General features: G+C 40.7%; 6 protein-coding genes and 1 pseudogene across 7 annotated transcripts in view; all 7 read left to right on the top strand.

Annotated features, from left to right (window-relative positions):
- LOC136017749 (cytosolic phospholipase A2 epsilon-like) overlaps nt 1-1,781 on the top strand; it is a 24,532-nt gene extending 22,751 nt beyond the window's left edge. Inside the window, exons 19-20 of the mRNA XM_065686303.1 lie at nt 512-695; nt 1,543-1,781. Of these exons, the coding sequence (XP_065542375.1) occupies nt 512-695; nt 1,543-1,781 (423 nt within the window). The remainder of the gene's footprint in view (nt 1-511; nt 696-1,542) is intronic.
- A 5,784-nt stretch (nt 1,782-7,565) lies between these two features.
- LOC136017748 (cytosolic phospholipase A2 epsilon-like) lies at nt 7,566-40,575 on the top strand. The gene is made up of 20 exons (XM_065686301.1): nt 7,566-7,592; nt 9,815-9,887; nt 21,431-21,567; nt 24,907-25,038; nt 26,105-26,145; nt 27,141-27,183; nt 27,926-27,989; nt 28,656-28,819; nt 29,106-29,198; nt 29,738-29,775; nt 30,426-30,561; nt 32,030-32,166; nt 32,878-33,100; nt 33,649-33,763; nt 34,317-34,454; nt 36,911-37,018; nt 37,885-38,079; nt 38,494-38,660; nt 39,385-39,571; nt 39,783-40,575. The coding sequence occupies exons 1-20, from the start codon at nt 7,566-7,568 to the stop codon at nt 39,989-39,991; spliced, it is 2,427 nt and encodes an 808-aa protein (XP_065542373.1). The 3' UTR covers nt 39,992-40,575.
- Nucleotides 40,576-47,594: 7,019 nt separating this feature from the next.
- Nucleotides 47,595-80,827, top strand: LOC136017747 (cytosolic phospholipase A2 epsilon-like). Its single transcript, XM_065686300.1, has 21 exons — nt 47,595-47,690; nt 48,933-49,022; nt 57,752-57,824; nt 61,791-61,927; nt 62,418-62,549; nt 63,653-63,693; nt 64,784-64,826; nt 65,224-65,281; nt 65,701-65,867; nt 65,979-66,065; nt 67,202-67,239; nt 69,103-69,250; nt 70,271-70,407; nt 71,350-71,572; nt 73,021-73,135; nt 74,256-74,393; nt 75,757-75,864; nt 77,062-77,253; nt 78,029-78,195; nt 79,192-79,378; nt 80,504-80,827. The coding sequence occupies exons 1-21, from the start codon at nt 47,595-47,597 to the stop codon at nt 80,710-80,712; spliced, it is 2,586 nt and encodes an 861-aa protein (XP_065542372.1). The 3' UTR covers nt 80,713-80,827.
- A 4,053-nt stretch (nt 80,828-84,880) lies between these two features.
- Nucleotides 84,881-101,361, top strand: LOC136017745 (cytosolic phospholipase A2 epsilon-like). Of its 2 annotated transcripts, none has more exons than XM_065686296.1 (20): nt 84,881-85,185; nt 87,627-87,699; nt 88,847-88,983; nt 89,322-89,453; nt 90,844-90,884; nt 91,585-91,627; nt 92,385-92,454; nt 92,649-92,818; nt 92,966-93,046; nt 93,573-93,610; nt 94,268-94,403; nt 95,039-95,175; nt 95,583-95,805; nt 96,505-96,619; nt 96,961-97,098; nt 98,207-98,314; nt 98,986-99,177; nt 99,637-99,803; nt 100,172-100,358; nt 100,893-101,361. In XM_065686296.1, the coding sequence occupies exons 1-20, from the start codon at nt 85,141-85,143 to the stop codon at nt 101,099-101,101; spliced, it is 2,442 nt and encodes an 813-aa protein (XP_065542368.1). In that variant the 5' UTR covers nt 84,881-85,140; the 3' UTR covers nt 101,102-101,361. The 2 variants fall into 2 exon arrangements, with proteins under 2 accessions (XP_065542368.1, XP_065542369.1); XM_065686297.1 differs by having other exon boundaries at nt 100,898-101,006.
- Nucleotides 101,362-108,446: 7,085 nt separating this feature from the next.
- LOC136016976 (cytosolic phospholipase A2 epsilon-like) lies at nt 108,447-146,931 on the top strand (annotated as a pseudogene).
- A 3,177-nt stretch (nt 146,932-150,108) lies between these two features.
- Nucleotides 150,109-184,955, top strand: EHD4 (EH domain containing 4). The gene is made up of 6 exons (XM_065684603.1): nt 150,109-150,447; nt 158,159-158,335; nt 162,845-162,942; nt 173,050-173,462; nt 177,752-177,916; nt 180,359-184,955. The coding sequence occupies exons 1-6, from the start codon at nt 150,212-150,214 to the stop codon at nt 180,893-180,895; spliced, it is 1,626 nt and encodes a 541-aa protein (XP_065540675.1). The 5' UTR covers nt 150,109-150,211; the 3' UTR covers nt 180,896-184,955.
- Nucleotides 184,956-191,530: 6,575 nt separating this feature from the next.
- SPTBN5 (spectrin beta, non-erythrocytic 5) lies at nt 191,531-286,637 on the top strand. Its single transcript, XM_065682870.1, has 68 exons — nt 191,531-191,645; nt 193,686-193,802; nt 196,350-196,517; nt 197,736-197,855; nt 198,682-198,839; nt 199,685-199,913; nt 203,326-203,957; nt 204,919-205,057; nt 206,414-206,646; nt 207,052-207,205; nt 208,205-208,405; nt 209,566-209,772; nt 210,871-211,062; nt 211,768-211,920; nt 212,443-212,573; nt 213,182-213,433; nt 214,115-214,402; nt 215,054-215,300; nt 216,130-216,269; nt 217,901-218,000; nt 218,693-218,863; nt 218,970-219,134; nt 219,894-220,120; nt 220,605-220,791; nt 222,032-222,232; nt 222,878-222,994; nt 223,610-223,773; nt 225,343-225,475; nt 226,294-226,439; nt 227,152-227,266; nt 228,065-228,175; nt 229,222-229,401; nt 232,527-232,730; nt 233,950-234,099; nt 246,272-246,376; nt 247,322-247,507; nt 250,836-250,991; nt 251,632-251,823; nt 252,467-252,562; nt 254,624-254,742; nt 255,386-255,500; nt 256,941-257,054; nt 258,502-258,623; nt 259,261-259,423; nt 261,304-261,492; nt 262,522-262,599; nt 264,034-264,206; nt 265,251-265,341; nt 266,167-266,313; nt 268,477-268,614; nt 269,344-269,600; nt 269,770-269,956; nt 273,321-273,533; nt 273,896-274,092; nt 274,675-274,879; nt 275,585-275,779; nt 276,890-277,045; nt 277,570-277,787; nt 278,968-279,157; nt 280,140-280,316; nt 281,185-281,289; nt 282,189-282,809; nt 283,793-283,864; nt 284,195-284,281; nt 284,705-284,796; nt 284,962-285,047; nt 285,531-285,666; nt 286,315-286,637. The coding sequence occupies exons 2-68, from the start codon at nt 193,692-193,694 to the stop codon at nt 286,487-286,489; spliced, it is 11,679 nt and encodes a 3,892-aa protein (XP_065538942.1). The 5' UTR covers nt 191,531-191,645; nt 193,686-193,691; the 3' UTR covers nt 286,490-286,637.
- Nucleotides 286,638-288,358: the final 1,721 nt, after the last annotated feature.

The following is a 288,358-nucleotide window of genomic DNA, read 5'->3' as shown; positions in this document are numbered from 1 at the left end:
ATTTTACTTTGAAATCTCCTATTATTTCTAAAATTCTAAGTTACAGGTTGGTCTCAAAACCTTGCTGAAATCTATTGAGGTCAACTCACAAGTTATACTGCTATAGAAACAGATAATGTGATTATGAATCTGACTGTCTTGGACTGAAAATTTAGTTTTGTTTAGATCTACAATTTTCTGACTTAGTTCTCACTTAATTAATGATGCTCTATAGCATGCTTTCGATTAATCTGTTCCTAAATCATATTCCCATTTTAGAAATGTGCCTTAGTATGTATTTTAACCCTCATTACCATCTTGATATTAGGTGTTTTCCTGTAAGACTATTTCCAAATAGCTCCTCAGGGAAAAGAAAAACGTATCTGTAGCTGCTGGTGCTCCCATTATTGCTGGCTGTTCAGTGCTACCATTCTAGTTTGTGTAACTTGGCTTGAACTACTGGGCTTCAGCAGCAGCCTGATCTTGGGTATCTTTTCCATTCTTTACACTGCTGCTGTTGGACCATGACCAGCCCCTGAAGCAGGCTTGCAGATACTTCTCGGAGCAGGGAATTCCGTTTCCCAGCATTGGCCTGAAGGATGATGAGAAGAACCTGAAGGAGTGCTACATGTTCGATGGTGCAGATACCCCAGGAGCTCCTCTGCTGCTTTATTTTCCGTTGGTGAATGACACTTTCCAAAAATACGTAGCACCTGGTAAGTTAACAGTACCCATTTGATTTTATTGACCCAATGAATGTTCTCACTCCCTGGAACTTTTGTGCCTGCTCCAATACAAAAATCCTTTGTTCACTTGCTCTTACTAGAGAATATATTGCAAAAGAGGTTGACACAAACCATTTTTGAAATCAGGTCAGATTTTTGTCATAACTTGAAGTCTGAGTCTTGATGCAATTCAGTGAAAGAAGAAACAAGTTCTGCAAGTAGAGGAATGGGAACTAATTTCTTCTTGTGATCTCCAAAAGTTTACTGTATCATGAAGAATAAAACATATTTGTCAGATGATGTATCCTTATGATGGTCATATTTAGTGGAAAATTACCTGTCCAGTACATGATCATTCTATGGAGGGCCACTGTGCTTTCTATTTTTGCTGTTTAATGTATCGGTTGCTTATTTTGGAAAATGAAAGCGACAGTGCACAAACTATTACAGTCACTGTGCAATTTTGGGGCTAGTATTTGAGGTGCAGGCTTTGTTGTCACAACGATTTCCAAGGCTATTAACATTCTACTTCTTCCTGTCCTATATATCTTCATTGCTTTTACCTTTAGTATGTATTTTATTTGACAACCTGTAGGCTGACTTGAGCATGTGACCATATAAAATGATGTGCCATTAAGCTGGCCAGTAGAAGGTGCTGTTTGCAATAGAATGATATTTAGTGACACATTTCAATAGAATTTGTTCAGACACCATAGCACTGCACTTGTCTTGATGGCAATTGCATTTGTGATCTCTCTAAATTAATCTTCCCATAATCTATCAGAGTACTGTAATTTCCTGAGATAATACAAGCACCCTTTTTTGTTCTCCTTGACAGGCATGACACGTAATGCTGCTGAAATGGAATTGGGCAAGGTTGATATCTCCAGTTTCTCCTCTCCATACTCAACAAGGGAGGTCTCGCTGAAAGCAGAAGATTTCAACAAGCTGCTGAAGCTGACTGATTACAACATCATGAACAACGAAAACATGATTCTTCAGGCCTTGCGCATGGCTGTGGCACGGAAGAAACAAGCTCTGAGCCAGTCAGCATCGCAAGCACAGTCCTCTGCTTGAACAGCATTTTCCTCTCCCTTATGAAGTATTTACCATAATGGCACATATGCAGCATCTACTTCATTGTTCTTGGCAGCTGCCATCTATTTCTAAGATTAACCTTCTCAAAAAAGAAAACTTGAAGTATTTGTTTCAAATCCACACAGTTCAATTCACTAAGTAGGAGTTGCTTTTTTGATCTGGAGTTGTGATATCAAACTCAGCAGTCTGTGTCGTTGACACCATCTCACTGTGATTCTCTAGTGGCAAACTTCCAGCTGTGTGTGACAGAGAAATAGTTTTAGCTTTCTATCCCTGCAGCTCTTATTGTCTTGGTGGCTAGTTCACTATATTTTCTCATCTGTAAAATATTCCAACATTTCATTAAGACCAGTGGTTGTAAATCCATAAAGCCCTCTTCACACACAAAATGTGGTGACCATGCACTATCTATTTACTACTTGGTTTTAGTAACTTGACTTAAACGGTGTTCTACCTTTCAAGAGTTTTGTTTCCCAACAGCTTTTTTGTCATGAACTGTGGTGAAATATATATATATAAGATACACACATATATATATCTTATGAAGGATATTTGATTTTTCAAAGTTATATTGGATAATGGATGTATGGATGATGGCCATTTAGGTCTTTGATGACATCTCTTCTTATCAATTAAATCAAACTTACAAATCTGTTTTGAAGGACCATTGCCATTTCCTCTCACAATCACAGCTGTCTCCCCTAAATGCAATTGTGATTCAGTATCATCTGGAGCTTGTTCAGTGTAGTGAATTGAAATGTTACTGACACAGATAGCACGTGAGGGGGATTGCAGGATGTATGGTAAATGCACACACAGAATCACACTGGATAAATAGAGTAAGAAGACACCAATATTCTCTTCACTGCATCCCAGGTGTTAAACAACCATAAAATGTAAAATACAGTTGCTAGGTATGTTAGTACAATTAAAATGGTATGATTGTTACAGTCTAACTACTTACGTGACAAGTACATTGAATTGCAGTAGATGAAAAGAAAAAGCTGATTTATAAGCACATAACTCAAAAAGCTCTCAAAACTCAGTGCAGTTGACAAAGAACAGAAGAAGAAATGCCTATCAAGATAATGCACTAAATAATGCATGCGCACACTTGGTAAAGGACCTGATGAGCAATGTATTAACAAAAAAGCAGCACCCTTCTTCAAGCTGCACAGGAGAATGGTTTGAAAAGCAGGAAGCAGTTGTGTGTCATTCCCACAAAGGAAGAATCTTGTCAAGCAAAACACAGGTGTTGAAGCGTCATTGCGTACCTTAATGTGAATATATAGAAGAATAAATATCTTGCATTTATTCCTCTTCAGCTAATGAGATATCTAATAAGTAAACCCTTTGTCCCTTTGGACAGTTTTTCAGATGTTATGAAAAGATATTAACTGTTTGGATTAAAAAAGAAAAAAAAAAGGGGTAAAAAGAAAAAAATCCAAGACGTTTCACGGAGAAGGGAATCTACTCACACATAATAAAGGCCAAAAAAAGATTCAGCAGAGAGAAACACGTAGTTTCTGTTTCTAGTGAGAGTTTCCTCAGAGGTGAGTTACTAAAGAAAGATGATGGTCTTTTCTAGGACGGGAGCTGCTTAAAAAGTTGGGTTTTGCTCTTTTTGGTCACAATCCCACAGAAGCATTGTAAAAAAAGGCATGTGCTGACAGCTGGAAGTTTGTCAGAGGCTTGTGGGGTGGGACTTAACAGGAGTCCCTCACCTCCTTGTGTAACCTGGCCTACAAGGTAAGAGGTATAGAAGAGTCTTTTCTCTCCACAGATTTCCCAACAAGGTACACAGACAATTTCAACCTAATCTAAAATGCTGTCCACTATTCTACTTGAGCAGCCACTAATGAGCTCAAAATAAGGTATTTGAACTGTCAACATGGAGATCACTGTCAGGGAGAGCATCACTTTCAGGGAGAGTGTATTTGTCAGAGTCATCTTCTTACTGTAAATATCCGAGTATTGCATTGCTTTGCAAAGTCTGGGCTTCCTGAAGTACTCTGGTCAAGTTTCACTTTTCACTTGTTGCATTTGGGGATATTTCGTCAGCATTATATACCCTGCTTGACTTTACCTATGGACCTTTTGATAGTAAACGGTGAGCATCTGCTCCTTCCTGATTTTATCAGCCTCAGACTGGTCAGAAAACACATATTCCTGAGACAAGGGAAATTGTTCTCCAAAGAGCCCTCCCGCAGCATGCTCTGGCTTCTCTATGTTGCTTGTCAGAATTTGTGATGCACCCTAAAATCTCAGATAATCTGAACCAAACCAGAAATAGTTTCTCAGATACTGGCATGGTGGTTTGGGTTACTGGGTTCTCCATTTGTTATACATTCATACTAGATGTCATGTCCCAGGTCCCTGTCCTGGGACTACTACTAGGTTCCCTTGTGGCAGAGGCACTTGACAGCCAGTGTGTCATGGCACTGCACCAGCTACTAAGAAGGAGAAAAATTACTACTACTGCTGAACCCAGCACCCAGTGTCGAGTGAGCTCCCTGCAGCTCCATTCCCTGCAGCTCTTACTGTGGAGGAAACTCCTGCAGAGTGTACCACTTGGGAAGGAGAGGTGATAGATGCCTAGAGATTGGTCCTCCGCTTTTCTTTCATAGAGTTATTCAAGAATTAGTTGGGGGGATGTCTGAAGGAAACTGTGACCCCATGGGAAGCCCACATTGGAGCAGGCTTCTGTCAGGACCTGTGGCCCATGGAGAGAAGAGCACATGCTGGAACAGTATGTTCCTGAAGAGCTGCACCCATGGAAGGAACCCATGCTGGAGCAGTCTGTTCCTGGAGGATACACCTCATGGAAGGGACCTATGCTGGAGCAATTTGTGAAGAACTGGAGCCTGTGGAAAGGACCCATGCGGGAGAAGTTCATGGAGGACTCTTTCACATAGGAGGACCCCTCGCTGGAGCAGGGGAAGAGTGTGAAGAGTCCTTCCCTGAGGAGGAAGGAACAGCAGCAATATGTTGTGAACTGACCATAGGCCCCATTCCCTATATGCCTGTGCTGCTGGAGGGGAGGAGATGCAGAATTCAGGAGTAAAGTTAAGACTGGAAAGAAGAGGGAATGGTGGGGAGAAGGTGTTTTAAGATTTTGGTTTTATTTCTCATTACCCTACTCTGGTAATATATTAAACTGATTTCCCCAAGCTGAGTCTGTTTTGCCTGTGACAGCAACTGGCGAATGATCTCTCCCTGTCCTTATCTCAACCCATGAACCTTTTGCCGTGTTTTCTTTCTGCTGTCCAGCTGAGGAGATGGAGTGATAAGAGGGGCTTTGGTGAGCAACTGGCATCCAGCCAAGGTCAAACCACCACAACTCTTAAGTGTTGTTTAGTTAGAGCTGTATTTTGTGGAGGTTTGTTTTTTTGCTTGTTCTGGTGGTTGCATTGATTTTTACCTGTGGTCAGACATCATAGAATCATAGAATAGTTAGGGTTGGAAAGGACCTCAAGATCATCTAGTTCCAACCCCTCTGCCATGGACAGGGACACCTCACACTAAACCATGTCACCCAAGGCTCTGTCCAACCTGGCCTTGAGCAATGCCAGCGATGGAGCATTCACAACTTCCCTGGGCAACCCATTCCAGTGCCTCACCACCCTAACAGGAAAGAACTTCTTCCTTATATCCAATCTAAACTTCACCTGTCTAAGTTTTAACCCATTACCCCTTGTCCTGTTACTACAGTTGCTAATGAAGAGTCCATCCCCAGTATCCTTATAGGTCCCCTTCAAATACTGGAAGGCTGCTATGAGGTCTCCACACAGCCTTCTCTTCTCCAGGCTGAACAGCCCCAATTTTCTCAGCCTATCTTCATACGGGAGGTGCTCCAGTCCCCTGATCATCCTCGTGGCCTCCTCTGGACTTGTTCCAGCAGTTCCATGTCCATTTTATGTTGACACCAGAACTGTACACAACACTCCAAGTGAGTTCTGAGAGCAGAGTAGAGGGGCAGGATCACTTCCTTCGACCTGCTGGTCACGCTCCTTTTGATGCAGCCCAGGATACAGTTGGCTTTCTGGGCTGTGAGTGCACACTGAAGCCAGCTCATGTTAATTTTCTCATCAACCAACACCCCCAAGTCCCTCTCTGCAGGGCTTTTCTGAATCTCTTCTCTACCCAACCTATAGCTGTGCCTGGGATTCCTCCAACCCAGGTGTAGGACCTTGCACTTATGGTTAAACTTCATAAGGTTGACATCAGCCCAACTCACAAGTGTGTCATGGTCCCTCTGGATGGCATTCCTTCCCTCCAGTGTATCAACCAAACCACACAGCTTGGTGTCATTGGCAAACTTGCTGAGGGCGCATTCAATCCCACTGTCCATGTCACTGACCAAGATGTTAAACAAGACCGGTCCCAACAACGATCCCTGAGGGACACAACTCATTACTGGTCTCCAGCTGGGCATTGGGACATTGACCACAACTCTTTGCATGCAACCATCCAGCCAGTTCTTTATTCACCAATTGGTCCATCTATCAAATTGATGTCTTTCGAATTTAGAGACAAGGATGTCATGTGGGACAGTGTTGAACGCTTCCATAGTATTGGCACTGCCATAGCTCTTTATCCTCATGCTGTTTCCCAGGGAAACAACACAAAAACATCAGTTCAGCTGCTGTAGGATCTAACAAAACTGCCAACGGTTAGCCACTTTCAGATCAGTTTTTGGATAAATAGCTAAGTTTTTGGATAAATTGGCTGTTTCTCTGATTGAAGGTCTTTTTTTGCTGAACTCAATGTTAATGGGAATGTTATCTTTTGTCATTTCACATATTTTTAATCAGAAATGTAGATACCTGATCTTAAAATGGTTGATGACTAAAGTAATTTTCATTCAGTGATAAGCTGTAGGGTCAGAATTGACTCTTTTTATTTTGTTTTCCTAATGTGTTTGTAAAAAAGGAAGACAGACTGGGTACTGGGAGTGTATAGTATCACTGTGGTTCTCAAGTGGTCATTCACCTGCGTGTCTGCTGCTGCACAATTTTCTCCCAGAAAATGGAGAATTTGGTGTCACTTATATATAATAATTTGATGATACTACGTTGTGTTTAAAATATCTGTTAACATTTAAGATGAATCAATATATGCCCTAATTTGAAGGAGAAACTGTTCATTTAGTTTTGGCTAACTTAGAAGTTTTGTGTTGTGCAAAGGTTGTGAAAGCAAGAAAACTTATATCCACCTGACAATATATGAATAAATTTGGGGGAACATCCTCCAGCAAGCAACTAAACCCCCTCTGCCTCAAAGAAGAGCAAAATAAATACTTTTTTTTTTGCTAAAATATAAGGTCTTTTAAAGTTGTTTTATCTACAAAACTTTTTGTTGCTGATTCGAGTGCTGTAGAGCTCTATTTTCCTCCAGCCTACACATTGCTGCTAATATCTTTTCTGATTTGTGGATTGCTTAGGCTGCTATGTCATAGGTATACATGCATAAGTGCTGTGCATTATCACTCACTTATCTTGAATTGCTAATAACTCTTGGCACCCTGGTGTGTACGGCCTTCCCGAACACATACCTTTATCAAATAAACTCAGCAAATTCCCTCCCCTTCTCTCTTTGTACTTTCCCTTTCAGGCAACAAGGAAGGTGGGGCATGGCTAAGCCACTTGCTCCTCAGAAGGTGCGTCCTTAAAGTTTGCAGAGGTGCTTCATGAGTCACTTCCAGCTGTTGCCTCTAACACTGAAGTGTCATCTGTATCCAACTTGTACGCAGCTGGGAGAACAATGGGCTCATACTGGAGTGCTCGTGAGGTAGGAGCATATAAATTCAGACCATAATCCATTAGAAACTGAGGATCTCTGGCATGGATTTGTAATTGGGATTCTGGTGCCTACAATAAGACTTGGGAGCTGTTAGTCCAAATTCATGTATGTATTTACTTATTTATGTGAGAATGACTTGCAGCTTTGCTGGGATTGGCTGCCCTGTGGACATACTTTTGGTTGTGGAGGGAAGCTCAGCCACAGTGGGTTATTCACATGGAGGCTGGGAAGCAGTCTGAGATGCTTCACAGCAGGCTGCCATGGATTTGAGCTGAATCTGTGGTTTGATGAAAGCATTATGCAAGTTGGGCTATTCCATAACACAACATCTCCTAGCTACGAGTATAGTCACACGCTGTGGCCAGGTAGCTGTGCTAGAAGCCACCTGATAGTGGTATGTCCAGGAATGTCACTGGCTAAACCCAGTGTTTAATCATGGACACAAAGATGGTCCTAGTTTGCTATTTGTGCATGACTGACACCCAACAAAATCTTGATCTGCCTTTGTCCATAATCTCTGAGAATATTGGTTTTTATTATTTCTTTTTGTAGAACATAACCAAGAGTGAAAGCCCTAAATCTGCCTGTCGGGCTCTGTGGAGTCAGCATAATCTGTCCTCTTCTCAGCTTTGAAATTAGTCTGGTGTTTGACTACGAGCAAGTTATTTAATCGTTCTGTGCCCTGCTTTCCATGTTGTAAAATGGAGATTATAGAGCGTCTCTCCATAACACGGGTGTGCGTTAGCTTCAGTGTGCGCTGATGCTTGGAGACCTCAAATGTGGGATCCCCGTGGCTTAAGAAATGGAAAGTGTGAATGCCTAACCAAACTGGTTAGAGAAACACTAAGGATCTATAGGTTCATCCTTTTGAAAGGAGGGGAGAGTGATGAACAGTTTGGCAATGGTCTTTGTGTGGAAAGTACACGTACAAAGCAAAGAATGGGACTGTCCTCTCAGCTCTTCCCTTTGCTCTTAACCACTGAAGCAGCATCATGAGAAAGAGCTAAAGTAGAGGCTTCTATCCAGAACCTGAATTCAGACAGAAGACATTAAAACATACTCTTCTGTTTTGGAAAGAGACATAAAATATAGACCAAGGCCAGCTTATCGCAATTCAAGAGTGGCAGGGGAACTTCTATCCAACTCAACTGGATCAATTCCTAACTGGAAAAAACAGAGGAGTGACATAATCTCCTCAAAGAGATTTAATTGAGTCATTTTGCTAGCAGGGAGTGAGAGAGGCATTAGGTAATGACTTCCAGTGAAGCAATGGCTAAAGTTTCAGGTACTAAAATGTGCAAGAATTAATAATTTGTTTGTGATGTGTCTAGTTATTTCTTTCCTCCTGTGCATGACATTTCAGCTAATGATCCTTTTTGCAAATGTCCAACATCTGGTTTGGGTAGGGAAGTTTCATTAACATCTCCTCCTAGGCTATTCTCTTTCATGTAGGTGTTGTTGTATTTGTGCTGATAGTGCCTCACTCGCTGAACAGTTTAATTTTCCTCTTGGTGCATGATGCTGTTGAACAATGCTAAGATACTGAAACCTACAGCATTGTGATTATACATTTTACTATGGATTGCTTCTGTTTCCTAGCAGTTCATTGTATTCTCTCATTCTCCTCTTCCTGACCACAATAGCTGAACACCTCAATACTTTTCATGTATTTGCTCTTGACTATTTCTGGGAAAAGTTCCTGATATAGATTTTAAATGGAAAGTTGGAATTTTTTACTAAATAAAATTATTTGAAGAAAATATCTGCTTCAGTGTGAAATTTCAACAGTTCAAGATAATTAAACTTATTTTATCTTTGTCTAAAGACGTTTAACAGAGGTGCTTCTCATGCACACTCACTTTTTGCTAGCTTGTATTTCCTACTCAATTCTTGATAAAGATTTCTTTTATATTAAAAGGTCCCGTCATGTAATTTTAGCATTAATTTTATTTACTATGTTATCAGTTTTACTGTTATTTCTTCTATTAATGACATATATAAACAGAGGAATATCTCCTTTCTTTCTGCCTCTTTTTTTTTTTTTTTTAAACTCTACATGGACATGGTTTTAACTTCCAAAGCAGGGCAAGTTCATCTTCCAATTTTGCTGCACGGCTTCAAAAATTGCAACATGCAGTGGGAGGGAATGTTTTATGAGGCATTAAAGATGTAATATTAATGCAGGTAATAACTTTGTCATCTTTCTGCAGAGTGAAGAATGCCCATGCTGTTCACTCTCAGTGAAAATCATAAGAATGAGAAATCTGAGAAAGGTAGACTTGTGTGAGTATCACAGCTTTTCCTTGTGTTTCTCAGTAGTTCAGTTATGAAAGCAGAGAATATAAGCAAGCCCTGTAACTTGTATCTGTGTATGAAGTGTTGCTATGGTTTCAAATATTGATACATATTTGAATTTGAACTATTCTTAGAATACAGTTTTGTATAAACAGTGTCTTTCAATTTATAGAGTGTTATTATTAGCAGAAATATCAAAGGTCTACTGTGGTGTACTGTAAAGTGTCTTAGCTGCTAACAAGCTTTAGAGGCAGTTTTGCTAAATAAATTCAGCTGTTAATTCTCAATTGCAGTTTTTGATGCACTGAGATACAGGCTGCACCTTTGTTTCTAGACAAGAATGCCAGCACTGATGTCGACTGGCTGCCAGAGCCTGTGGGGTAACATGGGAGCGTTGGTATCATCTTCTGTACCTGCCTGTTTTGTTTTACAGACAGCAGAAATATGTACAGACACTTCTGAATTTCTTTTTGCTTTAAATCCTAAACAATGCATTTCATGGCACATGAATACAGTCACTTTAGTATGTAGAATGATTTAAGAAAGTAAAGATAACTAGTTAGGCCTACTTATCTGTATTTCTGTAGTATTTTCTTTCTCATGATTAGACTTTGCTCAAAAGTTTTTTTAAATGATACTTTTTGTGGGAATGTATTAGTTACACAATTAATGTATTTAACAATTTGTAAATATTTGAAATATATTTGTCTCAAAGTATATTTTAGGAAAATATTATATTTCCTACTCCCATTTTTGTGCAATTTGAAGTTGTTAAGTGAGTCAGAGGTGAGGACACAGATTTGAAAGATGACACAGAAATAATTCAAACCAAAAAAAGCCATCAGTGCTTTGTTGGGGTTGGAGCTTGATTAGACCAAGCTGTGGTTTTTGGAAGCCTGCCTGTCAAAAATAAGTATGCTTTGCTCTTCTTCAGCTATGGCACTGCACAGCTAAAATGTTGTATTTGTGCAGAGGGGCTGCTACTGACGGCCCACAGTGTCCATGCCTCCTTAGGTCTTGCACACCATATAATATAGAACTTGTTATTTTATTACAGGATGGCTGTGGCAATCACCTATAATCACGATTTCCTGACCCTTACCCTTTGTGTCAGATGAAAGGTTGTATTTATACATGGTGTGAACATCATAACAAGAATTAGACTACTAATGAGTGTTGAAATTTCATAGGAATAAGGCTTACTCACGAATAAGAATTTGCTCCTATGTTATTTAGGTTATACGGCAACTATAATCTGAGTAGTACACATCGTTCCCAAGACACAATTGCAATTTCTGGGCATGTTTGAATTTAGCTAAATTATCAATATCAGAAATTGCAAGAATAATAATGCCAGACCAGTTCAAAGTTTCATTAGGATCAACAGTATGCCCTCAGAACTGGCCTTCGATAAAAGATTTCGGGTAAGACAAACACCAAAGCATGCTTTTCCCTGCCCCACTCTCCCAAGAGATCTGTGGTTCATGAGGTCTGCGGCTCAGAGACCTGGCTCCTGAGTCAAAAGTAGTGTTTGCATTTAATTACCATGGCCAAAATACTTGGCACTTGGAGGCCACTAAGGGATTTTACTTTGGTATCTTCCAGCTCACTCTGCACTGGACCCAGATGCTCAGTGTCTTGGAAAAACATCAGGCCCAGTTCATATGTACTGGCCTCTATACTGATGTTGCTAATGAAATAGTTACAGATACTCCAATTTTCTCTTTTTGCCTTGCATGGGCAGCAGAAATGTCTAATTGAGAAAAGCTTGTCCTCTTCAGGGCAGCCCGAAAAGGCCTTTTTTGCATATTAGGGTTAGTGCTTACACAAAGACAACTGCCCCCTTGTATTTATTCCAAAGAGCAGAAAACCTATCATTATCAGCTGCTTGACTGCAGCAGTCTCATGCTTTAAAAAAGCTTTGTGGCTATCACAAACCTTCATAAACCCATTCACCATTTCTGCAAAATCTGGATTCATTGCCTGGATGGTGCCATTTCTCTGCAATTGTATAGGATGGTATGTGGAGATTTTGGAGAGAAGTGTTTAATTGCTCATAGTCTGAACATTGATTACCCAACAGTGCCAGCTTGAAGCACTGGCAAACTAGTGAGTGAGCCATTGACAGCATCAGAAGGGTCACACCTTGGGCTTGGGATCTCCATGTTCTTGCACCCCGTTACAGTGCACAGTGACACACAAACAACTGTGGTGGGTTGGACCAAAGGTCTCTCCCGTTCCACGTTTGAGAGCGGTCAAAGACAGGTGTCTGGAGAGGAGTACAGAGCAACATCCCCAGTCTATTCTTGAACCTACATTAACTGTACACAGCAGCAACGGTCTTTGTGCCATCTATGGTTTCCAGGTCACAAAAACCTTTGCTGCAACCTTAATGCCTCACACTTGTAGTGGCAAAACTCAGTTTTGACTTCACTGCTGAAAGGCCTTCATTTTTTTCTGCCATCCAGTGACTTTCCATGATCTTCCCTTACTTTCCCTGTCAGCTGACGTAGTGGAGATTGAGTTTCAGAAGGCTTCCTGCATATGGGAAGGGATTGGTTGTTGCAAAACCCTTGTTTTCCAAGGGCTGGTCCACCAGCCAGATGACTGGAAGAGGGCATAGCTTCCATCCTCAAGTACCCCTGCCTGTTTCTTCATAGAAGCCTTTGGAGGTCCTTTGAAGCCGCTCTCACGGAGGGATCTGCATTTCCACCATTTAAACATGTGAGAGTTTCTTTCTGGAGACACTTCTCTGCTGGCCAGGTACCAGTGCATTTCACCTCATGTACTGACGATAACAAGAACCAGATCCACGTTGTGTAAATTCCTCAGCACAGATCTTGTTTTCAGCATCACTGCCCAGGCCTGCCTTGCTGTGCATGATCCTATCAGAGCACACCCGGCACTCACTGTTCCCAGAGGCTGCCACTGCAGTCTGCAGGGCACAAGCTGCCTTGTGCAGCTGGTGGATCTGGGTTAACACTGTCCTTTACTAGGTGACAAGGTTCACTGATCTTCTGGGCAGGAAATAAGTATGTTCTACAGAAAGAGAAACCTGTTTGTTTCATGGACTACACATGAAATATAAAGCAACATCTTCTACAGACATTTATTTCACAGAAATATTCCTTTCAGGAGACAAAAGATGTCCTTAAAAATATTGGGCTGCCCTACTTTTTATTAGTAAGAACCAAGGCTCCAAAAAGTTTTTCCTGGAATGGCCTACAGCTACTTTCTTTTTTTTTTTTTTTTAATATGACAGGCTGATCTCAGTCAGTATTCTCATCAAGCCTTAGGCCTGTCGTTAACTACAATATTAAATCTTGGTCTTATTAAATCTGAGCTTTGTTGCTATGAAGTTTCGTAAAAAACTTCCAATACTACACTGCCCATTGATTTTAAAAGCTGGAAGGCGGTATTACTAATGTTTTTCCTTATATCACCTAAATCTTGTGTAACACCATTGTAATAACAAAATCCCTTTCATTGCCATGTTCGCCAAAGGAAACTGTTGTGTGCAGAAAGAAACGTTTGAAGATGTGCACACAACATGCTGTGTATACTTCTTACCTTTATCTCTGACTGTATCACTACTGTGAGGGGGCAGCAGCAGTCTGCTTTAAGGTGAAATCTCTTCCCTGTCAAAACGAGCGTGGTTGCTGACTTTTTCCACGGCTGAGAGAAATCCTGGGACATGGTCCTTGGAATAAGAGCTTTCATGTCCTTTCAGGACTTCTCAGCTAAGCTCCTGATACCACTGGATGCTCAGACAGGCTGCCTTTACACTAATGTAAAGCCCAGGACAAATGCTTGACAATAGGAATCTGCACAAGGACAGAGAGGTAGATACATGAATAGTTGCCAAGTTGCAATGTGGCCTGTAAACAAGGATTTCCTAACTGGTTAAGAAACTGAAACAAACAGGTATAAAAGCAACAGTTAATCACCAGAAGCTCCTCCCTGTGATGTCATATCCTGAAGCAGAGCTTTTCTTACTGTAATTGTAAGCTGTTTTGATCAAGATCTAATTGCATAACTACAAAGATACCTGTCAAAATGGAGCCCTGGTTCTGATTGATGTTTATAATAACAAAGTCATAACCGCAGTTAATAATAGGAGTAATAAATGAATGGATAATCTCAGTGAATATTATGTGAATCAAGTTCACAGCTGCAGTTATTAACCTCTGTTCCTTTCTATTCAATCTTCTTTTTGGTTTCATCTACATGTTACCCTAGTCTGCTCCCATGCTTCCTCAGTTGATAGCTACCAACTAACCACATGCAAAAACCTATTTTCCCCCAGGTTACTTATTGTGTATTTGGTAGTCTAAGATATTTTTTCCATTTTTTTCTCTTTCTCAAGTCTTTGATGGTCATGAGGGAATGTAGTGTACAGAGCATACTGTATATTGTATTGTATGCAATTGATTGTACACATGGCAAGAAGTGTGGAGACAAAAAACCTGCTCTGCGCCTTGATAGCATAATAAGCTGCCACTGAAAAGGACAATGTTATGTATAATCAAGGAGTTCATCAATATGTAATCCTTTTGGGTGTTCTTGGTCAGGGCACCTCCCTACAGATATGGAAATAACTACATTTCTACTGCTAGGAATCAGTAGGTACACACGCATTTTTTGCAGCCATGCTGGCTTCTTTGCACTTCTACATGCAAGAACAGAAAGCTGTTCTGGTAGTTAAAGGTATTATGTGCAATTTCCCCCCATGACTTCCTTCAGATTCGTGGTGTAACCTTGGGGAAGATGAGTTTCCTCAAAACCTTAGTTCCTCATCTCTAAAGCAAGGACTTCAGCAAGAGCATTAGGAGTCTCACAGGAGCATTAGGAGGATGAACTAATTACCATGTGAAGGACTGGTAAAAGGAGTAAAGAATCTTAGGCAAATGTTAGGCTCATCTCTGCCTCAAAGGCAAAGGTGAGAGCAACTACCATGTTCTAATACTGTACAAGCACAGGTGGTATTGCAGCTGTTGTCTTTCATGGAACAGGGCTGATCTTTAAAGACTTCTGCGATGGTAATACATGTTCCTTTTAGACTTCATTATCCTCTTGTTTAGGGGAAGCTTCTAGTTGAAAAAGCTTCTGAAATGTTTTATATTTTTTAAAAAATGTCAAAACCTGTTTTAAAACAGGTTTGAAAAGGGTGGAGACAATGGAAATGAACAAGGGAGAAGCTTGGGTGGAGAAGAGAGGCTGGAATGACTAGGTGAAGATGGCAGCAATGTAGAATAACACAGTGCTTTGAGAGGATGGAGATCCATGCAACAAATCATGACGCTTCACTCTTCCTCTACTTGCAGTTAAAGGCAGTGGCACACTGCTCAGGATGTGATTTTCTAGTTTGCACTTTGAAAGTTCCAGAAAACCTGGATAGATGTTTCTGCTGTGTTAATATATTACACTGATATCACAAGTCTAGGGTGATTACAATGTACGGAAGCAACTTCCGCTGCTGTCAACCGATAAGTATGTGCTTTGATTTCTGAATAGGATTTCTGTATTTACAAATTTCCTTGGGCTGAGCTGTGTAACAGCTTCTTACCACTTAGGAAAGTAGGCTGAGCATTGCCTTTTCCCATGCTTACAGCCTCCCACATCTTCTTAAAAGTTATTGTACCTTGGCGGTTTTGATCATCCTTGATAAGGACCATACTTTACTCTATATCCTGCTTATTGTTGCACAATGATGTCTTGAGTTTAGGACCAAAGTATAATTTGCTTGACACTGAACAGTAACCACAAATTGAATGTCAGCAGATCTGTGTTTACAGTACTATTAGTTTGTATTTGGACATAAAAAGGAATTCCTAAATAATATGAAGATTGTAACAAACATTTACTTATCGCAGAATTTTCTTCATTATTCATTTTTGAGATATTCCTTTGATGGTGAGAAAAAGATACAACATGTCATCTTCAGTATTTTATCATGGAAAAACATAATTTTAAACAATAATTTTTATTGAATATTTCCCAATAGATTTTTCTTGTACACTCTTAAAGAACCTGCACTATCTGTTCTAGTTCGGTCCTGGCTGTTCTGGTTTCATCAAGCCAGCAGTATCTGCAGCTCATCTGGCTATGCATTAAGCAATGTGACTGATATTGCAAGCAGTGATTCATTCTTTCCTGTACCCTCTGAGGAGAGACCTGTTTTGTTTTATGCATCTGTGCTCTCTTAGTGTTCTTTCACAAGCATCTAGATGAGTACTGCTGAGGTGAACTGTATGCTAAAAGAACAATGTAATAAGGCCTGTGGTATGTCTTAGTCCCGACAGGTTTATTCAGAAGACTCAGAGCAGTGCCAGGGACAGCCATGCCCACTGGCGAGATTCACAAAGCTTGAGGACCTTTATCAGTGATGGTCTCCAGAGAGGAGCTTCAGGCAACCTTTTTGCTGAACCAAAGACATTTATTACCTTGTAGATAAGGACCAAGAACTCAGATGTGATTTGCTATTACGTGGGAGGCCAATGTAAAGTAGAGAGGCTAAATTAACATGGCTGCGATAGTCCACATTGCTGAGAAGACACATGAGAGGGTCCATGTGAGACTATGGCTTCTCTCTTGGGCACTTGGTAAGACTGTATCCTCAGCAGGAGCTGATAGAGTAGTGCTGCAGTAGTAGCCAGTGAAGGTTGAAACTAAGACTCGCTCAAAAATGTTGGTGCTGCTGCTTGCATTGTGTTCTGCCATTAAATTGGCAATCTTTCTGAATGTCTGCCTGGCAAAGGTATTCACGTTTCCTACTTGTTCAGCTCCAATCTTGACTACCCTCTTTAGAGTGTCCTTTCTGTTCAAGAATAAAAAATAGATAAAAGGGATCTTGGGTATAAATGTTCCTTGACGGTCAGATGTACCTATTCTTAACACTTTCATTCATTCTTAGTTGCAGGAAAGATGCTGTGAACCATTACATCAGCTGGGAGTCCTGAAGGACTCCAGCCAGAATATGAGTTTATTTAATTTCACTGTGAAAATAGGATTAGTTGTAGCCTTGTGATAAAAGACAGTCTGGAGGCTGTGTTTATCTGTGACTTACTTTGATGGGAAGGAAACTTATAGGCGAAAAGACATATGAAATGTAAAGACTTCACTGCCAGATGTTGGCAAAGCATCCAAATCTTAGTATTTATGTCAGGATGAACCGTTGCTGTAATGTAAGCTTTTAATCCAGGCTGAATGAGCAATGTCCTTAACAAATAAGCCAAATAATCAAACTGTAATCTTCACCTGTGTGTTATGCCCTGCAGGTCCAAAATTTAATTCATAGGGATATTCCTATGGAAATACCTGATTTCTACTTCCACTTTGCCAAAAGAACGCATCTGTAAGGGTGATCCAATGACACCTGCACCTCTGTTAGCACGTACAAATCTTGCAAGAACATCTACATATACCCAAACTGCCACTTAGGTGATATAATTTACCCCTGTTGCCTTACGGAGGAGTTCGGGCAGATGGGAGAAGTTGTAACATGGCTGTTGTGGGCTTCCCTGCATTACATTGTGTTACTTCATGTATTGCTGCTTTTGGCAGTTGTATTGGATAGTACACAGAGGCTCTAGGTATGGATTGTTGCCTTATTACTTGGACACTGTGTGTTTGGGAAGGAAAGGTAGAAAAATGTTCAATGAACATACATTCTTACTTAACGTGTCCAAGAAGGAGGTTTGGAGACAGTGCCCAGGTACCTCGGAATTGGTCTCTTGGGCTGGTGTACAATATGAAGATGACTGGTTAGTTGGTTTCCATGGAATATAATTGACATGACATGTTTATCCTGTTTATTGCCTTCCAGCATAAACATGAGCATCACATGGTGGCAATTCCATATGACACCATGTAGGTTCACCTGGGCTGGTCCTCTTCTGAAGCAGGATCAAGTTTACCTTGTCAGTCACTCTTTGATATGTATCTGGGGACCAATACCATCTGAAATGAGTTATCTAGAAAAGTTATAAAATCTCTTGCTAGAACTAACTCTCTTTGAGCTGGGGCACTTTTCCTAATATTTATACTTATTTCCCTCTAGCCACAGAGAGACACAGATCTTTGTCCTCTTTGTATCAATCATTTGCACATTATAGATGACTATTATGTTGACAGTCTTTGTTGTTGAATTAGAAAACTCAATTCTTTCAGCTCTTTCTCATGTGCCAGCCTTAGTCAATCCTCTTCCATCTGGACATACTTGATTTTAGCAGCTGGTAACAATTAAAGCCTTTTGCTATGAAGGGAGAAAAAAAGAGAAAGAGAACTGCAACATAGAACACACTGAGCATCTGCTTGTTCCTGCCCAGGGCTGGGAGTGTATGCAAAGCAACCTCAGCACTAAATCTCATCACCTGTACCATGTTTAACATTCTGTATGTGGGATCTAGTCCAAAATTTATCTAAATCTGTGTTACCAGGTAAGTCCCACAACATTATGTTTCTGGGACATAATTTGTTATTCTTCATAGAATCATAGAATAGTTAGGGTTGGAAGGGACCTTAAGATCGTCTAGTTCCAACCCCCCTGCCATGGGCAGGAACATCTCACACTAAGCCATACCACCCAAGGATTTGTCCAGCCTGGCCTTGAACAACGCCAGCAATGGAGCATTCACAACTTCCCTGGGCAACCCATTCCAGTACCTCACTACCCTAACAGGAAGGAATTTCTTCCTTATATCCAATCTAAACTTCCCCTGTTTAAGTTTTAACCCGTTACCCCTTGTCCTGTCACTACAGTCCCTAATGAAGAGTCCCTCCCCAGCATCCTTATAGCCCCCCTTCAGATACTGGAAGGCTGCTATGAGGTCTTCACGCAGCCTTCCCTTCTCCAGGCTGAACAGCCCCAACTTTCTCAAGGGCAGGATCACCTCCTTCAACCTGCTGGTCACGCTCCTTTTGATGCAGCCCAGGATACGGTTGGCTTTCTGGGCTGCAAGCACACACTGAAGCTGGCTCATGTTCATTTTCTCATCGACCAACACCCCCAAGTCCTTCTCTGCAGGGCTTCATGCAGTGACTTGGCTGTAACTGTCTGGTTTTAGATTTGAGTATCTTTGTCTATCTGCATTATGTTGGGCTATGTTGAGACTGAAGCTTCACTAGTTGCTAACTGAGCTGGTGTTACACGTGGATTATCAGGTTGTGGGACTTGGGTTTTGCTCTTATTAAGGGTGAACAGCCTTACTAAAGATTAGACTAACTTCTGAAGTCAACTGTAGTTCTGTTGCGGTCAGAGAGCGTAAAAGCCTCAACAGAGATCCCACCACATCTTTATCTAGATACAAGATTAGCCACAAGCTTAGAATTTCTTTGAAAATACCAAATGCCAGTCTTTTAAACCAGTATTCACAGCTAGTATGTACAACAAAAGACTATAAATTAACAGATTCTCCAAAACACACTTATCTGTAGTCTGTAATTGACTGACACACCTGCTGGAGAAATGGACATGCTTACTTTTACCTGCTTCTCTGACACCATCTGGGGAAGTAACAATGCAAAGCTGATACTAATTTTTGCAAATGTTAAAAACCAATGGAAGACCACATCCTTTAACAATAAATTGTTACCTAAAGGTACAGTGCACATATTCTGCATTTTAAAATTGTAATAATAAGTCTAAAAGTATCCTAATAAGTCTAAAAGTATCCTAATAAGTCTAAAAGTATCCTAATATCTATAAGAATTATAGACATCTGCATTTGCAATGTGTAAGTAATTTCTTCCCTGCTATAGACAATAAAGGGGAAACTATCGGATGAGTGCTGAAAAACTGTAAGATGTTTCATGTTCAGATGGTATCAGAAGACTGACAGATAGATCATACATAATAACCTGATTGCACAGATTGCTTTAAGCAACTCCTATTCATTACCACATGGGTTACACCACAAGTTTAAAGAAAGTGGGGAATGCCAAGCAAGAGACTGGTAGAGAAAGAACAACACAATTACTAGTAAGGCACACTCTTCTTGTGGGTCACATGGAAATATTAATAACTAGTTATTTTTTGCATAGTGCTTTTAGTCATGGGATGTCAAAGCAGAATGCGAAAGAGTAAAGGACAGTTATCGTTGTTTTATTGATGAGGAAATGCACATAGATAAGCAGGCTAAATTTTAATGGAAGCAATTGCCCAAAGTGATAGCTTTTCCAGCAAGTTACCCACTTGTTCATAAGTCTCAGCATTTTTCGGACAGTACCAAACTGCCTGTTATTATACACGAATCTAACCTGTTACTGTGATTACAAAGCAAGCTCTTAGAACTGGAGACATTAGAGACAGCTGTAGTTGCCCAGCAGACAAAAGAAATGTCTGTTGTCTAAAAATGAATGCAAACAGTGTACAGGGCCAAAGGACAGCAGATTTGCTCCAAATGGGAGGGTTGGAAAGGGTGAATGGCAGTGTAGAGAGAGAGTCGCATCACTCTTCACTGTTCAGGGTTTCAGTTTATTACTACAGGTTCACAAGAAATCAATTCCTTTATGCAGTTAGGAGTAATTGCCCAGCAGTGCTCCCTGCTAAAAACCCATTACCATCTTAGCAGTATTGGAGAGAATCCTGAACACCAAATACTCTACATACATGAGGTTATACACACAAAACGAAAGTTAATTGCACAGTCATGGATATACCCAGCCTGCCTCTCACCCAGGATCTCTGACAATCCCCAACAGACATGTCAGCACCCTGAGGCAGCGTCCAGCATAGCTGTGCCTTTCTGGCTGGGGGGCTATTTGCTCCAGCTTGAGGTGGAGGGCTGTTCCTGGGAGCCCACCCCAAAGCAGCCCCATGTATTAGGAAGATTTAATGCCATACTTGTAGCTAACTCTGCAACCCTGTGTTACTTGCACACCTTTTTCAGAAGTTAGAAGTTTCTTCAGTATCAGTGCTCAGAGTTTAAATCAGTAAGATAAAATGCATTGCTACTTTTGCATATTTGTTGATGGTGAAGGGATGTGATTACATGTTGGGTGAGACAGTTGGCTCATTACATGGAATGGACTACAGATACATGGGTGCAGCAGACCAGAGGGGGAAAATTCTTTATATCTAGACCCCCTTTAGCTCTTCTGTTCCCCTCTCAAGAGCACAGGACAATGTTAAACCCCTGTCTAAATGCTCAATTAGTTAAATAAGTATTTTATCCTTTAAAAGGCTTCTCTTAAAATGTAAACCTTTTTCTTCTCCGTCACAGAAATCTATTGATTTGCAACAAACCGAGGACATCCCAATGCTGGATTTTGTTCAGTAAAACTGGCTCTGCTTTTTTTTTTCTTACCAGTTGTCTTTATTGCAGTAGCTTCTTTGAATCTTCACTAGTGACCAAAGTTCCCACCTGCAGGAGGCAACAAATAGCAGTGAATGCTTTTGAATAAGGACATGTCAGAAAAGCAATAGAAACAATATCTCCTTCTTGCAGCTTGCTGTCTACACAGTGCTGTAAGTCTATGCTCTAAGATATTTATAGCAATTTGTAAGTTACAATGTGTCTTTCCAAATGCAGTTAGTCAAACTGATTGCTACGTAAGCCTGTCCTTGCCCACTGCTTCCCCTGAGACTGTCCGGACCAAAACTGTCAAGAACTGCAAAGATCCAGTGTGGAACGAAACATTTTGCTTCAGGATCCAGAGCCAAGTAAAAGTAAGATGCACAGTACCTTTATTTTTCTTTTGGGGCAGAGATCTCATTGTGTGATTGATACATATAGCACCCTAAAAATTAGTATGTGTGAAGGACTACAAGGACATGGGTGAGAGGATGTGGAGTAGCATGCAACAGCAAAATTCTTTTCTGCTATATAAAAGATAAACAAGATATTTCACAACTGTTCATGTAATCTCCTGTCACTTTTACTTTTTGTTTGTTTTGAAGTTCCTGCTTTTCAGCAGTAAAGGTGAGAATTTCAGAGTAAACTGAACAGCATAAAAGACATTAATGAGCTAAGTAGGGGAAGCATCACAGTGCGGTTCTTTTTAACTCTTCCTTTAGAACAACAACCTTGTGATACACCTATCACAAAATAAAGTTTGCAAAAGACCAGCTGAGCTTTTACCATTATGATAAATGTAGAGCTTCAGAAGATTTGCAGGTCCCACTGTCCACTTCCTTCAAAAAACAACATCAACATCAGAGTCTAGGAATCCACAGAGATCAGTGATAAGCCAAGTAAAGCCCAGCTTACTTCACACATGGGGAATCAAATACTGCTCTACAACTTGCACCCTTCGTTTCCTAGCACTAGTGGCAGAGCAGGACAAGAACTTTTCTGTCAAGTGCCAAATCAGCAGGCCAGTTCCCTGGCTCTCTTGAGCGTCAATAAACTCCTCCAAAAGGGTATTCAGAATAGCTCAAAGGGTTGTTACACCTCAGGGTCTCCAGTGAATTATCACACTTGCCTCTGTCTGCAGAAGTTGCCCGTGATACAAGTTCTCAGGCTTCCTTCCACAGAGTTAGGTGTTACTGGTCCTGTTTAGTACAGCTTTCAGCTTTAACACACCTGCCCATCTACAGCCTACATCCAATGCTTCCCCTGCATCCTAAAAAATTCTGATGTCTTTCAAAACAGCAGTGAGACACAGTGCCACTGAGCCCTGCAGGTTTGTCATGGAGGTGAAAAGCAAAGGACAAGCATTGCAGCATGGGAACAAACACCCACTGTTCTACAGCTCTTGCACCAGAACACCCATTCCTTGCAATGGTTTGTGTCTGACAGGTCTTTCAAAACTGCAATAACACATGTAACAGCTGGAAAAAATACCTTGGCTACAGGAAGCCGCTGGAACTAGTCCCTCACAGAGTAGTATTTGGGAGGACCTTGCACTTACTTTGCAGCAACTTTGCAGCAGGAGACAAGACGTGTGGCATTAGCCACTATAATTTTCAGTGTTTTGTGACAGCAGCATGACAGCTGTTGCTGTGGGCTGCACAAAATATGTCCTGGGGATCTGGGACTGCCAAAGCTCTCTAGCACGTCTGTCAGCGCTGCCTCACTGCTGTCTGGACTCAACAGACTGAAGTTAAAGCTCTCACAGGTTTCTTTCCAAACACTGCAATTGCTCTATTCATTACCACTGACCAGAGCCAGTCTGCTGGTTATTTTCTCCTTGCCTGTCTGGTGTGTCATTGAGGTATTCATTTTCCTAAATCCTAGGAGCCAGAGCTCAGTATATTCATATAGTACACTGTCACTGTGGAAGGGAAAAACTTGTTTGGATATGTCAGGCTGGTTCCCATCAGGAGCAGGAGTGTTTATCAAAAATCATCTGTTTAGATGAATGCCTGACAAAGCGCAGATGGTAAGGAAGGGCTTCCAGGCTGGCACTGTGGGCAGCACTCCCCTGGCTCCAGGAAGGCCACCCTGCCTGGAGCTGGTAGCACACAGCCCCACCGAGAGCTGGCTCTGCTCAGTGCTTGGCTCCCAGTGATGCTGCCCTCATATCCTCCCTCAGGAGTGGATAGAAACAGTGAGCTGCACAGAGAACCCCAGCTGCTTCCCACTCAGCATCCCCAGCAGTGCAGCCGAGGTCTCTTTTAGCCAGCCAGTATGCTGTGGTGCCCCTTCTGGCTAGCTGGGAGTGACCAAGGGACTTCAAATCAGTTGGTCACCAAGAAAATAAGTCAGCTTTTCCGGCCAAAAATGGACAGTCTGTTGCAGAACCACAGCTAGGAAAACCAATCTGCTCTTCAGTGTACTCCTGCCTTCTACAAACTGCAAACTGTTCCTTTTAAGCATATCACCTCCATCACCTTCCATAATCTTTACAGGCTTTTTATAGGTGGCCTCTAAACCAAGTTGCTGTGGCTGCTTCTCTCTGCCTTAGTCTCTATGTTTCTCTTAGCAAGCATGGTGGGCAGGAACCCAGTGCTGGACTGTCAGCCACAAGCAGAATTGTTTTGCTGTCTGAAGCACAGTGTGATGCATTTACATACATGTCCATGAAGGGCAGCAACCTTTCTGTCTTCTGACAGCAAGCTGCAAACCCAGATTCACTACAGCTTGCCATCTCTCACTTGCTAGTTTCTTACAGAATTGATTGATGTCAGTATTGAGCGTTTGGATTCTAGACCACCTTCCTTTCAGTACATTTCAGTTAAATCAGTTCCTTTCAGTTAAATCTGATGGATAAGTAAGAATCTCTGAAATAAGAGATTCCTGCAATTCACATGAAAATGAGCTGCCTGTAATACGGAGAGGCCTGAATTATTTCCCCACTGAGAAACAGGCATTTATGGTAATTTACTCAGTGCTCTGGAAGGCATCTCTGAGCCAGCCCATGTGCAGCTGACAACCAGGCACAGCAGGGGCCTTCATCACTGCTGTCCATCCAAACAGGCAGGTGACACGGGAGGGAGAGGAGGTCGATGCAGTGGGAGGAAGGAACAGGAGATTGAGAGGTGTAGCCTATAATCCCATGAAAACAGGCCTTTTTTCTGCTGCTTTCTGTGCATTTTGTCACCAATTTAATAAAATCATAGCATTTTCTGTAGATTCTGTGGTAACTGCATGTGATCTGTTTAATAATAATTTACAGGATATAATTATGCAACATGCAGCAGTTACATGGTGCTTCCTTAATGTATTTTAATCCCTGCTTAAATCCAAGGATTTATGTATTTATTTATTTACTTACTTATCACCAATAGCAGTACATTCCCAGCCACCAGATGGTTTCCTACAATTCAGGGAAAAGTGGTGACCTCAAACCAAATTAGAGGTCAAATGTGGTTTTCGATATGTGAGCTATATGTTCAACAATTCTGCTAGCCCTTGTCATTTAAATCAGGGGAACATCCACAACAAATCCAGCTGGGTTAGGTGGAGAGTATATCTTTTCAGTTCTGGGTGGATAAAAGGTTGTGCATGCTCTCTCACTTCACCCCATCCTTTCTCTGTCTTCCTTAACATGCTGAGAATATCATCTTGTGCCCCCATAAGGTCTCAAAATAGAGATGTTCCTAATCCTGTAATTCTGTTCACAGAATATTCTTGAGCTGAAAATCTATGATGAAAATGCAGTCACTAAAGATGACCTTCTCTTCACTGTCCTCTTTGATGTTGCTAAAATCCAGCTTGGAGAAAATGTTCACTTGATTTTTCAGCTAAATCCAAAGGTAGGGAATAAAACTGACTTGGCCACAGGACGGAAATGTTGGTATTAGCTCCTAGATAACTTATTGTAAAGCAATTGTAGGTGGGAGGGTTTACGTGGTCAGCACTTCATGTATCTTGTAAATTATCCTCCAAGCCTTGTTCAGAAAAGTGGACAAGGTTTGCTTCCCTACATCAGACATAATCCTGGAAGGTTTTACTACCTCCTCAAACCTCTTAGCAGAGTTTTCTTATTTTTCTTGTTCTTGGCTGTGTTGCTCAAATAGGTTTTGTTGGAGATAAAAGACTTCATCACCATTGCACAAAGTTTCTCTGTTAGAATTTCCATTCCTGTGACCAGCATTTGTGAGTTTGGGCATACTCTTGTACAGATGTTGGAGTATTCACTTAAAACCAGATACCCTGCCCTGTAAGTCCTTTGTGTATACCTGAATATAGCACAAAGATCCATGCAGAAGTGCTAAAATACATTGATTGTCAATTACCATAACTGTCTCATTACTTCAGTGCATATGAACCCATACATGATGACATCAGCATGGGATTTAGATACTTTTATAGATTTGCTGATTCACTGACTTTTCCTGTAGGGTATGTATTGGTATTCAGCTCTACTGACAAGCAGCTATCTATAATAGCTTGTCTGGTGACTGGTCAATGTATTGTTTGTGTTACAGGTCTTTCAGTCGGAAGAATGAGAATGCCCTCTGCTATTCAACAGTATTAGTCTTCTGATAATGTTACCCAGAAAAAAACAAGGCTTTAGGCAGTTTTAGGCCAATAGTTATTGCAGGTAGAGGATGAAGGATTGCCTATGTGGCCATTTTACTCTGCATTACCACTGTATGGAGAAATGCAGTCAGTCTGAGAACTGATGGTTAATGAAGGAGGGAGAATAGTTTCCAAATCATTCTAACTGGATTGCTTTCACTCACCTGAGCATACCCTAGAGCAGGAGTAAAATTTGATTTTAAGAGCTGTTTCAGGAGCCAGAATAATTGTTGACAACCACAGCTAGTGAGAAAGAAAAAGAATTCTGAATGTTTATAATGAAATGACCTTTTACAGACACAAGAGACGCTGGAGGTCGAATTTGCGTTGGAGAGCATGTAAGTAAAACTCATATGGGACCAAAGAACTGTCCTTTGCAAAAACAAGCAGTCAAGCATATGCTAGCATTTAGTATAATACAGTTTAAGATGCTCAGCATAACAGCAACAGCTGGTGTTCATCAAATTAGTTGCATATTGGCTAAAACTTGATGTTGCTTATCTACCAAGAATCGTTCTGAACAATAATTCATCCCATTATTTCCTGGAAGAGTGAGAAGGATAGTAAGAACTGCAGCCTCTGTGCTTATTACTACAATTATTTACCACTATCATTAAAAAAATAAGGAAGAAACTTTCAGATGTCTGTCAAAATTAAAAATTAGTGACATATTTGAGACTATGCTGGACAAGGCAACCTTAAAGGAAAGTATTCTATGATTCTATCATATAATCATAGAATCATAGAATAGTTAGGGTTGAAAGGACCTTAAGATCATTTAGTTCCAACCCCCCTACCATGGACAGGGACACCTCACACTAAACCATGTCACCCAAGGCTCTGTCCAACCTGACCTTGAACGCCGCCAGGGATGGAGCACTCACAACCTCCCTGGGCAGCCCATTCCAGTGCCTCACCACCCTAACAGGAAAGAACTTCTTCCTTATATCCAATCTAAACTTCCCCTGTTTAAGTTTTAACCCACTACCACTTGTCCTCTCACTACAGTCCCTGATGAAGAGTCCCTCCCCAGTACCCCTATAGGCCTCCTTCAAAATACTGGAAGGCTTCTATGAGGTCCCCACGCAGCCTTCTCTTCTCCAGGCTGAACAGCCTCAACTTTCTCAGCCTGTCTTCATATGGGAGGTGCTCCAGGTCCCCTGATCATCCTCATGACCCTCCTCTGGACTTGTTCCAACAGTTCCATGTCCTTTTTATGTTGAGGACACCAGAACAATACTCCAAGCAGAGCAGAGTATTATTCCTCGATGTTTGTTTAAGAATGTATTTATGTAATATTAGTCCTGACTGCATATTTTTTCCTCTCTTTCAGTCCAGTTGCTCCTGAAAAGCTTGTCACTAATGGTGTATTAGTGGTAATTTTAAACTATTTCTCTTGTATGTTTGTTTTAGTGCTAGTGATGGGAATGGTGAATCTGACAGGTGTCCCAACACCTCACTACAAGCACGGCTGAATGGGAGGGTAAAGGGGGGTCTGGCACTGGAAGCCATTCTCTTGTGTTGCTCCCAATGGGAAGATGTATTAGGAAAGAGTGAACACAATCACTGGAGATACCCAGAGAGCTGTCCACCACCACCACCAGCTGATAACAAGCCTTTTGATGAAGCCTGAAGTGCTCTTTCGTTGACTTAATGCCTCTGTGTTATTCCCTCTTGGGATTTCCCTTGGACAGCACTCATGGCCATCCAGTTTTCCACACCTCCATGGGATGATATGGAAGCTGCTTTCTGCACTGCCCCTAACTCATTATTTAGAGGAGGTAGCACTTGGCTGTCCAACTTAGCCGAAGCAGGGCTGCAGGGATAGACCTTGACTTGACTGACCCATCAGTCTAGCTTTCAGAAGCCTCAGCACACCCATATTCCTCCCCCTGTTATTTCCTCTCCCTTTCCAGCCCCATCAGTGTGGATGGACCACCACAGCCATTTTTCTTTCAGCTGAAACCTGGCATATCTTCAGAGTGCCAAGGTATTTCTCTTACCAGCCTAATAAACACAGGGTAGACAGGAACCAGGTGACCAGAGACAGATAGCAGTGAAGTAAATCACACGTGGAAAGTTTTGTACACTTAATTCTCTCATTCATCCATGCTACAGTCTCGTGAAATTTCCTGCTTGGAAGTCCTAGTGGACAATAGACAGATGAAGAAAGAACCTTCAGGTTAGACTTTAAACTTAGAAACTAAAAAACCTTATTTCATGGTAAATTGTAAATTTTTTTTTTTTTTGTCATTTTCTTATCTGGCAATTTTCCTATTTGGTTTTTACAATTAGAGCAATGGAACTGTATGTTTATGAGTATTTACAGGATCATAGATTCAACAATTGTAGTGTATCTATGATAACTATAAATCCTGGACTTTGCCATTCAAATGAATTACTAGAGTGATGAAAAAAATCTTACTAGTACTGTAGAATAGAACTAAATATATATTCCTCTATTAATAATCTATATTTTGCCCAAATTTCTTGTACATCTGAGTTTTTCAAACAGTTACTGCTGTTTTATGAGCTCTTTGGGATTTTTTTAATTTTCTTTTTTTTTTGTTTCTAACTCAGAATCATAGAATCAGAGAATAGTTAGGGTTGGAAAGGACCTTAACATCATCTAGTTCCAACCCCCCTGCCATGGGCAGGGACACCTCACACTAAACCACCTTATTCTTCTTGTGATTTTCCCTAGTTCAATAAATAGTCTTGCAGCTTTTAAGCATTGTTGAATGTTTTATATGTAAAAATGACAACTTCTGAGTGACTATTTCATGTTCTATTTCTGAGATCATTGTAATTAACTTCTCTGTGTGTTTTTAATCTCTTTTCTTCTTAGAAAAAGACTTCTTGTTCTCAGTGAAGGGATCCTATGAAGAGAGCCAGACCCTGTCACTGGGCTCTTCCCGGCAACCTGTGAAGCCCCTGGACTTCCATTGCATCAAGCACAGCCTGTCAGAGCTGCGCCTGGCTCTAGCAGAGAAGAAACCTCATTTTCCTTTGGTATGTGATCGCTAGCTTCAATAAGCACAATAAACTCACCGGTTTCCATACTTGACTGAAGTAAAAGAAAAGAATTCAATTAAATCCTATCAATTATTTTCAATTAAATCCCATCTTTCATTATCTTTCACTCTGGAAGAGCATTGTACCCCCTCAGACACCTAAATAGAAGATGCCAACTTAGAAACTGCTGAATGGTGACCCCATTTGGTAGAGTAAGTTGGACACAGTACTTTTTTGTGATGTATACATTGAATAGTTTTCTACATTGTAATTTCTTTCTTAGTGTACTTCAGATGAAGAGAAAAAAGACTGCCGTGCATCCCTCAGTATTCCTCTGGATTCGCTTCCCCTCAAGGAGAAAGTAGCAGTAGCAAAGGTGATCGACAGCAGCTCTTTAGAATAAATGTGCAGCTATGGACCAAAGATCAACGAGCATGACTTAATTAAATCAGTGAGAAGTAGGGGGTTAGATATGTGCCCTTACATATGGGGATTAGATATGTGCTGGTGCCCTTATATTCCTGACATAGAGGGTTATGGACCTGTACGTTTTCATATGAATGAAGTAGAACTAAAACCCAGAGCCAAATGTTTGACAGAGGGATTTCTGTGACCTGCTGGGGAACTAATTCACATCAGAGCCAATGCAAACCATGAGGCAAGATAGGGCACACTGGCAGAGATAGTGCTGTTTTTTTATTCTGTACTGCTGTTTGTATTTTTAGTATGAAACAATTTAAAGAAAATAAAGTGGACTTGGAGAAGTTTTAAAAATTGGATGGGTTTTCTGATTGTTATGGCTTTGTGATTCCAACATGGCTCTCAGAAAAAGTGTAGGGCTTCATAGCTGACTGAATGGAAAGAAAAAGACAATAAAATCATCTCCAGTTATTACAGTGTGTTTTTTTTCCCTAGGATGAAACAATCAATTTAGATGTGAAGTCAAATGACTGGTAAGTAATTCTGCCTTTGGGTTCTGTGGTTGTGGAAAAAAAAAGATGCTTCCCAGCCTTTTTGCCTTCTTACTTTTCTTCGGTAACTAAGGGAGAATGTATTATATTGCCCCCTATTTATCCCATGTTTATTACCCATATCCAGAAAGTGACATTGTCAACTGAGCTGGGTGAAATTTCCTGCTATGCCACTATGCAGGAGTTCAGTTTGGATAGAGAGAATAATGTTTTTTGGCTGCAAAGTCCATGGAGCTGTAAGTTTGGAAAGAGATGTGTTTATACCTCATTTCCCTTACTTGTAAAGAATCCAGAGTATTTGTATTTATAAAATCTGGAGGGCTTCAGGCAACAAATCTTAACTATTCCACTGTTTCTAATACCTGTAAATGGACCACAGTATTTATGTTAGACACTTCTTGAAAATCCGTGTAGCAATAAACAATATTTCTGGTTTTGTTTTTATAAGATTTTACAGGCTTTTGACTTTATCTTTTCTCTACCTTGTCTATACTGTCTGTGATGTGCTTTTGTGGTGTCACAATAGCAGCTTTTTTAAGCCTAACAGTAGAGTCTGTGACTCATAAGGATGAGTCCAGACATTAATTGTAAGTGATCATGCACATCCTATTTAACTCTGAGCTTTCTTTGAGGTCACAAAACTTAGATGTTCGCTTGGAGTTTGATCTGTGTACAGAGGAGAAAAATTTCATGCAGAAACGGAGGAAGTTTGTGGCTTCTGCTCTGAAAAAAGCACTTCATTTAGAGCAAGACCTACAAGACCATGAGGTATGGGGAACACCATAGAGACTAGACTGTGCTGTGGAACAGCAACATGTTATGCTTGCAGATGTTTGCATATTGTTCCTTAACTAGTGTTCATGTGTTTAGTGTTCCATGTAAAGCATTGAGGAATGTTTAGATGAAACAGTGTGAAAGCATGAGTAGTATCAAACCCACTTGCTACGTGCTTGCTCAGAAAACAAAATGCCATAAATCAACTTTTTTCCCCTGTCTTTTTTCTTTTTCTTCTGTGATAGCCTTACTCTCTTAAGCTGAGCATTCAGTCACCAAGCCCCATAAAGTGTTTTCTATTATCAGATTTTGGAGGGGACAAACAGTTAAACAGTTAAAGTGACATATAACACTGACTGATGAGAATGTTTCATATCACAGACTCCTCTGGTGTTCAACATCTTAGTTGTATCATTACTCTAACAGCACAAAGACATTCAACATTTTTCTCTTGTCCATCTGACTGAGTTAGGGTTTGTATTTGTTCATGTCCATGGTGGTATGGGGAGAGTTTGTGCTTTAGGAAGGGGACACAGTCTGTGATCAGGCACTTTAGAAATTAAGGCTTCATTTGAAGAGTTCTTTTCACCTTCGGTTTTCCCTTTGTTCAGGACAGCTGGGCCGAAGGCCTATTAAGCATTGTATGACAGAATAGCTTTGGATGCTATAAATAATGTTCCCGTTTACAAACGGATCACATCAATATATTGTTTTTCATTATAACACTAGTTTCTGTGGAAAAAAAGTATTTTCTTAAGTATAAGTAGGTTTTACTACTAATTTCAGATTTACCAACAAAAGAATGTTTTTTCAGAGTCTAGTAAACTCAAATCAGAAAATTTTGCTTTAACCTGAAATGCTTGATTTGAATCAGGTCACTATTGAGTATTTCCTTGATGCAATTGCCTGGAGATGTGTATGGGAAATGTCATTTGGCTCCTCTCCGTAGGTTTCTTGGAGGAATTTGCTTTCCTGTAAGACAATTCAGATTTCCATGCAATTAGCCTTTGTGGTTCATCACTGCAATTATACACTCTAAGTGCCTTATAGGAAATGTAATATGGTCATTATACTTGACTTAAAGAGAGGATGAGCTCTGATTGTTCTCAAAATAGAGATCTCATGAGATGATGTTCCACTAAGGAAAATGCACTTGAATACTGAAATGCCTTGAAACAACAACTTTTGAGTTATTTTGGTAAGCCAACATGTAGCAATTTAGAATCAAAATCGATCGATCAAAAAGAGTCAGAATTAGCTAATTACCAAATTTTTCTTTTTCTTCCCCCCCCCCCCCCCCCTTCTATGCAAAGTAACAGATTTTCATCTTTTTCTCTCCTGCTTGAGAAATGGTGAAATCTTGGAATTTCTTGTGGAACAGAAATGATGCAAATAACTCAGCTCTGATCACATGTGGTGGTAAACTAAGTTATTTACCACTGCCGTGTCGATATTTAAACAGGTACCAGTTGTGGCAGTCATGACAACAGGAGGTGGCACCCGGGCACTGACATCTTTGTTAGGCAACCTGCTGGGTCTTCAGAAGCTGGGTGTCTTAGATGCTATTTCATACATCACTGGGTCATCTGGTTCAACATGGTAAGGAGAATGAAGAACATCATTCATCACCTCAATAGTTTGCTGTGTGAGAGAATTTTCTTCTTTATTTTAGTAAAGGAAGGTGTACTACTTCAGTCTCAGGTATTTTTCTTCCTGCATTAGGAACACATTGCTTGAGCCAGCTATGGCTGATGTGGAACAACATTTTCCTTGACCCTTTGTTTCACCTTTAGGATCTTTCCTAGTGAGTGATCCTGGTGTAAGTCATAGAATCATAGAATAATTAGGGTTGGAAAAGACCTTAAGATTATCTGGTTCCAACCCCCCTGCCATGGGCAGGGACACCTCACACTAAATCATGTCACCCAAGGCTCTGTCCAACCTGGCCTTGAACACCGCCAGAGATGGAACATTCACAAATTCCTTGGGCAACCCATTCCAGTGCCTCACCACCCTCACAATAAAGAACTTCTTCCTTATATCCAATGTAAACTTCCCCTGGTATGTACAAGTCATAGACTTGTGCATTAATCAATATAGCACAGAGGAGCTTTTTGTAAGTCCTTAGGTTTCACTAGTGGGGCAGGTGTGTGTGTGTCCCTAAATCAAAAGATCTTTTCTCTCCAATAATAGAGCCCAGAAAATGTTTCTAATGAACCTCAGTTCATTTGGTGTGGTCCTTAAATCCAAGTCTAACAAGTGAAAGTGTCTTAGGCATATGATAACATATATTTCCTTTCTTTTCCCCAGGACCCTGTCACACTTGTATCAGAGCACTGACTGGTCACACAAGGATCTGTCCAGACAGATTGGTGAAGTCCGCAGACATATGACCAAGTGCAAATTAAGCTGCTTTTCCCTGGAGAGCTTGAAATACTATGACAAGGAGCTAAAACTGAGGAAGCAAGAGGGATACCAGATCTCTAGCATTGATTTATGGGGGCTTCTGCTGGAAAAAGCGTTAAGTGATGGGGTAGTGTGTCCATGCTTTCTGTAACAGCTACTAAGTTCTCTTATATGGAAAATTAAGTTCTAGGGGCAGATGCTAGTCTGAGAGTGTGCCAGCATTATCCATCAGATGATTTCTGCTGACTAACAAAGGGGTTTTGTCCCCACGTATCTCTCAGCATGCAATTAGCAACCCAAAGGGTAATATGTAGAACAGAAAACATACATCTTCTACCAGTATGAGTATCCGATCACCTAACGGAGTCCTGCTTTTGGTTTCTTTTGCTCTGTTCCTCCCTGTAAGAACTTGTAAAGTGGATTTCATTTACTGGAAAGAATGAGAGACCATTGTACTACAAAGTGTACCACCTGTAATTAAATAAGCCTATGTGGATGTGTAATTATTTAGATCACTCCTTGGTTTAAAAAATGTGTGGACACAAAATGAGTGGAGATACTAAGAAAATTAGAGATGGGAACAGGTATTTATTTTGCTGCAATCTTGCAAGCCCATGCACCATGCCAAGAAGGTCCCTTGGTTTTGCTCTTTCTCTGTTTCTGGTCAATTCACAGAAAAACAACCACAAACTCTCAGATGAGCGACAGGCATTGAGTCAGGGTCAGAATCCCTTACCTATCTACATGATCCTCAACATCAAAGAAGACTACAGCCTTTCCGAGTTCAAAGGTGATGGCAAACCTGAGCTGTATCTGGACTTGGTTGGTGTTCAAATAACCTGCATTATCAGTTACTGCATGTCCTACAACCCTGTGCACTGCTGAACCATATCATTGATCCGCAGTTCCTTTTCCTCCTTAACTTCTTCCATTTCTAGATGTTGTGCCTAAGCTCTGGTAAGAACCCATCATCTATGGGGCAGGAGAAATCTAGGGGAGGTACTTAAGGACAGCTGAGGTACTCACAAGTCAAAGGCTTAGCCCTGTGTGGGGGGTAACTTAGGCTGATAGCTTTGATATAAACTTCACTCATGTCCTGTCTGGAGACGCCTGTTGGGAAGTTCTGAAAGAATGAGTTTGGGAAACATTACTGAGTGAGCAGGTGAAACCAGCTGAATGATAGCCTCTTAGCCTGAGGAAGATCAGTCTGTGATCACCCTGCTGAAAGGGTTTGTCCTGCAGCTGCTTCCTTGTCATTTCAAAGCCCTTCCTGCAGGGAAGTAGGGATTGAGATTTAAAACTTAATTTTTTGAATTTAAAAAGTTCTTTTTGTGCCTTTGCAGAATGGGTGGAGTTTACCCCTTATGAGGTCGGGTTCTTAAAATATGGTGCCTTCATTCGTGCAGAGGATTTTGGCAGTGAGTTCTTCATGGGTCGCCTGATGAAGAAGCTCCCCGAATCCCGCATCTGTTTCATGAAAGGTGATGTGCTCCACTGTGAATATTTGAATTGCATGCATACTCTCTTTACGAGAGTAGCTCTCAGTAATGCCTGAAAGACAGCTTAGCAGTTTTCATGCAATCCTTGTGTTAATTTTGTGTAATGCTAGAACTCTCTACCACTCCACTTTGTACTTAAGTTCTCTGGATTCAGGTTGTCTGCAGAAGAGTCCATCTGCTTTTAAACCCCAAATAATAGATGCGTTACATGTAAATAAGCACGGCACATAACAGGACAGCAAGGTTTATCACAGAATCATAGCATCGGTAAGAAAGGGTTTACTTATGAACTAAAAAATCCATAAAGCCAGCAACACCATTCTTTATCTGGTGTGCAGAGAAGTTGTGCCCCTCTCTGTATGATGCAGGAGGAGCCCAGAGTCATATTGGTACAATCATGAGAAAATAGCTGGGCATGAGGAACAGAAGACAGCTCTTAGCCACACAGATGCTACATCTCAGAGCTTTAATGACTATGCTTAGAGCTTTTAGTGATGTCATGAGTGAAGGAAAGAGGTGGCTGAAGGAAAAGACTCAGAAGATAACACAGGAACCAAGAATACAAATAGGTTTGAAAAGCAGAGGACAAATTCATGGTGGCTGGTGGCTCTGAAATGCAGTAGTTCAGATGCAGCTGCAAGCACTAGAAGTGCCAAATCCAGAAACTTTAGATGCTGAAGAGTACATTGGAGAAGAGATCTTCTTGTATTCTTTCATTGAACACTCTGTGTTGACTGCCAGAAGTAGGAGGTAGATTACAGAAGTAGGTGGGACTACAAAGCCTTCTGCGAACATTGTGCCCCTGTTGCTGTTTCCCAGGGACAGTGGTGTAGTGTGCTCATGCCCGAGGTGACCAGGTAGGAAGCGTACCCAGCACATCCAGACTGGGCTGAGCTCTGCGTTCTCAACCTCAGCACCTGAATTCATCTGGTGACCACGCAGCCATAAATGTGTATTTAGAAAGGATAGAGCCGAGAATTAAAGCAATGTTGCCATCTAGTGATAGAACGTGTAATGCCCTCTTAGGTTGTGATTAAATTGTACTATTAGTTACAATGTGATAGTTCAAGGATAAAAGCAAGGTGTAATTTTCAGGGAGAGGCAAGTCTTTTTATAAGAGCAACGGCTAGAGCTGGAAAGGTTGGATGAGCTCATGGAGATACAAGATCCTCAGGTTTCCAGAAGAAAGACTAGGGTGCATGAAAGCTTGTCTGGTGTTTTCAACTCTGTCAGCCCAATAAAAGATACTGTCTCTCTTCATAGTTCTCACTTTAGCAAATATAGGTACCATGAAAATTCAGTGCAAGGTGTTGGGAAAACATGCCTATGTAATTGCAACCAAGTTTCATGTGGACAACAGTGTCTGGAAGATGTTAAAATGTACAATATGTAACTCCCATGGCTGGGGAGACGGAAGAGTTACGGATTGAGAAGGCACACAGAAAAGACAGGAGAAATGAGAGGAGTTGCCTTCTCACTGTAGGCCTGGACAGAAGCTTCTCAAGCTGCAGGGAGATCAGGTTGTGTTGATGGAAACTGCCCACTGACTATCTGGAAATGAAGTCTGTTTCCTGACGAAGTGTAGAACCAGAGAGCACCTATCTGATTTCTTAATTACATTTTTCTAATGTTTTTCAAGAAAGTGCTGTTCTTATGGGGACTTCCTGTGAAGCAGAAGACACTTGGATCCTTGTTCCACTCCACAAACAAGCCAGGCTTAAAAGAGAATTGTATTTCTGTCGCTAATTAATGGAATGCATAACTATTGTATTGTGCAATTCAAATCACTGCATCCTTCGCCATGTACGGCTTTTGCAAAGCTTTCACTGGTAGAGATTTTCAAGGCAAAGCTCAGCACTTCTCTGGCAGAGCTCCCCTCAGGGCCTGTGGCAGAGCTGTGGAGGAAGAAGTGCTTTTCAAGATCCAAGGGACTTTTGGAGATTTCCGCACCAGGGGGACATTTTTACATCTTCTTTTAAGTGTGAGAACAGAAGTAGAAGAAGGACTACAGAGATGAGAATAACAGGGATAAGAATAACCACTTGAATTGTGGCTGTTGAGGAGCAGCCCCCCAAACCTTTAACTGAGTGTATGGTTGTATATAACATACCTTGTAGACCAAACATTTTATAGGAAATGGTGTGGTTTTATTCTCTGATGACTGTTGCTTATAGGACAGAAAATGCTGGTTTGCAGTGTATGCGGTGTACGTGACAATGAACTACAGTGTCTGGCACAATGTTTGAAACTATTTAGGTTCCTCTTTGAGGACAGTGTGAGTTGCTGCAAGAGAACTTCATGCAGTTTCTGGTGAGAGTCTGGAAATCTTTTGGCTTTCTGATACCCCTCACGAAGCTGAAAAATTATGTTTTAAAAGGGATGTTTTTCCATAAACACCTTTTCAAAACATGTTTTCCCTGTTCTTTACCATTGCACAGGCCTGTGGAGCAATGTTTTTTCCTACAACCTCTTGGATGCCTGGCATTCATCAGATCCTACAGAAAGGTGTTCACTGAGATGTACACAACACAGGACTATTGATGTTGGTTGGTTACGTTTGTGTTTCTAACTTACCTGTTGTCTTATGAATCTTTAAATGAACGTTACATTCAGATGCATATAGTGTGAAATACATGTGAAGGCTTTTTAAATCTTAAAGCTGAGGCCAATGCTGCACTACTCTTTCCTGTCTTCCCAGGGGAGAGCCAGCAATATCTAATTAGATTTCATTTCTGAATTCCCTCATAACAACATTATTTCTGTTAGTCTCCCTTGGACTGAATTTATGCAAGTGATGATTCGTCACTGAATATAAAACTGCTGAAGTGCTTTAACAAATCATCTGCCTGAGGCCTTTCAGTAACCCTACAGGTTGTAACAAACATCTCAGTGCTGTGTTCTCTGTTTGCCCTGGCAAATGGCACCTTTTGGATGTTGTTGTTGAAGACTTGGATGTGTCAATTATGTGGAACTCCATTTCCACTTTTTTTGATCCTGTTGTAAACCCGTGTTCTCCTTAGAGGTGTTGGCTGTCCTTCCTGTGTTCAAATGTGGCTAGCAAGTTTGGTTTATGGGCTTTTCATCACTTTCTCTACGGAAATATTGCAGAACCCGGAGCTCAATAAATACTTGTGCTAGAAAGTCATTGGCCCTCTTTCCCAATCTCATGAAGTCATTTAGCACAAATCATTTTCTCTGCTCTTTTCTGAGTGTCCAATTCTCCTGACAGCATTTTTTCTTTTTTTTCAAACCTGGTTTTATCTAATTTTGAAAGAAACAGGTGCAGGTTGTCAGCCTACCCTGCCCTGACACAGGGAGTCCACTTAAGACTTCAATCAAGCATTAGATAATCTTTCCAGCTTTAGGAGGTTTGTTGCCACCCTGACTGTTGTTCATTTCCTCTGCCCTTCAGAAGGAGATGAGCCTTCCTCATCAACGTGTGGCCATGAGCTGGAGACTTACTTAGTCGACCCTGAATGTGGCATCATGGGCATCATTCGGCAGGTCCTGTCTGAGCGGGTGATGGTTTCAAAGTTCTACAACTTCCTGAAGGGGTTCCAGCTGCACAATGAATATCTTCAGAGCAAAAGCTTCTGTATATGGAAAGGTAAACGTTGCTGAATACTAATTTTATCTGCTTATATGGTTGGTGTTTTCATCAGTGAAGAAAAGGCAGACGATGAACAGGCTTTATTCTTCACTTTGGGAACAAAAATTTCAAGATAATTAGTTAAATTTCATCCAGTCAAATCAGCTCCAAGATGCTCTTTGATTCCAGGGAAGGGCAACCACTGCTCACTGGGGACAGAAGAAAAGTAACATGAGAAGCGAGGGAGTGCTGTCTTTTTACCTAGGACAGGTCTTTCTTTTCTCTGTCAAGGCTGAGCTTCCACAGTGCAGCAGGATCTTGGAAAGCAAAAGCAGTGGGGAGACAGGAGGCATTTTCCCACCTTTATTAGCCAAAGAGGGGAGAAATTGCTTCTTCAGTGAATCACACATCATAACAAGTATTTCTTTTTAGATACTATACTAGAGAATTTCCCCAACCAGCTGACAGAAACAGCGAAGTTCCTATGCCTGGCAGACACAGCAGGATACATTGATATCAGCTACCCACCACTCATGAGGCCAGAGAGGAAAGTGGATGTTGTCCTACACTTAAACTATTCTTCTGGATCACAGACATCGGTGCGATAACTGCTATATTTTCTTCGATAATGACCACTGTCTTTTAGCTCTTTGAGCCCTCTTTAACTCTGGTTATCAAGGCTACGCTCTGTACAGAGTGTTTTTCTGGAACTAGTACCGCCACTGAAGATCTTGTTTCTTTTGTCTTGTGATATCCATTTAAAGATATCCACATGCAGTTAAATTAGAAGTAATTTATGCAGGTGTCTTTAGAACAGTAACTGGATTTTTTTTTATTATTCTAAATTGTAGAGAATTGTCTTTTGACACCATATCTGCTGTTTCGAATGCCAGCTGATAACCTGGTCTATAATTCCTGTTATTAGATATGGATAAGGCAGAAGTTCTTGAAGACTTCCTGACCATTCTGCTCATTTCAGGATCTTCTCCAGTAAAATGGGCATTTTTCTGTGTTTTAAGCAGCCAGGCCACCCTTGCTTGCAGCCATGAACATCCTACTTATCTTGCAGATAAAAGCTGATGAGGAGGAGGAGGTAGAACAACAATTAGCAGTGCAAGTTGGAGGCTGGGTCTGGAACTATTGTTCTGTTAATAATTAGTACTTAATATCTCATACAAAAGACAAAGGCCAGAAGGAATACTGACAGCGAATGCTGCTCATGGGTCTTTGTGAAAGGCTTTTGGTGGATGTGTTGTGCATTAGGAAATATAGAGGGGGTGGCAGAATTTCTGGTCTTTTCTTCCTTTTTCTCTCTGAATGCAGCCTTTGGAAGAAGCCTCCAAGTACTTCCTAAAGCAGGGAATCCCATTTCCCAAAATCCATATGAGTGAAGAAGAAAAGAAAAATCTAAAGGAATGCTACATCTTTGAAGACACAGAGAACCCAGAGGCACCGATAGTGGTGTTTTTCCCGCTAGTGAATGACACCTTCAGAAAATACAAAGAGCCTGGTAAGCCTTGGGGAAGAGATGGTCCTCCCACCCTTTGGCTGTGTCGGGAGGGGTGACATGGTCTATCATGGTTCCCTCCTTCCCCTGGTGTGGCTACCATGGCAGAGAAATGTGGGTGTCTGGGTAGCAAGACACAACATTGTGCCCCGCCTGGGAAGCAGAACTGGGGACCACATCTATACCTCATCAATGCTCTTTCTTTATTTGCCAGGTGTAGAGCGCAGCCTTGCTGAGATGGCACAGGGCAAGGTGGATGTTTCCAGCATTTTTTCCCCATACTGCATAAGCAGTTTTACATACACAGAGGACGAGTTCGACAAGCTGATAGAACTGACAAGCTACAACATTCAGAACAACAAAAATCTGATCCTTCAGGCTCTGAATTCAGCCGTAGAGCAGAAACGACAGCATAAAAGATAAATGCCAATCTGAGTCTCAGAAAGATGCCTGTATAACTTTGTTTTTCCCTGCAGAATAATCAAGTGCTGCTCGTGAATGAGCACAACAGACTTGTGAAACTGCAAAGACTTGTCTCAGCCTGTGGTTCTTCTCCACCATGTGGCGATGATAGATAAACTGATTGAACAAAAGAATGATTAGTCTTGTGCTTTATTTATGTTGGATTTAACTGTTGGTGGTCTTTTTTTTTTCACGTACATGCATGTATATGCAGTAAATCAACCATTAGAAAATGAGTGGTTTATCGATGAGTTTTTCAAATGCATGAATGTGGGGCAGCAATATAAATTCTTTCAAAATTCACAGCATTAATAGAAGTGGTATGTGAAGACAAATGAGCTACAGATATTTAATTTAGTCTAAGTCTAATGCAACAGAAAAATACATAATAAATGTGGGCAGTTTCAATGAGAAAACTGTATTTTCATATGGTATCAGCAGTAAATTTTTGCGAAAAAGAACATGCAAACCTGAATGTAAAAGACACAGAAAAGCTGAGATTTCACATGGAAAACACAAATGATTTATACTTCTGAGTTTCCAAGTTTTATTAAACCAGAAATATTTGCATTTGGAAAATGCCTTGGAAGTGACTGTTTCAAACTCTGTTGTGACTCAGAATAAGCTCATCTGGTGCATGTGTAAGTACTTAACCTGAGGTTGTGCTTTTTACTGAATGCTCATGGTATTTAGAGGATCCAGCTCAGCATCCACATCCCATTAAGTCTCAATAGGATTAATAACATTTGTTGTTATTATAGGAGGGGATGCTGAGAATAAAAACATCAAAAACTGAAAGGCATTCAGATTTTGTGGTAAGAAGGCAAGCTGAGTGCTTTACACTGATATCCATAGGTAATTCATGGGTAATTGCATAACTTTGCCAGTCGCTGACTGTATACAAACAACACAGGTTCTATGCAACTACTATAAATAGCACAAGGCAATTTGTCGACACCGCTCATTTTTGAGATGAAGACCAAAACAATGATTTGCTTTATGAAGGATTTGAATAATGCAAATACTCTTTAAACCTGTTTTATTACAACAAAGATACTAATATATATATATAAAGATACAATGCTTCAGTCAGTTTCAGCTGATTACTTCAAATTTAAATGAAACACAGTAACTTGTCTGTGCTGGAGTAACATTTATTGGCAAACACAGAGCTATAAATAATGAATCAGAGCCAAAATACGAAATAAATCCTTAATTCAAAGTGAAATTTGAACCTCTAAAACACTGAAAATTTATCTTCCCTTTCGCTGTCATCATCTATATCTCCCAGTTCCTTCAAGCATTCCTTTATGTCTTGTCTTCCTCTAGTCTTTGTGGTCTTTAATCTCCCACACTCACCTCCCATGACCTCAGCACCCTTAGGGCTGGTGTGTCCTTGCCCCAGCTGCTTTTCCAAGCTCTCACACCTCCATCCAGTTCGCAGCCCTGGTTCAAACCTTCAGTGCACTGAAATGGCTGTTTACTTGCTGGGTCTCATCAAGGGATCCTCTCTTTGTAATCTCTGCTGCTGAGTCATGCAGTCCCTTTTGGCATTGCCTCTCCTCTGTCCCAGCTCTAAATCCCTCTTGGGCTTCCCTGTTTATCATTATGACAAACCTACTTGGGGTGACACATACATTTGCTACTTCTCCCACCTGCCCATCTTCCAGCTGGGGTTTTGGACATCTTCAAGAGCTGCAAATAGAGCTCCCACCATGGTCAACCAGGTCCTTTGGTGACACCAAATTTCTCTGTCCTCCCATCTCTGTCTTTAACTATACCCTTGGTTTCCATGGCCGTCTTTTTGTTTGTTGGTTTAATAGAGGAAAGCCCCATTTATCCTCAGTGTGCCACTAAGGCATGCTCTGCTATACCTGCCAGGGGCTGAGCCCAACCCAACTCCTGGCATTCTGCCCAGGCCCACACAAGTGGTGTGTTCAGCATGGCTAAAGCTTTTGGACAAGAACTGGATCTTCTTGTCAATTCTCCCCTTTCAGTCCTCAAACATCAATGACTTTCTTCTTTCAGATACACCCACAGCCACCTGAGTCCCACAGCAAGGTCCTTGCTGTTACCATGAAATTACTTAAACATCCTGCATTGCTGTAGACCCCGAAAAAGGTCTGGCTTAATCCTCTATTCAGCCATCCTTTTACTGGGACAATGGAGGCCTTCACCTAGAGATATGTAGCAACCCATAAGTAATGTTCTTAAGCAGAGGAGAAGGATACCAGTGCCATCATGCCATCTGCAGTTGGTTTCTTCCTCTTTGAGATAAAGGTTTCTCCAGGTGACTGCTCTGCAGCAGTGGCCTGTTCTCCAGAATCTCATCTAGTCAGCACTCCTGATCCATGTTTAGTAGAGGTGCTTTGTCTGTTAATTAGGGAGTTGGTTAATTTGTTGGGTTCAGCTTGCTTTTTATCATTAAATTTATTAATTAATTGCAGAAGGTCTTGGTTGTCAGTTCTTCTACGCCAGTGTGGAGGCTTTCCCTTCTGGCATCTTTTGCTCTGGTTCAGTTGCTAAGGGGATGTGTTTCCCGTTCTTAGCCTCTGGGCTGTACTGAGGTATGGAAAGAATGCAGGTAACAGCTGCAGATACAGACTTTTAAAATCATTTTTAGCTTTGCAGGTTGGGAGTGTCCGCTTTTACAGGAAATAGGAGTAATTTAACCAAATTATCACCCTAAGGAAGGAAATAAACTAAGGGGGTTGAAGGGGGGAAAGCCCTGCAAAACTCCAGGCCCACGCTGTATCACAGTGTTAGCACCAACAGGAGTTAGCATGATATTTCTGAAGTGTTTTAAAAGACAGAACTCTTGGTAGCTGTAATAACAGGAACTACAAACACTATTACAGTGACCTCCTTAATTGTAAATAATATGTTCTGCATCTTTTCTGTGTCTGGGGCTTTTCCTTCTTACCTATTCATTATCTGTAGGTAAGTGAAGGATTAGCCTGCAATTGCAACTTTGCCCCAGCCCTTCTGATTATCACAAAGGTGCATGGAGAACTGGGCAGCTCAGTGAGGTGAATCAGCCCATAGGAACCTAAGGAAAGCAGCAGTGGGGTTTTTGAATAACTCACGAGGCATGTGCATACTCAGACAGTCGTTCTGACAGTCCTGTCAGGTAAGTGCTGCTGAGGAAGCAGAAGCTAATGGGATGGTTGGCAGCACCATTTTACGTTGTTCTGTAGCACAAAGAATGATCAGACAAAAGATTATTGCAAACAATCTGAGCTATTCATTTGTGAGACTACAGGCTGCACCACGTGAATGATGGGAAATGTGTCTGCCCAGAAGGTACAGGAGAAAATGGGTGGTAGAGCAGGACTCCCTTCTGAATAACCCTGTGCCAAAACCTTGTTCAAATGTAAAGCTCTGCTCTGTGTGTGCAATATCCCACCATCTTACAAGGGTGATAATACTGCAGAGGAAGCCATCAGGGCCTCATCTCCAGCAAGGCAGGTTTCCTTATGCCCTCATCGCAGTGTGCTGGCCAACAGGTAGCAGTGGGTGAAAGCTGTGTGTCTTTCATGCCACTGAACTTCTGTGCCTTTGAGCTCCTCCTGGAGACCTGTCCCTTACAGGGTTCCCACTGAAGCCCAGCACACCTGCAGTGTCCATAAAGCACTTCAAAGTGTAAAGTAAGGAAATGGATATTTTGGAAAGTCAAGAAGTCATTGGTAAAGAAAAGATGGCAAGGAAAAATAAAAAGAAAAGAAACCAGGAACCAAAAGGCAGTGGTGACAAACACTGAGAATGGAAATAAAGGTACGTCTCTCCTCCAGTTTCTTCAAAGCATTCTTGATAGGCTGGTCCATTAAAATGAACAGCAACTAAAAACCCCAACCTGGAAAATGTGATGGCATTAAATCCTACTGCTGAGATTCTGACTGCTCTGGGCTTCCAGATGTCTGAAACGCGTACTGTAAGTGCTTTCTAGATTCTAGCTTCTCTGCTCTTAAATACTGATGATCCCCCAGCCTCTAGCAGTATGACTTTTCCTGCCAGCTGCTTATTGCACCCTTCCCTCTCTAAGCCAATAACATGTAAATTACTTGTAAATATATTAAATATTTGCTCCACTCCTATTGCCTTTCTTCCACCAAGATAATGGAGTGTGCTTAAAGGCTGATAACTATCAGGTAAGGAGCTGCAAGTTACTACATATATTAATATGCACTTTTAAATCTTGAGCAATTGATAGTTGTTTCTTTTATTTTGCAATTTCTGCTACTCAGATGGCTGACATCCAAAACTTTTCCAGCCCAGCTTGAAAGCAACCTGTGCTCCAAATTCCTTCTTGAGTTGGAGCTGTTTTGGTTTGGTATCTACTTTGTAAACATGTGCAGTAGTTTACCTTTGAGATTTAATAGATTACATGATATCCTAGAATTCGCTGCAGATTAAATGTTTATGTCTCATGTGCAGAAGATTATTCAGAAAATCCTTCGTAGACCTTAACAAATAAGTTTTCACTCTTAAGCTCTGGTCCATTATCTTTGCTCATGTGGGAGCTGATGGCCTATAACCCACAGCTGGTTTGGAGCACAGAAGAGAGCACTGCAATGGTCACACTGCCCTCATACTGGTTTCCGGATCATGAGGAGATGATAAACTTGCATGTAATCTGCAGAAATGTGGAGAGCGAACAGTGATTCAGAAAACTTTGGCAACCGCTCTTCTACTTTACTGCACTCCTGGGAAACCTTCTCCGAGTACAGAGAACATCCCATAGTGAGACAAATCCAGGCACAGGGCCTTTTCTCACTGTGCAGGTAACCACTGGGAACTGTACATTTGCAACATACACAGAATCTCATAGAGATAAAATGGAGCATGAATCTCAATTCTAATAGGCTATATAGAGACTGGTATAGTGAGTGCTGGAATTTATCCAATCCATTAGTAACTGTAACATGACAGAAACATAGACAAACATTTAACTGTGAGTGCAGTGATATAAAAAGTTACAATGATGCCAGTCTCTCTACTGGGAAAGTAATACTTTCCATTTACAGAGCCATATACCAGTTATGTGCTAAATGCATACCAGAGAGATGGTAGATGCGCTATTCCTGGAGATACTCAAGGCAAGGCTGGATGTGGTTCTGAGCAGCCGGGTATAGTTGAAGATGTCCCTGCTCATTGCAGGGTGGTTAGACCAGGTCCAGCTAGGACCTCTGAAGGTCTCTTCCAACCTAAATTATTCTATAATTTGATTATTCTACAAAATGCTGATGCATATATGCAAAAAAAGTGTTGTACTTTTCTCAGTTCCTAACAGGAATGTATTCTAGTAGCATAAAACTCTCTAGTTAAAGACTTGCTTTAAAATGAATTTCCAAGAAGATTCCTTCTTACCTGTGACAGGAGTAAAGCAACAGACAACAGAATCACTCCTGCTTCCCATGAGTTTCCTCTCCTGCTCCACATCTTCTTTCTTCACTAACTGTACAATTGATGGTCTAAGACACTTCCTGCAGAAGAGGATGTATCTGAGTCATAACGTACATCTGGCTCTGCTCTCCAACGTGGTGTGTTTTTTTTTTTTTACAGAAGTAATATCTATACACCTGGAAGAAGTGAGGTGGTCACAGCCAGTCCTAGTTGTGTTTCCAGCTCGCCAGAATAAACGCAGGCTCATTTTGCCTGGCCTGTTTGAAGGCTAGGCAAGTGTATGCTGTTGTAAGGTATTTAGGGGGACACGGGCTATCAGCAGATTCGTTCTCATCAGAGATTGTGATAAAAGAAACCCCACATGTATTTGAACATGTTGAAACATTTAAAGTTTGTCATGGAGCTCCATTCTTCCACAGCATGTCTCTACAGCCAGAAGTAACCCAGGTAACTTTGTCAGGTGATTGATGCTTTTACAAGCTGGGTTGGAGTGTGAATAAGAAACTTAAAGATTAAAGAGAGTATGAGGTTTAGCAAGCACTGAATGATGAGAGTAGTGTGCTCTTTGCTGCCAGGGCAACTACAGTTAGATCTTTGAAGCAGATAAGTTATTTTTCTTCATCTGTACTTATATTACTGAAATAGGAAATGTAAAGAAATAAAATCATTCCACTTGGAGTATCTGATTTTCATTCTACAGACACCATCTGGATTTGTACATACAGATTTTAAATTAGGTAACATTAGTTCAGATTTTAATGACAGCCTTAGAGTTCTCTTAATGGAGTTCCCTGTGGAGTCACTCAGGTGGCATCAGAATACCCTGATTTAACTGAAGGCCACACAGATCATCCCAGATGGTGAAGTATGCATATAATGAAGAATTAATTCTGCAGATGTCAAAATCTGTACATAGAACCCATCTGCTCTTCTCCATGGGTTTCCTTGCAGACAGGGAATCTCAGCTTTCTTAAGGTTTGTCACCTTTAGAGGGGTTTCTAAGTGAGTGTCACCATTTATGCCAATTGTCCTCTGAACTAATCAGCCCTGGGAAAACTGGCCTACTCCAATGACAAGTATGTTGGTATTTTTAGTGTCCCATGGCAGGTCTTACAAGGTCAAGCAGGTCTTCTTTTCTAATGAGGCTAAAAAAAAAAAAAAAAGATGAATGATTGTTCTCTAAATTAAGCTGCAAGAGGAGTTCTCCAGGATGCAGCTCTGTGTGTCCGTGACCTAAGGCCAAAAGATGCTCTTGTACTTGAAGAGTGGGCAGAACTACTTTTCATGCTGGAAATGCAGATGCTATGACACAGCCTACTGTTACTAGGTCTGCTAGTTTGTTATTCATTTGTTTTTATGTGTTTGAAGATGGTAATTTCCACTGGGTATGCCTGGAGATGTTCATGTGCTCTTTTGTTCAGGCTCTTTGGTTGAACAAAATCTCTGTAAAATAAAACTAATAAAACTAAACTATTGGATAGTATATTCCATTCATCTTGGCACGAGTTTCCTGCAGTTGCCTTGTAAAGTTCAATTGCCTTGCTTTGGAAAATGTTGAAAGCATAATTCTTATCTTCTTTGCACACAGCTATTCTATATTTCTTTGCCTTTTTTTTATTGAATTTAAGCCCACTCCTTGCCCTTTGTTCCCTGGGAAGAAGAAATGGGAGCAGTCTAGAAGGAGCTGGGAGCTGATGGTCCATGTAGTAACCTGTCAGGTGGTGGAGGTGGCCCTTTCCAGGGGGGTTACTGAGTGGCCCAGGGCAGTGCCTCTTTGCAAGCAGTGAGTTTGAGTCCCCTCACCTATATGGAGGCTTTGACCAAAGTGGACAAGTATGTGCCAGCATGCAGGTAGTTATTTACACACAGAGGCTTTTTCCAGGGCTCAATTTATCCTACATAGGAGCTGCTGATACTCTCTGCTCAGGCCATTCCCTGTACTGCAGGATGGCATACCCAGCCAGAGAAAGGTACTGCATCCCTTTCAGATATTGTGCTTACACTGTAAGATCCTTCCCTGGAGCAGTCATCCTTGGTGTTCCACCACCTTCGGCAATGGGAGGGGAGTCCTTTACTTATAGAGATGAGATGGGTGGGGCCTCAGCTCATTTTATAAAATAACTTCTCATTGACTCCTACACGAGTCAATCCTGCCTCAACCATGTCTCAGGAACTGCTTCCCGTGGAGGTGCCGGAATCACTCTACTACATGGATCCAGGGAAGGCCAGGATGTTACTTTATGCAAAAGGTCTACAGGTAAGAAAACAGCTCTAAAAGTTTACTTAAGGTCCACTGCGTTTGATGGAAAACAAAATCCCGCTTTGTGAGAGTGTTTCTATACAAGCTACTGTACAAACTTACTGTCTGATGGGACTAGGCAGTAATATTTCTGCCTGAAGTAGTTTAAAATGAGATGTTCTCTTTGTTGCTGTCAGTGGCAAAAGTCCTCCTGACTCCACCAGAGCCAAAGTTCTTAGCTTCATAGGCAAAATAACAGATGTTAGCATAGCAAGGAAACAGAAAGAGAAAGTGATAAAGATCAACAGGGAAGAAAATAATGTTTAGGGGACTGAATTCTCAGTCTGAATCCACACTTACAGTTAAAAAAAAAAATTTGTTTCTTTTCATAATTAAATGTTACTTGCATTAAAAACAATGTTTTTGTGTTAAGAGCAAAATGACGTATTAATACAACAACCTCATTTTTGTTATTGAAAAAGGGATAAGGACAGGATAGAGAACAGGGAGAGGAAACTTAGTTTTATTTCCACATTCACATTTTTGTTCTGGATTTTGCATTTTGCTTTGTGTTCCCAGTGTTACTTCAAGATTTACATGTAGTTTTAACTGCAGTATGTTATACGTTGTTCTGTGTGCTTTTTCACTGGACAAAGGCGCATTGCTTTAGGAAGTACTCTAGAAACAGAACAGTTTCAACATGTCTTTTAGGAACTGTCCTTTAATGGTGTTTTCCTATGAAATGTTTCGAAAGGGAGCACTCTACATTGTAGAAGTATTTTGGAACTTTAGTTTCCTGAAAAAAATGAAAATTTAGATTTAAAATTTTGCAATTGCAATGTGTTTCATGCTCTCAGTTCAAACCCAGATAAGAGATTCTGGGACTTTTTTTTTACTTTTTTTTTTAATACTCCTGATAGCAGGAGCAAATTGCCAAAAGATCCCATTCAAAACAAAAAGCAAACCTTTATTCACAGAATAAATGCAGGGACACCTTTTGGGTATCTCACAGCTGAAATGGCTCTTCCTTCACTGAATCGTTGAAAGGGTACCTGTGATATAGATTGTGTACCTGCATGTGCCAAACCACAGGGTAGTTTGTTCATCATGCCGAGCACAGTAACAGAGCTGGGTGTAACCAGCAGCTGCTCTATTTAGGGTTTCAGCATAACTTACTGCAAGTAGGAATTAATTATCTACCCTGATAATGATGCTGTTGTTGTTTTAATGTTAGCATTTATTATTTCTTTCTTTCTTCAGGATAAAGACTCAGACATCAATTCTTTGAGAGATGGTGGACAGCAAGAAGGAGATGGAGGAAGTACTGCACAGGACAATGGTGATTTCAAGGTATTATGAACAAGAGAATTTTGAACCTGATGTAGTTTAACCCTAGTCAGAAACTAAGCACCATGCAGCTGCTCACTTTCTCCCCCCAGTGAGATAGTAAAGTGTGAAAACTCATGAGTTGAGACAGTTTAATAGGTAAAGCAAAAGCCACCCATGCAAGCAAATGGTCATTTGGGGTCAGATGTCCAGGCTATCCCCTCCCAGCTCTCATGCACTCCCAGCCTACTTGCTGCAGGGTGGTGTGAGAGGCAGAAAAGGCCTCGACTCTGTGTGGGCCCTGCTCAACAATAAAACATCCCTGTGTTAACAACACTGTTTTCAGCACAAATCGAAAACATTGCCCCATCCTAGCTACTATGAAGAAAATTAACTCTATCCCAGCCAAAACCAGCACACAATCAAAGAGGGAGCGATGGTTTTGCTTTGCTCAAGGGAGGAGAAGGCTCAGGTAGATAAGTAATGATGGCAGCAGTTTAAGTGCTACACCCTTAAGCTTAATTTTAGGATCATTTTATTCAACCTTTATGATTTTCAGAATAGTTTGTTGTATTTCTCTGTTATGTTTTATTGGGAGCATGCAGAATACCTACTGGTTTAATCCCTTGCTTACTTGTAAAAGAAATCCATTGATGAGCTTTCTGTTCCACAGTATTTTTTGTGACTGAAAGGCTGAAAGCAACAGTGATGCTTGTCCTGCTGTAATGACTTTGGCAGTACAACATCTATTCTAACAATTTGGGGGGGGGGGGGGGGTGTGTCCTGGATTACTGAACCCTGATTTTTCACCACTTTTGTGCTCCATTAGAAAATAAACCTGTAATGATGGACTTTGTGAAAGGAGTGATGCTTGAATATTCTAAAGCTATTTCTTGTGTTTGAAGATCGGTCATGGGCTTATTTTTGTTAGAAATCACTGACTTTGGTAGGGGTTGTCGTTTGACTGTTTTGCTACCTGTGCACTTAAGTACAGGCATTGTTTCCTACCTGTCAGGATTAGAGAAGTTTAAATGTGACTCATATAACAGTATTGTCCCAAGAAGTATTTGCTGCTGAGGCAGATAATTCTATGAATATTGGCATTATTTGCATCATCTATACAGACATGTTAGACAAAATGAAGCTGAAAAGCAGCTTTATCTGCAAGTTCAAGTAATACTGTAAACAGGGAGACAGGTGAGCTCTGCAATAACCTAGTTACCAGGTATTCCTGGTAAAATTTAGGCACTGAAAAATTAAAAGAAATTTTCATTCACATTTACTGTATTTTTACTTTTCCACATACACTTTTCAAAGTTTATCTTTTGCGTTTGCACAGTATTAGAATTTTTACATTAAAAAAATATCAGTGGTATTATAAGATTATATTGTATTTTCTCAGGATATATTCTATCAGGCATTGGTCTTTGTGACATTCATCTTGCAAATATTTAGCTTAAAATGCCTGGTATCTCGAGCCCATCATGATTCCAAAATTCTGGACCATGTATAGGATGAAAAGCTTTGTAAAAATGTTGGCAAAACCAGCCCCAAACCCGATGAACTGATCAGTCTTTGGTATCCTCTCTGCTCCTTACAAGGGGCAAGGAACACTAAATTGTGATGAGAGAAAGCAAAAAGATTTAAACTCCTGAGTTGTTCTTGCATCTGGTTACATAGGCACTCTTCTAATTTCTGCAATCAGAACAGTATTCTATCCCATGCACTTGCATGATTATGACTTGATTACTGCAGCATTTCATGTGTTTATGTGAAGGATGCACAGATGCTTTCATCTTCTGCCCAATTTTTCTCAAAGGTAAATTTTTCACCACTGAAACTACCAGGAGCCTTAAATATGGGGGTCTTTGCCAACTAAGTGGGGTTATCTCTTAGAAAGATACACAGTATATCCCGGCTACTGCATGTGCCTTTATGCCAACATGCTGATTTTTATCTGCATTAAGAAATCTGTGTTATTCAGGATTTGGCTGGTACTTTCCCCATGTTAAAGTATCAGGCAGAGCCAGCTCTGATATTTCAGACCTCAGTGCTTATATTAAAATACTTGAAGACTGCAGCAAGTCTCATACAATAATTACTGTGAGGGAAGGGGAGGGGAAAAATGGATGCATAGTTCTGAATTCAGCATTAGCCATTTCTTAACAAGGGTAAGATGCCTCATACCTCAGGTCAAGTGGTTTCTCATTTCCCTGCCTGGCAAAGGCTCCTTGTTCTTGCAGGGCTTGTGCAGCTAGGAAAACAACAGCCCTTTAACAGAAGAGGGGCAGGCAAGTTAAACTCTCACCCTTGTGTAAAGCAGGAGTTCTGGGTTCTGCTGGGTTTTGGGAGATGGAAGCAGCTCCTGAGATCATGGGAAGAGTGGGATGCTGCCACACTGCATGGAGAGATTAGGAAGAGGTTGCAGCTGCTGCCTCCTGCACAGATTGGACTCCATCACATGAACCAAGAGCAGAGGCAAGCAGGAGGGTTGGGTCCCCACTGGTGCCAGTTATGGGGTCCCTGTATCTCATAAGGGCCGGATGTGGGAGCAGCTCCAGCCCCGGCTGCTACATCAGCAACTGGAAAGGCAGGAGGAAACCACTCCTGAGCCACCTCCAGCCCCATGGTGTTTTCAGGAGCATGGCACCAGCAGCGGCTCTGCTCACTGCAGAAGCTGTTCTGAGCCCAAGTCCTCCCCTGCCACCACTGGTATGGGGATGCCCAAAAAACAGACTGCTGAAATGACACACTCCAGCATGTCTCCCACTTCAAAATGAAACTTGCTGTCCTCTGTTGAAAGGAGGCTGCTTCTCATAAGCTCATAACTTTGAAACATGGTTTGTTTTATCCATATTTGACATCAAAATGTAAAACTGAGGTAGACCTTTAGATTTCCTCGAGAATCAGTAGCTGGAAATAGAGATTTTGCAGAGGATGGTGCATGTCCTGAGGTAATGTCTGGCTTAGGGTGAGACTTCAGAAATGCCTAGCAGCTGTCAGATGAAAACACCTATTTTACAGCTATCTGAAATCAGGTGTGATGAATTTCAACCCTCAGATGGTTAATGATCAGCTTTTTCCTCTCATATCTGTTCTGTTGTTTTAGGGCAAAGCAGTATAAAAGGGCTCTATCTTCTTATGGATAGACTATCCAATTTCCCTAGCTGCAGTTCTACATAAGGAAATAATTTTGAACATGAAATTGGGTGCTTTATGTTTTCAAATGGACTTATTTTTCAAAATCAGAAAAATTCCAGTTGTTAAACATCTGGAAACACTAGAAGATGGAGGACAGTGTTAACAGTACGAAAAAGGCCATGCAATTAGCCTGAGTTATCAGTCAAATAATACACCTCTGCAGAAGCTGGGGTCATTGTGTACTGAGAGTATCCATGGTGTGTTGATTAATGCTTGAAATTCTGCTTTTTGTGAACGTATTTTAAGCACAGTATCGTGTACAGCGTTATTCCCCGAAAGTGTTCAGAGTACTGTAATGGATATATGTATGAGGAGGTAATGATCTGAAAGACTCAACTCTTGTGGCCTTTGCACATAGCTGTCAGGCTCCTGTGGACACAGTTAAATTTTCCCTGCTGAAACCAGGGTTACCGTGGCCATATGCATGAAAGGAATGTTTCCATCCAGCCATGGAGTTTTGAATTTACTGATACTCAGCCAAGAATTCTGCTAATTCTGGTGAAAAAGCGGTCTGATTAGAAGTTATGTTACTAATAAAACCTGTGAAGCACATGGCTTGTGAAAACCAGCCCATGGCAGCAGTGGTCCTCAGCACCCACCACGCCCTGTGTAGCTCCTCAGCCCTTGAAGTAGGTGCCACAGCCCTAAAGGCCTGGAGAAGGCAGAGGAAGAAAGCAATTAGAGTGGCTGCTTTTCCAGTGTGGAAAAGCATTTGTCAAGAATGAGGAAGAGCTTCAGGAACATGGGTAAATGCAGCAGCCAACCATGCTCAGCCCAAGCAGCGTGCCACAGTGGGGTTCACTGGCCCATCCCACAGCAGTGGGAGATGGGCTTTACCAGGTTGGGACAGGACTTGGCTGATGTTCACAGCCTGATGCGTCTCAATTACAAGTATAGAAAACCTGAGGATGCACATTCTCTAAGGAATCCTGACTCTCAGACAGCTCAAGAAGGGCACGTCTTCAGACACCACCAGCTCTGGATACACCGTCAGCAGCAAAGCATTTTAGTTTGATTTGGTCCCTGGCTACCATCTAGTTAAATTGGCACCTGGAGATGAAGAAAGGAGTGCCCTGGTAATATCCTGTGAGTGATTTCACCACAGCAGAATGCTTCTCCAGGCCAGGAATGCTGGGAGACCTTAGTCAAGTCAGGGAAGCTGCCAGGAAAGGCTGCTGTGCCAGTAGATGACATAGAAATGGACAGAGGCATTATTATTGGGTGACTGCAGGAAAAATGTGCAGGTGGAGAGGAAGCTCTTTTCATGGTTTTCATAGATACAACAAATATTTTCAGGTTGGTCTGCAGAAATGGCCTTTTTCAACCACTGAAAAAGTAAATTGGTTGTCCTCAAGGCATTTTTAAACCTTGTCTGGTCTTTGCAGGATGGCTTGTGGGATAGCATGCAGTGTGGTTGCACTGAAATAGGTGACAGTACCAGCACACTGTGGCACACCATTTTCTCTGCTTCCAAATCAAACTTTTTCATGCAGCATGACAAATGCCACCTCCTCACAAGACCACATGAAAGGCATTCTACGTTTCCTGTAGAGAAGCAATAGCCAAGCATGTGCTTGGAGGACAACTGGTGTTTGGTGATGATACAGTTTTCATCACACACACTGAAGATGAATTTCAGGATCTCTGCATTACTTTTCTGTTAGTTTATGATTGCTTTGAATAAATAACAATCTAAAAAGAGCAACAACTGGGACCTGGAATATATTGGCTGCCCTTGGAGATTCAAGTGTAAATTCTCTCTCAATCAGTACTGTTGGATGACTGCTCTCTGTTTTGGGAAGTTAGCTACAATATTCTGCTGCCTGATTGAAAATCTATGGTAAAACAAAGAGCCTTCACTGAAAAACAAAATATGCATTGACCCAGCATTCATTTGACTGTACTATTGTTGAACTGCAAAACTTGATTGGTCTTCAGTAGGCATGGTGGAGTGGTGAATGTCCATTATGACATTGATGTCATGATATGACATGATAACATTGATATCACAGTCTGGGAAGATGATGCTAGCAGTAACTCATCCTGGAAGAGTCTGCTAGATAAAGAAGCCTAGAGACTGAAGAGAGGTATTGAGAGAAAGGCAAGTAAAAAAAGGTTATGAAGAACATCCATCTTCTGGTCTCATGGGTTTTTGTCTCATTAAGGAGAACTGTCATTCTGGAGCTCCACAGCCACTTGTTATGTGACAGGATGTATTATACAGCTAAACTAGTGAAGTAATTTACAGCAGTGCTTCTCAATGTAGATGCATTCCATACATACCTACATCCAAACGCAAGTGTGACTTTAAAAAGAGTTGGGATAGACCTACGGCGGCACAAATCTGCCAGGAATGCAGCCAGCCTGCATCATCAGAGTGCTCACAACAGAGAAATTTCTGGTTTTGAATTCTTACTCACCCAGGTGGGAGAAAGTTGGAATCGTTCATGTGACAGAGGAACCCTTTACTTCCACCAACACAGTAACTTGGTGCCAAGTATCATACCTTGTTATTCTTTTTTATAGAATTGGTGTAAAATTGGAAGAAGAGAATATGAAGTCTGCTCTATGTTTTATGGAGCTGTTTGGAAAATCTCAGTAAAGCTTCATCTCCCTGGGAGTACAGAGACACTAGCAGAATACACCCTTTTCATACTGTGGCATCACAGTGTGCTATGTTGCATGCAGCTGTCCTATACACACGTGTACAGGAAGCACACACCAATACAATTTGGGAAACACCAAGCTGAAGGCAAGCTGACAAATTGACAGTCAGTGAAACAGTCATAGATTGACTACATCAGACTTGATTTTATCAGAAGCAAAGCTACAATGTGACAGTGCTGAACGGTTGCTGTAGTATGTCCTTGTTAGCCCCAGGGCACAACGCTGCTTGGGGTCTTCCACCACTCAAGGTTTTGATGGGAATCCCTCCGTATATGGAATATCATGACATAACAGCAGCCCTTTTTTTGTTAAAGACATCATAATAGTTTTTAAGTAACCAGAGTAACAGAACTTCTGTCCTTTGTTTTGTGCATGAATAGCTGCCAGTTTCTTTGTATAACTGGACCCTAGTACATCATGTTACGGTTGTCACAGTTGCTATTTAAATACATTTCTTTTGTTTAATATGTTACTGGAGATAATTAAAATAGCAAATCCTCCTGGGAGCAGTAGAACTAGCAAGGCCTGATCACTGGATGATTTCTGCTTTCTCTATTGTCTTTTCTACTCCCACCAGCAGGTACCAGGGCTGCCAGGACGGGTAATGCCTGGATGCTGCCTCTTTCTCAGGTAACTGGCTGGTGGCATCTGCCTCTACCCCATTGCAAGCACAGGTCCTGATATCTGTAGCTTCTGTGAAGCTACTGATATATTTCTTATTGTGACACTTCAGTAAGGCTTTTTGTGAAACCTGCATCTCTGAGAATTGATTTTCCCATGCCAGATGCAGAAATTTGGCTAACATATCAGAAAGTCATTACATGGCAACCAGGAGACAGGGGATCAGATGCCAGAAACTGTGTAATAATCATTAAAAAAACCCAACCTGCTCTACTTCCTTAATGTCTCCTATCTAAGAATCTCAAACTGCTTTGCAAATATGGAATCCATCAGTTCTAACTCAAGCAATGCCATTTACCTGAGGAAGCTTAGCTGGAGCAGATCCAGGAGCTGGCAGTGCCTTGCACAATCTCTAGAGATAAATGGCAGCAAGGATTGCCCCATGCTTATGGAGATCCTATTGAACAATGAGTTTCTGCCTTCTAGGGCATATGCTGAGGTGCTCAAGCTCATTCCTAACATGTGAATGTGGTGATCCACCTTTGTTAATTACCTGACAAGAAGGGTTAATTAACTGGGTGGAGAACTTCATTAATACGGCTATACTGTTTCTGAAATGTGAACCAGTGTCCTTGTGTGGGGTAGCTCTGAGGGCATACCCTCCATCAGTTGTTTGCAAATATTGCAGCTTCTCATAGGAATTTTCTCCTTTAAGAGTACTTGAAATAAAAGGTGGGTGGACTGCTGGGGATTATTTTCATGAAGAAATACTAAAGCAATGAAGAAACCAAGGGATTCTTGATGCACATACAGGAGGGGTGAAAGCACTGACCCTGTTTAAGATCTCAGCAAAAACATTTTAACATAACACTATGTCCTAGGAGAGAGAAGAGAGGATTTTAAATGTACAGTGAAAAAGTAATTTGTTGTGACAAAGGAGGCCTAATTGACTTCCCATCTGAAAATAAGATCTTTTTGTTCTGTTATCTGAAAATAATTGGCAACATTGCACGTATTGTTTTAAGTGATGTTCCTCCAGCTTCTCTTTATCTACCTTAACATCTATTTTGTCTACTTGTTTACAGATGTTCTAGGAAGTCTCTGAAGTGCTATAGAAATAGAAGGATGCTCCTAAATGAGAGGAAATCAGTTGATAAAAATAGCAGTTATCAAAAACAATTATTTGGAGGGCTCTGCTCTAACCACTTATGCAGGTGGAGAAGTTTCTAGGAGTGTGAGGAAATGACCATGTGTCACAGCCACAGGAAATGCTGATTTATTTATTGGCTTTGGCAGAGCAGTCTTCTGCAGTTAGGTCTGAGCCAGAGACAGCTTTATGGAACGTGCCAGCAGGAAATCACCTTCCTTAGAAGAAGGAAATCACCTTATCCTCTAATAAAAAACAAGCGGTCCCCATAGTCACGAAATCTGGAGAGACTTGTTTCACAGAAGTTTATGGCTGAGACATTCAAAAGGACCAAAAGAAGTTAAGCCCTTTCAGTCTTAAGGGGTTTTTGGAGGAGGCTATTGAACTCCACTTTTCCCCAAAGGCAATCCATACTTGATTATTTACTCCCTAAATCCTCTGGAAACAGTTCTCAGCCATTGGTTTATCTCATTGTTGTTACTTAGAAAAGCTCAGATTATTGCTACTGTTTTGCCTGTGCAACTATAAAGAGAAAACAAGAGAAATCTATGGTTTTGAAGCAGAAGGCAAAACCACCTCTCAGAGAGTGGTACTTCAGGTTTATCCCATGAGAGTTAGTGACAACAGGTATTCTCCATAGCGCTCTTCTCAATGTGATGGGACCTCATGGTTGGTTGCTAAGGTGATTGGTTGTAACTTCGAGTAAGACTGCTGGTATTTTGATAACTCCATCATGGAGTTCACCCGGGTATTTACTTTATCCAAGGGACTTACTATAGCTATATTGTAGAGCTGAACTCTGCAATTTCAGAGCAAGGGGTTTTGCAAGCGTCTGACAGGCAGTGTCAGCTGACAGGGTTTTATCCCTTTCTTTCTGCTATGATGAGCAATCTGAGAGTAGCACTGCAAATAGAGAGTGAAATTTGAAGAATGTTAAAACAAAACTTCCTTGATTGCAGAAGCTTATGTTGCAGGTTTTCATTGCAGAAATATTGTGAGATGGCTGACACAATTTTTACCAACTGTATCATTGTTTTGTAGCACTCTGGTAATTTGCACATTTGATACTTTTCCCCACTGAAGGTTTATTCATACTCTGTTTTGTACTATTCTCCAGATAGAATCATCTCCCTGCTACTTGCTGACCGTAAGGATCATCAGGATGAGAAATCTCCAGCGAGTGGACACCTGTAAGTATGTCCATTCTTAGCAGTATCTCAGGGTACATACAAGAAGTTTTCTTTTATAATGATATAGCAAACGTTTCCAGGTGTTTCTGAATTAATCCAGTGTTTATGTAAACTAACTGATATAAACCAGGTCAGTCCTTGCTGCTTGCTGGGAGGAGCAAACTCTTCTATCCCCCACCAAATTCTATTCTGACATGGTTGAAATGAACAAGAAAAAACTTTCTAAAATCATTGTGATTGGTAACGTCATTCTTATCTACCCTGAAAATACCATCAAAAATGTGCTGACTGAGAGCTGGATGTCTTGTCCCTTCTAATGGTCATGCAGCAGTTGCTCAGGAGTGAGTCACACAGCAGGAAAGTGGTGGGAAGTGAGTGAGCAGGGAAGGAAAATGCCACTGTTTTGTTAAAGGACATGGAGGTTCCAATTATGCAAAAAGCAGAGGCATGTCACACAAGATAGAAAAGTTAACTGTTTAGTTTGAATCAATATAGCTATGTGACCACCTGTGAAAAGATGCTGAAAGTAGCTCTAGGATGAACATGGAATGGAAATGGTGTAACCCTGCTGTCTCTCTTGATTCTCTTCTTTCACTGTGAGTGGCAGCAATAGCCAGTATGGTCTCTTGCACAGGAAGAGCCAGGGAATATGTTCTGAAAGGTGACGATTCTGGATTTACCATGCAGTACCATGCCCTTCTTACCCTTGTGGTTGTCGCATGTTTTCCTGGAAGGTATATCAGAGGACTTTGCAGTGTCATAGCTCTAAGTGGAGGATATACTAACCATATCTTGGGTTCTATCATTGTGTTGCACTCTCTGCATCCACACTTCCCTCCCAGACCATGGCTGTGGCATGCATGTGATGATGCAATAACACAAAAAGGTTTCATCAAGGACTCATCACAGATCCCTGTGTCAGGCAGCAAGGCAAAATCACAAATAACTAGGTTGCAGAAAGAGATTGTGCAAGCAGAACTGAGGCAATATTTTGCATTAAATACACAGCTGACTAGTTTTCCTACATCTACTCATATAATTAAGGATTGTTTGATATGTTTTGTATCTCAAAGTACAGTTGAGATACAAGACTGATGAATCACGTCAGTACAATAGAGTACTTTGCCAGCCAAAGAGCCGACACTCATCGATCTCCAATGATAAACCTGAAGTCACACAGTCTCCATAACTTCATACAGAGTTACTTTTAAAACATTTTAAAATGAGTATCATTAGTTCTAAGATCTCCAAATATGTTTGTATACCTATTTTTGCAGTTTCAAAATACTTCAAAGTGTTATTATCTGCGTAGAATTTCCCAGATTAAAAAAAAAAATAAGGCAAAAAAAAAAAAAAAAACCCACCAAAACCAAAAAAATCCCCACAACAAACAAAACAAATGGCACACAAAATCAAATGGATGCTTGTACAGTTCTCTGAGGGGGATATACTCGTTAGGTCCACTGCAAAAGTCTCTGACACTTGAGGAAAGAGGAACAAAATAAACTGTAGAAAGGCACAAACTATGATGACAGATCTAGAAAGGAGACCTCAGACAGTTTGCATAGAACATGCTCTCCAACCCTTTCACCACCTTTGTTCCCCTCCTCTGGATGTATCCAAGGACCTTCACATCCTTCTTAAACTGTGGAGCTTTTGAGGCTGCTTATTGTTGATCTGTACCCACGAGGTTAAAGACCCAGGTATGTCTTCCAAAACTTAATGCAAAGTGGGCATGGGTGTCAAGACAGCAGGAGGCAAAGGGCTGTAGTATAGATATAGCAGCCCAAATGTCTGAAGTGAAGACAAATCCCATGGAATCATGATTCTCAGAGTCCCGTCATGTCCTCTATTTGAGGGAAATGGATAGTACTGGGGTAATTTCTGTTGTTGCCGCCTGTGAGCTTGAAGACAGAACAGCTCTTTTCCTTCCCTTGGGGAAAGGAAAGCAAAGGAGAAAGAAAAGGAAAGAGGAAAGAAACGAGGAAAGTGAAAAGAAAATGGAGAAAGAAAGGAGATGCGTGGAGACCTCATAGCAGCCTTCCAGTACCTGAAGAGAGCCTATAGGGATGCTGGGGAGGGACTCTTCATCAGGGACTGTAGTGATAGGACAAGGGGTAATGGGTTAAAACTTAAATAGGGGAAGTTTAGATTGGATATAAGGAGGACGTTTTTTACTGTAAGGGCGGTGAGGCACTGGAATGGGTTGCCCAGGGAGGTTGTGAGTGCTCCATCCCTGGCAGTGTTCAAGGCCAGGTTGGATGAAGCCTTGTGTGGGATGGTTTAGTGTGAGGTGTCCCTGCCCATGGCAGGGGGGTTGGAACTAGATGATCTTAAGGTCCTTTCCAACCCTAACTATTCTATGATTCTATGAAAAGAGAAAGGAAAAGGAAAAGAAAGGGAAAAGGAAAAGAAAAAGGGTGAAATATCCTCTCAACTAACACAGGAAGAAAATATGGAGAAGGAGGATAAGAAATAAAGAGATACGAGTGGTGAGAAGGTAGAAGTGAATTAAAACAGAAGATATGATTCCAGACAAGGACGGTTAAATGCGGGATAAGGCTGGGGCCTGCTGAATATTTTCCAGACAATTTTTTTCCATTAGAGGAATATGGGATTTTGACTCTACAGGAATGTGTTTATTTCTCCACATTTAGTTTTAGGATAAATTTGACAGAATTAAAAATGTTTTTCTGTTTCTGCATTGTAATGTTGAAAGTTATAAACCTAATAATTATGGTGTCAGTTGATGTATTGCAATGCCCTGTGCAATTTCTCAAGCAGTTCTTCATTCTGACTTGGACAGAAAAGCAGCAAGCATTTTTGGGGCAAATACAGTTTCAACATCATAAAATACAGCCTCCATCCAGTTTGAGACAGAGCCAGTGGCTGTAAGGTGACACCTGGCAAAGCCAGACGAAAAATGAGAAGACAAAAACAAGCTCCTGTTACAGGCAGGCGAGTTTTTGCCTTTCCCCATAAGTCAATGTGCAAGCTCTTCTTCCCCCGATCTAAATGCAGAGTCCTTACCTGCTGCTGAAGGGTCCTTTGCATTTACTGCTGCCATCACTTATCTCTCTAAAAAGTCTCATAACAAAGGACATAATTCTCAAAGTTTGTTACCTTTTGCACTATGTAATATTGGATCATTTTATTGTTAAGAACTGTCTAAGAGAGAGTTTCAAGTTGCTGAAACATATTGCATAACCTGCATGAAGGAATACTGTATTCCCCTGGCACAAAGTACATCCCATTTTCAGCTGTAGCCATTTGAGATACACTTTAATTTCAGTGCCTTTGACAAATGGGATGGAATATCCTCCACTTACCTTCTCCTGGTGGACTTATCAAGAAAGACTTGGTCCGTCTCTTCCTGGAGGTGGCAATCAGTTAAGATACAATGTCTGATTCAAAGAGGTCCTTCTGGAGGAAGCCTCTGCTGTCTCCTACCACAGGGGTAGCTCTGCAGCTGCTTTCACAAACCCACACTTTCACAAATCCTCATTAAGAAAATCACTGAAGGCAAGAAGATGAAGGGAAGAGCTGACACCTTTTGCAGGTGTTCTCAGAAGGTGGAGGAGGCTCTCAGGTTCTTCTCATTATACCGCTGAGGGTTAATATGTGTGTGTGTGTGTGCATGCATATATGAGCACAGGAAAGCATGTTTCTTGTGGAAACTGAAGAAATTGGCTCATTAGAAGAGAAAATTCTTACCCTCTTCTTTTACATGCAACATCACAGTTGTCTGCAACTCATGCAAGAGCAGAAACCACCTAGTTTTCTAGGTCATCTTGTGGTCTTTTTCCTTCTTAGAAGGCTATCTTGAAAAAAGTTACACTACCTCAGGCATTTCTGTCTTTAAATTACTCATACTTGCTGTTGGTATCATGCAATAACTTTTCCAGTGTCATGCAGCACCACTGATTTTGCCACATAAACAACTGTTTGGTTTCTTTCCCTACCCAGTAACCCAGGCTGATTGCTATGTGTCATTGTGGCTGCCAACTGCGACATGTGAAAAGTCCCGCACTAAAACTGTGAGGAACTCCAACAATCCAGTGTGGAATGAAACCTTCTACTTCAGGATCCAGAGTCAGGTCAAGGTAAGGAGCAGAAGCTGTCTGCTTGAAGCAGCCTGAAGATTTTGTCTCTGGTGGGTCCTATCTATCACCTGAACTGTGCCCAGGAACTGTTTCAGAGATGGCCCATGATAAGGGACTGTTCAAACTGTTTAACAGTAGAGACGACTGGGTTCTCATGCCTGTTCAATTGGGCTCCTTAGAAGGACCAGAAACTGAGCCCAGTATTGGAGTTTTAGGGTAGCTAGAGACTCATATAAGTCAGTGCAAGATGGATACAGAATTTGAGAGTTAACTAAGCTATCATGAAGTATAGCCAATGTATTACTCACATTGCAGCAATTAAAATGAACTAGGGAAGAATGCATATTTAATTTACAGTATGTTCGTCCAAAGGGGGATGATTCTTAATTTCTCCACTTTTCTTATCAAGCACATCCCCAATACCCCTTCTTCCCTAGACTTATTGATATCCAGAATGTAAACACTATAAAAAACACTTCTCTCTTCCCAGAACGTGCTGGAGCTGACAGTGTACGATGAGGATTTTGTTACTCCAGATGACCATCTCCTCTGTGCGCTCTTTGATACTGCTAAACTTCCAATCGAAAGAACAGTGCTCCTGTATTTTAAGCCCAGCCCACAGGTGAGAGCAAAAAATAAAGCAACCAAGAAACTAGAGGAGAGTTATACAACATATTCAAAATCTTGCGGTTAGCTTTCTGAATCTGCCATGGATGACTTATCCCAGTAATGAATTGCTGTTCAAAATATAAACACAAAAAGTGTGGTAAAAATCTGGATTTGACAGCCTGAGCACCTCCCCCTAGTATTTTTATAAATTATAATAAAGCATATGACTGAAACAGTGCAGGAGGTAGGGGAGGGATCTGACTGTGAGCTACCTCTGTGCAACACCAAAGCTGCATAGCTGCTGCAGGGTGAATGATCTGTAAATATTTTTTCCATGTGAATTACATTCCATGTGATTACATCTACTTTCATTTCATTGTATCTACTTTCATCCCAGAGGCAAAGCTCTATGTATCCCAGGGCTGTCCACTGCAGTGACACCTCAGCTGGGACTGAGCCTGCTGACTTGTCTATGGGAATTAGTGCGGTTTTGGAGCTCTGGACGACTGATTTACTCTGTTTCTCAGTTTCCTATCCATAAAATAAGAAGAGTTTTGACTCCCTTTGAGATCTATGTATGAGATCAGTGAAATATCTTCCATGCACCTTCTTGATACCACAGGTCGATTGTTTTTGGTACCCAAACTAGGTCACTCACTAGCTCATATGTATCGGCCCTGGCTTACAGGTTGCAAAACTGTAACTGAATCACTAATTAATGCCAATCTCTGTTTATTATGTTACAGTTACGGCTGGAAAGTACCTTTAGCTTCCAAACTAATATCAATGACAGTAAGTTAAAACAGGATACTGTCAGGAATAGTTGGGAGAAGAAGGTAGGATTTGGAAGACAAAGCAAGTTCCAGCAAGTTCAGCAGCACCTTCACACTAAGAGATAAAAGTACAGGTTGTTTTGAAGATATCTTAGAGAAATAAATTGCTGAGGAAGGAATCATTAAACTATCTGGTTTGAGATGTTGTTTCAGACCTTCCAGTCTGAAATATTTGTCACAGCCTGAGCACTGCAAACAATTACTTCAGTATTGTGTACCAGGGTTAAGAGAAGGGAGAAAGCATTGTGTAGCTACTTCATCTATTTCTTGCTTTTGCTTTCAGGCTACGGAGGAGCTAGAGGTTGAATTCAAATTGGAGGCTGCGTAAGTGATAAACACATTATTTTTAAAAATGCAAAAGTCATTAACTGCTAAACCAAAGAAACGGCATTAGAAGTCACACTTTGTGGGGTTTCTGTAAAAAAAGTGTCAGGCTTCTCTTACATCACTACTGCAGCCAAAGACACCAGGCTGATCTCCCCAGTCAGCTTGTTCTGCAGTTTAGTTGTTTCCGAAGGTGCACCTCCCAGCATTGTCTCTTCTATCCACAATGTCAAGTTTGTCAACTTGTAGACATTTCAGAAGACTTTCTGCGTGTGAGTGCATGCATGTCTATCAATTTTTCCATGCCTCTTTCAGCTTATGTATTGGACAGACTCCTGATGTTGAGCCATCTTGGTTAGGTTTGCAGTGTATCTCTGACTCTTCAGTTTTCCCTTGCAGCACTGTTTTGGTTCTAGTAATTCTGTTTTCTTTATGCCCAACACAATGGCAATGTGCAGAACTTCTTGTCCAGCATTGTCATCCTGCCATCCATATGAATCAGTATTTTTGTCTCTGCTGCCACATGGTAACCAATGCATGGTCGAAATAAAGTGACCAGCCTAAGGTCAGCCCTATTTCTAGCCAAGAGCCAAGACCAGAGTTCAAGTCACTCCACATCATCTCCTGACTTCACCTGAAAGATCTGGAAAGCTTTCCTTTTTCCCATGTGATTGGTACCCACTGTCCTGTGCCCTCTTAATTGTATTTGCATACCAGCATATAAGTAGAACTGGGCTTCCCAACAGGGTCATGCTGGCCTATGAGCATGTTACAGCTAAATTGCATGTACTTTACATGTTCTAGTAAGGAGAAGAATTTGACTGCCTAACCACAGATTCCAGTTTGGATGATCATGAGATCGCACTGCAAAAAGTAGCTATGATGTACATTGCTCAGCTTTGTAACAGAGGCAAGTCCCGTCAGAGCAGTGTTCAGTCCAAGCAAGCATGGAAAGGAGCTTGGTGCATACTTGCTGGGGTCCCTCTGGCTGTCATTCTTCTAATAGGGGATAAAGGGAAACACCCTGGGCAAGGGTGCGTGGGCATTTGTTTCATCTAAAAAAACCCATGTTTCTCATTTTGTTTCCCAGTTCTGGTCCTCATGAAACCATTGCTACCAATGGAGTGCTGGTGGTATGTGTCTTTTTCCTAAGAAAGTCTCTCTAAGCATTTTCTTAATATAAAGGGGAAGAGGGGGTTACAGAAGTCAGTAGACCAGTTCTTTCTCTTTTGTCCCTCTTTCCTATGTATATGCTTTGAAAATGGGGTATTTTATTGCCCTATTTGTTGATATCCCATTATTTCCCATTTGTCCAAATTGTGTATCCTTGTAGCTGGAGGATGCTCTACAGCTTCCAAAGCTTTTCCTTTTTATTAGTCAGTGGCTACTGGTCAAAAGCCCAAAAATGCCAGGGGATTACGCACTTTGGGTAATTAGACATGTCCAAAAGCTGAGTGATTGACAGTTCTCAGTAACGAGGTTGGGCTGTGATGATTTTTCTCACAGATTCCTGCTCTCTGCCTTTTACAGTGTCGTGAACTTTGCTGCTTGGAAGTTGAAGTGGCAGAGAAGATGCAGCAAAAATCAAGTAAGGTTATTGCTTTGTTATCTATTTACCAATAACTGCATGCTTACAGATGAGATGATGCTTTTTTTATATAACGTATTAGTGGATAAATAGTGTTTACAGCATTAAGTGCAGTTAACACCAGGTGAATACATTAGATTATTACAGACTTCAATGACTGCATCTCAGACTCCCTTAGGTGTATGTAAATATACATGCATTAAAGGTGAAATCCTAGATCTATATAACTGTGAGAACATTGAGTCCCCTTTTTATGAAAATAACATCTCCTTTGCTCTTTTCCCTTTGCTGCCAGTGCTGCCTTCAGAGCCCTTTCCACTAGTCAAAGCTGTGACCCAAAATCTACAGCTCTGCTATCTGCACCCCACTTTCAATCAAGCCAACACACATTTCTCACTACTTTTTTTCTGCTTTTTTAGAGAAAGAGCTTTCCCTCACTGTGAAGGGCTCCTTTGAAGGAACACAGGATATCACACTGGGCCCTGACGGAGTGGCCAGCCCATCAGGTCCCACTAAGTTCCACTATGTCAAGTATGCGGAGCCAACACTGGATGTCATGTTGCCAAAGAAGAGGCGCTACCACCCTGTATGTTGGCCTTAATAATGAACTGACCATGAGTGCCACTCTAAAATGTGGGAGGAGGTGGAGAGGGTAAAGCCATTACAGTATTTCTCCTAAAGCATGTTGTTTCCCCAGTGGACCTGTAAGTACACTACGGAGACGGGCTCCCCAGCCGTGATGCTGAATTCATTGCCCATGGGAAGGCAAACAACCATTGCAGAGGTAAGCATCACTTCCAGCTGTTAGGAATGAAAGGTCACTCAAGCAGTAAGCATTCCCCATAATATTGTCCCAGATAGATGCTAAGAGATTCAGAAATGTTAAGATTTTTTAACTCAGACCTTCAACAAAGATGAGGTTTGTTTCTCCAACTGTTTTATCCCAGAAGCAGGTTGTCCTTCCATTAGTCTCCATTCTGTGCCAGTAGTGAACAGAGAGACCAACTAGCATGTCAGAACATATGATGATTCATTCACTTCATCTCTCCCTGTTTACCCAAAGACTCACTGACCTATTCTTAGGGTCCAAATGGAAAGTTGCTTCTTGGACACAAGATAGAAAAAAGTCAGTAAACCTTCCCTTAGTAAACCATGTGTTTAAAGGGACACTGTATTAAAGTACATTGAAAATACTAGGCATAGCATATGGATTTTAGAGAATGCAATAAGAATATTGCTTGAAATAGCTGTATGTGCTCTATAATTTTGAATTAAATTAATAGAAGAAAAAGATCCTTACTATATAAAAAAATGTTTCTGATACAGATATCCAGATTATTAGGGATGATCTTGTCCTAATATTAGTTAGCAGTAGGAGAACATTGGATTTCAGGGTTATTAAAACATCCTCTCAGACCAGAGAGCTTTTTGTCAGTTAATATGAAGGCTGCAACAACAATTTTAAGACAGGATGAAGTCTTGGCAGAAGCAAATGCAGACTTGCTGTCTCTTCACTGTGAGACTGTGGCCAGGATGTCAAAGATCTGCTCTGTATTAGAACATAAAGAACGGGAAATGTATAAAAAATGGTATTTCAGGATGCTGCAGAAAACTTGTGAATAACACGGGAAATGGGACTTACTGCATGAGTCTCAGGAACCTCCTTTACCAAGACTGTTAATGGTTTCTACAGCCTGGAAGTATTTTGGGATTTGTTAGTAGGGATGTTCCACTAAGGATAAGTGAATGCTTTCAGAAATGCATGTCATGATCTCAGACATTTAAGTTTGGGATTGCCAGACTTTGCTGGGGTCTAAATCAAGCTCTGACCCCAAGACAGAAAGGGACGATATTTAAAAATGAAAACTAAAAAAAAAAAAAAATAATTTAAAAATTGCAGTACATATTCTTGTTTTTCAGGAGAAAAGATTTGACTTGAATGTGACAGCACAAAGCTGGTAAGAGGGTTTCTATTCCTAAAGGCTTACCTGGGTTACAGATTTTGATACTGTTATAGCCACATGGAAATGACACAAGTAGACCCTATCAGAAAACTAGAACCTAAAAAAAAAAAAGTTGATAAACATGTATGTACTTCCTTTCTGACCATAGAATATTATTTTTGATAAATGTCAGTCTCTGAAATTCACAAGAAGACTGAAGCTAACTAAAAAAGAAGAGACAGGAATAAACATTAAACTTGATCAGAAATTGTGAGCATGTATTTTCTCTTAACTGTCAATATTCAGTGGTGATAAACCTTGTATTCTGTTAAGCCCAGTTGTACTGTACATTGAGTAGTAACCAAGGTAGACAACGTGGCTACTGATTCAATATCTGTAGACATGCTGATTGATACACATCAGTGAATATCACATTACTCGTAGCTATACGTAACACACAGAACTGGGCAAGACTTTTTTTTTTTTTTTTTTTAATGCCCCAAAAAATAAAAGGGGGAAATAGCTTCATTTTGAATTCAAAGTGTTCTCCCATTCATTTCAGAAAAGCGAGTGATCTATGACAACGGGAAAAACAGTCTTTTTCCAGGACAGGAAAAATGCTTCTCGCTTATTTGTTTTACTTTCAGGCAGTTTGTTTGTGTCTTCATTTACAGTGGAAACTGGCATTTCCTGCTCCACCTAACTTAATTCTCCTTGCATGTTTTCATTTACAAATATCTTGTAATCATTTGGTTGGTTTTATCCAAATCTTACAGTGGAGAAATCTCATAAAAATGTTTACTGGTTTCAATGAAATTGTGACCTCGGTAGTAGACAGAAGTTCTGTCACTGAAAGAAAAGGCAAACACATGCCATTTACAATGCCTGTACAGGGCTAGCTGGCCAGCCAGGAAGTCCATGGGTAGCTCTGGCCTGAAGACATCAATGGCAGACCTCTCGCCCATTGATGTCACATACGCACAGGTGAGGAAGAGGGAGAGGTTAGTGAATGGAAGAGCACAAATGCTACGGGAATAAGCTACAACAGTGAAGTTTTAAGGAATGATATTAAATTATGAAATTGATATAAATGAACTATTTTTCTGATTATTATTATGCTTTACAATTTCTGAGTCAAGAGTGATGTGAAATGCAATTGCTAGTGTGGACCCATGAGACAACTTGTGCAAGTGCAGACAGACCAGGGCAGTGGAGGTGAAATCCTGCCCCACTAGCCTCAGTGACCCATTTCCATCCATCCATCCAGAGGCTGGATGTCACCCAGGTCACTCCTCCATTGAGCAGGATTATGGGGCCACTCGTGCCTGGCTGACGGGTGGATGGGTTTCCTCCGCAGGGACGCTCACCGCTAGAGGGGGATGTGTTCCCACTGGTGTTGCTCAAAACGAGACCACGTTGGAAATGCCAACATTTGAAAACCGGTTTTTGGTTTAGATTTAGAATGCGAAAATACCCCCTGAAATAGGAATCAATGCACTCAGTTCCGACCATTTGCACAGATTTTCTAGATTTATAATTATTTTGCTTTTAGAATATTCATTTCAATTTTCTTTTCTTTCTTTTTTTTTTTTTTTTTTTTTTTTTTTCATTTGTAAATACTCTACGTTGTTTCTTCATCCATGAGTTAATAACAGGGTATAACACCACTGGCTAAGCTTAGTAACTGAAATAACTTAGTTACTTAGTAACTGAAATAACTTTTCTTACTCTTAAAAACAGCTACAATATTTTCTCTTGCTCCTATCACATTGCATCACCCTGTTTGAAGGGAAGGGTGCTGTAGATTACCTTTGCTCAAAGTTATAAGATTGATACAGGTGTGTTAATATGTAAAACATGTGCCTGTTTTTATCTTAGTAATTGTTCATGCCACCGAGACCTGGACATGCGCTTTGGGTTTGACTTATGTTCAGAAGAGATGATTTTCCTGAGAAAAAGGAAGAGATATGTAGCAAGTGCTCTCAAAAATGTCTTTCACCTACAACAGGATCTGGAGGATTGTGAAGTAAGTGTGAAGTGGAAGGGCGTAGATCTCGAATTTCTAGTGCTTTCATGTATTCTTCTAGATGAGCCATCAGCAAAATGGGCCATGTGTCTGTTGTGCGGGTACAAGCTTGTCCATTTGTCTTAAGCATATTTGCATCTGCTGACAAGATTTGTTATTGCAAGAATCGCTAGCTGCAGAAATTGCATTCTTCATGACTGTCAAATTGGAATTTGTCAGATTTGAGGTGTGTTCATCACTGCCATCCTATTCTATAGCTGGCTTAGTTCAGAAATACCTTGTATTACATACATTGCGTGACAAAGATTTCTTTCCTTGTTCAGATTTCATCATTTTGTGAGAGTTTACGATAAATATCTGAATGCTTCTTAGAGTATTTTCCCTTTCTTGCAATTTCAAAATTCCTTCAGAACAATATAATTTATTTTAAAATAACTTCATTATACTGAAGAATAACAGCATTGATGAAGGTGGCTTAACAACACTGGCTGTGGACTGAGGGTGTTTCACCATGGAGTTGATGTGGATTTTCATACAGTAGTAGTAGATGTGTGAAATAAGGAAAAAGTTCAAGGCCAGGTTGGATGAAGCCTTGGGTGACATGGTTTAGTGTGAGGTGTCCCTGCCCATGGCAGGGGGGTTGGAACTAGATGATCTTGAGGTCCTTTCCAACCAACCCTAACTATTCTATGATTTTATGATTCTAAGTGGCAAAGGAGTGGGAAATGTAGAGAAAATGTATTGTTGCCTCCACATAAGGCTTTCTTCTCATTCATCTGTACCCCTATTTGTCATAGAGATAGGCAAGAACCTAGGTTTGGGTTAATCTCCAAAATCATGTTTATACAAAGGGAAGCAGCAGTAGCAGTCACTGCTTGGTTTTGGAGCTTTTCTTTCTGAAAAGGAACCCATGCTCTGAGTCAGGACGTGGGCTGGGTGTGGTGGTCAGTCCCCGATGCAGTCCAGGATGCAATGTTGAACACTGTTGGTGTGAATGTCCTACCCTCCTCTGCCCAACAGGTCCCCGTTGTGGCTATCATCACGACAGGTGGAGGGCTGAAGTCAATGACAGGACTCTATGGCAGCCTCAGGGGACTCAAGAAATTAAATCTCCTTGACTGCATAACATACATCAGCGGACTGTCTGGCACCACATGGTAAGCCAGCTTGTGCAGGGGGCTTGACCAGGTCTTTTGAGGGTGACACTGCTGCAGAGAGGAGCTTCTGAAAACAGACAAGATCAGATTTTCTTCAAACATTGTAGAAACATGCCATTGAATATTAATTTGATCTCATGCACCAATCTTTTATTAGCAATTCTTTACAGTGTTTTTCAACTCCACATTTGCAGCAGTTAAATACACCTATGACAATTACACTTGTCAAATAGCTTCTAAGTAGTTACTGTGGATGTACCTGTGGATGCCCATAGCATCATGCATCTTCCTCTCTCCACCAATGTCCCAGTTGTTCCCAGTAACTTGTGAGACTGGGTCTGCTTTCTGACTAGTTACACAGAGAAAACTGCAGAACAGTGAACATTTACCCCTGTAACCAGTCAGTTTCGGAAAGGACTGAGTTCCCCTGAGCAGCATTATGCCCTGCTCACAGGACCTACAACTGCCCATCATCTCATGGTCCCATGTAAGGAAGGCTGGTAAAATAGAGGATGGTATTAAAATAAGGCATAGTGATACCATAAGATTAACACTAAGTGTCACAAAGCCAAGAGATAGCAGCTGGTCTGAACTGATTTATGGTTCTGGAAAATAAACAAAGAAAATTAATAATAATTTTCTGCCTAGTTTGTGCTTCAGAAATGTACCTATGTTCACACCTGGCAATTTTATCCCTTATGCTGCTGCCAGTTATCTTCAGAAAAAAGAATTCAAGCACATAAAAAAAATATCCTTCAGGGCCATGTGTAAAACAGTCATAGAAACTCTGGAGTATTCATTCTGCTGGATGGAGCAGCAAAACCAGGGGATGTAAGAGCAGAAGTGGATCCCTAAATGTAAACCTCTGTCCCAAAAAAGCACAAAATATCAAGTCATTTTTTGCTCATTTTGACTTTTGCTGTCTGTATTATCTTTCTCCAGGACCATGGCCAACTTATACAGAGATGCCTACTGGTCACAGAAGGACCTAGACTCACATATTGGTGAAGCCCAGAAACAAGCAACCAAATGCAAGATGGGGTGTTTCTCTATGGATCGTATGAAATACTACAACAAGCAGCTTTGTCAGCGTAAAGAAGAGGGATACAGGACATCATTTATAGATCTTTGGGGGCTCATGATTGAGTACTTGCTTAATGATGGGGTATGATGTATATTTGATTTCTTAGAGAACCATGGATTTTTCTCTTCATGAGTGGAGAGGAAACCAGCCTATCATTTCAGAGAATATACCTCAAAATGGAGTGGAGTTGCTCATGACAACAAACTCTCAGATTTTTTGATTAGTGTTAATAGTCTGCTTAGGGAGAAATGCATCCTGTATGCTAACACATTTGATTGTGGGTGCAGCCGTTTGAACTCTGGCTAGTATTTAACTAGCAGTGGAGGCAATCTTGGGCCATTTGATTACATATGCGAAAAGAGTTCACGATGAACTGCAGAGTAAACTCAACAGTGTGAAAACTATCTGAAGCAAGCATAAAACAGCTAGAATGCTCGGTGATTTGCATCTACTGGCAGGTAACTTGATCTGCAGGTACACTGGAAGCAAGAGCATATTTTTCTTCTGCTGACAAGGACTGCTCAGACAGTAGCTGGTTTAAGTGACTTAATTTTATAAGCAATTACAAATTTGCTTTTCTGTTATTTGAAGTGGTTTCTGCCCTTACAGTACAGCAGTCCTCTTCCTCTTCTCTCCAGATGGACCACAGTTCAAGGATGTGTGCTTTGGCGGTTGGGAAGTGGGAAGGGACGAGCTGTTGAGGATTGAAGAGAAGTGTCTTTCAGTGCGGGCAGAAATGCTGCAGTCATTCAGCCATTCATTTGGATTTATTTAATTATTTTTATATAATTACTGATATAGTATAATATATATATAAACAGAAAATAAATACATACAGAGAATACTATATATTAAACAAAGGCAGAAGCTGAATAGCTGCCTCTCTTTATCTCAGCTAGATGAGGTCTCCCTCCCAGTCTAGTCAAACATCTTTGAGCAGTGCTGACTGTTGCTATATAACCATTAACCTCTCCCTAAACTGTCAGAACAAGCTGCTTTTAAACGTATCAGCAGTTCATGAGATTTTAGGTTTTTTACAAACCTCTTCAGTGAGAATATGCTTTTCCAGAAAAGCTGGTTGGGATGCAAATAATTTGCTGGCCAATTCTAGTCCCTTTGCAAGGCAGGACTGTGATAGCTGTTGTGTACTATCAAAGAAAACTCACTGCTGACATACTCAAGGGCTTCCTTCAGGCACCGGGGAGCAATGACTGCTCATTACATCCCTCATTCTATTAGGCATCTTGCCCCTTCTCCTGCTTTCCAGGGCAGTACATTGTAGTACGTATAGTCACGTACACAGAAATAGCTTTCCCTCCCCGTGTCCCTTTGTGAACACTTACCCAGTCAGGAAAGATCCTGGGAAAATGGTCTGTCACAGGCTGGGTGCCTGCCGCACTCTGTGCAATGGAGCTGCTGTGGCACGCCCTGTGTGCTGGGGGCAGAGACCCACTTGGCTCCCCCAGCACCACTGAATTCAACATGTTGTTTCCATCTCTTCTCATATAACTGTTTTTCCTCAAAACCAGAAAGACCCCCACAAACTTTCAGAACAGCAAGAAGCACTGTGTGACGGCCAGAACCCACTGCCCATCTATGTGTCAGTTAATGTCAGGGACAGCTACAGCACCAATGATTTCAAAGGTAAGAATAATGTTTCAGATCCTGTGGGGTTAAAACTGGCAAATGGATTCCTGTGATTCACTCTTCTCTGCTTGGCAGCACTTGGAGAAAACAGTCCTGGTGTGTTAGTTGCTTTTTTGAGAAATAACCACCATTTCTATGCCTTACAATTTTAACACAAGAGCTTTTTGAGATCAGCATTTCACTGTCTAGACATACACAGTGGAAATCCTGCCAGAAAGGCCATTTTTGAAATATTATCTGATGCATCTAAAATAAAAAGTATTGGAATTGTCTGAGGATTAAATATCACTTTTGTCAATGCCCAGTTACATTTTCAATATGAAGAAAGACCGCATAGTTATGGGAAAGTTTGGGAAAGCATCCAGCCTTGCAGCTGAATCCTTTTCTTTTCCCATTGTTCTGGCTATTTCTTTTTTTGCATGAGGAGAAGCAACTGGAGGAGGAGAAGAGGCAAAGAAGAAATTCAGATCAGATTTTTTCTTATTGAGGAGAAAAAATGAACCACTTCTGAACAAAAAGGAAATTATGGCCCATGACCTTTCTGTCCCAGTCTTTGCTCACACTGCAGTTATATCATAGAATCATAGAATGGTTGGGGTGGGAAAGGACCTTAAGATTAGAGAACTGCACTTCATTTGAGGAGAGCATCCAAGGAAGGCAAGAACAAGTTCTGTCTTCCTTAGTACTACACATTAAGAGTATAATTTGCCTCTTTATAACAAACTGATTTCCGAATAGCTGAGTTCCTATCTGCACGTAACCAAATTATTCAAGGGAAGTTAAATTGACTGTACTGATAACGGTGGCATAACCTTGTGCATGCTGGCGAACCTTGGACTGGTGCATACACAAAGAGTGTGTAAGAACTGGAGCCTTTCTGTGCTCCTGGCATACACCTTGTGCCATGGGCCACCAGCATTACGAGCAGCATGTTCTTGCCCCCCTGTTGTCACAGTGTCTCAGCTCAGCTGCCTGGCCCCGCAGCTTATAAGTTTATAAGAGAGGCTTGGCAAATGCAGCAGAACAAACAGAAATCAGACCAATGTATGCCTTAGCTGCCTCTCTTTCCACACCCGTGTGAGAGCCTTCTAAGTGTTCCATTGTGGCTGTATTGCAGAGTGGGTGGAATTCACGCCCTATGAGGTGGGACTTCCGAAGTATGGTGCATTCGTCCGCACAGAGCATTTCGGAAGCGAATTCTTCATGGGGCGCTTGTTGAAAAAGCTCCCTGAGTCCCGGATCTGCTACCTGCAAGGTGATGTATTGCACTGTCCTGGCACAGAGGTGTTTTGGAGGGGTATAACGATGTTAACTAGAGGGTGGATATTTCTGGTCTAAGGTACTGAACACTGCAATGATAGCACCTGCCAGCAAATGGGGGTGTGCTGCAGTTTGTCCAAAAGAATACAGTAAAAAATCCTACATCTTTTCTTTTTTTTTTCAGTTTCTTGTCACAGTCTTGGTATACACTTTTTTTTTTCTCTTTAATGTTAGAGATGGAATATTCCTTTGATTCCTCTCTGAATGCATTCCAACAAATTTTAAGAAAACAGGAAACCTGCAGCTATGCTTTCACTGTGAGGTTTAACTTCAACTCCACACACAGAACCCCATCCACTAAAGATATAGGCTGCCCAGGACAAAAACATGAGACCAGAAGAGAAGGGTCTCTGAACCTCTCTGGTCAGTCCCTGACTTGTACTCATGGGTTGTGTATGAAAGTCATAATATCCCTTTACCAAGGAGTCAGTCACTGGGAAGTGAACACAGAGCAGTGTGAGTTTGGTTTCAGTCATCTCATCTTACACTTGCACTGTTTAGAAGCTGCTTGGTTTCAGCTGTGCTGAATAGTCCATCATTAGAAGGAATATCTTTAAGATACTACCTCTTAGGCTGGCCTTTCTTACCTGGCCCATTAGTGGGAAATTCATTTTTTATATACTTCGTATGCTCTACTGGCTTCTGTGCCCTTGAAAATTAAGAAGTCTAATTGTGTTAGACTAATCAGAACACATTTTTATATTTGCAATGGTAAATGAAATGGTGGCATTGTGTTTTATCAACAAAGGCACCAGTTCCCCTTGTGAGGAGGCAGAGAGGGGCAATCCTGAATGTAGAAAAGAGTGCACAGTAGAGCAGGAGCCCACTGCATTTGTGAGCACTACACGTTGTGATGTGAGATCTTCTCTTACAACCCAAATGGTTCAAGAGCCAGTTCATTCTGCTGTGGAAGAGTTCAGGGTGCATGAAAGCTGACCAGAGATGAGCAGAAAAAGAAGCTGGAGTAAGGAAGACAGGGATAGAGAGGATATTTTTGTGACGTCTGCATTATCTGAGCTCTTATTTTGCTCTTGAGGGAGTGGTTTTTTTCTCTTTTACTTCTCTCCCATTCTTCTCTCTCTACTGTGCAGCAGAGCCATGTAGTAGGTTAGGTGCAGAACTTACAGCAGCATGACCTGAACCAATGCCATAGAAAGTTAAGAGGAATTTAACAGCTCGAAAGTTTAGAAATGTTTCAATTAGACTCATTCAAAAATTAATCCAGGAGGTGAGAATAGAAGGGAAAAAAACCAGTTTCTTGTTAGAACGTGTCCTTATGTTCACTAATCCTTTTACAGGTATGTGGAGCAGTATATTTTCTGTGAACCTATTACAAATATGGGGATTGTCCCACAGTTCAGAGGACTTCTGGAAGAGATGGACACAAGACAGAATAGAGGAAGTCGGTGAGATATTATTAAGCCTTTCATTTGTGGCCACATATTCTTCTGATGCCTTTTGATATCACTCTATTAACTACGCTGAAGCCAGCATCATAGGATCCTTCTAAGAGATAGTGACTTCCCCTCCCACCATAAAGACTAAGAGGAAGAGGGTAATCAGGGAAATGCTGGTCTAATTACTAGACTTATTAAAACCTTACTGATTAAAAAGCTCTGTCCTTAAGAGGACACTTTAGTGGGGTCACACATTTCTCAGGAAGTGTTTTAGCATTGCACATTCTTACTCAGCCATACAGAACCTAGAAGCAGTGGCAGAGAATAAAGCTATTTTTACTGCCTGTGCAGAGAAGAAACCAGAATATCAATCAGTTAATCAATATTTCCTGGGTTTGTACTTTATTACTGAATAAATGAATTACTTATTTGGATTCATCTTGGTGATAAGATAAATGAGGCCCAGAGGGTATTTTCTGAAGCAATACAGAAACTATGGGTTTATTGCTAAATCATTTAATATGATAGTAACTGCAATTACAGACTTCCTGAAAATAAAGACATACATCTGTGTATCACAGAAACCACGAACTCTTTCCTGCTGCATTGTCAGCCAGCCACTTGTTCTGGCAAAGCAGGTTGTGATTTCAAGAAACCACACCTTGGGCCATTTCTACTTTTCACCCACATACGCTGTCATGTAGCCACCCTGTAGTTTCTAAATACGAATGTATGCCCTAGGTTTTCCTGGGATGCTGACATTCTACTGATTAAGCATACACTCATGTAGCCATGGGTGATTATCAGATAGAAGCTGTCACTCTTGAAACAAACCCTGTGGTGCCCTGTTGTTGCCCATCTGACTAAGTGGGAGCATAGGCTTCAACCCCATTTTCTCCATGCTTGCCTCTGTTTCCTGATATCTTCCTGTGAGAATGTGTAACTTTCTGACAGGACACTCTCTGAATCCCTTAATTTCCTTAGAGATGTCCCTTTAAAGACTGCTTCTGATGACCTGTTTTCAGGCCAAAACTTAAAAAGACCATCAGCAGACCTCTGTCCAGCAGCCACTCATCTCCTTCAGAGCAGTTTTTGTGTATTAAATTAATCATCCCAGAACAACCTCTGAGCTCTCCTATGCACCAGGACAACCAGAAATGAACATCAGTTAACAACTGGTTCACCAGTTTTTCTCCCCTCCTCTAGATGAAGACCCAGTGTTGCCTACAAGACCCCACGAGCTGAGGACTCGCATGTACACTCCTCCTGGCCCCCTGTCCAGCGCCCTTCGGGGAGCATTGACCGACCGCTTCTCCGTGGCTCAGCACCACAACTTCCTGAAGGGCTACCAGCTGCATAACAACTACATGGAGAATGAGCACTTCTGTCGATGGAAAGGTAATGGGGACTTACATTTAACAGGCATCATTTTTCAGGTGATTTTGGGGAGCGGAATTTAGGAATGAATCCTGTCAGGCTTTGCAGGGAAATAAAAATCTCTGAAAGAATATTTATTTTCTGAATGGAGAGATGAGATTAAGACTTCATTCTTACTAGGTATTTAAGACTTTAAATATAAGCATGAGTTTATGTGCTTTAGCTGAGATCTCTGTGGTCCAGACTGAGAGGGTAGGCTTGCAGCTGTCAGAACCAAATTTAAAGTAGCAAATAGCAGAGTGAACATGGAAGAAAGCTTTATTTGGAAAGACGATGCCTCTAACTTCAGTTGCAACCGGGATATCCCAGAAAATATAACCTATGAGAGAAGGCTGGAGAGGGATGAGGCTTTGTAGTCCAAAAAAGAAGGGAGGCATAAATCCAAACACAAAAAGGGATGGGGATATTGTGTTCTACAAATCAGTAATGGATAAAAGGTGAAACAATGATTGAAATGAAGAAAGGCAGGTTTAAGTTATATATTAGTAGTAGTTTCCTGGCCCTAATGAATATGACAAATTACTGGAATTTCTTGCCTGGAAACTCAACATAGAGGATTTTTCAGAACAGGAATTCAGGTGGCATTTTGCAGTCCCTCCCATGTCTATTTCACAATGTGATAGTATGGCAATTAAACTGAACAGGCCACTGTGATGGTCAGCTCCACCTTGCATTTCTTTTTCCAGTCAAAATACCTGCAGATCATTTCTTATTCCAAGAAATATTTTCCTTTCAGACACTGTGTTAGACTCACGTCCCAACCAGCTGATGGAAAACTCTGATCACTTGGGCATGATAGATGCTGGATTTTTCATCAATACCAGCAGTCCACCGCTTTTAAGGCCACAGAGGGAAGTGGATGTTATCATATATTTAAGTTATACTACTGGATCACATACATCGGTGAGGAGGATCTTGTTACTACCATGTCTTGTTTCTCCTTGTGAATGTCTAGCCTGTAGTGCCTAGAAATGCTAGTTGTTTTGACTGTTCAGTTTTTAACTGCTGCATTCCCCTACATTTTTCACTGTAGTGATTAACACTGTTCCTATTTCTTCCTGCCATTCCTGCAGTCTCTCTTGCTGATTTATGAACATGTTGAATGTTCATTATTCAAGAGGATATCAGCATGGTCATTTCCAGAGTGATGGGAAGAGCCTTTTCTGTTTTATGCTGAATTAAACAGGTTTCCAGACCATGCATAGGAATATGAATAAGGATGAGGAAGTTATTTATCCTGACTTTTCAGCCTCATACATTGCCTAGATTAATCTTATGAAGAAAAGCTGCTGCAATTTTAAGTGCTTTGGTAGATATTGTTTCTTATTTGATAGTGTCTACTATGAAATAATGGAGAATGAATAATAACACAGTACATAGTAGGGCACGATATTGTATTAAAAATTCCAGGGAGAATGTACAGTATAGCCCAGCATTTCAGACTTTCTCAATAAAATATCAATCTCAATTAACACTGTTACTGCCTGCACAGGCAGAGATATGATTGCACATTCAAGCTTACCTTTCTTATCTGCTGGCTACTAAGTGCCTAATAAGGTACCTTAAACATTTTCTTTCTGTAGTTTTCTTTTCTAATTAATTCTATACCATATATTTAAGCACAGGTTCATTCCTTTACTAAAAACATGGTAAACTTCTGCAGATTGTTCCCATTTTTTAAAATGGCAGTGTCTTGGATGAATTCTGCATCTGAAATCATGTTTACAGCTTGTGATTAGCATTATGGTTACTATCTGTGGTAATTATGTGTAGAGTAACCCTTGATAAGAAGGAACTCATCCTATGGATCTGAGTCACTAAACCTTAATATTAGATAACAAGTTGGGGGCTTTAACACAACCAGACTGAATTCCAGTGCTGACCATTTCTGTGATCCAGTCTCTAGATAAGGCGTACAAATACTACTCAGAGCAGAAAATCCCATTCCCCAAAATTTCTTTGACTGACGAAGATAAGAAAAATCTGAAAGAGTGCTACATCTTCCAAGATTCAGATTTGCCAGGATGTCCGATTGTGATTTTTCTTCCCCTTGTGAATGATACCTTCCGAGAGTACAAAGCACCTGGTAAGTTACAAGTAGTGGCAAAGTACTAAACAAAAGACACCTCTTCCTGCTTTCCTGACTCAGCCTTTTCCTCTGCTGCTGGCTGTCTTTGATAGCTGAGTTCATGGGGGAGCACTTTAAGTAAACTTCTTTTCCCTATCCCTGCCAAAGCTACTGTGTTCACTAGCGTCAGCCTTGTGGCCCTACAAGGACAGACACAGCCCTTGTTTTCTGGATGGTGTTTACCTTCACCTCTTTCCCATTTGTAGCATAAAGTGTTATTACCTAATTGTAAAAGTTTCCTGGGAAAAAGTATAGCTGTCTCAGATTATTTCCCCCTGCATATATTGTCTGTTGTTCAGGGATTTTCATTCTACACTTGAGGAGGCATAGTGTCACGTATGAATGGTGGGGAGCAAGGACCTGGCTTTCAGGCTGAAGTCCTGTAGTGTCAAGATCAGTGTGTCTCCTTTTTGTACAGCGTTGGTGCAGGGGTCATTTTGCTCACTGTGCTGTGCTCAGGGCTTGTCATTCTTTTTCTGCCAGGCCACCTGCTTTGTATTCCTGTCCTTTACTATCAGTTACTAGGATGCATTTGCTTTTCTCCATGACAGCAGGGAGGTAAAGTCTAAAATTCTGCTTTTGAGGAATTTGGGAGACAAAGGAAATAGGAATGCCAGATGGATCTGGTGGCAGCCCACTGGGACTGCATTCAGGATTGCAGGAACTTTAAGTTTCTGTATGTTTCTTACTTCTTTCTCATAAATTCTATTCTGTTACTAGCAACTCACCTCCCTCAGCCAGAGAACGTAGAGGTCACAGCTGCTCAGGAAAAAACCTGTAGTTCACTGGCTATTGGAGTACCCTTTCAGGTTGATATCCTTTACTGATCCATGGGTTTAATGAGGCAGATGTTTGAGTAAGCTGTAGATGACCATTACAATGCCATCCCTCACCTGCTTCTTCCCTCATCACGTCAGACACACAATGTTCTCTTGACCAGGGGTGGGGATACATGACCTGTATTATTTGTGCATTTAAACCCTATAAACTTCCTTCCAGAGAAAAGTGTCCCTCTTTGGGCTGCTGTGGACAGTTTGTCACTGACTGAGATAAACACCAGCAGCAACTTCTCTTCCCCTGCAGGTGTCAAGCGCTGCTGCTCAGAGATGGAGGAAGGACAACTTGATTTGAGCAGTCGTTTTTCCCCTTACTGCATGTTCTCAGTCAGGTACACGGATGAGAATTACAGCAGGCTGCTGAACCTCAGTGAATACAACATCCTGAACAACTCACAGATGATTAAGCAGGCCTTGCAGATAGCAATGGAAAGGAGAAGACAAAATATGTGCTAATCACCCCTCCAACTGCCCCTATCTTCTCAGAGGAGTTTTTCATGCTCTAGGACACAGAAGGGACATACAGTTTTGAACACTGGCCGTTCTGCACTACAGAAAGAAACTACCCCAGGTGGCTCAGTGGTTTGTTGGAGTTTTTATTTTTCATTCCCAAGAAGTGGCCTCTATAGGCAAAGACATTGCCTGGGACATTCTTACATATGCTTTGTTCGCTAAATTAAGGTTGTCTGTAGAACACTCTTTAACCTAAAGTCCTTGTTAGATTTTTTTAAATAGTGTTACTTTAAGACTAACTTATTATATTGTATGATATACAGGAAAATAATCTGTTAGCACCATAGTGCCACAGTGGTACAACCCAGCCAATACACCTTGAGGCCGTAAGAAGGGGGTATAAACTTCTGCTCCCTACAATTCTTCTTTGTGGAACACAAGGTGCACCCAACCCTGGAAAATGAAAAAAAACTGAGACACAACTAGAAGATGGCATTGGATCCCAGGGTCAACTCTGTTTCGCAAGTGTCCTAAAGAGCAGCTGCAGAGGTTGGAAATGTAAGAGGGACAGTGTGTGCACAGCCAGCCCCACGAATCATGTCCACCTCGTGGCCTCTCTAAGGCTATACATAGATGGGAAGGAGCTACTTAGGAGGAAGTGGTGTAAGTTTTTTAAAGAGAAGGGTGTAATTTGTGCACATCATTTCCTGTGAATTTATATCACAGGTTTGATTATTTTGTGTAGAGCCAGTATATAAAAAAGTCAACAGTTTATTTTGAAGCTTTAAAAATAAAAAACCCTGGATTTTTCTTCTACAGTTGAGTCACTTTTCATATTAAATTTCCTTTCTTAAATTAAAAGGAAATATTGCTTGAAATGAAAATATTTTACTGCCAGTAGACAATGAAAACTTTGCTGTTTTACTCAATACAATTTGTTTAAATAGTTTAGGATGTATACTTGTCAACAAAAATGCTTATTTGTTTAGTCCTGCCTATTCGAACTGCAGATAAACAGGAGTGAGTAGTCTGCAACAACTAAGACCATCTTAAAACAGCCCAGACGGATGCTCCATGAGATCTAGCACAAAACCACCATTAACATTTGTTGTGGGTTTGCATTTTTAAACTTTCTTCATTTTCCCTTTTATGGAAAATGTCTTTTTTTGAACTGTTGAAAGTGCTGGAGGTGACCTGTAAAGATTACGAGTCCATAACAACCTTTGCATTGCAGGATCAAGTCAAATTGCAAATACACTTTTTTGTGAAAGAATTTTGTGTCCTAATGACGGCTGGTAAAATTCTGAACAAAGAGTCTATTCAGTGAAAAAAGAAAATCTATCAACTAGATGTCGTAGTCCAGGATTAAAATAAACCAGGGAAAATGCTTGGGTAAGTTGAAACATTTCATGCCAATGTTCTATAAGACATCTTCTTTTTTTTTTTTTTTTGAAACATAGCTTCTGTTTAATCGATTGCCTACCTCGTCAGCCCAGGGAACCCAACCTGAAAATAACAGGTGTCATTCACAGTCAAATAACATGTTTGTCTTGGTGTAAATGACATTGTGAGGATTTTCATTTTGTCAAGAAGCGATGACAAATTATCTCTACAAATGGGTTCACAATGACTTTTGCCAACACTTTTGTCATTTAAGATGTCAGACCAACCTTACTTTTTGTGCAACTCCAGCCTAATGTCGCAAGCTTAAAGATCAGGGCATAAATATTAACATTTGAAACTCTTTAGGTTTTGAATAAATACAGACTTTTGCTGGGATTTTTTTGTTCGGTAGTTTCACTAGTCATAATCAGAAATATGATGCTATGTGCTCTGCATATAACCCTGGGAATTGCCTCCATTTGAACCTGAAATCCCTGGTGTGAAAAAATAAACAGAGTTCATGGCCATAAACTTGTATCACCTCCAGCTCTGAAGAAATGTTATTTTACATGCAAATATTTTGTGTATACAATACTGGACAATAAAGGCTTGTTTGCAAAATGGTAATTCTGCCTTGTTCCACATATTCAGGCATTTCAGTAATATGCTCCAGGTTCACAGTCTGTTCCTTGTTCCAGGAAAACAAAACTGTTGTTATCTCTGCAAAGAGCATGGAAAATATTTGCTGTGAGTGTCATGGATAAAGGAATGTCTCAGAAACAGATTCAAGGGTACAAAGTGAGCCACAGTGCCTTCCTGCCATAAGTGCTGTCTTTGGTGTGGATTGCCAATGTTATTCGTGAAAACGAGAGCTTTCTGGCCACTGGCACTGTGTGAGCAGCAGTCTCAGAGCTCCAGTCCTGGTGGACAGTCTGGTTTATAGCTTAGCCCTCCAAGGAGATGTCGTAATAAAGCATTGCCTTTAACTATGACTGAAAGATGCCGAAGTTGCCATGAGTTCTCTGTGACCTAATGAAAAATGCATTTCATTAAGCTACATAATTGCAGCTGGCACATGGGGGAACCATGCCATGTATGTAGACACAATTCCTCATGGTGTTGTGAAGTAACACACCCTATGGCAAAAACTTATTCTGCCAAGTTGACTGTGATGACTTTTGATGCTATTTCGCATGGGAATGCTCAAAGGGGGCAACATTTAACCAGTAAATTCCAGAATGCTTAGGGATTGGGTCACTTTTTGCTCATAGACAACCTACCAGGAAAGCAGGGAAGCCAAAGTTTTCCATTCCCTCAGAGATTTTGTTCTGTTATGACCTGCTAAAGATACAACAGTCTTTGGCCATCCTTTTTAACCCTATCCCTGTGAGCTGGGAGCTGTGCTGGTTTCAGTGGTATAGGAGACATCTTGGTGCTCACAGGGCAGGCACAAGTGTTCTGCAGCAGCTTCACAGGGATGCTGAGGATGGTACAGAGGATGGAGTGTGTTTGGTGCTGAGTTTTGCCTCTGGCTGGCAGAGTTCATTGGGTCAGACATGGGCTCTTAAATGCAGCTAGATTACAGCCAGAGCCTGAGCTGGAAAGTGGTGTGGAAGTATTATTGGGGGGTGGAGCTAAGCTAAGGAAAATCATTGCTTTAGGACTCTTCTCTAAACAAAAATAATAATAAGCTATAGGAAAGAAGGGGGAAAGAATACTACTTGAGGAGAGACCCAGCCCTGCTGGACCAAGGCTGAATACATATAAACCATCACATGCGTGTGTCTGCTCTGCACATGTGCATTGTACAGATATGCGGTATGGAAAGCCTTAAACTGGCTTTTGCAAGAGCCAGTTTAATCTGAGAACAATAGTGTTGTCTCCTTTTATTTTTAATTTAGTTGTTTTATCCTACCTGCTTACTGTCATCGATAATCTACACCCAATTAATATACTGTTGCCGCATTTTATTGCAGAGTATTTCTGTAGGTTTTGAGGTCTCGTTAAGTGGAAAGTTCAGTGCTCAGATAAAAGGGCATCCTTTTCTTACCATTAGTTATAAACTTGCTATTGGCCAGCATTGGGCAAATGACTCAAACTGCATACTTCCTCCTGCTCTGTACATAAAGGTATTCCTACTTACTCGACCACAGAGTTCAGCTTCCTAGCATAAGAAAATGGGAGGGGAATAACTGGGTTTAAGAAATCAGGCAGAGGTGGGGCTCTGAGTCAGTTTATAAAATAGTTGCTCACCTGCATATGAGACGCTTAAACTATTGGCATCTGTTGAAGCTGGGAGATGTGAAATTGCATTGTCAGAGATAACACTGGACGCGTACATGACAATGACCACAATGGAGCAAGATGGCATTTTGTCTCAGGTAAGAAGGGTGCAGAGCAAAGCAGCTGATATCTCAGCTGTTTATGCTGCACATAGTGCAAAGATGGGACTACAGTTTTGACTTACCATTGACTACAAATAACTGCACAGGATGGAGAAAGTGCTTCAGGAACTCATTATCAAAATTTTAAAAATCACGGTAAACCATAGGAAGGAAGTGAAAACTACTTGAGCAGTAAGAGTTTCTTTACTAAGGGAGCATTTTGTTTATTAGAGGTTTTCTTAATTTTAGATATGTGATGTATGGAGCCTTAGAGTAAGTATTAAATAGAAATGCGCTTCAAGGTGAAAGATTAACAACACGGTGTGTGTATGGGAGACTGTTCCTTTAACAGCCAGGGCCAGGAGCCTTCCCTCCGCATGTGTCATGCAAAGGGTGGACCTTACCTGGGTGCTACGCCTCTGCCCAGGCTTACTGGGGCAAGCACGGAGGAAGCACGGAGCAAGCAGTGGCATCGGGCACAGCAGGAATCATTTGTACAGGCTCTGCAGCCAGCACTGACTATAGGCTCTTCACTGCTGTTCTGCAGTTCTTGGTTCCTGATGAAGATTGCTTTTAAGAAACAAGATGGATTTTCCAGGGGTAACGTTGTCCCTTCGTGTTGCAGGAGGTGATCACTCAAACCTCTCAGCTAGAAGAAGGAACTATGTGGATGAATCCTGCTGGGGAACGGCAAACTCCTGTTACAAAGGTACCACAAAGGAGAATTTCAAAATAAAACAGTAGAAGAGACTTTCCTGCTGGGTGGAGCCTGGATGAAAACAGACAGGGTTCAGAATCTGCCAGTCTGATTAGCTCAGTAACCCACAGCTCCCTCTGTGAAACACTGTCTCGCTTATCGTTTTAATCACTTCACTTACACAGTCTTGCTTCATGTTAAAGTCCTAGTGTTGTTTTCTATCCTTGTTAAATGGGAAATGAACCCTGTTTTAACAAGACTATTTTCTTCAAAAGGATGGGTTTGAATAGGCTTTCTGCTACATATGTCTTGCTAAATTTACTTCCTGTCTAGGTAGTAAGAGCTGTGAAACTGTGGCACTTAAACCCACAAAGTATGCGGGACAATCTAGAAGTGGATTTTCAACACCTGGTTTCCTGGATTGATCTTTCTTCTGGCCTTTACAAAAACCTAACTGTTTTCCAGGAGATTTCAGACAAATTGTATGAAATATTTCCTCTAAGAAATGAGAAGACCACATCTGCTGAAAAAGGCTTTTTGACCTTGCTCTCTCTAGTTTGAGGCCATTTATTAATTAGGAACTCTCCCTTGTTCTGTTTCTAGCTGACTTAAGCTGCTGAACAACAGGTGTTGTGCTTATAGTTTAAGGAATAGCCAGCCCTTTCTGCTGATTAGTTGAATGGAAAACCCAAAGATGAGAAAATAGGCCCTAAAACTCAACACTCTACGTTTCAGGGACTGTGGCAGGTTCAGAAGAACAAACCAAACCTCTCAAATTTTTTAGGCTAAAACTCACCACTGACAGGATTTTGGCCAGTTGTAATTTATACCTCTGTGATATCTAAGCCAAGGCTCCCTGGTTATGACAGGGCACATCCACATGCTTGAGTACTTTGTTCAATCTGTACTTCTTCCCTGGCACTGTGATCACCACAATCCACGAAGGTAGCTCCAAGAGACCTCATCCATGAAACTGCCTTAACTCCTTCCAGGAAAGTGTCTTCTCTACAGCCAGCCACTGGCAGTTACTGGCTCTGTAATTACTGAACACTTTCCATCTGTACCTGCCTCCAAACTCCAAAACATATATTCATTGCTGTGTGCATTAATACACTCAATAAAGAATATGAGAGACATCACACAGACATGTATTCCATTGAGCCTATGAACACTGATGTACCTTTCTTTTACAGATGGCAAGCACAGCACATTATTAACTCAGTACATACCAAATTGCTTTACTCAGACAGGCCAAGTAGAGCAAAAGCCCCGCTCTCCTTTCCCACAGTACCTGTGTCACACATGCTTCTCAGTGGGACTAATGAATCAGTGTCATGCTAATGCCACTTCAGAACTGGAAATGCTGTGTTTGTAGTCATTTTGCAGCATAGGTAGAGTGAGCAGGTTACTTCCTATCTGCCCATGGCCCTGTAGTTGCACTAAATGCCTTTTGCACTTCAGAACTTTTGGAGTAACATTTTTCTGCTGATTTATTTTCCATCATATTGTGTCTTTTCCCCATTTCCATGACTGGAGATTAATGGTATTTATTTGTTTATTTTATGGTAAAAGGACAAGGAATATAGGCTTATATTTGGGCTCCAATATGAGAGGCTAAGAAGCCAAGCATGAAGCCTTCATGTCAGAGAAACGAGCTAATTAGGAAAGAGAAGCCAAAGGGAACAAACAAGTTTCTTATCAGTCATAAAACACTGTGTTTACACTTCTTATGCAAAACACTGCAAAGAAACTTCAGACATGAAGAGTTTACATGGTTCAAAACTACAGAAAAAGTTCTCACAAGACAAAACCATAGGTGAGCTCAGCTCGAGAGTGGCAGTTATGTCCCTGTCAACTAAAAATACATGCATGGTGACTAGCATGGTGGAAGTGCAAAGCAGTGATGTCTTCCTCTGACATTGACAGCAGCATGGATATCAGAGGTCACATTTAACTGTGGGGACTCCTGTACTTTTAAAAGGGCAGGAATATGAGAAAACCATATCCTGTAGCCCAAGACACTGAACATGTGCAATGACTGGGTGAGAGGTGATTCCCACAACAATAATTTTATCACTTGCAAAGAGCCTAAGGCGGCTTTTTATTTTCTGCCTTTGAAATTTAACAAGTAAATTTTCTCCCAGGCTGAGTTTTAATCTTACCACTTTGTGCAGCTAGATTTTCACCAGAAAGCAAATAAATTGTCCATAATAATAAAAATCCACTTTTCATGCTATAAAAGTAGAGAAGACTTTCAGTCTAGTACTTGATTTAGATATTAGTAGGAAAATAAATGTATTGGCTATTTCATAGTCACATAGCAAAATTAGACTAAGTTGTTCATGATTTGGGTATTTCTCTCTTGATCACTTCTATCTTCTAAATATGCTGTGTGCAATCAGGATTTACTCTTGTCTTTTGTATGTTGTTCGTTTTGTTTATTTTCCCTGCAGATAGAAGCATCTCTGTGTTACTTACTGACTGTAAGAGTCATAAGAGCAAGAAATATCCTCCAGGCAGATATCTGTAAGTATCTGTAGTTCTCTGTTCAGTCCCCTTAACCTTCATGGAGTACTAGCTTATCCTGGTTCAAGAAAAAGTGCTTTCTAGATATTTTCCATGCTGGAGAAAGTCCTTTCACTGGCATGCTGCTTCCAGCAATTAGCATAGTGGGTTGCTTTTCTTTGCATCAGCCCTATTCTGTGCAGATGTAACTCTATAAGGTCACTTATGTACCTATTTCACGTATTTCTCTGCACCCCTAAAGCGAGCAGGGAAAGCTCTGCAGTCTGTTGAAAGCAAGAAATGTGGAAAGATCTCCTGTGGTTTCTTCTGGAATATTTTTATGTAAAAAAGAACTCAAACTGGTTGGGATAATGGAGCAAATACTGAAAAGGGAGCAGCCTTATCTCAAAAGTAGCTGGCATTCAAGCTCAAGGCTAAGTAATTCAAATTAACATACTCCAATTCCCTATGACCAGCTTTCACAAGTAAAATCCTGTTAGGTTTTGTTACATTTTTAGGTTCATTTCTGATGGCCTGCAACTGGAATATAACATAGAATCATAGAATAGTTAGGGTTGGAAAGGACCTCAAGATCATCTAGTTCCAACCCCTCTGCCATGGACAGGGACACCTCACACTAAACCATCTCACACAAGGCTTCATCCAACCTGGCCTTGAACACCGCCAGTGGTGGAGCACTCACAACCTCCCTGGGCAACCGATTCCAGACAGAAAATTATAGCTTTACTTATGCAGAAAACAAGAAGCATTTTTTTCCTCTGTTCTGGACTTTTTTTTTTTACAGTTCTGTCTGGCTAAAATAGAAGCTATCACTCTATTTCCTTAATCCTTACAGATACAGGGTGCTATGGTTGTCCTGAATTATTCTATCCTGGGACATATTGATTACTTGATGACATAGAAGGAAAAGAAAATCCTTTGTTTTTAATGCATTTATTATACCTCTAATTACATTTATTCAGAGAAGAATCATGTCCCTCTTCTTTTTTCTCCATTCCTATTACCTAAATTGTAATGTTTATGTTGGAGAAATATATCATCATGTATCATAGTGTCTCTTTTTGAAGAAAAGCTTCATGCTGTTCAATTCATGCTTTCTTCTAGAACAAATCCTTATTTTAGATGTGTTTGTGTTTTTAATATGCAGTAAGCCAGACTGATTGCTATGTGAGTTTGTGGCTGCCAACTGCTTCAACTGACAAATTTAAGACTAAGACCATCACGAACTGTAAAGATCCAGTCTGGAATGAAACCTTCTACTTCAGGATCCAGAGTCAGGTCAAGGTACTGAACTGGGACTTCCTTGTTAACCATGACCTACGGAGGAACTGCCAGGTTTTATTCTTTGCTAAGGGGACATAAGCAATTTTGTCAGGAGGCAAGGAAAGATGCAGAAAGATGTGAGAATAACACTTATCTTTATGATGGTTTTCCATGCTGTGAAAGACAGGTATCTCTCAGCCACAGGTGGAATATTACCTTTGAGATGTCTGTGATTTCCTCACATTCTTTTTCATAGGTTTTGCCTCTTTATGTCCTCTTACTCCTGACTAAACTAGCTGTATCCAGGGTCTCCTGCTTTGAATGAGACACGAGACATGATAAAGTCCTTTTCTTCCCAGAATGTGCTGGAGCTGGCACTCTATGATAAGGATGTGATTACTCAAGATGACCACCTCTTCACGGTGTACTTTGATATAGCCAAACTTTCCCTGGGAGAGGAAGTCTTCATGCACTTCAAGTGCGATTCACAGGTGAGGTCTGAAATAAGGCACGGTATTGGTTGGCAAGAGCATGTTTGCTCTTCTGTCTAAAATGTTATTTGCAAAATATTTCTTCTTTTTTCCTTCTCGTGTGTGGACTGCCCAGGCACATAAAAGGGAGTTCTTTTCATTCTGATGTGGGAAAGCCTCTTCACACCTGGATCTGTAGGCACGCTGACGGGTTTGGTGCTGGCCACAGTGGCTCACAAACTTCAGGTGTCTTCGCAAAATTGTCACTTTGCTGAACCTGCTCCCATCGAGGATCAAGGAGTGTGTCCATGCTAGTACATTATGCTTTTGTCATAACTTGTTACTTAACCTCTTAATTAGGAAGTAATAACTCTGTGATCAGAAGAAGGTGTCAAACCAGACTAATTTCTAATTATGGACTGTGGCATGGGTGTTTAAATAAGGTGTCTAAGTCAGTTTAGCAACAAGAAATACTCTTAATTTGAATGTCCAGGGAGGCTCTGAAAGTCGCCCATCCCACCGCCTGGTGTGTTTCGTCTGTCCCTTTCCTTTTCCAGTTCTCTCCCAGTCTCTTGTGCGTTTGTCATGTACCATTCAGTTGATCAATTACCCACTCAAACTCCACTCTGCAGTTCATTATCTTGAAATGCCTTATTTGACCATTTCTTTTTCTCCAAAATACCAGAGGAGCAATGTGTGGAATTCTACTAGCCCTTGGTAAAATAGAAACTTTTGGCTAACTGTAACCCAGCTCATTACTGCCTGGGTGGTTACAGGTGCTATATCCAAGCCTCTCATTATTGCATTTGGACAGCTACAGTAGTTAGAGCTTTTTCATTTCTTTAATGCAATAGGTAATTTCAGCAGCTAAGTAACCTACAGGATGGTCTCGCTTCTGTGTTCATCATCCCTTCTGTCCCCACCTTTGTTTTCCTCTCTCCTGCTCTTTCTTCCTCCTAGGAATTATACGTTTCTTCACCATCCCACAGACCAGGCCTTAATGTCAGATTTACCTCTGCGCCAATGCTCTCAACACATTGCTGAGTAAAGTGGTTGTCGTTTCCCACAGCTGCTTTGCATGTCAATATTTCCCTTCCTTACACTAGAAGGCTTCAGTTGCGCCCCCCATCAGACCCTTTCTCTCTGCTGGCAGACAGCATCTCTGCCTGGGTCTGTCCCTTTTGTCGCAGCAGAAGCAGGCAGCCAACTACTTTCTTTGTTAAAAATGCTATCACAGCCATCCAGACACTTCCAATCAATAAAGAATTGTGTGGCTCAAGACACACAAATGTGAGGTGGAAGATGCCTCTATTTTAAATCTCTGCCATGATGCATGTGTAACTATATTGTGAGAGTAAGAACTTGCATTATGAGAACTGCCAGTAGACCAGTGCCTTCTTTTACTTTCCAGAGACAACAGGAGCTAGAAGTGGGATTTGCATTGGATAATATGTGAGTAAACATTAAATGAAACATAATCTGCAGCAAAAAGAAACAGCAATTCAAATGCATGAAATAATCTAGCCTAATTGTCCAGAGTGCATCATTCTTTGATGATGCTGACGATGAATACAGTTTCCTGAGGAATGTGTGCTATGAGCTGCGTGATGACTTGGTGTACGCCAGGATAATCTTCCATGTACTTCAGACAGACAGGGAGAACACCCTAAACCCTTTTCTTCGCCTAGTGTGATGAATATTATTTAGGACCAGAATACTGGGACTGCTGTTTTGTTATGTGTTTGTCTTTGAGATCAACAAGAGGCTTCATCTCTGTTCAAAGCACAACATGGAATAATACACTGGATTTCTGGTCTAGAGCCTTTTCTGTCCTATCCTCCAATAAACTGAAATTCGTAAAAAACCTAGAATCTGTGAAAATATCTGCAGCCTCAGTGTAAAGTCACTACATGGTTTGGTCCTGCAGTACCTTTTTTCTTCCTGAGCTCCAGGACTGGATGAGCCAGAAGGATGACTATTGTGCCTTGACAGTAGGGTGAAGAAAATTGTACTGCGAGGCTCCTGGGACTTTTCTTTCAAATCCAATATGCAGCTAAAAATAAGCAAAAGGAAAATCAGAAGGGTGTGACTCATGAATTATACTGTCATTATACTGAGTTATTAAAAACGTGTTTTTCTTTCTGTTTCCTAGTTCAGGCCCTCCTGAAACAATCATTACTAATGGAGTACTAGTGGTGAGTGTTATATTTTGTCATCTTTCTTGTCCTGTTGCCACACTTGCATCATTTGACTCACAGTCATGAGGCCAACATACCCTCTGACTGAGCAAAGCCAGTGCCGAAACATTGTGATTTTCCAGTTCATCTGCCTCACGACACATCCTCATGGATGGCACTTGTGGAGAGGTTGAAGGTGGAACAGTGGGGCGATCACCCATGCTAGCATTCCTCCCATATTGCGAAGGCAACACATGGAAGTGGTTTAGGTCTGAGACATTGGTGCAGCAATGAACTCTCCCTTGAACAGAACTCCCCCTGAGTTCCCATATTACCCAAATGACAGGGTTTATTCCATCCCAGGCACATGTCATATCCTGCATGCCTAACTGCGCTTTTTACACATGGACTTTCTGACCACATCGTTTATTCATGTTATTAGCTTTGTTTCCTCATTATTTTTGTTTAAATCAGTCTTCTGTATCTCTGTTGGGATCCCAGGAGGGCTGTTTTTCACTTTGCCTTTACTTTCTCCCATCTTCGTCCATGCTGCACCCCCAACCTTGCCCTGACTGCATCCAGTATCTCAGAGACTCCTCCTGTTCCATCCAGCATCTGATATTGAGCTTGTGGTTGAGAGAAAATGTCTTCCTCCAGACAAAATGCACTGACTCTATGTCATTTGTATCATCATCATTATGAGCTTAGACTAGGAAACAATCTTAGATGGAAAATTCCCTCCCATGAGGTATTTTATTGTTCATATCTCTTACAGTCTCGCAAAATCTGCTGCTTGGAAGTTCAGGTGATTGAGAAGAAGAAAAAGGGGAAGAAATCCGTATCAAGTGAGCTATCCATCAGATATTTTTAAATCATGATGTGCTCATATAATGAACGCAATTGTTTTAATGTAAGAATCCAAAAAACAAATCAACAACAAATCTGAAACATGAGAACAGCCTATGATCTGTAAGAATCTTTGTTTCCAATTCTGATGAGAAAACGTCTTTCTGCATATTTCTTTGTGTCTCTTCCTTAGAGAAAGAATTCTCCTTTAAAGTGCAAGGTTCTTATGAGGGCGCCCAAGGCATTACACTGGGATCTGACCTGCTCTTCAGCCGCTCCTCTCCTGCCAAATTCCACTATGCCAGATACAAGCAGCCAACACTGGATGTTACACTACCAGGGAAGAAACAACCTCCCACCATTGTATGTTATAAGAGGACTTTATAATAAACACAGTCATGTCATGTAATGTAAAGTAACATGCACCATAAATAGTAACAGTAATTTGCATTGTGTAAAGGGAGTAGCATTCCTTACAATATGACCTTGGATATATTTGTATTTTTTCAGTGCTCTTGTGCACATGATACAGGTTCTCCAAATGTGGAACTTCATTCCATTCCAAGCGGAAATAACATGCTCTTAGCAGAGGTGAGTGCCTGCTCTTTTGTGGAGTGGTTGCTTTTCCCCTTCTCACACACCCGTGGGGTGCCTGAACTAATTGATGCAGCACCAATCTCTTGCTGATGCTGACTGCCCTTTACAAAGCACTTTTAGATCCAGGGTTAAAAAAAACCCTGTATAGGATAAATAGATCACGGATGTTATGGGGCATAAGGCAGAAAGGGAGGAGCAAATGCTGCTGTGTATAATAGTAGTGTGGCTGCAGCCTGGCTGGCTAATGTTGGTAGAGATGGGTAAGGTGTACATTATCATTACTTTCCTCTGTACACAGCAGTTGTCCGAAGGCATTACATTCACCAGAAAACACTGGGAATTACCGAACAACTTCCCTGACAATAAACCAATAAACCACTTCAACTGTTCACATGTGCTCTTGGATTATTCAGAGCTCCCAATATGTAATTGCAATGCTGGAACAGCACAAGTTAAATTCCTCCTGGGGCTACAAAGGAGGAATACTCATGCTTATACTGTTTTCATTCTTGCTTTTCAGGATAAAGGATTTGATTTATATGCAAAGGCAGAAGACTGGTAAGAGACTTGGCCAGTCTGGGAGACTAACTTGTCCTTAACTGAACTGATTTACCCCTGGCTTTTTACTGGGAGGAGACACAATAGAACAGTAGGTTGTGTGACTAAGTGTGTGGATTCACATGTGCTGAAAGCTAACTATAGGTACAAAATTCACAACAAGTGTATATAATCCATACTGAGATACGAGTAATGAAGAAGATGCATAAAATAGAAGAAATAATATTACAAGCCAGTTATGCTCAGCACAGTCTTTAACCTTTTCTTTAACACTGTGCAAGAGTGCAACTGGTTGCCTGGCACTGTTCATCAGAAGTAGATAAACTTTGCTGTCTAATTCAAGAAAAATGTAAGAGGTTTTTCCTACAGCTCTCAGTGCAGGCTAAAATATGACAGAATCCAGACAACAGACATCTCAGAAATTATCTGCAGGAATGTCCTTCCTTAGGTTTTCTTTTGATAGCTGCTTAGACATTTAGCAGTCCCTTTTTCTAGCATTCTTTCATGCAGCATGTTATACCTGCGTGGGAGTGTTGGAAAGGCTCCTTCTGTAAATGTAATACTTTGTGTGTCTGATTTATTTTCTTCTATTGGAAACTCTGAGGTTGTCTACCAATAATAACCCAGGATATTCTTATTTCCTGATCTCTGCTCCAGCCCTGACCACCTTGATGTGCGTTTGGGGTTTGACCTCTGCATGCAGGAACAAGACTTTCTACGCAAAAGGCAGCGTTATGTTGCTCCTGCTTTGAAGAAAGTCCTGCAGCTGGAGCATGATTTGCTGGACCATGAGGTCTGTAGGGCAAACATTTAAAAAGTGTAACAGATCCTTAGCAGTGGGGGCATAATAGCAGGATTTTTCTTCCCAGTTAATATTGTTTTCCAGGTCTTTCCTCATCTTTTAATTATGTACACTCTCAATACTGCCCCGTACCTCTCATTTCACCCTGCTATTTGTGTCTTTTGCAGTTGGTATCTGAACTCCTGATACACCTTCATTGCAATCTCGGGTAGATATTCCTTATAGAGAAATAGCTTCTTCCAGTCTTTACCCTATGATTGTTATCCTTTTTGTGTAATCTTTCCTTCTGTCTTTGACTTGTGAGATTTCTTTTTAATTCTTGCCTTTACAACTTTTTTTACCACTCTTCTGGTTTGCACTAATGCATTTTCATTTGGGCTTTACCCAATATCCGTATTGAACACTTTGGAGACAAGTTATCTAAATAGAAATTGTTATTACTTTTATCTTTATTCTCCTTTATAAAATAAGTTGTAGCTTATTTTTCATTTGAGAAAAATCATTTGAGAAAAGGTCTGTGTCTGGGCATGTATGGTGGTGTCAGGCTTTGTGTAGCTCTGCTGAGAGCCCCAGTCAGCTGCAGTTCACTGTGCGACGCCAGCCCTTTCTGCTCGTGTGTTGCACAGACCCCGGTGGTGGCCATCATGACTACGGGAGGAGGAATGAGATCTTTGACTGCACTGTATGGCAGTCTGCGGGGGCTCAAGAAACTCGATGTCTTGGACTGTGCCACGTACCTGACTGGCTTGTCTGGTACTACGTGGTAAGTAGGTCTGGGCAGCTGTTGGATGGCATCTTCCTGGTAAAACCAATGCACTGAAATAGTCTGGGACTGACATGCAGTAGTCTACCTATAATACCATCAGCTAACCTGTTTTTTTATCTTCTTCCAAAATTGACAGATTACATTCTTTTCATGTGGGAAAGTGACGTAATTTGCAACAACATGAAAACATGTGTTTTTCTGAGATTGGCTTACGAAAAATGGCTCAAGCCATTTTGACAGCTATCTTGACTTTAAAGGGAACACGATAGTTTCTTAGGGAACCGAAGACAGGAAATCTTTATTTAATTTCAAATAAAAAACTTAAATTAGAAAGCTAAAATACAGCCATTGCCTACTTCGAAACTTGGTGTGGTTTTTTTCCCTCTTCATATTTCCTCTTCTAGGACCATGTCAAACTTGTACAGAGATGCTGACTGGTCACAAAAGGATCTTGACAAGCAAATCAGTGAGGCTCGAAAACATATGACAAAATGCAAAATAAATTCCCTTTCCTTGGAGTACTTGAAGTATTACAAAAAGCAGCTGTCTCAAAGGAAAAAAGAGGGCCGCAAAACATCATTTATAGATCTCTGGAGCCTTGTCCTGGAATCTTTTTTGCATGATGGGGTACAGTATGTCATAAGGCAGCATTTACGGTGGCTTACGATTTTCTGAAAATTAATTTCTGGAGAAGATATTTTCCTTTTAGTTCTGACAGAAATAGTTTGTTACAAAACCATGTGATTGTGCATGTGCAAATGCACAGCCATTTCCAAAACATTTGGTGGCCGTCATTTAGATCTCCAGCCATGGTGGAAATCAATATCCCCGCTTGTGAGTTTTGGATATGTTTTTCTAAGAAAACTCCAAGATTATCATTTTGAAAAAAAAAAAATTATATTTTAATTGTTTTTTATCTTATTTATTTCAAAATAGCAAAATTACAGACATTATCTTAATGCCCATGAGAGGTATTAACAAACGGACTCTCAGACTTTTGAAATAGGTGAGAGGCCTTACATAAGTTTGTAGCATAATGCATTAAACTGGTTTAGTACAAAAGTATTGCTTTCTGCTCCTCATCATTTCCTCATATTTTCATCCTAATGAGTCATCAAATAATCTGGCATCAGATTAAATGTCTGCAGATATTTCAATAACAGAATACTTACAAGAATTTTGAAAAATATAGAAAATTTCATAATTTAATCTCAGCACACACTGTATTTTAGAGGCAGAAATTTTTCTGCCTTTCAAGTTTAGACACAGAAAAAACATTGTTGTGCTAGTTTTCATCTCAGTGTAACCATATTTCTGGAATCACAGAAAGACAACCATAGGCTCTCCGATCAGCAACGGGCCATTGATCGTGGTCAGAACCCATTGCCTATCTATACTGCAGTCAATGTCAAGAGCAACTATAGCACTCTGGATTTCAAAGGTAACTACCAGACTTTTGAGAGTCATTTGTCTTTATATTTAAGGTGGTAAATTCCTGGACAGTCTTTTTAGATGGTCTAAAAAAAGCCCTCTCATTTAAAGATGAGATCTTCAGCTGATCTGTATTCATACAATGTCCTTGCTGTCAAGTAAAAGTTTGCCTATGCAACAGACTGAAATATATTCCAAAACCTTTTCATGTTCATAAGTTTTCATCTGTACTTCGACTTCACTGCAGAAATTACTTGAACTTTTAACTCCTTTCCTTCCCATGATAAAACCAGCATTTTTATCTACAAGGGTAGTAAAGCATTGTTCTCTTCTTTGCATTCCTTGTCACAGAATGGGTGGAGTTCACCCCTTATGAGGTGGGATTGCAAAAATATGGAGCTTTTGTTCGCACTGAGGATTTTGGCAGTGAGTTCTTCATGGGTCGGTTGATGAAGAAGATCCCTGAATCCCGGATCTGCTTCTTAGAAGGTAAGATCTTAAAATCATCTGAATGATTTATTTGCCTATTTATTTGTGAGCTATATAAACTAAGAACTAATAAAGCACTCATGCACGACTGATAGGGCAGTTTCACCAGAGAGGATAAACATTTCATTGATGAATTACTAACTACTATAATGGATTCAGTTTACTGTAAAAAAATAAAATTCAAAGTGACAAACAAATAGTTATTTTCCTTTTAAAAGCTAATTTTGAATATAGTATCACTTCCAGTGCAACAATAAAATCCAGGTCCCTGGGAATCCATGGCTCTGCTCATGCTACTCCAAAAGCTTGAACTCCATATCCTCTTGCCTGTCTCACGGGTAATCAGTAGTTTGTGTGCTTCCTATAGACAGTTTACATGAGCCTTCTTGCTGATTCTTCCCTGCATCAGGGTACGTTTGAACACATCAGGTCCCTCTGCCCAGAGAGTCACACATCGCTGCCTCCAGTTTCCACATTGCCTGAGCAAACCTGGGGGGAAAATGGTGTAGCCATATCTAGAAACATCTTTATTATTGGCTGAAGTGGAGCATGGATACATGTTTTCCAAACAAAAGCACAAGTTGTCAACTTGTGACTGATTCGAGATGCAAACTTCCATTTGTTCAACTGGCCACTGCACTTAGAGAGAGGGAGACACTGCTCTATTTTAGCCTAAACGTATGTTGGATGTACATATATTTGCACTTCCTGAGCCAGAAAACTGTGAGAAGTTGTGCCCTAAGGGATAACCAAAGAAACTGTTTCTCAAGGTCAAAAATGCATGGTCAAAACTGATCTCTGTGTGTTAACAGGCTTGTTCTCAAAAAGGGAAGCCTACAAATGCAGAGGCTGTGAGATCACTTTGAAGTTAGGTCCTTTCAACACAATTTTACATCAAATCTCTCAGATTGCAAACTTTCATCCTTTATTTTTATACAAGCCCTAAGAACCAGCAGCCAAATAAGAATGACACATCATCCATTTAAAATAAACTAAGGAAAAGCATAAGCCTCACAAATTTCTTCTCACAATAACAGGTTTTTGATTTATGATGTGTGAATGTTAGGAGTGAACAAGTTAGAAACCTCTTTTTTTTGTTGTTTTACAGGTGTGTGGAGTAGTTTATTCTCATTTAATGTATTATATATCTGGAATTTGTCCCATTCATCAGAAGATTTCTGGCATAGATGGACCCAGGACAAAATTGACAATATAGGTAAATTACCATACTTCTTCCTTACTGTGTATTTGTTGCAAGGTAGAGTTAATGTTAGATAAACTATTATACCCATCTGCTAGATGAGATGTGCACAGTAGATCTGGCATTTTTCGGAATGCTTCTTCAAATGCCATGTTGCCTTTCTGGAAGGAATTGGATTCAAAATCTCATACTGCAAAGCATAACTGGATAGTTTAAAAATCTCCAGTCCTGTGAATTGTGTGCTCATGGGGGGGTGCAACACTGATGCTGGCAGATGAGTAATATGTTCAAGAATAATAAGATTTATCTGTAATTATTAATAAAGCAGAAAGATTTTGACTACCGTAAGTAGGAGATACTCTAATACAAGTAAGTACAACAGTTCTCCTTTTCCAAAGCCTCCATTCACTCTGTTTCACAAGTTTGCATATGTCCAGAGTAGATTTTTATTGCTGCCTGATATTGTGTCTTGTTTTTTATCCAAGTCCGGACTGCATAAGGAATGGTATTTGGCTAGTAAGAGTAGCACTGTATTTTCTTTTTACTTTTGTCACTTGTGCTTATTGAGTTTTTTCAACCTAGGCCTTTTAGATAAAAAAATCCACTGATTTTTACTACTCACCCTGCCACCCTGGGGGATGACCTTGCTCTAGGCAGGTAGGATTTAACACATTTTCCCTGTGCAGAGGAGGAACCCCTCCTACCTCCGAAGCCACACGAGCTGAGGACTCGCTTGTTCACCCCTTGCGGCCCCCTTGGCAGCACTCTCCGCAGTGCTCTCACCGACCGTGTCTGCATTGCCCAGGACCACAACTTCCTAAAGGGCTTCCAGATGCATAATGACTACCTGGAGAACAAACACTTCTGCAGATGGAAAGGTAACAGAAGACCTGGGTGCCTGGGGAGAGGAACCCCAAATATGATCTTAAACCCATTCTCTAAGGTTAGAGGCAATGTTTGGGCAGAAACACTATTAGATATATCAGTTGTGGCACACTGGGATGTAGCAGTGTAGTGTTGAGCTCTATGCCAATGGTCTGCTGGTGGCACACACCTCCTGAGACAGGGGCACCAGCTCCTGGTGGTGGTTCTCCCTTTCTCTGCTTGAAGACACACTCAGTGGGGAGACACAAGAAACTCCCTTCATGAATGTTGCCACTACAACACACAATTGCATGTGGCTGGAGTTAAGAGAGCAGAAGACAAGGGATATGGTGAATCTCCCTTTTCCAGAGATGGTAACCAGTTAGGACTCTGTGGTCATGGTGTAAAAGGGAAAAAGAGGCTAACCAGTTTTACTCTATTGCACTTATAACAAGAAAAATCTTTACTTTTAGGTACTGTGTTAGATACATTTCCCAACCAGCTGACACAATCAGAGGAATTCCTATCTCTGGTAGATACGGGATTTTTCATCAATACAAGCATCATGCCTCTTTTAAAACCAGAAAGAAAGGTGGACATCATCCTGCATTTAAATTACAGTGCAGGATCCCAGACACAGGTGAGACGAATTGAATCACTCTCTATTTCTTCTTCAACAGCTGAATACCTGGAAGTTTGTAACGCTTAGGTATTTTCTATACTGTTCCTACTAAAAAAATCGATCACTAGCATTTGTAGCTTAATTCTGCAGATACTTCATTTACAGGCAGTGCATATTCTCATTTATTTTTCTTGTATGATACAATTGTTTTGTGTTAACTCATACAAAAGAAAAATTTCTCTCCAATGATGCAGTGCTTTCCTATAGGGGTTTCAGAGTTTTCAAGCAGCAAGCTTGGAAAATGCCCCTCTTGCTACTGGACTCCAAGAAATCCTGATCCCTGAAATCCTCTTTAAGTATTAGTACTGTTCTGTTCATTGAATCAGGCTCTGGACCAGACCTGCAAGTACTGCTCAGAGCAGGGAATCCCTTTTCCCAAGGTGGACTTGAATGAAGAAGACAATAAAAACCTGAAGGAGTGTTACCTCTTTGATGGAGCTGAGACACCAGGAGCTCCAGTACTGCTGTTTTTCCCACTAATTAATGATACCTTCAAAAAATACAAAGCACCAGGTAAGTAATAAAATATGTGAAAAAGAGGTTTACATCATGGGCAGCCTTAACACGATGCTCCTTATTAAAGGAGTGTATTTAATACTCAAACCCCTGAAGTTCACGTTGGCTCATTTCAGTACCTCAAACCTCACTGCCGCTTAAAGTTACATTTTTTTCCCCATGTCAGATTTGATGCTGCGGCTGTGCTTTTTTGATCCCTCAGATATATAGTTTGCAGGTAACTTTGATGTATCTTCATGAGCCACAGGTAGAGCTCAAAATTGCAGTGCAGACCAGTGTAAGAGGACTAATCACCATTTGTTTCCCCTCCTCATGTAAAGCATCTGATATCCACCTAAATCAGGGACTGCGCTGTCAGTTTGAAAACAGAATTATTTGTTTAACAAAAAATTTAAAGCCACGAGAGTAATTTAGACTATTAACTCTCTCTGTGAAGACACATCTCTTTTCCCTGCCCTGTTAAGAATTTGCTTGCTTATGACCAGAGTAGCTCGCATTGCTAAGCAGTGATGCGTTACCCCTTCCTCCTAGGTCAGAAGCGCTCAGAGTCAGAGATGGATGATGGCAAAGTTGACCTCTATAGCTCCTGTTCCCCTTATTCAACGTATTCAGTTCAATACACTGAGAAGGTATATGACCGTCTGGTTCAGCTGGGTGAATACAATGTCCTGAATAACAAAGACCTCATTATGAAGGCCTTGCACACAGCAGTGGCACGGAAGAGGCAGAAAAAGAAATAATGTCAGACAAAGAAAGATGTTATTTTGTCTCAACCTACTGGGAGGCTTGAAGCTCCTTTACAGGAAACCAGCAGGCTTCAAACGAATCCTGCTCAAACTCACTAAATGGCAATCTCAGATGAACAAAGAAAAGACTGAAAAGAAACTTTTTCTCCAAAGAATTTCACTGCAGCAATTCATCGCAATTCAGCTGCAACAGTGGAGTCCAAGTCATTGTATGGTGCAGAAGATGGGCAGCCACGAAGAAGAAGGTGCTAAAAGGGTGCTAGTTGCCTTGAGAAAGTGTTTGAAATGTTTGTCTAACACATTCAAGGCAGCCCACATTAAAAGCATATTTTATTATCTCTGCTGGTGTTTTGCATTTGTGAGGTGGTAATAAGGCAAGCAGCAGCCTGTGGAACAGATTTGTGACTGTGACCATGACATATCATAGGCAAGTGTTTAGAGAAAGAAAGGCACATGTCCTATGGAATCCTGTGGGTACAGAGGGAGTCTTTGGACAGAGGTAGAAAAGACAGGCCATGGGTACCAGATCAACCGAGAAAGCAAAAGTGTTGATGAAGTTCTCCACTGCTTGACTGCCAAGCTCCTCTGTGCACTTCCTCACTGCTTCTTGGCTATCCATCCCTCTTCCCGCTCCTGGTGTGAGTGGTAGTAACATAGTAACTAGAAATACAAGCTAAACAAAGAAACGCTGCTGGTTTTAAAACCCACCCCCAAAACAAGAGCAAAGATATGCAGGCCCTTGATTTCACCAGCTCTCCCTGCCTTTGCTGTTGGTGGGGTTTAAAACCCACCCCCAAAACAAGAGCAAAGATATGCAGGCCCTTGATTTCACCAGCTCTCCCTGCCTTTGCTGTTGGCGGGGTCTTGTGTGAGCTCGACACTGGCAGAATTAGGAGGCAGCCACATGGGGGATAAAGGGTTTTACACAATCTTGGTGCAAGAAGTATGATTTTGTGCTTTGCAGTAGGGCATCTAAAGAGGATCTTCTGCTCCAGGAATCTTATTCTTCCCTCTTGAGGTAAGAAAAATGTATTTTAACTATGGTGTTCCCTTTACCCATCTGTGAAGAAGACAAGAAAGGTGCAGACCTACAGAGATCCCTGAAAGCTCCAGGAAGGCTTGCTATAGCAAGTATATCCTTCTGTATGAGCAGCTTCTGCAAGAGAATCTGTGCCTCCTGAGCCATAATATCTCCTGGACCGGCTCTGCATGAAACCCAGCACCTACATGCATGTACATGGCATAATTTGCCCATTTGGGCCAAATGTGCCATGATGAGAGGTTGTCTAACCTAGGCTTCTGTCATTGTTCCCAGGAGGGAGAAGACAGGAGAGGTTTGTTTGCACTCAGCTCTTCTTGTATGGCTCTCACTGCCTGATTTGTTCCCTAGGGTTAAGATACCTGTTCTTTGAAAAAAAAAACCCAATTCCAAACCCAACTAGCAATAATCCCCTCTCCCACCAAAACAGCAGAGAAATAACCTCATGAGATTAAAACCCATGCAAACCTGGGTCACACATTCATGGCAATATGTGAAAGTACTTCTTTCCAAACACACAGATAAGCTTATTTTCATTAAGTTCATTGCAGGTAACCAATGGTCAAGGCATTGACCACCTCTTTAGGAAGCCTGTTCCAGTGTTTGACCACCCCCTTGCTAAAGAAGTGCTTCCTAATGCCCAGTCTAAGCCTCCTCTGGTGCAGCTTCGAATCATTCCCATGTGTCCTATCCCAGGATACCAGGGAGAAGAGCTCAGCACCTCCCTTTCCATTTCTCCTCTTCAGGAAGCTGCAGAGAGCAATGAGGTTGTCCCTCAGCCTGCTGCTCTCCAAACTAGACAAACCCAAAGTCCTCAGCTGTTCCTCATGGGACATCCCTCCCAGCCCTTTCACCAGCTTTGCTGCCTTCCTCTGAACACATTCAAGAACCCTCATGTTCTTCTTATATTGAGGGTGCCAGGAGTGCTCACACTACTCCAGATGAGGCTGCTCCAACACTGAATACAGCAGATAATCCCCTCTCTTGACCAGCTGGTTGTGCTGTGTTTGATGCACAAGGGTGCAGTTTGCCCTTTTGGCTGCCAGGGCAGACTGCTGACCCCTTCTGAGGCTGATGCTGACCAGCACCCCCAGAACCCTGTCTGCAGGGCTGCTCCTCTCCCAGTTTATACTTGTGCATGGTGTATAGGACTCTGCATTGGGTTTATATGGCGAGGTTTTGGTAGCAGGGAGGGGTGCTGCTGGGGTGGCCTGTCGGGCTTCCAGCCATATTTCAAGGCTCAAGTAGAGATTTTATCTCTATTTTCCAAATGAGTAGCTAAAGGTATTCACAGTGTGCTTAGCTGAGTCATGTCACTCTGAAGCTTTAAATAGCACCATCAGAGCCTGGTAGAGGGATCAGGACACAGTGTTTCTATGACATGCCAGCCAAGGGCAAAAGTGCTTTGTGCAGCTCCCTGTTTCAAAATACTGTGAAGGAGTGTCAGCGGCTGGAAGGGGTGTCTGTGAAATGCCTGCCTTGTTCCTGTAAGGGAGCTCTCCTGATACAGTCAACTTTTATTTCTGTGCTACTGAGAAGTTGTAGCTTTAACAGTGTGGTTTGTCCAGGTTAGGTTCCTTTCGTGTGGATTATGGACAGCTTCTGGCTCTCAGCTCTCCTTCACTTCGAATTAATCCTTCCAGAATGAAAATCTGAGAGTTGGTCTTCTTGTAGCCAGCTTGTATAGGTTTTCTCATGACCAGTTCGCTTTGCACAGTCAGCGTGAACCTCTAAAAGGATGGTTCTTAGGGCTACAACAGGTCAGATTTCCTTACAGTGTTATTACTAGTTCTTCCAGCCTCAGTTGTTCACACATCACGGGGGAGCTGCGTATCTCCCATATGGTTTCGTGTTTGCCTTTTCTTCTAGGAGACGACCAAATGGGTCTTTTAAATGACTGTGATAATCTGCATAACATCTCGTTTTTAACATTTTCTAGGGCATGGTTTTGCTCAGTCAGGCTTAAGTCAAGATTCAGTAAGCCTGAAGGAGGCTTTTCATACCTTTGAGATGCAAAACCAAGAAGTTTAGCAAGGAGCAGCAGTAGGCTGCAGTAAATAAGACTGGAAGGTCTTGGGAGAGGTTAGAAAGGCAACTGAATACATTGAATAAGGGGAACAGGAGCTATAGAGATCAACTTTGTATTGGAGGCTGGAGCTAAGCCTGGAGGAATATTTAGGTGTTTGCATCTTTTGCCTTTGCAGTCCTTATTTGCAACTACATAATGATAAGCCTTTAGGAAAATACTGAGGGACAGTTTTCTGGTGCATAGTTTTTCCACTGCTGCTTGCTGGTCCTACCAGCTTGAATTTAACAAGTCAACCCTATAAGACTGTACACAGCTCTTGAACTGGTTAGCTCTGTTTAGCTCCTATTAGGCTGTGAAAAAACAAAACCGTGAATGCAGCTTTGTATTTGTACTAGATTATTCTTCTTATTTCTTCACATAGACTTATAAAAAATCTAGAAGTACCATCGGTATCTTGTTAGACTTGTTAGATGTCAGACCTGTTCTTTAAGGATATCAGTAATGGTGAAATCACCACATTTCATGGAAGTATGTTCTAGTAGGTGATCATCTTCCAGCAATAAGTCTGCACCTTGTTTCCAGTCTCAGTTTGGCCAGATCCCAGGCACTAGTTCTTGTTAAATCTTTTCCTAGTACCTTAAAAGCCATTGTGTAATCACTGTTTCTTCATTAGGGTCATTTATAAAAAATATACCAAGGTTACATCACAGTCTTCTTTTTGTCAAACCAGTAGATTCATTCCTCCAAGTTCTCATAATAAACAAAAGAAAACCAAACCCAACCTTTATTTGCTATATGGAGCTATACCTCTGTTCTTGCACTCTCTCCAACTCTTTATTGTTCCTTTATCAAATGCAGACTCCAGTACCCTTCCTACTATAGCTATACACTGAAATGAACATTGATTTGTTATTCTTCTGCTCTTACATATAAATGACATCCCAGTTTCTATATACAGAATCCAATGTCCTCATTTGCCATTACTGACTTCTGCTGAGTTGTTTGTCCTCCGTGAGCTCATGACTTAGTGTTTTCAACACTAGTCTTCCCTTTTGTAAGGGGTAGTAATTCGTAACATGCATTTGTCATTCCTTTAATCACAACTTCATGCCTCAGCATGTTAGAATTATCTGTAGTTAATCAGACCAGTTTGTCAAGCAGGTCAGATCATTCTGCAATATGATTGCCCTATCCTTAGTATTACTCAGCATTCCATCAATCTTTGCTCTACTGCAAATCTAGCCAGTCAGGATGCTATGTTTATTTCCAAATCACTCATGAAAATGTTGACTAGGGTTTCAGACTGGTAAAGTCTTACATATTCCTCATAAGAAAACTTTTTTCAGTGATGTTTTCCACTGAGGACTAATTCTGAATTTAGTTAGATAACAAGTTCTTAGCCTTAGTAACATACACTTTTTCTCAATCTTTGCATTACAAAATCTTACTATCTTTGCTCAACAGATTACAAGTAAGAAAAAGTCTTCAGCTGCAGGATAGAACAAAATCAGTTTCTTCTTATTAAAAACCCCACTATTTATTTTACACTTGGCTTCCAGAAGGTAGCTTAGGGCTTACCAAAACTGCTCAGCACCTTAAACGGAACCTCTGGCTAATGCTAACCCCAGAGAGACTTTTTTTCCATTCAGTCATCTTGCATTGCCAGTTTACTATCCCATGCACCTTACTTGTGGAACACCCTATAATTGCTTTGGGATCATTTACAGCTTTACTGCTCTCTGGTCTCTGAAAGGCAGCGCCAGTACCCTGGTTTGCAAGATCAATGCATCCATAGGAACAGCACACTTCAGTTTTGGCAGTACCCCAGTATTACCTCCAGGGCAGACCTAAGATGAGGAAATTAAAGAAGAATTTCTGTGTATAATCCAAATATGAGTTTTGCAAAGCTTAATAGAAATTAAAAAAAAAAAAAAAGAAAGAAAAAATAAAGGAAAAAAAATCAGATTTATATCTACCTTTGCTAAGATCAGCTCCCATAAGTTTTCCTGTCCCTTTTTCCTGCCCTGTTTTTTTCCTGGCTATAGGGTTCTTAAGCTGTTTACCAAACCATACGGCTAAACATTCAGCTCATAAGCAAGTCATGTAGGCCCCTTACTTCTGCCTTCATGGAAAGGGTTTCAGCCATCATTTTTACTCCAAATCTCCCTGGAGTTTTTACACACACACATATACGCACACACAATTTGGCTGGGTGGAATTATCTGCTGTCCAGACAGCAAACTGTATTAGTTAATGACTGTTCTAAGCCTAACTAATTAGACAGCATCAGTCATTTTCAGGGAAAACACTCCCTTGTGTGGTAGAGTGCAATTTTCAGTGCATAATTGCTTCATATGCTGAAACTTGTATTTAATATAAACATATGTATGTTAACAAATGCTGTACAAAGTATATGAAATATTAATGAGAAGAATGTATGTAACTTGAAACTAACTCTTGACTAAAAATAGGTATTGCAATCAACCACTTAAGGGATGATGGAGCGTTTAGTGTCCATGACTACCAGCCCACATTTTGAGGAATATCAAGAGAACCAAGAGTGGTAATATATGATAATGGATTTTTAATTAATTATGCCCACTATTGCAATGACAGCTAAGGTAAACAATCTACTGGCACCTTGTCACATCACTCTTGCTACTTCTGAAAATTGGCACAATATTCACTTTCAGTTTTCTGCAGTTCAGTTGTATCCCAAGAATTAAACAGCTGAACCATAGACAGTCGAGAATTCTCCTAGAGTATGCTTTTTGGAGCTAATTGGTAAGAATGATCTTGATTCTGTCTTAATATGTGTTGTGAAGCAATTCGTAAAATGCACCCATGAAACACGTTTCTTCTTTCCCAACACAGAACACAGTTGTTTTATTAGCATTCTCACTTTCACTGCATCATTAGTAATTATTTTGCTATCTCTGTGGAGTAGTAAGTATAGACCTTTTGTAGGATTTTCCTTTCTCTTCACACAAATTTCCTTTATATTTGCACATATTTATATATATGTGTATATATATATGTTTCCTATTGTCAACCTTGGACATAGTATGTTTTTTCTATATTTTGTAAGTAAAAAAGGTGGTATCTTTAGTTTTCAGCCAAAATCATGCAATTGGGATAGCTGATATCATACCACTGAGATTTCCTCAGCTGCAGTTACATGTCCAGAGACATCTTTTAGCCCATCCTGACATTTCCCACTGTTTTTCAGCATGAAGCTGCAATGCTAAGCCTCCAAAGCAAGAGGAATTTCTCTTTGTCAATCACAGCATTTTTTTTACCAATGGCTAGACTGACCTTATCATTGTCTTAGACTTGTAGAAATACAGGGAATAGCTAATTTTCCTTTCACATCATATCTGTATGATGTGATCTAATGAAGTAGATTTCAGTCATTACATCACATAGGGTCAAAATATTGAAACCATGTGAAGGTAGCATGCAATAGCTGTTTAGACAGGTTTCCACATGCTGTAGTAACATGTGGCTGCCTTATATTTATTATAATGGATATTCAGCAACATTTGCCACTACAAATCTGTCTTTCTGTAATCTGTGTTTTCTTGACCTGACCTAACAGTCACGCTTGTCTTTGATGTCTGAAAGTTTTAACACAGGATCATGTTGCAATGAGTGTGTAATAGGATGTACTTGCATAGTTGCCCATCTCTATCTCCTGGAGAATGTCTTTCCTTACACATTTCTGAAACACTTCCTTCAGGTGTTTTGCAATTGCTTCTTTAAAGTCCTTCCACATGGAGCTGTTAGCATGATTAAATCTTTGTGATCAGCCATATGTGAGTAACTGGCCACACTAGATTCCTGCACAGGTTTGTATTTTGTTCAGCAGGAACATGTGGAAAGATAGTTTAACTCTTTTGCCTACCAGCCCCAAATCCTCCCATACCTGGCTTCCCAGACAACTGCGAAGCCTTTTGGGATTCCCTGAGAAATGCTTTGTTTTGTTAGCAGCCATGTGGAGTCACTCATGTAGCATCACTGAGAGCACATCCCATGAGCAGCTGATATGAGGCATGAATGATAGTTCAGCCTCAGACAGCACAAAATGCATGTTAGTGGGGTGTCTGTGTGACTCCCAACAGTCTGTCAAGCACTGCTTACATGACCTAACAGATGCCCTGTAAAGGCTGTCACTCCATCCTTCCAGTGACAACACTCTGTATGTAGGTCAGGATACACTGCCATGCACACCTCTTCAGATTGCACAATGTGTCACAAAGCTTTAAGTCAACATGGCAATGGGAACATGGCTTCTGCACATGTGGAGAGATACTGGATGCAAGAGCTCCCGCGACAGCCAGGCCTTCCTCACACAAGAAAGAGGTACCAGGAATTTCAGCACTGCAAGATAAGCTGGAGTGAGTGCATCACCTAACCCTATTCTTCCTTTTCAGCCTAAAAGTAGGACGGGAAATGCCCACAGTGCCTGGCAGCCTTTCCTTGGTTGGGTAAGCCTTCCCTAAGGATGTTCCTTTCCCATAGCCTGTTTTCTCACCAGGGCTCTCACACTGGAGGCAACCACCTGCGCTGGGCTGTGGATGAGAAGAGAGCTGCATCTTTTAGGGCAAATCTCTTGCCTGTTTCTGTCCTTCCCAGTTAATTAGGAGGGAGAGCCTTCATTCTCTTACAGTGCTTATCAGATGTAGGCTCTGGTCTCACAGTGGACTGTCCTGTCATCTTCTGTAACACAGAAAATGTCAGATAAGTCACGAATTTCACCGTACCAAAACCTGAGCCATGTTGAGAAAACCTGTCTGTTGATGTCTGCTGAAACACTGGCTATGGCACTCTTGGCTGAAAAGACAATGAGTGCAGAAAGGTGACTTGCTTGCCTTTGCACTGAGGAAGTAAAAGGGATCTTGCTTAGCAATGGGGAAGGCTTTGAGGAACTGCCAGAATCCATAGCAAACCTGTCACCTACACTGGAGTCCCCTGATCCTGCCTGGGACTCTCAGGAAGACATGTTTCTCTCTCGAATAGTCAGCAAATGTACTTTGGTGACCAACAGTTTCATGCATGGATGAGATTCTTGTAAGGTACTTTAACCCTTGAAGATAACTGCAATGAACACCGGGAATTTAAACTTGACAATAGCCTATCACGTCCCATATATCAAACAAGAAAAGGAAACTCAAAGGCATATCCCGCCAGCTCTTGCTGGTTGTATTCAGATTCCAAGATACCATTAACTTTCTACAGATGAAAATAGTTATTACAGGATAACTTGGTGCAGTAATCTCATCGTTTTGAGTGTTTGATGGAAGACTACAGTGATGCTGGTAATAACTAGGATCCTATGCAGGGCATGCCTTTCACAAAGAAAAACTAATTTAAGAACTTTATATATGCTCAGTAATAAAAAGGTATTGCACTTATGCACAAGCACAGGTCTTCAATGAATCAGAGCTGTCAGAAGCAAGATTATGTTTTATGTAAGAATAACCAGACCAAATAACCTTGCAAACTTGAGCTATTGTCAGTATTTGTCTGGGATGTTGATTACTCCTTGAACTGCTTCTGAAATATTTTCTGAATTTAAGTTTACTCTGAGTTCGGACAGTGTTAATATATATGTAATGACAAATATCTATACTCCATATTTGCCATGGGGAGCATACAGAGCCTTCCTAAAAGCAATATAATATTTCTGGTGGACAGAAACATCTCCTTTTCTGCTTACCTAACTTCATTGTCCAAATTTTCTCAAGCCATTTCACTTTTTATGTCCTAATGTGTTTATATTTGAATTACAGATAAATACATGTATACATTTCTTATGAAAGTCAATGTATTTGTCTTATAAAAACAAAGGGCATATGGGTCACCAGCAGCGATGATGTGGATCAAGCAAATTTGCACAGCCATTGCAATGCTAAAGCTTGATTCTTGTTAATGATGTTTGGCATTGCTGCAATGGAGGTTGCTATGATCTCTCAATTTCTGACATCAACTTGAACATTTTTGCTTTTATTCAGATAGGCCACCATATATTATTATTTTTAAGGTTCCTGAAGCATCATACTGCTATAAGTCACATTAGCCGCATCTTCTTGTATACCTGGGGAGTAGAGATGGCTGTTTCTAGTAAAGGTACTGACCAGGAGTAAATCAGAAAGGCTTTGGTGGAATCGGTATCCTCCATTTCTCCAATGTTCAGAAAGGTGGTCTGGGATATCTGAGGGCAAGACTTGCTGAAGCAAGAGGAGCTGATGGCATTGCTAGGGCATGATATGAAAAAGCCAGTGATATAGGGATGAGACATGAATGAGAGTCTGTAGGCTTCAGAAGAGCTAGAAAGGATGGGAAAGAGGCTAAACAGGGTTATCATAAAGAATGATTGAAAAAAGTCAAAAGAAAACACACAGTTTAGCTCATCTTTCATTTGTCCTTATCTGCCTTTTTAAAAAAAACTTTGAATAATCAACTATGATCTAGCCCATGTCTTTGAGCATTAATGTTAAGATTGGCCTAGTTCAATCACTGGTTGTACTTTCAGATCATGTTAATCGTAGTCTTACACACCATCAGATTAGTCAGGAAAACTAAAACAATATCACAAAAAAATGAATCCAATGATGAACAGTTCAAGGCAGAGCAACTTTGGGTGATCTGCATCTCTCCAATAACTCACCACTTTACAGACAGACCCCAATATTTCCATTAGTGTGCATATCTAAAAGTGTTCCAGCATATTTTTTCTGTTCCTTGAGCTGCACTAAATGTATAATTTCCTGGGTCTCTGCCCCACAAGTCAGGAGTGCATTGCCTTCAGATAGTTGTAGAAGTCCTCTCCTCTCTGTTTTTCTCTCTGACATTCACCATTTGTCCCAGACATATCTTGGATGCTTATGAAGCAGCTGCTGAACTTCCACAGATTGCAGCCTGGAATTTCACATAAAACCCAACTCTGTTTTTCTCCTTTAATATGCCTGGGCATGAGCTATTACTGTACAGCCTGTACTTAACAAACAGCAGTCCCAAGTCAAGTGGTCCCATTCATGATCACAAACTGAAATATGGTAAGAAGTTCGTACTCATTCTGGTACTTGCAGCTTTGTATTTTGCATTCTTTTCCACCTTGGTTATCCTCAAACGTCTTCTTTGTTGTTTCATTTGAATGAATCCATGAGAGGATTTTTCATTTATATGCTAATAGAGCTTTTGCCCAAGGGTGTTTTTCAGCTTCACATTGCAACAGGGTGAATCACCTGTTAACAACACAACCAAGTTCCTCAATATCAGGTTCCCTCAGCATAAGGAACTTTGGAAACAAGTGATTAAAGAGGATATACTGATTGCTCAGGGTGGGATTCACCTCACCTACCTTCAGCCATTCAGAACTCAGGTGTCAAGTATGACCTGGACATATAGGCTTCTCCAGAAGAATCCAATATAGAGGAGCTTAGTCACTGCCTGCAGTTGCCACCCTTACTTTTTCCTCTGTTCAGTAACAGGGGACACAGGCAACTGGCTTCGACTAGAAATCTAACTTTTAGATGGCTTAATTTGGGTGAAGTTAAGCCTATCCAAGTGTATGCCTTGTGAAAATGCCATGTTTGCCTCAAAACGAATAATGCTTCATTGCAGAAAGCAATTTAAACTAATTCAGGAAATTCAGTACTAGTGTCATCTTTGAAAGTTTACCTTTGGCTGCCTCTGACTTCAGCTTAAAGAACAGGTATTTCATATCAGGAAGGCCTGAGTCAGGAAAGAAGTTAGTTGTCAGGCAACAAGCACCTCTTAGTCACCTTCCTAAGGGATCTGGAGGCTTCTTCCCCCACCTCATTTCCTTTTGTCTTAAAACTAAAGGTGCAATATAACACAGGTAAATGAAAAACAGCTTGCATGAAAAACTTCACACCTATTAACTTCCATACATCACAGAAACAAGACCTGGAGCTGATACTCCTTGTGGGGCTCAATTACAAAGAAATTGTAGCTAGCGTTCTCATTCTGCTGTTGTGGTATTACACCTCTTCTAGGCACTTCAATCAAGGATATCAATAGGCTGTAGCAGAAGAAATAGAAAATGTCTGTGGTTTTGTCTGTACAGTTACTTTTCTCCACACTGTTTCTGGTCACCATTTTTACAGAAGTGCGAGCGCTCATATCAAGCAAAGCATTGGCCAAAGTGTGGGAGAGGTTTGTGACTATCCTTTTCCTGTTGCTGTAGTTTATCTAATTCTGGTTTCAGGCAGAGTGGCTGTGATTTCATGCTTATGCAGGTCTCTAATAGGAAGCATCGTGCTTTGTCATCCTATTAATCAGAAGTCCTTTCATAAGCACCACTTTTAATCATTTGGGAGGACTTTCAAGACAAATGTGTGTGTACCTAACACTGCTTGCATAATGAATTAGAAAATTCAATCACTGAGCTTCCTAGAGGTGTGCTGAATATATGCAGATCCTCATTAGATGAAAAAGTGATAAAATGTACAGGATCAGTCCATTAAATTCCATTAATCTATTAGTAATGCCCAGGTGGCTGGTGATTTGAATAAGATTGCTCAGAAATCTGAATGTTTTTTGCATCAGAAAATGTCAGTTTTGAGTTGGGGAGGAATGAAGAATGAAAATCCTTAAAATGTGAAATTATTTTAGTTTGTTTAAATATTTCATATTTTTTCAAAGTGAAATGTTTGAACATCGTTTGAATTTGTTAAGATGCATCATGTATTAAATGTAAATCCCAGAAATAAGTAAAACATTTCAAATGGAAAAGTGATACATTGTATTCTAAGGACCACAGAAATGTTGCTTATCAAATCTCTCCCTTCTTTCATTTCTTTTGAAGCAGAACACTACAATAAAAACAAACACATATGCACAAATTATGATGAACAGCACTTTTCAGAGAAGAATATTCCTTCACAATAATTATTAATATCTTCATACATAAATGTCTTCCTTCTAACGATCATCCCCATGGTTTTTATTTAATTTTTTAGTATGGAGGCAATAGCATGTGGAATTCAAGGTCTTTGTATGGAGACAACAGGTAGCTGTTAGGCTATTGTTATCATCATTTTTAGATTATCTCTGTAAGGTTACCTCTCAGAGGCAATCTCTATCAGATCATCAGTCAGGTTATGGCTGTTACCACATTTTCATGAACCCCCAGGTGGGAATGATTTGGTCTCTCTCTCAGCACACTCTGCTCAGTCACAAGATATGCAGATAGGAAGGTTCACACTTTACAACAGACGTGCTCTTTGGACAAGTAATGTGGGTGGGAAATTTTCCTGCTTCAGAAATCATGGAGGGGTGGAGCTCTGACTCAATGCAATAAAGCACCTGCTCAGCAGCTTCTGACACTCTTCAAGGCTGTAAATTTCTTTTAGGAGGCACTGGTTACTGTGGAGCCTGATACTCAGGTGTCATTCGCAGTACCTGCTTTTAATGCAGAAGCGATTGCGATGGCATCAAACTCTGTCTTTCCTCAGGTAAGTGGAAAACAGACCAAGCCTGGCAGGAGTCTCTGGGTATTTGACTCAGATTTGTCCCCAGCCTATAAATAGGTCAAATCCGCTGTTACCTGTTTAACATAAATATAAAGAAAAATTAACTTTCTGTTTTCTTTGCTATTTCCATCTACAAGAGCCTGGAGTCAGTATCTTTCCATATAGCACGCAAACAGCTGCCACTTTCCTGGCACATTCATTTTATCCACAATAAATAATGAGGAGGTGTGAATTGCCCATTCCACATTGCAATTCTACACTGAGGAATTTAAATAAGTAGGAAAATTGGTCTTTGCTCTCTTTTTCATCCCTTGTTCTCCTTCCCTCTACAGCATTCAAGCAGCAAGTCAAGCCCCTTGGGAAATGAAGAAAGAAAACGGATGATGCACTACATAGCCCCAAGCAACGTTGATGCTAAGGTACCAACTTCATCAAACTAAACATAGGTGGGACTAAGCCAATATTTCATTGAGAAGGGTAGGAACTCTTTTGATTTCCCTCCCAAGTATGGTTATTAAAGATTCACATGGGTATTTAGAAATGCGGAAGAAAATTTTCTTTAGGTGAAATATCAGCATTCCATAATTTTTTTTTAATGTCATTCCTTTATCTATTTACACAAAGTGTGTTATTTTTATGGTTTTATTCCTTAGAGAAATTCCTTAATGAAAATGTTTTCAATTTATTGTTAAAGTGGGACTGACTTTGGCTTTCTTCTAATGAATCTGCCTTTATTAACTTAACTGGAATTTTAGCCCAGCATGAATGGAGAATGTTGCCAGTGTTGGAAAGTCAGAGCATGGCACCCAGCAATCCTTTGGGATTAGATCATTAATGCCAGTTTCCAGAACAAATGCTTACTTTGATCACTGTGCTCCTGGTTTTGAATATATCCTCTCTCCTCTGTAATCATGCTTGGCAGAAAATTGGCATTGAAGGCACAGACTTGTGCAAGCTGGCCAATTTCTGCCTCTTATTGGCATTGGGTTTCCTGGGCAGCTCTCATTAATTTAACTTGAGTTTTGCGTGCTGTAGCTTGCCATCTGCAGCAGAAGGATAATCATTAGTAGGGAGGTATTGTAAAGAATAACATGCTTTTAGCAGATCTTTCAGTTTTAGAACAAGTAAAATGCAAAGCTTTCTCTAATGCTAATGCTCAAATACTTGCTCAAGTACTTGCTTCAGTCTGAGAGGACTTTGTGTAGCTGCGTGATAAACTGAATAGTCACTGGACTGGGTTTAGAGAAACATGCCCAGGTCTGCACATAGAATTTAGTTGTGTTGCCTATCTACAGGGCAAAGCCAAATATGCTTCACTGCTGTATTTTCAGGAACATGTAACAACCTTGTGAAAACTCCTTCATATTTTAAAATGTATAGGAGCATCAAGAGAGCATCTCTTTATCTGTTTCAGGGAGTCTAGAGTTCGCAGTTTGCCTTCTAGCACCTTACACATAAATATAGGAAAGATGAAGCATACTAAAGGAAGATCATGAACAGTTGTAAGGTAGCCCATAATTACAATAAATCTAGAAAATTTATCACCAGATATTATTTATTAGTCTGTCCTATACAGAATAATGAATTATTTACAAAACTGGGTGAAAAAAATGTTATTTTCCTTGGCAAATTATTAGCTTAAAAAATAGTTTTTGGCTAACCATCTGTGAATGTGCTGAAAATACCTATGCAGTAATGCAAAGAGCAAGAAACTAGAAGCATAATCTCAGCTCAAGATTAGTAGTATTAACATAGGTGGGGAGGCTCACCAAAATATTCTGGTAGGTATGAAATCAGAAACCAGAGAATTTCACTCAGTTTTTGATTTATGTAAGAGATACACATGAAGTGATGCACATTCCTTAATGGTTTGTTGCAAACTAGAAAAAAGCTATGATTTTACCAGGGCCCTGTGCCTCTTAACAGAAGTATCTGTGACTGAATTGTGTCATGTAAGGTCACCTTTGATAGGGGTAACAATACGGCTTTTTAAGGGATGCTGCTCAGTCTATCACTATCATTACAGGGATAAGTTCAGAAGTTTAGCATTCACAGGTATCTCTTTGCTAGAGAGGACTGCAAGAGGAGTCGCTCATGGATAGTCGATTACATTACCAACTCCCTGAACTAACAATTTTTTAATGTAACACAAATTATAATCACCAGCAGCCACACGCTTTCTAGTTTATTAGCTGCTGTTCAATGTATCAATACAATGAGATTATGACTACAGGGAAAAGGCAATTAGTTAAATGACTTTCCTTGATGGCACCAGGAATGCGAGCTTCAGTTATGTTATTTTGGTCCTTGAATTTTCATACCTGGTATTTGGCCACCAGAAAAGTACTATATGAGGTACTTTTTCATTATCCATCTCCTCCAAGGAGAAGTCCTCATTTATGTCAAAAATCTGCTTTACAGTCAATAATTTGCTTAATAGTTAGCAGTTCTTTTCAAAAACGTTGGTGTCTCAAGTTATGATGATGATACTCACTAAATTTTGTTCCTCCTTTGATGCCTTAAGGAGGGGATGAAAATGTTTTCTAGATTTTTTGGAAGGACTTTGATTTGGGTGACATGACCTTCTGAGTGTTATACCGAGAGAAAGTGAGAAGAGGTTTAGAGTGCAGACTGGTTTGAGTGCTGTGAAAAACCTTTTCTAACTAGTAAAAATGTAAAGAATATGAAGATAAAACTACCATTTTCATTATTCCTTCAAATTTGGAGTAATCATGGTTCTTGGGGGCAGGCTAGTACTAGAAGAGGTTTTGCTAATAAACCATGCTGACTCAATGAATAGACACAGGGCACAAGGCTCAGGCTGAGGGAAGCTCAGCCATGAGTTACCTGGCTTCATGTTCTCTGCCAGCAAATACACCTACTGAACGCATATCTGAGGTACACATCACTAGCTCTTTCCTCTAATTCCTTGAGTTTCTTTTTCTATTCTCTCTCTTCTGGTCTTTCTTCTATATCTGAATTCCGGCTGTGCCCTGACTGACGTAGCCAGCATCTTGCTGTCTTATAGGATTCAGATTTCTTGGGCAATAGAATAATATTTTTCTCCTTGTATGCAGAGTTTCCATGCACAGCTCACTGGCTTTTCTCTTACACAGCCCCTACTTCAGATCTCTCCTCCTCAAAGTGAAAGATACTTCTTGCTTCTCGTTCAATCAAATTTCTAACCAGTATATTATGGCTGTTCAAGTACTCTGCCCTATTGTCACCTTGCCAGGCTCTTCTAATTTAAACTTAAATCATCTTCCTTTGACACCAAATATCGCCATCCACTTTCTCACTGTGATTCTACATGAGATTAGTTGTTTGAACCTTTGCATAATCTTGGACACTATCTAATCCAGGTAGAATCTTATTGTTCTTCATGGTAACATGTTCTATTGTTTTGTTGGTTGATTGTTTTGGTTTTTTTTTCCTTCCTAATATAGCCTTCCCATACTCTCTTATCAGTTTGTCTTCATTTGCATGCAAAGTATGAGGTTCTTGTGTTGCATTCTTCACATAGCCTCTGCTCTAGCTATCCTGTTGCAATGGCACTCAGGAACAGGCAGACAGACAGTGCTTGGTGTAAATGTGTCTTCGCAGAACCCACACTTACTTCTGTTTCTGTCACTGTACTTAAAAAGTACATATGCATCTCTGACAGTTTTTAAAAGCACATGTTCCAAAATGCTGTCTGAAGGACCTGTGATGTCATTAAAGATGGCTAAGAAAGCACCAATGCTAAATGCCATTCCTTTAACTCTTTTCTTTATTTCTCCTGAATTATGTCTGCTGAAGTTTTTCTGTAGTTCTGTAATTTGAGTACTATTTTTGCAAAAGGTATAGAAAGAAATGGCCAAACCCGGTGAGTGTCTGTTCTTTAAGAACAAAACAGGTTGAGGTAAGAAGACACAGTTATTTCTTGCTGATGAAAAAGGAATGGCCTAGCAGTAATGCTTGAAACAATAATACGGAGCTGGCTCAGCCCACGTTCTGATGATGCTGAGATCTCCCCTCCCCTGTTTAGAACAAACAGCCCTGTAAAATATCCTGTGCCCTACATATGACTTCAAGCAACAGTGATTAAATTCCTAGTTAGTTTTGAAATACGCCCACCCACAAGTCAAGATCATCTACTTCCTGTAGACTGATAAGAAGAATGCATTTGCTCACCCCTCTTGTTAAAAAAGCTCTTAAAAGCCCTCTTGTTTTGGGTGTGGTGTTACTGTACCTTATAGCAAGAAGTATTAGCATTTTAACTAGTCAACTTATTGAAAACATTCTGACATTACATTTCCTGGTTATAAGACTGAGCTTGTGGGCAAAGCTTTATGTTTATTTTAGGCACTGGTTAACTTTTATTTAATGTAACTTTTATTTAATTTTAACTCTTTTGTTATTCTCCCAAAAATTCATTCTTGCCATTTCATTGGGTAAGTTCATAGCTTGAGAGCTACTGCAATTTTTTGCAAATTCCTTTTATGACCTTCATGTATTTCATCTTCATAGGGATCAGAATTATTTAAAAGTTAAGCTATATTTTGTCATGATAGATTCCCCATGGTCCAATGCTTTATGACCTTCAGCTGATGTATTGTGCTCTCTCACTGATTTCTTATACTTTGACCTTTTTAGCAGTCTTTGACTTTGGTCACAGTAGCAGCACCTGTGAATGTGTTTTCTCTTGTTTCAGTCGATAGCTTCTCCTGTTATTTTAATTAAAGTTTCTCAAGAAATAGGTAACGTCTCTTAATTATTTAATCATCTACCAGTGTTCCTCCATTTTTACTTCAGATAATTTTTTCAGACTGTTTTTCATTGGCTTTCACTATAACTTCTTACTTTCGCTGCCTTTTGTTATTGTTTCATGATATGATTTTACTCTATTTTTTAGATTTACTCTGATTACTAATTTGTTTGCCTTCTGCCATTATCTTAACTCCTCCTCAAGCTCTTTCTGAATATCCAAGACTACCATATGTACTGTGCCTTCAGTATTGTCTGAATATCTTTCTGCAAATCTGCAACTGTCATCATAGTTAGTTTGGACATTTTATAACTTCCATAGACCCGTGTTATTAGAACTGCAAACAATTCTTATTCCCAAGTCTACCTCGTTTTAGTGCCATAAGAGCCTTGGGTGGCATGGTTTAGTGGGAGGTGACTCTGTCCATGGCAGGGGGATTGGAACTAGATGATCTTCAGGTCCTTTCCAACCCTAACTATTCTATGATTCTATGCTTTAATCTGAAGTCCTTAAAAAAAAAAAACCTTATTCCATTACCTGACTATTTCATGATAACTTTTCATTATATGCTATGCTATTTATATCTTCCCCTCTTACAGGAGATATCCAATTCAGAATCTGCTGATAGCATATTTGCATGCAGATTAATGCTCTTTATGTAGAAGTAGCAGTCAGGCCTCAAGATTCGATAGAGTTTGTAGGAGTATTTTCTTTCCAGTGCAAAGCCTTGACATTCACTGCAGTCTTATAGTGTTACCCTATCTATCTAATGAGACCTATTCCCACTGTGATCATACATCAACTTGGAAATGTATTACTTGGCACAGTCTGAAATTTCTCATTTTCTTCTGCTTCTGTTCGTTTGACTATGACAAAGGTAGCATCCCTAGTGCTCATTCACCGTTTTCACTCAGTATCTTGTGTACAACCATGGTGCAACTCTTTCCTTTCTATAAACTTCAGATATTTTGATAAGTTTTCCACAACTGTTCCCTCAGTCAGGGATTCAAGGTAGCCATCTGTGCTGTAGCCACAGTAAGTTTTGCCTATTTCCTGCATCTTTTGTTGATACCCTAGTTGCTCTAGCTGCTGCTAATGGACATGGTGGACATGTTCTCTGAAGATGTAAAATTCCTAAAACACATGTGATTGGCCCAACTTTTACAGACCCAGTTGGTCAGGCCTGACATCTTCAACAAGGAATTGGGGATAGCCTTCTTTGAGATGGAATGTAATCAAAACCACGTACTTGGTTGTCTGACTGATAGACGTGGAGTAGTATAACTGTATTTGGTAAGGAAAAGTTCTGTTTCCACAAAGCAAGGTAGGAGTGTTTGTCTAAAGCTGTGTATCGCCTTGGTGGCCTGAGACATTCCCTGAGGTTCTAACACTTATCATTAGACACATCTACATTATGAAAATGATTCCTTTAAAAACTAGTGAAAAAATATTAAAATATTTCTCTTCTTTTTTTAGTCCCTTTCTCTTCACTTATCCAAAAATTGTGCTAAAAGTGGAAACTTTAGTATAGGCTTTAATTTTACCTATAGCACAACACAGGCTCTTGGACAATAGTCAACCAAAATTGGAGCATCTCTGATTTGTGGATTCACTGAATTTTGTGTTGACATATTGGATGCTGGTGACCACCTGTATAATTTAAGGTAGCTGGCTAACTGAACTTCCTCTGCTTATTTACACAACCTCCACTTTCTTATTCACCCTCTTCTCCCACACCTTCTGTTTGTATGCTTAGATAACAACAGACTTGAGAGGTTAATGAAGTTTGTGGAAAAGTTAATTTGCATTTTTGCTGTGAGGCCAACTGGAAGAGAAGACTTCAGTGGAACCTGGGTGCTTTTCAGTGTTCAGTTGTCATTAACACTAAATACATGTATCCCAAACTTCAAAGCACATTTCCTTTGTTATTTTTTTCAGCACGAAGAAATTTCACCTTACTCACTGCTCACTGTAAGAATCATAAAGTTGACAAATGCTCATCAAGCAGATTGTTGTAAGTACCAGATTTTCTTACTGATGTTACACAGTAATCTGAGAACTGTATCAGCCCCTTCTTGTGCTAGCTGCTGCACAAATGCAAAACTCCGAAGTCACGTTAGCTAAGAAATCACTATCAAAGCCAATTTCTGCCATGGAGTATCTATATAGTTACAATTTCAGAGATTTCTTGGTTGGTTGGTTTGTTTGTTTTTAAGCATTTGGCAACAGGTCAATGCCAGATAGGGTACTAAGTCTTTAAGACTTTGATCAGCCAGCAAAGCAGAGAATTATACATTACTTATCTGACAAGTTGGCTCAGACCTGTAAAAATACCTTAACACCAGTCTTAATACCCAAGTGTTTATATCCCATGTCTATAACAAATATATAGAATATAGATCTGAAATCCTTACACATCAGTTGGTCTTAATTCTTTGCTCTAAAAAGCCCTACCACATCTCAGAAATTTGGTGAGGTGTATAGTGTACCTGTTCTGAACATCAAGACATCAGCTGCATTGTTATGTTTCTCACTTTTGCTCCCCCCAAAAGATGTATAACAAATCTTTTGGGGACTGGAGTATGGAGCTCAGCTTACATGCAATGCGCTCTGAGAATATGTGATATTTTAGCCACCCCTTACCTGGTGCTCCACTTTTACAGAGGTTTTCCTATGGAACATTTTTTCATGCTCTTCCTACATGTGCCTCTTGAGTCTGGCATGTCACTAATAACTACAGTTTTACTTATTTTTACAGTACTCTCCTTCCTTCCCTTGCTGCACATTTTCTTTCCCCTTTGGGATATCATGCTGAAGTTTGGTAGCCTTCACTAGCACCACAGACTCTCCGCTGCCCAACATCTCACTACGTGTTACCTCACTCCTCTGTCTTCGCACTAGTTAATATTTTTTAGAACAGCCAAGGGATCCGTCAAACTGAAAAGTCATCTGCAGTTGCTGTCTGCACAGGGCAAGCATCAGTTCTTTTGCTATGGTACTCCAAAATGCTTTAGTTTTATCAAAGCTGCCAGGAAATGGCTGTACATCATGTGCAAGGACTCTCTCAGAGTGTCTTGATACACTCCTTGAAATTAGAAAAGCAGACAATATCTATGAGACAACATGTCCAAAGAAATAAGATGAGGCACCCCATACTGTTGGTACACTGGCAGCTCTGCTCAGGGTTACTTTGGCCTGGAAGCATTTCACTTCAGAGGACTGGTTTGGACTAGACTCCTCACTAGGGGATGGGCAGAATGGATCCTGATTACATCCCAGCTCTAAAGGTCTGTCTTTCGATGAAGAAGAAATTCATTAGACAGACTTTGAGGAAGGCTAAGGACATGGCAGGGTACCTTCTTGTTTTCTCAAGTGAGCACTACCTGACTTCTACAGGATAATTTGGAGATGGCAGCATTTTCACCCCAAACACTGACATTTGGTTTTGTCTTCATCTTGTAACTGAACAATATTCTAGTAATGAATTTTCTCACCATCTCTTTGTATTCTGCTCACTTCAGTGTTTCAAGAACATAGGTGTCACAGTCATCAGTTTTCCAACCAAATGGAGAGAGATGTTCAGTTCACATGGTCTGTAATACGGGTTGCAGAGAGTAGAATTAATATCACAGGATAGCGAAGAAAGTCAAATTCATTTCTATTTGTTTTGACAGCTGTGAAACGCTGCATATACGTGCAAGGCCTCACCTTCCTTTGAAGTGCTTATTTAATCGATTTTAGTATCACCTTTGATCTAGAATGGAAATTGAATGACAAGATAAGAGCCATGATTCACTGGCTTATGCAAATGGATTGCACAAAGTAAAATTGCACTGCATTCTCAGAAAACAGTGTTAGTGTTGTGACTTTGTCCTCCATCCTGAGGGCAGTGGGGTTTCAGGGACGTTTGCACAATGAGATGCAGACATTTAGAAAATTCCCATTATCACCAAAATGTACATCACTGGAGTAGGGATCAAGATGTGTGGGCTCAGTTTCTAAGCTCTGCCAACAGACTTAAGCTTAGGCAGGTCAACCAAGCACTCTGTACCTCTGTTGCCAAGTCTATAAAACATGGGTAGCAGAATATCTTATGCACATTTTCCATCTTTTGTCTATTTAGATGATATGCTCATTTTGAAAAGGGTTTTCTCTTATTATGTGTAGAGGGATCCTAACATAAGATGTGAGGTCAGTCCTATAAACAGTGAGAAGATCTTCAGATTCCTTTGTTAGTTACCAGTAAACAAGATTTGGGGTCAAGCAGGTGAAGAGAAGGAGCTCGGCAATGTTTGCATCTGTTTTCACAAAAAGAAAAACATTAAACCTAAAAGAAGCCACCTCACTTCTCCTTAATGGATCAGTTAGTCCTTTTCATGCACCTACTGTCACTCCGCCACTTTTGTGGGCTCCTCTACACTTACATAACGTTCAATTCTGACATTTGCTTTGTACTTCATACAACTGGTTTCTATTTTGTCTTAGCATGCAAATGCTCTTGACAGACCTGAGCTAATTAGTTTCCACTGTATTCCTAACTGACCTTTATGCCAATTTGCAATCACGGGTCAGACTCAAACACACACTTCTCGCACTCCCTGATCTCACTGTGGGCATTAGAGAAAAGGACACCCAGATAAGATCACTTATACTCATCCTGATGCCTTGCAGATGCTGAGTGTCATCACCAGACTCCAACACTCATACAAATTTAAGCTGGGGACATAGTGAGTATTTAGAAAGGAAGTAATTCCAATGAAGTGTATGGGACTCTTACAGTCTGGCTTCTGCTTTGCAGTGGTATTCCCCTCCTCAATCCCAGATCACAGACAGCCTTGGGTAAAAGAATGACTCCACTGGTGTGTTCACATTTCCTGACTCTATTAATGGCATCACTTCTCCTAGAGAATTCCCCTTGTGTAGGAGGAATATCTGGCCAGGATGAGGTGGTGGAGGAAACGATGTATTAGCTCCTTAATGCATTGCTAATATCCCTTCCAGTGACTCTTGTTTCCCAAAAGGATGAGAAGGGAGCCAGGCAATGGGAAAGGACTGTGGTGGCACAGGCTCTCCAACACCTTCCAGCTGCTGTCATTAAACAAGTGGGTTATTGGGTGGCCACACAGAGCTGTGCCAAGCTCCCAGTCCACCTTCACCATCATTAGCATTTGCTTACTGTTTTATGGCAGCCCCTAAACCTACAGCTGGACCTGACACTCTTACCCTGATCCCATGGACAAATAGACAATTAGTGAGGAGGGCTGCCTCCTGGCAAGCTTGAAGCCCAAGCACCAAGAGAGGGGAATTGCCCTGAGTTGCTGTGATTGAAAGTAGACTTCTCCCAGGTCCTCAAGCAATGCTGGTGACACAGACCTGCAGTGATGTGGCCCTCCCTGACACAGTTCAGTACAATGTGACAGAACAAAACTCTCTTGGATTCTGCTGGCTCTTTCATAAGCCTGAAAACCTGAGTATAGAGGTCTCTGTGAGAGACTGCTCATTGAAACCGTGGCAGCCCGTGTGTGTACTAGCTGATACCATATACCAAGAGCTGGCCTTCACTGTGGACACCATGTTTGGGCTCATTAACGCTGCAGGGGTGAAGAGGGTGGGTGTCACATCTGGCTTGACATACTCAGCCTCAGTCGTGCTGGGTGTTTGCAACACTGCCTGGATTGCGGAGGTGAATTTGAGCTGTGTGTCCAGTGAGAAATTACTTGGAGCGAGTTTCAGACTGACAGTTGCTTTTCTTCCCAGAGATAACTTCTCTGATAGGTGTTGTCCTGCCAGTTCAAGAGACTGTGGGTAGGGAGATCCCTGTGATGCAGCTGTCAGAGCTCAGGCAGGACAAGGTAAAACTCGCAATAGATTAAAATGCGACTATGCTTATCAGGTATATTTTCTAACTATAGAGATCAGGTGCATGTGGAAGCTGTCTCAGCTGTGGAAGGATACCTGTTGTTTTTTAGCTGGGAGGGTCAGAACACTCACACTGTTCCTTTTGGTTTTGGATCTTCCTTTTGATTTTAAGCTTTGCATGAGGAAAGACCTTGCATATTCATAAAAAAGGATCTCAAAGCCTTTCTTCTCTCTCAGCTTATGAAATTATTTTGTGGAAACTTATTTTATCCATTTGGAAGAAATGAGTCTGTTCTAGTGTGATACACTTGGAGTTATTGCAAATCAAAGTAGTTCTCCAGAGACATCAGGTGTCATTTTTGCTACGGAAAGTAAATGCAAGCAAATTAGGAAGAACAGATCTAGTGCAGATGTCCCTATCTCAAGAATGTAAGCATTGCCATGGTGCACGAGGTAGAGGTGACCCAGGATGTGAAAATGCGTCTCTAACTGCAGTAGCAGGTACTGCAGGTACTGAATCTGTGCTCTGGGGAGTAAATCCTATTTTGCCACTTGACTTAAATGGCTTGGCAGGGTGGTTAGGTATGGTAGATCTATGAGCTTTTGTTTCCACAAGCAAGCTACAGAGCTTATTATGAAGCTTACAGATGATGTTGTATCTGAATGTTCCTAGAGAACCGAGTTCAGTACACATCAGCTCTTGGATAGGCAGCAGTTGGAGGTAACTTAGTATTGTTTGCATCATACTACGCAAAGAATATGGTGAGGGAAAAATGTCCCTGAAGACCATGTCTGATGATTGAGAAATGGGAGTGGCTCTCCTGCTCTTTTTAGGTGAACTTTAATAAACTGGGATTCAAGGGGAACCTGTCTGCACGGGTGGAGAGGAATTCACTAGGAGGAAATTCTTCTTCTGTTTTTGGTATTATGAAATGCAGTAACAGGACAGATGGGATTTTATGGTTAGCATTCATTGTTCTTATGAGACTAGTTTTGCTTATATGCTTTGGTTTTCAGTGCTGTAATTCTCTTTGTATTTGTGATGGAGATGAATGATTTTAGCACGGGATGGCTCATTTCAGGAACGTGTCAGAGGTCTGTACTCTCACAGAACACCAAACAGCTGGCTGCAGTTCTGAGCTCCTTGGTTCCATCCTGAATTTTAGCCTATAGTTAGCTTGAAGAGAGAGACAAGAAACAGCCCCATCAACACACAAATGAAATTGAATCAGAAGAAAAACTGGGAACGAATGTCAGGGTCACTTAGTGCTGACTTCCAAATAGACTGTGAGTTCAGATGTCTCAGCATCCACATGGGGTGACACTATGTCATCAGGATATGAAGTTGCAACACATGCAATTGAAGTAAGGGCATGGCATGGCGTGAAATTGTTAATAATGCTCAGCAACTGCATTAAATTAGAGCATGAAGAAAATGCAAATATATTTTTTTGTATTAGCTCCCAAGTAGCAATAAATAAACTGGGAAAGTTTCAGTAGCTCTCTTGTATGATTTTTTCAGGGATAAGAGGGAGGAAAAATAAAGAGGATACTATAGTCTTCTTAGTACTCATCTGACATCCACCTAAATTGTTATTTTTCATTTGTCCCACTGTTCACCTCACGGCTTAGTCTGGCTGAATTGCATGAACTCAGTTAGATTCACAACATGGGGAATAGCTGATACTGTCTGTAAAATTCTAGGAAATCATTAAAAAAGTCACATTAATTTCATGGGAAGTAATAACCTCTCCCTGTCAGCATGGACTTTAGATGGATTTTGGCAAAAATAGGTATGGAATAGTCACATTTCTCCATGCAAAGAGGACATGCTTTGCCCTAGTGTTTTCACCTCACCTAATTTTCAAGGTCAAATTTGCACTCAGCAGTTACTGACAATTATATGTAATCTGTCTGTGACCAACTAGCCTTGATATTGCAGAATCACAGAGTGGCTGATGGTGTGAAGTCACCTCTGGAGAACATCTAGGACAGCCCCTTGCTTAAAGCAGTCAGCTACAACAGGTTGCTAGAGCCATGTCCAGTTGGATTTTGAACATCTCCAAGAATAGAGGCTTCATAAACTTTCTGGGAAGCCTCTGTCAGCATTTGATCACCCTCACAGAAAAAAGTTTTTCCCTATGTTTAAATGGGTTTTCCCATATTTTGGATTTTATTCATTGCCTCTTACCTTTTGAGAAGAGCGACTTCTTTATTTCCCTCTCCTATGCTACCAATGAGGTATTTACATACACTAATAACTTACCCCTGAGCCTTCTCTGCTTCAGGCTGAAGTCATAACTCTCTCAGATTCTCCCCATATGGCAGATGCTTCACTCCCTGTATCTTCTTTGTGGACTTTTGTCAGACTCACTCCAGTACATCCTTACCTCTTTTGTACTGGGGAACCATTGGCCTTGCCAGTGCTGAGTAGAGGGAAAGAATCACCTCCACTTGCTGGCACCACTCTTCCCTGCGCAGCCCATGTTGGCTTCCCTATGTTGGCCTTGTTTGCCACAAGGGTACATTGCTGGCTCATGTTCAACCTGCTGCCCACCAAACTGCACAGGTCTTTCTCTGTGGGACTGCTTTCCAGCCTGTCTTGGTTCATGGGGTTATCCACACAAAGATGTCCAGATATTTGCATTTCACCTGCTGAATTTCCTAAGGCTCATGTTGGCCCAGTTCTCCAGTCTGCCCAGGTCCCTCTGAATGGCAGCACAGCCATCTGGTGTATCAACCACTCCTCCCAGTTCTGCACCACTTGCACTTATGCTGAAGGTGCACTCTGTCCCATCACCCACATTGCTAATAAAGATGTTAAACAGCACTGGCTTCAGTATCAGCACCCAGGGTACACCACTAGTGACTGGTCTCCAGCTGGACTTAGTGATGCTGATAACGGTGTTTTGAGCCTGGCAGTTCTGCCAGTTTTTAACCCACCTCACTGTCTGTTTAGCCTGTGCTTCATCAGTTTGACAAAGAATTGTCAATAGCTTATTTTAAGTAAACATTTATGAAAGGAATACATGTGGAAAAATATTTTTAGGAAGTAGACTCATGAAAACGTGTTATCAAAAAAATCACTCCTGCATATCAGCAAATTCCAGATAAAACAGTAACAAAAGACATTCATAAATGCTCCCAAACTTCATTCATTTTTGGCTCTGAGTTTTAGCAGTGCCAGTTTTGTCAGGTCTAGCACAAGTCTTGTTTTCCACACTGTGTGATTGAAAGCTGGAATTTAAAAAAGGATAGAACATTTTAGTTTTCATTCAGAAGAATAAAGGAAAATAACTGGCCTTTGCAACTACAGCAAAAATATAGAAATGTGTCCTTCCTGCACCCTACAATGGCCAGAAATCAAATAGAAGAGAAATTATGTCTCAGATCAGTTTAACATTTCTGAAGTATACCCCATATCAGCCACTTTGGCGATTTTGGGAGTATTATACTCATGATTTTGGAACACTCGAGATCAGCAGTGGTAAATGCTTTAATGAGAGGAGGGATGGTCTAGATGGCCTGAAGTCATGTTTGGTTCTTGGCTTTTGTACAGGCTTCCTATGTGCTCTTGAGAAACTCTGTAGATCAGAGCCAGTGATATCACTTATCAGGATGTCACAGCTCGGCAGGCCATCAGCACAGTGAGGAGAGATATTTCAGTTACGTATGTGGTAATCAGCACTCCAGCATGTTGTAAATTGCATATTACACTGGTAATTGCCAAAGTCAATATATTATCCTGTCACTTTGACTATGTAAAAATCTGTGGAACTAATTTCAAAGACAGAAATTCAACCTGCATCCTTTGTGAAAGAAAAATCTGAGCAGTGTCAAGACCCAAACCCTTTCTGCCATTTCATTTTTCCTGGGAAGAGATGTGGAGTACGAAATAGCTTCCAGGTCTTTCAGGCATCAGCAAACACCAGGAAAAGGCTCCAGCTCCTAATGGCCTTCTGCAGAAGCAATTGTACTGCTACTAGGCTTCTCCCTTCCTGCCCCACCTAAGCAGACAATGCTCTAGGTAGCTGGAATAATTAATTTTCCCTTGTGAAGGGTTAATAACCAGGTATGCCAGACATCTATTATCTAAATCAGACTTAAGCCCGATTCTTTAAAGACTTCTCACAAATCTAAATTGCCGCAGTTACAATTTACACCCAGTCCTCAGGGTCTGAGGTTCACTCTCTCCCTGCATTGGTCACAGTTTCTCCTCCTGTCAAACTTACAGAGAGTTGAAATGGTGTTGAGAAAGAGCAATTTAAGACTCCTGGCTAAACATGCTGTTCAAACCACTGGCTAGGACTCTAATTAAACAAAAAAAGTGTAGTATTTTACATAGTTACTTGAATACACCCATTAAAAATAACACTGTGATAAACAATACATTAATTTTATCCAGCTCTGTGATTTCTATCTTCCTGGTTTGGCCAATGCACATCAGAAAGATCTGGCCATTTCTCATCCATTTTCAGGCTACAGAACATTTCAATGCCTTCACTTCTTGTGTTTTCCACTGCCTATGTTTCCTGTAGTAAGCCAACCTGATTGCTACGTGAGCCTCTGGTTGCCAACCGCTTCAGATGAAAAATTCCGCACCAAACCCATCAAAAACTGCAGAAATCCTGTGTGGAATGAAACTTTCTACTTCCGGATACAGAGACAGGTCAAGGTACACAGACCTGAAACTCTTTTCTTCATTTCATCTCTACGCAGCTTCTTCCAGTTTAGCCCAAAACAGGATGTCATGTCTTCTAATGCCTTTCTGAGTTTACTTAAAATTCCCCTAGCAAGATGGAGCAAAAAAAAATTAAAGCATTCTGGCTTTTTCTGGAATCCACTTCTCTCCTAACAGAGTTATTATTTATATATCAGTAATGTGACTGACCTCCTTGGAGAAGGCCGATGGGGCCAATGACAGAGTGACAACATAGAGAAACTATGAAATGAAGATATAAAGAAATATTACAAGAGAAAAACACATACTTCCCTGAAAAGGGCATGAAATAATGGTATATTAATGCCAGGAAGCTGCTACATTCCAGTATGATTAAGATCTTTACTCAGTTTACTACTGATAATTACACTCAAATGCCTATGAACTGAAAGCAGAAAACCCAAGGACATAGAAAAGTGGTTTTTGACATGAAGTGACCTTTATTGCCCCTGTTGATAAGGGGTGATATAGGATTTCCAGCTATCCATATCCCTTCCTGAAAGATTGCATTTTTGGTGAGAGCTATTTAAAAGTGTACAAGGTGATCCAGGAGAAGTCTCAGTCTGGACTTCATTGATGGGTCTAGAAGCTATTTCATATAAGGCAGACTAAACCCATTTTCTTACTCTTTCTTGTGATACTGGGTCATCAATACTTTCTATTTCCTCTCTGTAAAGCAGGCACTGAACCTTGAAGAGCTACAGAATGTCACACTTTTGAGTACATGTTAACAAATTGGACATTCCTAATTTCTTTTCCCAGAATATTCTGGAAATTACTGTTTCTGATGATGACGTTGTTCATGATGATGATGAGGCAATTGTGCTTTTTGATGTAGCTAAAATCCCTCTTGGGGGAAGAGTGTTTATGACATTACCACTAAATCCACAGGTAAGAGCTCAGTCAGACATTTAGTTCATCTTGACATCTATTTTCTTCTCTCTTGTTAAAGACGTGTGCTGCCTCTTCTGTCTTTTACCCCTGGGACCAGCTTGGTAGTAAAAATACAACAAAATTTATCAAAATCTTGGAAATCACACGCCAGTGACAAAACAGATGACCTTCTAAAATTCCTGCCGGTTTCCTCTGGCACATATCCCTGCCAAATTCCCAAGCCCCAGAACAGATGCAATTTTAGGGAAGCTTTGAGCTTTTAATACTGTGGCAGAAAATGACAGAGTTTATCTAATCCTCACAAAGATTATAAAAAGAAAAGAAATACAAGGACAGGAAAATGGCCTGTTTCCACACTGTTTTAATCATAAGTCTTAGCATATTGTGTTTAGCCCATAGAAGCTGGCAGGGAAGAAAGTGTGAAAAATAAAGGCTCACTATGGAGATTTGTAAGCACCAAACACCCTTTGTTCTGCCAGTACTGAAACTCAAATCTTTTTTTTGTGTGGGGAAGAAAAAGCTGCCTCTGTCTTCTAATGCTGACAATAGCAAGCATGAAACAGAATATTGTTACTTACTACAGCATAAAGGAAATTGTGCTTGCAAAAAATGGAGAGTCACTTTGCAAACCTCTGCACATGCTAATTGAGACTGTTTCTTTTTTTTTTTTTTTCCTTCATTTTCAGAGGAGGGAGGAGCTGGAAGTTGAGTTTGCATTGGAGAGGATGTGAGTAAAACCCCATTTTTATGGGAGCAGCAGCTTGAAATGGTGTGTCAGTGCAAGGAAACTTTCTGTACATCCAGCATCATCTTAATAGCCAGATTCACCCTTTTCCCAAACTTAATGTGTGCGTCAGCAAATCATTGCAAGAAAGGAAAATTCCATGATATGGAGAATGAGTTCAGAATTTCTAATTCTGTGACTTTTTCCTTAAAATGTATATATTGCTTACCTAGTTCAGAGTTGTTTGTCTGAGGCTGGTAAATCCCACTGCAGTAAGAATACAAATAGCATCCCTGTGCTGTTAAGGCTGTTACAAGCACTTTCCAGGTACTTTATTGCATTGAATTATTTCTTCTAGGTAGTTATGTGGTATCTAGTGAAAAAGAAGCATACATCTACAAACAGTAGGAAGAAGCAAATAAATAAAAACAAAATTAGGGGAGAAAAATGCGTCCTGTTCAGAACAGTTTCCAGACTATATTGTTTATAAAATACATAATATTTGCTCTTCTTTTCTAGATGGGATCCTCCTGAAGCCATCATCACAAATGGGGCAATAGTGGTAAAATATTATTTGCTTTGTTCTCTTCTTCTCTTTCCCACATAATTCCTTACCTTCAGCTGATTACGATGCCAGTGAGGGGAGCATTGCAAGTCTTCATTCTTTAGTGATAATTTTTCTTTCAGTAGCTTTATCTCTGTGGAGGTCAGCATGATCTTAAAGGAGCCCGCAGACTGCCAACATTTTCCCTTGTTCTGTCTGCATCTATGAAAATTATGAAGGGTTTAGCATAGCACTTTCTTCCCACATGATGATGAAATTAATTCTCCCTTTCACTGGGTCTGGCAGAAATCTCCAGCACAGTTGGCCCCCACATTCAAGCAATGACCCTTTCTACAATGACCCTTCAACATCTGCCAGCACTGGTGGTGACATGGCTGGATGAGTAATCTAACTCTCTCTCCTGATCACATCTATCCTAGTGTCGTGAAGTAGCCTGTTTGGAATTGCACTTGGACTGCAGGATGAAAAATAAGCATTTTTCAGGTAAATTTATAAATTCTTTAAATGAATATTAGTGATTTTACCCTAACAATGCCTAGAAATTTTATCATCCAAATATTAAGGCTTTAATTGACCATATCCATGGCGATTTGTAAAAACTTTGCAATAAGGGAATGCCACTAGTTCTGCAGTAGTTGTAGGTTCAGGGCTCTTCAAAACAAACCTTGCTCAAGACTAGAAACAACATCATATGCTTATACATAAATCCAGGCTAAGATCCTGAAAACCTATGCTGTAGTACTGCCATTACCCTAAAGGAACGTACTTCCTTATGCACTATAGTCCATGGTTTTAAATTTCCTCAGGATCTCTGACAATTTGACTTCTGCATGTGCACAGAAACCCCTCGTTTTTTGCAGGGGTTAGCCGCTCAGCAGCTGGGTCCCGCCTGACCCTGGTCAAGATCCAGAATCTAGAAGTTCCTCTGCCCACATTCCCTGAAAGGCTGGATCTGGTAGGCAATCTCAGAGCATGCCTAACACACACTGGCAAGATTAGCTGATTTCTTCATACAAATAGGGTATCTGCTGCTGAGTCAGATCTTATTTTGAGGGACTAAGAACTTCTCTTGCTTATTATTTAGCCTGGTGTGAGGATGATTTGCAATGCAAAGTTCCTGATTTCATTCACCGCGTCACAGTGCAACTGCAATAGACTTGCAGCAGTATAAAATTCAGTGCCATTCACATCACGCTCCCCTCCGTTTTTTTGCTCAGCCCATTTTAGATATAATCATCTGTTACGTTTGGGTCTTCGATCACTTTCCAAATACAAAGGAAGAGGAGAAAGGGTTTGTTCAAAGCTACCTTTTCCTTCTTTTTATTTCCCTTTCTCTCTTTTTTGCCATTAGGAGTAACTTTTTGTATGTATTTTATCTCATTGTTTAGGGAATGAGCTAACGTTCACAGTGAGAGGATCCTTTGAAGAAACCCAGAGAGTTTCAGTGAGCTGTGACTCCTGCTCTCCTCTCCAAGACCCCACTTTCTTCCACTATGCCAAATACAAGCAACCTTCTCTGGAAGTTGCACTCACAAAGAAGAGGAGCCTTTCCACCTTTGTACGTGACCACAGAACATAGTAGAAAACACAGTCTTATGATCTGACCTTTACATTTGTATAGGCAGAAAGAGAAGAACATTTCTGTCCTAACTGAAAAGCATTCTGTGCTCCTTTCCAGTGTGCTTGCGTGTCATGCGGATCAAGGAGAAGCGTCCCGCTCACTCTTCCTCTGAAGTCACTCCCCTCGGAGCAGGAAGTAGTTGGCGAGGTAAGTGTGCTGGCCATGGTGAATCCTTTGCAAGCTTTTGAAATTGTTGCTGGTTCTCAAGAAGCAGAAACCAAAGGCCACCTCTCTTTATAGACAGCTGGTGTTTTCTAACCTATCTAAGGTTAGAATATCTAATATCTAAGCTGCTGCTCATACTCTTTCTACTGTCCATGTCCTTAGCCAGGCTGGAAGTCACTGTATGCATGGAGGGACAGGGGTGAGGCTGCAGCCCAGTGTATTGCCACAGGATGTAAAGCTGTGCCACTCTTGTGGAGTGCTCAGTCTCTTTGGCTTCCCCTTGTATCACACATTGTGTGGGAGACTTTAGTTTCAAGACCCATGTCTAATGCTGGGCCATTCCAGGGAAGCGAGGTGTAGCACTGCAGCTATCTGTTTTCGTGCTGAGTGGTATCTGTGTAAGATAGATACACCACAGTGGCACAGCAAAGAGAAGATGCAGACTATACGTGTGAATAGCAAAGTCTTAATTTATTAAATCAATGCACATATCTGGGGGCTAATGAAACACTGATAAGAAAGTCTCTCTCTCAGTCTCAGTTGACTCGAGTTCAGAGCTTTGTAGAGGTAATGATGACCCAAAACAGCTATGTCTCACTCTGAGTGGGGGAAAAGAGCTATTTTAAACAAAATATCAGTATTCCTAATTTTACCTTTCTAATTTTCAGCACAGAAAATTTGATTTGCATTTCAAGGTGAAAAAATGGTGAGATATTCATCTTCCTCTGTGTTTTTCCCCTTGGTTCTTTGAATTTGGGTAATTGTCAGTCGAGTTCTTACTGCCTGCATCATGCGTGCTGGCTCATCCTTGTTTCAGACAAAAATAAAATGATCTCAGTACAGAGATTTTCAGCAGCTGTGAGTTTATGCCATGGGACTATACAGTGAGTTAAGAAAATGTTTTATAAAGAACACACCAATTTTATTTTGATTTTTTTCTGCAGTCAAAATTATGTGCTAAGGGCCACAGTAGACATTCTTTGGTACCTCTAAAACTAATTGCTAAATGCAGACTTTCAATAAAAGCAGCATTTCAAAAGTATTTGAAAGGAACCTTTCTGTTTCCTGAGGTCAGAGAAAAAAGCAAAAAAAAAAACCCAACAAAAAAACCCAACAAAAACAAGCAAAAAAACCCAAAGAAACACCCCCCCCCCAAAAAAAAAAAAAAAAAAAAGACCAAAGATGGAGGCCTGGCCACCCTAAGATATAAAAAAAATTGACATAATAAAAATATCTGCATTTATTTTTTAATGTCTACTCAAAGATGTAAATACAAATTAATCAAGTGGTTGCTTATTTTTTAACCAAGGAAGCACATTTTGTACTTTGACATATGGTTCAGGTCTTAATAAAATCTAGAATGGGAGTAAGTTGCATTATGTAGCAGATGCATCTTCTATCGTGCCATGTATTTTCAGTAAATACAGTATGAGATATACATACAGTTTACAGCTGTCATTTAAAAACATCTTTATCACCTAAGAAGTATTTTCACAGCAGCTTCCAAACTGCAACAGCTTTATAGTGCTTATAAATATCCATAAGCTCCTATACATATCCACACATGAAAAACAACCAAACACAGAATTCCACAACTTCAGTTCATGATTCACAGGTACCAATGGAAGTTTGCACAACTTTTAAAAGCCACCTTTAAAACACTGCCCTCTGCAGGTTTTTGCCTTTATGTCTGAAATGGAACAATTCTGTTAATTTAATTCAGGCATCTTCAACAAGGACTAAATAAAAGAAACCTTCTCAGTCCAAAGGAAGATGTACTGCTCTTCTCCAGGAACAAACTAAACCATTTCACCTCTTCCTGCTTTGCTTTATATACACCTGATGGTGAAGTTATGTCTATTTATGAAGCAGAAGCAATTAAAAAGCTTAAATTAGACTATAAGTGTGATGATCAGAGATCCCTTATCCTCTCTTCCAGCCAGGAAGACTTAGACATACGACTGGGGTTTGGCTTGTGTGCCCAGGAACAGGATTTCATTTGCAAGAGGAAGAAGGTGGTTGCAGCAGCTCTGAAGGATGTTCTTCAGCTGAAGGAGGACTTGCAGGATGATGAGGTATCTAAAACATAACTATTCTCTTCTTTCTCTACAGCTGAGTATCAAAATGCAACACTGGTAGTCAATTCCTATTTTCCTGGAAACAGTGTGAAGTTTCATGTGCAAGCTACAGCTGACTATTCGAGGGAATAAAAAAGTAGTAACAGGAAAGATTAACAAATACCTGTAAACCCTGTTGCTACAGGATCTGGCTTTGTATTGAGTAGCAGTCTACAAAATAATGAGAGAAGGGCTAGGTGCTCTCAGGACCAAAGCTTCTTTTAGTCCTCACAATCATGTTATGCAGATCTAAACCATTGATTCAGCCCTTCTTTCTCTTGATTCAGCCCTTCTTTGTCTCACAGTTCAAACTGGACTTTATTTTCTTCTGCCTATTGTGCCAGCATTTAAGCTCCCATTGTGCAAGCACAGCAAGCTGCCAATCTGACTTCATCATCTGCTGCAGCTAGAGCGTGTACTTGTTTGGCAAATGGGAACAATAACAGAGGGTCCAAGGCAGGGGAAAAAACAGACTTCTCTTTCTTAATTATACTCCCACAACTGTAGTGTGAAGCCTAAATTTGGATGAAGAGATAAGAGATAAGAAATTTTCCGCCTTTTGCCCTGAACTGAGCTTATCAGTTTTTCTGCATAGCTGGACCTTCCCTTTAAATGCCAGCGCTAAACCATGGGCCATTTCCTTCCCCTCAGAAGATGTACCCATATTTCCCTGCAGAGCAATCTCCATAGAGTTTCCTGATGATTTGCATAACAGGTGAATTCACCCCAAAGCATGGTAGCTATCTTTACTGTTAATGGAGCAAATTCATATGTACAGATTAATCCTTCTAAGGATTAATCCTTAATTAATCCTAGGAGACTCTAGATTACTGTATCATCACAGAAAGAAGTAATTGCAGAGCTCACTTGCATATCTATGTTCATACATGGTAGGTGGAATGAGTATGGTTTTGCATTCCCTGCAGCGACTGTGAAAACAGATGGTGTCACCAGCCTCTGGTCTCAAGAGATCTGAACTGGTCTGTGCTCTTAGATCTATCAGTCATGATACATCTAGTATGGCATGTGAAAAAGCTATACAATAATAGAAATTAGCTTTATCAAACTTCAGTAACAGAGAGATTCTTACTACTCACATGGAAATGTTGAGACAGCACCCTGCATTTGCTGGTCTATTGCACCTGACAAAAATCTGGATCAGATGGCAGAAGGTACTACTCCCTCTATTTTATTTTTCTTTTGCTGGTCTATGTTACTGGTTTTTCGATAGAGCCCTGAAAATGTCATGTTTGAGATGATGGAGGAAATATGAAATATTTCTTACTCCTTCTATGCTGCAGAATTAATTCATTTTTTTCTTCTCCTTGCTGACTGGTGGCATACAGCATCTTTATTACTTTATCAGTGCTGGAGCTTCCTCTTTCCTTACCAGAGGTCTCTCTCCCTTCTCAGACCATGTCAATAAATGCAAGCATTTTGGGATTGAACAGGTACCTGTGGTGGCAATCATGACAACGGGTGGTGGAACCAGAGCTCTGACAGCCATGTATGCTCACCTTCTCAGTGTGCAGGAACTGAACATCTTGGACTGTGTCTCATACATCACTGGTTTATCCGGCACAACATGGTAAGACCAAGACAAGCAAAGTCTTCACAGGAATTTTTCTATGTGTGACAAGCAGTGATCTGAATAGATGTATCATCCTTACTATCAAAGAAGGTCTTTCTTTTTCTGCTGCAGCTTTTTCTTGTTTCCTTCAGAGAGTATTTGCCCGCACATATAATTAATTTAGTCCTGTTTAAATAATGTGGATTGTGACACACACACATGCTTCTTAATGTAAATCAAGGTATGATAGTCAAACCTCCATAACTTTCCAAAGCTCTGCTTCAGAACTCACGTTTGTGGCTTTTTTTGTTTGTTTTGTTGTTTCATTTTGATTTTTAGGACCATGTCAAACTTGTATGAAGACCCTGACTGGTCCCAAAAGGATCTCAAGGAAACACTGAATGACGTCCGAAAGCATGTGCTCAAAAATAAGTTCCTTGCTTGTTTTGCCCCCGATCGTCTGAAATACTATTTGAAAGAGTTGTGCCAGAGACGAAAGGAAGGACATCGGATATGTTTCACAGACCTGTGGGGACTCATCATTGAAACCATGTTACATGAAAAGGTACAATAGCAGCACCTTTCTCTTCAGATTTGAATATACAGTGAATATAGCAGTGAGGACAGACAGTAGATTGGAAGGGGCATGAGGAGTTTGTCTTGTCCAACAGCTCTTCTCAAGCAGGGCTAGGGCCAGCTGCCCTGAACCACGGGCTTCTGAATATCTCTGCAGGTGAAGACTCCACAACTTCCCTGAGCAACATATGCAGTATTTGACCACTCTTACAGAAAACGAGTTCTTTTGCTTGTTTGCTTGTTTTTCAGATAGACACCAAAAGCATGTGCCTTGACAGTATAATTCTTTGGTTGTTGGCTGTATTATGCAGATCTTAACATCACATCTCACACAGAAAAGGTGGGAGAAATAACAGGAAATTTATAGTATAAACAACTTTAAATTAATTCACATGTAAATATTTCAGTGAAAATCCTGTTGTTCTTAAAAAGCAGTGTGACAAAGCAAAAAAAAAAATAAATCACAAGCCCCAAACCAGTGTATCTGAGCTGTTAATGGATTAGCTCACCCTGTAAAAGCTTCCACCAAAAGGCAACGTTGTGGCTCTATTTGAGTATTTGTGAATATTTCCTCCCTAATAGGTTATTTATACTTAAGAGAAAACACTTCCCATGTAATTTGATTAACCCTACATGCATATAAATTTCTGCAGTCTTACCACAGCACAGTGGTAGAGACTCCCTGTCCTGCCTCTTCCACATCACCCAGGTGTGCAAGATGCTCTGCAGCAGAAGCAGTAAGGGTCAAGGCTCACAGAACATTAACTCTGTCTGAGCTCTGGCTTCATTAAAGGTCTGGGGAAAATACTATTTTCTGGGCAGTTGGGGAGGGAGTTACTCTTTCTGAATGAAATATTTCCCAAGAAGAGTGCTTTTCAGATATTTCCAGATATTTTTATGAAATAAATAATGTCAATAACAACATTTCCTTCCTACCATAGAAATGCTAGTATTTATGGGGGGGGTTTTAGCAAACGAACTCATCTTAGGACTTCTTGTGTGCTGAAGTGCTGGGGCAGGGGAGGGTCGGAGATAGGGATGACAGCACCTTACTGAACTAAACCAGTAGGGAACATCCTAATTGGAGTCTGGTACACCCTGTGTTATCAGAGCCCAGGCTTAAGTGAAGTGGGAGGCTCTTTGCATCATCTAACTGTCCTGAGCTACTGTCCTTCTTCGAAACAGGAGGACTCCCATAAGCTCACAGATCAGCAGCAGGCACTAAATCAGGGTCAGAACCCCCTGCCCATCTACCTCTCTCTCAATGTGAAGGATAAAATCAGCGACCAGGATTTTAGAGGTAATAATACTCCAGAATTGTATTTAACATTAATCCAAACAGGGTTCAATTTAGGATTAGATAAAGAAATTAATTCAATGCACAAGTACTCTAAAGGGTTAATCCAATATAGAAATTTAAGAGTTAAAATTTTTGAAGGCCTTAGTGTATTCAGCTGTATTCAAGATCAAAAGCAGGATGATTCAGGACATTATTATAAAATTACCTGCTATGCATTTTTGTAGAAAGTTTCAGAAATCTAAATTTTGTAAAGAAATTTACATGTAAGAGGACAATTCACTGTTTAACGTACAGTGAGTAAATGTCTGCTTGCAAAGCGTGCTAGGTAAGAAACAGTCTCCCTTAACCTGGCCAACATCGTATGTTTTATTCAACTAATTTGTGCCTCTGCTGCTGTAATCAGTCTGTGCTTTTTCTTACAGAATGGGTGGAATTCACCCCTTATGAGGTAGGATTCCCAAAATATGGCACCTTCATTCGTGCTGAAGATTTTGGGAGTGAATTCTTCATGGGTCGCCTGATGAAGAAAATGCCAGAATCCAGAATCTGCTTTTTGGAAGGTAATTTGTTGCTGCAGGGAAATGTAATATATATGACCTGCTCCTGCACAAAGCCCTCTTCTGAAATGAAGCAGTTAGTACACTTCTTTATATGCTAGGAGCAGTACATAGTAAAATATTGGAACTGGTAACAGGTCACTATCTGCAGGAATTTTTATTTTCTCTGCAATTTTATTCAGCTGAACAGATTTATTTGATTATGTATGTTGTTATGCTTACTGGCATGAGGCTTTCTCAACACAAATATGTCTTTTTCAGTAACCAAAGTTGTGTAACACTGTTCCTAAGTTAAATCACAGTCTCTTCTTCCATCTAAATCCCCAAAATACAGCCTTTTATCTACAAAGTACCTGCCACACCTAAACCTGATTAATTCTTAAGGATAACACTTCCATTTCAGAGTGCAAATAGGTCATAATATTTACCTTTTTTCTCTCTTGCACAAGAACAGTAAAAGCAGTAAGGACATCTTTTTTCCCTTTGCAAAAACAATCTCTTGCCTCATTGTTCTTCCTACTTCCACCAGTTGCATAAAGGAAGTTTCAGGGAGGGTGGGTTGAGAAGTTAAGACTTTTTGCGTGTGTGGAGATTTCACTACAGCTAGTGGTGAAGTGTAAGGAAGCAAATCAGAATCTCTCTGTCCCTGGGTTTATATACATTTATATATTAAAATAGGGACCCTGGTCATCCCTTCTGTGGTCAGAAATGCCAGCAGGTCACCAGCCCCCTTCTAACACTTCCCACCTTGGCATTTTCTTCCTCCCTTCTCTAGAGCAATGCTGGGACATTTCTGCCCCTGTTCCCTGCCAATGACCAACAGTCCCCTTATTCAGGCAGTGTTACTCCAGTGACACAGTTACTCGAAAGGCTTTCAGTAAATTCCTTTGCACCCCAGCCTCCAAACACAGTGGGGACTGTCTACACAGGTCCTGCAGCTCTTTCCTGCATTGCCAAACCTGTCCCTCTGACTGCAGGCTGGCATTGCTGGGTAAGACCATCGCCAGGCTGCTCAGGTGCAGTCTCTTCTGTCTGCTACTCTGTTCTCCCAAGGAGTTCAAAGTTTAGTTCTGCAGTTTGGGAGATTCAGGAAGGCACTGTGGCACAGTTGGCACATCTGACCATACCAAGTAGTAGTGCTGTATCAGCGTGAAAGGTTGATACAGTCAGGACTGCCACCAACTTTGCTACACCTGTTGGTAAAGGAACTTGAAAATACAACCCAGAAGACAAATCAAAGACTCTCACATTTCCACTTTCTGTATTCAAAACTAGTAAGTCAGCTTCCTCATTTTAAGCGATATTAGTGTATCAGTCTTGAATGTTTTGTGGTTGACAGTCCTGCATGATAACTGCATATCTGTAACAAGATGATGCTAGAAATAAATAAAAGCTTTAGAATTACAAATGCTGTGAAATTGCAGAATAACAATCATTGGGGACAAGTAGAAAACAATAAGATGCACATGACAAAATGTTATTATTTGCCACATAACAAAAAAGATATACTGGAAACACTACCAGCCCTCTCAATATATGTCAATAAATAACATTCTTAATATATATTATGGATTCACATACCAATTTATGAAGACAGTCCCTTTAGTTTTGCACTAAGATAATGTAATGAAGTTTGTTAGACAATGCAGAAGGTACTGGAGGTCATTGTGAATGAAAACACTTCCAGGTCTTTACCGGTTTTCTTTCTGTTGAATAATATCCTCTGCCACAGGGATCTGGAGCAGCGTATTTTCCTTGAATCTTATGGATGCCTGGTATATATCTGTTCATTCAGAAGACTTCTGGCACAAATGGACCCGAGACAAAATTACTGACATAGGTGGGTTATTCTTATGCCATTATGTCATTTTATTCTCTCTTTTCTAAATTTCATCCCTTCCATCCCCCTCTGTGCTGATTTTCTCTCACTGATTTTTTTCAAAGCCATTTTGGGTTTCCTTCCTCAGAGATTTCTGTAATTGACATGGAAACCAGGAGGAAATTCATTCCATGTATTTCAGTATGGCAGTCGTTTCAGTTCTGTGAGTAAATAATCTATGAGACCTGCCACAAGAGAAAAAAAGAACAGCCCTCATAAGAGCCTGTTTTCAGAGCACAAACGTAAAACTGGAGAAAGATTTCCTGGTAGAGTAGGAGAGGCTGGAAGTCTTCTGTGGCGACTCACAGTTTCCAGTTCTTCTCTTGGAAGTTTGAGTATGGCATAAGGAGTCACAGAAACAAGGGTAAACACCATCTTTGTGTCTCAGTGCAGGATATAGTAGTGGATAAAATCAAAGACAAGCAAATAAGTTTATAGTAGGTGAGACAGACTCTCACAGTACAAACAAGGCCTTTACCACTGTGGAGTGAGGAGAAGAAACAGATTTTCTATGCTTAGCTGAAAAAATGTGAGACTTCTGGAGTTCCTGGAAACAAAGAAATAAGTACAAGTTTTGTCAAACGTTAATACAAATGATGATTGCATAGATGACATGAACACGTCATATGTATGAAACCACATACAAGAACTGTTATTCTTTCTCCTGAAGATGATGAAACCCTATTCCCTAGAAGACCAAACGAGCTGGATACTCGAGTGGTTTGTCCCACTGACAGCTTTTCCGACGTTTTCCGAGATGTCGTCATGTTACGTCCAGCAGCTTCAGAAATCCCAAACTTCCTGAAGGGCCTCCAGATGAACAACAACTACCTAGAGAGCGAGTTTTCCAAATGGAAGGGTATGGTAATAGAACCCTGCTCTTAGTTCTATTTTAAACTGTCCTTGTGAAAGAGAAACAATGCTTAAGAGGTTATCAAGCCAACCACCTTTTTGCTGTGCTCCCATCTGATAGTATTTGAAACTGCCACTGAAAGCTAAAATTAGGTAGTAGGAGAGGCTTCAAAAATAAGTTCTTAATCATTTCATGAAGTCCAGTGGCTGATAGATGGGAAAGATCTTAATTAGCCAACCACCATATGTCTGCTGATGTGCCGGCCAGCCTGCATGCTTGCAGCATGGCACTGATGCCATCATATGGTGTCTCTTGCCCAGCCAATATTCAAGGGATGTGTGAAAGAGCCCTGTTTCATGTTACTTTTTTACTTGTATGATACAGCCTTTGTAATAGTATTCTGTATTACTCAGTTTGTGTTCAGTCTGGTACCAGATCTTCCAATTACCTTAGTAACTGTGTGACTGTTGCCATAGTGTGCAAGGCACCAAACTTCTTTAGTCCTTAGTGTGTTGGGACAGTGAAGTGCCTTTTTTTTTCTTTCCCCATATTAAACTCGAAAGCACAACCAACCAACAAAACACCCCCAAAAGCACCCCAACCCAACCAAAAAAAACACCACCACAGAAAAAAGAGACCTGATCAGAGTCACATGCAAAAACAGGGGATGGAATGAAATCTGTTCTCCTGAGTCCTAAGTTAATCCCTCTTAATTAGAAGAAAGCCAAAGAAATCGAAGAGTAAATAGTGAAAAGAGGAAGATAGATGAGGAACTGAGAAATGACTGAACTGCAGCTATCAGCTATATAGGTAGGTCTAAGCCCTGAGAAAAGCTGAATTCTCTTTCTGTTACCAACTGACTTTTCTCAGCACCTCTCTTGCATTGAGCACTTCATCTAGACACATAAATAAATTAGAAATGCTTCTTTTCTAGACTGTGAGCTCGACTCTCAGCCCAACCACCTGACAGCAGCAACAGACTACCTCATCCTGATTGATACTGCATTTGCCTTTGCTACCAGTTACCCACCCCTCATGAGACCGGAAAGGAAAGTGGATGTCATTTTGCATTTCAACTACAGTTCAGGTTCCCAGACAGGGGTGAGCACTCTGCCTTCTTCTTGAACTGATTTCTCTGCTTCATCACTGAGTTCCCAGAATGGCTGATCTTCTACTCACAGAAACTTTTTTCCCCAGTGTCTGAGAAGTGTAAATAAGTGAACAGTTTACCGGGGTCACATATCTTTATGGAACAGTTCAAATGTTATCAGGAAGCAAGAATTCAGCAAACTGAACATGCCCATTTTTATGTCTAAATGGGTTTTAGCTGATTTGAAGGCAGTCAGATGTAGAATGAATGAAGCTAAATGCATTAAAAATTGACTAAGAACTTCTCAATGCAATCATACATATTCTCATGCACGGGAAAATGTACATTCAGGACAATAGAACTGTAATAATACAAGCGTTTCAATAGAACTGTTTATCTGCAGAAGACCAGATATGCAAATAAATGCAGGCACAGTTTGTATGTAGGAATTTTAAATTCCTTAGGAATAAAAAGCTACCTAAAGGCAGCATTTTTAATATCCAGATGTGGGATGTAGATTTTCAAAGGCAGGCATGTGGACCCAGATCCACCCCACCTAACTCTGGCCTTCCAGGTCATGGCACCATATTAAGTCTACACCCAACATGGGTATGTACCATAACCGGTCAGAACATGGCCCTTACCCCACAAACATTCCCAGTGAAATTCAGTTTCAGTCAAATTCAAGAGTAATTCCTGTATGTTCTGATGACCTGTTTTGTTTTCATATTGTGACAACCAGCCCCTGAAAGAAGCCTCTAAATACTTTGCAAAGCAGGGAATTCCTTTCCCTACAAAGGTGCCAGATGACCAGGAAACCCCACATGTGAAAGAATGCTACATTGTTGGTGACAATGAGAGCCCAGAAACACCTATTGTGATATTCTTCCCACTAGTAAATGACACCTTCAGGGAGTACAAAGCACCTGGTAAGTTTACAGTTATCCATTACATTGAGGCAGCAGCTGCCTTCGTTTTATTGTGCAGTGTATGTTCATTGGCTCATGCTGTAAACACAGACTCAGACTCTCTTTGCTTAGACTTGAACTGTTTAAAGAAGCTTAAAATGTGCAGTTTTCCCTGGACAGTACAGCAGCAACTGGGATCAGCTTCTGCCTCCCTTCAGATTATTTCTTCTTGTATTTTCATGGGTAGATTGTAAAGTTTACTGATTAAAAGTATATTCTGTGTATCTGCAGTGGCAGAAATTTGCAGGGTTATTTCCTTCCATGCTTGTCATCCTTTCCCATTAGAGAAAGCTTCAGGGAATCTAAGGATTTCATTATTTAAATTAATTTCCAGGCTGACAGTTAGGCAGATAACCTTGAAAACAAAAGTGTGAACTAGCAAAGTGATGAAAATACAACACTGAGCCATACTGAAGTGATGAAAATACAACACTGAGCCATGCTGACAGCTTCTGTTCACTTCAGGGAGTCCTACTTTGAAATTTAAAAAGAGTTTCAATAGCAATTCAAAATAGATGAATTCTGAGTCGGGGTACCATATCCCACAACACCGCATTACCTCTGTGGTGCAAAAGGTTTCAGTTACTCCTTCTGCAAATGATAAAATTCCTAGCTCATGCTACAAGAACACTTATTTTGCAATCAGTTCAAAGCTCTCCAGTATACTGAAACCCGAAAGTTCTAGGCTGGTATATGGTACATTAAATTTAATAACAAAACAAACACAGAAACTATTGTCTCAGTTGTATTAATCATTTTACTTGTAGGGCGCGTGTTGAAGCAAGTCATAAAAAATCACGCAGTACTTTCGCTTTGTAGATATTATGGATTGAATTCATTGCACATTTGAGGTATATGACTGGGGTTTTGAACAGGATTCATGTAGTTCAATGGTATTTACACAGGTGGAGGTATCTGTGACTGTGGAGGCTGATTGTTCACTATGGTGACATCCTCTTGCCAATGTAAAGTTTTCACCAGAGGCTGATAGAAAAATTCTCTTGTATCTGATGCTCTCTCATCTGCAATGAGGAGTGATTGAGCATTATATTTCCTGCTTTTCTACACCTGATAGTATTAGCTATCATTTCTAGGTTGTTACTGCTCTCTTTCCTCATACCAGTTGTTAGAAAACTGAGGGGTCTGGGGAAATGATGGGGAAGGAAAAATCCCTTGTGTCCAGCTCTGCTGGTTTTGGCTGGGATAGAGTAAATTTTCTTCCTAGTATGTGGGACAGTGCTGTGTTTTGGATTTAGTCTCAGAACAATGTTGATAACACACTGATGGTTTTAGTTGTTGCTACATAGTATTTATACTAAATCAAGGACTTTTCAGATTCTTATGCCCTGCCATCAAAGCTGGGAGGGGACAAAGGCAAGACAACTGATTCAAACTGGCCAAAAGAATATTCCATGCCATATGGCATTATACTCAGTACATAAACTAGGGGGCAAGCTGGCCAGGGGCTGCTGTTTGGGAACTGGCTGGGCATTGGTCAGTGGGTGCTGAGCAATTGCACTGTGCATCACTTGTTTTGTCTATTCTAATTCTTTCATTATTTATTACCAGATTTATTATTATCAGCATTATTATTATTATTATTATTGTCTTTCTGTCTCATAAACCTGTCTTTGCCTCAACCCACAGGTTTTCTCACTTTCACTCTTCTGATTCTCTTCTCCATCCGTTGGGGGAGGACGCTGTGGGACTACCTATCTAATTATTTTGCCTGGGTCTATGATATATATGTTAATTATCCTGGAATGATGAAACAGGCATGAAAAGTTCTTTCAGTGTTCCTGCCAAATCTTAGTGATTCAGGGAATATCAGGTTCGCTCTCACTGCTGAGGCTGCATAAAACCTGTAGTTTTTTATAGTAGGAGGTAGTCTGGGGAAATTATCATAAATATTTGCACTATCTGCTTCCAGGATATGTCCAAATAATGACTCTGTGAAGTCTCTCAGTTTAGATAATAGAATCTAGTTGTTTAGATCTTTTTTCTGTGTTTTTTGATAATTCTTCCCAGTAGGAACCAAGACTTGATGCAGCTGATTGAGCTAGAGGCAAGTGCTAGGTTTTGCTCAGTGAAAGAGTACCTGCCAGGTCACTAAGAAGGTCAGTGTGCTTCTGGAAAGCTTGCATCACTGAAATACATGGATTTTCAGCACCTTGTTTCTGGAGGCATGAAACGATAGTAATGAGGAAAATAACATGCCACACAGTCGAAGCTGGAAGGCATAGAAAGTGGCAGTGGCTTCCTGACCCTCACCTGGAGAGAAACCACGCTGTCATGAGTTCTTGATGCTGTCGTCTGCTTGGGAGAAGGGAAGGAAAGAGAAAAAGAGTCGTTGCCATTTACTTGAACCTTATGTAGAAATGGAGGGTGCTGCAATGGCTGGGAGACAGCAGCAAGGAGAGAGGCTGAGGTTGGGAAAGTGTTAGTACTGAGAGAGACCTGGGGACCATGCTGAGCTCACTCCACACCTAGAGCAGGACGTAAGGATTCTTCTGTGCTCAAAAGAAGACCTACTCTACCTGTTTTGGCATTTCCAAGTGTACCCAAGACAACCCTTACTCGCCACAACACCACCTCCCCCCCCGCCAACCAAATATCCCAGCAATAAAATGCCTGTGAAGGGAAAAATTTGCATTGTGATCCATTCCATGTACATGCCCGAGAAACACCCCGATCCTGATTGCTTTCTGCTAATTAACCAAGTAATTGGTTTGTCCCTTAGGTGTAAAACGTAGTCCCTCGGAGATGGCAGACGGTGATGTTGATGTTGCTGATTCCTGTGGTCCATATTACATAAACAATTTGAGTTATTCAGAGGAAAATTTTGACAAACTAGTGAACTTAAGTTACTACAACATCCAGAACAATAAAGATTTGATACTTCAGGCCTTGCGTACTGCCGTTGAGAGGAAAAAGCAGCATAAGGAAGAGCAACCACTGCAAAAAACACCCGATGGGGATGGTATGTATGGGCTTGACAAAGAGGGAACCCAGCATTTGGCTGACTGCCCAGCACCGGGGAATATGAAATAAAATAACTATGAGTCCTGTTAATGAAGAAAAAACAGAATTTGATTAGGAAGTGAAGAAAAGCCAAAGAATGCTCAGAATAGCACTTTGTTTGCCATGCCTGTCCGTCAGTGAAGGAAATAAACACAAAAAACAGAGCTCCTCCTTAACGAATTAATGTGCTTCCCTCATTGACAACTACAGGAGCACGGCTAGGTGAGGCCATGCTCCACACGTTCTTGAAGAAGTTGACCTTTCAGGCCAAGGCCAAGATGCGTGGACAAGAAAGCATGAGGAAGTTTACATTGACTGCGTTTGTACGCTATAAAAAGAGAGGATTGCCAGTCCAGAAATGCAGCAGAGAACAAAATCCATTGTTTCTAGAACAAAACCAAGAAGCCTATTTTGTGAACTAAGGAGTCTTTATGTGATTGTAAATAAATATTAAAGTTTCTAAATATGACAGGTTTTTTGAGTTACAGCAAATAAACATTTTTCACAGCAAATACATGTTAAAGCTATTTCTTTCAGGTTCTTCTTCTTCTATTAGTGAGACAACAAACAAATTTATCTCACAGCTGCTGAAAAACTACTGAAGATGAAATTATACCTGCTCCAGACCTAGATGTGAACTGCCCCAGACTCCTGGGACCCCTTGAGTTTAGGATTACATTTAAGACCCACCTCTCCATGAACCGACTCAGGCTAATGTATTTTATTATATGGATTTAAATGTTATTGATATGTACCAAAGGTTTAAAGCTTCAAGTTCTCATCCTTGGTGGTGCACAGAAACACAATCCTTCTGTTTGCCACCTAGATCAGTGAATGCTTACTTGTGGTGCACACTACAGGAGCCCATACAGCTCTTGTATGGGCTCTATGCCCAGGGTTTACCTCCCATGGAAGAACTGAGAGCAAAGAGAGCAGGCAGTCATGCTGATGCATGCTGGATCTCATTGCAGTATGGGATGGGATGTAGCCAGAGGCCATAGCCAGACTTGGGAACTTGGAAACACTCCCAGGTTCCTATATACAGTCAGAGCTTTATTGTCTGAAGGGCAAAAATCATCTCCCTGACAGCAGGAAGCATCTAGGCAGGAAGTCTGAAGACAAGCAGAATGAGGTGTGTGAGTGCAAACACTTCCCTGCCCTTCCTGCAGCTTTCCAGCAGCCACGAAGGGGTCACAGAGAACAATGAACACTTTACCCTGTTGCAAAAAACTTTACATGAAATAATGATTCAGTATCTCTGAGTTCTCTGCATTCAGAAGAAAATGTCAGGGCTGATCAAAGAGGTGGAACAGCTTCCACATGCAGGGCGAATAGATAAGGCATCCACAACCTAGGAGAAGGACAACAGTATTGAAAGGCAGAGAAGAGAGGGATCTATGAAATCTGGAGTGCCCTGCAGGAGATGAACCACGAGTGAGTGTGCACCTCTCTGTTTTAAGGACTAAAGCATACAAAGGCTCTGCATCTGACTCAGCCGTGCACTGAATCATCAATCCCCAGAGGCTGGGAGGACAGTCAGAGACAGTGTTGTACTTGTCCTCTTTCTGTGATGTTCTCCAGTCACCAAATGGTGGATGCACCAAAGACAATGGGAATGCACTCACCCCAGACTGCAGTACTTAGGTTTTCCACAGCTCAGATATTTTTGCATATGAGAAATTATCAGGAGTAATCAGAACCCCTTAAGGACTCATTTAAAACAATTTATTGAAGCAACATGCAGAAGATGTAAGTAACTGCAATGATAACTTAATTACTATGGATTAACCTATGGGGGAAAGTAATTAAAATGAGAAGAAGACAAAAGCAAACTCTGAAAAGAGGATTTTAAAAGAATCATGGAATGGTTTGGGTTGGAAGGGACCTTAAAGTTCATCCCATCCAAGCTGGCCTTGAACACTGCCAGGGACTGGGTAGACACAAGTTCTCTGGGCAGCCAGTGCCAGTGCCTCACAGGAAATAATTGCATCCTAATGTCCAACCTACATCTCCCCTCTTGCAGTTTAAAACCATTCCCCTTGTCCTATCACTACATGCCCTTGTAAAATGAGGAAGCTGGTCAGCAAGACCCTACATGAAATACTATAAAATCTTTAGACTCAGCATGGAAATTGCAACAAAAGAGTTGCAAAACACATGCACAGCCCTAAATAAGACGTGAAGCAAGGAACCAAGAAAAGGCAGAGTGGTTAAATTCTTAGGACAGAGCATTATTAGAGCCTAACATCTGTTCTTTGAGGAACAGCATGGGAAGGAGGGAAATGGAAAGGGCACATCTAAACTTGCTGATGTATTTGGAAAAGAGCTAGAGCATATAGAGAAAATGTAGTATTCCAGATGGAAATTAGGAGGAAGAAAGGTACATAGCTAAAAATGAGACTTGGCAGATGTGCTGGACCAGCAAAAGGGGATTTTCATGATAAGGGTGTTGCAAAGGAACCAAGACTGTAAGTTTGACGCAAAAGAGACACGCATAATGTGTAAGCACAGATTCAGCAAAAAATTCCCCTCCTCCTCTCAGGGTTTATTTTATTTTATTTTATTTTATTTTATTTTATTTTATTTTATTTTATTTTATTTTATTTTTCCTTTCTTTTATTCTTTTTAACTGGGAGGCTTTTGTTTTCCAAGCAATGAGTGAGCACAGAAGAACTTTTGTCTCAGAGAAATAAAATATTATTTTTACTTCAATGCTTTAGTGATTATGGCATTGGATCCCATTAAAATCTCTTATAAAAATCAATAGAAAAGGTGATCCTCCCACGTGCCTTAACACAATATGAAGGTGTAAGGTTAAAACTAATGACTGTGTCTGCTATACACAGCAAAAATGCAGTGTTATACTAAGAATTTCCCTTAGTTGACTAACTTCGAGGCTAACCCCCACGGCGCTTAGTCACACACTTCTTAGGCATCCGAAGCCAGCAGCCATCATCAGTAAAACATGAAAAGCATTTGGGCGATTCCGTGTTCAGATCGGAGCTGTTGAAGGGCTTTTCAGGATTTCATTCCGGGGGTGGCACTTTAGCAGCGGGTACAGTTAACCTCCAGAGGCGAGTTTGTGACCGAAGACATAACAAACAAAACCCAAAGCACACACTCGCCCGGACCTGACACCAGGGCGAGGGTGCTGCCCGCCCCACCGCTGAGCCGGCCGTGTTGCTACCACTAGCACCGCCCCTCCAGGGCAGTGCGGGCCGGGTGTGGGTTGGGCTTGCCCGCCCAGCCGGCGGTTGTTTGCGGTGCGGTGCGGCGCTGGTTGTCGGCAGTGCGGCGGGACGCTGTCGGGATGTTCAGCTGGCTGGGGAAGCAGGGCGGCGGCCGGGAGCGCGGCGGCGGCACCGACGTGGTGCAGACGGTGACTGGTGGGCTGCGGGACCTCTACCTCCGTAAGCTGCTGCCGCTGGAGGAGCACTACCGCTTCCATGACTTCCACTCGCCCGCCCTGGAGGAGGCCGACTTCGAGAACAAGCCCATGGTGCTGCTGGTGGGGCAGTACAGCACCGGCAAGACCACCTTCATACGGTAGGCGACTCCCCCGGTGTGCGGTTCCTTCCCCCAGGCCCCGCTCGGGGGTGCCTGCCCGCGCCCTGTCAGGCTCGCCCCGCCGCAGTGCTCACCCCGCTCCTGCCCAAGGGCGTTCCTGCTGCGCGATAAATACCTCCTGCGTGCCAGCAGCGAGCCGTCCCGGGGAACGGAACACAGCACCGGGGCTGATGGCCGGTCCGAGAGTCCCCCGTTCCGTGTAGAAGATGCGTGCTGCTCTCCGCTCTGTTACATGTCAGCTTCCTGCTTAAGAACAGGGTCTCGATTTCGTGCTCTGTTGAGAAGTGTAACCTCGTTGTCTACTTCCTCATAGCTTCAGTTCTTGATCTCTAAATCATTTTGAGGGAAGCATAGGCATTTCGCGTTAAAACGGCGTGATTACATCGGCTGTTGCAGACCATTTAACCGTATCTCCTTCCTCCCCCTCCGTTCCCAAAAGTAGTTTAATGCATAGATTGAATGTGAAGATAACAGAGAAACAAAATGACAGTTTTGGGCAAAACCCTCATGGTATCTGGAAAGTCCTCTCCCGCCCAACTCTTTGATCAGTTGCACTGAACAAGCAATATTGCTAATAAGGCAGCTTAACTATGTTGCTGCTGTTTTAGTAGTTGTTGTCTTTCCTGTCTCCCTTAATGCTAAGTTTGTTGGTGACTGGTGTTAGGAAGCTGAAGTGTACATCAGGCATTGTGTGTTAATATTTTGCATAATCCGAGTGTGCTTTTCATATGCCTCTTACAGATCAGTCTGAGGTTATACAAAACTCTGCAAAAGATGCTGGTCGGTCACTTGGATCAAATTTTGTTGTACTTATTGTATCCAAAGTTCATTACAGCCCTTCTGTACATTTTACAGATGTTTCTCTTTTGGTTCCAAAGGTTACAGGCAGCATTGCTGTAACACTTTTCACAGTGCAGAAGATCTACCTCCCTTCTCCACTGAAGAGCAATGTTTACCTTTACTTGCCTGAGAGCTTTTCAGATGTTTGCAGAGCTAATCATGTTTCTTTTCGTGTTTTACAACTAGCTAATTGGAAGCATAAAGTTGAGCATGGTTCTTTAGTGATTATTACCGAGTTCCTGCAAACTCTTCAAGTGGTTTTGTTCAGAGAAATATTGTAAAAATGGAAATAGGGCTGTAATTAAAAGAAGAGAAACTTAGTATCAGGATCCCAAAGGGCAGAATGTAGTCACAAGAAGGTGTGTGTTTGCAGGGAGGTGTTTTGGGGCTTACCAGCATTTCTCTATTTCTTCTTTAAAATGACAGTTGCTCTTTCAGTCTGTGTATCTTTCCAGGTGCGCATTGTTACCAGGCTCATGGACAGGGGGTGGTGAGAGCATGGGTAATACAGAGACAGAATGGTCCCAAATGCGTATGTACCAGAACCTGTTCTGCCTGTCAGCTGAGTTGCTGTGTCATTTACAATTAAGAGGAAACTTCTGACCCCCCCATCTAAGAGTTTGCCTTGGATGAGAACACACTTTCTTGATTTATGTACGGTCAACTTTTCTGTCCTTTGTAGCTGTCCATATTTTACTAGATTGCAAGCCAGTATTGCACCTAGAAATGCTGATACTCCTTGCAGGGCCTTAGATGTATTTTTGGTACTGTTGCTTTGCGAGTAACTTGTTATCAGTGCAGCCATAAAATACTGAGCAATAGGGTTGACTGATACAAACATACAGTTTGAATGAAAAGAAGTGTCATTTATTACAGCTATTTTCAGCTCTTTTTAGTATTGGTCACTGCTGGATGAAGATACCCAGACAAACTTGACAAAGTTTTGAGGATGTTTTCTTACACATTTTATTAAAATGTCTGACTCAATGGAGGAGATGAGTTTACTGTGATGTGCCCTTCTCTTCACCCACTTGCCCCTTTCTCCTGTCCCCTTTTTAGGTAGATTGCAGAACAGTTTAACCCTTTACTAGGTATTGGAGAAGAGCATTGTCTGTAGAGCCCCAGCCAGTAACAGCAGCTGTGATTGCTTCTAAAGGACCACAGTCTGACCTCACCATGATGAACATGCATTACATCAGTGTTTGCTATAGAATAGATAATAATTGTCTGAATAAGCATGAGAAAATGCTCCATTCAAGATGGGCAGCAGCTTAGACAATAGTGTCACAGTGGCTGTTACTCAAAATCCATTTCAGAGGAGAAAAAGAAAAACAAAAAAGAGAAGTGCTTGTATGCTGAAGGCAAGGCTTAGAGGACAACATGGGAAAATATTATAGTGTCCAGGTCAGTCACAAATAAATTTCCCCTCTGATAGGCTGAATTTCCCATGGAAAAATGTCCTATACACTCAAGATGGTTATAATTCCAAGCTTATTATAGATAGTTTTTCTTAGAATGAAGTTCAGCTATAGTGTTTTTCCCCCACTAGCATTTTAGCAAGCGAGCATTATGTTCAATCTTAATTAAAACTGGGTTTTGTTCCACATTTCTCTTTTTCATAGTCAGCAGGACATGCTAGATCTGTTTGAGTGTTTACTATTTTTTATGTTTGAACATAACAGTTATGTTTAACTGACATATATTCATTTGGGATTTACTTTGATTTAGACCTTATCATGAGAACTCAACCTTTTCATAGGTCTGACACATCCACACCCACCCAGTTCCTTCCATTAAGTCTTCATGGAAAACACTAATCTAGCAATGACTGAATGTCCCTGGGGATTAAGAGATGCAAACAAACACTTCCAGGTTTCCAACAGCTCTTATGGTTTTTCACTTGATGCTGTTTATATCTTTGTGCTTGGAACAATGCAGTGAAACAGGCCAGTTTCATTGTCAAAGGTGTAACATGGTGATACTGCTTTAGTCAAGTATCTGACAAAGCTGACAATTCAAAGAAATATATCCAGGCCCAAATGTTAATACTTGTCTGACTGTTTTTAACCAGTAAGTGCCAAATGCCTATCTTACATGAGCTGCTTGTGCTTGCAGCTTCTGTAATTCTCTCAATTTCTCCTGGCTGCTTTAGAGAAAGAAGCAGGGAAGGGAGGGACAGGAGAGTTGCAGTATATGAAAAAAAGATAGGAGCTGCAAGTTTGTAGTTGCTGACCTTTTTCTTTCCTTCTACAGTGAATTAAACTTCTAGTCTAATAATGTTTATCTTGTTCATAACTTTTCTGATTTAGAAGTATAAGAGACTGAATTTTTTTTTTTTTTTAAAGAACTTGTCAAGATGAGGAAAACCAGAAGTAAATTCCTTAGTTTGCCAGACCGTGCTTTTACTTTGCTTGCAGGTATTACTCAGAGGCTAAAATAGTAAACTTCCTTCTATTTAACTCAGCAGAGCTGGGTTTTGTGAAAGCACCCTTTTGTATGCATAATATCTGGAGTCTGCAAGTAGCATGCAATCGCTTGAATTGCAGGAATGGGCAGCATCTATTTCTTCACAGGGGAAACGGTCCATCTTAATTTCTTCTGGTGAAAGCTGGAACTTCTGCATCACTAGCTCTACATGAAAGTTTTAGTTGAAGTATTTGGAGCAGAATTCTTAACTAAAGCAATCATCTGCTAGTTTTGTTGTGGTTTTGTTTGAAAGTATGGAGGACTTGGTGCAGTATGTAGTATGGAGGTGAGCTGCCTCATGAAAGGAGACTCAAGTTTGTCTCCCAGTGCATCACAGGGTATCTGTGCTCAATGATGCCCTGTCCAGCTCACCTCTGTTCATGCCAAGGCATTTAGGGTTCAGATGATTATCAGTATCCACAATTGTGAATAATCTTTGCTGTCTCTGGAACTTTGTAAACCATTTTCCCGTAGCCTGGCTATACATCTTGCAAAAGAACATAGATGAATGTTTATTGGCAAAGCAGAAAGGTTATAGCCCAGGTAAAAACAAAGGGAGAAGGGTCAACAGGATGTCTGTTGTTTGATCTAGACTGTCTTTGGGAGTTTGCTATTTTTAAGCATTCTTCCTGTGAACCTTTTTGAACTCCCTCTCTGCTGTAAATTCCTGAGAAGGGCATGCAGTTGTGGATGCTAAAAATCCAGGTATTTTCCTGTGTTAATATAGCATACTGTACAACAATATTTGCAGCTTTTCGGTTTACAGAAGACTGCTTATCCCTTTTGTGTAGCTAAGTGAAACTGGTATTTTCATGCAGAGAGGAAGTATGATATAGCTTGTTGTCATGGCTTAATTTTCATGTAAGTGACCAAGGAAAAACGTTAGGTTTTGTTTAGTTTTATGTGAGATAGCCTTGTGGCTTAACCCCAACCAGCAACTAAGTACTGCACAGCTGGTTGCTTGCTTCCCCTGCCTGGGTGGGATGGGGAGAGAATTGGAAAAGTAAAAGAGAGGAAACTTATGGGTTGGGATAAAGGCAGTTTAATAAGTAAAGCAGAAGCTGCATGCACAAGCAAAGCAAAACAAGGTATTCATTCACCATTTTTCATTGGTTCAGCTATTTCCAGAAAAGCAAGGTTCCATCACACATAATGGTTACTTGGGAAGGCAAATGCCATCACTCTGAACATCCCTCCCTTTCATTCTCCCCCCAGCTTTATCTGCTGAGCATGACACCATATGGTATGGAACATCCCTTGTAGTCAGCTGCTGCCACTGTGTCTCATCCCAGCTTTCTGTGCACCCCTGGCTTACTCACTGGTGGGGTGAGATGAAGCAGAAAAGTCCTTCACCTTGTGTTGGCGATGCTTAGCAATAACAAAAACATCTCTATTATCAACACAGTTTCCAGCACAAATCCAAAACATAGCCGCATACTAACTAATGTGATGAAAATTAATTCTATCCCAGCCAAAACTAGCACACTTGTACAGCCAGTGCTCAAGTACTAGGGTTTATTTTAGTATGATTCTTGATGTGGAACTATGAATCAGTCTTGATGGAAAATACCTGCCTTGCGAAGTGTTTCCTATGTCTGTTGAATGGCTGTACCAGGCTCATCACTGTGACTTGGTTGGGTGGGACTTGGTATTTGGAAGGAGATCTTGCCTTCCTGGATTATTATCACCACGAAAGCCTGATTTTTTACAGCTGCCTTAGACATTAACCTGGAAGTATCATTGCAGTTCAGTAGCACCTTACTCTTCTTTAGTCATTTCAATAAGGAGCTAATCTGAATTTGCATTATTGAGTTCCAAGCTGAAAATACAGATGTTGCGAAATCATGAAAGATGCTCCATAGTTCCAACTCCTTGTAAATTCTGCAAGTGTTACATGCGCAGCAACTTCATGAGGAGGCCATGAGATTATTTTCTTATCTATCTAAAAGACCACCGCCACTGAATGTCTGTAACCGTACGTGGCAGGTTCATGAGCTTACAATGGATAGCAATTATCCTGTTACCCTGGAAGTGTCTTATCCTGCATTCAGATCCCAGCATGTAGTTTTCTCTGACCTGAGATATGGCACTTTGATCATGTGCATTTGGTTGACTACGATGTTCTTTACTGCTGCTCTGGCAGCTTCTTGCCATATGTGTTGCCACTCTATGGATTGCTGCCTCTGTCAGCAGAAGTCTGGGAATGACGATTGTATGAAGAGAAGAACTTAATTATGAGTCACATAGAGATCCTTTCTCTTTTAAAAGAGGGGCAATGAGGAAAAGCAGATTTGAGAGACTTTGAAGTAGAGCCTTTTATTATGGTACATTAAAAACCTTGCTTTAGAAGAGAAGAATGTAATTGATCTTTCAAAATCAATTCTGTGGATAAGTCCAATCTGGAAAACTGTAGTGGCTCTTGTAAATTAGCCTTTTCAACCTGCTCTAGAGGGCTCTAGTCTGCACTGGTGCTCTGCGAGGAGGAAGGAACACGCTTCTGTGTTTCAGGTACTCAGCTGTTTGCTACAATGCTTGAAAGTACAGGGTTTCCGTGTGTAAAGGGCTCAGCTGCTGAGCTATCAGTTTTATCTTTGTTTTGTTACATGATCAACTTTGTAAGATGAGGGATCTGTTGCATTGTACACTCCTGCCTGTGCACAGAGGTTTGAGTGTTGTATTGGGGTTTTTTTTTTTTTTGCTTTTTGGAGGGGGGCTAGTTTTATTTTCCTGTTAATGTGCGTTAGGTATAGCTTATTCTAGGAGTAAAACAAATTGACTTTGGCATGTACTGGCATGAGTGTTTGTCTGTTCCTTCTTTCCCCCAGATTTTAGCGTGGCATGTATTTATTATTTTTTCTTGGTTTGTTTGGAAGCAGAAAGCTGCAGGAAATACCACGTAAATAACTCGTCTGTGCTTTGAGCCTCCCATATCATAGACTGAGCTGATTAGAGCCAGTTTGGTAAGGGTAGTGGAAAATGATCTTTGGGATGTATAGTGTACGTTTAGTTCCTTAAATTCAGCTTCTGTACACTCATCTGTAATGTCTGTGGATGTTTGGTATTGAATGTAAAGACAAACAGATTGTTCAGCAAGTACAGACACTTTGTAAAGTGTTTTTGTTTTTTCAGCAAAAGCAGCCTTCAAGTCCTCTCAAATCAATATTGAATTATGGAATGATAGCAGAATAGGCATAGGGCTGTTGGATTAAGAGCCAGAACAAACCTATTATTGAAAGACTGTTGTTAATATAGATGTGCTCAGACCTAACTAGTGCTGTTGTTGAATGTAGGACATTCAACGGAAGGACCTGTGCCCATAGAAAAATTCTTGCTTAAATGCAGCTTTGATTATGTAAAGTTAAATTGTTGTTCGTTAGAATTGTGGGTTTATTTTAAGAACTCCAGGGTTGCTTGGAACCCGTGGAATTAGTAAGTACAAGATGACTTGATTGGAGAATTCTAATGTTCCTGTAATGTCACATTACAGCGTTCTTGAAAACACTTTGGTTCTAGCATGTATTTTTCTGTGAATACATGCTCCAGTTCCATTAAGTTTTGGCATTTAAACATGCACATCCTTTGTTTGAGTCCTTGTTGCCCAGGAAGTCCAGACTTGGTGTATCAGACTTGGTCCTTTGAGTGTGTATTGTCTGCATCTCTGAGAGGACTACTCTGATTGAGATGCAAGATGTTTTCTGTTGGTACAGCACTGCCTGATGCCTCTCAGAAGTATGTTATTGTTAGGCCTCAAGTTCTGCAGGTCTGACTTAGTTAACAATTCCTTTTCGATATGTGAGTCAAAAGGATAAAAATCCTTTCCTCACTCCCAAACGTATTTTACTATTGTCTCATAACTGTGATATTGCTGCCTGTGGTTAGGTGAGTTGAAGTAGTTAAAATCATACTGAGTTCATTGAAGGGTTAGATCTGTCAGCACGCTAATGCTGCTTATGTGTTGTTTCAAACCACTCCCTTTTAGTACCAGCAGCACTTGTGTAGGCTTGAAAGAACCCACAAAAGCAGCAAAGTCTTGTAGTGTAATGTACAGCACTGGGATTATTGGTAGAAGCATCCATGTGAATAGTTCAGGTGCTGCAGTTGACGGAATACTTTTCACCCTTTTTTTGTAAAGGGATTTACTTTATCATTTTACTTAGTAATTGTGGAAAGCCTGGAACTCAGTTGGTTTTGTTTGGTTTTGGTTTTCCTTTGGTTTTTTTTTCTCTCTCCATAGTTAGTAGGAATAATGTAATGCAGGAAAAATGTATTTTTATTATTCTAGAGAGTGTATATGCTTGGGAATTTTCAAGTGAATTATAGGTATTTGCTTTTGCCATAGTTTCCAGTCATTCATTTTGTTATTTCATGTATTCTCCATCTCTAGATACCTGCTCGAACAAGACTTTCCAGGCATGCGGATTGGTCCAGAGCCTACCACAGATTCTTTTATTGCTGTGATGTATGGAGATGCAGAAGGAAATGTTCCTGGAAATGCCCTAGTTGTTGATCCTAAGAAGCCATTCCGTAAACTCAGCCGCTTTGGAAATGCTTTCCTGAACAGGTGAGATCTGTTTGCTTGCCGTCTTCTAGTTTGTATATGCCTTCTGGATAAGTACACATTCAAGCTCTTAAATGTTTAATTTTGACTAGCCGGTATTCAAGCAGTCCCATAGACCAGCATGACAGCATTAGTATCTGGGTGGCTGCTGTGTATTTACAAAACAGGGAAGAGTTGTTTAGGGGCTGTGGATATTGCCATAGGTAACTTAAGTAGCAGACTAAACATTTCCAGTTTAAAGTTATTAATAACTTTGCTCGTATTGTGGGAGCAATCACCTTGTTTTCTTCCTGTATTTGATGGTAACTTGACATGGAGGCCTGGCTTTTTAAGCCAACTAATCTAAATTGGTTCTCTTTTAACAATAAACTTTCCTGTTTGGCTGATAAATGCTGGCATATGTGTTAAAAGTTCGTCATGTACGGCCTTATCTCTTGCTGTGCTTATTCACAAAAGAAAGTTTATAGCTGCTTATAGTTGGCTTGGCTATCACTTTGCAGAGTGATAAGAATATGTGCTGTGGGAAGCTGCAGCCAACTCCCATTTTAAATAATAACCTTATGGTCCAAGGCCCCCTTCTGTAAGATTATTGGTTAAGTCCTGTCCTCCAGATCACTGTTCTGTTTCTTCCTTTCCCCACCATTATGCTCTATATGAAAAATTAATGTAATTATACTGTAAATAGTATTTTGCACAATAGTCAAATATTTGCCCAGAACATCTAATAATGCTGTGTGTTTGTTTGGATGAATAGTAGACACATAATTTTTTTTTTTTTTGCTAAATCATCTATCCAACTAGTTGTGTCAGGTTCTGAATCTTGTGCAAGATAGATTATCTATTTGTTAGCTAAAAAGATGTACATTCAAAGTAACTGACTAAATTATTCCAGTTCTTCTGGTGACCGTGATACTGTTATACCACTGTGCTGTGGGCAACCTTATCTTCTCAATAGTCATATTTGCTCCTTAGCTTTGCAGTGGAGATCTATGTGCTTACATGCCCTTAGTATCACCCTCAGATCATGCCACTCTGATCATATGACTGATTTTTCAAGACTTGTCAACTCTTTTCTCTTTTCTTCTTCAACTACGTCAAAATGTCTTATGCTTCGGTTCAGTATCTTTGAATAACATCTCCCTGTTCTTACCTGCAACCATAATTTTACTTTCCCTTCTCTCGCTTGCCACGCTGACAATCATTTATACCCAATATTACATTTTTCACTACAGTCTTAATAGATTTTTCTCTACACACACGCACACCATACCCCACCCCCTCCACCCCCCTTTACCCTACTTTTGTTTTTAAAACTATTTCCCAATCCTAGTGTTTTGCCTTATGGAAGAACTTAAGGATATGGACACTTGGGCTGTGAAGCTAAATGCCCTTCTTATCTAAATGTAACATGAAAGGAAACAGTGGCTGAGGTAATGGAGAAACTAAAACCAAACAGGAACACAGTAGCACAATCAAGGCTGGTGCTTTAGTGTGCTGCATTAATTCATTTATGTTACCTCTTTTTTCCATGACCTCTTCTTACTTCCCCCTGTGTCTCACTGCTTGTGATAGACTGTAAGGCTCCTGAGTGGAGAAATTTGTCTCTTTATTTCTCCTGTGTACTTTTAAGTAAAGCTGTTGGGGAAAGGAATGGAGACAGGACGTAGTGTGCCCTTGCATGCAGGTTAAAGTGAGGAAAGAATACTGCAGCATACCTGATGATCAGGAAGTAAGTTGATGCTGCTGAGAAGAAATGCGTGGTCCTCTGCTATTCTAACAGATATCTGAATGGACACAAAAAGGAGTATAAGTTCTTACTGGGTTCTTCAAGGCATCCAAAGTTAATGCAAAAGACCCCCCCCCAAAAAAAAAAAAAAAAAAAATCACCAGATGATTAAAAATCTGTTAATTTCATTTTTGCAAACAATGTAACTCATTTTGGCAAGGATAATCTAATAATGCTGGTTTTCTTTAACAACAGTTTTATAATATGACAGTGTCAAAGATCTAATGTGTCCTAAGCAGTTACAGCCATCTCATTCACACAACTATATTTGTAATGCCTTTTCTTTTTTTTTATTGTCTGTTTTCATTAGGTAGAGAGTATGTAGTTTGCTTTTTATGATGCAGCACTTACCATACTAGGTCATGTAAGAAGTAATTGTTTAGAGACAAGTCGTGATGTTGAAAAGACATATTCAACTAGCATTACAATTTTGTCTGGCATATTAATAATTATTAATTAAAATAATTTTATGTAAGATTTTTAACCCATCTGTTTTCTTAAGATTATGGCTATAGTCTAAAAATTAATTCTGAGTTTATCTTTTTATTTCATATCCTTTTCCTATATACTTTATTTCTCCCTTTGCCACTAATGACTGCTGCAAAGACTGCAGTGTCCTTACATTTCTGAGGCCTGTTTTCCTGTTTTCTTGCACAGTCTTTTCCAGCTGCTCCATTCTGGGTCATGCCTAAATCAAAATACTACTGTATTTATTGTTCAGCTGAAATAGTGGTGCCCATCTTCCCATAAGACAGGTCTAGAAACATCTCTGTGATACTAATCAAGTGCTGGGCTTCTAGGGTTGAAATTAAGTGATTAAATATATATATTTATATATGAAAATTCAGTCTTGACACTTCCAAATTTATGAAAGCTACTTCATGTTGTACATGGCAGTGATGTATTTTTCTGTAATGGTTGACGCAGTCAAATGTATTTTCTTTGTGGCTCATACATATCCACTGTGTTTCCACAAAATGTGTTTGCTTTAACATAGTGTCTCCTTTAGGTTTAGGAAAGTTAAAAAAGAAGTTATTTTATTCAATAATACCTCACTGCTCTTTCAAAAGCATCCCTTTAAGCTTGTAGAAAATTAGCCTTAATTGAAGAGTTTGCTTCAGATATATAATACTTTCTATACCTGGTGGTTCACTAAAATGAAACAAAATCAAAAACTAAAAATAAGGTTTTAATTTTGTTAACTAAAAAAATTAAAACCAAACCCAAAACAGAAACAAAAACCATAAAGGCTAGTGCTGTTTGCATATGCTAAGGTTTTATCAGGCCAAGAGGGCTGTTTCTTTATTCCCTCTTGAATTTCAGGGAGAGGTGTAGCTGATGCTGCTGTTTCTGTTGTACCCAAGAAGGGATGCTGTGTGCTTTTGTTCCAGGCTCATGATTACAAGGTCACCCAAAAAAACAGGTGAAGCGAGGTGTAAGGATATTTTTTCTTCCTGATTTCCTTTGAATCATCTGGATCATGACCTGTCCAACAATAGCTTCCAGTGTCTCTTACATTTTGTACCTCGTATTTGCCTGAATTCTGCCTAACTCAGGTTATCTTTGGTCTTAAAGTTCTTGCTTGACTTTGGCACAGTTAAGGTTTGCTGTCTGTGATAACCCTTGAGGCAGTGTGCTTTCTAAAGCGACAGGTTAACCAGGGCTTCTTACAGCCTGTGCCTGCAACTTGATCCTGTGCTGGGCTGCCTGTGGGCAGCTTAACAGGAGGCGGGTAGGTTGTGTTGTGTGCTTGTTAGCACAGTCTTCAGCTGCTGCCCGATAAGAAGATTAAACTCTTATGCAAATCTCTTAAAGGCAGTTTATGATGAAGGAAGGTGAAGTCAATCAACTTCTTCAATCAACCACCCCAGAAGCATCAGAGTAGCTTGTGTTTAATGCACACAGTGTTCTGCATGACTCTTGGAGGCCTCATGGATTATTTGTTTTTCAAAATAACACCATTGAATTTGTCTCCACAGAGGCAGGAGGTTATTGTTTAGAGCATGCTGTATGTAATCTGAACTCTTGGTTCTGGCAGTGTGAAAGCTTCGGCTAGGTTTGTGGGAGAAACGGTGTTGTTTTCAGTCCTCCACAAGTTCCACCTAAGGAAGGGTGATGGAAGATGGACCATTCAAATACTGCCAGAGCAGGCGAGAGGGTGACTTGCCAGTGACTGAAATATAAACATATTCACAGAATCACAGAATGGTTTGGGTTGGAAGGCACCTTAAAGATCATGGTTCCAATCCCCCTGCCCATAATGTTAGTATGACTTTCTGCCTCCTTCCTTTTTCTTTTGAATCTCTTTGAATTTGGGCAGAAGTTGGAGTACATGAAAAATTCTTTTTTGCCAGTAGTAATTTTGGTCATACAAACATTTTGGTCATGTTTGTTTTGTGGAGTCTTTTTTTTTTTTTAATTTTGCATATATGGCCAATGTTCTCAGCTCTTGCAAAATTTGGAATTCTGTCAGCAGCATAGTTTTTGCAAGGTTTTCCTGTGTTTCCTGTTTTATGAAAAGCTCTCTATTTACATTTTTTTCTTACACATGCATGGTTGCCAAACATAGGGGTTCATTGGGACTTCAGAAATTATTTCTTTTTTTTAGTGTCACTTGAGTCTTTCTAAAAGCAGATGCATAAAGGGGAGCTCTCAAGGGACAATCTGTACATGAGCTCCATCTATTGTTAATATATTTTTCTCTTTTTCCTCCTCGTTTTCTGCAGGTTCATGTGTTCTCAGTTACCTAACCAGGTACTGAAGAGCATCAGTATCATCGACAGCCCTGGTATTCTCTCTGGAGAGAAGCAGCGCATCAGCAGAGGTGAGTTGCAGGGATTGAAAATAGCATCCTCATCTGTTGAGGACCTGTTTTAGTGGTATTGACTGGTGCTGTGTCCCAAACTTTCTTATACAAAGCCCTTTAAACCCAAACTTAAGGCTGGATGTAGGGTTTGGATTTTTTTCTCTTAGAAACTGGAGGGATTGGGATTTCTGTCATCCTGCTTCTGTGGCTGCAAATGGTTATGTCCGCATGTTCTGTTGGCTGATTAATGCTTTGAAACTCTGAGAAAAAGCCTTATTTCCATCATTTTAATTGCTTTCCACAAAGTAATAATAGACTCATGTATATACTACTGAAGTTCATGAATGTAGAATTCATGAATTATGAAAGTTTCATAATACCTATAGCTCTTCAAGCTGGTTATGTTTAAGAGGGGGTTGGGCTATAAATAAGGTGCTTTTATTGTAGGCACAGTTGCTAGCGTTGCTTCTTAAGGTTGCTCAGTCATACTGTAATATAATTTTCAGTTGAAAGCGTTAAGGTAGCAGCAAGAAGAGGGAATGAGCATGTTTTTAATGAGAATTCTGCAAAGAACTGAACCCCATTTTTAACATGCTGTGAGGAATCAGCCTGCCTCTGAGAAACTACTAAAACAAAAAGGCATAATGTAAATAACTTTCTTCCTTGTTTCCTTCAGCTGCATTTAAGTGCATGTCAGATTTCTGTGGAGTCTTAAATGGCAGTGATCCAGTGTGTAGCTTATGCTGCCCTGTTTTCAGACCTTTGCTTAAGAAATGGAAACTTGTGTGTTTGATGTCTGTGAGAAGGGAAAATAATCAGTTCTTTAACATATCAATCACACCTGGGATTTTTTTATTGAGGAAATCGTGGAATAAATACAATATATCCCAACCATGCAACCATAGTCGTCTTTCTATTGCACTGAGAGAATAAGAGACTAAATTCTTAGGACTGCAATCTAAACTATGCTTGCTTAGTCAATTGGTCTGCTAGATGTTTCTGGATTCTTTGTTCAGTGACAGAATGTAAGGGGTTTGTCCTCTTTATCATTCATAAAGCATTCTTCTTGGGGAGAGAGCTGTGTTTTCCTATGTGTGATATATCAGCGAATTAGCGAAAACGAACAGCATGAGTGGCCTACATATGAGCAAGCAAAGGCTTAAATACAATGAAATCAGATAAATAAAACAAATACTGCATGCTGGCACTTTTATTTCTACATGGAAATAACCAAGTGTATAACTGATGATCTTTAATCCTGAAAAATCTTCTCATGAGATGTCCACAAAATGTCTAAGTCTCTGTTTACGCAGAAAGTCTGGTAGAATAAAAGACGATCTCAAGTTTCCTACTTGAGCTTGTCTGTTGTGGATTCTAGCTCCCTTTTTTCCTCCAACAAGAAAAGTTAGGCACATCTTTCTCCTTCTCTGTTAAATCAAGGGAAAATGATGCTTGGCAGCGTTCAGGTATCTTTTGCCTCTTTCATAGCAGTATGGAAGTGGACAAGAAATAAGCAGAAAACTAGAGCATCATATTAATATGCCACTGAAAAGGTGACCAGTTGTGTGACAAAATTGAACGCTATTAGGGATTGCTTTGGAAGTCCCAGACTGCGTGTGTGGAACAGAGTTGTGTTTCACTCCAGATTGTTTCATTGGTAGTTGCTTAAAGGACCATGGCTCTTCACTGCCATCTAGAATTGCTCTTTAAGCTTTACAAAACATATGGCTGTTGTTCCTTCATTGTTCAGAAACTCTGTTTCTTGATTGTGTGTGCCTTATCAATTGTTTTTGTGGCCTAGCTGGCCTGCCCTTTGGTATGTTACACTTTTCACCTAAGTTGACAGTGCTCAGCAATAACCTCAAACTCTTACCTGTTTCACAGGCTTTAACTTGACTAGATTTCATGATTAGTTAAGTGTGCTAAGGGCTGTCTTAAATATGTAACTTGGCACAGTTCTTTTATTACAAATGTAGTTTAGCTTTAACCAGTGTGGTTGTACCATACATAAGGTTTTGGTGGGTTAGCTTTAGAGCACTGTTCTCTCTGCCCCACGTTTGCAGGGCAACTGCTACCAAGGTTTAAGGCATCATATACTTAGACATCAGCATACATGGAGTACCTACAAGTCTCTGTATGGACCTATTGCATGCATGTATTGCATGTTTTTATGATTAGGCAATACTGTGCTCACCCATGTTTGAACTACTGCATAGTCAGGTGCATTTCCTGTATATGACTTTTGGGCTGCTTACACAGTTTCCACACAGTTGGTTTTGTGGAGTACAAACTCAACTCGTTCTGTGACGCTGCATGTAGCAAGGCCTGTTTGACCTGCTTCCTGAAGGAGTCAGGCTGACTTCAACGTATTTATGGTACAAGTCTAATTTCGCATGTTTTGAAGTTTGAGTTGCTTAGATTACTCTTTAAATCACTGTGTTCAAATGTAAGCAGGATTCTACAAGATGTTTTCTGCTGCCCCTAAATGTGTCTCTGTCAGAGAAGGTTCTGTTTGTACACCTTAGGGCCAGCAAAGCTTTTTTCCTGCACACATCGTACAGAATGTGTGTTGTTACCCCTTAAATTCTCTGGCTGCTTCTTACTGGAAAAGGCTGCAGCTGGGGTGCTTCATTATGGGAACTGCCATTTCCTTTCACTGTGAAGGTGATTACAGACTTACACGTAGGGATGCTTTTCTGTGGTCGCCAGGAAAGCTCTAAGTCGAAACAGTGATTCTTCAGAATATTTTTCAGAATTGTGACAATTTCACAGTTTTGTGCTTCAGAATCTGAAGAGTTCAATGTTTCAAGCTTTTAATTTCTTTCTGTTTCTCTCTTGTTGTTTTGTTTGGGCTTTGGTTGATTTTGGCGTTTTGTTTGGTTTTGGTTTTTTCCTCATTAATCTTTCTGCTGTTTTCTAAATAATATATACAAGATGAGTTGTTTTGTTGGGGTTTTCTTGTAATTCGGTCATGGAATATGGCATTTAATAACACCCTAGAATAAGTGTTTCTATTCTGCATGTTATTGGTGTCTGTTCATATCTGAGTTTTTAAATTAACTTTCTAGAAGTTTAGGTTCTTTCTAACTTTATTGAACAGCAACTTTTCTTACTGGTGATGTTTTAATATGGAATAATATCACAGAACCTCAGTGTAAAACCTTCACTCTGTTGGTGTCTTTTTCATCATCTTGTAATTGCTTAACTAATTACATATGAATGGATGTAACACTTGCATAATGATAGAATTTGTCAGGTATCACTAGGAGTAATGTGAAGTCTCCTGAAACCAAGAAAGAAATCAAATGTTAACTTTCAATTTTAAAAAGCAGGAAAACAGCAAAGGGATAATGTAAAAACACGGGATAGGCACTGTTTCCCAGCATGTTTTATTTATAACTCTGGAAAGCATCCAGGCCATGGATAAAGGAACCGATCACTTTCTGAAGGGTCACAAATATACACAGGGTGCAACATCCAACGTTTTGTCTCTTGGCACACCTTTCCAGCTTCTGTTGTTGGCAGGAGGATGTGCCAGAAGCTTCCTGCCTGTCAGTTCAGGGGCTGCGTAAGTGGCTGGAGGAGAATGTGCAGACCTGTGCCAGCAGTGCGTGCAGTCAGACAATGCTCATCCCAGTGAACGTCACCCCTGATGCTACAGAAGCATCATGGATGACGTTCACAAAGCCATGTCAGGCAGAAATGTTTGTATTATCTGCAAGATTTGGAAGGAACAAAGAGTGTAAAGAGAGGAGGAGGGAGAATTGATGTCTAGCAGGGTGTGGGGAGGAACTGATTTTAGAAAGGGAGGTGGGGTTTGGTTCATGATTGAGTAGCACGAATCACAGAATCACAGAATCACAGAATCCCAAGGGTTGGAAGGGACCTCAAAAGATCATCTAGTCCAACCCCCCTGCAAGAGCAGGGTAACCTACAGTACATCACACAGGAACTTGTCCAGGCGGGCCTTGAATATCTCCAGTGTAGGAGACTCCACAACCCCCCTGGGCAACCTGTTCCAGTGCTCTGTCACTCTTACAGTAAAGAAGTTCTTCCTGATGTTAACGTGGAACTTCCTATGTTCCAGTTTACACCCATTGCCCCTTGTCCTATCACTGGATATCACTGAAAAAAGCCTAGCTCCATCATCCTGACACCTACCCTTCACATATTTGTAAACATTGATGAGGTCACCCCTCAGTCTCCTCTTTTGCAGACTAAAGAGACCCAGCTCCCTCAGCCTCTCCTCATAAGGGAGATGTTCCACTCCCTTAATCATCTTTGTGGCTCTGCGCTGGACTCCTTCAAGCAATTCCCTGTCCTTCTTGAACAGAGGGGCCCAGAACTGGACGCAATATTCCAGATGCGGCCTCACCAAGGCTGAGTAGAGGGGGAGGAGAACCTCTCTTGACCTACTAACCACTCCCTTTCTAATGCACCCTAAGATGCCATTTGCCTTCTTGGCCACAAGAGCACATTGCTGGCTCATGGTCATCCTCCTATCCACCAGGACCCCCAGGTCCCTTTCCCCTTCACTACTTTCCAGCAGGTCAACCCCCAACCTGTACTGGTACATGGGGTTGTTCTTCCCCAGATGCAAGACTCTACACTTGCCCTTGTTAAATTTCATCAAGTTTCTCCCCGCCCAACTCTCCAGCCTGTCCAGGTCTCGCTGAATGGCAGCACAGTCCTCTGGTGTGTCAGCCACTCCTCCCAGTTTTGTGTCATCAGCAAACTTGCTGAGGGTGCACTCAGTTCCCTCATCCAGGTCATTGATGAAAATATTAAACAGCACCGGTCCCAGCACCGACCCCTGAGGAACTCCACTAGTCACAGACCTCCAGCTAGATTCTGCGCCATTGACCACAACTCTCTGCCTTCTTCCTTTCAACCAGTTCTCGATCCACCTCACTACTTGATCATCAAGCCCACACTTCCTTAGCTTATCTATGAGGATGCTGTGGGAGACAGTATCAAATGCCTTACTGAAATCAAGAAAAACTACATCTACCGCTCTACCATCATCCCTCCACCTAGTCACTTCCTCATAGAAGGCTATAAGGTTGGTCATACATGACTTCCCCCTCATAAAACCATGTTGGCTGTTCTTAATGACCCCCTCATCCTTGATATGCCTAGTGATGGAGTCAAGAATAAGTTGTTCCATCATCTTTCCAGGGATGGAGGTAAGGCTGACCGGTCTATAATTACCCGGGTCCTCCTTCTTGCCCTTCTTATAGATTGGTGTGACCTTTGCCATCCGCCAATCCTCAGGCACCTCGCCCGTTTCCCACGACTTACCAAAGATGATGGAAAGTGGCCTAGCAATGACCTCCGCCAGCTCCCTCAGCACCCGTGGGTGCATTCCATCCGGACCCATCGATTTACAGATGTCCAGTTTGCATAGCTGATCCCTAACCCAATCCTCATCTACCAAAGCAAACTCCTCCTTTGTCCTGACTCCTTCTGGGGCTATAGAAATCCGGGGCCCTCGGGGACAGTCTGCAGGAGTAAAGACAGAGGCAAAGAAGGCATTCAGCACCTCTGCCTTCTTTATATCCTCTGTCTCCAGGGTACCCACTTCGTTCAGCAGTGGGCCTATATTGCCTCTTGTTTTAGTTTTATTTGCTATGTATTTGAAGAAGCCCTTTCTATTGTCTTTAACCCGACTAGCAAGATTGAGTTCCAAGGAGGCCTTAGCTGTCCTAATTGCCTCCCTACATCCTCTAACAACTGTCCGATATTCCTCCCAAGCGGCCAGCCCCTCCTTCCATAATCCATAGATTCTCCTTTTCCACTTGAGTTTGCCCAGCAGCTCCTTGTTTAACCACGCCGGTCTCCTAGATCCCTTACTTGACTTCCTACTCATTGGGATGCTCCGATCCTGAGCTTGGAAGAAGCGGTCCTTGAATGCTAACCAACTATCTTGAGCCCCTTTACCGCCTAGTACACTTTCCCATGAGACTTCCCTTAGCAGTTGACTGAAGAGGCCAAAGTTGGCCCTTCGGAATTCCAGAACTGTGGCTTTGCTAGGTATTCTATTCCTCCCACACAGGATCCTAAACTCCACCATCTCATGGTCACTGCAGCCAAGGCTGCCATTGACCGTCACCGACGAAGGCAAGGGTTTCAAGAAGTGTGGGGAAAGAACTCAGAGGAACATGGAGGAAATTGGTTAGCTTGCATTTTTAGAACTGGAATTACTTAAACACAAGTAATCTCAGTTAAAGCTGGCTCGTGGAAATGTAGTCATGGATTAAGTAAGGTGATGGATATATTTGTAGCTCTGTGTCAGGCTTTCCCTTGAAGTGAGAGACTTCCCTTGCACTGTATATTCTCCTTAGGATTAGTCCACCAACAGGGGTGCAGTTAGCAGTGTTACCCAGGAGCACTGGATCGAGACAGGCTTTCATTAACATAGCTGGAATCTTCCACCCTGGACAACAAAAAGTGCGTATTCCCATGTAGGACTGAGCTACATTTGAAAGCCTGGGAAATTTAGGTGCTCACCGGTGGCAGAGCATTAGAAGAACAACAAATTGGACATGCGGGAAAGGCTGCATTTGTCCACATCTGAATTGTAGTCTTGGTCATGTGGTACTTAGGCAGAAATGGCAGGTGGGATCACTCCATCATTCTGCCCACCCGTGGTTCATCTGGTAACTGGGCACTGTTCTGAGTTTGGAGGCTCCTCATGGCAGCATTCATCTGAGAGCCGCCTCTCTTCTGCTGTGCCAGTAGTGCTGGCCCCAGGGGTGGAAGAACTGGACACTGCTCAGACTGCCTGTGCTCAGACAGGATGGGTGGAGCCCATCAAGCTTCCCTAACTGTTTACTGCATTGCAAAAGCTTTGGGAGATGGTATTAGGGCAAGGCAGAAATCGTTTACCTTGGGCCCTCAAGGGAAACCTACCATTTGTTTAAATCTTTATTGCTAACTGGCACAGAAAATTGACCCATACTCATCCTGCACAGTTGTACAGCTCTATGTCTGAGTAAAGCTGTCATGCATGGGCCTGGTACTTTGCCCCGTGCTGGTGACACATGAGAGCTCATGATCATTCCTCTTATCAGTGTTTCCAGGGCTGGTATCCACGTGTAGTTTCTCTCAGACTTTGTCATCTCTTCTGCATTGTTTCATTTTATTCTTCTCTGTGGTTTCTGCTCAGCCTGTTACTGATGCCCAACAGTTATGCCTCTGTCAGAGGCACCAGCTCATTCCCCCTGTGCAGCCTGGGACAAGCTCAATAGCTCTGCAGTGCTGCTGGTGGATCGCTGCTTTCCTCTGTCCCTTAGCTGGGTACAGTGGTGACTTGTGACTCGCGACTTTCTAATGTGCTTTTGCCAGTTAATATTGTACCTGGTGAGACGTAGATCCTCAGGCTGGATATAATTGCTGTGACATCAGTCACTGGGAGCAAACCTTTGAAGAAACAGCCATGGTAGAGCATCAAGAGGCTGAGAAATATCAATACCAGCTTTTTTTGGTCAAGTTTTCCAAACTGATCAGTGTTGACCTAGTACTGCTCAACTTTGAAAGCCCTAATCCACACACCAGTACTGTATGTGACAGGATCCTAAATGCATTGTGTCTCAGTGCTGAAATATTTAACGATATATCACTTCTCTGTAGTTCAGGTATACTTTCATGTGTAACCACTGAATTTGTATATAAACCAGGTTCACTTCTAATGACACTTTCATTAAAATTAATAGATTTTTTGGGGGGGTTTTTTGTTTTTAATGAGCTCTGTTTCTTATCCATTTTCAATAAGTGGACTTTTCTTTCTCAAAACAAATGCTTTGTTAATATTTAATTCATATTTAGAATACATTTATTGCTAGTTAACATGCACTTGTTGGGTGTAAAATTGTATTTTTGCAGTTCAAAATCCATCAAACGTGGTGGGAATTAATATTTATTTAACCAGCCTTATAAGACACCTTCTCACCTATCAATTTGTGGAAGACTTCACAGGATTAAACTTGCTTCATTTTGCAACTCTATGTATTTTATTTCAAGCATATTTTCTTCTATATGAGTGAAATCAGAACAGGTTATTGCACAGCTCAGATTTGTGCACTATATTGTGACATGCAAGTGACATACAAGATGTGTCACTTCTCCATTTCCTGCTGAATTTGCACGAAGATAAATTAGGCACACTGGTTTTGCTTAGATTGTTAATGTTAAGTGAGTTCTCTTCCAGCTGTGTTTTGTGCAGCTTTCCTCCCTGCCCCTTGCCTTCACCCCTTCAGGAACTGGTCACAGGAAAGAACGTACCAAAGCATCAGAGCTGCATTATCTGGAAAGGGGCCACATTTTGCATTCCTTACAAAGTAATCCTTTTAATGGAAAAGATGATGTTGGCTTTTCTTTTTTGCATAGACAGTTAATGAGTCTGACCTGCATCCTTTCGGATCATAATAATACCTTTTTAACATAGCCCTTTCCTTTTGTTTTGACATGTTTGTGCTGGGGTTTTAGTGAGGTTTTATGCTTTCTTTTTTTCTTTTTTTTTTTGGGGGGGGGGGCGGAGGGGAGGAGGGGTGGGGATGACAGGTAACTGGGGATGTTTTCTTGCTTTTAACCAAAATGTTTGGATTTCACTTCATATTCTATTTCAATTTTTTTAAGCAGAAGATTTAAGTCTCAGTTCTTACCTGTGTTGCTAAACATATGCAAGTATGCTTCGTGACAAAGCTGGAGTTCACCATTTTTTCCTACTACTTTCATGTATGTCTGCTTTTCTTGCTGTTGGCCCTAGCCAGGTTCTACTAGAAAACAAAAGAAGTGCTGAGATGCTTCTGGGTTCTCTGTTAAAGGCTAACAGCTTGAAGGTATAATGACTGAATTGTTTTAAGAAAAGTTAAGCAACTTTACAGTGTACCTGAATATATACTTTACATATGCTGTTTAAAAGGTGCTAGGGAGAATGAGAAGTGATGAAGTCTCGTGCTTGTATCTGGGCCAGGTGTATAAGTGTTGAATAATTGCCTCATGTATGAGTAGTCTAAGCGGGTTTTCTTGGCTGGGGGATTGGAGGTTTAAGAGCTTATCTTACACAGCTGGGAAATGACCCAAGACACCCTGGAGGACTCACTGGTGGTAACTGAGCTTTCTTTGCTGTTAGCATTTGAACATATCCAGCCAGGAGCAAAACCATCTTTTCTGTTTGGGTTACTTTACACCAGTCCTTGCATTTTGACTGCTCCCTCTTTTAGCTCTAGTTTCTTTCTAAGAGGAAGAAGAGGGGTGGGGTTTTGGCTTTCAGTTCGTACCTTGCTGTTCCTTACTCAAACAAGCTGAGTCACATCCACGACAAGCCCCATGCCATGTCATTAGTGGTGACTCTCTGCAGATTAGATGTGTCACTTCTGAATAAGCAGCTCCTGAATACTGTTTGTTGTGTGGATTAGGCACCAGCTGTACTTATAAAAGCTTTCAGACAGGTGCTAAGAATAGACTTTCCTTCAGAACATCAAAAAGTTTCAGATTATCAGAATGGTCACTGCTCAGGCTCTGTAATCTGTCACATCCCCAAAGCCATTATCAACACAGGCACATTACTTGTAAATTTTATCTCCGAGTCTGCTGTGGCAGAAATAACAGCAAGTGTTGCAATGCAAAAGGAGGCGAGTTTGGAAATGGTTTGAAAATCCAAGTCTTACTTACTCTGGAGTGCTGCACCTGCACTGTTCCCTTGTCAGTACAGATAGGCCATGCTACCAAAGTGGTCAGTGTTAACATTGACAAAGTGAGCTTCTGATAAGAGTCCCACAGACCTGCATGGCTTGCATGCTGTGCTGGAGCCAGAACTCCTGGGAAGAAGCAAACATGGGTAACTCGCAGCAGCACAGAAGATAGTGACATAAGAGATGGATGGCAAGGGTGAGGGAAGGGCAATGATTAAAATAAAAGGCTGTAGTAGTGAGGCTGGTCTAAGAAAATGTGGGATATAGTTGACCTGACCTCATTGTCCACAGATGCTCTTCTCCAGGTGGCCCATCTCCTCTTTTTCCCCCATGTGATGCCGTGAGTCCCTTGTTCTCTATCCCCAGCTCTACATTCTCTGAGACCTGCTTTTCTGAACGGCAGGACTGTAATTGTATATTCTTCCTTCAGGCTACGACTTCTGCCAAGTCCTCCAGTGGTTTGCCGAGAGGGTTGATCGCATCATTCTCCTTTTTGATGCCCATAAGCTGGATATATCCGATGAGTTTTCAGAGGCTATTAAGTCATTCCGAGGCCAGGATGACAAGATTCGAGTGGTGCTTAATAAGGCTGACCAAGTGGACACACAGCAGCTGATGAGGGTCTATGGGGCACTCATGTGGTCCCTGGGAAAGGTGATCAACACTCCAGAGGTGCTGCGAGTCTACATTGGCTCCTTCTGGTCTAATCCTCTCCGAAACACAGAGAATCGAAGACTCTTTGAAGCTGAGGCGCAGGATCTTTTCAAAGATATCCAGGGTCTCCCGCAGAAGGCTGCTGTGCGCAAACTCAATGATCTCATTAAGAGGGCAAGACTTGCAAAGGTAAGAAAAGATAAAAAGCCCTAAATTAATTGAATGAGCAGTGTGGACTTCTAAGCAAAAAATGAAGAGGATTTGCATTTACATTGATGTAAGAATAGTCATCTGAGGGTGTATACCACCTTTTATATTGGCTTAATTAATGCGCTGAATGTAATGATATGCTTAAAGGTTGTTTTGCTTTGGGTTTGGGGTTTTTTTTTTTTGTGGCCTGAGCTTTAGCAAATGCTCCTAAAGGCAGTTGCTTCTTTGAAAATTCCATTTAAATTGTGTTCCTGATGATATTTTGTTACGTGTTGCTACGATCTCAATCAGTTTTGTGGAATGTGGTTGACAGCTTTTTGCTTTCAATTTTTACAGTCATTTTTGAAGTGGAAAAGTGTCAGATCATCTTTAAGTGTTTCTTTGTAATGTAAAATAAAAATAGATAAAGGTGAATACAAAATACACTGTTCATAGAATGTGCTAATAAGACAGATATGGAAGGGGAATACACTGTTTATCTGCAGGAAAGCAGCAATATAGCCTTCCTGGTGTTGTCTTTCTGTCTTCCAACTGAACTTGAAATATGGGCACTCAAAAATCATTTTTTTCAGTGTTGTATCGGGGTTTTTTTTCTCCTATTTCTATGCCACTCAGTTCTTAATCTCTTCTAAAACATACTCAGTAACCAAAAAACCAAAAGCAAACTCTTAACTTGCTGTCAAATTCGGGCATTTTTTTTAAGTCATATGACTCGCTACCCCACTTTGAAGAGGGGAATTATTCTTATCTACAAGAAACACATGTGCATTCTGGCAGACCTTAGACCACTTAGCATACACATGAGAAGCTCTTGGTGCTTGTGAACTGTATATATATATGTGTATATATATATATATATATATATATATTTCTGTTTTTTCTGGAAGTAGTTTTTAAACTGAAGATCCATAAAATTACTTATTTATAGAATCATAGAATAGTTAGGGTTGGAAAGGGCCTTAAGATCAATTAATTCCAACCCCCCTGACATGGACAGGGATACCTCCCAGTAAACCATCTCACCCAAGGCTTCGTCCAACCTGGCCTTGAACACTACCAGGGATGGAGCATTCACAACTTCCTTGGGCAACCCATTCCAGTGCCTCACCACCCTAACAGGAAAGAACTTCCTCCTTATATCCAATCTAAACTTCCCCTGTTTAAGTTTTAACCCATTACCCCTTGTCCTGCCACTACATTCCCTAATGAAGAGTCCATCCCCAGCATTTCCTATAGACCCCTTCAGATACTGGAAGGCTGCTGTGAGGTCTCCACGCAGCCTTCTCTTCTCCAGGCTGAACAGCCCCAACTTTCTCAGCCTGTCTTCATACGGGAGGTGCTCCAGTCCTCTGATCATCCTCGTGGCCTCCTCTGGACTTGTTCCAACAGTTCCATTTCCTTTTTATGTTGAGGACACCAGAACTGCACACAATGTTCCAGGTGAGGTCTCACAAGAGCAGAGTAGAGGGGCAGGATCACCTCCTTCGACCTGCTGGTCACGCTCCTTTTGATGCAGCCCAGGATACGGTTGGCTTTCTGAGCTGCAAGTGCACACTGAAGCCGGCTCATGTTCATTTTCTCATCGACCTGCACCCCCAAGTCCTTCTCCACAGGGCCGCTCTGAATCTCTTCTCTGCCCAATCTGTAGCTGTGCCTGGGATTGCTCCGACCCAGGTGTAGGAGCTTGCACTTGTCATGGTTAAATGTCATAAGGTTGGCATCAGCCCACCTCACAAGCGTGTCAAGGTCCCTCTGGATGGCATCCCTTCCCTCCAGCGTTTCAACTGGACCACACAGCTTGGTGTCATCAGCAAACTTGCTGAGGGCACACTCAATCCCGCTGTCCATGTCATCAACAAAGATGTTGGACAAGACCAGTCCCAACACCGATCCCTGAGGGACACCACTCATTACTGGTCTCCAGCTGGACATTGAGCCATTGACCACAACTCTGCGTGCGACCATCCAGCCAGTTCGTTATCCACCGAGTGGTCCACCCATCAAATTGATATCTCTCCAATTTAGAGACAAGGATGTCATGCAGGACAGTGTCGAACGCTTTGCACAAGTCCAAGTAGATGACATCAACTGCTCTACCCCTGTCCATCAGTTCCATAGCCCCATAATAGAAGGCCACCAAATTGGTCAGGCAGGATTTCCTCTTAGTGAAGCCATGCTGGCTGTCACCAAGCACCTTGTTGTTTTTCATGTGCCTTAGCATGCCTTCCAGGAGAATGTGCTCCAAGATTTTGCCAGGCACAGAGGTGAGACTGACTGGGCTGTAATTCCCTGGGTCTTCCATTTTCCCCTTCTTGAAAATGGGGGTTATATTTCCCTTTTTCCAGTCATCGGGAACTTCACCTGACTGCCATGATTTTTCAAATATGATGGCCAGTGGCTTAGCAACTTCATTCGCCAGCTCCTTCAGGACCCCGTGGATGGATTTCATCGGGTCCCATGGACTTCTGCACATTCAGGTTTTTAAGATGGTCTCGAACCAGATCCTCTCCTACAGTGGGCACAAGGTCTTCATTCTCACAAACTCTCCTAGACAGATATTTGCTGAATCAGTTCTGTCTTTCTGAATGCTCATATCTACCCTATCAGAAAATTCCACAGGTTTATACAGAAACCCTGCTTCTTCATGCTGTTTATTTTTTCTCCTCTGTAGAAATATAAATGTATCTGCAATTAAAATGCATACACTCTTTTTAGATACGAGGAAGTGATGTTTTGTGAAAGTTGTGCGAACAAAAACTGGTTGCATAATTTTTTCTTTAAAAACAGGTTTCTTTTTTTCCTCCAGTTTCAAGTAAGCCTCCTAAATAAGTAAGGAAAGGAATGGGAGAGCATTACCTCTGTACAGATTGTGTAAGATTTGTGCAGAATATTTTAAGGCACGTTGTGCGTTATTTTCGTAGGTATTAAGTATTATACTTCCACCACATCTACGTAATCCCTTTTCTTCTACTCTTTTTTTGTGGTAGTCTGTCTTCCCCTGGGCTTCAAAATTTCAGCCTTTTACTGCTTAGCAGTTCAATAGACTTGTTTTCTAGTTTTCTTATGTTTTCTGTGTGAAAATTCAAGTAACTTCTGTTTTGGGAACAGCTGCATCCTTTTTTTTAATGAAGAAGGGCCCGAGTTTTGTAAGGTTTGTCCTGTTGTGAAGGTCATTTCACTTCAGTGGTCCTGGCTTAGGTCAGAGCTTAGGGTGGACCACTTAGGTCAGAGCTTAGGAAAGCAGTTTGATGACATTAAGTCGTGATAGATGTTCATTGCTGATAAAAGCAGGCTGCCCTGGCACTTCCCTTTCGTGCACAGAACATCAGTGTCCATACAACGAACTGGATAAGTGAACTCACCTCGGTTAAGAAGTGCAACCACTCTCTCTGTACTGGACCAGACCACTTGCTGTGTGGCCAAGCAGATCCTTTTGGTGGTGAAAGGTGGTGGGAGGGCGGTAAAGGGGAAGAGATGAATGGTTCAGGGTAAGGGTAGAAAAAGTGTGCATGAGCAGGATGGATGTTTTGATGGCAGTGCTGGATTAACTTCATCACAGCAGATAGGAAACTCTTAAGAGCTCTGCAAGTGTCAATGTGTTTTAGAGTTTGTCAAATTAATGTCTTTATATGCTGGGAAGGCTCTGCTTTTCTCACTAAGGCTTCTCAAGGCAGCCATGGCATGCTGTTCTTATTGTATACTGACTGATTTATCATCCTCTGGTGGATGCATATATATATAAACTATAGGTACTCACTTCTCTGGAATAAATAGATAGGAATGCAGTGTCACTTCAGATAGTCCTTGACTTAGCATGCTTGGATTACTTGAAGCATTATTCCATTTCTTCCCACAATAATTGGTTAGGCAAATGGAGTTACAAGTCATTAGCACTGAGACAGATGGACCAGTATGGCTAGTGTTCTGTATGATCCATGCATGTCACATCGGAATGTGGTTTGGGGGACTTGTTTTTTCTTTCACACTTGGTACTGATGGAATGCTGTACCTTGCTTCTCCTTACACTGCAAGTGTGCATCTGTTTCTTTCAAATATGTTTGCTTTCTCTCTGCCTTCAAAGTAACGCTGAAAGCAGCAAAAGCTAGTTGGTAACTGTTCATGTAAATGTGAAGTTCCAGACACAGTCATTAATATTATCTTATCCTTGAGCTGGCTTATGGAAATTTTCTTTTTATGACCTGGGTGAAGAGCATTAATATTAAATGTAGATGAACAGCAGTCTTGATTTCAGTTTTGCTTCTTCTTAGGTTCATGCTTATATCATCAGCTATCTGAAAAAAGAAATGCCTTCTGTATTTGGAAAAGAGAACAAGAAGAAGGAACTGATCAGCAGATTACCAGAGATCTACATCCAGCTGCAAAGGGAATACCATATATCAGCAGGAGACTTTCCTGAAGTCAAGAAAATGCAGGTAAGATTATAGATTACAGTTTCACTGAAACAGTACTAAATTTCTGCCAGGACTGCCAAATTAGAAAAGGTAGGACAGAGTATCTCAGCCTTATAGTTTAGGATCTTGACAACAGAGCAGCTGAAGTGATAATCAATCATGTGTCTGTTATGGGGTTAGCATGACTTGAAAGCAGTATACAAACAAAAAAACCTGGTCACTTGCTTAGTATGCATTCACTGATACAGTACTTTAGCCATTGCCATAAGAATAAAGCCCTACTGTCCTATTAGTAAATACTGATCTCTCATGGCAAGTAGTACTAAAGGTTTTGCGCAAATACAATGGCAGTGGACAGTTATGTGTTAAGCTGGTTCTTATTTTCTATTGCTTCTGTAATGCTATCATGTACTTGTGTAGGTGAGAATATCCTTAGTCACATATTACTCATTTTTACCCTACTCTGTTCTTGTTCATACTGATACTAGTTGCTAGTAACAAAGGCAGTGTGTTACCTGAAAAATACAACTTGCAGCCTATCTCTTCTGAAAATGGTGCCTTCCAGTTTTATCCTGTCCTTTTGAGCTTGTATTCTATGAAGTGGGAGGAATATTCTCAGTTTATACTGTTACTTTTGCCTCTTGTTTCTCTTTTGAACTGTATGCAATCTTACTACCAGCTTCCTGTCACTTTCTCACCTTTTTATTTCTGTACTCTGATTTGACGTGAGTTGTTTAGAGAGCACCCTAGGCAAGTACACCTAATGTTCTGTTAGCAGTGCTTTTCGATTTATTCCACAAGCCTCAGTTTGCAACTTTTGGATCTCAGATCATAAGCTTCTTAAGTGTCTTTTGAATTAGAATATAATTCAGCTTGGAAGCTGAATGACTGTGATGGAGGATGTTTTCCAGATTGGCACTTGCATATCATTCTGACAACTGATGTGATATGCTTACACTGCTAATCATAAAGAGTGATGATTGGCTGATAACCCAATCTATAGGGATGCACAACTGGGGTTTTTTTTATGAACTAAAGTAACTTGGGAATTGGGCATTAACATGAGACAGTAAATTATAGGTGAAGCACAAGATCTATTTCATCTAGGTTTTCATAGGCAGGATTGTTCAAGGGTTTAATGAGTTCAGCTTTTAAAGAGGTTCTATGGAAAAAGTTGACTCTTCCCTAGCCACTTTTGTTGGTGATGCAAAATGAGAAAGTGAGAGGTGATCACTTGTCAGTTTGAATACTAAAACAAAATTTGAATGGAACTTGATCAAACTGATAGTGCATGTCACTAAGTCTCAGCAGCAGATGGCAGCAAATATCTACACGAGAGATCAGTCACTTCTGTAATGAGGAGCAGAATTACAGAAAACAAAATTGTGCCAAGACAGATAGCAGGTTTGACCTTTGCTTTCTAAGATGTATTGCGTATCATAAATTTCTACTGATCAGTTGCCATAAATCATATGATTTTTGTATAAATGTCACCTGAACAGAGTGGTTGTTGATAGACAGTTTTCCTGTGAGAAATCCGAAGTTCTGTGTGCGTGAGCAAAGCCACTTGCCTGTGCTTCAGGTTTCTTCGGTTCATACCATTATAGTTCTGATATGTATGGGAGCAGCTCCCTGAGGTGGTAGATGGGATCTGTTAAAGCAGGTTAACACCATTTTGAGAGGGGTTTGGGTAGATGTGCTTGTGTTTGGGGTTTTTGTTTCCACTGTAACTCTTCCTGATTAGCATTTTGCACGTAGAAATCACTTAATAATTGCCTAAAGCATTTTTAATTTTCCAGTGCTCTGGTGTAAAACATGCTTGCACTTGTGTTGGCATAGCACATATCACCTAGTTAAACATCTCACTGTTACTAGAGTTACATACAAGATGAAAATTTGGCAGGGACCGTAGGACTTCATGAGTTCTGGCAACACTTCTACAAAAACGCTGCTGCTGTTATCCCAACTCAGTTTTTCTTTATTGGTAAAGGAGACTTCTTCATGGCCTAACCACAAGCAAGAAGTTTAATCTATAAAATCAGATCAGTCCTCTAAACTCTTGCGTTTGTTTTTAACTTCAAACATTGCATAAGTACTAGCAGGACTGAGGACCTGTTTGCATGTTTCCTTTGATATTTGGAAGAAAATCATCAAATGGAAAGTTGTTCAGTAACATTCATTGACTGCCATGATTTTATGCATTACCACTTTGAAAATTGTTTTGTAAATGTAATTTAACAGGCAAGCTCATACACCGTTGCAAAATTGTCTTAATGTGTTTTAATATATTGTGTGTATGGTACGTATGTGTCAGCTTTGCTTTAAGAACTTCAACAGCAGTTTCAGTTATGGAAACTGCTTCAAAAGATAACAGATTATTTTAATCTGAAGCCCATTCTTTAGCCTCTTCAATGTATTGGAAATGTTTCTAACTACTGTCACTGAAACCTTTGTCATTTACAGGAGTTGCTGGAGAATTATGACTTCACTAAATTTCATTCTTTGAAACCAAAGCTAATTGAAGCTGTGGATAACATGCTAGCCAACAGAATTGCCTCCCTGATGAACCTGATCAGACAAGAAGAGAGCAATATGCCCACAGAGATTGTACATGGTGGAGCATTTGATGGCACCATGGCAGGACCTTTTGGCCACGGATATGGAGAAGGTGCTAAGGAAGGAGCTGATGAAGAGGAATGGGTTGTTGCCAAAGATAAACCTGCTTATGATGAGATTTTCTACACTCTGTCACCAATCAATGGCAAAATATCGGGGATTAGTGCAAAGAAGGAGATGGTGACTTCAAAACTACCCAACAGTGTCTTGGGGAAGATCTGGAAACTTGCAGACTGTGATGGTGATGGCATGTTGGATGATGAGGAGTTTGCATTAGCAAAACATCTCATCAAGATTAAACTGGATGGATATGAACTGCCTGGCACGCTACCTTCCCACTTGGTGCCACCATCTCACAGGAAACCTTTCCAGACAGCAGAGTGAAAAATAAAGGGAGAAGAATGAGGGGTTTGGAAATCTTTCAACAAACATGTTGAAACCACCAAAATTTGAAATTAGGCTTAGATCATTAAACCTCACAGCACATTTCACACAAGTTACTGAAATTAGAAGCATGATAGCAGGAAAAACATTCATGTAGCTGTTCCTGCTGACCTTCACTCAGACATGCTTATCACAAGTGCCTTGTATAGATCTGTCGTAAGGTGAAAATGTTTTTTGTAGTCCTGCTTCCATGTCTTGCTGGCTCTAGAAACATAAAGCAGAAAAGACCATGTATAAAAATCACTGATCGTCGCTCAGTCTAAATACTTACCAACCACAAGTTTCTCCAAACAATTTTAAATAGTGCAAGGAAGCTCTAAATATTAAATTCACCTGCCAATGCAAGGAACATTTTCTATGCTAAAAGAGACTTCAGGCATGGAGTGAATGTCAGCATTTCTGTAGTTTAAGAAAAGGCTGATACAAAAGGAAATGTTATTTTTGTTCTTTTTCTTATTTAATAAGGGGTTAGAAAAAGAGAAGAGTCTTTTAAGTGGTCAGAATAAAAGCAAATGTGTTTTAAAACTTTATTGATTATAGCTGGAACTGCAACATGGTAAAATTATTCTTTCAAGCTGTCATCATTGTGTCTTGTTATCTGAAGAACTTCTGCTTTGATTTTAAAGAGCACTATATACGCAGTATTACGATTAGAAGAACTGAATAGCCTTTGTTCCTTGGGCTTGGAGTTTCTGTTGAAGTTTCAGTTTAGCTGCTCTGCAGACAATAAATTCCTGAATTGTTCAAAGTGACAACAGAATGTTTTCATAAGCTAAAAAAAAAACCCGAAAATCATGTTTCCATAGAAAATCAAGCCTCACTTTCTGTTGGGAAAGGTGCATTGCTCAAAGTCAGCCTCATCAAAACACATCACATTGTCTTGGGAAATTTTCACTGGTATTTAATTTCTATTTACAGGTAATTATACAGTTATCTCTGTATTTTTAATATATTTTTAAGAAAAGTTTTTAACGCTTTCTTAATGTGTAGCTGACAACCACAAAAGAGAGATTTGATTCCCATGGTGGCAGATGTGAGATAGGGAAGGTAACAGGAATCCTTACATTGACTGTAATAAATGATAGACTGGTCCCTCCAGATGTTACTCCTTTATCAAAAACAATCTGTGAAAGGAATGGATGCTTAATAAACATTAGTTTTTCTAACAACACAATCCAAGATGAACATAATGGCTTCTTAACTGATTTTTATCAGTACCTTAAAAGAACACAAATATTTGGCCCTGTGAACTTGGGTCTTTCAGGGAGGGCCAGTTCTTCTCTAAAATCAAACTTGGCAGTCAGTTTTGCTCTATGTATGTGAACAGGAATTGACTCGTTTTCCATGTGTTGTATGAAATACCCTTCACATCAAAGGTACTGTAGATTTGAGCACTTTTTGTTTGAGCAAGTGGTAGCAGTAGTGCCTTCTGAAACAGAGCAAGCCAAAAAGTATGTTAGCATCCTTGCAGTAGGGGAGGGGAAGGATGTAATTTAGGTATTGTTTCCCTGTTGAGATTTTAGTCACACCAACATGTTCAGATTTGTACGTGACCTAAGAAGAGAAAGCTTTTTTCTTCAAAATGTACGTTGGTAGGTTGTCAGTCAGGTTTAATACTTAAGATCTTTCTGGACCTCTTATCTTTTTGCATCTGTTCTGTTCTGATGTGAAATTACTATGAACTTTGCCAGGGCTCTATTATGGGAAAACAATTAAGCTATTTTAAGTAATGACAGAAGAACACCTTTACCTTGCCAGACTTCCAGGCCCATATCAAGGATATCCTGGCATGTTTAAACTGTTCTTGAGGGTTTGCTTCCTTTTTTCTAATGCTTCAGTTTTTTTCTCATCATTCAAGCATACCAGCTTTATTTATGTTAGACCTAAATTAGAAGCCATATTAGCCTTAGTGCATGTCTGTGCACTTTAGTAGAGCTGTGAAACTTGACCATGAGTCTACCTGTGTGACTGACTGCACATCTGCAGAGTAACTGATTTTCTGTGTAATTTATTTTTCATTGAACAAAAAGTAGTCTATAAACACTGCAGGAATTGTAAAATAGGCTGCAGAAATAATAATGTATGCTTGTTTGTGATTAGTATCTGCAGTCAGTATATTCATATGCTGAAGACCAGTCTGACTACCTTAGTAAGTAAAGCCACTGGGAGAAAGAAAGCAAAGCTTCTCTATTGTGGCTGTTGTAGTGTGGGCAGAGCTGAGAGGATCTGGGAAGTTGCTATCTTCCAGATCTGTCTGCATTACCTTGCTCTTCAGCAGCACAGGGTTCCAGGGGTGGACCCATGCTACACATGGTGGGAACTGAAACTTCTAGGGGTGATGCTCCAAATGCACTGGAGCCATGTGATCCCATGCTGGTAAGAATATCCTCCTTCAGTGAGAGGAGCAGGATAGTTTCTCAGTGATTTTATTTTTCTGGCTTTATTGGTAGCAAAACGGAGAGCACAGCTTTTTTTCAGTCTTCATGACAGTAAGCTAGCTTGGGCTTCAGCGAGACAAATTGAAATGCATCGTTTGATAAGTTAACATATTTTATCCACTGGGGTTGAAATATTTTGCTTTGTTTCCTGTGGGATTTGGAAGGGGAGTGCATGAAGCATAAATAGGAGTAGAGGTGGATTTTCTCTGTTTATCTGGAGGAAAAGAAGTGTTTCAGGATTGGCATGCAGAGCTACATGCCTAAATGCATTTCTAGATACGTGCACTAGCATTGTACTTCATTGATAGGAATAAAGTATGTTTCATCGTGTACTTTCAAACGGCAGTTTCTTGCACAGTTAAACTGATACAGTAGGTTGCTGTTGCTCAGGGAAGGGGATCTCTTTTCTCACTACCTCCTCACAGACCCACAGGCCTACTCTGCCCTGCTCGTGCTCTGGCTTGTCAGATCCTGCAAGCTCATTCAGTTAGTTAAACCAGCCACATGCAACAGTTTGGATAATGTCCTGTGGAGTCAGTGAGTCCGTGTGTTAGGAGCGTGAGAAGTCAGTGGGATTACCTCCTCTCATGAAATTGCGCTGCATTGTTATTGGGAGCAGCAGTTACACAAAGTAACCTTTGGTGTTAGTTTGATACTAACATCTGCTGAAGAAAGATGAAGGTACTGGGTTTGTTGGCCATTTTATGCCTCAGATTTTGATTACATTTGCTGTGAGACCATTCAAAACTGTCAGTAATTCATCCCGTGAAATCAGTGCCCACTGATGTAGTCCGCTGCCATGAACCAAAATAGAAACTGCTGCTTTTACCTCTTTTCCAACTATTCCAAAACAGTTTTAACACCCAACCCTAGTTCCATTCCCACAGGAATGAATTAGAATTTTATTGTAGATTGGAACAGCAAATGTGGGGCTACTGCTCATAACCACAGTTCAAGACAGCAGCAGCCTTTACAGCTGTAACGCTTGAAAATGGTGAGTTTACAGAGATTTTTAGGGCAGGGTGAGGTCTCAGTTGTTAGATGGGGACGTTAACGGATTTGTGTGGAACCTGGTCTCATAGCAGCAGTATCTGGTCCCTGACTTTCAACATCATTTGTCCCCAGGACTTGAAATGTTCCCTCGTTTTCTTCTTGTTTCCTTCCCCTTACAACGTGCACTCACTTCAGCGGATCTTTGCTGTTGGAATTCAAGCAGAGTTTGAAGTGTATGGTTTTATGGGTATGTGTAATTTAGCACTGAGAGAATGAACATTAACTTTGTTTTCTATTTCACATGCTCACCTTTTTAATATTTTTGTTAAATACTGTATTTTTCACTTCAAAGGCCCTCTTAATTTTTGAGGGAAAGCTTGATCTGTGCAGTGTGCGTCAGTTTGTCCAACTAGGCAAACAAAGCTGTAAGTTCATTATCGTTGCACTTTTATTACACAATAAATTCTTTGCAGATACTGTAATATATTTTAATATGCTTTGTAATCATTTTTAGAAAGTGGTGATAAAACATTGCTGATTTAATAAACTAATATTGAATTACCTGAGAATTTCTTTTTTAAGCTTCTTTCTGGAAGGTAGTCTGTCAGTGACTAGGATTTTGTAATCCTGCTACGTAAGGCTTACAGGCATAGTAGCTATTTGCCAAGCTGCTTATTTTCCCACCTCCGTTTATGTATCCACTATAGGTTATGGCTCTTTCTCTGCTGTGTCCTTGAACTTGTTGCTGAAATTACTGCCCACACCAAGGCTCGACTCTGGAATTATATTTTTAAAGGAAAAATGAAACAACTCCACACCTCAAGCACCTCTCAGCAATCAGCTTTTTATAGCAGAATGTAATTTTGGAGTTTCTTAATGTCTGTGCGTAAAAATATTTTACATTCTAAGTATGGAAGATAAATCAAAAACTTCCTGTGTGGATTGAAAGCTTGAGACTTGAGCTGAGAGGCACTTCTTTTATCTTCACTGGCAGTGCTAACCTTGAAAATAAGAGTGGATTCAATAACAGTTGAACAGAAAATACTTTGTTAATATTTTTGCCCCCCAAAATCCAAGCACATCTTCTACACTGTGCTACCTACTGCTTAAAAATAACCAATTACATCAAAAGAACATTCATTTTAATGTTGTGCTTTAATTAATTCCTCCTGCCTCTCTCCCCCTGTAGACACACAACTTACTTGAAGCATCTCCAAATACACATCTGTGTTATCAGGATGCCATAGTTCAGCTGTTGCTCCTACTACTGTCAGATCTAAGTTGCTGCGGAGTTAAAAGGATTTGTATGAGGCAGTGTTAGCAAGCTTGGCTGTTTTGCTGGTGGTGGTCCCCGTATGTCACATGAAAGCAAGCGTTACATGTGCAAACAATGTTGTGGGTTCCTGGAGGCTACATTGCTGTTGAATTGCAGTGGCTTGTTTGAACTGTTTCTTATGAAAGTCAGGAATAGTTTGGAGAAAAGGAGGTTTTAATGAGACTTGGAGTTTGGGGTTTGGGGTTTTATTAGCGGAGTGGTGTTTTACATACACCCCTTACAAGACATTTCAGACTTCGAAAAATATACAGCACACTTCATAGTTAGATGTTCTACTCTAATCCACAATTTCTATTTGGACAAGGGGGAAAGCAAACGAATGTCCACACAAGCAGTTCAACCGTAAGTTTTGCAGCAATTGTTACTTCTAATATATGGCATCCTTAAACTGTGAAACCTTTCTATTTATGCGTACTGTACCATTTGGTTTCTCAAAACCATTTTATTGGCTCCCATGTTTGGTGTATTTGTAAGGACTTTGGAGCAGATGCTATCCGGAGCTGTGATCCAAGGCTTTATCATGCTACAAGAACTAACTGTGAGCACAGAGGACCTTTTAGAAAGCTTGCCCTTTGGGCTAGCCTGGCTGTCTTCGGTTGGAAGCACCAAGGAGAAAGCTGGCTGCCTTGCCCTACTCAGATGGATGAACACATTTGCTGAAGGTGCTTTCCTTCTCTTGGGATTCATGGCAATGAGCTATCTTCTTGAAATAAATGCCCAAACTCAGCAAACATCAGTGGTGATACAAAAACAGGAAGAGGTGTACATGTTTATCACAAAGAAGTCCTATATCTATATGGCTTTTCTGACCACTGAGAGAAAAAATACCTTCTCATGTGAAAACCATGGTATGGAAATAGGTTTTTCTCCCTTTCCCCAGAGGACTTCATGCTCGAACAGATTTGAGGTGCTAGCATGAAGGTGCTTTCACCTCACAGGAGAGAGACTGTGGTCTCAGTTGCTTTCTGGTCCAGGGAATACTGGAAACTCAGTGCTAGGTCTACCTTGTTCTCCCACCTATTACTTTCTCTGAGATGGAGCTTGTCCATGTTCTTTCCAAGATGATGCTAGTTTGGCCACCCACATTCAGCTTCAGTCTGGAGCTCTGAAGATTTTGTCATAGTGAAAGTAGCTCATTTTACATGGATGGTACATACCTCTCACCAGATGCTGCATTTCAGATGCACTGTAAGATTTCCATGTATGATTATCATTTTTAAAATGTTTTTTAAACAACTGCTTAGTGATTTCAGATCATTCTGTATTTTTTCTCAAAATGCATTCATTTCATGTCTAGTCTGAAAATAATCCATTATATGACAATGTACTATAACCAGTAAGTTCACTGCTTGGCAATTTTAGGCTACAGTGCAGAGTAACTGCAATTTTTCTTCATTTTGCACTGCCCCGTTTCATCTCTTGTCTGCTAAAATTCCCACCCCTAATGTTAACTGTTTGTACAATCCTATGTCTTTTGCCAACTGCTCTCAATCATTCCACCCAACTGGGTGGCCATCACAGTGAAATTGGGATAGCTGGGCTGGGAGGGAGCTGTGAGTGTAGTCAGTAATCTTCTGACTGGGACAGTGGGGGACCAGAACCTGAGAGTACACCACAGCATACACTACCCTTGCAGGTAGGGTGTAGTCCTCTGGCATAAACGGTGCTAGATGCCAATCTGCATATAAGTCTCACAATATTGTTTCAGCCATAAATAAAGCTGAATGCTTTATCACTCCAATATACAAACAACCTCCTAAAATGCAGCTGTAAAGGGCAAGTTTTGCCCTCATGCAGTGGTCTTCCTTAGTAGCAGTGAATAAAAATGAAAGCATCTGAGCCAGATGATAAAAATACACTGGTTAGATCTGGCATTGCCAACACAGTGATTTCTGAGGCCAATTTTCAGTTTGATGTTCAAAATACTAAGGCTATTCTGTCACTTGAAACCCTTTATCTATGGATGAAATGGAAAGAGAATTAAAGTCCTGTGTCCCATGTGTTCATCCCGCAAAGACTTTGAAGCTCTTATGTTAACTATTTGAGGTTCAGAAACAGAAGGAAAATTTCAAGATAATATAAACAGCTCTGAGGAGAAAATGTCTTTAATTCATGACTAAACAAGCAAACGTATATTTTCTGTTTCAAAAAGATGACTGAGCTTCTTCGTGCCAGGAAAAATAAATCCATCTGATTTTGTTTTAAGCCATCCTCTTTTTCAAATGCAGTGTGGGGCTCCAGCTCCTTTGGATGATGTAATTCGACTGTTCTGCTTGAGTTCTGCTCCCTGTTGATGTCATGTTGCCACTAGCCAACTATTCAAAGGGAAAACCAACTTCTAGTTTAGACTAGAGTATGGGGAGGCTGAGGTTTATAACAACCCAGCATCCTGGGATGCCGGTTTAGATCTTCCAGGCAGAGCTCAGCTTTAAGAAGAGCTGGGGCTCCAGCCGCTGGGGACCCCTCTGCCCACAGCTGGGTGACACCGACGCTGGGAAGGCAGGTATGTGGGAGACACAGAGGAGCTACTTGGGGGTGGTGAGCTGGAGCCCCTTGGGAAGAGAAGATGAGAGAACTATTTGGCTATTTAGGGACAAAGTTCAGCTGAGAGGCCTGTGAAAGCAGGGAATCAGTGCAGGCTGACAGCGGGAGGTGTCCATGCCTCTCCTAAGCTGCTTTTTACTAACTCCCCAACTTTTCTTCAGCCTTAGTATCCTAAATGAGCAAATAGCTTCTTGCAATAATTACTGCCTGCTGATCTCTGGTGTTCTCAGTATCCAAGGCATAGCTCCTCTGTGCCACGACTAGGTCTAAGATTCACTGTAATTCAAGATCTGTTCAGGAAATATTCTGGGATAATGGTTCAGCTCACCTGTATCCACAATGCCTTGATGAGACTGAATATGAGCTGTTTCCTGCAGTTGGGGAGGGTGGAAGGGAGGAGGGCTGCTTGTGGGACGCAGGCTGTTGGCCCCAGGCAGCTTACTTGGCACAATGTAGGCTGCAAGACCATGGCCCAGAGCAGGGGCTGCCTTCCTGCTCCACAGAGTCAAGGCCCAGATGTTGTTTTGAGACTCTTACATGTGGAAGCAACATGGCTGGAGACAGTGGGAGGTACAGGGCTGAGCTGTCATCCATGTGTTTGCACTTAACATACTTGTTTTCTTTGAGATTTGGGGAACCTTCTCCCTAGCAGAAATCAAACAGGATTTTCACATACCTTCAGGAGGAGCATGTGTATGCAAAGGTTATGCAATGGAGGGTGATGGACTGTGCCAAACCTGAGCCATGTGAATGAACTCAGTCCTCTGCAAGAGCAGGCAAGAATATGGCCACATGGCTTTTAAATCAGGACTGGCTTTGCTCAGAGGCAGGTCAGAGCATAGATGTATTAGCCTGGTGCAATGAGAGGGTCATTCAGTTACAGGAGTGTCAGCTCTGAATGGCCTTATGTAGGGATGCTTTCAAACATGAAGGCATCTGCACCCACCTGTAGCAATGTATTCCCTTCAGGGGGACTCCTGATCCCAGTGGGTAAGTGTATTGATGGGGGAAGCCCAGGGTGAGGGAGAACTCTATAGCTCCATAGGACCAGGGATCTACTGTCCTGGGGCAGCTCATGGAGATCAGCTGTCACTCAGGTCAGCAAACTTGCATCTGCCAGTGACTGTCACTTTAATGCTCTTTGTAACAGGGGGATTAAACATTTCTTCCCATCTTAGATAGCAGGAATTCACATACGAGTTGTGGGAGGAAAAGGACTATGTTAAAAAAGAAAAAAAATACCAACAACAAATAGAATTTTAAATAGCTGTGAAGGAAGTGCAACATCCCCTGTTTTACATGGTGTTTCCAGGAGTAGCAGAGCAATGGGGGAAGTGCTTAGGAGCAGAGCAGCTTTAGGGCTGGAAACCAGGCTGCTTGGGTGTCAGGCCTGTATGATTTCCAGTCTCTGTTTCCCTCTTGACCAGAAAGGGTGCTGAGAAAACCTAACGCGTCTTGCGTAGCTGCCGCTTTGCAGAGGGAAGTCCCACATCAGGGTCCTTCCTCTTAAGAAACAAGAAAATGCTGCTGCCATTGTGGAAAACCACCTTAGACTGAAAACAGGGCAAAGGGAGGGTGCTTTTTGGGCCCTTCTTCCTGAGGCCAGTGGCAGGGCTCTCCTTCCCTGCAAAGGCAGCAAGAGAGGGACCATAACTAGCCTGGAGGGGTGATTTTCCCCTTGCCCCTCCAGGAAGCTGCACACAAATATTGTCATGGCCTTCCTCTTACCTTACTAGGATATAAATAACTGAGGAATGCCTTTTTCAGTGTCACATAAATGTCCGCCATTTTAACTTTGAACTGTAGATAGATACTGCAAATGGAGATTGATATTCAGGAGTTAGTGAAAATTTATACAAGATCTTTGATTGCCTTATATTGTCATAAAAGCAAAGCCAGTGTTTCACACATTTAATTGTTTAGAAAATAATTAACCTGCAGTAGGGAGAAACGCTTCCTGCATCCAGGGCCAATTCACCCACTGGTCCTCTGCCTTCTATTTGATAAGAGTGAGGGCATTTTCTTGACACACACAACCTAGCCAACCTATACCATATTTAAGACAACAGCCTATAACCCTGCCTTCAGAAGATGGTAGGTATAACTAAAATCAAGACAGAAAAGAGAGGAGTGGAATTATAACCAGGCAATGAGCTTACAGAAGAGATGTAGGTAGTTGCTGAATTCATATCACTTTCCTCCTGTCACCCTGATCACATTTAATGATCATTAAGAATCACGTTCTATTAGTTGTTTGGTGAACACAGCTCCAGAAATTTGAAGGGAATATTTTGAGTAATGCCTGTATTCGGCTTTTTCTTTTTGGCTGTCTTATGTGACACTATGTATGACATTTCTCTTTTATGAGGAATCTCTTCTATCTTATTATGAACTGATAATGATTTAGTTCATAAAGTTTCATCTTTACTGGGTTTTGGGGGATTGATTCATTTCTTCTTATGTGTTTTCTCCCGTCACTTTGTATGTTAACTAAACTGCACTTGCTAGAAGGCAAAATACTGCTATTCCCTCATCTCCAAGCTGGACATCTTCATTTACAGCTTCTGATTTCAGATGGATGCCTGTTTTCTAGTAGTGTTTCCCAGCAGCAACCCTCTGGTTCCTGGCAACAATGCCAGGTCAGTAAGTTCTGTGCTTACACGACCTTGTAAGTGACAGAAAGCACTTCCTGCTGTGTAAGATACCAGAATTATTTTCTCTTTTGTTGTTAACGAGAAATCCATCAATGGTAAACTGTGGAATCAGCTGACACTGCCAGCTTGATCCCACTTTGTCCTGCCAGCAGCAGGTATCTGTGTACATCAGCTTCTTCAAAACAGTGACTGGAAAATTCCTGACGCTTCACAATTTCACCTTCTCATTTGCTGTATCCCAATTTAACCACTTGGGAATTGCCCTGATCTTTGTACCCTCTGCTGTGCTTTCCTTCTTTCATTTTCAGATGCCACTGTCAAGTTCAATTTCCCAGGTAAGAATTCCTTTAGAAAAGCAGCCTGTGGTCAGTCAGACCCTTCAATGCAATTGTGGAAGATGCTCTTTATCAAAGCATCACCACGGTGGATGACTATTTTCACTGCTTTGTAGCAATTTTGGTGCCATTCATACGTTATATTTTAATGTAAGGATTGGACAAGGCCTGTCACATCCTTTACTCACGGTATTCCGATGGGTTACTTCCTTTAGATCAGATGAGAGGTTCATAGGTAGATCATAAATACTTGGTCTCTGTGTCTGAATTCAAAGGTCACTTTGCATGAAAAGAGCAAGCTGAAGTAGGAATAGGAGTGGATCTACAACTGAAAGTCATTCTCCAGAGTGACCAACTGCTGAATGCAGAAAGGAGTTCCTCCAAACCTGAGTAAGTCCATTTTTTTTAATGTTTTTTGATCTTTTTCTGGTAATGCATCATTACAGCCTGCTCTGGCTCTTAGCACTGCCTTTACATCCTGCAAATGCAGATAATCTGTTACAGACCTGTCTTTGGGTAGTCATCTACCAATGCAGGGAGCATTTCTAACTTAATTTCATAAAATAGGCCAGCTGCTGTGTGTAGCTCAACAAATAATCTTCCTTTGCACCTGAATGAAATCACTTTGGTCATTGTCCAGGATGGCTGCAATGCTGAATAATAGCCCTTTTAAAAAAAGGAGCCCGCAGACATTCTGAGAACTATTTGGCAAATTCAGAAACGGCATTATGATATGGTCTTATTACATGGGGGTGAGTTAATATCGCCCCTCTGGCAGGGAAAGGCAATTCTTTGAATATCTGTGCTCCAGATGGAGCAAGTAGGCAGTGCTGAACTAGCCCAAAAGATAAGAAAATATTATGAGGATCTTCTCTGTAGTTTTATTTCAAACTTCACTAAATTCTTCTTTCCTTAAGGCTTTCATCTGTGGTCGTGATCCTTCCCTGTATTGCTGCTGAACTGTCAGGCTTCAGTGCTGTGCCTAGTTTGCCGAAGTCAAGTACTGGGGGTTAAGAAACATCTGGGGCAAAAAAAAAGTAGGAAATGCAGTAAAAAAATCATTGCTTCTGCACTTCCCATAGCTTTTCATCTTGTAAAATGGCAACATTTTTCATATTTATTAGATCACAGTGAACTATCAAGCAAGCAACTTCCCATTTGCAGTGACTGCTGTTGCTAGTTCCCTATTGCTGTCTTCTCACGCTAGGATAGATAATGGGGTTTTTTCAGTATTTCATGTTTTATGAATGAAAAGAATGCAGAGCCCAGAACTGGGCCCTCACAAATGGGCACACAATATTTAGGAAGCAGGTCACCCTGCTCCGCACCTGTGCAGTTTGTCAAAGGTTTTCACTTTTCATTCCCTTCTCTCTTTGCAGTGGGTTGACAGCAGCAGACACCTCTCTCCTCTCCCTCTTTTACAGGTTTCTTGGTTTCACAGCTAGGCTGATATCCAGGTGATACTTAGAGCTATAGCAGTAGTCCAAGCAGATGATGTCTGGTCGCTAGAGATGTCTGTAGCTATGAATTTTACACTGATTTTTCTAATTTTTTTTAAACAATTCTCTTGCCTTCATAACAGCTTGGTCACTGCTGTTACAGGTTTATATCATACGTGAAATGACTCCGAAAGAGCTGTTTGGTTGTGCTGAAATCTAGTTTATTGTGTCACAGGCTCTAAAGGGAAGACTCCTACCTAATCTTCCTAAATGTTCAGCTGGGTGCCGTAATGAATTACAAGCCTGGCTTTTCATTGGTATGGATGAGGCAGACAAGTCTGGGGCAGCCTAGGGAAGCTTCCTGACTTCTAGGAGCTGGTCCATGCAATTATGTGTCACCATCCTTACAGTGATAGATATGCAAACTATGAACTCATGAGAGGAAAAAACTAAGTTGGTTCCATTTCCTTTCTAAGCAGCTATTCGGTTTCTGTTGGAAATGCTGTGGTCTGAAAGCCAAGAGAAACATCTTAATCATTCCTCAAAGAACATAACACCCTTTCAAGCATTGCATAGGAAGTGATTTGCAGACCCCTCTTTCTGACAAGATCTGGGATCAGTTCTCTGTCTTGTGCTGCCAGCACATTCAAGGAAGCTATTGATGGCTTTCAGATCATGGGGCTCCTCATGGGAGCCAGTGATTGGCGGGAGACCGAAAGAAAGAAAGCTGCACAGATACATGCTACATTTTCATCCTGAAATTAGAGGTGCATTTCAAAAGGGAGAACTCAAGTACGTTAAAACTGAAGTTGAGTGAAATTAAAGTACAAAGTACAATCAAAAGGAAATTAAGGTATTATACTGGGTGTGGTATTGAATCTTGTACCTGCTGGGGCTGGGTTTCCTACATTGGGGATGTTATTGTTTTTTGTAGCTGGCCAGGCAGATCTCTTTAGCTTTGAGCACCTCACAGGAGTTTCTGGCTTCCTAGGTGACCATGGGTACCGAATATGAAAAAGGCCACATCAAAAAGCTGCAGGAGCAGCGTATGTCCATGCAAAAGAAAACCTTCACCAACTGGATGAACAATGTCTTCTTCAGGAATAATGTAAGTAGCTCCTTCAATCTGGGTTTTTTTCCCCATTTTTTATTGTATTTATTTCACCCACTGTATTCTTTTCTTATGTGATTTTTTACATATTCTTCTTGACTGTTGTCATTACACATACATGCCAGCAAGGAAGACTTGGACTAATCAGAATGCTCCAGCCTACAACTTTTACCTTGCATCTGTCTCAATTGTCCATGTTTCCAGTCTTCCCTGAAACCAGGGTTCACTTTTGCAGATGTATATAAACCTGTCATATTGTGATGTCCACTGTATCTTGCTGATCATCTCAGAGGAAGATCTTTATTTTCTCTTACATTTCCTACAAGTAAAGCATCTGCAAATGTCTGCACTTCCCCAAACAATGCTGAATTCCTAGTTGCCCAGCTGAAATTTAAGACTTTCCTACTTTTCCTGATCAGTCCTGCTTTAGTTGCTGCTCAATGACTCTGAAAAGTTGCCTTAAGTATAGCAGTTTCAGTCAGACATACTACCATGCAAGTATAGGCCAATTTGTTTTCAGTAACTCTCAGACTTCCAAATAGCTCCAGAACTAGTGTACAGTTGATTTGTGTTTGCAAGGGAACTCCAACATATTCCAAAAGTCTCCAGACTTATTTGCAGATACACTGATTTGAGGCAAAAATTATGTACCTGTGTCACAGTGGGGAATTACATCATCTAAAACCAGTTCCCTTTTTTAGAGTCTGTAGCTGATATTAATGAAAATGGACTTTGGCAACACCAGGCAAGACCAGGAGCCTTAGTTCCATTCTAGGTCATCATTATTATATGATGCTTCAGAGCTACATGCATTTTTTTCAGTGTCATGTTTTAAGTTGGTGATTGGTGCAAAGGCTCCCTTAGAGCACAATAAACTTTTAAGTTTCTTTTTCTTACGGTGAGAGAATAACCACAAAACACATTCTCATACCTGCAGAAAGCTAGGTTTTTATGGTGTAGGAAATGATTTTTGTTTAGCTACAGAAAAATATATCTACCTTCTCATTTTAAAAACACCTTCAAGTTCAAAGATCAAAATGTCAGTCTGGACTTCCTGCACAGTAGTTGTTCATGTATCATAAAAGCATGAGGGGAAAAAGCCTGTGAGAGCATTCCAAACCATATACGGTAAGAAATGGTGCAGAGACTGACTGCTTATCTAGGTCTTCTCAGCAATGTAGTCTCAGCTTTTCAGCACACACTTTAATGTGATTGGGTCATACTGCAGAACACTACAGTATTCCCGGTTGCTCTGTTGACTACTTCAAGTGTAGTGCTAAGGATGCTATTGGATTGAATTTGTTAAGCAATCTGTGATGGGTATCTTTATGAGAAGACTGATGCAACAAAGCTATTAAAATTACTGCTGGGTGAGGCATAAAGCAGACATATGAAGACTGTCTCTTTACAAATTTTAATGGAACTATTCTTCATTTATAAAAGTGCCACAGAATATAACAACTTTTGACTTCTTTTATGGTAATATACCGGAGGCAGAGTTTTAAGTTTATTTGATATACAAAAAGAAATAAAGTTGGCGACTAAACAGGGAGTTTTTCATGGAGATAATCAGTCAGAGAAAGTTGTAAATTCTTGTTCCACACACACTACAGACTGAAAGTTTCTCTGAGTTGCTTTTACACTTACACTGTTTTCTTCTTACTCTGGAGAAAAGATCTGTTAAACTGATTAATAATTGGTCAGGAGTGAAAAAGTGCATGTCTATTATTTGTCTTTTTTCTGCCCCTGCGTGTAACTATTTCTGAATTAAAAAAGCTACTATTTCTTTTTTTTTATTATTTTTATTTTTTTTTCTGAAGACTATTTAAAGATTATTTACCGTGATTTCAGAATCACATTTAATTATTGCTGGATATTTTAATGACACTTTAGATGGTTAATGGCATAAGGCCAAAAGGAAACACCCCAGGCAAGTTCTTGTTAGGTCAGAGTACACAGTATATCATGTCGTATCACCTAAGCACTGGGTGACTTCAGCACTGGCAGCAATGAAATACATTTTTGTAAAAGAACTTAATCTTTCACTTAGTGTGAGACTCTGGCTAAAAGTATGGGTGCTTTGGGTGGCAGCACAGCTCCAAGCAGGACATAATGGACTTTACTGAGTGTATTGAGTAAAAAACTAGTCTATGAATGGGATTATCAGCTCAGTTTTTAAATAGAATGCATTGCTCAAAATAAAAAGATTAAAAGATTCATTTGCATTGAAGTAAAAATGTCAGCATTTCCAAAATGTTTGATTTTGAAAATGTTGGTTTCTCTTTTACTTTTCAAAATCTTCTACTTTTTTTCTATGTTTGCTCAGTTGTGGGTTTTGCTTTCCTTCACTTATGCCTGCTTTCATAAATAATTTCAGCCCTGCTGCAAATCCATTTTTTATGAATTCAGATTCATCACTTTTCACCCACATGCACTGACATAACTCAGTGAAACAGCAAGAAGGTGTTGTTTAGTATTAGAAGTAGAGGGGTCTGTTAGCCAAACGTTGAGCCACAGCTGGTATTGTCTGACTGGTCTTCACAGGCAAATATCGAGATACAAGATGTTTACACAGACTTGAAGGATGGCATCTCTCTTATGAGACTCCTGGAGCTGCTGTCTGGAGAAGCTTTGCCCAGACCAAACCGGGGAAAGATGAGAGTGCATTTTCTAGAGAACAACAGCAAAGCCATCACATTTCTGAAATCCAAGGTAAGATAATATTGATATTAGAGATCACAACAGTTTATGTATGTTACTGGCTAATTATAATATCTGCCTCTAATACACAATGAGATAATCTTTGAAGACAGGCCAGGGGTTTTATTAAAAAAGTAATCAGATTTTAATTTCTTTGTTATTTGAGTAAAATGACTCATAAACAACTAGCGATCCCCCAAAACAAGTCACATCTAAATGAAAATGTACCGTATTTCTGTATCTTTCTGGTTGTTGTGTTTTCCCACATGCTGGGGGAGAGCAGACTTCACTAGGCAAAGGTGAAGCTACCTGGTAAAATATGATTCTAACAGTTTCAGCAAGTTATTGCAGTGGGTTTATTTATTCTAGTTGTGCATTCCCATCTCAGCTACAAGTCAGTATGTAATTTTTTTTTCATTTCTAAGCACACAATTAATTCTAGACCTCTTCGGAAAATCATCACACAAAACTCTGTGCCATGAATTCCAAAGGAGCAGAGGAGTTTCATAGCAGTAGATGTGGGAAAATACATAATGTCTGGATTTTTGCTAACTAAAAAACAAATACAAATTCAGCACAGAGCTCCAGCTAACACATGCCTGCTAAGGATATACATCGTGAAACGCACAGTGATATGTGCACATCCAGGCTCTGCCAGCTGGTCCAACCAACCATTGCTTGTAAGTCCAACCTCCAGAGACAGGATCATGCAGATAACAGGAGCCAGTGCAGAATGCTCAGACTTCTTGAAGAAATATGGCACTGTTGACATAGTAGAAACTGCAACCCTGCTTCCTGATCATGTAATAATGGAAAAGGCAGCCATGGATGTTTAGTAGGATGCTTGTACTGTTTAGCAAGCTTGTACTGTTTAGCAAGCTTGTACTCTTTATAAGAGCTATGTGCTGACTGGAGACCAGTCAGATGGCATTTGCTCTGCTGTCACTCTGGAGGAAAGGAGCACTGAATTGTGTTTGCTTCCTCTCCTTAACCACCAGTTTTCAAAACCATTTTAGGAAATTTAAATCTTTCAGACAACCATCACTTTGCTTTTGCTGAAACTCTTTTGGTACATGTGAGAGCTAGGGTGTGAACATAGGAGCTAGGAGCTCACAGGTATAGAGAAAGAAAGCAGCATGAACGCCCTCTTCATTAACAGCTTGTTGCACCATCTGTCTTCAGAGAGTTGGACATGAGTACTTTAATGCTGAATGGGTATTGATTTATTAGCAGGTACAAGTGAAAGTGATTGGTCCTGAGAACATTGTGGATGGTGACAGAACCTTAATCCTGGGACTTATCTGGATCATTATACTTCGATTTCAGATTTCGTCTATCAAACTTGACAAGGTAAAACAGAGTCTTCATCTTTTTGCTTAGAGTGTTTTAGAGACTTCGTAGAGTTTAAGCCAGGCAAGGATATTTTGATGACATTTCCTGACCATTTTGATCATGCAGATCTTCTATTATTATCCAGTTACTCAGCCAGCAATTTCTAAAACCAATTGAATTTATTTTATATTTTCACAAAGAGACAGAAAACAGCATGGAGGTAGGTAGGACATTCATCCATGAATGATCCTCTCTCCTTTGAACCCTCTCTTCACAAAGAAGAGAGTGAGGAACTGGCTTCTTTTAACTGCCTTTTGACTCCAGAAAGAATTTCTCTGATGGCAGTTTTCTCTAGATTTGAACTGCAAGCTGCTCCTTTATCCTTTCTGAAGAACAAGTATTCTTTTTCAAATTATTTCACATGTACTCTAAGTACAAGGAGGATAAGATCCCATGAAGTTATTATGAAAGTCAATGATTTCTAACATTAGACCTGGACACACTATATTTTGTTTCTGAATTCTAGATCACAGCTAAGGAAGCAAACAAACCGAACTTTGATTTTCACTTGATCTCTACCAGCCTTACAGAAGAAAAACATTAAAAAAAAATTAACCCTTATTTTTCATGTTAGAATTTCTGAGTTCATTCAATTCACTTCAATAGAAAACTTCTACTTTCATGTTAAGTCATTCTACCTTCATGGCAGATACTGTCTGCAAGCATATTTGTGAATAGGACAGAAGTAATACAAAGTGATCTTTGGGAACATAAGTGTAAACCCCCTGATGCTACTTCCGTATGTTGTTCACACTGATTTTTCCTTTCCCTGCTCTCTTCACAGGAAGAATTTGGGGGCAGAGCTGATGTTCTATTTGCCAATGAAGCCTTACTACTCTGGTGTCAGCATAAAACTGCCAGCTATTCCAATGTGAATGTGAAGGACTTCTCCAAAAGCTGGAGTGATGGGCTGGCCTTCAATGCACTCATACATGCTCACAGGTAAGAGCTGATTGATCAGCTCAGAAGGAGTTGCTCGTTGCTGTCTCTAGCTCCAGCACAACTTGTTCCAGGGTATGAATTACAAGTATTTGTCAAGAAACTGCCAAACTCCCTCTTTGCCCTTTCACACTGAAGACTCTCCTTTCTTAATTGGATATTGTCCCTGAGGGAGGAAGGAAGTACCAAAATCTCCTGTTCGGTATCTTGTTTAGTTGGGCATAACATTGAATTTCCAAGGGAGCATCATCTGAACAGTGGTGCCCATTATTTGATCTGAGCCGTTTGGTCATGTTCCCATTGCTCTTTTTCTAAAGTTATTATTTTAGAGACTGGTTTTATTGTATATACTTAATGAGTATGTATACCTTCTGATTCAATCGTGACAGAGTGAGAAAACTGTCAGTCCCTTTCTCCCTTCTATGGCCCTTTTGAAAAGTATGAAGAAAACAGCCCAAGGCAGGAGAGAGAAACCACTGGGAGAACCTTGAACATTTCTTCTTCCATTAAAAATTCTGCTGCATCTACTGGTAGGATACCATGGTGGGATCCTGTAACTTCCCCATTTTCAGAATTGCCTCTGCAGTGGGCTTTGGTTTTCACCCATAAGTGAAGAGGAGGAATAAGTGAAGGGCAGAGATTTGGTGGAAGTTGTACTTCAATTTCATAAGGGACAGTTTTCTTCCTTTTATGTAGGCAAGGGGTGATGCTCTTGAATGAACCTCAAGGTCAGACAGTAATATCACATTCCTTAGACTAATAAGCAGTTTATGGTTTATAATCTGAAAGAATTTATGACAAACATAAATCTTTCTTCCACGCCATGCCCTGTTCTTCTCCTTGCCCAGGCCTGATCTTATCCACTATAGCTCACTGCGGCAGGACCAGCCCATCAAAAACCTCAACAATGCCTTCGATGTTGCTGAGAAAGAGCTAGGAATCAGCAAACTGCTTGATGCTGAGGATGTGGCAGTGCCCTACCCAGATGAGAGATCCATAATGACTTACGTGTCACTCTATTACCACTACTTCTCCAGGCTGAAACAGGGCCAGACAATACAAAAGCGACTTAACAAAGTAAGTGCATTGATATCTTCAGAAGTTAAAAGTTAATTATGTAAAGCTAAATTTATGTTGGAAATGTTTGGGGCTTGTTATTTGGGGGGATTTGTGTGCAAGCTCAAATTCAGGATCATTTGAACTGAATCAAATGTCACGGCTATTTAAAAGACCTTTTCTCATCACCTGAATCTTGAGAAGTGTCAGTAGACTCTGATCTCTAAAGGGGATTGCATTTATCTCAACGAAAGTTAATCGCTTTTTGACCTCACAGTTTCTGTTCAAGAACTGATGTGGCTCCAAGGTAGCTGGAGGCAATACAGATCTCATTAATCTTGGGAGGATTACTGTTAGGCAAAAGCAGGCCTAGTCAACAATTTTCTGATTTAATAGAAAGATGATCCCTTATTCTATGAGACTACTTTGTATTTTCATTTCCTGTAAAAATCTTCATCCTTTCTTTCTAAATCCTTAGGTACAAAATGGAAACAAAAAACAAACAAAACAAAACAACACCCAACAAACAAACAAACCCCAAACAAACAAACAAAAAAACACCAAAAAACCATTAAAAAGGAGTGAGTGCAAAAGAAGGGGGAACACTCCTAGACAAAAAAACACCATTTTGTCTCACATACAATCACAAATTACATTAAAAACTGTTTGCATCCTGTTGATAAAACTGAAGGAATTATGACATTCCTTAGAGAGAATTTCTTCTACTTTCAGAATAATTTGGTTTTGTTTTGTCAAAAATACAAAACAAATAGCCTGCAGAAAACCTGTACACACAGGATGGGTCCTACGTGAACATCTGGACTTAGAGAGCTGCCTGTGCTCTTGAGACAGAGGATATGTTGCTCAATGGGAGTCACAAAAATCCAAACTAATACCTCCTTCCAATATCTGAAGGGGGCCTATAGGGATGCTGGGGAGGGACTCTTTGTCAGGGACTGTAGTGACAGGACAAGGGGTAATGAGTTAAAACTTAAACAGGGGAAGTTTAGATTGGATATAAGGAGGAAATTCTTTCCTGTTAGGGTGGTGAGACACTGGAATCGGTTGCCCAGGGAGGTTGTGAGTGCTCCATCCCTGGCGGTGTTCAAGGCCAGGTTGGATGAAGCCTTGGGTGACATGGTTTAGTGTGAGGTGCTCCTGCCCATGGCAGGGGGGTTGGAACTAGATGATCTTGAGGTCCTTTCCAACCCTAACCATTCTATGATTCTATGATTCTATAAGGAAGAAGCTCTTCACTGTAAGGGCAGTGAGGCACTGGAATGGGTTTCCCAAGGAAGTTGTGAATGCTCCATCCACGGCGCTGTTCCAGGACAGGTTGGACAGAGCCCAACATGGTTTGACATGGGTGACATGGTTTAGTGTGAGGTGTCCCTGCCCGTGGCAGGGGGGTTGGAACTAGATGATCTTAAGGTCCTTTCCAACCCTAACTATTCTATGATTCCCCGGTGGTAACAGTGTGAAAGATCTGGCAAAGCAGGCTTGCTCAGCCAACAAAGTGGTCTGGGATAAGAACAAGATGATCCCGAAGCATGTATCAGTAACAATAGTGATCTTTGAAAAAAAGAATTAGATGAGAGCAGGGCTTGGAACTGGGACAAAGATTGGGCAGCAGCGAGGAGACTGGGCAGTAGAATTTGACTGGTATACACATGAGTCTCTGAACTTTGGCCAGGGGACATCATTTTTTCTTCTGATAAGCCTGAAATAGTCCTTGTGTCACCAAGCATGTATTAGAGAAACTCTAAGGGTCAAACAGATCCTGTATTTGTATTACAGACAAAACCAGAAACAGTATCTCTTATTCTGTCCTTTTTAAGTTCTTTTTGTATTCAATGTCTTTTCCCATTTTGTACAGCCATATTTATTCTTTCTTTTCTCTCTCACTTTCCACTTACCCATTTCTTTTTCCTTTTTTTTTTTTTAATTTTTAGCCTATTTCTAATACTGCGTTCCAGTCTCCCTGCATTTCTGTCACACACAGACATTCAGAAGGAGAATGAGACAGATGTTAATCTCTTCATGTCCTTAGTCCCTGTGAATAGACAGCTCTGAATTTACTAATGGGATTGGGGAGGGAAGCCTGAATGTGCCAAGGAAGCCTTTGAGTTCAGACTGAGAGTGTGACCAGGATGGCAGAGAGAATCAGCTCAAGGAGGGAAATCTCCTTTCTCACTCCCATGTGAGTTGGCCATGCATTTGCTAAGATCTTTCAGTGAGAACTGGTACGATGGCAAAAAATACAGAAGGGAGCCCTGATGTCATGGGCTGCTTTTTCTAACTAAAGATTAGTGCAGTTTTACTCCTCTTCCAGCACTGTGACATTTATTCATTGCCAAGTGCACTTTCTGACACATAAAAGCAGATTACCACTTGCATTTGCTCAGTGCCATCTCCGTCACTAATCTGCCTGGTTGGAGCAAGCAGGCTCAGGGGAATGATAGAGGCAGGCAGCATTGTTCAGCATTAAACCTGACATCTGCAGGAGGACTACTAAATTAGGGTGAGGAAAAAATATAAAGTAGAAAGACAAAGATGAAAAAAAAAGGGAAAACTAGAAAGAAATAGTGATTTCAATCTATCACTTTATTTCACGATGAATTTCCTTCTAAATCTGTGCTCCAGTATTTACCTGAACTTGAAATAAAGGCAGGTCAGAACACAAATGAAAGAGATCAATGTCCTGGACTTGGAAAATTAGTATTGAACCAAAGTCAATATTCTTACCAAACCCTTTTTGGCTATGAGACACTCTCTAATAGTTTATATAAACAGAAACAGCTCCAACAGAAGAGATTTAGAAGGGGCTCTTGACCACAGTCTGCTGGGGGCGTGTGAGAGAACACGGATCTTATGGGATGGTCTCCTAACACTCTAAGATGATGAAGCTAAGAGCGTGTAATTGCATATGAGATTGGGCTAGAATTGTTTGGGGGTCAGGAGTAAGAATGGAAAAAAGAAAAACAATCTGGGTTTTCATTTTTCTTTGATTGAGAATGGGGAAAAAAAAAATCTACTTTTTCCACAGTGAAACAAAAAGTCTGAATCCTCACTTTGAGCTTCTTGTTTTCTTGTCAGCCCGCGGAGGCGCTGCTGACAGTCTCCACATGCATGCTGTTTGTTCTAACATTAACCTTTTCTTAAATAAAAAATAAAATGAGGCATTAAATAATGTTAATTTATCTGTGTTTTATGGAAGGTTATTCTAGGATTTCACCTGGCCTCAGCTGTGACAGCTGTCACTATATTGGTATAAAAATATGACAACTGTGGCAGCCTTCTTAAATACTATTTTCCTGACACTTATTCAACTAGTTGAACCCTAAGCTTGGTTTGTAAAGGTGATGTTTTCTGTTCAGCCACCTTGCTTCATTCTGCTTCTTATGTGGCTTGTACATTCATATTCCCATCACAGATCGTGTTCTTCCTGAAGGAGATAGATGACTTGAAGCTTCTATATGAGCAGATGGTCTCTGACCTCCTGAAATGGACTAAACAGAAGGTGACAGAACTGGATGACCGTCATTTCCCTAACACTCTTCAGGAAATGTGGCTGCTCATGGCCAACTTCAAGACCTTCCGCACTGTGGAGAAACCCCCCAAATATCAAGAGAAGGGCATGATTGAAGCTCATCTTTTCAACATCAGGACCAAGCAGAGAGCTAACAACCAACGGCCATACATGCCCCCAGAGGGAAGGATGCTGCAGGATGTTGAAAAGCATTGGATTATCCTGGAAAAGGCAGAGCACAGCCGGGGAAAAGCACTGCAGAAGGAGATGCTGAGGCTAGAAAGGCTGGAACAGCTAGCTCAGAGGTTCCTGAAGAAGGCAGCCCTGCGTGAGTCTTACTTGGAAGACATGAAGAAAGTGATTGGGAAGCAGGACTTCTGGCCAGAGAGTGTAGACAGGATGGAGGCTGCAAGTAAGAAGCTGGAAGCTATTGCAGCAGATGTACTCCCTAGAAGGGAGCGCTTCACAGCTTTGGATGAAATGGCCACAGTCATCAGTCTGGGGAATTATCATGGCAAAGATCAAATCATGCATAAGTGAGTGACAGTTGTGATACTCTGTAGTTGTGATTGAAGTTAGTTGAAATTCTGTGGTGTGGTGGAAGAAAATTAATTGTAGCCATGAATAACAGCTCTCCTCCTCATGAAGAGAACTGTCAGGAATTTCTTCTACCTGTGAGCAGTTTCAGCAGATAAAACAAATGCTTCATGTTTTTTAATTACTTTTTTCTTGAATGAGCAAACTTTCAGCCTGATTTCTGGTGAGAAACAGTTTTAAGATATTTTCACTGTATACAAAAATACTTGTTCTGCCAAAAGTTCTATCTCTTATCAAAAAATGCTCAGGGGGACACATTTTATTTCAAATCAGATTTCTTTTTCAGTGTGTAGTTTGGGGAGATATAGATTAGTTCAGACACAAAGTCTTTGCAGGTTGACTCCAGACTGGAGCAAATCTTGACAAATTATGACGTCTCGGATTATAAATACAGCCTGATTTAGGAATGACTAAGAATGTCATACAAATAATTTCCTTGTGGTATTTCAATGCTTTTCTAAGTTTAGAAAATATCAGGCACCTGTGATTAAACTAAGAAAAGCAGTTATAAAAGAGTAAATCGAACTCTTTATAAAATCAGATTGTGACTCATGATATGGTTTGGATTAATTTTTTACTTTAAGCAGTCATTTAAACACCACCTCTTTTTTTCCAACCCTTTCTATTATATCAATTGAAAGCAATGTGGGATATTAGGTATGAGGATCCATAAAAAACAATGTCTAAATTTAAAGAAGCAAATGACAGTTGATGTCCTAGTCAAAATTCCTCTCCATGATGATACTAATTAAATAACAACATTGCTTTGACCTGTTTTGTGATCATGGCCTGTGCTCTTGCACTAGTGACTAGAGTTGTGTGTGTTTCTGTAAAGCTGAAAGCCCTGCAAATCTCCCAGTCTTTGGTCCAAATCAGTGGTTTCTCTCCCTTCCTTTGTAGGCAAAAGAGCATTTCAAAGCAATGGCAGGATCTTCTGGATCAGTTGCAGAGACGACAACACTCCCTGGGTACAATGCAAGAAATTTTGGGCCTCTTGAGGGACATTGATGCTATTACAGAGGAGCTGAAAGAGCTGCAGGTACTGAGCCCTCCCAGCTGGCACACAGCTTGCACTGCTACCAGTGTGTGTTCTTAAAAAAGCCCCCATGTTCCAGGGACTGCCTGGTGCCAACAGAAGTTTATCAGCTGTAGAAGAATACACCATGTTTCATACATACCTAACTGTGCATTTCAATTTATCATTTCAGGTACATGAGAAAAAAACAGGCATTGGTACAGGGACTCTCCCTAATCAGAAAGCCAGATATGTTATTACAAGGGGTGCACTACATGTTAAAGTTATGTAGTAAAATAAAGATGGGAAATAATCTCAGCTAAATTTAGAAGTGTAAAAGCAGAACTGGAATAAAACAGCCTCCTGTTCCCATTCCACGTAATGCTTCTGGATTACCTTCTAGAAGTACCTCCAGTGATTATACGAGCGGGGACTGTCTCAGGCATATGTCTGGCTTACAGGTATCTAAGCTTGAGAGAGGGAAAAGTTCCATTGAAAATGCACGGTGATTGCTTTTAGCAAGAATTTCCAAGTGTTAGCAGGGTGTCAGAGTGCAAATTATTCACTTTAGCATAGGAAATAAGTGGTTTCATATTGATTTGCAATGGCAGGAAGTATATATACATCCTTTGGTCTTGCCTTGTCTTTTATAAAGACAGAAAAATCCTTACATCAATGGGTTGCCTTGTACCTAGGTTGAAAAAGTCAACATGCTACATGAAGTTGTGAATTTTAAATTCAAGATAAGACCTGTCTTTAAATTATGAATCTTTCTGTCCTAGTATTAGGAAACAAAGAACACATACTGTGAATAATGTTGTTGGAACAATGATAGCTTGAGGATGTGGGAGAAGACTGGTGAGGAAAGCTAACATTCTACAAGAATGTTAAATGAAATCAGTTATGAATAGGATTGATAATTGTATCCATTGGTAAAATTAGAAAGAGGACAGACTTTTAAGTATTTGGTACCTTCATCAGCCAGCTATTAAACACTATGAAGTACTTGTTTTCATTATTTAGATAGCAAAGACAAATTTCTCAAACAAAAAAAAGTAGTTATCAAAACAGACCATAAAATAGGATATTGTAGAATTCTCCAAGCACAGACTGTGAATCACCTGCCTACAGACAGGTATGTAGCAAAGGGGTATTCCTTGTGCCCTTGAATTCTGATACCTTGAGTGCTTAATCAGTAGTGAAATTGAAAAATAAAAGTATGATTCCTCTAATTAGGCATCTTTTCAGCTTTACCTAACTAACATCATTCTTTTGTATTTAGAAGCTATGAGTCAACAGGAGCCTTTCCACTGATTTCTTTGTAGTGAGCCCCTGAATGCACTCTCTGACAATGCCTTTTGTTTCTCACTTTGTTTGCAGGTGCTTGTGACTTCCCAGGACTGTGGGAAGCAGCTTCTGGAAGTAGTAGATTTGCTGCAGAATCACAACTTAGTTGACTCGCAGATATCTTCCTATGATGATAGATTGACACACATCACCAAGAGGACAGCAGAAATCAGCAAGGACAGCACAGTCAAACCAGAAGTGCTTTATGCGAAAGTTCAGATGCTTCGTCAGCTGTATCAGAACCTTACAGCTCTGAGCAAGTCACGGTAGGGCTGTGCTTATGGCTCTGCTCTTGCTGATTAGGATGGCCAACCACTCCCTTATGATTAAGCATTTGAAATTTTTCCTTTCTTTATTCAAGCAACTTGAGTGTCTTGATTGCAGTTCACTGAAAGAGACCCCTCTGTTTCATAGATAAATAATAGCTTCATTCTCAGCATTTATTATGACTTGTTTCTGTGAAATCTGAATAGCATGTGGTTATCTCCCCATCTCTTAGAGGAAGAGTGAAATGTAGTTTTCTTTCCTTTGTCTTACTCCAGAAATAAATTAACCTATGTCAAAAAGGCATTAAAGGCATTCAAAATGTTGGATTTTCTAAAGTTGTCTTTGATTATGCTACCATTTTCTCCATGGGATCCTAATTCTGACTGTTTGTTTCTTGGTTTCAGAAAATCTCAGCTAGAAGAGGCTTTGAAGCTTTTTGAATTCTTCCGTGACTGCAAAGAGGAAGAATCTTGGATCTCTGAGAAATGGAAACTAGCAAGAACGGCAACATTAGGGAAAGATGTCAGCCAGATTACAGCCTCTATTCAGAAGCACAAGGTACCTTAATTTACTGATGATGCCTTCTCTTCGTGTTATAGCAAGATTTTAGAACATAGAATTATAGAATAGTTAGGGTTGGAAAGGACCTCAAGATCATCTAGCTCCAACCCTGTAGCTGCCTTTAGTGCCTTTTTGACATAGGTTAATTTATTTCTGGAGTAAGACACAAGAAAGAAAATTACATTTCCCTCTTCCTCTAGGAGATGGGGAGATAACCACATCTGTGTCCTTCAATTCAGTCAGTGCAGCACTTATAAGAAAGCTGTCAAACCACTCATTATCTCAAGTGTTTGAAATTTTCTAAACATATATAGGGGTTTTCTCCAAGAGGAGAAGGAAAGTGTAGAGAAAGAATACGCTTCATGGATTAGAAGTGCAGCTTCTAGTGAAGATACTGGGCTCTGTATTGGCTCACTTTGGATGGGAGGGAAAAAATAAAAGGTTGGTAGTTTTTGTTCTTTTCTTACTCATGTTTCCTGGCTAAGAGAGATGTGGGTAAAGGTTATGGTGAAAAGACAGACATGAGCAGGCAGCATGGATAATGTTTTGTGAGCTTACAAATCTGTTGCCACTTTCCCTAAGAGCTTTCTGTGGTTTAGTATTGAAAGATTAGCTATATGAGCTGTTGCCTTACAGCAAAGAATCACCATGGCCAAGTGAAGAGATCTGAGAACTTGCATAGAAAACTGAAACAGGAGTCTTTTCTGCAATTTTGATACACATTTGTGTGCATTCATTCGTTTCTTCTGGAAGACAGGTGAATTGGTCAAGAAGCAAGTATCTCCTTCAGAGAAGACTATTACAAGCTTCACATCAAAGGATAGTAACTTCTGTGTAGGGAGCCAAAGGGCAATCATCTCAGGGCTCAGGGAAAAGTCATAGGCATGGATATGACACAGGGCTCTTAGAAATGTATGTGTTATAGTAGTGAAGAATAGATCTTTGCTCTCAGCTCATGGGGCAGAGCTGTGCTGACATCTCCCATCCTTCCGCTAGGCACTCGAAGCAGAATGCAATTCACACAGGGCTGTATGTACAGATGTGGTGAGGAGGGGCTTGGAGCTGAGCCAGAAGAACCCCACACACCAGGAGCACATTCTGAGGCAGACAGACAACCTCCAGAAGTTGTGGCAGCAGCTCCAAGATGAGGTGGCTGTTCGCAAAAGCCGCCTGCAGGCAGCAGCTCTTGTCAAACAGGTACGCAGGGCTCTGCTGTTGTGTGTGGTGTGGGAGACACGATGTGGCTCAGTTCTGCCCCATGCCCCCTTATGGAGGGCAAGAGTGGCAGGAAGCTTTCAGATGCTGGTCTTCAAGAAGACCTCTGGCAGCAAAGTCTCAATTGTCCTGTAAGCCAGGCAAGCAGAAGATTTGAGCAGCTGGTGTTGCTCTAAGTTAGAAATGTTAATGGAAATGGCCCATGTAATGGTGCTGATGCAAAGCCTTTATTGAGGTGGGATCTGGGTAGCTGTGTGACATTACTCTAACATGAAAAACAAATAAACAATCAAACAGAAAACCTCAACAACAATAAAAGAAACATGCTGTGAGACTTGGATCTGCCATGAACTTCCAAAGCCTGGTAAATGTTTGACCCTTGCCATTCTGACCTACACTTTTACACCTACAAACATTCACAGATCTGCAAATAAACAGCTCTCATGAAAGCAACATTCACAATTCTCATAACATTATGCCAGGCATTCTTATTTTCTTTTCCTAAGTATTTTTGCTGTTGCTCCCATGAGATGCTTGAACAACACTTAACAGTTTTGTCCTTGACAAAGTCTAAAGTCTCTCTTCTATCTAGTAAATTTAACATTGCTATGGTGCTTTAGCTACTTTGGTACTTGGGGGTTTCTTTTTTTCTATTATACCTTTATTTTATATCTCAAAATCTTGTTTTGCTTTTTACAATCATAGCCAGGCAGACCGTAAATTATGGAAAAAGAAGAAAACTTTAGTTGTAAACTGAGTTCATTGTTGGACTATTGCTTGTAACCTTTAGAAAACATCTGTTGAAATCACATTCTTATCAACATCATACATTGTGGGTTCTTTTACCATTTCTATTAAATGCCATAAAGTTTTAGTGAAGTAGAAGTTTTCAAAGAGTTATAGGCAATTTTTGAATCTATTTATTCACTTTGATTCTGTGAATTATCTGTGCTTGATGTGATTATGAAATGCATCATGGATTTAAAGCTACCATTCCGTTTCACAGCACCTTAAATTAACCTTATAGCCACACACCAAACGGCATGTCTCCTTACTCATAACTTTCAAAAGAGGAAAGAGCTGGATATGATGCTTTCACATTGTATCCAGTATCAAGTGTTTTCTTCCCTGTGTTCCTTCAGTACTTTGCTGATGTTGATGAAGCAAATTCCTGGTTGCGAGAAAGGCAGCCCCTTCTGGCCAGCAAGGACTACGGAAAAGATGAGTCAAGCGCTGAAGCACTGTTGCACCGTCACTTGCGCCTGGAGAAGGAGATTGCAGCCTACTCATCTGAGATGAGACGCCTCAAAGAGCAAGCTGATGTTGCAGCTGAGCAAGCTCCCGCTGCAGTAAGTAGATGAGGGATTGTGTCACATTTTGTTGAAGAGTGTAAACGAAATGTGCTTTAATTATGTGGAATATTTTTAATTTGCCAGAATAGAATATTCCAAATTACCTAAGCAAGGGTTTTAATTCAGAAGAAAGTTTTAATTACAATTGAGGCAACTTTTTTGATGACAAAGAAGTTCATTGGCCACTCATAGACCACCTAGATAGTGTTCTGTAAAACACTGAAAATATGCATTCCCTATACCAGTCCTTACAAATACCTGCTCACTCTTTATTCTCGTAACATTATTAATTTCAATTAGCTTTGAAAACCAGACATTTAATCTAAACATGTTTACAAATTCTTTTGGCAATCTAAGATAGCTGTGAACCAACCCACAGCTCCAGGAGCAATTGGTACCATCTCATGATGGATGTTTAAGGCACATGGGGTGAAGTCAACATTTGCAGATGCCCCTCTTTTTCACTGACTAAAAGGGAACATTTGACTTGAGATCAGCTCGTCTGACAACACAGTTCAAGGGAGACGAATGACACATTCCATAGCTTTCTTCTTTCATACTTCCACTGTCAGTCAATGTTTAGCCAAACCAGTCTGAGAGCTATGAGCATTACTTTGTCTCTTTCATTTACCTCATCATTACGACATTAATTTTTATTAGAACAAAAGCTTCATTGCTTGTTATTAAACATGAAAAAGCATGTGACAAGACGATATCAATGTAGAAATAAACATTTACTAGGGCATTCGTAGGCTTTGAAACTGGAAATGTTTGGGTACTAAAACATCACCCCAAATAGAACTGTAAGCATAGTAAAATCTTTGGTTTGTTGGCAATTTTAAAAACCAAAAAACCCAACAAAACAACCTTGATGTGGGCACAAAATTAGAATTTTTCCTGAATCAACAGATTTTGAAATGAGCTAAAATAAACTTCTGTAAACAAATCTAAAACAAATTTCAAATTCAAGCAAATACTGGAAATGGGTCAGAATGCTGTGATTTGAACCAGCAAGTTCAAATTTTGCTTCCATGTGAAACTTTTATTGAAATCAGAGGTATTCATCTATTGATGCTGTTAAATTTTGCTCAACAGATGGTGAAGACAGAAGCCCCAGGGGACTTAAATCAAAAGACAACTAAGCTACCATTCAGTCGAACCTGGGCAACATCTGAAACTGCATTCCCCGGAACCTCCAGTCCAGATGTTCATTTTCTTCCAGAGAACATCTGGAAGACCCAAAGTGAAATAGATTCACTTTATGAGAATCTACAGAGCATGGCTGAGGTATAGTATCCCCTGTAGTTCTTTGCAGTTCTCAAAAACAGTCAAGTCCAAAGCAATGCAAAGTGAGGTTACGTGAAGTGCTGTGCTGACTTCTGCCTTTCAGTTTAATAATGTGCCTCAATCCTGTGAAGTCCCATGGGACCTAAAGGCTTGAGATTATCACCACAGTTTGGTATCAAAATGTATTTTGTATTAGCGAATTTCCCATTTACTTAATGGGGAGTCTTTTTACTTTATGAAGAGTGGGGTTTTAGGTGTTTTTTTCCTCCATAATATTTTCTTGCTGCACCTCCTGAATCTTCAGGCTGTTTTGCTTGATACCAGCAAAAATAAACAACCGTAATCTGCATTCTCTATTGCTTTTCACTTCCGACTGCCACAGTTCTGCCCTAAAGAACAACAAAATCATGTTTTATGGGACTTTTACATATTCCATAGATTACTGAGGTGAATCTTCAGACATCACCACCAAGCAGCACAGCCTTGCTGCCTGTCAGAGGTTGAGCACTCTCCAATTGCTTCTCTTACGCTTTTGCTCTGGGAAGAAGGCTTGTGATCTTAAGGAAACAGGTTCTGTTCTCTTTCAGCAGTGTCTGGCAATACTACAAAGCTACCACCTGTAGTTTAAATGCAATGATTTTTTTTTTTTCCTGCAAATGGCCAGGAGCTATTGCAACAATACTTCAGCCTTCATCTGTTTTACAGGACAGAAAAAAGGCTCTAGAGGAGATGATTGGATATTACCGCTTCTGTAGCTCCTGTGAAGAATTTCAGTCATGGATGAAAGATAAAGAGAACATTTTCCGGACTCTTCAGCCTCAAGCAGACAATGTGGAGGTCATGCAGCAGAAATATCAGGTACCCCCTTTCCCTGCTCACAGATGACACCTTTTACATCAGAGTGACCTTGGGAGAATAGATGAAATTGTGGAATGAGTTTTTTAGAGTCTTTTCATACATTTCAACTCATGGAGCCATGCATAGATTTTTCAGATATTTCTTTTGTACAAACTATGCTGAGCTTATTGAAGCCTTTAACTTCTGTGCATGTGAAATCCTGTACAAATATCATGGCATAAAAGGACTTTTTGTGCTTTATCTTATACCACTTGAAAAAAAAAAATGCATGATGAAAAAATCCTGCAGTGCATTCGCATTCCAGTGGAGGGGGACATATGTGCATAGGTGTGTAGTGTGCACACCAGGGGAGGTCAGGATGGCTATAGGGGAATGACATGCCCTAGGTATGTATGGTGTCAAGTAAATGTAGAAGCCAAGTGTGAAAGTGGGAGATAAGTAGATATGACAGATTATTAAGAATCATGTCCGTAGATATGGAAAAACTTCAAGCTCTGCATTCTTATGTCTTTTCTATTTCAGAGTTTTTTAACAGAACTAGCTGCAGGGAAAGGCCAGCTGGGAGATATTGAAAACTTAGCTGCTAAATATGGGAAGATCAGTCCCAGCAAATATTATGAGATCCAGAGATGGCTGGAAGAGATCAATATCAGGTAAATGTGCTACTGTCTCACGGGGACAATTGGAGAGCTGAGCTTTCATGCCCAATCTAGACTGCATGGAGAGAATACCTGTCTGTTAGGTTTTTATGTCCCAGTATTGGCCTGAGGCGAGGTTTTCATGTGTAGCTGTTTGCTGTATTCAGGTATGGCTGTGGTTACTTAAACATCAGGGGCAGGATGCCCTTCACAAATACTGAAAGGAACATCAAACCCTGATTGACTTCATTAACTGTATTTAGTACGTGTTCTGTACATACTCCTGGCACCATGCCACCCAGCTGGAAATGAGACCACAACCAGGTCCTGATTTTGACCAGTTGTTTATTTGCATCATGTCCAGTGTGTTCTGAACATCTGAGCAGGGTCCTCTTGCTTGAGAGGGTACTGAGATTAGCTTTGATGTTATGGGGGAATTCTAGTGTTCAGTCCTTCAACTCACATATGTCTTGATGAAATCTTTATGCAAGATTTTCTGACTAGAAAAGGGAAATAGCTCATGTATAATGAAGGCTGTAACTTGAATCTGCTCTCTAGGTAAAGGCAAGCTTTGGGGTAGCAGCTGAAGCTAGATGTGAATAATTGGGTTCTCTCTCTCCAAGATGGGAAAGCATGGAAACTCTGAAGGAAGAGAAAGGCTCCGAGCTGATTGGAGTGGCTGATGTGAGGACATTTCTTCAGGACTGTCAAAGCATAGGAGTACTTCTGCAAGACAAGATGGTCCAACTCAGAGATCTGGAACCAGGGAACTCACCTGCTGGACTAGAGTCAGACAAGCGCAAACTGTCTACAATTGAGAGAGAAGTTCTGGTGATAGAGAGGAAAATCGAATACTTGAGGAGTGTTGCAAAATCGTAAGAAACCTACTCTTTGTTTCTGTATTCTTTGCTAGTTTTCTGAGAACATGTTGTAAATTATGGTTATAAAGACAATGGGCAGCTTATGGAGTATCTGTTGGAGTTTCTGCTTCTAGCAACCTGAAGAACTGATTTACCCACTGGACTGAGATCATCTCTCTTGAATAAGGCTGGGTGATTGGAGAAGTGATTGCTTCCAGATTTCACTGTTACAGGAGAATAAATACCACAGGATTGTTTATGGCTCTAACAAATTATCTCCACTAATGGGAGTTGATTAGTTAAAAATGTGGAAGTACCATTTAGTTCCTGAAAGAGGGTAACTGGGGGAAGCAAGGATGAAGAAAGATAGCAAAGCATTGTGCACAGGAGTTGGAATTTGAAGTATGAGTTTTAAGGTTTTTACTACTTTATGTTTTCTTTACATTTACAATGGGAATGAGTGACTGAACCACAATAGTGTTAAAGGCTTTCACAAGAGATGCACTGTCTGCAGTACACGATTCATATCGTATTGATTCGTATCAATATTTCTTGCTAGTGTGGAGCATTTGTTGCCTTGGTTGACTTTCCTTTTAATGGAAGTGTAAATACACAAATTCATTCCTCTTAAATAATATTGGTTCAAGCTCTAAATGCCTGAAGTGTTCATTCATTTGAACGCATTTCCTGTTGCAGGATTAAGGACACCAACCCTGCAGAGAGTAGAGCCATCACTGAGCAGGTGGAGAACATGGAAAGGCTTCTGGCAAAACTCAAGCTGGAGACACAGAAGAAGCAGGACATTCTTCAGCAGGCCCAAAATCAACAGTCCTTCTTGCAAGATAGTCGCAGTCTCCTGCTGTGGTCAGAAGGCATTCGGGAGAAACTGAGCAGTGAAGAAATGGGCATCGATGTGGCTTCTGCAGAGCAATTGCTGAAGGAACATCAAGACCTGCTGAAAGAAATTAGGTCTCAGAAAGAAAGGTAGAGAGATTCTGTCACAGTGGGCAGAGTGGGGTGATATGACAACAGTACTTGAAGATGAAACATGTCTATTGTGTATATAAATTGTGTATGAAAGTGACACCCAAAATTTATTTAAATGCTCTTGAAAGTTATTGTCAAAAGGAAACTGAAGAACACGAAATCTATTTAGCTCTTACATACACATCCTGGTGGCTGATGGGGGGCTGAAGGAGGAGCTGTTGTGTAGTAGTGAAGTAGCTGTGAAGTAGTATTCCACAAGCTCTCCTGACACACTCACACTCTCAGATGGTGCCATCTGCACTTTATTTCAGTTTCCTCAGTCCTTCTTTTCTCAGGTCTTATGCTCCCAGTTGTCACCATCTTCAGTGCTCCTTCTGCACTTTTATGAAGTGCCAGATACGATGCAACTTCTCTCCCTTTTAATGGGAAAGCCTGCTTAAATGGGGCAATCTCACCTACCACCTCCAGCATATATCCCTGAGGAAACTGCATTTTGTGGTGCACAACCATGGCTATCAGGAAAAGAGTGGAAGGGAGGGAGGAAAACTTAGTGTCTAGGCACTGCTAAGAGCACAAAGAGCTGTGATGAAAGAGAATTTATACGCCCTTATACTGTAAAGTCTCACTTTTCTTTTTGACTCTGGGTAGATTTGTACAGCTGGAAGAACTAGGGCGCAAAATAATCCATGAACAACCCAGTAACAGCAGGACCACAGATGTCCGCCAGTCCTTGGAGCGGCTTGCCGAGGAGAGCAAAGAGCTGGAGAAAATGTGGGAACAGAGACAGAAAAAGCTGCAGGATGGCCTGGAATTGCAAAAGTTCAACAGGGAGGGGGACCGCATCAATGCAGCCCTCTCTGGCCACGAGGCCTTCCTCCGAGGAGATGACCTTGGGGTATGTACATCAGTTGATTCTGTTTTCTCCTACTTCATCTCCTCATCCAGGGAATACAAACATTATTCTTAATTAGATCAATTTCCTCATTTTCGTGGTTGTGGCATTGGAAATCAGACTTTCACATTCTTATTAATGTTTTTATGTTCTTTTTGAGAACAAACATTTTTAAAACAGCTAGATTTGTTTATTGTGATTCGTTGCTGTATCTGTACATGTCAGGGGATTTATATACAATGACTCATCCATCTGGAGGATAACCATTAAAAAGAGTTTTGGTTTGAATGTATTTTTTTTTTGTTAGTGAAGTAAAACCCTGACTTTTTAATAAATAAAGGTTTTTCTTTTCATTGAGTATTTTAAAAACATTAACACAAATGGATGGAAAAAAAAACAACCCAGGCAGTAGTCACAAGATGAGTGAAGGAGGAGGCTGTGATATCTCACTGTCTTTTATGTTTTAAACTGAAACTGAATCTTTGATACTTTTGGGTCAACTTAGTGGAATAGTTTTACTTTAGTTATGGCCTTTCGTATTGCTGGTCCCTAGATATGCTGGAGTGCTGGCATAAATTTAGAATGCAGATTTTCCTAAAGGGTAAAAATGTAACCATAATAGAAACGTAAACCAGACATATCAGGTATGGTAGAAATCTAAGTACCTGCTGCTTGTTTGTAGCCCTAAACATCCTCAAGCACATTCAAATTGTACACTGTATCTCCTGCCTGAAAGAGAAACAGAAAAATAAGGTTTGATTTCTTTTTCATTGCTACAGAATCGCCATATGACCAAGAAAAGACTCGATCAAATTTTCTTTCTTAAATGCAGGACCATGTAGATGCTGTTAGAAGCCTGCTGAAGCAGCATCAGGAATTTGAACAACTGCTGATGGCGCTGAAGAGACGAGTTGAAGCACTGAATGAAAATGGGGTGAATCTAATAGAGAACAGGCACTTTGCATCTCATGTGTGAGTTCAAAACTCCTTTTTCACTTAGCTTTAATAATACAGATTGGGCAAAGAAGAGATTCAGAGCAGCCCTGTGGAGAAGGACTTGGGGGTGCTGGTCAATGAGAAAATGAACATGAGCCGCAGTGTGCACTTGCAGCCCAGAAAGCCAACCGTATCCTGGGCTGCATCAAAAGGAGCGTGACCAGCAGGTCGAAGGAGGCGATCCTGCCCCTCTACTCTGCTTTTGTGAGACCTCACTTGGAGTATTGTGTACAGTTCTGGCATCCTCAACATAAAAAGGACATGGAACTGCTGGAACAAGTCCAGAGGAGGCCACGAGGATGATCAGGGGACTGGAGCACCTCCCATACGAAGATAGGCTGAGAAAGTTGAGGCTGTTCAGCCTGGAGAAGAGAAGGCTGCGTGGAGACCTCATAGCAGCCTTCCAGTACCTGAAGGGGGCTATAGGGATGCTGGGGAGGGACTCTTCATTAGGGACTGTAGTGACAGGACAAGGGGTAACGGGTTAAAACTTAAACAGGGGAAGTTTGGATTGGATATAAGGAGGAAATTCTTCCCTGTTAGGGTGGTGAGGCACTGGAATGGGTTGCCCAGGGAGGTTGTGAGTGCTCCATCCCTGGCGGTGTTCAAGGCCAGGTTGGATGAAGCCTTGTGTGGTATGGTTTAGTGTGAGGTGTCCCTGCCCATGGCAGGGGGGTTGGAACTAGATGGTCTTGAGGTCCTTTCCAACCCTAACCTATGATTCTATGATTCTATAAATGATCCAGTGTGATTAGCATTGGATTACAAGCTAAATCCTGAGCCAGCATTTAGTTGACTGATGTGACCTGCTGAATGAAGGAGGAAAAAGACTTTTTATGCTCTCAGGACAAATAAGCGAAATGCTACAAATTAAAAGCAGTATTTGGCAGAAAGCTAGAATAATTCACCTTGTATCATAAACTCATTAAATGCTCACATGAAACAAGTTTTCCTTTATTTATTGGTATCACATATTAGATGTTTGCTGTTAAAAAGTTACAGAAGACTTCACAAGGAAATAACTCATCAGTAGCAGCTTCATGTTTTTGTTAAAGCTAAATGTCATCTGTGATTTTTTTCACTGTGCCAGAGCCAGTAGGATCTAGTAAGGGGACCTCTGCTTAAATAAGAATCAGAAATGCAGGGTCAGAATGGACCTCTTGGGTCAAAAAAGACTATGTTATGATCACAAGTGATAATGTCTTGAAAATTCCTTGCACAAATTTACAAAACTGCTCTTAAAATCCGATTTCTTCCCAGCACTACTACTATGAGAAGGCCATTCCAGAGCCTCATTGCATTTGCATCACAGAGAAAATTATTAGTTTAGGTGGAATATCTGGGAAAGAGAAAGGTCTGAGTGTTTTACATGACTGCAATTCACGGATGTAACACAGCCATGCAAAAGGAAAATCCAGAGCAGCTGGCAAGCAGTAGCTGCTGTCCAGATGAACCTAGCATGATCATGGGACAGGGATGTGTATCCCTTCCTCCTGCTAACAGCGGCGTTGAACTAGATTCTATTTATATCATAGTCATGACTACAGTTAAGCCAAGGGGGACCAATATGACTAGTACTGCATCGGACTTCCTGTTTTTCTTGGTAGTATTGAAGAGAGAATGGTCACTCTTCGGCAAAGGTGGGAGCGGCTGATACAAAGCAATGCCAAGAGAAAACAGAGGTTGATGGATTCCCTACTGCTGCAGGTAAAAGGACTGATGCTGCAGATCTGGTCAGGCATGTGTGAAGTAGTTTTACCCTTTGTCTTAATATGGCAAAAGTCTGAAACTGCTGAGTATTCCTACTGCAGTTCATTTTCTCTTTGGCTATGTGACAGAGAATTTCATTCTTCAGGGAGCAGGTGATGCACTGGTCATGAATCTTACAAAGTCACAACCATAGCAAAATACCAAAACAAAAATGGAAATATTGAATTAAAAATATCAACAAAATGTTTTTTCTACTGAATGAGTTTTTTCTGTTCATTACTTATTATTGTTCTGTCCCTTAATAATTGGGCACAATTACTTACAGTAACTGTACTTTTGGCACCAAATTTAGCTTCCAATGCAGAGATGCAAAGTTATACTGGAGGACTGGACCACTTACGTTTAAAATAATCTATGAAAAATGCAAACCTTCACTGACAAATACAATAGATAGTAATGTGGCAATAAAGGGAGTAAGTAACATTACTCTTAGGGCTTAAAAACTCATCAATGGTTCTTTCCTCTTCAGTTTTGTTGATTATGTAGAACAACTTTTATGTGAAAATACATCACAGTTTCTAACAGTCAGGAAAAAAGTCTATCAGGGCTTGATCCTAACATCAAGGACAAACTGCAAACCCACAAATACTCCAAAGTTGAATCAATTTAATCCTGTTTGTTTCTGTAAGGAGTTTAATCGTGATGCTGCTGAACTTTTGATATGGATGGAAGAGAAGTACAAGATTGCCTCAGATGAATCCTACCGTGATCCAACAAATGTTCTACGCAAACTGAAGCGGCATGAGGCTGCTGAGAAAGAAATGATGGCTAATGAAGAGCACTTTGCAACACTGATAAAGGTGAAGGCAGTTTTGGAGCTGAATCTTTCATTTTGTCCCACATTTCATAGGCACTGACCTGCTCAAAAAAAAAAAAAAAAAAAAATGATGTGCTGTGTTTTTCCAGCAAGGAAATCAACTGATTCAAGACAACCATTATGCTGCAGTTTCTATCCAGCAGAAGATGACAGAGCTTCAGAAGAAGTGGAAGGAGTTGTATTCCAAGATGATAGAACGAGGTGACAAGCTGAGACAAGCTGGGCAGCAAGAACAGCTCATGGAACTGCTCCAGGTCAGGAGGTGATGGGGAACAGAGGGGAGGAATGACCTAGAAGCCTGGTTGCTTTGTTGTGTAGTCCTCACAAAAAAGAGCAGAATATCATCCAGATGAGAGTGTATTTTAAGGTGTCCATTTTGTCTACAGTCTCAGGAGAGAAAACCCACTATAATGCTGACCAAGCTCACTCCAAAGCTATGAGCAGGGTAACAGTGCCAGCACAGCACCAAGACACAGTGCTGTTGAACTCAGGCTCAGCATTATATCCGTGTGGCCATTCCATACTGGGAAAATAGTCAAAACTCTCTGCCTGGTCAGTGCTCTGCAAACATAACTGTTTACTTGGAGTCAGTTTGGGATTGGTGACATGGCACTGTATTAAGTATGTTGTCATTCAGGCAAATTGTATAAGAGGAACAACGTGCTTTGAAGCTGTTTTGATACTAGTCATGTCATGGAACTGCTGTTGTGTTGTAGCTGCTATGTGAAGCCTTTGAAGATTGTTAGATTGTTTTGCACTATGTCACTGAAGATAGTTCAAAGAGGCTGTTTTAAATGATGTGCTTTTGTGCCTCAGAGAGAAGACTATTCCAAAATAATGTGCAAACCAAAATATTCCCAGGAGATGCCTCTTAGAGACTCCTGGCATCATGTTACAGAGAAAGGACATACGGATTTTACAACTATGTTGAGGAAGATGTTGTGGGAGGGGCTGAGTGAAAGAAATTGACGTTGAAGCATCAGTACAAGTGTGCTGTAACCTCTTCCTGGCAGGATGCAAAAAAGAAGATAGAGAAAATTGAGAAAGTTCTTCAGGAATCTGAGACAGGCCACGATTTGCGCTCCAGCCGTGATCTACTCAAGCAGCACAGACAGCTGGAAAATGAGACACGTGAACTGGCAGAGAAAATGAACTCCATTGTATTCCATGCAAGGAAAATGGCCACCAATCACTTTAACTCGCAGAGGATTCTGGATGAAACACAAAAATATCTGAAAAGGTGAGCAGTCACTCTCTTTTTGTCTCCACCCTATATGACAAATAACATTTTTTGGTTTACCTCCTAGAAAAGCTGCCTGTTGACCCACCTCAACCTTTATTACTGGACCTTTCTCTTGTCTACTGCACTTCTCCCCTAGCTTTTTGCTTATCCACAGGTAGTCCACTGGTTGTTTCTAAGAGGCGCAGTGATCCAGCACTCAGTAGTGACTAGTTCCTTAAAACATCACAGTACAAGCCTAGGACTTAAAAAATGTAATCACTTTACCTCTGCTTATGTTTACTGTTACTGTGTAAGGCTACTAGCCAAAAGTAGCCTTCTGTAGAAGGGACTCTTGAATATGCAGTCAGTACAAACCATTGAAATTTAATTGCGAAGGAGTGTCCAGTGTTTTCTAATCTTCATAGTGGTATTGTAGCCTAATTCCCTTGGCAGAACCAGGGTAATGCTTTGTTTTAACATATATTTGATGGGTGACACCTAGGTTTGAGTCTTTGCAAGCACCTCTTGATGAGAGGCATAAGTTGCTGGAAGCTGCAGTGGATCTCTATGAGTTCTACCATTATCATGACATGGAACTGAACTGGATTAATGAGCGATTGCCAATTGCCCATTCCACCAACTGCGGGAAGTCCTTGGATGTGGCTCAAAACCTGTTGCAAAAGCACAAGGTAACTCATTTAACCAAGTTCATTATAGCGTATTGGCACATCCCATTTCACCTCAGCCTGCAAAGCAGCACCTACACACTTTTTTATCTCCAGGAAGGCAGTTGCAAGCAAAATGTATTGTCACATTTTCAATGAGTATATTCATGGATTCCATCACTAGCCCAGCTAAAACGGCTCCAGAGGATTGAGACAAGTCAGCAAAGTGGCTCTGTTTCCAGAGCAAACATGAAATTCTTGTGGGAACTGCAAAATTTGATATATTTTGCGGTGTTATTATTATGAAAATTTTGTAGCTCTTCCCACTAAAAGTGGATAAAAAGCTAGGGTAGCTCATGTTAAATAGAAAAAAAGTTATTTACTTTGTGGGTTGATATGGGTTGAATATTGTGACTGTTATATGTTTGTCCTATTTTTGTTCTGTGCTTACTGGTTTATTATACATGTAGTCTTGGGGTTTGTGCACACTGCATTCTCTTGGATAGTATATAACAGCCGTTTGATGTTTCTTTTAGTTCTGTACTGCTACAAAATGGTTTGAACAAGCCATAGTCAATATATTTGTAAAGACAGGTTAACAATGATTTCTGGAGAGTTTGGTTCTTTGTAGCAGTTCCTCACAACCCTGGGGCACCTCAGCACTGCCTTGCACCACAGGCAACACTGAATATTACAGTACCTGGATTGCAGGTTCCATAAGAAGGGTTATAAGATCAGTGGGGAGGCTTTATGAAGCAGGATTCTAATGATTTTCATGGTACTGTTGACAATGTCTCTTACCATCATCCTCAAGCCCATTCATGTTCTGGGGTATTTTATGTTCCCATCAGCAGCTCAACACTTTCTTCTGAATCCACCATCTTTGTGTCTCATCCTTTGTCCTGCTTCCTCTCCCAGACCTCCCTGGCTGCTGGGCAGGGGAAGGCTCTTGGTAAGGAGAAGGGGTAGGACCAGACCAGAGCACCAAGCAGAGGACTTTGGTGACTAATGCTGAGGGAAGTTAAGGGATGTCTGCTGCCACCTTACAGACTCTTACGTTCTCCCTCAATGGCAGCACCAAGAGCAGAGCGTTATACAAGAGGGGCTGCGACTAGTGGTGAGGCTGTAGCTGTTGTAGAAATAGACAGTCCTTGTGTCCCCTGGCTATGCTCTGCCCACTGTCCTAGTACTGGGAACATATAGAATTTCATTGTCCTCATATACCCTTCCTTTATTCCTATTATTTCTTTTATCTCATTCCCAGGAACTGCAGGCAGAAGTGAATGCCCACAAACAGCAAGTCCAGCGAGTCCTGGATAAAGGAAAGGCAATGGTCATAGGTCAGCACCCATCAGCTCAGAAAATAAGTGAGAAATGCCAGGAGCTGATGACTGCCTGGCAGGGCTTGGAGAAGGCCTGTGAGGAAAGGATGAAGCAGCTGCAGCACTCAGTTGGCTTCCAGGAGGTACAAATTACAGCAATGTACTTACATAGTAGCTTCTTCAGATAAATAAGAGGGTCAAACTTGTAAAGTGAATAACAGAACAGCTTCACTGGGACTGGTGTTCGGTTCACTTGTGTGATGCCAGACTCATGGGAATACAGTTTTGTAGACATAAATGGCATTTGCAGTATGTTCCCTGGAGAATTGAATCATCTGGCTCTTTTTTCCTATAGCCTTTATGAAACCTGATTCTTAGAGGTGATTTGAACTTCTCATGGAGCGGAATGAGAAGTATCACAGTGATGTTACAGTTAGGCCCTACTCTTAGTGAATAAGGTGAAGGAAGGGTCAAGTAAGGACACTGATGTGAAGAAAGAAAAGTGAGACAACTTGAAACTTACTGTCAGAGCTCTGATGCATGGAGAAAATCTTAGTTATCCAGTACTGAAGTCTTCTACCCTGTGACTTCTTTCTCCTTTATATGATTTGGCAGAATAGTGTGGGATAGTAGTTCTTCCTATGAAATATTCTTTATTTGTTATTTAATAAAATATCACAGTAAATCTTACAGCGCACCTTCCCCATCGAATTTATTAGGTCAAAAAGATGACATTAGTGTTTTGAAAGTTAAGGTAGAAACTGATTAACTTTCTTTTTAACTGATAGTTTTTAATGAATACTTCAGACCTGGAGGCTTGGATAGCAGAAAAATACCCACTTGTGACGAGCAGGGACTATGGTAAGGATGAAGATGGAACACTGAAACTCCTCAAGAAACATAAGGTATTTCTTTGCTTAAAATCTGTATGCTGGCCTGGTTTTCTGGTCTGTCTGCAGTTGTAAGATTTTCTGTTTTATTGGTACTCAAGTGTCCAGCCATCTACAAGATATTTTGCGTTGATGCGTGTCTACACATGAATGCACTGATAGAAAAGATCAATGAAGCTTACTAATATGGTTGGGAAAAATGCAGTTTGGGGAAAAAGGATACTGGTGAATATTCTCATCTTATTTTTTTTTTGAGGCCAAAACTGACTATGATCAGTTCAGTCTCCTGTTCAGTCTCAACAGATGAATGCAGAAGCCTTGGATTTCTTCCTAAAATCCAAAATACAGATATTGTTCCAGGAATGCTTTTCTCTGCGTAATAGTGCATCAGGAATTTCTAATTGAATTTATTCACCTAATTTGTTTGAATTTATGTACACCTTTTTTTCCCCCCTCCAAAAGTGTTGCTAGAAAATTATCTAAAACTGATCAAGTCTTGGAAATGTCACATGCTTCCAGAAAGTTTTCTCCTCTTTTAATGTCTCAATGACTACACCGTAGGCTGGTGCAAAATTTCAAACAGTGAATATCTTGGACAACCAGCTCTCAATCAACTCTTTTCTCTGTCAGGCACTGGAGCATGAGATTGCCATTTACCAAAATCTGATGAAAGAACTGAGTGAAAGTGCCCAAACTCTTCCTCTAGTGGGCTTCATCCAGTGTGTTGAGGTTGATGCACCAAAGGAACAAGTTCAGTCAAGACTCCAGGAGCTGCAAGAACTAGCAGCAGCAAGGTATAAACTAGAACTACCCCTTGGATCCTAGGTTTGATTCAAAGCCCACTGAATTCAACAAAGTTTATCTCCAGTTACCTCACTGGAATTCAGATCATATCCACTCTCTCCTCTTTTCTCAATTGTACTTAGGAAATTACTTCTTTCTGTATTAGAATCGCATGCACCTATGAGCTTTTCATAATTGCTAAGCAAGAACTCTACATTTTATTCAGGGAGGTTGGCTATATATTAAGGATTTTGAAGCTCCAAAATTTCCTCTTTACCCTTCATCATCTGCCTATAACGTGACTTGAGATGCCACATTCTGACTTACCTTTGTGGCGTTTGGAATGGCTATCAAACGGGAAAAAAAATGTTTTTAAAAGGTGTCCTTAAGGGTGCTTGAAAATTACCTAATTCATTACATAGTAGAAGGGAGACAATTGCAGTTGTTTATATGACCAGTGGCAATGCTAGTATATAGGAAAGGTTTTCCTTTTGATCATTCATTTACTTTTCATTTCACTTCCTTTCTGTTATTGTTACAGTAAGATGTTTACAACAGGACAGTTTGCTTGTACACAGGATTTTTTAGCACTTCTGTTTTGTTGTCAGGAAGGAACAAGTAACTGAACAGTTCAGGTTTTTCCTCCACAAAAATTTCACTCAGAAAAGGAATGGGGCTCTGCAAATACAATAACAAATAGAGTCTGAGTACTAGAATAATTAAACCTAGAAGAAATGCTAGTATTGTATAATTCGTTTTTATTCTTGTTTACAATTAAAAAAATAAAAGCATCAATAGAAAATTCTGTGACTTAAAAGTTCAGGAAAATACTCAGTATCTAGAAATCTTTTTTGTGTTTGCTGAACACATAAATGTTTTGTGTTCATTCATGCTTAATGTTTATCTGGGTCTTATGGTGCCTCATTGGTGCTCTGGTTTGTACCTTTGACCTGCATTGTCCTTGGTGGATTCTCTCAGCAGGTTACATCTCATGTAACAAGCAATTGTGATTCCTACAAGGAAGCTAGGTTAAACTTTCTTGGAATGTTTCAACAATGGCCAGACAGTGTCAGCAGATGGAAAATGGGTATTTTGTTTATACCTCAGCCTGTATTATAAGATACTCTCGACAACCAGAAATATGCAGCAGGTTGCAGCAATTTTGCTGAACTGGCAATATGAGCAGAACTGCATAAATAGATTTCCTCCCATTTGCCTTTCTGATGCACCACCCTCGGTTAGAAAGATTTCTTTCTCATTTTCCTTCCAGACCTGGAAAAAAATTAAGAGTATTCTAGTAGGAAAAAACCAAACCAAACCAAAAAGAACAAAAAAAAAAAAAAAAAAACCAGAGAGTGAGCTCAGCTAGGCACAGTGCTTTTCTTGGAAACTCAGCCATTCAGTCTGACCTGGCTGAAGCTCTCATCCTACAAACATAATTTCTAATCCTGAGAAAAAATGTCAGCTCTTTCATTAGAGAGAATGAGCCTTGATGGTGAGAGGTTTTGGGGGTTTAGTAGGAAGAATGCTACTGAGTGCCCTCCTTGGTCTAATCTTGTCTTGTCTCCTTCCCCCCACAGAAGGAAGAAGCTGGATGAGACTCTTGTCTTACATGAGTATCTACGAGAATATGAAGATCTGCAAGACTGGATCACTCAGCAGAAACAAACAGCCAGCTCTGAAGACTATGGAAATGATTATGAACATGTTTTGGTGAGGTTTTTGAGTAACAGATCAAAAGTCAACCAAACTATATGTAGTAAGACTGTAAAAAGATTCTAAATTTGTCCTTGAAAACGTATAAGACACAGTAAGAAGTAAGTATAAATAACTGGGAGATAAAGAGGGAAAAGGATGAAGAGTGGGTGGGAAGGATTGACTCATTATGACAGGCAAGCAGCCTTGCCTAACACTTCCCTCCTGTCACCATGGGGGCTGAGCTGCATGAAACAACTGCATGCTAAAATGTCTGTGCCTTCAGAAGCAACTCCTTTCTATTTTTAATAACCAGATATTTCAGTGTGGTGTCCATTAAGGATTTCTTTCATCATAAATGCTGATGTACAGACATCTACAGTAATACCTCTTCACATGGCACAGAAAATAATGTCAGCCCATTATGAATCAATAGCCATTCAGAATCCTCGTTTTTATAATTTATTTCAAAATAGCTTGTATCTTAAATCTTAAAATCAGACTACATTATCCAGTTACAGTACTGAACACACATTTGCATTCATGAAGTAAATACATACAATTTAATAATTTAAACTCATTGTACATTGAATGTTTGTGTCTATCCCTGGTAATAATGTTCCTGCTTCCCATCTGCATAGCAGACTTCATATTTTTGCTAATAGTTTGTATCTCCTCATGGGTTTTGGAGTCATTCTCTGCAGTTTCTCCATCTCTGAATATGATCATCTTATTACCTGTGTTTTGTACTGTATGTACAAACGTACAGTAGGTATATTTGGCAAAAGAGAGCACTCAAAATGCTTGTTTTGTTACTTTTGTTTTTCCTTCAAAAGCAACTTTGTGCCAAATATGACACATTCCAACTTCAGTTGGAAGCAGCTGGGAAAAGAGTTATGGCTTGCCAGCAGCTGGCAGACAACTTGCTGAACTGTGGGCATTCTGACTCCCGGGAAATTCGGCAGAAGCAGAAAGAGCTGAGGTAGGAGACTTGTGCTAGCTCTATGAAGCTTTGTCCTTTCAATTCACTCTCAACAAGGAGGAAGTGAGAAGGCATTAGACAAGGATAAGGCATGCCCTCCCAGTTCTCTAATTGCAAAATATGTGGTTTGCTCACTGCTGCCATGCCTTGTTTAAAAATAGGCTACTACAGTTCAGACATTATCTGCTTGCTGATTTGGCTTCTTGTCAATTACGTCAGAGGTGCTTTACAAGTAAGGGGTGAATGAACTTCCTTTGCCCTTTGAAACAGGATCACCTAACTGAAAAGCTAAGAGTTTAGTTGCTTCTTTATTGCTTCTGATTTTCAAGTTTCAATCCCATAACTGCTCTGCAGAACAATATCAAAGTGTTCTGAGCTTCTTATGCTTAGTATCGGTCCAAACTGGTCCAAAAGAGAATATTTAATGAAGGAATAGTAGAGTCTGAATCAGTCCTCCAAGTCCTGCATATAAAACCTGAAAAGCATACTGAAGCGGACCTTTATACGGGATCATCTATTTTAATGCCTGGAGCAGGCAGAACATGAACAGAGTAAGGTGAAAGACATGCTGCCACTCAGAGAATTGCTCCAAGGGAATTTCATGGCAGGAATGAAAAACAAAGTAAGAGAAGGACTTGTTTTCAGTCTGTCTTCAGTCTGTTAGTCTCCTTTACTCCTTTTATGTGGTCTTTTTCTGCATCCTCACTTGTAGGAACTCCTGGGAGGATCTGCTGGAAATTACCAGATTCCGAGGTAAGCGGCTGAGAGATGCTGAAGCGATTCACAAGTGTTACCAAGATCTGACAGATGCTCTGGCCCATATTGAGGTAAAAAATAATGGGAAAGTCTCATTCGAAGTTTATTTTAGCTTAACTTGTGGAGGTTTCTTATAATTCTCAGATACATTTTTGGTACACCAAATCAGCCTGTGAATCTATTACAGAAAGGCATTTCTCCAATGGTTAGGAATGTTCTAATTTTCACCTAAACCGACCTGGAGCAAATTTCTAATAACTTTATTCTAGCAACAATGTTGTCCTCCAGCTGAACTGCCTTTTCTTTCTCCTTGCTGTGCTCACAGTGTATGTCTGTGTGACAACTACATCCCCTCAGAACCTTTGTTGAGCTAAATAAATGTTTAAGTCCCCTTTTAGGTGATGGTTTCTCCATTTCATCTTTACAGTAATCTTTCCTAAGCATTTATAATATTTTTTTTATCTAAAGGTGGTTCACAATAGACCACCTGTTTCCTACAGAATGGGTTGAAACTTCTGGTTGTTAATGCTCCATTAAGTATTCACTCTGTGCCACTGCAGTAGCTATTCAAGGTTGATTCCCAACAAAAGTCTGCAAAACATTCTCCTGTTTTGTCTGATCAAGGAAAGTCTTGAACCTTCATCTCATGGTTCAGTTGGATAGCTTAATCACTAAGATATTTACAAGTGAGTTACTAGGACAGATGTACTGGAACAGATTTTTCTGTCTCCTTTTACCTATCGTAGTTTAGTAACCCAGGATGTCCTTAACAATACGGTTGCACTACACAAAGTGATTAAAGTGGGCTTGTAGTGTGTTTTGCTTGGAAGTAGAAAGTAACAAAGCTTTCTCTGGTTGCTTCCTTCTAGGAGAAGTCCAAAAGTATTCCAGATGATGTTGCTAAGGACATGAGAGGTGTGCAAACACAGCTCCGGAACCATGTGGCCTTGGAGCACGAGCTGTCTGGGAATGAGCAGCAGGTAATGATAGTCATTTATTGTCTTAATGTGTAGCTCTGTGAAAGCCTGGAAATCTCTAAAGGTCTTCCTTAGTCTTCTGCTTTTTTAACGTGTTCAAGGTCTTACAGCCATGATAAAGTGGATCATTTAGAGCATTGCAAATACAGGACACATTATAATAAGAGCTGACTATTGAACTGATTCACAGGGATATTTTTGAATGCTGTTTGAAATGTGTGGTCGTGCCAGGCTTTATGATGTGTTTACAGCCTTCTTCAAAGTGTTCCAGGTAATTACAGGGAAACATCCAGAATCTGTTCTGTGTTCAGTGAAACTGAATATTCACTGAACACAACATGCATTGATTGACTGTAGAGGATTATAGAAGGAAAGATGGGGCAGTCTGGAATTTTCAACACGTTTAGCATTGTAGGAAGTGGACTGTGAGAAGGATATGGCTCATTATACAAACTTATGAAAAGTTTCAGCTTATGAAAACAATTTGCTTGTATTTGGGGCTTTGCTTAGCTTCGACTGGACCAGTTAAACTGATATGAGTTTTCTCTTCACCATTTGTTTAGTATATACAACGGTATAGTTAACATAGCATATGAAGTAGTTATCCCAGTATTATGGCCTCATGTTTTGGCCTTGCAGCAGGTAACACTAGAACTGATCCCACCAGATGCTTGTTACTTTTAAAGGTAAGAAAGCATGAAATATGCATGAAGAAAATGTTATTCTATATGGTCACTGGGGAAACGAGATACAGTTAGTTATTACTTGCATTACTCATAATAAATGGTATTGTAAAAAGGAGAAATAAAATCTGCCTGCTTATTTGAAAGATCACTGTTGTGATGAGCCTTAGCAAACACTGGATGTCACTGTTACTCCACAGAACTGAAATTAGGAACGTTTTTCTTTAGCGTGACAAAAGTTAGGTTAGAAAATGTTTAAGTTGTAGTTTCATGTACAATTCTCATAGCCTTTATTGTACTTTTCTGATACTAGTTGCATCTCTCTGACTCTCTTTTCCCTACTCTCTTCTTTGTCCCTCCATATAGCTGCAGGAGCTGATCCAATCTGCAGATCATGTGCTCGCCCATTGCTCAAAGAAGCAGGCGGCAGACATGAAATCAAAGCAGCAGGCAATAGTGACCAACTGGAAGGCCCTGAAATCTAAAGTGGAACTGCGCAAGAAACTTCTGGAACAAGCATACAAGCTTTACCAGTTTCAGGCACATGTAAGCACTTCTGTCTTCTGTCCATTGGTACGCAGGGGAAGGATACCTTCAATATGTGTGAATCATGGGTGTACATCTAAGCTGCAAAGATTGATGTAAATGGCTGTATGTGCTATCTGTGTTATTAATCAAGTATTTGAGTGCTTCTAGCTATTTTAAAAGGTGTTAGAGGGTAAGGTTTTTACCCTCTGTAGGAAGGAAAGCCTGTATCCAACTGTCTATAGCATAATTGATAGTTGTCAGAAACGGTCATCGTTTCACAGGAGTAGCATAAGTGTTACCAAAAAGTGAGTAAGAGCAATAAAAATAGATGTTAGATTCCCTATTAAAATGCCTAAAAGTTTGTTCTTTCTCAGGGCATACAATAACCCTCAGTTAACTTAATTCATGGAATGTATCCAATGCTACTCGCTGGTCTTTGCAGTAACCTCTCAAATTGCTTAAACACAGTGACATGCATATATCAACATACCACCACCCGCAAATGCACAGCAGCATTGTCTCCAAAGAACTCAGTAGATCACTGAGCTGTGTTTTGCTATGGAATACATTGCAAATGTCAGGAGTCTCATTGAAGGCACTTGAGCTATAACACTGCAGATCAGTAGGTAATTGCTGCAAGTACTGCATAGCAGGTACTAAAGTAGCAAGGGTGTCCTCTTTTATCATGAAGGAAGTTGCTAGTGTAGATTTCCAGAATACCTTTACATTCTTTATATTCTTGAACGGTTTAGTTGAACTGAGCAGTGATACATCCTGTGATCTGAATGGCAGAACTATAGGCCATTTCTTACTCTGGCAATGTGTCCTTTCATCTTCATTGGTAAATTTACAAGCAATGAACACCTTAAAAAATAAATAAATCTGTCAGTGATTAAGAGAGGACTACACAGTCATTAAAGTGCTTTCTTAACATCATAAAACAAAATGACAAAGCCAGGTGGCTGTATTCTCAGTGACGTGCCCGGATAGCATTATGCCTTAGGCATTTCACTGTCTCTTTGATGTCAGTCTGCTGGCAAGAAATATTCCTGGTCCTCTCAATTTTCACCTCCTTTTCTGATAATAATTCCTGAAGAAGTGAAGGGCTGTTTCTGCAAATTTGCTAAGCTTGTCCAAATGGCATTATACAGTCATGTCTAATCTCAGTAGCTCTAGGGTTGGTTAGAGCAGCATTGTTGCAGAACATCACCCAAATTGCTGAATGTAATTGTACGTAGATTAAGCAGTGAAACAAAAACAAAGCAGCCTTTCTATTACGTGAGGATTCTACACAATCCTCTGGTGTATCTCCTTGAATCCCATCAAATACACTTAGTCTGATTAAATAGCAGAGCTGGCCCTGACAGCACACACTAACAGCAGAGGGCTCCAAATCCTCCAAGTCTGTCGAGGAAAAGGAATTTAGACTTAGACTCCAAATATTTCTGAATGATCTGAGGTTCTTGTTCTGAAGTTTTTACTAGGATGTGCATGGTCTTGGACAGGCTCTGCTTAGGAGTTTCCTGCAGACTGATACCTAGTCTATCCTTAAATATTGCTGGCAGTGGCAGTACAATAACCTCTCATTGGCTCTTGACTTGTTCCACTGCCTTAAAATCCTGAGATTTATGGATTTTTTTCCTAGTGTTTAGCTTAAAATCTCGAGGATTCTTAGACATTTGCAGTGCCAAATACAGTGTTAGTGTCTACAGTGACATCCAGCTATGTACTGATTAGTTCTGCAAATCAAAATTACACCAATACATGTGCACTATGTAGGCCCTTTTAAACGGATCATGGTCTTTTTAAAGAATCATTTCATAGCTGTGTTCACTACCTTTAAGGAAAGAGTATCTTGGCTTCAAAATCTAAACTCTTAGGACCCTAGCTTACTTAATTTCAATTTTGTGGTGCTTTTCTGAAAATGTTTTTTTCACTGAACTGTTCACAAGCCAGCTTTGAGCTGTGCGAAATTTTCATGATATAGATAAAAGTCCCTTGCTAAAATGGAACAAGCAAGAAGCTATTTCCATTACATAGTTTCCTTCAGCGGAGCACCCAGCAGTCATTCACAAAATTTTTCATACTCTGCAGTAAAAGAACTCTTTTGTTCAGCTCTTAGTATACATAACAGTCTTCTAAAATACACTGAAAACCTAAAAGACCATTTACCACCTCAGAATTGAATAAACTAACCCAAACAGGATCAAACTATACCAAAATTCAGTTAATCCCCAGTACAGTCCTTTGCACTCCTATTTTTTACCAACTCACACATAAGAGCAAAACACCTATTACAGATTCAAATGAGACACCTGAAGTAAGTGGACTGGTGAAGATACAGAATCAAATGCAGAAAAAATCATGCAGAAAAAATCATACAGAAAATGTCAAACTATTTTTATTTGCACAAGTTCCCTCACTCACAGTAAAAAAATACTTTCAGAGATTTGATTTAGAACTGTCATGCTTACAATTGCCTAAGCTGAATGCTTTGGACATTTTAAGGTATTGTAAATACCTTTATTGTTTCATCAGATTTTGAAAGTAAACTAGCATTACATCTTTATTCCTCCCACCACTATTTTTCTGTGCCAATCTCAGTCATATAGTTACACAAATAAAGAGCTGAATCTTGCAGGTTCTGATATGCTTAAGCAATATTTGCTGACCTGTGATTTGCCCTTTATCTACCTCTTATTAGGGTGTGTCTGTTTGTCACTTAAAAATTCTGACTTTCATTTTAGAATATGTGTACAACGTAAGTTTTGAATAGACTTGTATTAGCTAAAGTTAAGTCACAGAGAATTTATCTTCTGTGAAGAAATACACCAGAAAACACCTAAAGGATAATGGATTAAAGGGCAATATATGGTACTATGTTGTCATTGATGTGATACAATATTGACTGATTATGGTTATAGTATTACAAAACATATTTGATTTAACACATATATAGAAATTCCTGTAGTCATGCTATCCACCCTTGTTAAAATTCATAGAAGTACCCCAAGCGCTACTGAAATATTCTCTTTCTTATCTTGTGATTTTATTGGCTATTATTCACTTAAAGTTGAATGGTTGGCCTATGACTTTCCTGCCTGATAATCTAACCTCAACTTTCACATTTTCTTGGGTTTCAGGTATGGGACTATTTCTTATGGACAGCAGAAATAATAAGGGAAATGAGAGCCAAAGAGACTATTCGGGACATCTCTACCAGCAGCCTGAGACTTACCCAGCATCAACAGCTACTGGCAGAGATTGAAGCACGAGAAGAGAAGTATAATCATGTTGTACAGCTAGGACAGTCACTCTTGCAAGATAAGGAAACAGGATCAAAAGAGGTAATTGAAGCTTATTTGAGTTCAGCCACACACATTCAGCTACCCAACAGGAGTGTAACTATCATTCTGTAGTATATCACACTGTGCGCATACGAATGCATGCTTCCACTCACACATTACCCATATGCATGACCTACATTTGCTTCAGTGTGTTGCCTAGCTTGGACACAAAAACATCTATTCCATTTCCCACATTAGCAGTAGATGAACACCGGCATCTCCTGATGGTGTCCTCTAGCAAAGCAGGGCTTATTTGAGAAGTTCTCTTTGTTCTGAGCAATGATGATAATTCTGTCCACTTCCCAAACTGGGTTGCCGCACAAATACTTTGCATCATGTTACAGTGCTATATCCATACCAGGCCAGGCTGTATGAAAACCTGCCAAAGAATAAAGACACTCAATTTTATGAGAGAATTTAAAAATTTATTGAAACACTTTCTGCAGTAATTAATTATGCTGGTATGTTCTAATTCCCCAGAAATGAGAGATGGAAATCAAGTTGTCAATTTACTCAAGTTAAAGAGCTTCTAAGACTCTCACAGCATTATTTCTTTCTCAGTACCTACTAGTTTACTTCTCCCCTGACATCTCTTGAATATCTTCATAAAACTGCAGAGTTCACGCAAATTACTCTCCCACCTGACCAAGCTAGTTCTTGAAAATTGTTGAATGTTGCAATGTATTACTATGATAACTAGAAATCTTCCAAACTGTAAATCCCTTTGCCTGTAGAAAAATGTAGGAAAAAATAATTTACAGATAGCCTGTGGATATGCAAAATTTGGAAGCCAAAATTAAACAAAGTCTAACATTGAGGCATGTATTCACTCATAAGGAGAATATGCTATGTTGTAAACTTATTAAAGTATCTGTCCTATGCTAATTAGAAGTGTTATAATTGCACTGTTATTACTAAAGATAATGAAGAATTAGGATTTGATTCTAGAAGGTACACTTGAGAAGCAGTTATCTTCCTTTGCCCTTGGCTTGGACTGCTACATATGCTGTAAGAAGCACTCCTTCATTCCTGAAATGAGGCACCTCTGATTATCTCTCTGCCCAAATATAAGTGCAAGAACTTGTACTTTTTCCTGTTGTGTACTTTTTTTGCAGTTTAAGGATCTTATCCACTACTCCACTTAATCCTTTTTCCTCACACCTTACCCTGGTCCATGGGATATAAAACTGACACGAGTTTTTATTGAAATTGTGTTCAGATTCAGCAGAAGCTACAAGCTGTGTTGGAAGAGAAGGAGAATGTATATAATGAATGGAAACAGAAGAAGGAGTGGCTGGAGAAAATACACCAAGAACAAATGTTCTACAAGGATTGGGATAACCTGGACATGCTCCTGAACTCGCAGGAGGTGAGTGAATTGTAAACTTGAAAGAAGTAGTTAAACTCTTCAAGCATTTGAACTCTTCCAAGCTAAAAGGCTTGGAAGATACTAGGGAAATACAAAGCTACAAAGATACAAAACTAAAGTTCACCTACAACTTTAAATTCTTGGTTCTGTGTATAGACAAGACGCTGGTTTTATTTTTATTATTTGCATTGTCGTATCACTTGGAGACTGTATAACTGTAAAAGTTAGGCCCCTTTCTTATGGGGCCTAGGTGTGGAACCAGAAAGAAAAAGCTCATCCTTGCTGAAAGATAATTCATTGCAAATAAACAGAAGAGCTAACAGATGAGTCACAACCAAAGAAAGAGACAATAGCCCAGTATCAATCCACTTTACAAACAAATCTCAGTTTCTCAATTGTTTAACCATAGACAAATTGTTTTGTAGGCTTCAGAGAGAAGGGAAATTGTAAAGACGGTCTGAAGGAAGACAGGGAAATTGCTTTGCAGGTGTTGCCAGAAATCTCACACCAGGCTGAGGGTTAATGCTGGGGAAATGCATCTAGTGGAAAATGGATCTTGGCAGTGTGAGTTAATCCAGGAAAAGGAACTGACTTCTCAGTTCTGCAAGGGAGTTGATAGCAGTGTGGAGAACAACTCAGTGTGAACACATGTGAAAGAATTCAATTGTAAGGAGTATCAGTTTCTGTTTGATGCAGCAGAGAAAGATGAGCTAGTGACAAAATTCCTCTCATGAAAAGAGAGGTCTGTTACAGTTAATGCAAAGAGATAGAAAGATATTCTTGTTATTACATTTTGCAGCTCTTGAAACAGATTTTATTTTTTTTTTCACCAATATTAAATTATATTTTGTCTTTCTTATGCTGTCCTGGATTCGTGGAACTATTTAAAAACGTTCCAGCTTGAGGTCTGACATTTGCTATTACAAAACTCAGTACAGAATTCAGACGTCTTTTCCAGTCGCTCTGCAAATTCATGGGTTGATAGACTGCTGTAACTGTGCTGAGACTTGGCACACAAACCACATCAATGGACTGAAGGCTGCCAAGCTGAAGGATTGAAGCAAAGCTAAAGGAGGTTGTACCTCTGAATTGTTTCTTATTAAGGAAAAATCTAAATTCTCCAAGACCACTGGCAACATAATATAATGGTTCTTGGTTTGTGCTGAGCTCTGTTTTCCACCAGTGCTTTGCCACTGGCACTAAATCTTTTGGAAAACTGACCCTGAGCTGTGCCATGTGGTTATACTTAACCCTTTGGAACACATGGGCTTGGATCCTTCTGCTACTCATTCCTTGAAGGAAATGCAGATCTTCGTAATTCCCTACAATTTTCCCTGCACTTTGAGTTTGTGCCAAAGGTTGAAACTAAGAGAGTTTCACCTAAGCTCAGGTTTTGGGAGTAAGATATTATGTAAGTCTGCCCATTAAAAAACTTAATCTGTCGCTTAGTTAGCAAATGGCACAATTTGCATTATACCTATCTCAGTTCCCTACGAAGCAGTAATACATCATTGCTAAGCTCCTGTATGGGCAGCAGCATCAGGGGAAATGTAAACTACAAAACTTTGGCCACTGTGTTCTTTCTCTTTCCATGACATGGAGATCAGCCAACGTGCAGAGGCACTGTGACCATAGTATCTGCTTTGTATATGCCTCAGAGGTAGATGTATAGGAAGTTACTACGGTTTAGTGTTCATTCTTGCCCCTCAGTCATGAGTCCTGGTTGCAAAAGACTATATTACTCTTACATGAAAGGGATTGGAGCTGGTATTTTTGGTTATGCTCTAGCACATTCTATATGAGTAAACTATGCTTCATATTACTTATTTATTCAAATGAGTTTACCATTGCCATATGCTGAGACGCAGACTGCCTCAAAAGGGGTGGGTGTTCATCATAGACTGGGTAAATTCTCTTGGTAAGATCAGTCAGAGTACCCACCTCCTGCCACAAGTTTCTTCAGCCAAAGCAAAGCCTAAGAATAAAGACTGTAACCCCAAGGACCACGAAGGCCAGATCTGTTATCAGAATCTTTGTCTTGTAGTATCTTCTCTATGAATTTCTAAGGAGCCTGATACTCAGTTGTTCTCACAGAAGATGAACAGTAAAGCATGGATACTTGCCTGTCTCTCCCATTGGTCCTTGATATTTTATGGTCAGGGAGAATGACAAAGAATAATAAGGAGACGGGAACGATGCAAATTAGTCTCATCTGTGCAGGTACAGAGAATGGAGCAGCCACAGTTGTCATATGCCCTTACGTTCCTTCCACCATGCTCTGCATCTGATTTTCTTTTTGTTTCTAATTTTTACTTATGTTTAATCCCTAGAATATCACTATTGCTTGAAGAATTGTTTCTTCTGTGAAACATCTGTGCATGTAAGGAATTACAGTTACATGCTCCCAGAGTTACTGTTATAAAGTAGAAAAGTAGGTCACAGTGGTGTAACAATCTAGACAGATGTCTCTGACAATGCTATCAGTGACCAGGTATCTACCTGCAATATACCAGGAAATTATAGAACACCACGGATTTTGAAATCAGTAATCTGGGTATCACAGTCTGCCATCTGTCTCCTCCTTCACTGACACAGTCCCTACCATTTCCAAGATGCCACAACGCCTGGAAAAGACTGTTATGGATTAGTGCTCAGATTTAATCTGGGAAACGTATAAGTGCTGGTAGGTGGGCAGAAGAGATGCTAGATCTGTTCATATCAAAGGACGCAAACAAATTGATCCTCGGTGAACTGTCAGCGTTCAGGATGAATTTCAACTCTCACTACGGATGCACCAATTAGGCCAATAATGTGAACAGCTTTCCTTTCAGGGATTACTAGCTTTCCTCCATCATGATAATACACGCCTGTGTTGCCCATTCTTGTCATCTTGGTTTTAACACACAGCTGACACTGAGAAAAAATACCATGAAGAAAAGGCAGCTACCCGGGAACATCAGTTTACCTCAGGGCTAAAGTGTTGGTGAAAGCGCATCTCAGCTGTACTCCACAAATTCCAGTGCTACCTGCTCATTTTAAATCACACTTTGCTATCTTTAAGACAGTTTTACTGGTTTGAGACCTAGAAATATTGGCAATCACGTCCATCTCAAAAGCAGCATCAGTTCACAGTGAGTATACAGTGTTGCAAGTTTAGGCTCTTATGCTGCTGAGAAGATGGAGACTAAATGTGTTTACATGCAAAATAATCCATATGTTTGAAGAATTTATGTGAGGAAATCAATAAAGTGATCAAATCATTGCAAGAGGAGGTTCATTTGCTGCTGCTCATGAAAGAACAGGAAGGATTTCACTTCCTACTGGATTCTAGTCCTTCCTTAATATGTGCATTAAATGCATCAGCCTGGTCCTGAATAGAAGCAGCAACATTGTTCTGATCCTCTACAGCTGGAATTCCTATATTTCCAGGGTATCCCATATTGATTTTGTTTTCTCATCACCAAGCATGTTCATTCTTCAAAGGGGTTATTGCTGTGCTGCAGGGCTCCCATAGCAAGAACCACAAAGCTGTCTTTTGCAGCTGCCACCATATGATGGATCAGTATATGTTATTTGACAATGAACTGAGGTTCTTTAGTTGATATCTGTATTTTATTTCTTTGCATTTGAAGAATATATTTCTTTTGGATGGAGCTGTGTTACTACTATATGGAGTTAAAATGTGGCTGCCTAGTGATGCAGACTCTGTTACCCAGAGAGATAGACAGGATGGTAGGAAAACAGTCCATTCAAACGTGTTCAGAAAGTATTCAGCCAAGGCATCAACTGAAGAATCTCAAACCGCTTTCTCATTGGGAACTTTGCCATTTGTTGCTTTCAGAAAGGACAAAAGCAAACACACATTCAAAAAGGATTCCTATAAGGCAAACAAATATAAGCAATCTTTCCACCCCTGTGTTTCTTCTGACTTCTGTGTTTGAGGCAAAGCTCAGTCACGTTCATCTCACTTTGCACATCTGCAAAATATGTGTGAGAAAGCAGCTTCTGCCATCCTGTAATTTTTATCCTGTTTTCCCTGTAATCCTTATGCCTTAGAGCAAGTCTCTCCCCCAGCAGCAAGGAACAGGGGAAGAAAGAAGGCAACAGAGGATCATTTTAAACTAAGAACTACTGCTGAGAAGTGCTCTCTCATTCACTGTCTGTGCCAGTGTGGCAGGTTTGACTTTATGCCAGCATCTTATATTACATTCCAAGTTACTCAAACCTTCAAAGGATTTCTGCAGAATTTAGTTTCGGATTGTTCTATGCTAAAGAAAATAGAGCACATGTGGATAAAATTAGGCAAACATCTATCTTTTTAATTTTTTTGTTATTATGAATTGGGTTGTACCATTGCATGGAACTGTTGTAGGAAACTCTCCCAAGACCTGTGAACTGAGATCTTGCCATTCGGAGTGCAGACAAGCAGCAGCCGAAAAAGAGAAAGAAGGAATAAACTACTTTTTGCCGTGAGCAACAGCAGTGTCCAGCACGCTCTGCTCTGCTCTAACCTTCTCACGGCAGCAGATACATTGCTCAGGTTTGCTGTTTTCCTTTTTTTCACACATGAAATAACAGCGAGTTCGCAGGCTGTCTCTGGCAGGCGTTTCTGGCTCCCTCCTACTCTGTCTGCAGCCTCACTGTCAGAACACTCTGGGAGCAGAGCCTCATGCTCGGTAATTTATCTTACTGCCCATCCCACACTCATATCACTTGCAGACGTGACAGGCGGTGGTAGCAGTAGTAGAAGAGCTGTGCTTTTTTATTTTGAATGTGGATTTTTATTTATTTTTTTTTTTTATTTATAATTTTTTTCCTGGAGAATGTTGATTCATCTCTCATTCCTTTGCTTCAGAGGAAGAATGGAAATTTCCAGTGCCAAAGGAAAAAGGATTAGGAGTTGGTTTTAAAAACAGGGGGAAAGGAAAGCTTCTGTGGCTTTGATTTTTGCCTCGTTTAGGACTAAGCTTCAGAATGTCATGCAGGGACCATCACTGCGAACTTTCATCTGCAACCTATGTCTCCACTGTGGAAGTGATGCTGTCTTCCAGCAGAATTATCCCACCTCCTTCTTTTGAATCTGCTGTGCGGGACAGGCCTTTTCAAAAGATGCAGGCATCAGCATGGCATCCTCCCACTGGTCAAGCAGTTGCAGAGATTGCTTCAGGAAATGCCAAATCAACACCAAGCAGTCTGTCTTCTGGAGCTTACTGTTCAAAGCTAGATGTCGTCCTGGCACACACGGACCGGAGAAAAGGTTTTGGGACCACTAGTCACTGTGTCAGTCCTTCTGATGAGACACCCAGGTGTTCCGGTCCTCCCGGGGATCCACAGGGCCATGGATATGAGGGCTCAGGCACTCAGTCAACATCTGCGTCCTACAAGCAGCATTCAGGAAGAGAAAAAGGTGTTCATCATGTTTATCCTGACAAAAACGATCCCTTGAAGCTTGCTGTGTCTTTGCCTCCTGATATCCTTTCCTGCAAATCTCCATCAAGCTGGACATCACGCCTAGACGTTGATCTGTCTGCTATTCCAGATGTTTCTACACTCTGCAGCAAAGATCTGCATGCATCCCTGGAACCTTGCGTTTCTCTGCCATCCCAACATGGCTGTAGCCAGTGCAATGTCGAAATGCCAGACCTCCATACTTCAATGAAGCTTTACATTTCAACTTGCAGCTTGACAATAAAGCCTTTTCGAGCAGATTCCCATGAAAGCAGTCATGCCCATTCAAGTCTGCTCATGCCACAATTAGAGAAGGTTCCTGAAACTCCAGCTGATCTTCCAACAGGATCCCAGAAACTAAAACAAGGCTTCCCTTCAGGTGGATCTCCAGACCTTCAAATCACAAGATTCCATGTGACTTCCTCTAAGTATCCTGGCCTTCCCCAGCAGACTGTCTCCAGAGATATATGGCTGTCCCCAGCTGTGCTGACTGGAAGAGAACATTCAGCTAGTGGGAACAAGGTCACAAGCAAAGATTTAGATCCAGAGTTGCTTATCTTTCAGAACCACCCTTCATCTAGGCCAGAGTTTAGAAGGACTCCATGTGATGGTCTAACACCTGCTCACCACAAGGTTTCCAAAATCACCCTGATACTTGCCACCCCTTGGACTGCTATGCCTATCCAGGTGGTAAGAGAATTTAGAAGAAGCCCAAGTCCAACAATCCTTATCAAAACACATGATGCAGATATAGCTGGTCCACCCTTTCACCCTGTGGAGATTGGGGCTGGCCTCTCTCTATCAGTGAATCCAGTTTGCTGCTCAGGATTGCTTTCTAACCATTGGGCAAGATCTGGATTGAGACCTTCTCAGGAACCGTGCACTCTAAGAAGTGTATGCCCTGACAACCTTTTGACAGACATACCAGCTCATACCATGACTTCAACTCACAGAGACATGGAAGGTGCGTGGTGTCCATCTATAGCTGTCAACATCGCATCCTTTGGATCTGGGAGGAGAGTGGTGAAGATTTCCATTCCATTCTAGGAACGTTTGCAAACAGAAGTTTTAATCTGTGTTAATCAAGCCATGTGGATTTCTTTTTGCATGCTTCCTGCCACGTTCCCACTTGCTAGAGGTGTCTTATGGGACAATCGGAAAGCTACTTGTGTTCAGCTGTCACTGAGGCTGTAGCTACAGCTTGGTCCATTCAAAACGAAGCTGAGCATTCTGATCTGATTGAGCATTTAACGAGTGTTTCATTTTAATCATTACAGTACTATTGTCATCTTGACATGCTCAATGCTATGCATGTGCTTACAGGTTTTGCATTAAGTGGGCCATAGTGCCCCGCACTTTGAAGGTTCAAGACTTCAGAGCCAAGAACTGATTTTCTTCTCTGCTAGTTGGTCTGGGACCTGGTACAAATCCTCGATGTAGTTTTTCCTGTTTGTTTTCTGTTTCACTGTTTCACAATTTCATACTTGTCAGATTGTTCTGTATTTCTAAATGGTTAACTCCTAGTTTTGTAACTTTTACAAGTAATACTTGTTTTCAAAACCCAAAATACTTCAGTGTGTAGGAGCAAATCACTTTTTTTCCCCCTTAGAAAAAGAGAGGTCCCACCCTTTCCTCAGGGAAATTAAGGGAATTTAGTCTCCATAGCATGTCGAATTTGGATATTCCAGCAAAGTTTCTAGCAATGAAACTATGGGGAGGTTAGGAGGAATTTAGTCTGCCTTCAGATAAATGTTTCATAAGTAAATATTTTAATGATGATGTTGTATGGCATAGGATTCTGGCCTAACACCTACTATTTTACAGGGGTTAAGCATGCAAATTTTGAAGAAGAAAGTGATAGGTGGGAGGAAGAGATTGTAGCAGTAACACTGACTTCTCTGTGTTTCTCCCATATGCATTTCCAATATCAGATCTTTAGATTCTTACGCTGATGAGACAGAATGCAGTGGGAGGCAGGAAGGAAATTTTAAATGCATTTAACATTAGAATTTCACACCTAGACTGAGAGATCAGAGGCCAATAATGTGATAACAGTATGATAGAAAAGGTGATCTGGTTTAGGGTTTTTTGTATATAAACAACTTCAATGTGTTTTAGTCCTCTTATGGTTATAGTATCATACCTTGTTATAACTTTTACTGAAATGAAGCGTAGTACAGTGTATTTGTGAACTGTATATAATCATGATGTTGAGCACATTTGTTTACTAAGTGTAAATATTCTTTCATTAATTCTTTTTTATATTTACTTTTATTAGACTTAAGTCAAATCATACTTTGTTATCTATATGGGCAAGAGTCTGGACTTAATTGCATGTTTTAAGTGAAGGCATTTGAAACTGGTAGTAATTCTGGCTTTTTGTACATGCTTAAGACTGAAAGATTTTCAGTGGAGTTCCTGCAATCTCAGCAGCAATTCAAGGGCAGGCAGAGAGGAGCAAAATATGTGGAGTTTGATACACTGTGAAGAACAGAAGGAGAAGGGGGTGGATTTGCACAAATACTTAAAATAGTTTTTCTTCTAGAGAAATAAAAATGACACTTCTTGGAAAACTAATTTTGGGGGGGGCTGTGTCAGCTTCCAGTGTGTATAAATGTGAAGTTGTGGTATCCAGAGAGCCTAGTTATCCTAATGACTAAAATGTTTCCTTCAGTATTTTTCCAAAAGCTAGAGCTGACCTGTGCTGTCACATAAGTGTGTATATAGTACTATTTTATTTAAAAGTAACATTTTTTTATTGGACTTTGCATTAAGTTCTGCGTTACCTTGTATCTGAAAGGTCTTATGGCAGGCTGGCTAAATCTATGCAATGAGCTCAGAAATAGTGAAAAAGTAGGGTTAAAACTTCTATTTCTCTGCTTTGCATTGTTAATAACTTGGCTATTTGTTACATGCTCCATTTCAAATTTCATAAGGGCCAAGTCCATTTTGTGGTTTAAGAATCCTTGCAAGTCTTCACTTAAAAAAGAGTCCATTAAATAGCAAGTGGTCAAATCTTTGGTGCTTTTTTGTGCCTATGCCGAATTCCTAATGACGTGCTGTGATTCATAACAGAAACAAATGTGAAAGAAAGTTTCTACCTGCTGTGTGCAGTGGGAGACCCTGGTAGATTACCTGAGCATAGCTATGCAGTGTTTAGTATGTGAAATTAACACGTCTTATTCAAAGCAGGAGTTTGGGGACCTGTCTAAAAAGATGCCAAAAAGTGATGTAATTGGCTACAGGCCAGCATCTTGGCATAGCAGCCAGTTTCCATTCTGCTTTCGGATTGGTATAACAAATGCTTAAATGAAAAGAATGTTGCAGTTCTGATTCTAGCAATTGCTGTCATAAGATTTCTGTTCAAAAGACAAATGGAAAGTTTTCATCTCACCAGCTCTCCGAGTAGCACTGTTGATGCTACTGGGGCTCCTTTCTTCTAGTATATTGCCATTGCCTTGCCTGTAACGTACATAGCCAGTTTTCTTCTGCACCAGTTTTCTTTCTCAGTATTAAAACCTTGCTTCTCAAGAGCATTTGCACAAGCTTCTTCTTGGAGGACCTGGTCCAAAGCTTTCAGAAATCAGGAGGACATTTTCCCAGCGCTATAATAGTTGAAGGAGCAGAGCTTTGAATGCTCAGTGTTATTTGTATGTAGGGATCTTCAGTGGGAGCAAGGCACTGAGCACTCCAGTGGCAGCTGCTTATGACTCACTATCCCACACATGCTCTCAGATGTCTCTGTTCTCTTCTTCCAAAGAAAGAAACTATCTTTATCAGCATATGTCCCTTGCCCTTTTATTCCACCACAGATATATGAGCAGGCAAATTAATGGCTGATCATTTCTTCAGGTATCACAAAGCTTGCGGGTTCGCTACTAACAATTATTCAATGAAGGTCCAGAAGATAAAACTTTTTTGACCAAAAATGGTAGATAACCCACAAAATATGACAGAGAAGCTAAGGTAGTGTCTAAAACACCAAAATAGAGATGAAGCATGTGGATGTATGTTTGTACACCCTGAACAGGAGTGAGTGAGATTCAGCTGATAACTTTCTATTTCAGTGTTAGTAACAGCAGTGTAAATATGGATGGTAATCATTAGTGGTTTAACAAAGCATTAGAGTAGACAGACCTGGAGCCCACATATGTGGGCATCTTCCTTCACAAGAGCAAATCAAATACAAAAACACTCTAAAAAAATATAATCTGTCAAATTTCATACACTTGATGAGGAGGATAGATCAGAGGATTGAAGTGTGAATGACAGGATATCTGTCATGCTGGGGGTTGTATTTAACATGAAGAGGCATTAATGTTAATGCATTTCTTTAGGCATCCTGGTGATTTACGGGCCAGACTTACCAAAATTTAGGCGTGTTGTACAGGGGCCTTCCCCTCTTCTTAACAGTGATTACTGTGTTGAGATTTATTCACCTTTTTCTTAATACTTGGCATGGATTAGTATAGGGCAGTTCAAACATCTAGTCTGGGCATGATACTCTTCTGTGTGGTTTTCTGTATATGCAAAATATCCCTCTCGTTAACTGCCCAAAAAATAAACCAGAAAGTCAGGCCAAGTCTGGCCTTCAGTCCTCTCAGCCAGAGCTGCCAAGGGCTCTATCGACCAGCTGGAGATCAAGGGAATAAAGTGAGGTAATGCCTGAAATCTGGGGTCTGCCCAAGAGGACCAGGGCAGGACTCAGAGCTCCCCTCTATGCAACTCAGGCAGGGCTAGGGCCAGGGCTGAGCCTCAGAGGGACCCCCAGAAGGGAGCAAGAGAGCTGTCCAGGGGATGGTCAGAGCTACCAGAGCCTACCGGTGCACTCAGACCCTGACAAGTAGGTGTGGATTCCCCTGCACATGACACATGCCTGGGAAACCTCTCCTTCAGAACATGCCCTGTGGGATTAAACAGTCATCTGATACTGCCATGCAGACAATGAACATCATTACTAGTTTTCTAAAGTAGCTGAGGAGAATGCCTTTTCTCTCCTATAAAGAATGCCTCTTAATTCTTTTACATTATATCATCGATCTCCAATCCTTCTTCCGTCTGCACTAATTGTACTTTACCCAGGTAGAGTTATGGTTGAAATTTCTTATCTTTATCTAAATACTTATGATTTCATGTACTCACAAAATGGTTTACAAAGTACTATGTCCCAGCTGACAAATGCAGTTCCCCGTAGCAACCTGAACTCCAAAAGTCTGTCCAGTCATGTCCACTCCTCTGTGAATCTTGTCCACAGGTAATTTTATCTCCTGTTCCATTAGAGCCTCTGACTGGAGATTTTGTTCTGATATTGTCATTAAATAAGGGAAGAAACTGAAGGCAATTAAATCCACTGGAAAGGAATAAAATCCTACTGCTCTGTAGAAAATCTCGTAACTTTTTGTTGATAATAGATAACTGCATAGTTTATTCTTTTAAATTTGGCAAAACTGAATGTAACAGAATGCATGGAAGAAGTAAGTGAAGAAGTAAGTTCAGCAGTCAGCATTCTTCACATCAGGAAAGAGCCAAGAAACACAGTTTTGCCTTAGAAATGTATCTGAATTAGTTAGAAAAGATCCTCACAGTGTTTAAAGTGAATAGTGCAGTGGTCAGTTTCCTTAAAACTGCGTTTGTTATTTTAGACTGAAGTCTTTCTGCATCAGAGACTGACAGGACAGACAGTAAGTAAAATTAATGCAGGCAAGTGCGATGTATGGCCTGGGACAGTAACACATATAATGCACTTGGTATAGGTGCGAGTTATGGCATTTTCAAGAATAATCAGATGTGTACATACAGGATGGAGACAATGGTCTGATAGCAGTTCTTCTGAAAAGTTTCTGGAAGCTTATATTAGATTGCAAGGTGAACTTGAGTTCATAGTATTGTGGTAAAGGTAAGCACCGTACACAGGTACATGCAGAAGATTACAGCTTGAAAGACATAATCTCTCTGCTGTCTTCACTACCTTCACTGTGGCAGCCTTGTTGCTTATTGCCACTTATTGCATCAAGTATTAGGAACCCTGTTTCAAAATCAGTGGAAATGGAGAAAACCCAGAAGAAGGCAATAAGAATAACTGGAGTCAAGACACAGCCTTTGTGGTACGATTGATCAGATCAGGGTAGTTTTAGCCTAGATAAGACAGAAATCCCAGTAGGCAAAATGCCTCCAAACAGGTACAAAGCTACAAATGCAAGGCTAAAGCAAATATAAAAGGAATTATCTCCTTAGTGTGATGGAGAGGGCGGTATGCAATGAGGTGAAGTGTTAGCAATGCATTTTTAGGATAGATATGTGGAAAATCTTGCTAATGGTAAAGGTAATGAAGCACTGGAATAAATTGCCCAAGGAGGCTGCAAAGTCTCTGTTATTGGAAGTCTTCTAAGAAGAATAATGCAGACATCTGTCAGACACAACAGTATTTGTTGATCTTGTGTTGGATGGCAAGGATGGCTTAAGCCTCTGGAATTCCAGCTTTGTGACTTAGTGATTATGATAAACTGTGATAGGTCACTTTTCTTAACTGAACCCATTAAAGCTTCTCTTTCTTGCTTAAGACCATGGAGCTCTATGATTTAATTTCCAGTTTCAGTTGCCTTCTGTTCCTTTTTTCCCTCTCAAGTACACTCCCAACTGCAGAGTTAATACCTCACCTTACATTTATGAATCAGGTTTATGTGATAATTACTCCATTGACAAAAATATTCAACTCTTTTTATAGATCTATTTGAAAAGCAGTGACCTCGGAAACTCTGTAGATGAAGTAGAACAACTGATAAGGAAGCATGAGGCTTTTGAGAAACTTTTGGCATCACAGGATGAAAAGGTACAAAAATCAACAACAAATATTCTGCCAACCCATGAGCTACACATGAAATTGCTGACATGTGTAATATGCCTGATATGCTTGAACCAAAAAGAAAATGGGGAAGCTTAGTGAAATAGGTGGCAGAGCAGTAAAGAACAAGTGTTAAACATGCCATACCCAAATCCTGCCTGTACTGTCTCTCAGTAGACAGGAAAACTCCTTAGGAAGTTGAATTGTGGGACTTACCAGAAGAAATATATACAGGCCATATTGTGTGTTATGGGTATCAGAAGTTTCTGCATTTTCGTTAAAAAAAAAAACAACAGTGGTTTTTAAAGCACATAAAATACAATAGGTCAGAGGGGATGACTTGTCTAATTATTTAAATAGACATTTACTATACAATGTCTGTACCAAACTGGCTAGCTTCTTCGCACCCTTAGAACAGATGCTGTATTGCTCACCCACATGTAAAGGAATCTGCCTGGCTGATGGGCACTGCTGTAATTCATCCAGGCTAGGTCTAAACTCAGATGTGCTGCTGTGCTTGTGTTCTCCAGAAGGAATGAGCTCCCAGAACCTGTGCCTGCTCCCTGCCAGACTGATTACTCATGTTGATAGCTACCTTCCAACACCTGATTTCCACAAAACAATAAAACATGAACACTCAGATATCAGGCTTGCTCCCTGATTCCCAGCACCATATGATCAGTGGCAAAGGAATCCTGGAGCTACAGCTTTAAATCACTTAAGTAGCCAGTGTACACTACAGAGACCAACAACGACATCATAGATGTGACATACTGCAGGGTGAGGGTGGGGGAAATGCCAGTTAACTTGTCACTGCTATTCTTGGTTTATTCCAGAAAAAAAGTAGGATTTTAGATACGGAAAGGAGGTTTTTGTTTCTTTTACACCATTTGGAAGCATTAAAGTAATTTTAGATTTGTTGCCTCTTCTCAGATGATGTCTCTTCAAGAACAGGCAAGCAGGATAGAAAAGGTTGGTGGACTGGAAGGGCTAAAGATCCAGCACAAATTGAATACCATTCGTGAGAGGAAGCAGCAGATCAAGAATCTATCCCAGAATAGGAGAGAGAAACTGCAGACTGCCCTTCTTCTGGCACTTTTCTACCAGAACTTGGAAGAGGTAAGAGGGTTTTAGACTGGGATGGGATGGAAGGCAGGGGAGCTGCCTATCTCCATTGGATAAAGTGCTCACCTTTGCCAGTGATTAGGTAAATTGAACATCTATTCCCTTTTGGCATCTTTTCCCACGTTCAAACAAAGGGGTGCTCCAATGCCAGTGCTGTTACGATACCATCGTTGTGTCATTATGCCTGTTACAGCTAGTTTACACACACATATCTGCTAAAATAAAACTAACAAAAGGAAAACAGCCCACTCCTACCTTGTGTTTCCTGTGGTGAGAAAGAGAAGATTTTTCAAATTAGGGTGAATACCAAGGAGAAAGCTTTATGGCAAGGGTGCCAAGCTTTATTAGTGCGTGTCGCTAAAGGCCTTCAGAACAGTGTTGTAACTTAGCATAGCTCATCAGCTTCTGCAGACCAGTCTCTGAAGAATGTGTTCATCTGTGTGTCTCCTGTTCTGGCCTTAGTCCTGTAACTGAGTACTTCTGCTCTTGGCACTGCTGTTGGAAAGTCACAGTAGGTCAGGCTTTCAAAGGGCAGCACAATGTGTGTGACTGAAAAATGTGCTAGCATCCAGTATGCTGGCATAAACAACAGCACCCAGGCACAGAGGGATTTTGCAAGCACTTTTGCTGGCCTGGTATGTACCCCTTCCACTGCTGCATCCCAGGGAACATTCTCCATCATGTAAAGAAAAACTAGAGGTGCTTATCAACTCCCAACCCATGAAGAAGTCACATATCATGACACAGGACAAATTATGATTGTCATCTAAGGAGAATGAATGCCTGTAACACAGCTGCTGCTAACAACCAAATAGGTTTTTAATTTTGTTATTTTATTTTTTTTTTAAGAAAAAGTAATCTAAAGGAAAAAAAGCCTGCTAAAATTCAATTTACAGCACACTATATTTGGAAATCCCCCCAGGCTCAAAAATACTCAGACATTTAAATTACCTATTCTTTGGCTCCACTAAAGAGCCAGAGCTTCATGCTGTTTATTTAAATAAACTTTATCAGGGATTATTTACACAGCCAAATATTAACTCATATTATTTAGCTAGATGTTTTCTGTCAATCAATCTCATGAACCAGTCCACCATCAATGGTCAGTCCACCTTATGGACTACCAGATGGGAGTGGATGGATTGGATGGTGCATTGGACAGTGCTAATATTTTCAAAAGAGCAATGTACCTCTGATGGGAAGTTCACAGAACTGCCAACATCCTCTCTAGCAGACAAATTGTCAATGCCCTCCTAGAGACACAATCAACCCATTCAGTAAGAATACTTCTGCATTTCTTCCCATCTCTCTGTAACTGTCAAATCAGTGCTTGGACTGCTGTCTCTCTTCATTCTTGAATCACACTCTTAAAGCAGAGGATCTGGCCCTGTACAATGAGGAACATTTCTCTTTTCTCATTCACTTTCTCCACATAAATTCAGTTAAGAGTTCTATAGGGAGTTTTTGCTCTCAAACTACCTGGTCATTTACCTCAATAATCTGCATTCATTGCCTACTGCTGTGGAATGTGAATGCCACCAAGGAATAAAAACAACAACAAAAAAGTAATCTTACAGTAATATCTTTCTTCTTCTCTGTTGGGTAGAATGGAATGTTTAATTTGATTTTAGTGATGTTCTGGGTGTGTACGAGTTCATATATGAGAATAGTCCCCAAAGGGAAGTTAAATTGCAGAGATGAGTTTTGAGTTTAGTTGTGAAACCAATGAGGTCATTGCTTATTCTTACTTATTAGGAGAACAAGACCCATAGCTCAGGTCCCACCCACCTGGAAACTCTCCCTCCTGGAGTCATCTAAAGTAATTTCTAGTGATCAAACAAATTTTTGCATCACTAACTCAAGATCACATGCAGCTCACAAAACAGGACACACTCTCCTACACTGTCCTAGAGAAGTGAGACAGACTTACAGACTATCCCATTGTCACAAAGTCTGTACCTCAGTGTTAAATTGCTCTTTAGGTGGCTATATATATATATATATATATATATATATATATACAGGGGGTTCATTTGTTTCTCATCCATATGGAAAAGCCTCTCCGATTCAAATGAGAGGTCAGTTAATTGATGTTAAATTGTTAATGTGTAGCTGGAGAAGGAAGAAGGCCCGACATTGTGAGGAGGGTGTCAGAAATTAAACAAGCAGATGACAGTGTGCTGCCCTGGGCAACCTTGACATAAGGCTCCTGTTTGAGTCTCTAACTGTGCTTTGGAGGGGGGCAGTCTGTGGAGAGCACGTGGCTCATGAAAGCTATTTCAGTTATTGTTTATAGAATTCCAGCAGCTGAAACAGCATTTCAAATCATTAATTAACTGAGAAAATCCTCCAGTTGTCAAGTCTTGTGTGCATGTAGCATAGTTCTGCAAGGACAGCCAAGATGCTTTGAAGCTGATAAAGTTGGCTTCAACTTGCTGTTCCTGCGTTGGACAGAAGGATCAGTTACAACATATGTCAAGTGTTCAGCTCTCAGTGTTTTGATGGATAGCAAATATTTCCTTCAGTGCTAAGGGCTAAAGTTTAGCAGACTTTAAAGAAAATAGTGGAAAACCCATTATCCTGTTGTCCATTTATTCTGAATACCCTTAAATCCCTGAAAAAAAATAATTTCCTAAGAGAAACACATAACTCTTGTTTTGTTAGTCCTTATTGTTCACCTGCTCATCTGACTGTGATGTTCCTGAGTAGACCATTTTGAATTTTATGAAGTGTAAAAGCAAATAGAGTTGTATTTGCTTTCAAATAATCTGACTAGTGCTTGGCCCCATCAGTAAGGCACTGTTTGCTTTGCATTATCCATTTAGGTCTCACAGCATCACTGAGATCAGGAAATGTTAGTGGTTTTTTTATAGCTGAAGCACCAGAATTCTCAAGAATCTTAAGCCATCTTACAGGTCAATGACAGAGATAGGAAATGAAATTCAGAGACCTAAATCCAAGGTTTAGCTATTATAATCTCATTTTAAATATGTCTACAACGTTGAGGCTGCATATGTGCTCAAAGATTCTTTCTATCTAATCTAATCTTCTAAAAGATTGTATGATCTGTTTAGAGTGATAAAATTTGAGGTATTCAAGGAGTTTTTCATTATTCTTGTGGTCAGATAAAAATTAATCTCATTCCTACCTGCTTTTATTTCCTATCAAGTAGAACAGTGATAGCCACCTCTGCTGACAGCTCCTATCTCAATTTATCTAGCCCAGGGATAGATACTTGCATAGGACTATGACCTGTCTTGGGAGGAGGCCCCAGGACAGCATGTATTTGTCATGCTAACTCTGATGAGTCATATTGCTGCAGGCAGAAGACTGGATCAGTGAGCGCATGCAGAAGCTAGAGGATCCTTCCATACAAGACCCTAGCAGTCTGCAGGACAAAATGAAGCTGCTGCAGAAACATCAAGTCTTTGAGGCAGAGATTCTAGCAAATGAAGAAATCATCACAGCTGTTTATAAGGTAACTCTCAACCTGCTAGTGTTTTTACAGAATATTGCTGGTTATCCAGAGAAGGGCAGATGGATAAAATGAAAAGGAAGGTTAGCTTGTTCATCACTTCTATGTCAACTATCCTATTTGTGTGGCAAGAACCCAGTTGCTATTCCAGAACCCAGTTGCTATGCCATGGAAAAGTAATCCTGTTAATTTAGAGCAAAGAGATTTGTTAATTGCTCTATCTAGGGAACTTCCCTCTTTCCTTATTGCCTAAATAGGAAGGTATCACTGACTTCTTCCTTGCTTGGGGTGATTACTCCTACAAAAGATAAAGTGGATTTCATAACTGATCTGTGAGCATTCTTGTTCAAACTGAGTAAATCACAGAGCTGAAAGACACAATCATACCTCTCTTGGTGCTTCCACACCATGAGTGTCATTCTTGGCCGGGAAACATTCAAATCCTAGTGTACTTGGTTCCCCCAGACACAAAAGCTTTCAGCTGAGCAGTATTATTTGGGTGGTAAGATTTTATATTAGTAATTTATTGTGCAGTCCAGGTTAGGAAAGTGGGAGAGTCCTTCTAGAAAGGTCATGTAACATGGTAATCACATTAAAAATAAGTGTCAACCTTAGTTTCTAATTTCTTCCTCTGAATATGAAGAAAGGAGAAGCCCTGGTATCAAAAAGCCATCCAAAATCAGGAGAGATCCGTCGCCGAGTCCGCATGCTTCAGGAACACTGGGAGAAGTTGAAGAGAGCTGTTGCTGCTCGTGGAAAGATGCTGGAGGACAGCCGGGACTTCCTGGAATTTCTCCAAAAGGTGGACCAGGTGGAAGCTTGGATCAGAGAGAAGGTGAATGGATTATAGTATTCAATCCAAGCAGCACCCTAGAGACTTGTTATTCAGCATTGCACTTACGATAAAGGTGTCATCTTCCAGCATATTTTATTAGTGTCGTTTGCTTGGAAGATTCATGACATGTTCTACAAATAATGTGGAAGGAATAATTCAATAAATTCTAAATGTTTTCTGGAGTGTTTCCATGCCAGAGTCAGTTGGACAGTATGAGCACGTGTTCTCATGTAAAATGTTCACATAAAGTGATTGCAAATACTGGTGGTCATCTTGTATGTCTCCATCAACACAGAGAGATGAAAGCAGACTAGAATGGAAGAGATTGAAAGCATTTGGCAACTGGCGCTCACTCTCATTGTGCATCAAATCTGAAAATTTCTTTTTATAAGGGTGAAAGAAGAATCACTTGATCTACTAAGTTTTCATTCAGAGTTTGCTTCCATAATCAGTATTAGACTAGAGAAGGAGTTAGGACCATGTCAATAATTACCTAAAGATCAGAAGAGACTACTTCAGAAGCTGTAAGTCAGTGATTTACAGATACATCACAGAACTTACTGCTTCAGCATAAGCACTGAGATATGCTGTGGTCTTGAACTCTTAGCCTGAATGTGTGCCTGTCTGCTGCTTATCTCCCCAGGAAGTCATGATTAATGTAGGTGATGTGGGAAATGACTATGAACACTGCCTGCAGCTCATGAAAAAGCTGAATGAGTTCCGTGGAGCAACATCAGGGGTAAGAAGTGTTTTCCATGCACATTCCTTGTGTGGCTAGAACCAGCAGTTAACTATTCAGCTCAGCACTATATCCAGGTAGCAAATACAGTTCCACTACCCTGAGGAGGCAAAAGATCAGGGGGCTACAAGCCCCTTTATAAGCCATTAAACAAGGTAGAATTCTCACTCGTTGGGCTTTCTGCTCTGAAAGTGTCTAAAAAGAGCTGTCAGGAGCTCATGATACAACCTAAAATTTTGGATTGTGTTGCATGACTGGAAAGCTGGCTTTGTGAGTCTGAATTTGAATAGATTTCCAGGTTGGTTCATGCAGTCCACAAAGTCACAGTGAGTTCCACCCAGAAGTGGACTAAAAATGGACTTTGTGAGTGAGGTTTACTCTAATGTTCTCTCCTAATATTCTTTATTCTTTGTTTGCCTGTTATTTTATTGCCAATTCCTGCTATGGCAGCTCCCATCTTCCCTTTATGTTGCCTAATAGCAGAAGGAAACAATCCTCTTCTATGTTCTATGAAGTAAAAGTACAGATATTCCTGACACCTGGGAGAAACCCTTGAGCTCCCCTTTCCAGAGCCCAGCAGAATTCCCTGTGGCAGTGCCTTAATACTGGATTTGAACAGAGAGCCAAAATACTCAGCTTCAGCACCAGGAAAGAGACCTTCATCGGCCCTTCAGTCCTCACCAGCTGAACTGTGAGCTAAGGGACGGAGCAAGGGAAGTACCAGCTAAAAGAATGATGTTGAAAGAGGCAGAAACATCCCAGTGTCCCAGTCAGAACGACTCTGAAAAGGAAAGTCTTTCCATAAACTAAGGTAGCTTTCGTGTACCACAAGAAACTCTTGGCCTTAGGTACTATCAGCTTGCATCCAGTGCTCCTGTACCAGTCTGAACATGATTCCTGCAGCAAAAGGCTGGGACAGCGATACACTCATAGTTGATTCTTAGTTATACAGTACTTCATAGGGCAATACAAACAGATACAGGCTGGTCCTGGCACAGTGTGTGCATCCATCCAGTCTAGGTTTCTCCATCTGAGACCAGAGTGGGGAGCAGTTATCCTGTATTGACGAACGCCAGTTTTTCTACTCATATTCCATCACATTGGGCTGCTATTATGTCCCAGGAGAGGAGGCTGCAGGGTTTCTGTCTGTCTGAGGGTTTCTCTTGTTTACTTTATGACTGTGTACACTAGTAAAGCACATACGGAAGCAGGCACATTGGTATGGATGTAGAATAAATAAAATGAAGTCGATACTTATATTACTCGTGTGCTGGCATCTTGCAGCTGTGCTTCTACTACACTAGTGATTAATGTCTCCCTGCTAAGCTTGTGATTTACTGGCCTTAGAAAAATAGAGAATATTTTTGAATCCTGGAGCAGTGTTCAGTGTTGGCCATCTGTCATGCTCCAACAGAACAATGTTTCCTCTGTAGTCCAGATTATATGTGCAATGTGCAAATATTATCCTTTCTATGGTATGTACATGTGAAGCAAGTCATCTTGAAGACATAACATACATTTCAAAATGTAGTGTTGTTGACTTAGAAGAAAATGCAATGGCATGGGTTACCTGGGTTTCCCAAGGCTGTGTGGATTTTAAGCCTGTTGTCCACAGTACAGAAGGCATTTCTGTACAAGCATATCTAGCAAAAACAGTGAGTAGGCCTAGGAGCCACAAATCACCACCTTTTTGACAGAGAAACTATCTGCCACACATCAGGTGTTCCACAGCAGCTACCTACGTAAACAACAACTACACTCAGTATTCTTCAGTGAATGAGCCCCTGCTGGGATGCCTGGCTTAGAAATGAAGCTCTGAGGGTCCTTGTCAAGACCTAGATCTTTGTTGTATCTATATTCATTAGTATTCTTTCTTGCCCTTACTGTCTTTTCATCAGGGACTGGCAAGACTAGCAGCTGTAGTAGAGCAAACCTCTATGTCTGAAATGCTCGATAGTGAGGTGAAACTCTTGCTTGTTGCTGTTGGGTTTTTTCCCTCAGTGGAAAACTCAGTCACAAGCATTTTGAACACATACCTTTGTTACTTTTCTCACTTTACAGGAGATGACAGTGGATGATGCTCACATCAGGGCTATCAACGCCCTGGCCATGAAACTGGAGAGGCAGAACAAGGAAGAAACAAAAACAATATATGAGCGCCGGAAGCAGCTCAATGAGAAGTGAGTCTGCTTTTAAAGTTTCTCTGTAAAGTGAAAGCAAGAAGGGAAGATTAGATATCTTGGGCTGGGATAAATGGAGGAATTGACATGTATTTTCTTCTTTAACACCAGGACTACCAAACATCAGACACTGGAGCTGTCTTTCAAGGCTCTCAGAGCAGTTGGCTGGAAGGATTTCTAATCCAGCAGGATCAAAGTCATGTTTCTAGCCTTCCAGACATACATGCTGCTTCATGTCACCTTGCACATTAGATTCATGAAGCTAAGACACTTCCATCTATTCATATGGTTGTCCTTGTGAAGTGCATATTGCTTTTGCTACTTCACAGCCACTAGCTAAGAACCAAAAGCATGAAGATTGGGATTGTGAGATTATTGAGAATTTAAGGAAACTGTATCAGTACTTTTTAGGTTTTAGCCTCCATATCATCCTGAAAACTTGGAATACATATAACCACATAGCCTTGTCAGGCTAATGCTTTATCACTGTGATGTGTCCCCTATTGTGGTGCATAAGGGATCAATATGTAAGGTAGCTCAGAAATCCTGTATTTTTACTTAGATCTCAGTGAGCATCATGAAATTCAGTTGTGGAAATCCTCACCTCTGAAATACGCCTCTAAAATATTCTTTTCAATAAAAGGTGGAACAGTTTCCATGGTAACCTGAATGCATACAGGAAGAAGTTAGAGGGAGCCCTAGAGATTCATGCTTTAATTAGAGAAATTGATGACATCACAGAGAGAATTATTGAGAAGGTAAGTCCATGGATTTTGTTCATTGAAATGGGGAAAGGTTCTGTTTTGCCAGCAATGATCAACCCTGGCATTTTGATAGTTGTCTGTGTATCAAGTTTGTACGAACGCTGAAATGTCATTAAACACTGCAGATGTCCTCTTAGAATCATAGAATAGAATCATAGAATCATAGAGTAGTTAGGGTTGGAAAGGACCTCAAGATCATCTAGTTCCAACCCCCCTGCCATGGACAGGGACACCTCACACTAAACCATCCCACACAAGGCTTCATCCAACCTGGCCTTGAACACCGCCAGGGATGGAGCACTCACAACCTCCCTGGGCAACCGATTCCAGTGTCTCAGCACCCTAACAGGAAAGAATTTCCTCCTTATATCCAATATCCAATTTAAACTTCCTCTTGAAGATGAGGTAAATCATCCTCCAGCAGTGACTCCTTCTTTCCCCTAACTGTAAGGAGAATTAGACAAGTAATGGAGCTGCAGCATCTTTACATTTGTAAACATCTCCATTTAGTCTAATAAATCCTTCCATAAGAAAGGAACACAGCAAGATGCAAAAAGCAGGATACAAATCTAAGAAGCTAAGAGACTAATGACTATTTTTTTGCCATGTTACTGACACAGGCTTGCATCTCCTTCAGAGGCTGTTGAGCCAATTAGCAACTTCTAGTGCTCCAAATTCAAAGCTAGTTCTTTCAACAGTAGCTTGCATCTCTCCCTGCTGTGCAATGGAGACATACGAAACATGTAACTTCTTCAAAAATTTGTACAAAAAATCTTATTCAATTCAGAAAACTGAAGTAAAAATATCTATCCTGAATTATAAGTTTGAGACTAACAGAAGAAAAAGGCTATATAAAAATGTGTTATTTCTTCCACATAACTAAGAATATTCATTTGATTACGAGTTAGTAGTCAGATACATAGTGGTAATACTTCAGTTACAAGGCAGTTGGTTTGAAATTTTTGTAACAACTTTTATGAATTTATTTCTTCATTGTAAAAGATTGCATTTTTGGTAGGATTCTGAGGGTCAATTTTATTTTCCATATTTTCATAAAACACACCTGAAAATTTTTGTGCCACAGTTTAATGGGAAATATTTGGTTGTTTCGGTGTATGGAAAAAAGGGAAAAGAAAGACTGAGACATGCAGGGAAGCATTCCTGTCTGGTTTATATGTGAATAACCAGAGACCCCTTAAGTAAGATTTTGACTCTTGGAAGAGTTGTGAATTTTTGTTTGATCTCTGTAAAGAGTACAGACAAGGTGCCCTATTTATATTTTGAAAGAGAGTAAGAACATTCAGATGGCAATGCAAAGGGGTGAAGGGGGAGACTATTAAGAAAAAATTAGAAATAAATTAATTAAGAAAGAATTAAGATATGACCCTTTTGCTTTTTGTCATCTTCATCTGCACATCCTACTGCCCCCTCCAGAGTGTACTCATACAAGCACTGGATTATGGGAAAGATGTGGAAACTGTGGAAAACCTGATTCGAAGACATGAAGAGATGGAGAGAGAAATCAGTGTTATCAAGTCCAAAATGGAGGTAAGAAGTGGGAAAGTAGAAAGCATACTGTAGAACGGTTCATTTTTGCTTCTTGGAACCATGATGCACAGGTCAGATTGACTGTTTAGATTCATTAGTATAAATTGCACTGCAATGCAAACACAACACAGATTTCTTCTCAGTTAAAATACTGTGCTTCTTAATTGTACTTTATCATATCAAATGCTATTTTTCCTGCTGCATCAAATCTGAGAAGTCCCTTTTTAATATGATGGCTGATTCTCTGGCCCTCGCCTACAAGCCAGATTAGACTGTCATATATTTTGGAAAGTGAGGAATTTAAATGTTAACTTTCCATCTTTCCCCCAGTTTCTGTACTGACTTGAATCGAAGTCACAACTTAATGTTTAGAACTAAAATGCAAAACCCACAGTGCATGTAGCTTTCTGACATAGACCTCAAACCCCAAAATCTTAGGGTATAACTGACTGATCAGCTCTGGGTTTTTTTAAATGGCCAGTTTGGACCATTTAGGACTAATCTTGAGTTCCTATATAATTGCATGGTTTTAATAAGAAGAATTCTTTTCAGTTTAGCCATAGTAGAAATCCTATAACAATCTCTCACGGTTTTCACTGTTGGCCAGAGTGTTAAGCCTTTTCACATAGAAAATACTTTTGCAAATTTCCTCTGAGCTTTTTCTTCACAATAGTATGCAAATAGTGGCAAAATGTGTGATACCTTCACACATTGTGACTTTGTTAGGTAATTCTCACATGAAACGTGGGTGATTACTAGTCAGCATTCCACAGATAGCATTAACAAGGCTCTCTGGGGGAGTGTTGCATGGAAACAGAAAGATGAGCAAAGTTTGGGATTTTTTTGATGCTGTCACAAACACCATGTGCAAAGTATAATATCTGTACTTTTCTTATGGATTAAAACCAGCCCGGCATATTCTCTTTTCTGCATAATTAAAATTCTCCATTTTCACTGATCTGATGAAGTTTTAAAAGAAAGATACCAACTTTCAGTCTGGGCTTCATTACTGTTGATCGGGCTGTCTTAAGGAAAACAGCATCAACTAGAAGTCTATACTGAAAGTAGTGTTTTGATGCTGCTGTTAACTGAAATAAATACAAATGATTTTTTAGTCTTCTGCTGAAAGGCAAATCTGGTGGCTTCTGACATATTTTCATGGCTTTTATAAGATTAAGTTAGTAGAGGTTACTTCATTTTCCTGGATGTTTGCCCCTGTTCTGCAATTTCTAAATTGTAAATTAACATTTGTGCATGTGAAGCAACACACACATCTCCTTCTTCACATGGATGATTGCCTGCAAATGCATATGTATATTTTGTGCACATACCAAATCCCTTTGTGTATTTTGTTTTTGCAATTTAAGTGCCTGCTTTTGAAAACTGGGACCTTAAAATGAACTTATGCATTTGGCATAAAGTCACCCCACTATAAATCTCTTTGCAGCCATTGCAATTGGAATCTTTCCGCCTTTCCACAAGGAATCCATCCATAAATGACAAACTGACTATGAAGCAACAGGAGATGAAAAACAATTGGCTACAACTCCAGGAACAGGCCAAACAAAGGTAAAGAGTTCTAGTGGTCTGTATATCTCTCAGCAGGAGCAAAGCTGCTCCCAGAGTCTCAAATCTACTTGCTAGGGTCCTTTAAAAAGTTTTCAAGGATCCTTTACGAAGTTTATACAGACAGCCAAGACACCTGCATTGGAACAAGAGTGACTCAGTATAAGTTCCAGTGATGTGACTTTGGGAAAACTTACATAATGAATTTGTGCCTTATCCCACTAAATAATGTTACTATAATGCCTCCAGACTACCAAATTAAATCTATTATGAAGCCCCTGTGAAAGATTTATTTTTGGATGGCTCTAGAAGATCATTTTTTTCTTGAATCTTTCCAAAACAAGAAAGGCTTGTGCCTGAGGTCTAATTGTTACTGGAAGCAATGGCTATGAAGGGTTTTTTACCTTTCTTTTCCCAATGAACTGATGTAGAAAATAAGGTAAGCATGTTGTCTCCAAGGCAGTGTGCATCTCCTTTGATTTTGGTTTAACTTGAGCACTGTCAGGAGCTGTAAGGAAAAAGTATGAGGCTTGAATTGACTTCATTTGGATTCTAAGGATACCTTCCTCTGCAGATGGGGAGGGAGAGGCAACTAGGTAATTTTGTGTTGGATGATGCTGAACTGCACATTGTGTGGCAGGAAGGAGAAACTGGCAGCCTCATATAAGTGGCAGAAGTTTAACTTGGAGACGAAGGAGATTCTAGACTGGACCCAAAACATCAGAGGTCTAATGGAAACAGGGGGGCTTCCTAAAAGCGCAAATGAAGCGGAAAGCATGATTGAGGAGCACCAGGAGAGAAAGGCAAGTATCACTATTGCTTCCAATTGCACATACTGGGAAACTTTGGGAATTAATTGCTGCAGACACAGCAGAATTTTGCTGCGTGCCATGTCAAGAACATGGTGAAGACTGTTTTCAGTGGTGGGCTGGGGACAGAAGTCACCTACATATTGACAGAACTCTATCCCATGGGCTCTTTGGCAGCTCATATCTCTGCAAAAAGTCTCAGAAAGTCCCCTTAGCTCTCACCTATATTTCTGTCCAACCCTGTAGCTAAAAAGCTGGTTCAGTATCAAGGCATGCTCACTGCCAATCTCTTTATTTGGATTGCCAGAAATTTAATGCCAGTTAATTCTAGTTTTGAGTTAGATTTTGTCATGCAAAATCCATTAGCCTTAGAGGAAAATAAAAACTGCAATTCGTCTCACACAGGGCAGTAAATTACCATTGGAGGGTACTGCACATTCAGTTCTGAAACACTTCATAACCCAGTACTAATTACCACGCAACCTTTTGGTGGCTGATTTGACCACCAAATTTAGTAGATTTTCTGAAAGGAGGGATGTTGTTAATTAATCTTAGAAAAAAGTTATTTTTTCACTTTTTTCCCAAGCATCATGGCTGTCTTCCAGATGTTGTGTTACCTTTCCTTTGCAGTTATGTTCCTTTTTCTACAAATCACGTTCCCAGAATCATGACTGATATCCAGTGCTTTCTGGGTCCCATTATTAGCACAGTTTCTAGATTCTGATTCACTTTCTAGTATGAAGTACCTCTAGTATGAAGTCCCCTCCTTTTTCAGTCTTCTATTTTAACAGTGCTCTCTTATGCCATATATTTCACAATGTTTTTGCTAACAATGCTTTGTCACAATAAACATACCCCAAAACACTGAGACGGTGTTCCCCAAAGTTAGATGATAGCAAGATCTAAGTCTTTAATATCTGTTGGTAAAGGAGGCCAAATAGCTGTAAGGAGATAGTCACACAGAAAAGGGCAAATCCAAGCAATATGTTATTTTGTGTTGGCTTGACTAAACTAAAATTATAGACAGGGCAAGAAAAATGGAAGGGTTTTTTTCATTCAGGTTAGTGTCTCAAACCTGAGAGGAGAGACTAGAGTTGAACACAAGGTGCTAATCTGAATTAAAAACCATAATCATGGATATCAGCTGAGTTATCTATGATTGGGCAACACCACCCCCAAAAAAAGCCCTTAAAATGCCAGTTCTGACTTCAGATATTTTAATAGTAAATGTCATAGCTTTCAAGGTTAATGAGTTAATGCATGATATTGTTTCAGTGCATGGTTACTTTTCATTTCAAATTGTTCATATTAGGAATTCCACATTCACTTTGCAGGGGTCATAGGAGCTTGTAATTCTTTCACCTTCAGGATTCAGTATGTATATGTCTCATGCCTCAGACCAGGTGCAAAAATTTAATGTGTTTCATTTTAACATCACAAACTAAAGTAAAACCATGTCTTTAAACTAATGATCTGATGCAAACTTATTTGGCAGTAGAAGAAGAATTCTAAGCACTGTTTCTCATAGAACCACCTTTATGCAGGAAGATTGGAGCGGGGCAATACAGATACTATAGATGTTCAAAACTGTATTCATTTATATTCAAGCATTTTCTAATCCGTTTCTAATTTAATCACAATTTTGATTTGTAGAAGACCAGTTGTTCCTAGAGCAATAAAGTCATTTATTGTCCACATTTATTTTCTCTTAGGCAATTCTACGCTGTTTTAGTAACATAGCTCAAAGATGAGTGATTTTCCATACAAATATTTGTGTTGGAAAGTAACAGCCCATATTCTTCCCCTTAAGGCTTGTATTCTGAATAACTGGTGTCCCGTAAACCCTTGACATCAACCTTGGTAATATATTTTAGGAGGAGATTGAAGCACGGGTGGAAAGATTCAACTCTCTCAGTAATTATGGTCAAGAGCTTGCCAATTCCGGTCACTATGCAACCCCTGAGATTCACCAGTCTCTCTCCAGACTACAACAAGCCTGGTCTGAATTGATCCAAGCATGGCAGGAGCAATACATAAAATTGTTTCAGGCACAAGAGTTACAGGTGAGTACAGAGATGTTCAAGGAAGAATGCAGATGCCACTGACAGCGTTCCTTGCTATAAACAGCAAATTTATAAGGTAGCATAATGAAAGATACACTAATAATACCCAGTATTTCATGTGTAGTTTGCCAGTTTCCAGAAGGCATGCCGAAAGCCAACCACATCTAGTGGTGGCAGGACTTCTAGAAATTGTACCTTTGCAAATCAAAGAGATTTCTGTGGAATATGTGCTCATGTTTTTCAAAGGCTACAAAACTTCGCAGAATTTGGTCAAACCCTCATGCAGCTAGCAAAAGGAACACACTTACAATGGAGCATCACTGCTCTACCAAATTCTATAACTTCCCCTAAAGACATGGAGGTAGGCAAGTATATAAAAAAAAAAATCTGAATTAAAATTGAGCATGGACAGAAAAGTGTATTTTTCCCTGGCTTTTTTTCTAAGTAAAGAACTGTTTTGGCTGCAGTTTCCAGAAATACTTCCCTGTAACAGTCCGTCTCACTTACAAAATTTCTGCTCAAAAGGCTTGTTGGCAGAAGTTAGAAATAACTGAAACGGAGATTTTACAACAGGGAATGTCAAGTATCTCAAATAACAGCTGGTGCTGCCAGTCCCATCTAAAAAGCTTCATATATTTGAGAACTTCAACCATGTGGTAAAGGCTGCTTTCATGCTTCTTTACGTACTACATTCTACTTATTTCAGGCCATGTTAGAGTCCTTTATACTGGCCAGTTACACAATAACTACAGCTCTCCACACTATTAGCAAGCAAGCTACAAATAATTGTATTGTGTCTTACGTCTTAGACAAAAAGAAATAATCATATTATAATGGAGAAAGTAAGACAGTAACAGTAATAATGGTTACACATGTGGGTTTTATAGCATCTAATGCCAATTGCCATCTAGCACTATGCAGTTAATTTTTGGAATAGCCCTGGAAGCTTGTTTTTCACAGTGTACTCTGCCGAAGTCAAGTTTGCCCCTGTTTTATACCATGTTTATGGCTGTTTTTTTTCCTATACAGAAATTCTATGGCTACGTGGAACAGACTGAGAGCTGGCTCAGCAGCAAAGAGGCTTTCCTAGCTAATGAGGACTTAGGGGTAGGTGCTCCAGGAAACTACAATTTTCTCTGCAATCAATCTGGAAGAAAGAGAACTATGAAGCATGATGATGTGCTCTGAACCTGCATGTGATCCTTCTCCTCCTGAAGTTACTGCTCCATCTTGTTGATGGTTTAGGATTAGATTTCTTTCCTTGGTACTTTACCCAGGATAAGATTCTCAGCTCCAAGAGTACCGAAACAGTCCAACTACTCCAATTATAGCAGGAAAATAAGTGCATCTCTCTCTGACTGGTCATGTATAACCCAACTGCATTTGCCATCAGTGCACAAGTCATCACTGTTGTCACTGCTGACATACCCAGTGTAGCTTTAAATTACCTACCTCAGGTACCAATAACACTGCAATAGCTGAAACCACAGACTGTTTCATGGGTTGCAAAAGCTATGCAGGATGCTGGATATACATTCTGATGCTTAGCTTACCCTGTAACTTGTATAGGTAGCACTACCAAATTAGTTATCTCCGAAGGAGCTACAATTACATTTGAGTTCAGTATAGACATAATTGGTACAAATGCTATTAAAAACATATAATGCTAGTGGCTGGAGTCAGTCTCTGATATTTTAAGCCTGCAGGTATATGTTTACAGTCCCTGCACTGAAGTATGTGATACTTAAAAGGAACCACCCATTTTACAGTCCTATTTAGCTCAGCAATGTACAGAGAATGCTCTATTCTTGTACTTTCCCTTCCAGTGACACATGCAAGTACCCAGAAGTTTGTAACTTTTTCTGACCTGCTTGATGTGAGCTTTATTGCTTCCTTTAGAATAGTGGGAAAGCAATGTTTATTGTGCTAACATTTTGACACCACAGATTCTAAAATTAAAAGTGCAGAGGGGTGCTGAAAAGAGAACTCTGAGTCATTAAGCTTGGGATTCACAAATGTCACGAGAAGTCAAGTTCTTTTTCTCTCCAGATTAACTATAATGTCAGACTCCAGTCCTCAAAATCAAATCTGGATCTGAGCTCTTCCAAATTCCATGGGTTGAAACCAAGGCTCTAATTTTAATCTCTTTCTGTGACATATTTGTTCACTTAACTCAGATCTCAGTTTGGCATCCCACATTTGCTTCCAAAATAGCATCTGTCTTAAAATTGATTTAGCATTAGGAGCTGATGCTTTAACTTTCGAGAAGTTGTATGCTCTATGCAGTAGAATAATACACAGGAGAAGCTAAGCATCCAGCAGTTACTTCAGTTTTGACCCTGAAATAATGGCCTCAGACTGTGCATAGAACATTATTTAGGCACCGAGTCTGAGATTAAATTCCAGTAAAATTCAAAGACCAACAAATATTCTTGACAGCTTGCAAATGTGGGGTAAATGTCATTTAGCTTCTGGATTATCAGTGCAGTGGATGGAAAAACTCTGACTGAAAGCAGCTTCCCTTTGTTGAATCCTATCCAGGACTCAGTGTCTAGTGTGGAGAGCCTGCAGCGGAAACACACTCAGTTTGAAAAAGCCCTGGAAGCTCAGATGGAGAAAATTGATGAGATGGCTTCATTTGCTCAGCAGCTAATGCAGAACAAGCATTACGACACAGAAAACATCGCCAACAGATGCCAGGCTGTTCTGAGGAGGTGAAATCAAACCCTTCCCATGTCAACCATCCATCCTTTTTGCAATCAGACTCTCTGCCTGTAATTAAGATCTTTAAATTATATAAGAGAACCATAAACTAGTTTGTATTTACTCAACGTTGCACTTTGCACTATAGTCTTGCCAAATCGGCCTGAGGTCTACTCAATATTTCAGCAGGAGTTTTCCAAAATATATTGAAGTGGAGAGGGAGCAGGGTTCAGAAAAAGAGGCAGTTTTCCTGTAATTCTGTATCCTGGTCTCGCCTTAGGGACAGTGCTGCAAACAAAAGACAGGCCTGCTGTGCCATTAAATACTTCATTATCATTGAATACCATCCATAAAGGTCATTTGCTACACAACTGCTCTAATGGGGTAGGTCTTAAAGCCCTGCTCAAATTACCCATCAGGCCATTTGCAATTTTTCTGACTAGGTTTTGCCCTTTCACATGAATTACTTTACTTCTTGTAGCATATTGCATATTCATCTTAAATGCTGACAGTACAAGCAGTTGTATCCAGTGCTATGGTAGATGGAAAGATACATGTAAAATGTATACAAAGAAACTGCAGATCCCTTATGATTGAAGTGAACATATGAATTTATTAATATGATCAAACTAGCTCATGTCTGCAAGAACATGAATGAAGTGCTGCAGAACCACATTTGGAAACAGATGGACGAATGGTGCAGCTTTGATTTATCATGACTAAAACCATCATACTCACAGGCTTTCCATATAAGAAACATGCTACATTTACGTTCTCTTGTACCCTGAAAGACAGTAATGGTGATTCCTAGAAGCAGAAAACATAATACATAATTTGTGTGTACTTTAAACATACCTATCTGCTAGTAATCCTTCCTATAGTGTCCTGAGCATCTTCTCTGACTGTCCAAATCATGTGAGGCTCCATATTATGAACATTTCTCTCTTAGAGAATGGAGAGTTAGATCATGTGTGTTTTAGGGATGAAAATTGAAACCCCAAGTCCTATCTAATTCACTCTGTGGCTTTTACTTCACACATCTGTCTTCAACTCAGGAAAGAAAAACTGCTGGAGAATGCTGCTGCTCGCAGACATCTGCTAGAGGAATCAAGGCTTCTGCAGAAGTTGCTGAAGAATTCCTTTGAGGTACAATTACACAGCATTCCTGGTAGTCTGGTTTCTTAAAACATACTGCACTGCATAGATCTGAAACCCTGAAGGGATTCACTGTGAGAAAAATCAAGGAACTGACTCTGGAATGAACTGTACTGGAAAAGATAAGAGTGAAGGGATATTTTTCAGCTTTCAAGTCACAGCTTCCCTCCAGTGACCAGATGAAAGATGTACTGTGCATTGGAACTTCTTTACTGTAAGAGTGACAGAGCACTGGAACAGGTTGCCCAGGGGGGTTGTGGAGTCTCCTACACTGGAGATATTCAAGGCCCGCCTGGACAAGTTCCTGTGTGATGTACTGTAGGTTACCCTGCTCTTGCAGGGGGGTTGGACTAGATGATCTTTTGAGGTCCCTTCCAACCCTTGGGATTCTGTGATTCTGTGACACCAGCAGAATGCAGAAGAAATTGCATTAAAAGGGAGTGTGCTGCCATTTTAAAACTCATGGGAAGAGACAAATTAGTTATTTTCTTGTGGGGTACTGACAGTAGGTTAGAAACAGGGAGATAATTGCCTTTCTCACCCATGAACACATGTATAACACATGTATACATGCACACATGTGCCCATGCACTATCTCATGGAGATAGCCCCCTTTCCAGTTAACAGTGCTGGCAAACAGATTAAAGGGTGACTTCATTAAGGAGGACCACAGGGAAGCAGGACTTCAGAACGGCAACTCATTTGTGTCCTCACTCAGTAGTCCCATGGTTTATATATATTAGAGGAGAGCCCGGCAGGTTGGAGCTGAAGAAACACTGAGCTTCTTGTTTGCTTTCATTCTTTCCCCTCACAAAGGTGGCTGCCTGGATCAATGAGAAGAATAGCATTGCCCAGGATGATAGCTGGAAGGATCCAAGCAATCTGCAGACCAAACTGCTGAAGCACCAGACTTTCCAAGCAGAGGTCATGGCCAACAGAAATCGCCTGGACTCCATCAAATCTGTGAGAGAACTGGGGTTGATGGCAAGGGTGGGCAACTGGCATGAGACACTGCAGGCAGCCAGAGTCACAGTGACCTTAAACAGGTGAGGGGGAACTGCTGTCCCCTCACTGACAGTGTGCACATTGACTGTGAAACTTACCCTTTTAGTCCATCAAGCATTTTCTGTTCCCATTGGTTCCTTTCAACTTTTCTCTTATTGTTTGGTGTGAGCTTACTGCCTATATTCACTGTGCACACAATGGAAAGAGATGGCTGCTTTCAGTGAAACATTAAATCCACTGACTGTCGTGGTTTAAACAAAGTCACCCATAAATCATACAGTCGCTCTCTCATTCCCCCCTGCTTCTTGCCCTCCCCCTACTCCTGGAGGGATGGAGAGGAGAATCGAAAAGAATGCAACTCCCACGGGTTGAGATAAGAACAGTTTGGTAACTAAGGTATAACACAGATCACTGCTGCTACCGCCAATAACAACAATGGTAAAGGAAATAACAAGAGGAAAGAATACAACACCTCAACACCAGCCGACCAATAACTCGCCCCACTCCCCACAGCCAAGCACCGACCGATACCTTCTCCAACCCTGCAGTCCCTAGCACTTCCGGGTAACTCCCAGTTACATCCTGGCCATGACGTGCTGTGGTATGGAATACCTCTTTGGTCAGTTTGGGTCAGGTGTCCTGTCTCTGCTTCCTCCCTGCCTCCCCTCCTCCCTGGCAGAGCATGAGGCTCAGAAAGTCCTTGGCCAGACCAAACATTTGGGCAGCAACTGAAAACATGGGCGTTATCAGCACTGTTCCCAGGCCAAAAAATCAAAACACAGCACTGTACTAGCTACTAAGAAGGAGAAAAATGACTGCTACTGCTGAACCCAGGACACTGACTTTAGAGACTTCTCGCTGGAGTGAATGCCACTTTGGAGGTGCACACATTTCTTTCCAGCAGGGAACTAGCTGATTGGATGCACAACTTTAGCAAGTCAGATAAGATTTATCCAACAAAAAGGATCAAGAAGAGTTTTCAAGTGTTGCCTATGCAGAGACATGCTTGTAGGAGAGATATGAGGGAAGTCTGACAAGCTTTGTCAGATACTTGGCAGAAGCTGTGATCAGATGATGAGTTTGGAAGGACAGACTGTTACATGTTTATTAACCTTATTTTCAGCACAGTGCTTACTAGCTGTATTTTGCAACAGATAGCTAAGCATTAAAGATAGATTCCCTCCTCAGACTCACCTACATCCAGTATTGTACAACCCCTCTTTAAATAACGAACAAAAAAACTCCCAAGCAACTTTTAACTGTGTGTAGCTTCTGCAGGGGGTTAAAGGTTGGAGTTAAAATTCTCTCTGAAGTGATCTGTTTTTAGAGAGTTGTTTCACAATCACCTTCTCATTACTTCCTGGTACCCTGTCTTCTTCAGTGGAAATAGCCTTACTAGTTGCCCTTTAGAAGAAAATTAACATCTGATGTCCTAGTATAGTGTCTTTCTCTTGCTGTGCCTCCTCTTCCCCATTGCAAAATGTAGAAAGAGCTTAGTTTAGCTTTCTAAAGCAAACTTGGTCCCAGCTTAGGGATATAACTACAGACTCTTCTACTTGATGGAGGTCTTGCTGTGCCCTCTTTACCTATTCTTGTGCCAATCAGGGATTAGAAATGCAGATAGACTTTTATAACATAGAGTGGTACAATGGTACATGGCTAAAAGAGGTTTTATCTCACACAGTGATGCACTTGATTGAGATAGTTCTCTCTTAAAATGCAAGGAAGGGAATAGAAAAGGACAGGTGGTTGGGCAATCTCAAACAGTAATCAGAGAATGTGGGACATTCCAGAAGAAACTGAGTGTTGGCAAGCTAGGCTCCCTGCCAGGTTTTAGGCAATGTAGCTGTTTCTTCATGAAGATTCTCTTTACTCTTTGTCTTCTAATATTGCCTTCTAGCATTTCAAATAATTTTAAAGGCCAGAAAAACAGGAAAAAACAGTCTTTGCCCTAGTTTCAATGAGCATTTTGCCTTTAACTGTTTTTTTCTTTGTCTATGCAGCCTCTATTTTTTATGTCAGGAAGTGCTGGCTGCGCTTGACTTTGTTGAATGGAGGCAAAAGTGACATATTCTGGTGCATTCAGCAACAGAAGAAAACTGACTATTCTCTCTGCTACAGGAGGGGGAGAAGATGCTCCGTGAGGGGCACTATGCCCCTGAAGCCATTCAGTCCAGACTACAAGAAATGGAAGAGCTATGGGAGGAACTGCTAGCAAGTTGCCAGGATAAACGGACCAAGCTGCAGGATGCTTGCAAGGTAATACAGGGGTGCCAGTGGTTGGTCTCGGTGTCATTCCCATGGATAGCATGGCTGCCTTACTACACACCTCACCTATGAGCGTGGCACTTGAAACAATCAGATGTGATTCTTCCAGACCACTACAGCAAAGAAACTACTAGTTGTGGACTGACTGAATGGACAGTGGGAGTATTGGTGATCCCTATAGAGAGAAAAGGATTTGTTGGTTGTGTTCCCTTCTGCTTTCTGCTGCTGGTTTAGATCAGGATTCCAGAGAGGGATACTGAGGGGAAAAGGTGTTTACTTATGTAAGTTAATTCTCTGCATTCATCCCAATGGCATTTTTTCTCCAACGTATTGAGTAAGAAGCCCACAGCTGCTTTTTGTTCTTCTTGCTCCAGGCACACGACTTCTCATAATTGAGTTTTTACATGGGCTGTCAGACACATTGTGGGTATAAAATAGAGCTCCTCCTTAAAATGGCTTCCTTTTAAGGTACTGTGTCCATCATTTGTACTTGTGCATCACAAGTAAGATTAGCTCTTGATGTTCTCTGTGTTGTTCTTGTGCTCACTTTGACTGAATTCTCTTCTTCATTTGGACTGCCATCCTATCTGCGAAACGTTTGCTGAGCAGAGGGAAGCTTCTCCATGTGTGTGTGTAGTTCTTACTGAAAGTGGCCAAGATTTTTATATTATGTTGCCTGTCCAAAATGTTTAAATGACCTTTTTTCTTGCTTGTCCTCAGGGCCTTAATTTTCAGAGAAGTGTAGAGGATATGGAGAAATGGTTGGAAGATGTGGAAAATGAATTGAAAGCACCATATAGTAACAATGATCTAGTGGTTTTGAACAGTCACCTGAAAAAACAAGAGGAACTGGAGGAAGATGTTGCTGGCCATTGGGACCGGCTGCAAGAGCTTGTGGTCACAGCTCAGCAATTCCAGGAAGAGAAACACTTCCTTGCTGATGAACTAGAAGAGAGAGTGGATCAACTGGTGCAGAGGTGTGTGAGTGCCCAGCCTGTCTCCTACTATCTTTTTCCTGCTTTTATCAGCCTTTTTCTTACCTGCATACTTTTTTCCTTTCCTTCTCTACATCATTCTGAAAAGAACATTTTGCATTCATTCCTTACTGATCTGTGGTCCTCACTGTGTTCCCTTTAAATCCTGCAGATACAAAAGTCTACATGATCCTCTGCAGGAGAGACGTAGGAGTCTGGAGGCAAGCAGACTTCAGTACCAGTTCTTCCGAGATGTTGATGAGGAATTAGCCTGGGTTCATGAGAAGCTCCCCATGGCTTCCTCCAAGGATTATGGCCAGTCCCTGTCAACTGTTCAGAGTCTACAAGAAAAGCACCAGGTAACATCACAGGAGAACCGTTCTCAGTCTTTAGAATCAGAGAGAACATGGAACTCAATTTGCCTCTGGCAAGCTTCTATCTGGTGTGCTGATGCCAGGGATTACTCTTATCCTTGTCTAATAATAATGACATTTTTTGAAGGATATGTCCATGACTTGACAACATAGGTTTCCATGCTGCTTACCATTGCACTGGTATAGGTACCACACCACATGCTTTTCTGCAGACACATTGGCTCTTTCTATGAATTAAGTTCAAAACCTGGCCTTTGCAATACAAAATAGATTTTACAAACTGTTGTACATGCAGTCATAGCTTCTTTGGGCAAGAGAGGACCTAACAAATATGCTTTGAAACTCAATAAGTACATCCAAGCACATTCATTGCTCAGATGTTTCAGGATGAGCTCCCAGGAAAACATCTTTCCCCAGAATTCTTTCTCCTCCAGAGACAGTTAACAGGATATCATGATGATCCTTACCTGACTTTCATTCCAGTAGTAGCTTTCAAGATAGCTGCTGAATTATTTCACAAGGTTCAGATGGGCCATCAAAGAAAGCAGTGCTTGGAACACTGCCATCCCAAATACCAATAAAACAGCAGCTGCCTTTCTGATCAGTTTTAGCAAAGAGCACTGTCTCTTTGCAAATATGAGGTGGAAGGGAAAAAATCCCACTAGAAGTTTCCAGCAGCTATTGGTATTTAATGTTAGCAAATGACAGCCCAAGTCAAGTGTCTCTGGAGAAAATATGTGCAATCTGCAATAGGGCTAGGAAAGACAGAACTTATAAAGTGGGAGTGCGTGATATATGTATATATATAGAAAGAGAGTAAGCTCAAGCATTTGATGCCATCTGCATGTCTACAAATAAAAATCTGAACTTACAAAAAATGTGAAATGCCCCCAGGGTAAAATGTCAAGAGCGCTACAGGAAACATGCTAGCACAGGGATGAAGTCTCTTAAAAAGTTGATTTATCCGAGGTATGCTCACATTCTAACGAAGAACTATAAAATGTTTCTAAATGCATCGCCCAGAATATTCCTGAGTAAGACCCATGGGTATATTCTGAATAGTTTGCACCTTTCTCGATGAGAAAATGAACATGAGCCGGCTTCAGTGTGCGCTCGCAGCCCAGAAAGCCAACCATATCCTGGGCTGCATCAAAAGGAGCGTGACCAGCAGGTCGAAGGAGGTGATCCTGCCCCTCTACTCTGCTCTTGTGAGACCTCACCTGGAGCATTGTGTGCACTTCTGGTGTCCTCAACATAAAAAGGACATGGAACTGCTGGAACAAGTCCAGAGGAGGCCACGAGGATGATCAGGGGACTGGAGCACCTCCCGTATGAAGACAGGCTGAGGAAGTTGGGGCTTTTCAGCCTGGAGAAGAGAAGGCTGCATGGAGACCTCATAGCAGCCTTCCAGTACCTGAAGGGGGCCTATAGTGATGCTGGGGAGGGACTCTTTGTCAGGGACTGTAGTGACAGGACAAGGGGTAATGGGTTAAAACTGAAACAGGGGAAGTTTAGATTAGATATAAGGAGGAAATTCTTTCCTGTTAGGGTGGCTCCTACCATCTAGCTCCAACCCCCCTGCCTTGGACAGAGACACCTCACACTAAACCATCCCACCCAAGGCTTCACCCAACCTGGCCTTGAACACTGCCAGGGATGGAGCATTCACAACCTCCCTGCGCAACCCATTCCAGTGCCTCACCACCCTCACAGGAAAGAATTTCCTCCTTATATCCAATCTAAACTTCCCCTGTTTCAGTTTTAACCCATTACCCCTTGTCCTGTCACTACAGTCCCTGACAAAGAGTCCCTCCCCAGCATCCCTATAGGCCCCCTTCAGGTACTGGAAGGCTGCTATTAGGAGATACAGACCATAATACCAGTGTATAATAAAATGCCAATTCTTCCTGCCATTTTATTTCTTGTTCTTCTGGAAGCAGGATTAAGATACTAGCTTTGACTTCTCAGTATTTCAGTAGCCAGAGTCTCTACACTTCTTTTTTAATGTTGGCTTACAGGCAAACAGATGTCAGAGGCAACCTAACAGTCCAGAACTGAATATACTATCAGTTCCACCCTCTGTTGTTTGTTTTAGTGAGCCAGATTTGCAGTTCTTGATTTGTTACCACCAAAGAGATTAAACATGAAATGTATCAACCTAAGATAAATAAATACTGTCTCGCTAGAATGAATTTGCACACAAGTACAATATGTGTACACACAGCTGCTTGGCTTGGAACAGATTTTCCTCTCCCTCCCTTCCCTCCCACTTTTTGGATTTCTTTTATTTTTTCTTTTGTTAGAAATTAAGTACTGTGAATACATGTTCCTAAATGTTCAACTGCAAAGTTGGTCTTCATGCTGCTAGCTTATTATTAATACACAGCACAAGATGCTTTATAATCTTTGCCACTGGATTCCATTCTGCTGGGGTCAAATACAGTGTCACTTTTCAACAACATAGTGGCTGTCTTGAAATTAATAGGGGGAACTTAAAAGCATGATTAGAATCAGAGCTCTTTCTCAGCCAAGTCTGATACTTCAGTTGGAAAAGCAGCTCCTCTCCTCACAAAGGGCATCTCTTCTGCATTACAGAACTCTGCAGTCTAATGCTGAAACTGCCTGTTTTATAGCTATAAAAAGAAACAGAACAACTGTAAAATGGTGGGGTTTGGTTTAGTCGTACTCAACGTGCTCAGGCAGTTAGATGTGAAATACATCTCTGCCCGCATACAAATTGGCATGGTCCTTGCCCACCCATGCAAATATCATATGAGGGTGTGTATGGAGATATGCATATGGTTTTAAAATCTACCAGTCTTCAAAAACCAATTTCAAGTAAAGTCTTTGAGAATTGGTTCAGGAAGTTTTATTCTCTTCTTTTCCTCATGGCTACCTGGTAGAATGTGTACCCACAGTGTTTGCAATGGCTGTTATGCAAAGCTGCATCTTCTACAAAGGCCTAGGCAAGTGACAAATACTGATGAGCACGTGAATTGATTGTTCTTCCCTAGACACATTTTAAATCAAGATACACCATGTGATGGGGTAGAAGTGAGTGTATTTCAGCAAATCTACAGATGAGAAGGTTGTGTTTAGAACCTCTTCTCTCCCTTGGGAATACACACCAAGGTCCAAACTTCATGCCTATATTTCATTTCTATACTCACTACTTCACCCCAAAAAACTCCACCACCCCACTTCAAGCATTCACTCAGATTTTGCACCTTTGATCCATCTTTGTGTATAAAAAACAAATTTAAATTGGATTACATGACTACATTATCTGCTATAAAAATATCCATAGCTTGTATTTTCAGTCTGTCATCTTACTCTCTTCTCTTTCCAGAATTTGGAGAATGAGATAAGCAGTCGGGATGCTTTGACCAAAGCAGTGCTTAGTACAGGGCAGAAACTGGTAAGAGGAGGCCATTCAGCCTCTCGCAAGATCATGGAGCATCTAAAGGAGCTTGAGACATCTGTAGAAACCTTGAAGGCAGAAGCTCAAGAGAGGAGACAGCGGCTCATGCAGTCCTATGAGGCCCATCTGTTCCTGAATGAGGTATAAAGATGGTTCATAAGAGATTTAGTTTGGCCTGTTTTCATTTAAAAGTACCACTACCTATGCTGTTGAAGGGCTGAGATAGGAGCAAAAGTCATACTGTCCTGATTTTTCATATCATATCCGGTAAATATACAGTAGAGAAATAACATTTACTTTTCCAGCTACAGTGAGGGATAAATATCTAACTGTAATTCATGGGTTCTGGGTTCACATTTTGTTAAGTTTCTTCGTTACAGAGAGGCACATAAGCCCCTCTCTGTTTTCACTGATGTGTCTTTTCAGGCACCACTGCTTTCCAGTTTTCTTTGCCTTGACCTAAATCTCAGCTGTGTTCACGCTTATTTGTGTATTTTATACAGCTACTGGAGGTGGAGGCGTGGCTGGCAGAGAGGAGTTTCATTCTGGAGACCTCTGATTATGGGAAAAATGAAGAATCCACACAAGCCTTACTTCGTAAACTTGAAGCTACCAAGCTGGACATGGATGGTTTCAGGCCCCGGATTGAGAAAGTACAGGAGACAGGTGCCAGCCTAATTAACAAAGACAGCCCAGAGAGGTAGGCAAGCGAAAACAGGCTTTTGCTCCAGGTCTAACAGAATAGAGAAGGCAAATACAGAAAAGTTCAGTCTTCAGTCGCTGTTCGAGGGTTTGCTCAGAAATACGACTTCAAGGACATCAGGCCTTCATTCACCACCATCTCACACACTCTGTCCCCAAAAAATGTGATAATTGTTTCAATGTTTTCATGACTGTTGGTTCTTAACAGCAGGACAATTAATGCAGATCAGCTGCTTTGTCCAATTTGTAATCCCAGGAACTGTCATCTAGTGCTCATTTACCATAAAGATTCCAAAACTGCTGTGCTTGGGAAAGGAAACAGACATTCTTGACAGTTCAGTTTTTCATTGCCAGTTTGTTTTTATGTCTGGGGAGGAGGAAGTCAACAGAGCAACAATTAGTATGAGATGAGATTTTAATTTCCTGAACTACCTGGTTTTAACAGCTCCGTATAACTCACTCCATGGCGTTATCTGGTTGCTTCTGTATTTTGAAGGTGTTGCAAATTTAATCTGCCAGAAAAGACATTTAAAAAGAGCAGTAGAACAAAGACATACCTTGTGATTCTTGTTCTTTGCAGTCCAACCATACTTTCAAAGCTCCAGGGGATCCTAGCAGACTATAAGTTTCTCCTACAGAAAGCTGAGATCCAGAGAAAATGCCTACAAGAACAATTCCAGATCTACCAGTTTGAAAGAGAATTCCAGCTGGTGGACGCATGGCTTTCCAGTAAACAGTCTGTAGCAGAGTCTGATGACTATGGACAGGACTTAGATGATGTTGAGGTAAAAGAAAAGAAAAGGTATTGTATATATTGTGTGGTAAAGAGGGAATACATTTGCTGCAGGTTTTGTGTAGTTGCTGACAGTGGAGCGTGCTACAGTGATAAAAGTTAAGCAAATCAGTCATCTGTACAGGAAGAACTTAGACTGGTTTCTATCTGCTTATACAGGGCTGTCTGAGGTAACACCCTCCAACAGAAAAAGTAGGTACATAAGAAAGTCAGATTTTTCTTGGGATAAGGTGAGGTCACCACACTTCACTGCTGCTTCTGATCATAAACTTAACATGGCTTTAAAGATTTGACATGACCAGGGCCATGGTCTGGTAACAATTTCAGTGGAAAACTCTAGGATGCAGCATTCACACCTCTAGCTGCTGATTTCAAGGAGTTTCTGCTCAGGGCACACAATGCAAAGAATTATAATTCATAATGTCCACTCCTCAACTGTTGCTGGTTATGTGTTTTATCTTTTGATCTGGCCAGCATGTCAGGATGTCGGTGAATTTTCTCTGTGACTGAACATGTTAAATGATAGATGCCTTCTTCTGATTCCAGATTATCTGGGTTTATCACATGATTTGCACTTGTAGACTGCAATATATAGCTTTTGTGTTATGCAGTACAGAGAAAGTAATTCCTTCTGCCTCTCTCATAAAGGTAGGCAGAAATTATTAAGTCTAAATCTTTGTCCCCATTTATACCACAGGTGCTGGAGAAAAAGTTTAAAGATTTTGTAAATGAGGTGAAACCTCTGGGACATTCCAGAGTTGTCTCCTTACATGAGTTAGCATCTAAACTAGAGAAGGAGGGCCACAGCAAGATGGACATTATCCAGAAGAGAACAAAGCAAATCGATGAGATGTGGGAGAAACTTTGCCATGCCATCCAGACAAGGACAGAGGTAGGATTACAAGAAAAACTGGGCACGGAATTCCCAGCAGTTTCTTATGTCCTTCTTCCTTTCCCAAACCAGTCCATTGCTCATGTTGAAACACAAAGTTTATAAAAGCAATGGGTGTATTCTGTTCTGTTCTTTCTTGATCCATTTCCCTTTATAGCCGCTGCTTCCCCACTGTTCCTGGCAAGGCTTATACTTGAAAGATATTTATCAGCCTAGCGTAATTCTGTTTTCCTTAATTCACTGCTAGCTCTGGTTTCTTGGAAAACTAAACCATACTAATGGTTTACCACCCCTAACAGGAGGCTGACTCTGGCAATTGTCAGACTCTTCATTGAACTACTTCAGCTTGTTAAACAAGATGAAAACTCTCCAGATTTTTGCTGATTTAGTTACTTTAAGTCCAAGAAGGGGTATGGGAGAAAGGGTGATAGAAGACACAGCCAGAAGCCCTACCTTTTGGCAGCAGTCAGCTGTTAAACCATCTCTCCTGTCTCTTGAAACTGCAGTCATAGATGGATTTGGAAAAGCCGAGAGGACACACAGAACTCAACATTTTCATTTGCTTTAAGGGGAACAAAAAATGTCAGCTGTCCTCAACTCTCTTTTGCACTAGTGTTACATGCACATTTTGCTAATAAAGTAGCTCAAGCTCTTAGCAGCAGTACCTGCATGGGAATTGTTAATATATAGTTTGAATGTAAAATAGTATTAGAACATTTTTGAATTCTTTTATTCCAGAAAAACCTAATTTTCACTTTGCTGTGCTTACTTTCACTGTTTGAAGTGCAGGTCTCTATTCCAAGCAAGTTTATTAGGGTGCTTTCTGTGGTTGAGAGGCCCACCTTTATGGAACAATTCATGCTGTCCATCTTGATCATTCATCTTACACAGGGATAAATTTTTCTTTGGAGCTATCCATTTTACATTGATGAAGAGAACTTGGGAAAATTAGGCTAGCTTGAACACCCCACTTTTAGGTGACTTAACTGGGGAGGTATTTCACTCCTGCTCCTGTTCAGTTGGTACTGCATTAGGACGTATTAGGGTTGTCCTTTTTTGTGCTGCAGACATGATATATAGAGTTATCATTAAATTGTTTCTTTATTCCAGAATCTAAGAGCAGCCCGGCAAGTTCACCAGTATGATCATGATGTAGATGAAGTAAAGGGCTGGATGCAGGAAAAAGAGGCAGTGGTGGATATAGAAGATTATGGATATGATCTTCCAGGTGTACAAACACTTCTCAGCCAGCTTGAGGGAGTAAAGGTAAGGGGATCTGTCATGAAGCAGTGGCAGAAAAGCATAAATGACAGGAATAAAAAAGAGATTGATGCTTGATTTGAAATCCTCCCAAGTGCTTGTTTTACAGGCAACAAAAGATATATTTCTTGCACCCTGAACTATTCTTAGTGCTTCATAGAAGGGGTGGCCTTTTCCTCCTGTTTTTTACATTGTGCTATTATATTATTAATGCTTTTGCTCTAAGGATGAGCTTCTCTTCTAAAATCTATTCCAAATTATAATTACAAAGGTGTCATCTGAACTACAAGAGACTTCAGCTCCACACGTACCAAATAATCAGTGTGTCACATTTAAAGATGATTTTTTGATGTTTGATGATGAATGTTAAAAGGCATTAGGACAAAACTCAGAGGAAAGGTCTTGAGAGAGTCGTGTTTCCAGCCTTTGTGCACCCAGTGGTTGTTAGAAACATACACCACCTCAAAAATCTGCTTTTGATAGATGTAAATAGTGACTTGGTCTTACAGTCCCTTGCAACTCTGTTCCAGAGAGATCTAGGAGCCATCATGAAAGAGCTGGAACGGATTCGGGGAGAGGCTTGGCACCTCAGCCGCACATACCCTCAAGTCAAAGAAAACATTATGGAGAGACTCACAGATGTGGATGAGTGCTGGGAAAACCTGGACAAGAAGTTTCTGGAGAGGAAAGCAAGACTGAGCCAGGCAGAACAAGTCCAGCTCTACTTCAATGACTGCAGGGAGCTGATGTATGTGCTGGCCCCTTGAGTTTGGCAGTGGGCCTTTTTACTTGCCTTTCCCATATAGGATCTTCTAAATTACACTTTAGTTATTTGACTCCTGTCCCAAGTGCTCTACAGCTTGCTTGCAAATCTGTGTGAGTAAATTACATGCCATCTTCTCAACAGCACCTCACAGAATCTACCACACGTCAGAGGTGCCAATGCCACTCCACTATAGCGTGCATGGCAAACCCACATTTTTAGACTATTTCCCAAATGGTCTTGGAGTATTTGGTCACTCTGGATAGATTTGGTAGTCTTGCAATTCCAACTGAAGGTACTGTTGATTCTGTAGGAAGATGGGAGAGTCTCTGCTAGATGGTCAAGTAATTTGTACGCCTATAGAGACACTAGTGCCCCTTTTTCTCAGAGTCAAAGTAACTACATTGAAGATAACTTTCTAGAATAGGTTTGCACTTGCTCAAGTGCTGAAAGTGGTTTGCACACATGTTTTTAATGCCGTTACCCACATGCAAACACTTTTCTGCCCATTCCTATTTGGGGAAAATTGTGTTATTTAAACAGGATTTTTTTACAGAAGAAAAAAGGAAATTTTTAATTCAGTGTAGTTAATGAAATAGTTAATCCATGGATTAGAAATAGAAAGACAGTAGCTACCACTGACTGATAGACACTTACTATGCTAAGGGATAGATCCTGAGCTCAGGTAAACCAAGATGCCTTGGTTTGTGCCAGTTGAGGTTCATGGAGTAGAAAATTTTCCTTGAAAAGTATCTCTCAGTATGTTTCTTTGCATGTGTGTTCTGTATGCCCATGAAGTACTTTCACCTGTAGTGATTACTGATACTCCCTGTACCAGGAGTAAAAGCACTGTGAATGTGTACAGCCTTGGCATTTGCAGTTACAGTCCTCACTGAGGATTTGAATGCACAGCGCTTCAGTACGTATGGATGCGGCAGCTTCCTTTCTCACAAGCTGTTTATTGAAACAGCACTGGGAATGCTATATCAGGTATAAAAATGCATAGGTGATTGAGTAAACCCTCATCACTGTATTTGTATGTTCATATATTTCATGAGCAATAGAAGTCTGTACACATGTACCACAGCCATGGGATGTGTGCATTCCTGAGCAATCGACAGACTCAGATTCTTTCCCTTTTCTCCCTTTTGACTTCACTCTGTAGGGCCTGGGCCAATGAGATGCATGCACTAGTGATATCTGAGGAGCTGGCAAATGATGTCCTGGGAGCTGAACTGCTTATCAAGCGCCATGAGGAATACAAGCGTGAGATAGAGAAGCAGTGGCTAAAATACGAAGAAATGCAGCGGGCAGGAGGTGACCTGATGAAGAATGGACATTTCATGTCAGCAGAGGTGTGTTGATGAGTTACATATCTTACAAACAAGAGTGAACAAAGAAGACACTAAACAGGAAGGAGTTGCAGCTTTGTCTCTCTTTCAAAACAGAAGAAATAAACAGGAACATCAGGTTATCTGCTATTAAAAGCTGCAGTCTTCATGTGGCATGTAGAACAGAAAATACCTACTTAAAGTTATTTCTCTTCTAAAAACTGATTTTGAAGCAGACCTTGAAAGAACAATCACTGGAGTGATTATGGATATGTGGGCAGTAGGGAGGTATCACTATTCCACAGAAAAGATGTGCTACATAAATGAGATTTTAGCATTTAACTACACAAGACCTAGGATAAAATGCATCACAAAGCAATCAACTATAGGATGGACTGATGTCCCTGAGTACACCAGAAGATACATAATTCTTCAGTAATGTTATAGGGCCAAAGGGGCTAGAATGTTAAAATTTGTGTGATCCTGTTATCCATGTACCTTTAGACTTTTACCTCTGCAGCGGTCCCAAGCTTGTCTTGATACTTGCAGATCCAGATATCACACCATCAGAAACATCTTCAGAATTTATGCAAGATTACATCACTTCTGTTGTAGGAAGCATTAGAGAAGTTTCCAGTTTTAAGCATTCAGTTGTTGCCTTCCCATAAATGGATGTATTTGCTGAATCTTCTTGTTCTCACTAGTTTTGTCATATACAAATTGCCTGGGTATAAATTTTCATTGCAGGAAAACACAGCAGAACATTGTTTATACAGTATGTGGAATATACATACAATTACAATATATAGCTGTACAACATACTGGCTGAATGAATTCAAGTAAGAAATATGAGGACTCAGACATCCTTTCTAAACTATGTTAACAGCACAAAGTTATCTAGAGGTCATCTTTTGGATCATGAGAGCAAATTACATGCTAGCTGGCTGTGACATGAAACCCTGATTGGATTTTTCACCTCCTGGCATTGCAAATGTTATTTTTTTAGATTGAAGAAAAACTGTTAGAGCTGTCAGAGCTCATGAAGAAGGTGAAGGAGAGCTGGGACATGAGGAAAGAGTTATATGAGGAGAACTGGGAGATCCAATTGCTCCGCAGAGAGCTAGAACAAGCAGAAGCATGGCTGGCTGCCAAGGAGAGCTTTCTTTCAGATCCTACCTATGGGGTGAGTAAAGGCAGTGCAGCACTACTGAAATGCCTGCTAGTGTATATACAGAGTGCTTGGACTGATCAGCTCGGGCCTGAAGTTAATCACAATGTAAACAGTAACGCACACTTGAGATTACAAAGGGCAGGAGCTCTGTCCTCTTACAGAAGTGAGCCCAGGATAGTTGCTGCATTTGACATAGTGCTGGGCTCCAGGGGGTGGTAGAAGACTGGGAAGAATTCCAGACCATTTTTTCACATAATAAGATAATTTGCAGAGGGTTCAACCTTCCCTCAGATGCTGAGAGCTTGTTTTGAAAGGAAAAAGTGTTTTCCCCCACCTCCTGTGGGGCGGTGGAATGTTGTGCACAGATGGCTTGATAGCTAGCTTGTAAATTCCTATTTAAACATCACCTTCCATAGTTTTGTTTTTCCCTCATATTGACTGTCTTCTGATGGTTTGTAAGATGGGAAAACAATGTCATAAACTCAGGTATTGAAAGCTAAGCAGAGAGCCAGACAGAGGTTTAAGGTGCATGCGGTGTAGGGCAGGAATGTGTCTAGCACAAGCTGGAATTCGAGTACTTAATCTGTATGCAAACAGTTATAGTTGCAAGCCATGGTACCACATGGCTGTGCAGCAAAAAAGAAGGCTGTTCTTTGAGCTCTTCTTTTTTTATGTACAGCTCACAGACGAAAAGCTACAGACCTTTATTTTAAGCGTAAATTAAGATTTTTCACACACTACCAAGGGCTTAGACATTCAAATACAAAAATTTCAGAATTATCATTTAGCTTAATATAACATGTAACTCTGACAATAGTAAGCATAATCTCTTCGGTAGACTTGATTTTGGACCTATGTATCTGATAATTTTTCCATTCAGGATTCAGTGTCTGAAGTAGAGGAATTACTGAAGAAACACCACGATTTTGAGAAGATGCTTGCAGCTCAAGAGGAGAAATTTGCTCAGCTCAGCAGGAAAACTAAAGTAAGAAATAGAAGGTTAATGAGCTGCATATGAGTGGGTCCTTGAATGTTTGGAACTCAGTCACTCCATGTAAGAATGAAATTCTATGCTGACAGCGAGTAAATGAGTGACCAAAGCTGAGTTATTGCAGATAGAGCAGCTGAGAACAAGACCTGTACTTAGGTCAAAAGAGCCCAGCCAGCTTGCAAAAGCTCTAGGGGAGAAGTGGAAACTTTCTTCTGCCAGGAGCAGCAAAAAGGGTGTGTAGTGTGCATTGCTGTGAAAACAGGGTGATTCCTTGCTGCACTTATGGAGAGATTTTGATTCATTCAGTATTTCAGTAGTGAGATGTAGCCCCCTGACAGTGCTGGAGGATGGCAAAGGACAAAAGGCAGAGATACGCCTTTTTTCATTCTGGTATCAGAGTTCTACAGTCGATTCTATTAAGTACCAAAATATTCAGTCAGCACCCCAGATCCTGTTTCAGAGGGGTTCTTTTGAATTATTTTCCTGAAATAACCAGCAAAACACAGCTTTTGTGTTTGGCATTAACGTAAAAGTCAGCTTAGCTGAGTTTGCCTTTCAGTGATTTGCAGATTGGCTGAATGAAGGGACAAAGTCCTCCACTCTAGAATTCCATTCAAAACACCCTGATACTCACTATTCCTATGGCAAACTTAAAGGAGTGCCACAGAAGAGAAGCACAGCTTCTCAAGAGCTTGTAAAATTCTCAGCTTCTAGAGAACTTAGCAAAGACAGGGCCCACTGCATTTGAGGTTAACTGCCACCAGTATTCAAGGTTTGGGCAACAAAATAATGCTCAGCACACAGGAATTGAGGTCAGTTCTAACTCTAAGAATGCCAATGCCTATGAATGTAATGAAGGTGATTTTAAAAAATGCAATACCTGTCTTCTACAGAGGGAGAGGAATCTTCTGAAACAAGTGGACACTGAAGAGAGTGAGCAAAAGGATAAAAGCAAAGTTTTACGGGTTCCCTCTCTGAAAAGAAAAACATCTGACAAAAGGAATGCACCGCCAAAAGTGATAGAGATAAAGAGCACAGCGCCAGTGCCATCCATGCCCTTACCCAGCCTGTCCTGGAGGGCCCCACTTGAAACTATTTTCTCCCCTGTTGAAAAGTCTTCATCAACATTCCAGCAGTTCAGTGCTGGGGGAGTCCCAGAAATGCTGAGCAGCAATAAAACAGAAATGAAAGCTGAGAGGAGGCTCAGTGAGATTATCACTCCACCTACACCGAAGCCGGTGGGCCCACGAGCTACATCTTTGGAAAGTCACAGTCCTTTAAGCTCTCCTTTATCTCCTACTCCCACAAGCCAACGACGCAGCAGCAGTTTGTCAGAATCGTTTGCCACAGGCCTTTTATCACCTCAGGAAAAGAGTGCTGGAGGCTCCTCTCTCTTCAACCTGCAGACAAAACTAATGGCAACTGCACCCAAGCCTAGCCAAAGGTCACTAGATCAATCACCAGACTTACTGATGTCTAACCCCTCCAAGGAGAGGTTGGAGACTGCAAATTTGGTAAGTCCCAGGAATTCCTGGCTCTCCCCTAGCAAAACTGCTATTCTGTGCTAGTTTAAGTAAGGAAATACAAGAAGGCCACAAAAAGCACTATACAGTGAGCATTTCAGTGGATACACTCATGGACCAAGACAGTAGGAGACGTTTTATGTGCCTTTGCAGTTCATACACTTTCCAAAAAGAGAGTTGACTTAAGCAGCTAGGTATACCTTAAAAGCATCTTTTATTTGCTCAGTCGTTTAAACCACGACATCAGCTTTATAGTCTAGGTCTTGAAAACCGTACTGGTTTCTGTTTTTCTTTCCCAAACTATTGGTTATTCATGCTGCTGAATACTCAGCAGAGCACTTGACAAGAGCCAGGAGATGCTGTCTCACAAAGAAGCAGGACTGCTGATTTACTCATACCCTTTATGTGAGGTGGTGGTGCTTTGTGTCCACTCAGTTTAGAAGTCAGAGAGAGGTAGGACTTAGTGACACCCTTGCCAAAGAGCTGACCTGGTGCAAGACTAGAACCAGCAACTCCAGTTTGCTCACCCGGGCAGGAAATGCACCGATTGTTAATTCATGGACAGGTAACATTTTTCCCTTCCCTTCTTGCACTTTGAGAGTAATGTGTTCATCACATACCCAAGTGTATGAGTACAACACTGGTTGTAACTCAGTATTATTACAGGGGTGGTATGAATAACCTTAGCAATTTAAGTTGTAAAATGTATTTAATAACACTAAAAAATACACTATGATAGAGCAAATTCAATGAGCAAATTGTCCTAAGAGGATGTGAATTCTCTTCATTTAGGTAGTGTATCAGAGATGTGACTGCAGCCTAGAGAGGATTCCTAGCTGAGCTGTGAGTGTAAAGGCTAGAGGCAGTGGTGATCAGTTTCTATGTGTGGAATTTATCTAGAAAGACTTCAGAGATTGCAACATATATTTAAGGGCCATTTTACAGTTAAACAGCAATGTTCTTGCATGTCCCAGGTTTCTGCAAATATCCAGCACATGGAGGGTTACCTAGAAAAAAGAGACCAGCTGCTTCCAGGAAGACAACAGGTAGAAACAAAAGCCATCACTCTGGGTCAGTTCATCTCACCCACCTCCTCTCAATGATGTTACAAACCACAACATGGTATAGAGCTTGCTTGCACTGGGTTATGTCATTTGTTCAGTCCTGTCACGCAGAGAAACCCTTCTTGAATCATCCATGTCAGAAACTATAGCAGGTCCTATTTTTTCTAGGACATAATCATGATGAAGAGAGTTACTATGATCATAATATGGGCAGCTCCTGGCTTCCTGTGGAAGTTGCACATGAAAGATTTCACTACTCCAATAAAATATATAGCTAATAATTGGATTTTATTACCATTTCTATTCTTGTAGCCAAGTTCAAGGTCTTGGAAATCCTTCTACGTAAAACTTGATGGATTAAAGCTTGATTTCTATAATGATGAAAAAGAAGCATCTAAGGTAATTTGGGGTTTGAATCTTTCTAGTAATCTCTGCATTTATCTATGTAAAAATGTATTTAAAAGGAAACAGAGGTACATTTGCTTTGGTTTGGGTCTGGGGTAGTCAGTTCTTTTTCAAATGTCAGCTGAGTGAAAATTCAACAATTGTTCAACTGATATCAACTATAAGACAGAATAATAAGCTCTCTGAAATTTTCAAGCATATTCTTTGAAAGAAGTATCTTATTCAGGAATTGACTTCAAGATACAATGCAGTAATGCAGTGTTCCTCCATGGTTCTTCCTGTTCTGTGATCTTAGCTATAAAGTTAGAAGCAGAAGAAGACAGTATGTGTGTATAGCCAGCCTGCAGGTTTGTATGAATTTGAATCCTGGCAGAAAAGTTGAAGAAGACATTTTGTTTTAATTTTATCCTCCTTCAGAACGTACCCACAGTCCTGTCCCTCAGCATTCCTGGTGCCAAATGTGAGAGGCTGGTAAATTACATCAGAAAAGAGAACACCTTCATGTTGCGGTAAGTGCACTAATAAAAACCTACACAGCTACCGGTATGGTTGTATTGGCCTACAGCCACCGGAGACTCTATGTTGTTAGGGACATGGCTGAAATATCTTACACAAGGACAGAAAGTACAAGGCAAGACTAACTAGAATTCACCTTCTCCTATCATTATTTACAGGCTGAGAGATGGGGCAGAGTATTTCTTCGCAGCACCTTCTCGGACACTGATGGAGGACTGGCTGCAATCACTACAGAATAATATAGGTATATTCTCACTTCCTTCCAGACCGAACTGTGGTTTTAGCAAGTGGTGGTAAGAGACAGAAAAGAGAATGAGGTGTGCATAGTCTGGGGCATGTCCTTTTTGCCTCTGCTGGACAGCGGCACACAAGTTACTGGCTGCCTTGCAATGTAATGACCTGCCAGGGTGACTTGCAGAGCAGCCTTTCAGTTGTACTGCTGGCACCAGGTTATTCCCAGGAAATAGCCTTGCCCAAGGGCTTGAGCAATACTTGCTCAAGTATTCATCTTTTCATTAAGGAGTTGCTTTGGATCATGATCAACAGGTTTTCTTCTGAATCTAGATCTCTTTCTGGACGCTTCACTAGGCAGTAGCTTACTGGAAAGGAAAACAGAGCACAGTGATAACAACGATGTTCAGAGAAAACTGTTACAGATCCAGAAATGGCAAAATCTGCCTCTAACACTACTTCAGAAGGTTTTTATTTGTGTTCTTTGACTCTGCAGGACACAGTAACAAATCACATTCCACAGCAATGGTGCAGCCTTTTGCTCCAAATACAGAGACCTCCCAGACAAGACTGTGGGACTTCCCAGACAGAGACTCTGCTGAAAGACTAAACAGCAAAAGCTCACTCCTGAGGTAGGTGTTATACACCTCTAGAGTGAATAGATGTCAGTCCTATTAGTGCTCATATGGCAGTCACCTATAAAGGGAGATTGTCCTGAGGTCAAAAAGTTCTGCTCCTCTGTCATCAGTGTCACAGAAATAGTGTGACCAAGAAAGACAGTGATGTGCTGGAGTGAGTTCAAAGAAAGTATCTGCTCTGAAGAGTGGGTTACCTCAGTGCTCAACAGAGACAGACATTCCAACAGATGATGGAATCAAAGCAGGAGTCTACAAGAGGCGCTTTGGATTTTACTTTGACCAGTCCCTCCAGCAGGGTCTGAAATAAAACCCAGCCTCTAGTAAAAGGAGCCAACCAATTGTCTAAAGCTGTGCTGTTAGAATGCTTCCCTCAGAGGCTGCTTTTTGAGAATCCAAACACAGGTGCAGAAAACAGCCACATGAAGCCACAGCCAAATTCAGAAAGCTGGCCTGTAGTGTAAACCAATCTCTGTTGCATTTGGGGTGTGTAAAAATCTTACACACTATGATGTGAAATCCTAGTCCCTCTGCTTGGTCGATGTTTGCTGCTGAGCTAGATGCCTAACAAGTTCTTACGTATACAGAGCAACTTCAACTCCTCTGGACTGTACCTGATTTTCTGATGATGTATGTTATTGATAGGAGAACACCTTCCTTCAAAATCAAACCAGAGAGAGAGTCTGCAGCCTTTTCCAGAGATTTTAAGGAAGATGGGACTAGAGTGACTCAAGCCTCTATCACCACCCTAAGCCTAGAACAAAGTGGTGATAAAACAAGACTGCTTCCATCTGTACTAGAAGCAGGAAGAGAAAAATGACACTTGCCTCACTGAATGCCAGACCCTTCACCATTATATCTTAACCCAGCCCTCTGGAAATGTATTGATATGTTTTAAGTTAATCACTACACTTGGAACTTATTTTAATTATCTATTAAATCTAGTAAAGACACTAAATGTAATTAAACAGGACTGCATCCGGTATCCTTTTGTGTGTATAATGACTCTGTCATTTTTCTTATCACTCAAGTGATATCTACTCTAAGAGTAGAGGAGCCTTTAAGCCAGACAGCTCAAGTGAATTGACTCTGCAAGACAGAAATGGGGAGTACTGAGGAGAGCACGAGATGCAAGGTGTGAGTGAACAGCAGCCACCTGCAAGTAGCTTTGCAGATATCAACAGATAAGATTTGAGAGGGTTGGATGGTCTGGGCAGAAGCAGAAGTCTCAAAGGGAACATTTGTTATATAATTCCTGAAGTGTTTCGTGCTCTCCACAGTTTTTCAGTTTTACATTAACCAGCAAGTCCCTTTGCCAATTCTTTCTGGATGAGGTTACCAGGAAAAAAAAAAAAAGCCCTGTGGTGTTTCTTATTTTTCATGGAATCTGAAACTAAAGCAATGTATGAACAATCAGCCTTTCAGTGTAAAAGGAGAGAAGAAGCAGGATAACAAGAAGGAAGTCTGGTCTCCAGACTAGTCTATTACATCTATTTTTCTCCACATGACCACATACCCAGTCATTTCACCTCCTAGTGAACTTCTACATCATTGATATTTACATGGTTAAAGAGCAAAGAATAGCTAAATGAACTTTAGCAGTTCCTGCAACATCACAAGTCTGGGCTATGGATGAGGAACAAAGGGTCCAGGACAAAAGGTCTTTCCAGCTGCCTAGTGCTTCTGTCACACTGACAGTCTCCTGTCACTAACAGGCTTTGATTCCTTTTCATAAGTCAAATAAGAAAACTGAATCAAAGTAATGAAGACCACTCCGCAACTTTGTACTGTGAGGATCCCCTTTCATTTTCCTGTTGGCTAGGCTGTTAGCCTCCAGGCTACCGCAGCCCAGCTCCTAGCAGTCAAAGCAGAGATAAGGAATTAGAACAAATCATAGAATCATAGAATAGTTAGGGTTGGAAAGGACCTTAAGATCATCCAGTTCCAACCCCCCTGCCATGGGGAGGGACATCTCACACTAAACCTTGTCACCCAAGCCTCTGTCCAGCCTGGCCAATGAAAACTTGGGCAATAACACTATGGCACTGCTAAATTAAGTAGATAGGTATGTTGAACTGAATCTTTTCCTGCAGAAGGTAGACAGGACCTTTCTGATGGACAGACATGTGCACACCCATACACATGCCTGCACAAGCATGTACTTGTGTGAGGAGACACCCATGTTCCAAATTCGTCATCCCACCACCGATGCTGTGTTAGTTGTTCCTTTTCAGTAGCTAAGACCGAGGACCAGAGTGTAAAGATGAGGCCCCATGCTAGGCAGTGAGCCCAGTTAACGTTAGAGATATAACTTTTATACATATAACATATAGATATACGTCTCTTAAAAGGTCTTTGCTGTGAAATAGAAACATGGCCTGCAGGGATTTTTCTGGATAAAATGGTCTCATTCCTTTCACAACACTTCGTTGCACTGGGAACTAGAGGCCAAGTCCGAAGTATAAACAGAGAAATGATCATCTCATCGCAGTGGAAGCAATGCAGAAAAGAGCTGTCAACATTTTCAGATATTGAACTGTGACGATGCAGGTGGTCAGGGCTTCAGGCCTGTGAAAGACTTCAGTCTTGAAATTCTTTGAGCTTGATGTTGACAAATGAGAGGAAATAGATGCTGTCATGAGTCTGTACCTCACTCCCGGGGATCATCACTTGTGCCAAACTGCATTAC

Source organism: Lathamus discolor, chromosome 6, assembly GCF_037157495.1.
Source record: "Lathamus discolor isolate bLatDis1 chromosome 6, bLatDis1.hap1, whole genome shotgun sequence".
Classification (NCBI taxonomy): Eukaryota; Metazoa; Chordata; class Aves; order Psittaciformes; family Psittacidae; genus Lathamus; species Lathamus discolor.
The sequence above is the reverse complement of the archived record's forward strand: the minus strand, read 5'-3'. Positions and strand labels throughout refer to the sequence as shown.

Coding starts and splice junctions, on each gene's coding strand:
- EHD4 (XM_065684603.1), top strand. CDS start 150,212: ATGTTCAGCTGGCTGGGGAAGCAGGGCGGCGGCCGGGAGCGCGGCGGC. Junction 150,448..158,158: donor GGCAAGACCACCTTCATACG/GTAGGCGACTCC, acceptor CTCCATCTCTAG/ATACCTGCTCGAACAAGACT. Junction 173,463..177,751: donor AGAGGGCAAGACTTGCAAAG/GTAAGAAAAGAT, acceptor GCTTCTTCTTAG/GTTCATGCTTATATCATCAG.
- SPTBN5 (XM_065682870.1), top strand. CDS start 193,692: ATGGGTACCGAATATGAAAAAGGCCACATCAAAAAGCTGCAGGAGCAG. Junction 208,406..209,565: donor CAGCAGCTCTTGTCAAACAG/GTACGCAGGGCT, acceptor GTGTTCCTTCAG/TACTTTGCTGATGTTGATGA. Junction 213,434..214,114: donor TTGAGGAGTGTTGCAAAATC/GTAAGAAACCTA, acceptor TTCCTGTTGCAG/GATTAAGGACACCAACCCTG.
- LOC136017748 (XM_065686301.1), top strand. CDS start 7,566: ATGGGCTCATACTGGAGTGCTCGTGAG. Junction 21,568..24,906: donor GGATCCAGAGCCAAGTAAAA/GTAAGATGCACA, acceptor TTCTGTTCACAG/AATATTCTTGAGCTGAAAAT. Junction 29,776..30,425: donor GATGTGAAGTCAAATGACTG/GTAAGTAATTCT, acceptor GCTTTCTTTGAG/GTCACAAAACTTAGATGTTC.
- LOC136017747 (XM_065686300.1), top strand. CDS start 47,595: ATGTCTCAGGAACTGCTTCCCGTGGAGGTGCCGGAATCACTCTACTAC. Junction 57,825..61,790: donor TCTCCAGCGAGTGGACACCT/GTAAGTATGTCC, acceptor TTCCCTACCCAG/TAACCCAGGCTGATTGCTAT. Junction 69,251..70,270: donor AGGATCTGGAGGATTGTGAA/GTAAGTGTGAAG, acceptor TCTGCCCAACAG/GTCCCCGTTGTGGCTATCAT.
- LOC136017745 (XM_065686296.1), top strand. CDS start 85,141: ATGTGGATGAATCCTGCTGGGGAACGGCAAACTCCTGTTACAAAG. Junction 89,454..90,843: donor ACTTCAAGTGCGATTCACAG/GTGAGGTCTGAA, acceptor TTTACTTTCCAG/AGACAACAGGAGCTAGAAGT. Junction 98,315..98,985: donor GGACAAAATTGACAATATAG/GTAAATTACCAT, acceptor TTCCCTGTGCAG/AGGAGGAACCCCTCCTACCT.